General features: G+C 44.8%; 1 protein-coding gene across 1 annotated transcript; it reads left to right on the forward strand.

Moving 5' to 3' along the window:
- Nucleotides 1-21,556: 21,556 nt before the first annotated feature.
- LOC147703677 (serine protease 53-like) lies at nucleotides 21,557-208,907 on the forward strand. Its single transcript, XM_086932035.1, has 14 exons — nucleotides 21,557-21,668; nucleotides 64,924-64,950; nucleotides 82,366-82,528; nucleotides 95,661-95,944; nucleotides 107,296-107,462; nucleotides 108,643-108,898; nucleotides 124,182-124,335; nucleotides 131,649-131,905; nucleotides 162,533-162,690; nucleotides 172,731-172,962; nucleotides 173,494-173,656; nucleotides 184,049-184,323; nucleotides 202,512-202,672; nucleotides 205,245-208,907. Exons 1-14 carry the CDS (start codon nucleotides 21,629-21,631, stop codon nucleotides 205,851-205,853), a joined length of 2,946 nt encoding a protein of 981 aa, XP_086788161.1. The 5' UTR covers nucleotides 21,557-21,628; the 3' UTR covers nucleotides 205,854-208,907.
- The last annotated feature ends 66,133 nt before the right edge of the window (nucleotides 208,908-275,040 follow it).

Here is a 275,040-nt window from a genome sequence, read left to right on the forward strand (position 1 = left end):
ACACTGTAAAGAAGCGTTCAGAATTCTTAAGCATGATATGAGTATTCTGGTTGTCTTCTCAGTCGCAGGTTTTTTATTTTCTGTATGGTGCACTCGTAGGTTTTTCTTCAAATTCCCTAGGCAGGCGATAGAAGCTCCTACAATAGAAAATTGACTATTTCATGGTTATCCATGGCACTTCTAAATCTTTAGCTTCATTTCACTGCTTAGAGGGATCAAATCTAATGTGTGAACCATACTTACATTTTTAATATAACATTGTGGTAATCTTTTTATGTATTCTTTTAGCCTAAATCTATTTATTTATTTATTGCTTGCACTATGCACTTTCTATAGATTAACTTGTGTCACCAGTTTAGTACATCACCACCAGATATGATTAGTTCTCCTCCATTTCTACAGAACACTGAAACATTTGGGAATCTCTGTATTTTTATTGTACGATATCAATGTATATAGTGACGTTTTTTAACTCTTTTTTCTTTTAATAATATGTAAATGTATTATGAGGGTATTCTTTTTCTTTTTTATTCTATTGTATGTATTTTATTTGTACTTTTGAGGTCATATTGACCGAAATAAAGTTTATTAAATGGAATGTTTACTATTATCCCACTTATTTTTAGAAGTGGTGGGATTCTGTTTAATAGAGTCTTTTTCAGGACCTTCACACAGTTGTGGTTTTTAACTGTATAATTCTATTAACTTTTGTATGTTATTAAGTAATTCCTTGTCTGATATTGATTCAATGTCAGGGTCAGGTGTGCAGCGGGCTAAAATCGGCTATGTTGCTCCTCGTCTACCTAGTAGACTGAGCCTGGTAATATGATTTTAATGTTTTAGGGCGCCTTTAAACCAGAGATCATGCTCCTGGTATGTGAGTGGAATTTCAATATCCTCGAAAGGAATATATTCCTCAAGTGGATCATCTTCTTTGTAGAAGTGAAACAAATGTGTTACTGGATTTGATTCTGGGAATACTATCGATGAGTAGAATACCTCTGTCTGATAAGATGCATGTGCCTCTATTACAAAAACTGCTCTACCACCTCTTGGTGTTAGGCCATGTTTTATAAGTTTTAGAGTGATGGCTCTCCTTAAATTTGGAGGAATGATTATAGCATTCTCATTGGTTTAATTGAAACCTGTATAATTTAAAGCTGCTGCAACCTTGTCGATTACAGCTCCACCAGTTTCGGTGTTAGTCTCATTATTAGACTTTGTTTAATAAAAAATGCAGAGCAAGCCTCAAGGGAACAAAGATAAGGTGCACAATATTTTTGGAACACTGTATCCTTCAACGTTGAACAAACCAAACAGCTAATACAAAGGATTTTTGTCCTACTCCGCTATGGCGGATATTATCTCTACCCACTCCAGACGTCTTATGGAGTATTATGAGTAGAGGGTCTCTGAGAAGAGTACATTAAACTTAATACCTTGTGTGTGCCAGCTAGCTCAGAGGTCACTAGAAAGTTCTCGAATGAACAAGAAGGGATTAGTCTCTGACAACCGCGTAAACATGACAACGTTGCTTCCCTTGGAATCGGAACAGTTCTTTCTCAGAATCGTGGAAACAATAGATAAGTTTCACTCAGTCAATCGTGCATGCTTCATTTCTACAGAGTTACACAGAAATAGATAGACGGGCGTTTCAATAAAAAGGGTTTATTGAACAGTCTTATTTCTCGTGCAAGAGATATGAGCTGCTACAATAGTAAGACAGAATGCGAAGTTTAATACGTACAGCATTAGCAGTAAGATAAAATAATACTGCAATAGAATGGCTTGTAGCTATGCCATCTATTCCTAAAAATACATACTTAAATAACACAGGCTAACATGTAAATACTCATCTGGTGCTCCTAGCTAGTTCTACCCCAGTGTACATAACCGAAGTGCAGTACAAGGTAAGAAGTAGGTGCTGTTTTCTAAAGTATAGTTAGCTATAGTTTAGTTTTGCCAAGAGTTCCTGTAGGTTCTAGTCTGCTCCATACCTTAGAATGAAAGAGGTTGGAATCTCTTTCCGGGTCTCGATCTCTAACACCTCGCAAGGGCAGTCAGAAACACTGGAGCTGGATTCTCTGCAAGGAGGATGACAGCGTCTGGTCAGTGCGTCAGGCGGGGGCTCGAATTCCTTCCGAACTTGCCGTGGCGAGCCTCGTAGCCGAGCCGTGCAAGTATGCAGCCAAACCGTGGTTTGCCATGGCAGATAAAGGTAAATTTATACCTTGAAGGTGTTTAGGAATGCCAGTATTAACGTAAAAGTCGGGCAGAGGAACATCATGATAGGTAACTGTTGCGCTGTACAAATCTAATAATAAATAAATAACCCCCTAAGGAATAGATGTTCATGCATAATAAATGAGTTCTTAGAGAAATCAATAATCCAAGCAAGGGAAGTCCTAAAGGCTTAAGAGTCTTTCTTTCCAAGAACTCGTTGTGACGTGTATGGGCGGATGTAGGTGACCATGCCTGTATTTGGTTAGCATGGATAATGCCTAAATAAGGGTTGGATTACTATGCCTAAATAAGGGCAATGTGAATTGTGCCTATATAAGGGCTAAATCGGGAAACCTATATAGGGTATCTAAATCAACACCCAACAGAGGCGCATATTTCAAGATGGCTTCACCGTTCAGCTGTTTCCCACCCACATGGTATAAACTGAAAGTTCAATTTTCCTGAATGACTTCTCAGTGCAAGTAGCAGGAGGTAAGTAAGTAAATTCATTTATTGTGTAGTTAATAAAAACCATTACAAAGTTAAAATACGTCATTTAAAATTGATCAGTTTACGTGCTTGATTCAAAATTAAAATCAGTATCAAGTTCATGTATAGTTCGAGGTTATTTCTTGGCTCTGTACATTAAATGTTCTTTTATGCTCAAACTTCTTAATAAATTTGACTGTTCTACAGATCAATTGTGTGTCCGCTGTACACAGGACATATATTATAGCAGAGCGGCAAGTACGTATTCTGTGCTCATTAAACTTGGCCTTTAACCAGCTCCGACGTTCCTGATCCAAAGCCGGACAGATGCAAATCAAGTGCATAAAGTCTTGTTTTCTGGCACCTCATAGGTCACACTCCTTGGTGCCTGGGGTCCTCCAGTCCAGTCGTTCAGCGTTGGTTGGAAAGCTGCCCATCCTTATACTAAGATATTTTAATTTGATGTATAATGGAAAGGCAAGCCCTAGATAGGCCACTGGTTTCGGCTTGTTGTATGATTGAAGTATCATCCAGGCATGTGAGCAGTGGCTAAGGATTGACTTATCATTAATCATAGAGTGACTGTTTGCCGCCTTTTTAGCTACCAACTTGAAAGACGATACAGGTAGCTTGGTGTGCCACAGGGATGTTAGTTCGGTGGTTTCTAGGGAGATTTTTAAAAACTTAGTGTATAGAGAATCTGGGCTGTTTTGCATTGCTTCCCACATTGCAGAGTTAATTTCTTTTTCCCTGTGCATCCAGATGTCATACCAAAACTTGACAGTCTCATATTTTGTTGGCAGTTCTTGAGACTGCAGACCGAACTCGAGCCGAACCTGTGCCGGTGAAGCATTACAGGGTAAATTAAAGATTCACTTGTAAACACTCGTTTGAATTTTGTCTGGAAGATTGGCGCTTCTGCCGTGATGTAACACACTGCCATAAGATATTGTTGGAAGCAGCTTGGCCTTGATAACTGTCAATAGGGGACTGAGTAGCGGACCTTTTAATTGCTTCGATAAACTGTTTAAAGCATACAACAATGCTATTCCCTTCTTTTCGATGTCCTTAAAATGCGTAGAGAAATTGAGGCGCCTGTCCAGTTGTATTCCCAAATATTTATAGCTATCAACCTCTTCCAGTTTTTTATTATCTATTATAAAGATTGGCAATGCTTTACGGCGGCGAGTTATTACCATGATCTTTGTTTTCTTGATATTTATTTCAAGAAGGTTCTGTTTTGTGTATACCGCTAGTTCGTGCAGAAGGCGTTGCAGGCCTACTTTAGTCTGGCTGAGAAGGACAACATCATCGGTGTAGGAAAGATGTGTTAACCGTAAGATTCCTAACCGGCGTGGGTGGGCATTAATCCCATCCAGTCTTGTGGTCAGGTCAGCCATAAATAGATTGAAAAGATCCGCTGGGCCAAGACGCAGCCTTGCTTTAATCCGTCATAAGTGGGGATCTTCCTGGTTAACCGGCGCCCATTATCGATCTTGACCTGCATCCAAGTATCCGTATACAGGGCCATTATAGGATTCAGTATTGTGTCTGGCAGACCCTGCTGCTTTAGCTTTGACCAGAGTAGCTGTTTGCTAACACGGTCAAAGGCCGCCTTAAAGTCAACAAAGCAAGAATAGAGTGCTTGATGGCTTTGCATGCTTTTTTCGGCGATCATACTTATCGCCATTGCATTAGCCATGGTGCCTGTACCACGACGAAATCCTGTCTGATTGGCTGGAATTTTATTTTTGACTTCGGACCATTTTATGAGATCAATTAGCACCAATGACGCATAATATTTTGCTTCAGCGTCTATAAGTGCTATCAGGCGGTAGTTGGCTGGATTTTTACGGTCTCCCCCTTTATAGATCGGGTTTATTATTATTAGTAGCAGGAGGTGTGGCATGGCGAGGCAAGGCATTTAACAGTTGGAAGGGAGCGAAGCCACACGCCTCCGCAGTCTGTTGTTGAACAGAGAAGGTGTTCCCACAACAAAAACACCCAGCAAAGTCATCAGCCATTGCAAGGATCTAATCTGTCACCATGGTTTGGGTGAGGCAGCAGGCCTTCAAGACTGTTGCCATGCTTGGCAATGTAGGATCAGCTAGCTTGGGATAAGGGTAAGAGAAATTAGTTGAGGTTTGTAGCATTGCACGTTCCTGCTGGGGGGCTCAAGAGTGGTGTTCCAGGTTGTGCGGCAGAACAGGTTTAACATGTTTGTTGAGTCATAATTTGTAGGAGTACTTGCTGAGAATAGATTGAAAGTAGCAGTTATTGAGCAATGCCAGCGTTAATTCGAAGAGTATTGGAGTGACCGCGGAGAATGTGAAACCACTTTCTAGGATTTAGCATGCAGCTGTACCAACACTGTGCTTTACTATCCTTGCTCTTACCATTTGTCCCAAGTTGTGTAAAGGTTATAGAAGGGAGTGGAACAGGTATTGGAAGGACAACCCACTGTTTGCCTATGATCAACAAACTTCTTCTGTGCTGTCCTGCTGTTATTTGAGTAAGTACAGTGTTTCTGATTTGATCCATGTGGTTGCCCACTCCAGGATAGTGTATAAGATGGTGAAATCACTGACTGAGACGGAGGATCCATGCCCAATATTCTGAATCTGGGCTTGCGCACTCCATTCCAGCAGAGTGAGTTAGACACTCTGCACGCAAGCACCCAACATACATTTTAAAGCATGTTTTTACTTACCTCAGCCGCAAGGAAAGGTCCCATTCCAGATAACTGTGCTCCATTTCATTACACTAATAGCGAATAATACATTAGTATTCACTATTAATGTAATACAAAATTGGCAGAAGACAAAGACATTGGAGCAACCAACACCCATAAGGGTGATTTGGTCCTGTGTTTCCAGCACAAATTTTGCCTCCCCTGAGGCCAGGGGTCGCAAAGGTAGTGCCAGGGATGCAGGGGTCAGAGCTGCGACCCCTGGCAACCCCTAAACGAAGTCCAAGAGTACAGTTATCTATACTGAGGCAAACGCATAATATCAGTGCCCTTCACCTTCCACCAATCCCATTAAATTTGAAGGTTTATATAAACGATGTTTCTGCTGTAGCAAATATATATGTGAATTTATTTTGGAAAAACATCACCTCCAGCATATTTATTTGGCACTGAAATATATAAACACCGATAAGCACTGATGTACAGAATTTGCGAAAACACTGGCAATTGCTCCTATTCGTTTAAAGGAAAAAAATACAGTAGGGAAAGAGGAAACCCTACTTGAAATTAATGAATGTAGATAGATTACATGTCCAGTGGATCGTCTGCCATTGCTCCTCGCGGTGCTTGGAACGAAGTGGAAATGCTGACCATTTTTCATGTGCCCGGTTTATAAACTTATTGATCTGTTATGAAGTTGACACCCAGGGACAGCAGGGCCTCCTTGTAGTGTTTGTTACTGCATCCAATTTCCAGCACAGGATGACAGAATACATACAAGAAGACACATGCTCAACAAAGGAGCTCTTTTTCATCTGTTGGCCACTACTTAAGCATTGCAGTGTCAACCTGACATTGAGAGCAAGACCCATCCAGAATGACAGGAAACAAAGAAATTACAGTTACATAGGAGACCCCAAACCGATACAAAATATTGTTGCCAAGAAGGTACGGGAGAAACTATGGATTCGTAAGATCAGCCCCTAATGATGTGGTATACACGACAATATCGATTCCTCCTGATGTAGATGGTACCCCCTGGGCCGTGGGACTTGATTTGTGTCCTTATTTTTTTTTATAAAACCTAGTTGTCTAAGTCTTTCTGCAATCTGTATATTTAATACATTTTTAGCACCGGCTTTAGTATTTTTATCTATTTATATTTTATGTACCTACATATCAGGATATTCAAATCTATTATGTATGAAATGGATGTTATGTCTGGATTTTATTATAGTATGTATGTCTTTTATGATGAAAATTCGAAATAAAGACTTATTGACTTGAGAGAAACTATGGATCTGTATTTCAATATGTTATAAAGCGTGAACAAGAACTGGGGCACCAGAGCGCTGGACTGTACCAATTACCTAGAAGCAGAGGTTCAACAAGATAATAATAAACACAAAGCTGAAGGAGACGCCCGGCGGTGACCCATGGGATTAAGGAACGCACGAGGACACACAGGTCATTATAATGGGATTTCCATGGTACCTTCAGCAAGGACAGGGACACAGTGGGAATCCCCACTGAGGTGACACAGGAAATTTTACATAATACAAGGGAGGGGAATGCAAAGTCATATTCAGTCCTGAGGGGAGAGTGATAACAGGGGCGGCTCTAGGCTTATGGTGGCCCTGGGCAGGGAGCGTAGGTAGGGGGCCCCGGAAGAGGGGGTCTGGGTGGGGCGGAGCTCGGAGGCCAGTGAAGAGGGGGGTCAGGGTGTTTGGAAGTGGAACAGAGCCGGATGCCGCCAAATCCCTGCCACGGGCCGCCACGCAAATATGTACCCATCCTCAGAGGATTATTATATTAAGGATATTTATTGGAATGGCGGCCCCTGGGGTTTGGTGGCCCTGCGCAGGTGCACAGCTTGCACATGCCTAAGGCTGCCCTTGGTGATAAGCTTGTCAGGACGTTATCTGCACGTTTTTCGCAATTACTCATGTTTAATGGCTATAAGGCTATAAAACCATAACTTCCTGTCCCCAGGTACTACTTTGTTGTAGGCAGTGAGAAAATATTAGGACATGCAATCTGAGATGAAGACATTCTGGAGCAAAGCGGCAGAAATAATCCTCATTATTGTAGTTGCTACATGGTAATCACGAAAGGCCTGCAGGGTACTTCGACTCTCCAAAAGTTGACTGCATGCCAGCAACAGAAAGAAGCTGCTATCTTTAGCACGATTCAAGCATTATAATGAGCACCTCTAGGGAAATTGAGGGATTAAAGCTGAACATCATTCAAACATTGCTTGACCCTGGCATGGGGTTTATTCCTGTCTTGGGGGTGCAGGCAAAACAAAACGTAATCCAGTGACACTAATAAAAATATGAGGTATTACGTAAAAATTACACTTTTTTCCCGGAGTTTTATATAGTGCGAATTTAACCGAAGCGCTTTACATGAGCACCAGTTGCGTCACACAAGGACACATTCATTTTTGTTAGTTACTCAAAACAGAGCCAATTGCCTCTGAGGCAGACAACAAAAGGAATTTTAGGCCAGGAGCGCAACAAGACCTGAACTTCGGGGTGGGGCTAGAACTAAACAGTGTTGGTGGGGCTACCATTTCGCACACTGGGCACCGAAACCACATTAGAATACACCTTTGGAAGGCCAATAGGTTTTTGTTTAATGCGCGAATTCGTGTAAAAAACATATGCCTGTGCCTGTTCTTTCCTGCAGTAGCACATTAAAGCCAGATCTTTTTTTCTACCCGAGACACTGAGCACTACTGGAGCTCAGAGAGTGTCCACCAAACCTGCAGGCATCGCATGTCGGCAAGATGGTTGGTACCAAGCGAGCTCTGTGCGTGTTGGAAATAAAAGTACTGAAGGCTTACTGGAAAAGTGCATTTTCTGATTAAAAGTGCCATGAACTGCATGATCGTAATATGCTTCCAAGGAAAAAGAAGATTTGTGTGGGTGAATAGCTCAATATTTATTTATACAGTTTTATATAGCGCAAACTTGATTCCGGAGGATATCGGAGAGCTTCACAATTTGAAACTTGAAATTTTGAAAGACAAACCCAAACCTGCAATTCCATAGACTCGACTGACCGCCAGAATTTCGAAATCGCTATACACAAAGTGCCCCCACACACATTGAGAAGTAGACTTGAGGTGTGAAGAATAAACTGAGATAAAGAAAATTGTGGGAGCGTCTTTCTAGCTGTCACAAAATGAGCTGGGCTCACCAACAGCTCAAAAGGAAAGGGTATCCACAGGGAATAATAAGATGGGTAACTGTTCACAATGTAAAAGCATGCACATGTTTGTATTTCTGAGATGGCAATGACCAAGTGCAGCTAACAATGGATGGTCATTGACTGGAATTCAAATTGTTGAGGCTTTGTTTATTTATTTATTTAGTGTTTTATAGGTCGCAAATATGATCCGTTAGGGTATCAGAGCGCTTTACAGAGTTAAGTAAGATGTTTACAAGATAATTTAAGACAGACAAAATCATGAGAGCATTTTGCCATCAGAAGCAGGCTAATCCAAGAGGGAATAAGCAACATGGGTACAAACATTAGCGGGAGCAGAGACCGATTGTACAGCACTTGACTCTGCCCCATAAAGTGAACAGTGAGGTACGAATGAGATAGAAGGAAATAGCAACTGCCATGGTTCAAGATATTGCATAGGCTACATCAAGGAAGATCAGATTTGCATACATATGTAGAGTCCAAGAAGAGCTGCATGTCGCTAGGCAGCAAACAGTATAAGCTCTGAGAATGTTAAGGAAGGAATTTGCCCATTCGGAAGGTCTTTGCTTTCTTTTTTAATCTAGCCAAGCATAGTATTCTTCTGATGTGGGGCGGCAGCGAGTTCCAGATTCTGGGTGCAGTCCCAGAGAAGGTTCTGTTGTATGTTTTCTTCTTCCGGAAGAGGGGAGGTTTCAGAACAAAAGCCCTGGCGGACCGGGAGTGCCTGTTTCCTCCGAAGACCACGAGATGTGGTTGCATTTTTTTGATCCTGTTAGGTGTCTTGCAGCTGCTTTGAGACAGAATTTAGAGGAGCCGTTGAGATCTTGGTTAGTCCTGTGAGGGTAGAGCATCCGTACTCGATCCTAGAAATAACTAGTAGCTGAACTGCCATTTTAAGGTCAGATGTATCTAGGAATGGTTTTAATTTTCTCAGGTAGCTCAGGTGAAACCTTGCATTTTTGGCTAGAGTGTTGATCTGGGCTCTCAAATTTAAGTTCTTGTCCAGTGTGATTCCTAGTGATTTGGCTGAGTCCACTATGGTCAGGGTGCAGTTCAGCACGGTGATCAAGTTGGTCCATTCTCGAATGTCAGTTGAACTTTTAGGGGGGAGATTAGCAGGAATTCTGTTTTTTTTGCGCATTGATCTGGTTGCTAGCAAGCCATTGCACAGTTAGCTTTAGAGCCGCATTCATTGTTTTGATCTCTTCTAGAGATGAGATTTTGATGTAAATCTGTGTGTCATCGGCATACATGTGGAAAGAGAAGCTGGCGCTGCGCAGAATTTCTGCTAACGGTTCCAAATAGAGATTAAAAAGCGTAGGGGAGAGAGTTGGACCTTGGGGTACTCCGATTGTGATTGGATAGCTTTCGATTAACTAAGAATCTTTGGGTGCGGTTACAAAAGAAAGATTGAAACCATTCAAGGACGGTCCCCCTTAATCCCATCCTGTTTTCAAGACATTCTAGTAACTTCTCATGGTTGACTGTGTCGAACACCGATGATAGGTCCAGAAGAATTAAGAGACACATTTTGTGCTGGTCTAAGGCTAGGAGGGCGTCCTCTACTACGTGGAGAATAGTAGTTTCAGTGCTGTGATCTGGCCTGAAGCTTGATTGGCATACGTCTAGCAGGTTGAATTTGGCAATGTGTTGTCTAAGTTGCTGTTGCACGCATTTTTCGAGAACTTTAGCTAGAAGTGGAATATTGGATATAGGTCTGAAGTTGTCCGGTTCAGCAGAATTCTTTTTAGTTTAGGCGGAGCAAGAGAGTCAATTATATCCAACATTGTTGAGTTGTAGTGCTCTGTAAGATCGCAAAGGTCGGATAGCTTGGGAGGAGGGGGGAGATCTTTCTCGCATTGTTTTTTGTGTCCCTAAGCCACATTTTTGGTTTCACTGGTTGCACTGATCTTTCCTTAAGTAGACCCTGTATTATGGTATTGTTTACCTGTCACAAATAAATTCTTGATAACACAATAGGCAATGGTGAGCTCAGTGGATTCGTGTGATTCTGTAGCTGCTGAGTTTACAGCATAGTTATGGATTTATTGAATTTGCCACATAATTTCCAAAATAGGCAGATTTCACCAAAATTCTTATTTCTAACCCAAAAAGATTAAAATACCACCAGAGAAAAGTGCCACATATTTGCATTTTTTGTTGCATCATTTTAATAACCTAGGTCCTGCAAGCTGCATAATCCTAGTAGCCTGGACAATGTAAAACCTTTGCACAGTTGTAAAAAAATCTGTATTTCACATGTAACAGTGAAATATTTTCCATATTTCACTGTTGCTTTGAAATATGTGAGTTTACCACCACTGCGTTTTGTGCAATAAAAGCACTAAACACGGCAATACCTGCATTTTTACTTGATGATTTTTATCACTTCTCAATAATCTCCATTGTAACCATTAGTGTGGAGCAGAGATCTTGGTGGGGATGAGTATATTTTTTAATGTGGTATTTTCTGTCATCTAAGTTAGTGTTCAAATGGTTGATGATTTTTTTTCCAGTTTTTGGCTCTGTAATACTTTCTTAAAATGGCTAAACACTGCCATGAGAGTAATGAGGCTATATTGTAAATTTCAACTATGTAGCCAGTTCTCATTTTGTTAGCTCTAAAATAATTCAATAAAATACACACACCTAAGCCAAACTTTCACTCAGTCACTGTTTCTTTCTCTCCTACTGAAAGAAGGTTAGACAAATATGCACAGATTTAAATGTGTGCATGCTGCACCACTCTCAAAGGGTTCCTGTAGCTCCAGCCCGTGCACAACGACTGCCCCTTCAGACAGTGCGGAACTCATGTTCCTTCACCCGAACAGATGCCTTGTGCACTCTCGTAGGAAAATGGAAGTACAGTTAACAGTATAGCGGAGTATGCAGAGTTTTTGTCCACTGAGACCATGATTTGAGGGCACCATGATTAAAGTCCTTCCCTTTGTTAGTGGTGCCTCCAAGCCATACATTAAAGATTAGCGCACATGCACTTACAGAGGCTCTTGCAAGAAATCCCTCTTATTGTACCCTTGAAGCTGACGCCCCCACAAGCTTGATGCTTTCCTCCTCCATCCATTCACTTAGGGGTTTGCCAGCTTCCACCACACCAGGGAAGTGAATATATAAAACGCAAAGCTCCTTCAGTATGTGAAGGGTTTACGTTTGATGTTATATGTGAAGCACAATTTAAAAATTGACTAGACCTCCTTTTACATTTTTAAAACATAGCTACTAAGTGAATCTGTCACATGTGCAACACCTTCACTCCCACCCAGTGCTTGATTGGTTAAATACAAAATGTGTGATGGTGACCAAAATGTTTCTTTGGAGATTGATATCAGCACTATCCACAAACAGCACTGCCCAGTGACACAGTGAATGGCAGACTTCTTTTAAAGGGAGCAGAAGGAATGGCTGAAATATGCTGTAAAGTTTGTTTAAGTCAATGTAGTCACCGCCTCGTGCTTTCACACCCTCAAAATGCTCAATGTAATCTTCAAGTGACTCCCAGTCGAATATAGCACCTTACATCGCAGGCGTTTACAACGCATGCAATTCAACACGGTTGTTACAACGACCACGTTGTTATTTTGCCTTACATTACAACGCAAGTCGTTACATCGACATGCTTTAGGGAGCGTGCTGGACTTAGTAATAATATAATGTACTTTTCCAACTCCAGTCTGCGCAACAGTAAGGAAGGTATTGGAATAGTAAATTATACTATTCCTTAGGTTAGCGCGCCCCCTACAGCAAGTTGATGTAACGACTTGCGTTGTAATGTAGAGCAATGTAACAACCGCATTGTAATCGCATGCGTTGTAACACATGCAATGTAAAGGCTGTTTCCCCTCCCAGGCAGCACATGCAGGAGGGTCACCAAGACCCTCATCATTAGCAAGCTGGATCATGGCAATGCACTATGTCGAAATCACTGTCTAGCTCTCCCGAAGACTTCAGACCATAAAACCCCAACAGGCAGACTTACACTTAGGCTTTCCCCTGTGCTCACATCACCCCACACTGACAAAGACCTCCACTGTCTCCCCATTCACTAACCCACACGCAACACACTCACCAGATACTTATGTTCAGCCAGAATGCTGCTTGCATACATCCCCCAAACATAAATAACCAGCTTTCTCCTAACCCGTGGCCACAGCCTAGAATAACCTACCCGTACACATTTGGGCTGCCTTCTCAGTACTTGAGATCCACAAGAATCTGAAACATGGCTCTTTAACTAGACAAGTCGCAGTCACGGCCGACACAACCCCTGCTTTCTCAGCACCAAAATACTCTCCAGGGTGAGCTGTGCACTTCACAGATACTCTTAAGATAACATAAAGTTTGCCTCAGCATTATTGTTGTGGTGTTGTTCATGCATCTCTCACTCTGGTGTCTCCTGTATCACACTCCATCTCTGTTCTTTTCCATCTCAGTCACACTCTCCTCCTTTCTTTCTCTCCTTTCTGTCCATATTTGCATACATGCCACTTAATTAAATTGCCAAACCTCAAAACAGAAATACTAATCATCGCTGAATTACCGCCACCTAACATAAAACTGTAAACCTTCTTTTTGACTTTTTCCTTCTTTATACCCACTCCCTCCCCAGAGTGCCCTTCCCCCTCCCCTCAAAAACAACCTACCCATCCCCTCCCCGTTTCCTACCAAAGGAACCACCCTCCCCCAACAGCTGCCATTGGATATGGCAGCTTACGTCTGAACGCACCACAAAGCCAGGCCCCCAGCTGGCCCCTCACAACCAGAAAAGAAAGGGTTATGAGCAGACTTAGACCATTGCTGCCCCCAAAGCCACCCAGCCCCAGTCTCTTTATGATTCTGATCTGCACCTCCCCATCCCCTTTTGCCGAAACACAAGAAAAAGAAAATCAAAAATACGCCATGGGCAGCTTCATCATGTCTTATTGAAACAAGCAGACCTGCCGAGTGTGCATGCCTTTTACCATGTACTTAATGCCAGCATAGCCTCCAGGTCCGAGACAAAAAATAGTGGCTGCCCATCCTTAATAACCTGCAATCTGGCAGGTTCCTGCAGAAACACTTGAGCCCCTATCGCTTTAAGTGGGTCAATGAGTTGTCTCATTTTTAATCTTTTTTCCATAGTAGCTTTGCAAACCAATATTGTCTGGCCTCTGGAGTGAAGAGGAAAGGTCACTTTGCTTGCTCAGTGCTTCAAGATTTCCTGGTACAACTGACCATCACGCACCTCCTGCTGGCTGAATAACTAGAAATTTTATTCAAAAGCTGAGGAAACTGCAGGTAGAAGTATCCATCAGAAGGAAACATTACTTATCTTCTGTAATGCACTTTCTAGGGGATACTATATCTACCTAAAGATTCCTCACTGACTCACCTAATGTTTGAATGCCAGCAGCATTTCGGGTAAAAAAATTTCATGAGCAGACCTTTAAGCGTAAATTGATAAATTGATACTTGTATAGCGGACTACTCACCCGCAAGGGTCTCAAGGCGCTTGTACGAATACCGCTGTGGAACCCATCCTGGCTTTCCTTGTGAGGCGTCCACTCCTGGGCACCCCCAAGGTGGAGGCCAGGCATCCTTAGCGTTGTGGGGGCCGTTGTGGAGATTAAGCAAGCTATTGCCCAGAGTTGCAGAGTGGGACTCCATGATTGGAAAAGGCACTGAGGCGAGAGTTATCGGGTCCGTGGAATTTTGAGCCCAAGACCCGCCGAGGCGGGGAATTAAACCCTGGTTCCGGGCTAGACCTCTGCATCAGGGTCTGCCGCTCTAATCATTGAGCCACACTTCTCCTCTATTGAGCCAAACTTCTCCACAGCGTAAAACTACTAATTTGACAACAAGCAGCAGGCCGCAGTTCCTTTACCGCGTCGGAGGTCAACAAACATATCAGGTAGATTTTTTAACCCGAGTGGACCGTTCAGGTAATTTTGTAGCGCAAAAGTAGAAATCTGAATGCTTGCAACAGTGTCTTGAATGCGACCGACTGGAAATCTACACGAAATTACATTTTCGAGTTGAATTTTTAAACAAACATACTATTTGGGTATTATTTGAGTTTGAGATGCCTTCCTTGTAATTAAGATTAATTTTCATGAAATTACGCATCAAAAAATTCAGCAAGTTTTGCACATCTTTAGTCAAATATGGCGCCAAAGATTAGCTGGCACTCCCTACCTGTGTGGGAGAGATATAGATCACCTTCTGGATCCAGACTGGTATTCAAAATGTGCAGAATCTGCAAGTAGATATTCTATCTGACAGAAAGAGCGTTACTGAAGGTAAGTAATTTTTTCATTTATTATTATTTCTTTGATTGTTTATTACATTTTGCATTTATGTATGAAATGCTTAACTCAGGTTGTTTGATTTTTTTATTGGGTGAATGTTCTGTAAAGTAAAATATTTAATATTTGATATTAATTGGTTAATGTATTATTTATTTATGGCGCCCCCGCCACTCTACAGAGTCCGCACTGCTTACTGCAGTTGAGACCCTACGTCAGGGGGTGGATGAGGGACACACCATGGCCCTCATCCTATTGGACCTGAGTGCAGCGTTCGACACTGTGGCGCACAACAACCTGCTACAGTGTCTGAACAACGGAGGAATATCAGAAGCTGCACTCCAATGGTTACAATCCTTCCTGACAGAGAGAAGCTTCCAGGTTCGCCAGGGCGACCACTACTCGAGAGACATAGGTTTGGAACAGGGCGTTCCCCAGGGTTCGTCCCTGAGCCCAACCTTGTTTAATCTCTATGTCTCTCCAGTGGCTTCAATTGCCGTGAGTCACGGATTGAGCATCGTGTCATACGCCGATGACACGCAGCTGGCTATCTCCCTATCGCGTGCACCCGGTCTCGCGATGGACAGTTTCAGGGACTGCATGCAAGAACTTGCAACCTGGATGTCCACCAACTGCCTTAAATTAAACGGCAACAAGACCGAGGTGCTCGTTGTGGGGAAGAACCCATCTGCTTGGTCATCGGCGTGGTGGCCTCCTTGCCTGGGTGAAGCTCCCATACCTCGCCAGGGAGTAAAAAACCTTGGCGTATGGTTCGACGCTGACCTATCTTTTGGACCCCAAATAGACAGAGTTGCAGGTGTCTGTTTTGGCGTCCTAAAAACCATAAGGAAGGTCCTTGACCTCCTTCCTATGTCAGCACGGAAAACACTAGTACACGCCCTTGTGACATCACGCCTAGACTACGGCAACCTACTTTATCTAGGTACCACCTGTAAAGCGATGAATCGCCTTCAGGTAATACAGAACGCGGCAGCCCGTCTCATCCTAAAAATCCCTAAACGATCAGACACTAAAGCCGCTCTCAAAACCCTCCACTGGTTGCCAGTAAAAAGTAGAGTGGAATTCAAAGCCCTCTGTACATGCCACCGCATCCTGGCTAAGAAATCTCCTATCCCACTCCATAACTTAGTGACAAGGTATACACCTGCCAGAGATCTGCGCTCCTCATATGGGGGCCTACTCCAGGTTCCTAGGGCCAAAAGGGCCCGCATGGGCGGACGCTCTTTCCGTCATCTGGCAGCGCAAAGCTGGAACTCCCTCCCTCTCTATCTGCGACTGGATCCATCCGAATCCAGCTTCCGCAAGAATCTTAAAACACACCTGTTCTCCAGATAACTGATTCACTGGTCTCCCACCCCGCTCAGAGTTCCTCAGTGGTAGCGCGGGGACACGCCTCGGCGTAACCAAGCGCTCTATAAGCTACCCTTATTATTATAAGTTATAAGTACATTTTATTGTAATAGAGTTTAATTAATTAAAATGTTTAATCGTTATTATTTGTAATGTGTTGTGTGATATTTTGCAGGTTTATTTCTGTTTTTTAATGTCTTTTTTAATTTTGGTATTAATGTAATATTTATATTTGTTAAATTTCAATAGAAAAATTTATTTTATGAGATAGAGAATTTGTTTAATGCATGTGTTTTTGTTGGTGAGTTGTGAAATTTTATTTTTTTAAATTATAATTCTTATCATTTAATACTTTTTTATTAACTTACATTCTTTTTTAAGAAATTTACTTTTTTAACAGAAATGTAATGTGTTTATTGTTTCAAAATGTTTTTGAAGTAAGTTTTGTATGTTCATTAGAATGGAGTTTGAATAGTACATTTAAACCCTCCTACTTACCCACCTCCCACCAATATAAGCCCTTTCCCAATAAGAGAGGCCTGCACACAGTAGTACCTGGACAGTACAATGGCAGATGCAAAGTTAGTGGGGGTAGACCCTGGTTACCCTATCCTAAGATCAGTTTCAATATCTGTGTTTGGATAGACGGAGGGGGCCTACCAGGAACAAGGACAGGGAGGTCCATCTGAATTTTCTTAAGGACAAGATAGAGGAGCTATGTAGTAAGAAGGAAACTGTGATTGATTATGGGGAACATTCTGCGACTGCAACCTAGGGAAGGGATAATATGGTTTTACCATCTCTCAGACTCTTAGTAGATGTTTTACCAGCCAAACCCTCACTTTGTCCCTAAATTTTCTTTCCACTATTTCCCTAAGAATGTTCCTAAATTTAACGGTACAACTTATACCAACTCCAGGAGCTATTCCTATGGATGGGTTAGGTCTACCTGAGATCCTGGACTTGCAGTTGGACCTCCTGAAGGGTGAGGAAGAAGAAGAGACCAGGAGTTCAAGAGAGAAAAGTTGAGATTAGCTTGCCAGGAACAAGAGGAAAGGAGGCAAGATTAAAAGCAGGATTGAGCCCTCAAGGAAAGAAAAGAGTATGAAATGAAACTGTAGATACAGAGGGTAGCTTTAGAGAAAGAGAAACTAATAACGGCAGCAAGGACAGATACATCTGAAAAAGGGATTCCATGTCCAACTCTACTGGAGTACTTGCCAAGGTTTCCAAATAGATTGTGCATATGTCTGTAGAAGGACAATATATTTTGGAATGGGTCGTGAGGTTTAAGATCTCTTCTACGCAGCTACTCTAACGAGTCACTAGCCCATGGAAGGTACGTCAGTCAGTGGGAGAATGCCTGTGGCTGAGCAAATGTACAATGAGCAAATGAAGGAGTCTCTGGTCAGATGGTTTGGGCTGAAGTTAGCTCAGAATCGTGAGCAATGTAAATTAAAACACGATCCCTGGTGTGTTGATTGGAATGAGTGGGTGACGGAGCTGGAGTCCAAGGATTTTCAGACCATAACCATTGATGGTGACAGAGTGATGATTCAAAGACAAGTGAAGAATGCAGAGAAACGTGCAGTGTTGGCTGGTAAGTGATTAGCTAACACGGTTAAAAGGATCTTCAACACTGTGACTCTAAGCCAGTGGGAGAAAACCGGAGAAAATTATTCTCAACAGGCTGGTTCCAAACCGAAGGGTTTGGGTCAGAGCAATTGCCTAAGTTTCAAGCGAAGAGTTAAGTAGAAAGGAAATTTGGTTTCAAGTAAGGAACAATTCAAGGAGGAGGGAGAACAAGCCAAATGTGATTACGTGTTATAAGTTTCACAAGGAAGGGTTTTACAAGAGACACTGTGAAGGGATAGACCCTGTACTAGTTGCACCCATCATGACAAGTGTGTTGACTGTGAATGAGGTAACCAAAGAATGCCCTGCTACACTCAGCCTAGTGGTTAGGGACATCTGGGAGAGGGACCCAGATGCCTTTAAGCACTTAAACCCAAACATGTTGGGGTTTGTGTTAGAACCTAGTATCAATGGGAGAAGGGCTCCTGCCCCAAGATATACAGGAGCTCATAGGACTAGAGTTGAGAAGCTGTCTCCCAAGGTGAAAGAGGTTGGGTCTCATGCCAATGGCACAGGATATCCAGTGGAGAGGACATGGTGAATCTGATTCCAAGATTTGACGTAGGAATCAATGGCAAGTCAGACATGGTTGATGAAGGAGTAAAAGAGAAGCAAGCCACTGGATGTCTCTTGCGCAATTACTTCATTGCCCCTGGTTTAGCTCCAGGACTAGAAGTTTATAAGGATTGGACCACGTCCACTGTGTTGACCAAAGCATGGGGTGTTTATCAGTCTCAGGAGACTGGGGCCATTCTAGATTTGCCTAGATCATAGAAAGGTAGTAAGGGGATAAGGACAGGCTGTGGCAAAGCACAGGCAGTGGCAACCATCATCCGTGATCCAGTGGGAGAGGACAGTGCGATACCTGAAGAGGACCAGGTGTTGGAGCCTGGGTGACTGCAAGAGCTGCAAGGTTTGCTAGCTGTTGAAAGACGTGCCTTGGAGGAATTACACCAGACTCAAGTTGTATCAGGCCAGACTCAAGTTGTATCAGGCATACAACGTGAGTTTAGAAGGAAGCCCGGGAACAGATCCGCAAGTGATGAGTCAGAAGACGCTAAATTAGATGGGAGGATTGCCGGTTTTATATTTAGCCTGTAATTCTCGAGCCAGTAGCTAGCAAGATGCTAGTGGGTTCTTTGGTGCACAGAATTTCCTGTTGTGGCTGGGGCTCAAAGTGCCATTAGCAGGACACGTGGGCATTAGAAAGAGCTAAATAATGTTGGACCCTCTGTTTTACTGGCCAGTAATGTGCAGGGATACATAGAAGTTCTGTAGAACCTATACCACTTGCCAATTGGGTCGTTAGTCAAAATTAAGACCAAGGCACCATTTTGCTGTTGCAAGCTGTAGGCGCTCCATTTGAGCGAGTGAGGAATTGACATTGTAAGTCCATATGATTGCCTCCCCACCTCAAACTTGGCTCCAGCCAACAAGTATATTTTGGTCGTGGGTAAATCATGCCACTAGGCAGTGTTTCATTTGAGCTGATGGTAGCTGGTGGGACCCAGCATCTCTCATTTGTGGGCAAAGACATTTATTTTACATCAACAGACTTTTGCCCAGAACAAGAGAGGGAAAGGCAGGAAAACAGTAACGAAGGGAGAAAGCAGGATGAAAAAGATCCTGCAAGTGTGAGCTAAAGAGGCAGACAGTGTAGGGCCCTAGATGAAAGAGGCATGAGGTGCAATCAAGACTAAGCAGCCTTGGAATTCAGCACTGACGGCAACAGGATTCCAAGGAAAGCTTTGGAGCTGAGCACATCTTCTTTCTCAAATGTAACACTGCCACCAGGCATTCTGAGGTGGTGCCTCTGACAAGCACGACTGAAAAGGTGGCAGCTAGGATATCCCTAGGGATATTTCCTAAGGGTTGGATTTCCTAAGACAGTGATTTCCAACTGGAGAACCAACTTCATCTCTTCATCGCTGAGCGAGATGTGGGAGCCAGCTGGTATGACCACTACTTCTCATGGCATACCACCTACAAACCTATATTTTGTTAGAAAGATTCAGTAAGATTCTTAAAAACTTGATGAAACTCTCGCTTTGAATCTCATGAGGAAATTCTCCTGTCCTGTCACTAATTCATCTACCCAAAGGAAAACTACCCTTGTGTGGCCCACTCACCTTAGAGACTGATGGGAAGTAACTTTTCAGACACCTGAAAAATGATGCGGTGGACTCCGCAATCTGCCTTATGAAACTGATAGCACAATACATGAATCAGGTGACGAAAAACGTTCAGGCCAGCCAAAGCTGACGGAGGGGTGTGACCAGAAATTGGCGCTGACTGGATACCAGGGGGCTCAGGAGATGTTGGCCTTGAAGCTCATTTGACTCAGAGCATTAGAGGGTAAGCAGGGCTCGAGTCTGGGGACCACGCGGGTGGACGGCGTCCCCCCACTTATTTTACCAGGAGCTCGATAACTATAAACTGCAACTGAGTGCAAGCCACCTTTCGCGACATCACTTCCTGTCATGACGTCAGCGTCCCCCCACTTCTTTTTTTAGCACTTGTGCCCTGAGGGTAAGTGATATGGCATTGCAGTCAGTTTCTGAGGCCAACCACTTGGTTGCCGCAGGTGCCTGCCTGGAAGTTGCTGTAGCCTCCTGACTGTAAAGAAATGCTGTGAGACAGACACTCACAGTTGCAGGTATATTTCTTTCTGGATGTCGACTACTGCCAAGCTGCTGAGGGAAGTGTGCATTTTGGCACAGCGCACACTGCAACGTGACCTGCCTCTAGTGGCTTTTTGTGACTCGGTTTGCCTTACAAGATGTTGGGAAGACGGCACTGGTATCAGGACCCTCAGAAGTGGGACAGATGGGGTCATCTTCCCCATGGCCTCGAACTCGTGCTGCGACATGATTTATTTAAAGATTAAAAAAAACACAAAGCAATCTTATTAGTGACGAGGGTGCGTGAACGGCTAATTTCACTTGATGAAACTATATGTTGCTCTGTTGTGGTTCAATTTCCGAATCTTGTATATATATATATATATATGTATATATATAAACGTCCAAACGTCGACTCATACCCTTGCGAGCGACTGACAGAACCTAACAAGCTGAGCGTTCTCCCCAACACTGCCCACTTATCTGTAATATGAAGCCTCCTGCAAGAGGGTCAATGCTAAGGCTTTTGCGTGAATAATGTCACCTCTTTTACGTTTGGCTTGAGGACCGAAGAGTTATCTGGCCTACTGAGGAAGTGAAGAGGGCGCCCTCAACTAATTACTGCTTTGGAAGACCAGCTGTGTTTGGGAGTTGGTGTTCGGTCCAAAATGCGACCGACTCGTGCCCTAGTCAACCCACGTGGCGTCAATTTTACGAGGTCATCCTTTCGAACAGACATTGGGCAATCTTCCCGTCGTTTGATGTATCATCAGCCCAGTGCGCCTGCTCACTCCCCTTTCGCAACACATTTTGCCTTGGGGGGTACGACGATTCCAATTCAAAAGTGCACCCATGTTGCAACATTTCCGGTATCGCCAATAAAGGTTGGAAATGTTTATAGGGCAGTTGAGAGGGCGCGGAGAGCCCTCGCCCAGGGTTCGGGATGGGTGTGTGAATGCTAAGTGGCTCGTTTCAGACCGGTGTGCCTGCTCTGCCCGGGGCGGCGCTGGCATCGCCGTGGTTTGTATAAATGGTTTCTGCTCTAGATTTGGCGGTGGTAGTTAGTGCGTGCCGGTTCCAGGAAGATGCGGAGCCTCCTGCCACTTCTGGGCCTCTGTGTCATCGGTGAGTCGCGCATGCGCACTGCGGCAGCGTTAAACGACGTCGTTGCACATTTTATCGGCTGCTTGAGGGCTCGTCTGTGTAAGGCTGTAAGCTGTCCACCACGGGATGGCTGCATACTTGCTCTGTGTGTCTCTGCAGATATCGCTTCAATGGTAAATAGCTCTGGTTTTTATGAGCTCGAGCATGTGCGCGCAAGCTGTCCACAAGACTAGATGGCACAGGTGTGCATAGGCCATAGATGGCACAGGTGTGCATAGGCCATAGCTGGCAAGGTTTCAGATTGCCACACTTTCATAATTTCAGTGTAATTATGAATGACATTTCAATGACTATGAGTGACACTTTCTCGCGAGCAAAATCAAGCAATGAAGATGAGGGAAACACATAAATATCAGAAATGACAACCATTTGGGCAATGAGAAACTCTTAAGAAGATCTTAAAACCGCTTCAAAGCACCAGAAATGGAAGCACAAGAACCAGAGATAGACTGCGTGACTGCAGTTCTCAGTAAGGGGGGGGGGAGGGGGGTTGGGCGGCAGGCAGGCAGGCACTGTAGCTGCTCAGAAGAGGATCTTGTGGATCTGATCATTCATGACTGTGCAATAGCCTAAAAAGCAACGTTTATAGCATAGCATATTCCCAGTGCTTTCTGTAGCAGACTGGGACCCCATAGCACTATAACACAGTTGCCACTGTTTACCACTGCGCCAACCAGTACTGTATTATGTTTCTATCTGGTTAGGCATAAAACATTTGCAGCGATAGCATTAAAATTGAGCAGCGCCATATCATATTTCATTGTATATTGACAGCTTGGCTTTTAGACTCTGGTGCAGACAGAAATCACCACACATCATTCACACATATACATAATATTCATTCTAATTGTGAAACAAGTTAACCCGTGGCATTTTGGAAGAATAAAATGCCTCTTGTGTAAACTATCTGGAGTAATTGCACTGACCTAATACATAGCTGTCAAATTTTGAGACTGCATATGTGTGACATAGCCATATATTCAGTCTTCTGACGTGTAACATATACATGTCTTACGTGTAGCACTTTTAATGATGCAAGTTTGAGAACCAAAAACTGAATAGAGATCAACAGTTATGCCTATGCAATAAGATAGTTTTCACAAATTAGTCCATGTTGTGGTATGAAAACTGCCTCAAAACTGCCTAATGTTCCTAAAGTCCCTACACAAGATCACCGACCTGCTTTCTTTTGCCAAAAGGGTCATGTGGCAGATATATTTGGCATCATAATAACCAATAAAATACATGTTTGGGAGCATAACTATAGTTTAATAAAGTTGAATGTTATGTCTAGTATACATTTCAGTTAAAACAAATGGTTTGTTAAGCCATAACAGTTAATTAATGACAATGCGTGGTAATTTCAGAGAGCAGCCACCCAAAAAACTTGGAATCCCTGTGCCACTTTCATGAAAGCAAAATCTGGTCCATCACCACGGATAAACTGTACCAGGTTACAACATGCGTATTTTAAAATGGAAATGATTAACATGGAAAATGAAATCTGAAAGTTTCTTTTAAGAATACACGTGTTTGCCAGTTTCAAGAGAAAACTATCCAACGGTGACGCTGTGCAGAAGGTTAATGATAGATCATGTATAGTGGCATTAGTAAAACTGGGTCAAGTGAACGTTTAGCCAGCATAGCGAAATCATGTTACATCAGCCCACCGGTCTGAGAAAACTGTTGTGTCATAAATGTTGTGTGTGTCTGCGTGTCACTGACTGGCCACACTATGTGCAAGTAAGTCTGTGTGTGGCTGCAAGTGTAGGTGTGACTCTTGTGTGCGTGGAACTTGTAGGCGGTCGGAAGGGAAGCCGAGCGCAGATTTGCATGTTTATTACCACCTCGGACCCTATCAGCTCATCTTCACAGAAGTAAGACTGCAACTTCACCACACATGGCTACAACGTAGAGTGGCGGCTGCCTGGCAATTTATTACCTACTTGTTCTATCTCTCTGTCTCACAGTCACACTGCCGGTGGTGAGCCGTACAACTCGTGTCTCCAGACTCTCCCGCAATCATCAGGATACAATGCTTTATGCGCGGGCCCATTGCTGAGACTGTAGTGACAGTCAAAGTGAGTCACTGCAGGTGACTCGATGGATGATGTTCCCGTTAAGGTCTAGTCCCAGCCAACCACTTCGGCGGCCGGGCGGTAAATAATAATATTACATTTTATGCGCAGGCTGAGGCAGCAGGCACTCGACTCACTAACTGTCTTGTAGTGTTCCGGGGTGCAGGGGCAGCAGTCTAGCTGACCCGCGCCAACACAGCGTCCCTGCGCTGACGGGTGACGTCAGACGCGGGAGGATATAAAATAAAGAGGCGTGGCTACGGCGGGCAGTCGGAGCCACGTGTAGACAGCAAACCTGGCTCCTGTATTATTTAGCGTAACGCGGCTGCTCACATAGCGCTAGCCCAGCACAAACGCTACACTGGCGACGAGGGTCCCACAGAACCCACCGCATCATGATCACAATGCCCTCATCGCCTTGCCATTTCTCCGAGCGGCAAGCTCCGACTTCGAGCACCGAAGGGGGCATACAGCAGCTAGGCCCCAGCCACGTGCACAGTGGCCTCGCTTGCAACACGGCCGGCGATCGGAGAGAGGAGGCAAGAGCAAGGCCCATCGGGCAGACACTGCGCCTTCCAGTCGACAGAGTGGGTAAGGCCAGCACATCACGCCACCACCTCGAGCCAAGAGTCAACCCACAAACAGCAGATACACGCATCGCCACCGAGGACTCAGAGCCAGGTCAGGAGAGCGCGCCTAGTGCTGAGGGGACAGTACATTCTTCCAGCAGGAGGGACAACTAGTAATCCCTAGACCGCTGCCATCTCGCACAAGCGCAGGGAAACAGAGCGGCGTACTGCGCACGTGCCAAAATGGCTTCCATTCCCGCCCTGGAACCCTTCGTGGTTGACGGAGCTCCGTCCTCCCTCGCCCCATGCTGGAGGGATTGGACAGACCGCCTCCAAATATACTTTGAAGGAGCGGGCATTTCGAGAGAAAGGCGCAGAGCCCTACTACTACACCTCGGCGGCAAAGACATACATTGCATCTTCAAAACGTTGACGGAGGCCACACCGAAGACGTACCAAACACTCCTCGCAGCACTGACCGCCTACTTTGAACCTATGGCGAGCAAGGATTACGAGCGGTTCATCTTCCGCCAAGCGAAACAGGAGGCTGACGAGTTGCTGGACGCTTTCCACAGCAGATTAAAAGAACTGGCCAGCTCGTGCAGATTCCGGGATGAACAGGAGGAAATCAGAGGACAGATCATCCAAGGCTGTTTCTCGTCCAAACCCCTCGTCGACATTCTCAAACTTGGTCGGTCTAAAGAACTATCTCAAGCGAGGGCATCCCACATGGAGTCGGCCCTACACCGACCTATCAAACTTGAACAAGTCCACACGGCAGAAAAGGTGAACGTGGTAAGACCAAAGGGGAGACAGACAAGCGGAAGGAAGCAACCTGACAAAAAGAAGGAGTGTGGATATTGCGGGGGCCAGCCACACCGCATGCAAGACTGCCCAGCAAGAGGAAAGAAATGTAGCGCATGCGGGTGGGTGAACCACTTTGCAGCAGTATGCAGGTCCACGAGAGCCAAGAAGGAGGCCACACATGTGGTGAGAGAGGGAGGAGACAGCGAAGATAGCGAAGACATGGACGATGACGCAGAAGACTATCCAATCCACCACGTATATGCCATCGACCAACCTAAAAGGAAGAAACGCCGCCTTCCAAAATGCCGCATCAAGATTCACCAGCAAGAGGTGAGAGCCACCATTGACACGGGGGCGTCTATTGAATTGATGGCGGCGAACGTGTACAACCAACTGCAAGCAAAGCCCCCACTACGAGAGGCGAAGATCCGAGTGTTCGCTTATGGCCAGAAAACGCATATCCCTCTGATCGGGTGTTTCAAAACAGAACTACAACACCAAGAGGCAACAGTGCCCACAACGATCTACGTCACGAAGGAAGGCAGTGGCATGCTGCTAAGCGGACAGTCGGCAGAAGATCTAAAACTCATATCTTATGCTCTGGCAGTGCTAGAAGACGAACTAGACACCATCATGGAAGAGTTTGAGGAGGTGTTCAAAGGCATCGGATGCCTAAAAGGGAAGGAAGTGTCTCTCCACATCGACCCATCAGTCCAACCGGTCGCACTGAGGCATAGGCGCATTGCGTTCCAACTAAGGAAGAAAGTGGAAGAGGAACTCGAAATGCTAGAAAGACAAGGGATCATAGAAAAGGTCAGTGGACCCACCCCATGGATGTCCCCGATCGTAGTAGCCCGAAAACCCAAGCAACCTGGACAAGTCCGCATCTGCGTGGACATGCGTCTCCTGAACGCAGCGGTGAAGAGAGAACGGCACCTAACCCCCACGATAGACGATACCCTAGGGGAACTCAACGGCGCAAAGTGCTTCTCCAAAGTAGATCTTCGATCAGGCTATCACCAGCTACCGCTCCACCCGGATTCAAGGTGGTACATAACCACTTTTTCCACTAATGTAGGACTAAGGCGATATCGGCGCCTTAACTTCGGGATCTGGAGTGCAGCTGAAGTGTTCCAGAACACCATCCGTGAGGTCCTCAGTGGACTCCCAGGGGTCCTAAACGTAAGCGGTGACCTGCTCATCTATGCGACGTCTATTGAAGAACACCACCAAAGACTATGAGGGGTTCTACAAAGAATCAAAGAGTCAGGGTTAACCCTACACCGAGAAAAGTGCCAGTTCCTACAGCGAAAGATCAGTTTCTTTGGGTATACCTTTTCGGACAACGGAGTAGCGCCAGACCCGGACAAGGTAAAGGATGTCCAAGAAGCCCCGGCCCCAACGAACGTCTCAGAGGCAAGGAGCTTCCTGGGGATGGTGAACTTCTGTGGGCGCTTCATCCCTGACCTCTCCAACCTCACCAAGCCACTTCGAGAACTGACCAAATCAGCCACCACGTGGCAATGGGGCCAATAGCAAGAGAAAGCTTTCAGAGACTCAAAGGCCGCGCTATCGGCGGACACCACCCTCTCATACTTTGATCCCTCAAAGCCCACCAATGTGGCCGTAGACGCCAGCCCCTTCGGTCTAGGTGCAGTGCTAACGCAGCTTCAGAGCAACGGGGAGCGGGCACCCATCGCATACGCCAGCCGCTCATTGACGGACACAGAGCAGAGGTACTCGCAGATTGAGAGTTAGGCCATAGCCATCCATTGTGCCTGCCGACACTTTCACGTCTACGTGCACGGCCACTCCTTCACGATGACCACAGACCACAAGCCTCTCCTGCCCCTGTTTCAGGGCACAGTATCAAAACCACCTCCGAGAATCGAGAAGTGGATACTTCAGCTACAAGGGTACGACTACAGGGTGGAGTACAAGCCAGGGTCAACAAACCCCACGGATTACCTATCGAGACACCCCCAGGAAGCCACTCTGAAGGAGAGGGAAAAAGCGGAAGACACAGAGGAGTATGTCCGGTTGGTGACAGAAAGGTCCCGACCACTGCCCACGAGCCTGGAGTCCATCATTGAAGCCTCACAGGACGACGAATGCCACCAACTGGTCGCCGATGCAATCCAGTCAGGAAACTGGCACCCTATCCAGGACTCCCTGAGCAAGAGGACACCACAAGCGAAAGCAACCCTGGAATCCATCCTGAGAATCAAAGAAGAACTGTCCCTCGACAGCCAAGGATGCCTCCTAAGGGGCCCCCACCTTGTCCTGCCGGCTAGCCTAACCCATCAAGCGGTGGAACTAGCACATCGAGGACACCAAGGCATGGTGAAAAATTAAGAGCCGACTGAGAGACAAGGTGTGGTTCCCAGGCATGGACCCAATGGTGGAAGAAACTGTCAGAGCATGCAACTGGTGTCAGGCAGCGGGGCCGCCAGACCGCCCTCATCCAGTTGTGACTGAAGACAATCCTCATAGGCCGTGGGAGTGTGTAAGTGCAGATTTTGGACACCTCCCTGATGGGCGATACGCGCTCATGATAATTGATGACTTTACCAAATATCCTGAGATAGAGATAGTAGGGAGCCAAACGGCCACGGAAGTCATCGCCAAATTCGAGAAGACTATCGCCACTCTTGGCATCTTTGGAGTAGTCAAGACTGACAACGGGCCGCCCTTCCAAGGACAAGAGTTTGCCGAATACCTTAGGAGCTGGGGAATCCATCATCGCAAAATAACCCTGCGCTGGCCCCAAGCCAATGGGGAAGTCGAGAGGTTCATGCTCACGCTCAACAAGACCATCCGCATAGCCCTCGCAGATGGCTCCCCTCTAGAAAAAGCCATTTACAGCTTCCTGAGAGAATATCGCATGACCCCACACGTCACAACAGAGGCGGCACCTAGTGCGTCGACCATGGGCCGGATAGTGAAGGATACCATCCCGAACCACCCCACGTGGGTCCCCGAACGAGCCAGCAAAGAGAAGGCCTTGGCAAATAGAACTCACTCCAATAAACAAGCCAGCAAACGACGAGGAGCCCGAGAATCCATGATTCAATTGAGTGACCAGGTCTATGTCAAGGACCGTTATCCTGGAAGCAAATTCCGACTCCCGTTCGAACATCAACATTGGACAGTCACTCGCCGGAACGGTACCATGGTGACAGCTCAGAGAGGAGCCGAAACCGTTACCAGAGACATATCGTTCTTCAAGAAAGCCCACCAGAGCCATTCACCTGGAGCAACACCGTCCAGCCTGAGTCCACAGCAGGAAGAGGAGCCAGGGACTGATCCATACATCTCGGAGGAAGAAGGCCTGGGGAACCAAGGCACACCTTAGTTTCCAGCCACACCTGAAAGCAGGATGTCAAGCCCACTTCCTTCGGCTGGAGGAAGCAGCACCTCAATTCCGGGGACACCGAGGGCGATGGTACCCAAGGGGGGCCAGTATAGGTACGGACTGCGGCGGAATCCAGCCCCCTCCTCCCAGCTGGCTGACTACCTGGTGGACTGATTCCCTGAATGAACACTCACAGACTGGTAACAGATCCATCCTTTTATAATTTACTGTAATCTTAAAATTGTTCTATTTTGATAAAGGTTAGAGGGAATGTAGTGTTCCGGGGTGCAGGGGCAGCAGTCTAGCTGACCCGCGCCAACGGAGCGTCCCTGCGCTGACGCGTGACGTCAGACGCGGGAGGATATAAAATAAAGTAGCGTGGCTACGGCGGGCAGTCAGAGCCACGTCTAGACAGCAAACCTGGCTCCTGTATTATTTAGCGTAACGCGGCCGCTCACATAGCGCTAGCCCAGCACAAACGCTACATATCTCTCTCGTCCCCTGCCGCTTCTAACGACCAATGACCTCACTTCCTTTGCAGGCAGCGGGACGTGAAGGTCACATCCGATTAATAATCCTCCCACGGCGCCACAGCAGCCAGTAGCAACCTGACCTCTGCTGAGCTGAGTGAGGGCAGGCCCCGTCCGGTCGAGTCTTGGACAGTGAGGGAGTCGGTTCAGTGATTGACAGCCGCGTCGCGAGCGCGCGGGCTGCGCCGGGACTGGGAATTAAAGCCAGGGAAGTCTTAACATTGTAGCACCCCACTGACTCTCAGAGCCCGAGACACAGATTTTACTGTTTAACTATCTGAGACAGCTCTGCTGACAAGTGAGTCTGCAGTACAGCGCCGGGGAGCAGAGCCTGCACACAAGTCAGCACCAGTTTCTGAGTAGCATTAAAAATGTGTGTCATTGCATTTCAGTGCGGTGATGCGGAACACCGCACTGAAATGCGTGAGTGTCACACATGATGCATGATACTTGGCAGGACTGCATAGGCTCTGTGTGACTTGCAGCCCATGTCTCTGCAGATAGACCTTACTTATATACTGATAAAACAGCTCTGGTTTTCATGGGTTCGAGCATGTGCAAGTTGTCAACAAGAGTAAAGAACTCTGGTGTGCATAGCGATCTGTGTGACTTGCGGCCCGTGGCACCACAAACCTATTTACGCTCTTATAAACAGCCCTGGTTTTCTTAGATTCGAGCATGGGCAAGCTGTGAAAAAGGCTAGATTGTGCTGGCGAGCATAGGCTCCGTCTGACTCGCCTCTGGAATCCTGTCTACACCCCGATAAATACAGGGAACTCTAGGGGATGGGGGGTGGTGGTGAGCTTCAGATATTCCCCAACAATCCCTCTGGACTGGGACATCTTGTTAAAATAAATTATATGAGAAGCAGGACATGAGGGGGGCTTAAGTGGCATTGGAAAGAGAGGAGTGTGGACTGTTAGGGGTACTTAAAGCACAAAAATGTTCAAACTAATCAACATTGTTGAAGGTCTTCAAAGTATAGCTGAGAGAGAGTGTGTGTTTTAGCCAGTGTGGGCATGTCAAAAATCCCAGGTGGACTCTGACTAGCACTTTACATTATTCGACTGAAATCCCTTGTACCCAACTATTTACTACAGAATACATTTTTTGTTGGGATTTAACACCCATGCCCAGAGCCGGCACTGTTAGTGTAACCTGAATCTTTGCTGCTCAATTCCCAGTCTGTACAAACTCTGCACAGGGACTTATAGCTCTGATGTTCAAGGTTCTGTGTGAATTGAGGGGCAAGACTGTGCAACCCATCTACACTGACAGATGGCTCTAGTGTTCATGGGCTCAGGGCAGAGCCACTGGAATTATGTCATTCTGATTCTGCTTTGTTTTCTGCATATGCTTTGTTTTCTGCATAAATATGGATTTACCACGTAATTCATCATCAACTGCATCCTTTTCAGAGCTTACCCCCAAAAATGTCTAGCTCAAACGGATCAAAAGTTACTAAAAAACACTTAGCAGAAACCCGAGATGGAGTACAGATAATATGAAAACCAAGTTACTTTTTTGATTTGAGGTATGCTCCTTTCACTCTTGAGAGATGGGTTGCTATAAATTCGAAATCCTAGTCCGACTGATTGATGTATTCTCAATTAACATTTTGCACACTGAGACAAAGACACCCCTTAGGAAATATGTTTCATGCCAGAGGTAGAGTTTAGAGCTCTTTAAAGAAAATGGAAAAATCCCTTAGTACATGCCAAGCTGAAGCTTCCACCCTCTGTGGGTGAAAGTGGAGTAGGGAAGGAGTGAAAGGCTGATTCGAAGCCACATCTCGTGTAACTTGTAAGTCAACACACCTGTATACAAATGGATTACACCTTATGCCTCATTCTTGCACCATCCTACACTTTCTGTCTCTTATCTCACCATTGCACGTTCTTTTTCATCTCTCCTTCCTCTTTTTGTCACTATTTTCCCATTTTTCTCTTTTTCATCTTCCTCATTCTCGCTTTTCTTCCTTCCTCTCTCTGGGTCAATAGCTATTAATGACAAGCATTTACAATGCAATGACCTCGTCTTTGTTTAAGTTAGAGCTACTGGCATTGCTCATGGCATTTTTGTTTTTAAAACATATAAATAAATGGCATTGTCATTTACAATGCCAATAGCTTAATCTCTTGCAAACGCGAGACCTATTGCATTTGCACCCACACACACACACACAGAGCCACACACAGAGCCACACGCAACCACCCACACACACACACACAGAGCGACACACACACACACACACACACAGCCACACACACACACAGAGCCACACACACAGAGCCACACACACAGAGCCACACACACACACACCCTCACCCCGGGGAGTCTCCTTATTTACAAATGGGTTATTCGAGGCCCCCACCAACTCCAAGAGCTCACCCGTTGCTTCCCTCAGTCTAGGTGAGCCACACGCCCATCTCTGCCCAGTAACGCCCCAGGGAACAGAGGCAAGAAAAAACTATCACAAGCAGGGAACAGAGGCAAGAACAAACGATCACAAGCAGAGAACAGAGGCAAGAAATTACAATCACAAGCAGGGAACAGAGGCAAGAAAAAACAGCACAAGCAGGGAACAGAGGCAAGACAATCGAGCACAACCAGGGAACAGAGGCAAGAAAAGAGAGCACAACCAGGGAACAGAGGCAAGAAAACGATCACAACCAGGGAACAGAGGCAAGAAAAAACTAGCACAATCAGGGAACAGAGGCCAGAAAAGCGAGCACAAGCAGGGAACAGAGGCAAGAAAAAATGATCACCAGCAGGGAACAGAGGCAAGAAAAAGCGATCACAAGCAGGGAACAGAGGCAATAAAAAACTATCACAAGCAGGAAACGGAGGCAAGAAAATCGAGCAGAAGCAGGGAACAGAGGCAAGAAAAGCGAGCACAAGCAGGAAACAGAGGCAAGAAAATCGAGGACAAGCAGGGAACAGAGTCGAGCACAAGCAGGGAACAGAGGCAATAACATTGCGCACAAGCAGGGAACAGAGGCAAGAAAAGCGAAAAATACCAGCCGGCTTCCCGCTGCTGCTGCTCCTCCTCTGCTGGTGCCTGGGCCCACTGTGCGCCACGTTGGTGCTGGCAGTGCCCGCCCTGGCTTGGCTGGCACTGGGTGGTCCGCGCGGGATGGAGCACCCCATTGACCCCCGGGGCCGCGCGGTCTTCCTCACGGGCTGTGACTAAGGCTCCTCAGCACTCTCCCCTTGGGGGCATGAAGGGGGTCCCGAATCCTGGGGGCTTGGGGGAGACAACATGCTGCATGCTTTTCTGCAAATGGGGCACCTTCAAGGACCGATTTTCCCTCCCCCGCATGGACTTTTCTGGAGGGCTCTCCACTCGCCCGATCCGTCCTGCCTCCACAGCCTCCCAGAGAATGGGGGATCGCCGCAGTGCCTCACAGCTCGCCGATCATCCTGGCGGGCCGCTCACCCCTTACGCTGCGGTGGAACATCAGGTGGCAGGTCCCGTCAGGCGCTGGAAGCGGTGGTGTCTCCACGCCGAGGTCTCCTCTCCGCTAACGGACCGATGCAGCCGAGAGGGCAGCAGCCGCCATCTTAGCTCGTTCTAAAAGAGTGAGTCGAGTGAGATAACAGTGGGACAGAGAGCGCCAACAGCCTCTTGGGAAACTCACTTTTCACACAGGGGTGCCCTGAGCTAGAGGGAATTAGGAGAGAGGTGGGGGAATACTCACTCGTGGCTGGATCAGAACTGAGTTTTGGTGTACAGCAGCCTCAGTACGGGCTCGCTATGGTCCTGGCGATATTCCTTGGTTTTTGCTACGATTGCCTTCAGCGTTTCACACGTACTCGTACAACCACCTCTCCACACATGCAGGATTTGTAAACTGCCCCCCTGCTTATTTACCATTGGGATTTCCCATCCGTTTCCAAGATTCCTCCTGGCCTTTCTCGGAGCTGGCTTGCACCCTCACCTCTCCCGATAACTTGTGATTATGTTTATACCTTGATAGCTCATGCCACCCCCCAGCATTTGTTATGTCTGCCCCACCCCCATCGTTTTATGCAATCGTGTCCCGCAATATATCGCTTGTATTTTTCAGCTCCCCACGCCCGCCGTGATATTACCATGTTCCAATCTCCAGAGCTGGTTTCCCAGTGTATTTCCAATGCCTCCCACCCCTTCCGAATCCCCCAACATTTCTTCTATGAATTCAGCTTCCTTGCCCCCAAAGCCAGCAAAGCAAGCTCCGGCAGGAAATCGGACCACGCGGAGGCAAAAGGGCCATCACTAGAGGGCAGATACTTACCCTCGGTAGATGGCAGCAAAGCGAGCTCCGGCAGGAAAGCGAACCACGCCATGACACCACCAAGTTTCTCCGAGGTCCAGCAAAAATGGCTCGGAGAAACGCCCCGTCATTTTCCGACTGGGGGGCATGATTTTCTTTCTCTCCTCTTCCCATTGGCTGGAATGTAAAATTCCAGCCAATCGGAAGAGGAGAGAAAGAACCTAAAAAACACACCCCCGAATTCGAAAAAGACGGGGCTTAAATGGACAGACGCCCCTCTTCTCCAATGGCTGGCCTTCGTTTAGGAAGCCAGCCAATGGAGAAGAGGGGCGGGTTCAAGCCCCACTCTGGAAAACATAAAATCTCACCAGCGAGACTACGCAAGCGCAGCCTACGCAGGCCAAGACCTAAAAAGGAATCCCAGTCCCCTAAAGTGAGCACGCTTTCCACCACCTGTAACCACTGGTACAAACTAAGCCCTTTAACATACATCTTGTCCTCTGACAATCTGCCCGTTTTTTTCTTACTTTTCTTCCTTCAGGGTTATGGTTGTGCCCTCGCAACCAGTTTTGTGCAAGATATAGGATATTTTTTTTTAGATTATTCTAAAGTATTATTTTATTCTTCAGCGTTTTCCCTGAACGACCATATTCCTTAAGCCCCTTTTCCTTCCCCCTGGCACCTTTTTCTTTTCCGGCACATTTTACATCTAGCACTCTGTCTCTCTTCTCTGCACCCTTCTTTTTCTTTCAGTTACCTCTGTGTTCTGTCCCTGCACATATTAACTCTCATCTTTACCCCTTTGCTGTCTACAGCACCACCGGCATATGCCCTGCCACCTCCCAAACACCTCTCTCCTGACACAAGGAGGAGAAGCCTCAGTGCAAGGTATTTAGGCACCCCAGGCAAAGAAGGTATTTGAGATTGTTTGTTGCAGCCTGTCATCTTCTTGATGCCATTCTTAAGGCTTCTCACTACATTGGCCCCACTGCATTGTTTGCAGTGGCCCACTCTGCCACGGTGACCCAAAGCTGACATGTGGGCCCACAAAGTCACTGCACCCCAATCCTAACCTGCAGCACCATTGTCATACAAGACCTTGGACCCAGAATCCACGGTGATGGTATTACCCACACCCACTCCTCCTAACGGAACAATCTATCAATGTAGACGGGTCCGGCTTCAGTAGTAGGGGTTATATTAAAGGGCTGGAGGGTTTCGTCAAAGCACAGGATCTGTAGAGCCCTAGTGTTACTGACTGCTTGGAGACAGCCCCCTCACCACTAGGCTGAAAAGGGGTTCTTATACGTGAGGTCTCACTGCCGAATGACATGGTTTTACACAAGGTTCCAGGTATGATTGGATTCAAGAAATGGGATAAGAATTGAATCTCAAAACTGGGGAACCTAGGGTGGTCTGATGAGATGAAGACTGTTGAGAGCCTTGAGGATGATTATGGATTTGCCAATATACAACAGCTTTGATACCTGCGTCTCAGACTGCTCTGGCATATACTAAAGTACTAAGAGATGCACGTGAGCGCCTCCTTAGAAAATTGACGACACTCCACCCATTGTCGAGAGAGGTTGTGTCCCTAACCTACAAGCTGCTTATTAGTAACATAAATACATGGGAGAGGCTTAGTTGGGACGAATGACAATGTCAGGGATGAGGTGTGTGGATACTCTTGAATTGTGGCAATCCAAGCCAGGTTTATATTAGCTCCACTGAAGGTGTTGCACGGCTATAACACAATTACCGAGGTTCTAAAGAGCCCCTGGGGTCACCATGCCCGGAGGGTTCCTTTGTTCAGGTAATCTGGCGGGGCCCTCTAATAGGACCTTTCCAGAAGGTGGTTCTGCAACAATCGGCTGCAGTATGGGGTACTTCTATAGACTGTTACCCTAGCATCGCACTACAGGGCATATGGGGTGAAACCACAACCGTGAAGTATGAAAGAGTGTTCTATGGCATAGGAGGGAAGGTGGTGAGAAAGGATGTGGCGAGGAGGTGAGGTAGTCGATGAGTCCGTCTCCAGCCGGTTAATGCATAGCAGAGAAATGTAGATTGTAGTATAGACACTTCAAAGCTATATATTTGCCATTAAAGATTTAAACCGTTGTTTTTCTTCTGAACATAATACAAATGCAGAAAATAGGCCTCAGTCCTACAGGGCATAACTTGGTAATTTTTCAACATTTGGACCTCCATTTGGTGCAGCAATTAATAACACAGCGTAGGTCATACCCTAGGTGACAGTATATAGTTGTCCTTCCTATAAAGCTTTAATGCCTCTCTTGCCACCAATGCCATTCTTAGTATTTTCAAATCAAGTATTGTGATCCTGTTATTTTTCAGTAAACCTGTGCTTGATGCTTCTTCACCAGCCATCTATCATCTAGATACCCTTCTGCCAGGGGTTGCCAAAATCCTCAAAGAAGCTGTAGCTAAACAACTATGTTCATTTGTAGAAATCAATGAAGTGCTGGATAAATCTCAGGATGGTTTTGACACCATAGGGAAGTACTGACTAAGCTATGCTGGTGGTAGCAGACACCTTATGCTCGGTGATTGACAACAGAAATGCAAATGCCCTGATCTTATTCGATCTGTCAGCGGTGTTTGATACTGTTTATCATGCAACAGTTACCAGTCAACAGTGCTTTGTATAAAGAACATAGTCCTTGACTGATTCACTTCCTTCCTAGGTGGGAGAACCCAAAGGTCTACACGACAATATTATTCACCTCTCCTAGTTGCTCTTGTGGTGTCCATAGAGGTCCAAGCAGCATGTAGGATGGGACCCCCTCAGTGAAGTTAAGTTGTGGCCATGGAACAGAGGGGAAAACTAACAATTTGTTGTGAGAAGGTTGTTCCAACAATGGCCCTAATTATCCAGAAGTAATGTACATCTTTTTACTTTAAAAAAGGTGACAGAAATTTAAGCAACATGTTTTCAGTTTATTTCTTATTTTATTCACATTTCATATATTTTTTACTTTTTTTTGGTTGTTCAAATATAAAACATGTTATCACAACTGCATACTTTATATAAATATTTTTTTCTCAAAAGACATAATTTTTAACAAGTATATACAAATGTCACAAAGGAATTATAAATACACATGACCCCAAAAAGTTGAAAAAAACACACCACCTGATATCATATACAAAAAGCACATAATCCACACTCCCTCACATCCAAACTTCATTCACACCACACCCATAAAGGAAAAAGGAAGAACTGAGTCTGGATTGGCACGATCTCAATGCCAATATAAGGGTCTCAAAAAAGATTTGGAGACCCCTGCACCAGGTCGACGCGCGTTTCGGCGGCTCTAGGCCACCTTCCTCAGGACCTTCTTCTTACTAATTCCTTCAAGATATCAGGGGACGTACAAAAATAGGGTATACTTTGATTCCTGTTTCTTAAATCCTATTTTTAAAGTAAAAAGATGTACATTACTTCTAGATAATTAGGGCCATTGTTGGAACAACCTTCTCACAACAAAGTGTCCATAGAGTTCTGCCATGTCTCCCTATTTGTTAAATCTACATGAGACCACTGGCAGCGATTGTGTGTTCTATCAGTGTCAATATACATATTTATGCTACTCAATCAATCAATCAATCAATATAAACTTTATTCGGATAAAAATATCCATAAAAGTACAAAAACACAAAATCAATTATTTATGATACTAATAATCAACTTCTCGTTAGACTTAGGGTATTATTTAGATTTTAGCAGACAGTACTCTGTCAGGATGGTGGAAGACATTACCTCTTCCATCCTGACGGACTACCGTCCGCCAGATTTAGAGATGACTACCTGCCCAGCCGTTATCTCTATACATTGAAAGGAAGTGTCGTCGCAGTGGTTCCTTTCAGTGTATAAAATGTTTGGTGGACGTCTGCCGTCGGTTTGGATGCTTTTCACTAAACATTTTCAACATTTTTGTATTAAAGAAACCAACTACGAGAGGGGTAGTTTGTTTCTGAAAAACAAAGAGCTAATGACCCCCCCATACTTTGGGAGTTTTCTCCAAGGGTGTGGGAGTCATTATTGCTTTTTCTCTCCCTCACTGCCAGGTTTTTCCTGGTGGTAATAGATAAAAAAAAGACATACAAATCTTTGGTTGGTCAACTTTGGCCTCCGCCCCCTCCTGCTGCCAGTGTAAATAGTTTGGGATTCGAAATCAACTTTTCCCTTCAGAAACATAACCAAGTGTAATCCGTCATCTCCTACTGTATATTTCATTTGAAACGTTGTCCTTTGCTTCCCTTTCTTTTCTCTGAGCTAGATATTTCTTCTATCATAGGTTCCAGAATGCACTATTGCAATAGCTTTTACTTAAGCATAAAGACCACATCACTTACTCGACTACTGTCCAGTGCTTAATTTGTAAAAAAAGAAGTGCAGGTCCTGAAAATTTTGCCAAGGAGACCACCGCTTACGTCTTCCTCCGGGAGCCCCACTTTCAACACGCTCACTGCCTCAGTCTCTATCTTTTAACCTTGATCTGTTGTCAGTCCCATAGGTCTTTGCTCTAAGAGTCTATCCTCTCACCTCTCTAATTGTTTTCTATAATCTTTGTCACACCCTGCATTTCTGATTTGCCCTCTATTCATTTTAGCCCTGCCCTTTTTTCTCTTCACTTTTATCCATGCTCTGCTCTCTCTACCCTCGATCTTGGCTCTTTACTATCACTCTCTAGCAGGGATTAGCTGTGTCTCCATGTTATCATTTGTCTGTTTTTTCCCTCTGTCCTGTCCTCCACATCCTTTCATTCTATCTTCTCTCTTCTTAATGCTTTCTTCTTCACATCATGGCTGCTTTCTCTTTTTATCTGATTTGTTCTCCTCCTTTCCTTCTACTTTACTCCGTTATATCTCTCTCCTTTCTTGTTGTTTCTTCTCCTCTTTACTGCTGCTTGTGACCCTGTCATCAGCCTGTACATGTTCCTGCTATTTTGAACTCTGCGTTTTCCTGTTGTCATTCCTAAAGAAGCGGTAGATGACGTGTTTTACTTTTTTACCTACAAGGGTGCAAAAACAAAATGTACATCAAATGAAAATGCTTTTTCGCATATATTAATCAGTGTGGTATGACTGGGTTTATTGTGGAACAGGCGGCTGCTTGAACACAGCAGGTCATGTCACTGCTAGTGCTGCCTGTAATTATTACGTCCAGGGATGGCGATGACATCGACATCCACTGCTCAGCTTGTGGTGACCCTGCCTTCTACAGCACAGGCATTGTCCCCAGCAGTAATGCTGCCAATGCCGGTAAGTATGGCTGCGGTGCCTACTGGACTCACTCACGCTCAGCAATTACTATGCTGGGGTGCAGCACACAGATTCTATAGGTGACGCCATGGTGCACAAAATTTGTGTTGGGCCACAGCCGCATCAAGCACATTGACGATAGCAGCAATGCAGGGCTGCCGGATATGCTTCTCTGGCTACGCAACAAGTGGAAAGTCCACACTTACTTTCATTTATTCCTCCTCAAGAACCCTCACTCCCAAGTTCAAAATGCGCTCTTGAAGCTTGTTTGCCTCAACTCCGTCATGAGCCAGCCCCCAGCTACAATTATCCAATGGGAGGTTTAGGCTCAGGCAGTGTCAGGGTGCAGCAGACAGGGGAATAGAATGCAAGCCATAGTTTGTTGATGACTTCTTGGATTTGTGATCAGTGTGATGACATCATCACTAACGTGGTGATACACAATCATGCCTGCCTGGACAGTCGTATGCCAGCCTGCCTATGAACATTTACCATTAAGAAAATGAGGTATCACCCAGCAAAAGTCTGCCTATGAACATTTACCAGCCAGCCACCATGCAATGTATGTTATTATTTTTATTTTGAATTTGAACAATTAATATTGAGACCAACACCTGCAGGTTCAGAAATTGTAGCCTGTAAAAGAAGTGCAGGTGCTGAGCACCTGAAAGCACCTGCTCAAATCCATTCAAAATCAGGTAAATTAGGGGAGAGGATATAGCCTAAGGACGAGAGCTGTCCACCTCGAAGCTGGGGAACTGGGTTCGAGTCTCCGCAAGGGACGCTCAACAGCCTGTGATTCTGAGAAAAATCACTTAATCTCCCTGTGCCTAACAAAAAATGAATGCATCCGTCTGTAATGCAACTGGTGCTCTAATACCTTCGGGTCAAGTTCATGCTATATAAAATTCCGGAAAAAAAGGTTGCCTGCCTGACTATTGGCATATCTTGCGTTAGTGATGCCAAGACTATTCTCGAATAACTGTACTGGTTACCTATTTAGAAACATATCCTTTTTTATGTGTGTTGCATAGACCACCACTTCCTTTATGGACGTCCCCTAAATGTATTTCTAGGAGATGTATCGAGACAAGAAGACTTTGATCTGACTCTTCAGTCCTCCTTCTCATTCCCCAGTTTCAGAGAACATATCATGGGAATAGGGTGTTTTAGTTACAAGCGCCACAAATGTGGAACAATTTACCCCACAAACCTCAAAACATGCCAACTTACCTTCCCTTCTGAAAGTCTCTAAAAACCCTTTTATTCTCATAATCATTCTTTTTTCTGTTCTCTGCTACTCAAGTCATTATTAGCGGCTAAAAACTTTCAGGATGTTGTGAGCTTTATGAATCCCAATTCAAATGAACTGATATGCTGATAGAACCACAGGATACACTCTTGTGGACTGTGGACATATAGCCCTAAAAAAACCTTTTGTGTATTTTTCTGTGTGCGGGCTGTGTATTAAACACTGATCATCAAAAGTTATAAAATGGGGAAACAACACTGAAATCCACAAAAATATTAACACAGAGGCAGGAAGCCAACATATTACAATCTGGCATCAGTTTGGTTGTTTCTCCACCTTATCAACATGGGTATGGAGCTCTCTAGATACTTAATTTACGAAAATACTCAGCTGTCTACATAGTGTAAAATGTCTCCTCCTAAACATTTGGGATCTTAATTCCATTTCACAGATGTCATAAAAAGATGTCTTTGTCAGATCTGCATGACATCTGCATGTGGTCTCTTGGATCCACAAAAGAGTGAATCAAAAGCATAAATAGCAACCTCGTACTGAACGTCCGAGGTGCAAAGGAAAGAAAATGGATGTGGAAACACATACATAAGGGAGTGGGACACAACAAAGTGATTTTAAGAACCCTCACTGACCACCTGGTGGTGACATGCTTCATCACCGGGTTCCCACTGGAAAGACAGAGTGTCTTTCCAGTGTGCTTCAACGCCTGGTTACAGCGGAGCTGGATCTTGTGAGTGTTGAGGGTGTGATTGAGGCCAAATTCAGCTTGAGTGATTGCGAAAATACAGAAAAGACTCAAAAAGGTGCAGAATCGTGACTTTCAACTATTTTATTAATAGTCCGATGTGCACTGGTTAAAAACAAATTTAAATGGACACATAGGTGTGGTCTCGGTTATTAAAGACCCCTAGTCCATAGTGGAAAAATTGGTCGACATGTTTCTGCTTAGTAAGAGCCCGAGTCGCTCAGCTTTCGTCAGGACCATAAAGTGTGATCCTCCGGGCCGCGATTGTGCTGAAATAGGTATTTGGCGGTGAGTCGCCTGCAAATATAATTGCGGCGTGAAGAATTGCCCCACATCGCGTTTTGCCCACGAGGTCTCACATTGATGTACCTCTTGTATATGACCCCAGCAAAATTGCTGCGAGTGTCTTGAACGGCTTTTTTGCCGTAAGTATAATACTCACTGGAAAGGAAAAAACTTTTTCTTTTTTCACCCAAACTCCTCACGGCAGGGTGCACCTTAGGGTGTGTACACCACCGGAGGATCACACTTTATGGTCCTGACGAAAGCTGAGCGACTCAGGCTCTTACTAAGCAGAAACATGTCGACCAATTTTTCCACTATGGACTAGGGGTCTTTAATAACCAAGACCACACCTATGTGTCCATTTAAATTTGTTTTTAACCAGTGCACATCGGACTATCAATAAAATAGTTGAAAGTCACGATTCTGCACTTTTTAGGTCTTTTCTGTATTTTCGCACTCACTCAAGCTGAATTTGGCCTCAATCACACCCTCAACACTCACAAGATCCAGCTCCGCTGTGACCAGGCGTTGAAGCACACTGGGAAGACACTCTGTCTTTCCAGTGGGAACCCGGTGATGAAGCATGTCACCACCAGGTGGTGAGTGAGGGTTCTTCAAATCACTTTGTTGTGTCCCACTCCCTTATGTATATGTTTCCACATCCATTTTCTTTCCTTTGCACCTCGGACGTTCAGTACGAGGTTGCTATTTATGCTTTTGATTCACTCTTTTGTTGATCTGAGTTACTAGGACTAGGGGTATAAGAGTGAATATTCATACCCTTTCTCTCTTGTTGGTTTTGGTTGGTGTCTTGGATCCAACCATGATCCATCGGCCGGAGAGTCCTGCTCTTCCATGCATCCAAAGGCCATCGGGGGTGTTTAGCCAGGACAGGGACACGCGGAGGAATATTCCTGTTGTGCATTGTGCACCAGGCTCCTGTTGTTGCCCTACATTGCCGTGCAGAGACTGGCACCATGTAAACTCCTGTCAGATACTTGAAGCATTGAAGCTATAGACTCCAGTTCTTCAGTGCATCCAAAGGCCACCAAAGGGCGTATGGCCAATGAAACATACGGAGGGCCAGATTTATCAAGGTTTGGCATAGCCCTTGCACCATGCAAGTTGGTGCAAGGGCGATGCAAAACCTAAGTTAGATCACTCAAGCCACGCAAGGCCACCTTGTGTGGCCTTGCATGGCTTGAGACATTTAGAGTAATGTAACGCAGCAGAAATCGCTTTGTTGCATTACTCTGCCACAGGGAAGCATTCTACGTTTGAGCGTGGGTGTTGGCATGCATCTACCCCTGGATTTTGGTGCATTTCCAGATTTTCCATTACTGGCAGACCTGGGACTGCTACAAAATGCTACGTCTCCCTAGGTGAGGCGTAATGAGGAGAAATATCTTTATTTCTCCTTGTTTTTTTTCTCATTTTATGTGTGCTGTGTTTTGCAGCACACATAAAAAGAGGAACATGCCTCAGAGGATGGTTTTTGTGCTAGAAAGTGTCCCTTCCTACACGAAAAAGAATCCTGCTTAAAACGCTGGCACCTTTGCAGCATGGCGCCAGGGTGCGTGTGTCGGCGCTAGGCAGCACATTGTGTGCCAGCGCATGGAAAGGACAGGAATGCGCTGTGTAATGTTATATGCAACGCATTCCTGTCCTTTCCCTTTCACACAGCGCAGCAAGGTGGCTTGCTGCATTGTGCTGCGTGGACATTTGATAAATGTGCCCCAGAGTATCCCATATTGTGCAGGGATGAGGGGAGACATGGTTATAAAAGTTGTGATAGAAGACATTGGTTGCCCAGAATCTCAAAGTTGAGTGAGTTCAATTTTATAATCAGAGAAAGAGTTGATTGAGCAAAGCTCATATGGGAGAGGGTTTCATTGATGATTAATGAGGTCCAAGTAGATTAAAAGTGTAAACTCGTGACTCGGCACATGGAAATGCACCAAGAACAGTAAGATTTAGGGATGGAGACCTGAGGATGTATGGTGGCGAGTATCTAGTAATTATTTAGTATAAGTAGGTAATAGACCAGTAATGGATTGAAATGCAAAGGTGGGTATTATGTACAATGCTTTGTTTTTTTCTAGCAACCATCCAATTTGATGTGGATATTGAAAGGTCGGGCAGTGTCTGGGGAAGTTATGTAAGGTCCTTAAGTACTTTGCCTAAATGTATGAATGAGGGAAGGGTAATATCAACTAGTAGGCTGTTGCAGTAATCTAGTTTGGGCACGACAAATTCAGGGAGTAGGTTTTGGCAATGTGGAAGGACACGTAAGGATGGATTGTGCAGATGCTATATACTTGTTATCTGGCATATGTAGTTGTAATGGTTATAAATGATTCCATGTGCATAATGGTTTTGAAGAGAGATTTTTGGGAGATAGTGATGTGTTAAGAGTGCTGGGGCAAATACTATTCAATTTAGCAAATGTGTAGGTGGCAGGAAAGTAAAAAAATGAGAAAGTGCAAATAAGCCTCAACTTAGAAAAGAACATTGGTAGATATGACAACAATGAGATATAGTAGTTAATAATTTTTTTAGGTCTCGCCTGTCGATGCGCATGCGCATCGAGCAAGCGAGACTATGGGGGCTTATCCACTCTTTATCCACACTGCAAGGAATCGTGGCGATTCCTTGCAGTGCCCGTGACTTTTAAGCTCAATGCGCATGCGCATTGAGCTTAAAAGCGCGTGCACGTCCGTCTTGTTTTACCCGCTCCGCCCCCTCCCCTTCCCGCCGTGTCGCATTTCTCCTCCCCCCTCCCCTCTCTTCCCTCCGTCTTGCTTATTTTACCCGCTCCGCCCCCTCCCCTTCCCGCCGTGTCGCATTTCTCCTCCCCCCTCCCCTCTCTTCCCTCCGTCTTGTTTATTTTACCCGCTCCGCCCCCTCCCCTTCCCGCCGTGTCGCATTTCTCCTCCCCCCTCCCCTCTGGGCGCCATTTCGCAGATTAATAACGCAAATAACACTGCTGATGTTCACAGCATTGAGAGCCGTCAAAGAAAATAAATACCAACATAATAAGGAAACATCGTTACACTTTGCAGTAGACCTTTTTCTAAGTCACGACCTCTAAAATGAAAACAGACAGATGCACGCGCGAAACCAGTATAATTGATATGCACATACTTTGTACCAATTTGAGAACTTCTTCACCTTTTTTAAAGACGAGTAGACCTAGGCAAAAAACATCAACATATTCTAAAGGTTTCTACGGTGCCAACTAACTTAACAAGACACTATAGGTCTTGTAGGACACTGTTGCAAACTCCGAACTCCGCAACATAAACTCAGTACTACCAACCTGTGCAGTGAAAGCGCCTTCTGTACGAAAGTGGCGTGGGAGTCTTTTCTCTATGTCACTCACTTTGGAAACTTAACAACCAGCTACCCAGATGTAAATCCTAAAACACTAGACCAATCACAGTGAGGTATGGCAGCGGCCATCTTGGAATGTTAATAATTCTATCGATGATAAGCTTAAATGGTTTACATTCTCTTTGTATTTTCATTAAATTTATGTTTGCCAATGTATTGTAATTATTTAACACTATCTTTGTTGTGTGGTGTAGGGTTACAATGTTATTTATTTGCCAACGAATTTACGAATAATTCAATACCGCTTGCTTTTCCACACTAATTATTGTATTCTGTCCTTATTCCGATCTCACTAGTAATATGTCAGTTGAAGCGTTATGTAAGGTTTCACCCCCACCCTTCGCCGTAGGTAATAAGTAAAAGCCGAGCTCTTTGCGCGTGTTTGTACTGCAGCCGTGGGCTCAATATCGCAGTTTAACGAGATGATACATTTTACTCCAAAATGGCCGTCAAATGTACCCACTTTGATGCAGACTGTGGCGGTTTTAGCGCTGCGCAACGAGACTTCTCGGTTGCCTGGTGACTAGGGGACTCTCCTTTCGATGGCGCGTTAGCCTCTGCAAGGGTTTAGCCTGCTGTAGATCTCTCATTTTTGTTGGTGTCTTAAACACACATGAATGTTTATCTTTAACAATTGACAGCCGGATCAGACATGAGCAAAGTTGATGATTTCTGTCTGGCTTCCAATGGAGGGAAGGTTGTACTAGCCACGTCCAGCGACGAGAAACACCCTCCCGAGCACATCATTGATGGGTAAGAGCCGCATCTTTCCTATACTTTTTTAGGTCTCGCCTGTCGATGCGCATGAGCATCGAGCAAGCGAGACTATGGGGGCTTATCCACTCTTTATCCACACTGCAAGGAATCGTGGCGATTCCTTGCAGTGCCCGTGACTTTTAAGCTCAATGCGCATGCGCATTGAGCTTAAAAGCGCGTGCACGTCCGTCTTGTTTTACCCGCTCCGCCCCCTCCCCTTCCCGCCGTGTCGCATTTCTCCTCCCCCCTCCCCTCTCTTCCCTCCGTCTTGTTTATTTTACCCGCTCCGCCCTCTCCCCTTCCCGCCGTGTCGCATTTCTCCTCCCCCCTCCCCTCTCTTCCCTCCGTCTTGTTTATTTTACCCGCTCCGCCCCCTCCCCTTCCCGCCGTGTCGCATTTCTCCTCCCCCCTCCCCTCTGCGCGCCATTTCGCAGATTAATAACGCAAATAACACTGCTGATGTTCACAGCATTGAGAGCCGTCAAAGAAAATAAATACCAACATAATAAGGAAACATCGTTACACTTTGCAGTAGACCTTTTTCTAAGTCACGACCTCTAAAATGAAAACAGACAGATGCACGCGCGAAACCAGTATAATTGATATGCACATACTTTGTACCAATTTGAGAACTTCTTCACCTTTTTTAAAGACGAGTAGACCTAGGCAAAAAACATCAACATATTCTAAAGGTTTCTACGGTGCCAACTAACTTAACAAGACACTATAGGTCTTGTAGGACGCTGTTGCAAACTCCGAACTCCGCAACATAAACTCAGTACTACCAACCTGTGCAGTGAAAGCGCCTTCTGTACGAAAGTGGCGTGGGAGTCTTTTCTCTATGTCACTCACTTTGGAAACTTAACAACCAGCTACCCAGATGTAAATCCTAAAACACTAGACCAATCACAGTGAGGTATGGCAGCGGCCATCTTGGAATGTTAATAATTCTATCGATGATAAGCTTAAATGGTTTACATTCTCTTTGTATTTTCATTAAATTTATGTTTGCCAATGTATTGTAATTATTTAACACTGTCTTTGTTGTGTGGTGTAGGGTTACAATGTTATTTATTTACCAACGAATTTACGAATAATTCAATACCGCTTGCTTTTCCACACTAATTATTGTATTCTGTCCTTATTCCGATCTCACTAGTAATATGTCAGTTGAAGCGTTATGTAAGGTTTCACCCCCACCCTTCGCCGTAGGTAATAAGTAAAAGCAGAGCTCTTTGCGCGTGTTTGTACTGCAGCCGTGGGCTCAATATCGCAGTTTAACGAGATGATACATTTTACTCCAAAATGGCCGTCAAATGTACCCACTTTGATGCAGACTGTGGCGGTTTTAGCGCTGCGCAACGAGACTTCTCGGTTGGAGCTTACTTGACTAACTATTTACAGCTGTTGGCTGAAGACTGTCATGTCTGGGTTCATTATGATATTCCGAGCGTTAAAACATACACTGCCAAACGCGCCTTCACATCCTCACCCCCTCATCCTCACACACCCTCACTCACCCTCACCCTCACTCACCCTCAACCCCTCACCCTCACTCACCCTCACCCACACTCACCCTCACTCACCCTCAACCCCTCACCCTCACTCACCCTCACTCACCCTCAACCCCTCACCCTCACTCACCCTCACCCATACTCACCCTCACTCACCCTCAACGCCTCACCCTCACTCACCCTCAACCCCTCACCCTCACTCACCCTCAACCCCTCACCCTCACTCACCCTCACTTACCCTCAACCCTTCACCCTCAACCCCTCACTCACCCTCACCCTCACTCTCACTCACCCTCACTCACCCTCAACCTCACTCACCCTCAACCCCTCAGCATCACCCTCACTCACCCTCACCCTCACTCACCCTCAACCCCTCACCTACCCTCACCCTCAACCCCTCACCCTCACCCTCACTCACCCTCAACACCTCACTCGCCCTCACCCTCACTCACCCTCAACACCTCAACCTCAACCCCTCACCCACCCTCACCCACCCTCACTTACCCTCACTCTCACTCACCCTCAACCCCTCACCCTCACTCACCCTCACTCACCCTCAACCCCTCACCCTCACCCACCCTCAACCCCTCACCCTAACTCACCCTCACTCACCCTCACCCTCACTCACCCTCACTCACCCTCACTCTCACTCACCCTCACTCACCCTCACTCTCACTCACCCTCAACCCCTCACTCACCCTCACTCACTCACCCTCACTCACCCTCACCCACCCTCACCCTCACTCACCCTCACTCTCACTCACCCTCACTCACCCTCACCCTCACTCACCCTCAACCCCTCACCCTCACACAGTGCAATAGGTCTTGGAGCATTTGAGTTAGAGCTTTTAGATTTGTTTATGGCTTTTTTTATTTGTAATTCTTTAGCATTGGCTACAGGAAACAAAAATGCTAAAGATTTACAAAAAAAACCCATAAACAATTCTAAAAGCACTAACTCTAATGCTGCGAGACCTATTGCATTTCCAATGCTTGTTTTAACCCAACTGCCAACACTAGGATGCACATTTTTGACTTCATGTCTTCCATCAAAATATATTTTTTGTTTGAGTTGTTTGTCAGTCAGTCAAACATATTTATTTCGGCCCCTCACCCTCACTCACCCTCACCCACACTCACCCTCACTCACCCTCAACGCCTCACCCTCACTCACCCTCAACCCCTCACCCTCACTCACCCTCAACCCCTCACCCTCACTCACCCTCACTCACCCTCACTCACCCTCACCCTCACTTACCCTCAACCCTTCACCCTCAACCCCTCACTCACCCTCACCCTCACCCTCACTCTCACTCACCCTCAACCCCTCAGCATCACCCTCACTCACCCTCACCCTCACTCACCCTCAACCCCTCACCTACCCTCACCCTCAACCCCTCAGCCTCACCCTCACTCACCCTCAACACCTCACTCGCCCTCACCCTCACTCACCCTCAACACCTCAACCTCAACCCCTCACCCTCACTCACCCTCACCCACCCTCACTCACCCTCACTCTCACTCACCCTCAACCCCTCACCCTCACTCACCCTCACTCACCCTCAACCCCTCACCCACCCTCAACCCCTCACCCTAACTCACACTCACCCTCACTCACCCTCACCCTCACTCACCCTCACTCACCCTCACTCTCACTCACCCTCACTCACCCTCACTCTCACTCACCCTCAACCCCTCACTCACCCTCACTCACTCACCCTCACTCACCCTCACCCTCACTCACCCTCACTCTCACTCACCCTCACTCACCCTCACCCTCACTCACCCTCAACCCCTCACCCTCACACAGTGCAATAGGTCTCGGAGCATTTGAGTTAGAGCTTTTAGATTTGTTTATGGCTTTTTTTATTTGTAATTCTTTAGCATTGGCTACAGGAAACAAAAATGCTAAAGATTTACAAAAAAAACCCATAAACAATTCTAAAAGCACTAACTCTAATGCTGCGAGACCTATTGCATTTCCAATGCTTGTTTATATAAGAGGAGAAACAATCCAATTGGTGATCCAACTGGGCTAGGCGGATGGAAAGGGTTTCTTCCCAGATGGATGTTAACTAAATATTAGTGTAGGCACCCTGTATAAGATAAGAGTATTTGTTTAAGCTTAGAGTGAAAAAATGGTGTGGTTTTCAATAATATTATAGAAAGATATGTGAATAATATTATGATAATTGGTTATTTTTTGGGTTTAATGAAAGACAAGCTTCCTTTCCCTATTATCAAACATAGGTTAATGGAACATTTTTTTAATTTTTGGGGGGGGTGTAGTTACAGAAAATAAATTCAGCTTCTCAAAAAAGTGTTTAATTTTAGGCCGTAGAAGTACATTGTATTTCTAAACGAGACTTGTCAACATTAAAATATTTTATAAACAGTCCCTTCAATTTCAATATAACAAAATTAATTTGTAGTTTGTTTATGAATACAATTTTACCTTCAAAGGTCCTCAATGTCCTCTTACCAAAATCAAATTTACAGCTTCTATTTCTGCAGCTCTCTTCTTACATAAAACAATTTCAGTCTGCAATGAATTGAACATGAGAGATGGAAGAGATGTCTAATGACAAATAGTTTGAGCCGCTTGGAGAGTCTGGATTGAAGAGTGGGAGTGACGGAGTAACCCGTCTGCCGAGATCTAAATCAGCCCATAGTCTATTGTAGAACAGTCTTTGAATGCTGTTCAAGAAGGACAGGTGAAAGAAAGTAAGTTATTGTGTAGTTTATCAAATGATGAGGTTTGTTTGCAGGCAATGAAGAAGGGAGATTGTGGTTGAGATATGTAGAATGTCGTGTTCTGAGGGAAGTGGACTGATAGCGGGTGACAGATTAAGAAATGAATGACGTGTTTTCTGGTAAGTATGAGTGGATAGAGAATATGTGCTTTGTAATGGTGCTTGGAGTGAAATAAATGGATAAATAATTTTAAATGTGCATAATTCTCAAAGGACAGGTTAAATTCACCCAGAAAGATAAGAGGAATATTGGGATATGACGCTGTGTCTCTGAGAGTGTGTCAAGGTCGTCAGAGAGTGATCCAATAACTCTGGGCAGGTGAAGGAAGGCCACATCATGAGCCTTAAGGGGAGGACTGGCTGTAATGGAGTTGTGTTCCTACAAGTAAGATTTTGGGACTATCTTAATACTCCTTTGAATGGGTGGACTTTCCACTGCCATTCTTCTAGTCAGAGGTCATCTTTAATTGGCCTTTAAAATCTTTAGATTTGCTTCTCTATTGCTGATCTAAGTTATAGGACCAAGATGAAGTTAGCTACCTCCCTTTTTACCCACAGAGCAGCTTTTTACTCCTGCACCCTTAAGAAACTTTACACCCCTCGGAGTCTCAGTTCATTGGATTCCTTGGGTGCCAAAGAATGGGTTCAAAGTGGAACATTATTGTAGTGTTTAGGTGTCCTCATCCCATGATGCAGAGGAAGGGGAAATTATCTTTGTACCTTGTAAAGCCTTGGATCGTGCCCACAGCTGTGCCATGCAGAACTACTTTGCATTTCTGACTCACCCTATATGTTTTTCTCTTGTGGACTCGAAATTGGGACGCTTCACATTTTATATTTGCTCTCCATCAATTCACAAGGCTCTACTTGACGGGGGCCTGCTAAAGTGAACCTTACATATAGCGGTATGTGACTACTTTCCCAACACCCAGCCAATAGTGGACTGATGATTGTCAGCAGCTGACGTAAGCTCACACTCCTTTCTAACTGTAACTATGTGGCAGCATCTACTGCCCACTCCTTGAACATCATTCAGCACCCCATAACTGGGGTCTGTCATTTTCCCCCCAGAAAATGTGTGGTGTGGTTAAGATACTGTGTAAATGACTTGGAGTCCATGTACTGTGTAAATGGCGTCCTTTATGAGGTTGCAGTGACTGTGGGACAAGATGAGGTTCCTCTTTCATGTACCTTAATCCTGGTGTGTATGAAACTCAGAATGTAGCTGGCCCTTGAGTAGCCCTATAGGCTTGTCTTGGAGTATTGGGGCAATCTCCAGCCACATCCTGCCATGCCTGGAGAACTGACTGTGACTAAGAAAAAATAAATCACCAAAACACTTTGGCTGCCTTTGCAGCACCAGTCCCTGTTCTGCCAAGTATCAGCTTCACCATACTTGACATGGCTGGTCTATACCTGCCTTCTTCAGGCTGCTTTGACCCCGTATTACCTTCTCCTTTTTGTTTTTCTGGAATCGTTCCTATAACAGAAAGAGAACCTGTAACCGGATGCCTGGCCACATCAGTCAAATCCACAATCAGAGGAGGTGGCACCTGCACTCGGCCACTCCATTGCCAGAATGTCCAAGAAATTGTGTCCCACACTGGTTAGCAGTAGTATAGGAATTTCAAGGTAGAACACTTTTTCTTAGGAATTGGCTTTCCTCCCCAGAGATAGTTCATTGTGTTTATCTTCATTTCCCGAGAAGCTCTGTAGGTTCAGGTAAGAGGAGACAGCAGACCTGCATCAGAACTTTGTGCTGGTCTTCCCTTCAAGGCAATTTCTAAGCACTTGACAGTCTGTAGGTGGGACTGCTTCACTGTCCTATGATGAGTACAGCCACTATGATCTAGTGGATATGCACACCGGCATCTCCCTGAACGGTGATTGGAAAAACAGTGGCTGCGCATGGTCCTCGTAGGGTGGGCTGGGACCTGTCGAAAAGGTCAACATTTGTTTCTCTGGAGGGACGAGAACGTGTTAAAGCCATCAAAGCATTATTTCTCCTGGTGCATTTACACTGACCAATCATCCCTGAGTTCAAGAGGGCAACAATATGTTGTTTACCTTTGTTGCCATTAACCCCTAGGGTGTCCTATTGACTTAAACTGGTTAACTATGAGTGCCGCACAGACTGAAGCTTCACCCTTTGACGTATGGTTCCAGAGAAACCATCATTTCAAGGTGTCCTAATCCTGAAAGAGAATCTGCCCCTCCTTTAGGGCAGAGGAGCGCCACCCCCCTGCTGTCAACACAGCCAAGTGAAAAATAAAATGTTAATAAATTGAATTTATAACCATTTTATTTTTCCCTTTCCCCAGCCCGAGATGGCGTTTGGGGGGTGGGGCCACTGCTGCTGACTGGCAGCTGGTGAGTGATGCTCACTCCAGCTGTTTACATTGAGCATGACATTTGGCCGGCTGTCTTGCGACGGCCACCCTGACATGCGCAGTGTAAACCTCTCCATCCAGATGGCTCCGGCAGCAGGTACAGGCATACAGTGCCTGTGGGAGCATCGAGGCAGTCGGCTCCAGTCAATCCAGGCGCTACTCCCATGCTGCTGAACATTATCTGCAGCATGAGGGCAGCATCTGAAGTGGTGCGGAGAATCCAACTAGCTCAAGCTTCCAGCACCGAGGGACTGAAGCAGAGGACAGGAGGAGGCGAGCCTGTGGAGTGGGTAAGTACTCTCTATGCTCGTTCTACCGATTACCGTTATTTTGCCTCTTTCTGCTCGTTTTTTACCTCTATTTTACCTGTTTCTTCTCGTTTCTGACCTTTATTTTGTTGCTTTTTCTCATTTCTGACCTTTAAATATCTTCTTCTTTTTTATTTATTCATTTATTTATATTTTTATTAAATTTCCATCCATACAGTGTCTCAATACAGTAGTGACAGCAGTTACATTTTGCACATTCTCATTAGTTCTTGATACACAGACGGAGACAATAGTGTAATTCCCTCTGCTAAGAATCTGCTTACAACTGGTAACTGGTGCTAATCACCGCACTGCATTTAGATATAAGGATACATCTCCTAAAACATCTCACAGCTGTTCAGCTATAAAATGCCCCGCCCCCTCCCCTGGTCACGTTGGAAGCATCTCCCTGTCCGTTGTGTCCTCCAAATAGTCAATATCACCCTCTTAGGTACATTTCCTCTTCTTTCTACCGTTATCTTTTTCCGCTTTGTGACCTTCAATTTGCCTCTTTCTGCTCTTTTCTGCCCTTTATTTGTCCTCTTTCTGCTTATTTCTGACCTTTATTTTTTCTATTTCTGCTAACTTCTTACCTTCATTTTTCCTCTTATTGCTAGTTTCTGACCTGCATTTTTCCTCTTTCTATACAAATGCTCATTGATTAATTGAATGTGATTGCACGCACCCACCCTTTATTCTGCCCACCCCTCTTGGGGGTTACCAGCCGCCTCTGTCCTAACGAGCTGCTCTTCCATTCCAGTGGGTGCTCCCATCAGAAATGTATGGATAAGGCTTCATGTTTTCCGTTCTGACTGATTTTTACAGATAGATACAGACAGAAAACAATGTGTTTCCTGTCTATATTTATTTTTAAAAGTGGAAAAATACTGAAAATGGTGCTTCTTTTGAGAGTCTCTCTATGCTGTCTTTCATGAATTCCAGACACCAGCTAAGCAGATAGACAGCATGGAGAGCTGAAAAACAGGATGAGATTTCCTTAAATACAGACACATACTAACACATATTTGTAGTATAACGCTAAAACGTATCTGTGAGTGTAGCCTTTTGTTATTTGTGGCTGCTTCATTTACTAAACCATGACATGCATCCATGTATGAGTGCACGTCCAAGAGTTAAATAAAGGTGGACATATACCATTTTACAGCTACCTTTATTCTAAAACACAAAATAATATGGATAAATACCAATGAGTTGGCCAAAGAATTAATATGGATGAATACAGACGGAAATGTTAAAAAAATAAACACCATAAAACCTGGAGCCCTATGTATGAGCAGGGCCTGCCTATACCAAAATACCTGCACCTAAAGTTTGTGACTATTCAGTGTTCCACAATCCAAAAGCCTGAGACGGTGGTCACTAGACCGTACTTCAGGGAGGAGAGAGAGATGTTTTTAAGGATAGGGGATACACTCTCCCTATTTGATAGTATAATACTATAAGGTATCCCCCGACCAGGAGTATTGTCAAAAACTGGTGTTTTAAGGGTTACACCAACCTTTTTGGAAACCAAATAGTTTTCTTTATTAGACCCTCACCCACTCTATTAGTGGCATGCTTCATCATTGGGTGTCATCCTTTTCCCTAACAACTAGGATAGACTCAACCATATTCCAGGAAGTACTTTAGATATAGATACAGCCTGGCGTCTTGCAGAAGAATAAAAATACCTTAAACAACCAAGGTTTCCCTTTAATACTGGTTGTTCAGGTGTGACTAAAAGCCAATGTGCATCATCTCGTGTTTGCTTTGTTCGCCCTAAGTTGGCAGGGTATGCCCAGACGTGAGTCCTTCGCTCCCTTTGCCATTTGATTCAAGCTAGCCTGGCTGGAACCTCTCCCCTCGAAGGCCATCTCCTACACCTACCCTAAACTATGTAATAACCTCCCTGATACTTTTCAGTCTCTGCGAGAGAAATGGCAGGCAGACCTAGGTCCCCTGGACGAAGAAGACCGGCGGACGGCCCTAATGTCCCCTAGAGAGTCTGCGATCAATCATAGGTTTCGATTGATTTAATTGAAGATACTACATAGGACCTACATGTCTGCTACTCTATTGGCTAGAATCGGTAGGCATCCTGACGTCCTGTGTTTAAGAGGCTGCGGCCTGTCTGGCACCTTCTACCATGTTTTATGGGACTGTCCAGCAATACAACAATTCTGGAAGGGGATTGTCCGAAAGATGGGAGACTCCCTGGGAAGCGGATCCCGTTGTCTCCAAGGGAATGTGTCCTTAACATTTGGTGGGCCTCAGACTTGAACGAGCTTGAATTACAATGGGCGGCGCTTAGCTTCCTGCTTGCTAAACGCGCAATAGCTATGAAATGGGGCTCTGCTGATAGGCCACTGGTGGTGGGTTGGACGGCAAAGATGGACCGCTGTATACTCGCCGAAAAAACAGTATACAAACTTAGAGGTTGCCCCGCAAAGTGGGATAAGAAATGGGGTCACTGGAATAGATACCGTGGTGAATTATGTGACTCTCTGATGGTGGAACTAGCCATGAACCGAACTGGACCCCTATCTAGAAATTTGCACTGATGTACCAATGTATCCATTTTGTACCTTGATTTTATTGCTGCACACTATATGTGATTGTTTAATGACTCTGCTTTCTTCTCAATAAAATCTTATGTTAAAAATAAAAAATGGGTATATCCTTTTCTGTATGAATCAAACTAAACGTCCGGCAGATGTCGATAGAGTACTGCTGCAGAAAGAGGCGTACTTGATTCTAAAATTTAACAGTACCCAAACGGGCCTTAACAATTGATCAGAAATTTCTAGGTTATAAAATTCTGTGAGTTTTCTTGTTAACCACAAGCTCGTATTTTCTTAATAAAAAATGTTTTTGTTAGGCATGAGGAGTACAATAAAGAACTAACATGGACTGAATATGTTAATTAGGCATACACATAGAGGGCTAATATCGACTCATATGAGCCTTGAGAGATGGAGGGGAGTATCCAATGGGAACCAGGCTAGGCAAAGGAACCACAAGTACCAGGATTCCTTTGGCCACATTGAAATACATAATGGAAGAATCCAAGATGGCTGCTACTGCGGATACAATCGGGATAGTGACGGCTGGTGGCGGGAGAAAGAGGTAATGTTTCCCTTTCCCCGGCAATAATTTGAAAATCATGCTCGTAGAAATCTCTAATGCGAGTAAGTTTATACATCAGGAATCGGCTAAAAAAACGTGACCGGAGGACATAGTGGGTCCCGGAAGAGAAGAGGTCGAACAGCACGATCAGCAAGTTCGCAACGATCAATAGGTACTTGCCGCTTTCTCGGGGGGGCACTCAGTAGTCATGTCCTGCGATGTAGACTAAATTCTGTCCCTATCCTTTTACAGTCAGCCCGAGGCATGAGATGCTGAGATAAAGGAAAAGAAATTAAGATAGAGCACGTGAGGAATGATACAATCTGCCTTCAATCCATTGTGATACTCTCCGTAGAAATAAGGTGCGACCATCCCTGTCAGTCCGAGAGGACACCTTGACCAGTTTAACAACGTTAAAAATAATGTCCAGCCTGTTTAGAATGATAATCTTTTGTCTGTAGGAACAATTGATACAACCAAGCTGCCATTGGACGGATTTTATTGCAAAGATTACTCAGTTATCCCAAATCACGCAGGTAGATATGCGGAATCTCTCAGTGTGGGGAGTTTGTCTGGGGATAAGAGAGGGTGAAATCAATCAATAAACAAAACGTTATTGTTGTTTACACCTATTGCAGATAAATGACAGAGCCCTGATGAGAATCCAAGAACTTGTTTACTTGGATTCGAAACGCGTCAGCAAAACCTAAGGAGCGAAAACTCTTGTTGATTGAGTAAACCAGCGTTGACTGGGTACAAATTTGGTCACCCTTTGGTGAAATAGTCTACTTCTCTGATTTTGTCTGAAAGCTATTCTTTTGAATACTGATTGTTGTATATTAATTCATTTAAGTACAAACACATTAAGATGTATTGTTTGTTGTGTATGTAGGATGTTTATGTCGCATTTATTTTTCCATTAATAGTTATGTCATGTAATATGTATATGTGTTGTAAATAGTATTGAATATATATATGTGTCTTTTTCATTCACAAATTTGATAAAAAGAGTTCATAAAAAGAATTGAAAAATCGGAGGGGTATAAATAAAGGTACCCAGACAAACTAAAATTAACTCTTTTGGTTTTGTTCTGAATACAAGTATTGGAAAACGAGTGGGGTGTGGGCATTTTGTGTATTTTTTCTGTTCAAAAAGGATCCAGCCCACCCCCTGTAGGACCGAACTCCTTAGTCTCGTGCACTATACAAGGCAGCGCTCGCCACAATATAATAATTCTCTTAGGTAGATTTTTTATATGACATGCTACACCATACATGCCAACATTTTGAAAGAGGAAAGTTGGAAATTTAAATAAAATAATCAGAAGAATGTATTTCTCTGATTGACTTCTATTGCGGCCTGCATTGAGTCAATTGGCATGTGTGAGACCTGCAAGTGTGCTGCTGCAGAATCAGATATGCAAATATGTGTTTTCCATTCCTGTCGGGAGCACAGAGAAATCGCTAAGGCAGGCATAGAAAGCGAGCCAAAAATGTTGTGCACTGGCTTGCAGGACCAGGTTACTGGCAGTGCCTATTCCGAGTAACTCAAGACCACTCCCTGCCATTTGAAGTGTGACGAGGAATCGGGTTTCTGCCTACAGGAATCTGGAGACTGGAAACTAGCCTTGATATTGGTAGCCTCTCACCTGAATCTGGAGGGTTGGCATGTAACACTTTTTTCATAACTTATTTATTCTGCAACCCTCTTGCACAGAAGCAGTGTGCGAAAATTCTTACAAAGGCAATTTTCAAACATTTGTCCACAGAGTCAATTGGTCTATAAACATTTGCAAAGCGGAAGCAGTCCTTGAGCGTCTGCTCTCCGCTGTGCAAGTGGCAACTGTGAGGATCTGGTGCAGACCGCTGTACCACGGATAACTCCATGCTCGCCTCCTTTTGACCACGTATCAATTTTTTATGGTGGGAGGGGGTATTTCAGCCTCTGACTAGTCGACACATTGTTGCAAATTTGTTTGCAGCCATGGAGGTCTTCTGTGCCTTTCAGAATTCAACGTCTGCATTTGAAGAAATTTGAAAACATTCACAGAATGCATCTTGCCTGATTAATGTTTATAATCAATCAATTAATCAAAAATAGCTTTATTCGATTTAAAATGTAAATCATAAAAACACAGTTTATAACATACAATTACAAGCAAATAAACATAAGGGAATAAAAAGATTTTCGATTAAGTTTTAAAACCAGGACTCATATTCCACATTGTTTTCCTTGAGTTAATAACACATTTCAAGTATATAACCACGGAAGGGAAGTATTAAACCTTTCATTCTTTAAAAGTTGGGAAGCCAGAAATGCTAAGCGACATTATCTTAAACCCACATTTTTTTAAAATCTGCACTATCAATCTTTTTCTTGGGAGAGAATAAGATGTTCAAAATAAAAGGATGTGCATCGTAGATTGTTGTGATAAGTCATAGCATGGGCAAGCATCCAGGATTTTTGGACCAGTCATATATGATTGGGAAACTTGTACGTCTATGAAAAGACCCCAGGCGGAAACGAGTCTGCAACAACTTATACATACACAAGGTAGGGCTGAAGACAGTGACATGACATCAACAACTGATTTTCCAGGACCATATGTTTAACAATTTCTTGTGAAAGTCTAATTGACTGTAAATGAGCTAAACAGTCTAGTTTTATTGTTTTTAGCAAAATTGATACAAAACTATCCAGCCTAGAAAAATATTCAGGATGGCAAATATCACTCATGAATTTTCTGATGTAGTTTAGCCAGGGGGTAGAAGATGCCCTATGAAGCATTAAACAGTCGTTAATGATGTCCCGATTAAAACTGGTGTGTATTAAGGTTTATAACGTAGAGCTTGTATGCCTGCTTGACAATGATCCAAAGGTTTGTCAAAGTGATATACTCAGACTGTTCAACCACACCATGTGTGCATGACTACAATAATATCCATGGCTTTCCCGCCTTCTGTGATGAAGCAGCCACTCTAGACAATTTAGTGATTTTCAGTTACAAAGTCTATCTGGGATGAGAAGTCTCCTTTGAAAGGACCGAGTGAAATTTTATGTGCTTTACTGTTATTTTTTTTTTTTTTTATTTGAAAATTTTGATATAGCGCTGTCTAGACCTGGAGGTATCAGAGCACTTTACATGAGGATCAGTGAGTAATTACATAGACAAGTATAGACATAGGAGTAAAGATAAAACATGAGATTACACAATTAAGTGAGAGTATTAGCGCGTACACATGTCTTATGGAGAGTGAAGAGGTAGAGGGGGAATGGTAAACGGGGGTAGGGAATACAGGTAGGAAAACACAACGGGGAGGCGAGGAAAACGATATTCTCCCAGGGAACCTTTCTCTGGCTACAGGCCTCACCCTGAGGGAAGAGGGATCCTGGGAGAGGCAGCTGGGCAAAGGGAGCCGTGATTCAATTATAGTCATGAACAGGCATGTCACGTGGAAGCAAGATATTTCTGTCTTGCTCCTGCTGAGGGGTGTGGGAGCAGCAGCAGACAAGACTCCACGGGGAACACACACCCTAATAAATGAGTTTTCAGGCAAGTGTTGTAAGTCCTGTTTCAGTGTTAGTCACCTGGCACTGCATGTGTGCGTAAAGATTTGGGAGCCGGCTTTGCTCATCCTTCCTGTAACACGATGTGATCCAGACAGTTGTTTTGTGGATAAGACCATTAATGTGCGCAGGTTAGTTTGTGTGCCTTGCTTCTTTGCGGGTCTTAGAAACCCCAATCTGACCTGTATGACCAATCTGGCCTGTAGTAGCCAGGCTATAATTATTTGGCCTGCCTCAGGACAAGACCTACAGTTGGTATGAGGCGTGCTCATAAAAGGTTTTCCTTGCAACCAAAGTGTACCATTGTATTGCTTGACAGATGCAGGTTGTAGTAGCTGCCTTCTCTGATTGTTGTGGAGTCTGGTATTCTGAGGCTTCTGTCAGGGTAGGATTATTCCAAAGGGCAACACCTTGTGTTGCTCTATTATATACTGAGCAGCACAAATCACGCTACTTTTGCATTACCGTGCACCTCCTTTGTATTGGTGATTCTTCTTTTTATTCTTTATTACAACGTTTTCAAACAAGATGACAAGTATTTTCTCCAGCTTCGGAGTCTTACCTGCTGTTAAAGACATCCTTAAGGAGGAAGAAGAAAGGGGAAAGCTGTCCATTTCAAAGAGGCCAAACCAAAATATAAAACTTTGAAGAATCAGACACTAAATAACATTTTGTCTCTGGAAAAGGATTATAATTATAAGTAGGGGAGTTTGAGACTCCAAATGTTGTCATCTGCCAAGCAGCCAGATGGGCTGTGTGAGGAAGGAAGCTCTGCAAGACTTCTGCCTGTGACCAGGATTGGGGGCTCAGGCCTGCCCGTCTCCCTGCTGGATGAGGGGACATCACCCAGGGAAACCAAGGTCACCTGGCATGGAGTCTAGAGCACCAACTCCTGCCTGCTCACCAAGATCAGTGTGCCCTGGGTTGGAAGGAGCAAGGTCTGGGGGGAGCCTAACTTGAGAACTTCCTATGTGAGGTGTGAGAAATATGCTCTTGCCCCAATTGGGCCGTAGCCTGTGTGCTGGATTGTTTTGGTGACCCCCTGTGTGCCAGGAGAGGCCGCAGTGTGCACAGACGAGGAGCGAGTATTATGTGGAGAGTGCCAGGCCTGCACAACCTCATGGTAGGTGGCCCTGGGTGCCAGAGAGGGGGCCACCATGAACATCAACAGCAGGTCAGTGTGATAGGACTTGCGAGTGCTGTTGTGGTGACCCTGTATGCAATGAGGGGCTGCCAGAGACAATGAGGCAAAGGGTTCGGTCTTCGCCTGGGACCGTGAAACTGCTGCTGTGAACAAGGTGAGTCCGGAATCTGTACTCTGAACTGCACCAAAGGAGGCCTGAGATTCAAAGGACATAGCTGGAGTCCCGTCTGAGCACTGAGATCAACCCCTCCTCCCACAATGTCAAATATGACTTACCATGCGATCACCGGAGCATGAACAACCCCGATCGCTAGAACCAGCCAGTAGCGTGGCTCGGAGGAGCAAGCCTGCACCTGATGTGTGTCACCATACGCAGCCTGACTTTGCTGATCTCGAGCAGGAGTTTGCTGCTCCACAGAAGGGTTCTATACCACTAGAGCAGGTAAGCCATGAACTGGGCCTTTAGGTCCCTGTGGGAAATTTTTCCATCTGTAGTGCGACCCTCTAGACTCTTGTGACTGAACTTCCGAACAGGGAGAGCTCTTGAGTAAAGCTTATAGTTTACATTCACAGATGTGGTCACCACTGAATGGAGAATAACATTGAACCCATTGTACTAAAGTTAGGATGGGGAGTGGCCTGACAACTACCTCAAGAGGGATTGTGTAATTGCTTTTGAATGTTGTTTAACTCTGCATGTGTAGAATTAGAATTATAATACTTATTTTATATAAAAACAAGTATTAAACTGGACATTGATTTATTGTTTGCGCTAATTGCATGCTGAGTTATGAGTTGTGTTCACTGACCTGCATCTGAGCTCCTCCGAAGGAGCCCTGAGTGCTCGTCTCACTTCACCTAACTGAGATTCAGGTGCAGAAGGGGTGCTTGGCTCAGTTGAGCAGGATCCAAAGTAGGTCGGGCACTGGGACATCTCTAGTAAGGGCCTCAGCAACTACAGGTGGGACCAGTAATTCCTGCTTGCCCCGTGGCCCTCTGAAAGGGGTTCTGACAACACAAAATGTAAACTAAAAAAAAAAAGAAATAGTGTACTTTCAAGTATCTGTTTTGCTGGCACTGTAATGCCGGCACTAAGGTGAAATAGCTCAACATCCTCACACTGAAGAAAATATTATAATTAAAAATGACAGTACATGTAATTCTAGTTTCTGTCTTTACTGTTTGAAATGCCCATGTATCATAGGCTACATATGTAAACCAGAAAACAAAATAACACTGTTGACAGGACATATTAAAAATGAAAAATCTGGCATTACAATCATTTCTCTGAATCTGGGCATGATGTCAGTCCTCTGAGATTTCTGATACTACAACTCATATCAGTATAGCTGATGGGAGGAGATCCTCCTAACAACGATATGACAAAGAGATTTACCTGACAAATTGTGTACAAGGGCTTGAACAAGAAAGTGGAAATGACTTGTTTTGTAACCTTCTACATCAGCACAAACAACAATGTTTCCTATACCACCAAAGATCAAAGATGGCGTCTTTATAAACTTCGGTCATAAGCCAAATTACAATTTGAGAATTCATTCCTGGGGAAGCTGTCTCCCTGTATGCACCTGAGAGGAAACATATTGCCTGTAAACAGCAAATAAATGGTGAAGTTTTGATACGACAATAAAACAATTGGAAGCGTAAGGAAGCTTCAACTAATGGAAACAATTTGTTTCAAAATGGAAAATGGAGTAAAGTGGGCATACTGGTTCTATTAGGGGAATCTTGGATCTCTCCATTTATTGCATGCCCCAAAAAACAGCAGATAGAAAGTAATACTGTGAATGAGCCACATGTAAATAGAATGAGAAATGATAATACACAACAAACAATGAAGGCAGCTGAGATTTGCAACTACACAAAACTATTACTGCAAGGGAAGATCACACAGCTGAAGGAAGCTTCTATCAATATGATCAACATGCCCCAAAAACAGGATATACAAAAGGATAGCAGAACTGTTCAATTATCCCTATCCGTTGTTCCCCACCCACTACAGGGCCTCAAAGGCATCTGATAGGCAGCAAAGCTGCCTAGAAGCCGCTGATGAATAATTTTAGAAAAATGAAAGTGAATGCTAGATTGCTTCCTTGTGGACTGCCTGCAGATCCTCCATTGATATGAACGTGATGCACAAGGAAAATTGTAGACAACAACGTTGGTCACTAGCACTCAATGTCCCAGAATACATCTAGGCACAAGCGTCCTTGAGATTATGAAATAAAGGAAGGACACTTCAGTCTAGGGGAATATTTGCCTATACCTGGCTGCTGCAGTGAAACCGGTTCTGGGTTACTTGTTTTCGGGTTCAAGGAAGACCTAGCTTGGCAATTTGGGCTGGGCTGTTCTAATTGAAGCAGTGTCAAGTCTGATTTGCCTATAGATGGGTCCAAACTAAGGTGTCATGGTGTGCAAAACAACAGTGGATTGGGATGCGGCCCAAGTAATTATCAATAATTGAGATTAATTCAAACATTCCGTCCATCACTGTTTTGTATACTTTACTGTGAAAGGAACAGCACTGTATGCAGCACCTGATAAGAGTTAACTTGAGGATATAAATGTAACTGACCTGAGAAAATTATAAACTTACACTGTGAATTTCCAGCGCAGAAGAACATGGCAATACTCTGTTTGGACAAAGGCCACCTAAAGAGTGATGTTGAAATGCTTCTTGGTAATAATGTTTGTAAGCAAACTATGACTGTTTATTTTGAAACATGGAGATGAATTTAAAACTGGGACAGATATTTGCAAACAAATACATTTTTGGAATATATTTTCTTCATTGTGGTGAGCCGGGGAACATTTGCACAGAATTTCTCCACATGTTTTGAAAAGTATTTAATGCAATGCTCAGAGTAATATTGGTACAATGAACTTCTGGCCTCAAGGCATATGAAAATGATTCTTTGGGAGCACCCCGTATGTCCTCTTCGACTGCTCATATTTGGTGGATTGACATTACCTCTTGATTCACATGTTTAACAAGAGTTTGTATAGCTTGTGGTGTAGGACAAGTTCTTGAGAGAACCGGACAAGCTATTTACACATTGTAGTATTTGGGTTTAAATTATGAACACACAGATTGTAAATCTAAATTGCATTATGGTGATCTTTTTGTATTCTGTTCTCATAAGTGCTTTGATGTTTTTCTTAGTCACTTAGAACATCTCCTGATGAAGGGCTGCTAGTCCTGAAATGGATCGGTGACCGAATTAGTCATGCTAACGCGAAATGTTTGTGTGAAACAACTTTTTTTTACAGTGTTCCAATACTTTAATTGTGGTTAATCCACACATTTGATTACTCATAAAGAACTAAGGCTGAGAATACGCCTGAATAGATTGCAGGTGTGAAATATTTTTGCTATCAAAGAGATGGTGTCTTGTTGGACAGCTCAATACACTTAGATCACTGTTTGAAAGGTCACACGCTCTGCCATAGACTACAGTGAAGCCCTTATGACATAGAGGCCACAGTTTATGGGTGTCCAGATAAATGGGCTGGATTTTACAAACTCCTGAAGTTACCAATGCAGGGGGTACCAGTGACTCCAGGTTAAGGGAAATGTGGTCCATTAGAAGTTGAGCCCTGCCGACTGAGGAATGAGGGTTTTGTAATTCTGATTCACCAGGTGATTACTCATTTTCCTCTATAATTTCAAACAAAGATTTAATGTGTTTTCAGCAGCCGAAATCTCCGGGTGAAAGTAAGCGATCTGCAGTGCTATCACGGATCTCTGATTGAGCCGGAAACTGCTGCTACCCGCCCCATCAGAATTAAAATGCCGTTCCTAACGAGGGCTATTGAATGTGGTATAATTTCACATCATGGAGCAATGTCCCCCCCTGTGCAGTAATGTGTGTATTACATTCATTCGTTTAGAATGTAAGCTACACACATTGTATTCACAATTCACCTTTGATCCTCTTCACCCATCAGTTTCAATCTTGTGTGAACTTCCTCTTGCCCTATTTCGGCAGCATCCCAAACTCTCTTCTATCCAGCTGCAGTTGATGTTAACTTTCCTTTTGGATTAGTTTGGCATATGACACATGTTTTTGTGTTAAAGGAGTCCTCAGATTTTGTAGTTACCAACACTGTCAGGAGGTAAAGATCCTCTGCTACCACTTGCTGCGCTCAGTTTATCAATTTGAATCAATAGAAAACCTTAAACAAAAACAACAATAAAATAAATTACCAATATGATGGCTAAAACACATCATTATAGAGCTGCCATTTTGAAAAATGTCATTAGGGTTGCTCTGAGGAGTTATTTTGTTTCTCTATAAGACTACATGACACCCAAAACCTATGTTTTGATGCCAAAATGAAGTATATAGGTATCATGGTTCCTGAAATATCACATCATCTCTACAACACATCTGCCATTTTGCAGGGAGAACCACACAAATTACTTGAGCTGCAAAATTCACCAATTTCTCAGGTTGCTTTGTGGAGAAAATGTGGGTGTTTTTGTAGGCCAATTTTACCCCACAGGGGAATTTTAAAAAGTGGTCGGAATTCGTCTTCCAGCAAATAGTTTTGTTTGCCCAAAGACACCACAGAGATCAGTTGGTTGTAGGAATTCTACACACCCCCATGTCTGTTACTCAGATGCAGCAAAACCTTTACCACATCATTCAGAAGCGTTGTTTTTGGTGTGATAGCTTTACTCGCTGCCATAGATCAAATGCAATGCTTAATGTGAGTTACCCACACTGCCAGAAGCCTGCATGCTGTATAAGGGGCCTCAAGCATTTATGCATATATGTGTACTTATAAAGGATGATCCTAGTTGTAAAGTAATGGAGCGCTGTAGGAGCGCTATAGAAAACGTAATCGTTCACGGGGACATTTCCTGCTTTATTATGTCATTATTGTCCATGTTGATTTAGATTTAAAAGCCACTTGAAATGTAATGACGGAAATATTCAAGCATGACTGGCTTTTAACCATCCTGCCATCCTATCTTTTGAACCTAAATCCAACCTCCTTTATGAGAACAGCAGTGACGCAGAATATAGAATTAAAACATGTTTTTTTCTCTTTTTCACAGGTACAGGTCTCAGTGCAGCCACCACAGGTACAGTAACTTATTTGCTATTATCTTTGTGACGTATCCAGAAGGAGTAAGCAGGGTTGTAGCTTCGGGGAGGGGGGTATGTATGTATTTCGTGATAAATAGTTGGATGCAGGTGCTTTCAGTCGGGTATGGTGTGGAGTCTGTCGGATTTTATCAGGATTTTTACACACACTGACAAAAACTCACACACACACTGGCTGTCTGTTTGGAAAGACTTTAAATATGTCGGTTATTTCACAAAATAATGTGCTTTCTCTCACTTACTACTCCTATCTATCCGCATTTCTCTCCCTTTTGGCTGCCCCTTAAGTCCCTCTTGTGCACCCTGCTTGTCCTTTAATCTATTATAACATTATATGCCAGCGTGATTGTTGGGAAAATCTGAAGGCCCCCCCTGCCCCCAGTCTTACTGACCAAGTTATGCCCCTGGTAATAAGCACCGCATGAGTGACAACCGGAAGGGTTCTAGATCTCAGAGTCCTTGCATCGCCTAGGTTCCACTCCCCAGCAGTGATTGGAGGGAATTTCTAGTGTTGGTCTAGTTCCTGAGCCAAGTGGGTTCGAGATTCTCAACTGTCTGTCCAAGTTCTTGGACTCTGCTCTTTAGCACTGTGGGGAGCTGTGTGACATGAGGGGTGGGTAGGTTGTTTATTTGACCTGTTTTTTAGATCCTGAACTCTGTCCGTAAGCTCGGTCCACAGTCCTGATCCAGCGCGGCTTTCAAACGACCCTCCTAGTTCATCTCAATTTACTCAGGAGCCAACTTTCTTTACTCGTCGGTGGGGCCCATAGCACTGCAAGTTACTCATTCACACAATCACACTGCTCCCGAGATCAGTGAAACTAGAAGGCGAGCTGCTGGACAGCGGAGCACCCTATTTCATCTAAATTTAAACTCTATACATTATGTACATTTGCATATATGAACTAGTTCTCATTTTCTAGATTCATAGGAAATAACATCAAGGCACCCCACTGTTTAGGTCGATGGACCAGCTAGTAGAAGTTAGTTGAGGGAAATCAAGACCAGCTTAACTTCACTATTTCCCATTTATCTTTATTTCTCTTATTATTTAATTATTCTGTCATGACTTTATGTATTTAATTCTACCATTTGGCTCTTATTAAACATTTATATAATTTAAGTCAAATGAAAAATTATTTGAGTAAATCTGACATTTATTAGCAAAGACAAATATGAAATAAGAAAATTAGAAAAATCCTATTACCAAGTTCGTTGAAGTAAAAGAACAGGAATAAAATGACACAGGTTCCCAAATCTGACTCTCTATCTTCCTTGATGTCTACCTCCCATCAGGCCTCCGCATTCAATGTCAATACCCCATCAAAAGTTAAAGTCAGGAAAAATGTCAAAGTCTTTGCACCCAAAGTTCAGTTCGGCAGCCTGTCGTGCTGTGAAAATAAATTCAGGAACAGCTTTTTTTTCTCTCTTTCATACCAGCTCTTTCATACCCTTTTCCCTAACTATCTAAGTAAAATTTGAAACTTTAGGGTCCATACTCATTACTCAGTGGTCCATTAGAGGGGTGGTGAAGATCACCTCATCTCCTTATTGTCCAAATTTTGCACTGTCATTTCCACGTTTCTCATGCAGTCAAAATTGGCCATTCCGCAACTCATCATCCTGTCCTTGTAATGTTTATACATCATGTAGTTACTTCACTCAGTTTTCCCAGGCTCACAAACTCGAGCATCCCTTGGCATCAGTCCACTGTTCTAGGCCACGCTGACCTTGACATTAGTAGCCCGGTCACAGGCCGTTCAAACATCTCTTGATCACAGTCGCGCATGCGTGGAGACATATTTTCTAGGGAGCCTCACAAAGTAGCCATTTTCTGGCTAGGCAGCACGGGCCTCAATGGGAACTAATACGAAACAAACACAACAGACGTTAGATTTTAGAATTAAAGCCCTTCTGTTTACCTCCCACCATTCTAATTTCACCTTGTTAGAGGTTACCTAGCGGAAAGCAACACAAATGCATTGTTTATTTACCAAACTTGTTCGTTTTGCCACAAAAATACACACAATAAACATAAATGCATAGCTCTATTTAACTGAAAGCATTACTGCACTATATTAGTATGACATATTCACATGATTAATACATTAGTGTTTGCAAAAAAATCAGCATATTAGCTTCCCACATGTACTTTTTCTGTGTATGCTTTCTTTTGTTGGTTAGTTAATTCACTTCACACCATTAATACATGTTATAGTTATGAAAACCTGACTTCACAAGGGGTAAACACACATTTTTGTCACTCCCCTGCCCCATCAATTCCCCCCTTTGGTGATTTTAAAACATGTTTCAGGTTCTTTCATTGTTGTTTCATCTTAGACTCTTGTATCTTTTATTTCCATCTTTCTTGTATCATTGTACATCTTATCTTTGTGCTTCTCCAACTCTACTTCTCCTCTTTCACGTTCTCTCTCTTTACTTTCATAATTTTTTTTGTTGATTTTCTAGTGTTCCTCCTTTTTCTGCATTTACAAATTAGTCTAAGTATTAATATCATAAAAATTATTACAGTCAGTGGAATTAACATTTTCCCTATTATTGATCTACCTATTTCAAGAAACCATTTCTTTACACCTGAAAAACTCTTACCAAGTTTCTCAAGAACACCGTCAACCTCCAGTGGAATAATTTCTTTATGTAACTCAGTAATATTTGTAATATACTTTTGAATATTTTGACATTTGTCTGGGATATAAGTACAACAGTGCTGTACCTTTAAAATTCCACAGACTCCTCCTTCTTTTGCCAATAATATATCAAGGTTACACAAAGGGTAAACCCGGAATCACTGGGACCTGGGTACTTAAAAATATATAATGGGGTGGTCTCAGTATTTATAACATCACACGTGTTAAAGGTCAAGACAAACTGTAAAACAAAGATTCAAAATATACAAATCACATCAGACTTTGAGTTTCAGTGTTGTTTAATCACACAGAGACTGATCAGAATTTCTTCAGACGGAAAAATTAGTATATAACTAGCAACATTGCAGTGCCCAAGGGACGGGGTGGGGGTGGTTAAAGGCTGTGATTCTGGTGAGATGGAGAAAGTGCAAATCACAAATAATGCAATTACTGAGAAATTATATGTTACATGGCATATACGGACAGACATTGTGTACTTTAATTTTATGTTCGTCTGATTCATGATCTTTTCTGGCATATGAATATTATGTGCTTGCATTATTTGTGATTTGCACTTTCTCCATCCCACTACCTCTCCAGAATCACAGCCATTACCACCCCACCCCGTCCCTTGGGCACTGCAATGTTGCTAGTTATATAACTAATGTACAATGTGTTTTTTTCCGTCTGAAGAAATTCTGATCAGTCTCGGTGTGATTAAACAACACTGAATCTCAAAGTCTGATATGATTAATAAGAGGAAGTCGGTTTTGCATCACCATAGCTCTCGTAGCAACCATTTCAGTATTTATCATTTAAAAATCCTCCAGCCGTATTTGTTGATAGACAATCTACTATTGTTGACAATTTTCGAATTTTATTCGCATTAAACGATATACCCACTGCTGGTATCAATGCTCCAAAAACATCACCTATTATTTCTAAAACACTTTCCCTTCTCTTACATGTTAATGGTTTACCTATTTCATGAATTCCATTAGTTCCTCTATCTACATGAAATATTTTTGCAAAGACCAAACCTACTTAACAAGATCCATACCAGTGGTCCGGTAATCTATAATAAGATTTGTTTCTACACAAAAAATAAATCCCAGGAAAAACAGGATAATTTCCACCTTTAAATCCCCATCCCACTTTTATAATATATGTGTCTTTACATTCACTTGCTCCTACTAAATAATTGTCATACAGAGTGTTATCTCTTCGAATACATAATTTCCCTAACTGTGGTGTATCTATATTAATTGCCACATTTACATTATGTCCCTCAATGTTTTCATCTTCAAAGTTCCACATTGTTGATTTTGCCTTATTTGCAGTTGATTTTTTTTATATTGGGTTCTCCTTTCCTCTCCCATGTCCAAAAAGGCTTTTTCTTCACAACGCATTCTACATGTTAAATTGTTCTTAAAAGCATACTCAAAAGTTATTTCTTGTGTTTCAAGAAACTATTCACCAAAGACTTTACCCATCTTGATTTTGTTTAGTTCTTGTGAAACTTTAAACGTTGCAAAGGTGTTATCTGAATCTGAATAGTAATATTCCAATTTACCAGTTTTGTAAAATAAACTAGCCAAAACACTACGTTATTCCATAAATCAAAGGGAGATGATGGTAAGTCACACCCTCTGATACAGATGCAGATAACCGCATACAGACATTGGAGTCCCTTACATCCATAGTTTTCACATATTCATACAAAAGTTTAGAAAAAGCATTTTTCGAGAAGTCGCTAATAGAATTATCTCTATGCAAATCAGATTGATACACAGTTTTCACATCATTCATTAACTCATGAATCTTTTCTTTTGTACTATCATTAATCTTTACATTTTCCAATTCTGGTCTAAAAGGAATCACTATTGCTAACATAAGCCACACCAATATTATTAATCCTGTACATATTAACCACATTCTACACCATTTTCGAAAAATAGCACATTTTGATCTATCGACATTATTAGTAGGCCTTTTTTTTTCAAATACAATATTATCATTCACAGTCCTTTATTGTTATCACAGTTCTTTTAACTTTCAGCACTTTGAAAAGTGTATTTCTTTAATGTCAATCTTTCTTTAAGATTATTCTTTCCTTCTTTTGTTTTATTCTCTTTCAGTTCCCAGTTTTTACACAACTTTGTCTCTCATCAATCTTTTACTCACTTTCATAATTCAGATTTTCTTGACTACTGTCCACTTCTTTTATTGTGGGCAATGCAACATATGTCCATTCAGGTGATTTGTATTTTTGATTTTGCCTCCTTACTCTTGTTGGCCTTTGGACAGTTTCTTTATCTTCTCTTGTAAACTCCTTTAGACTTGTTATTTCATTTACTTGTTCCTCTTGGTCTTTACTTTTGTTTATCAGTTTGAACTTCAGTCCATCATTTCCTTTAGGCCAATTGTCTCCTTTACGTGACCTTTTGTTTTCAGGCTCTACTGTTCCACGCTCTAATTTCCAAGCTCTTTTTCAAGAACTTCTCCTCAGTTTAGTTTCATCATCACTGTCCTCAGACTCAGTTTCAGACTTTTCATTAATTCCTTTGATTCGGAATTTTATTTTTTCTGTCTCATTTACATGAATCTGTGTCTCCTTTTATCAGTTCAGTTACTCTGCTGGGAACTTTTCCATAGCTGGTACTTGGAAGCTCATCCTTATTGTGAGCTCTTTCCTTTTCACCAGTTTCAAGATTTATGTTCCTGCTTCCAGTGTTTTCAACTTGTTCTTTAGAATTGTTACCTCTACCAGTTTTTCTTTTATTTTTGTCAGTGTCCAAACTAGTACTTGACATTTCCAGATGCCGACTTTCAGGTTAAACTTCAAGATTTGGAACCTCAGTTATTTCCCTTTCACCTTCAGATGCTGAACTCGTATCTGAAATTTTCAGATCTCGACGTACAGGTCGAGCTTCAAGATCTTGATTTTGGTCTTGTTCACCTTCAGAATCAGAGTCTGTACTACTCTCTGTCTCTTCCAATTGTTGATTCATAGGTTCAGGGACTCGGATCGTGTGACTGACATGAACCCATCTCTTTACTCCAGCACACTTGACTGCAGTGGTGCTAACCAGAATGACCTGCCTTGGTTTGTTCCAGCGAGGAACTAGACAGTTTCTTCTCCTGTACACCTTTATTGGAACCCAATCTCCAGGATTTAGATCATGAGCTGGATGTTTCTCTTTTGTACTTGCATCAATCCCAACCTGGTGGAATACAGAAGTTACCACGTCAGACAGGTTCCTGCAGTAATCCAGTATGATATCATAATTTATAGCCAATAGTTTATCAACTGGTACAAAAGCTTGCCTCATTACTCTTTCCATCAATATTTCATGAGGACTCAATCCTGTCTTTCTATCTGGTGTGCTCCTTACGGTCATCAGAACAAGTGGTAAAGCATCAGTCCATTTCACTCCTGTGGCCAAACACATTTTTCCAAGTCTGTTTTTTATTGTTCCGTTTACTTGTTCAACTACCCCAGAAGCCTCTGGTCTGTAAGCACAATGCAATTTCTGACAAATGTCCAGTGCTTCACAGATTTGCTGTATTAGCTCATTTTGGAAATGTCTTCCTCTATCTGATTCAATCATTACTGGGAAACCAAATCTTGGGATAATTTCTCTTAGTAGGAGGTTTGCAACTGTTACTCCATCATTGCGCCTTGTAGGGAAAGCGTCAACCCATCGTGAAAACAAGCAAAAGATCACAAGAACATATCTGAGCCTATTACATGGTGGCATCTCTATAAAATCCAATTGCATCCTAGTAAAAGGACCTCCCTCCCGTCCTATGGTTCCCAGGCTTACAACAGTTTATCTTCCTGGATTCAATTGTTGACACACCAAACATCGCTGACACAAGCTTTCAGCGATCATCCTTAACTTGGGATTATACCAAGTTTGTCTAAAGAGATGTATCATAGCATCCCTCCCAATATGAGCTTGACCATGGTACATTCGGGCCATGTTAGAGATCATGCTATCAGGAATTAGTGGTCTTTCATCTTTGTACACCCAAATTTCATCTTCTTCCCTTTGTCTGATACCTGCTTTTAACCATATGTCTTTTTCCTCATCACTTGCCTCTTCTGGTAACTGTCTCACCTCTTGCCAGGTCTTAACTACATTAGTAAGCATTAAAGGACTTAAAACATGTTCTTTTTCCCTGTCCCGATTGATGGAAGCTACATTTTTAGCACAATACTCAGCAAGCCGATTTCCTTCAGTGACATAATCATCTCCATTCTTGTGGGCTACACACTTCACAACAGCAATTTTCTCTGGCAACTGAATCACATCAATTAACATTTTTACAAATTCAGCATTTCTAATGGGTGATCCTGCAGAGGTCAAATATCCTCTTTGAGACCATAGTTGTTTATAATCATGAACAACCTCCAAATCCATATTGACTGTCAGTCACTATAGTTATTCGAACCTCTTTTCCCAGTTCACATGCTCAAATCAAAGCAATCAATTCCGCTACTTGAGCAGATCGAATTCCTTTCAGACAAGATGCTTCCAACACATCTGCTACTGTACATACAGCATACGCAGCACTCAGAACACCTTTATCAGTTCTAAAGCATGAGCCATCCACAAACATCAAAAAATCAGGTTCTTCCAATGGCTCATCTTTAATGTCAGGTCTTGATTTGGTGCAATATTCAAGTACATCCAAACATTTGTGATCAATGTGTACCATTCATAGGTGTCTGATAGGAAAGGGCCCCAAATATTTGACTAAAGCTTTTTCACCCTATGTACCAGGCCGATCACTTCGATCGAGTAACCTTCACCTATTACAGGTCCCAAAAATAAAAAAAATCTCGCCAGGGAGGTCGTGCTTTGGCACACACAGGACCTGTCCTTTGGAACTCCCTTCCCATTCAACTGAAACTCATTACCAACCATCTATCCTTTCGAAAAAACCTTAAGACTCACCTTTTCTCTTCCAACTAATCAGTTTATGATTTACTATTTCTGTTTATGATCAGGCATGGGTCAAATGTACTTGTTCCACCATAAGCGCAGAGATATCCCTTCGGGGATCTAGTCAGGCGCTATAGAAGCACATAAAATAAATAAATAAAATAAATGTCATTTTTCACTTCAACATCCAGTGTATCAAGCAACAATGTAGAAGGATTCACATTTACACATCTTACTACTGTCACATTATCTGCACCCAGAATTACCTTCTCATATCTGGTCAATCTATTGTTGATCAAAACTGTGTTTTTGTTCTAGTGAGGAGAATTACAACCGAGTGTGGTACATATACCTTCAATGGGTTACCCATTACTATACCTTCACTCTGCTCCAAACTCACACTTGTAGCAGAAACTTCTTTCAGGCATCCAGGCAATGCTCTAGCAACTGGATCCAAAACTGCTGAGAAATATGCAATTGGTATTCTCATTCTACCATGTCTCTGAATTAGAACTGATAATGCACAACCCTCTCTTTCACTGCAATATAGTTCAAATTCTTTCTCACAATAAGGCATACCTGGTGCTGGTGCTTCACACAGACTGGTTTCAACTGTTCAAATGCTGTCATTTCTTTTTCATTCAACACTATAGGGTCCTTCACATCTCCTCTTGACAAGCGTTGCTGAGGTTTTGCAATCAATGAAAATCCACTTATCCATTGTCGACAGTAACCAACCATTTCTAGAAACATTTTCACTTGTTTCTGTGTCTTTGTTTGGGGGTCTCATTCCTTGATTAATTCTAATTCTCTCTATGGTAACTTGTCTTATTCCTTTTCCAATTTTGTGACCTAAATATTGTACTTATTGCTTGCAAAATTGTAGTTTCAATGAAGACACCTTATGTCCTCCTCCTGCCAAATGATTTAGCAATGCTATTGTGTCAGAAACACATGCATCTTTGGTTCTTGATGCGACTAAGCATGGGCGAATTTTGCGAATCTCGCGTTCGCGAATTTTGCGGATTTGCGAACTCGCAATCCGCAAAATCCGCGAATTCTCGCGAATTTGCGGATTTTTTTTTTTGTGTTCGCGCGGGTTTCTGCCAGTTCGCGAGGGTTTTGTACAATTTCGCAAACGCGAACTTACCTGTCGGGTCGCAAGTTTTGCGAACTTGTTGTTTCTACGTGTCCAGCCTGTTTGGGACACTCTTCATCACTGCCACTCTCTGTCACCACTGCCACTCTCTGACTACTCATGCCACCCTCTGGCCCACCCATGCCACCCTCTGTTTCATCACAGCACCCTCTGGTTGTCCAGTGTACATTATTTTCGGCAAAGCAAAGCACACCTTCCCTGCCTCAAGTGACCTGAATTAATTTGAGGCTGATTAATGTGTCACAGAATATTTTTTAGCTGGCACCTGCTTCCTTAGTGCTTCCTGATTAGTGATCTTTTGCACTTGCTAAGTGCTTTCATTGTTGCAAAATTAGTTACAACACCTGCCCTGCCCCAACTGACAATAATGAATTAGGGGCTGATTAATGTGTCACTGGATTTGAACTTCCAGCCTGGCTCCTGCTTGTCTGCCTTAGCTGTAATTCAGGACCTTTGTGTAACTATTCTGAGGGTCAGAGCAGGGTCACATAATAGTTGCAAGTAGGCAACTGAACTCTGGAGGGGCCCCTCAGGAAGCACTACAGGAAATGGCTACTAATGATGAGCTTGAACTTTTGAACCTGGTAAGTAGTTTCAGTTTTGCTAAGATCGTATTTCTGCAATTTAGCTCTTATTCGCGGGGCGCGAAGTTGAACTGGGAAGCCGCGAACTCACGCGAACAGTGCGAGCAAGCCATAAAATCCGCTGCTCGCGGATTTGCGGATTTTGCGGGAAATTCGCGAATCTCGCGGATTGCGAATTTACCGAAAATCCGCAAAATCCGCGAGCGTAACGGATTTTCCGCCCATGCTTAGATGCGACCAGTAGGTAATCAATGTATTGAACCAAAACAGATTTTCCTGGCATTTCTAGACTCCCTCGTGATTTCTTTAATAACTGATTAAAGATAGAGGGACTTACAGTATACCCTTAAGAAATTCAGCACCATGCTAAAATACGCTCTCCAAACCGGAATGCAAATATCGGTTGGCTGTCAGGGTCTAATGGAACTGTAAAGAACGTGTTACACAAATCAATAATTGTGTACCATTCTGCATCATATGGAATCTGATATAATATCGCAGCTGGATTTGGTACAATTGGACAACATGGGACGACATTTTTTTTTACCTTTCTCAAATCTTGCACTATAATAAATGTTCCATTGGGCTTTTTCAATCCCATTACCGGCGAATTACAGGGATTACTCATTATTTCTTTTAGGATTCCCTGCTCAATCATTTTGTCAATTACAGGGGTTATTCCTTCAATTATTTCTGGTGTCAATTTGTACTGCAGAATATTTGGATAAACAGCTCCTTCTTTCACAGAAATGTTTACAGGACTCACATCTTTCATTAGCCCTATTTCTTCTCCTGAAAAATCTCATACTTCCTCTCTGACTGTTTCTTTTAATTCACTAGGAATTTTCTCTCTGTCAAACACAGGAAACATCACACTTCGTTCTGAATCTATTATTGACATGGTCATTTTATACAACATGTCATCATCTGCAGTTTGAAACGCAATGCCATCTGGTGAACAATAAATGGCACAATTCATTTTACAAGGTATGTCTCTTCCAAGCAAATTAATAGGACTGCTGTCACATACCACAGATCGATGCATCTCCTTAAAATTACCAATTTCCACTTCAACTGATTCAGTAAGTGGTGTTTTAATCTGTCTATTTGTTACTCCTACAACTTGGATAGAGGAAGGTTTTGAATTTCTACTGATCTAACGGTAGAACGGGTAGCACCTGTATCCACAAGGAAGGTAATATTTACACCGTTCACCTTTCCATTCACAAAGGGACCAGATTGATCTACCTCCAGAGTAGCGCCAAGCACGCACTCCACTTCCTCTCCTAGGCACCGTTAACAACTCTCATCTGACTCATTTCCATCCGTCCTCAACTAATACTGCAGAATTGCAGTTACACGCAGTGATCTTGTTACCTGTTCTCCTCCGTAGAATCCTGTCTCTGCACTGTATTTCTGAAGATTTACACTGGGTGGGAATGGTGGTATTGGCACCTGACTCTGCTGGGTAACTACCTGTTGCTGTGGCGATGACTGTTGATTTACCTCATTCTGTACCTGTGGATTTAATGATTTATTTTCTAGATTAACCTTTTGCGGTAACTTACACTCGTTCTTCCAATGCCCTATCTTGCCGCAATTATGACATGGTCATTTCTTCTTTGCCTCGTCTAAATTCAATTGTCCCTTTCCTTTGCTTATATTACCTTTCGTTTTTGTTTGATTTCCACCATTATTCTGGTTGCCAAATTGATCTCCTTGTTGTAAGGCTACTTTCACTTGTGCCCACATAGCTTTCTCATTAAGCCTTCTCTGTTTGGCATCAAGTTCATCACTACAATATTTTGCGTATCTTAATACTTCATCCACTGAGCAGGATTGCCAGCACATCATGTGGTGTTTTATCATATCACTTATTTCCGGTCTTAAACCGAATACAAATCTGTATGCGAAATGACTCATATCCTTTTCGCTCAGTTCTTCATATCCACTGTGTTGTTTAAAAACTAAAAGTAATCTTTCATAATATGCATCTACAGATTCCTTAGGTTCTTGTAATGTTTTATCAATTTGAACCCAATCTGTTACCTTAGGAGGAATTTTATTTTTCAGAAAAGTTATTACTTGATCATACTTCCTCATCACTTCAGGACCTGGGTCACCTGTTTTAGTATCCTTGGATATTCTGCTTTTAGCTAGTCGATAGTAATTTTACATTCTGTCCATAAATCTGCAGGTACAACTATGTCGAATAATCCATCTAAATCTTCCCATAATACTTTTGAAACCTTTACAAATCTGTCTACTTGCCTATACCATTCTACAGGTTTTTCCCTCAATCTAGGAAAATCATTAGTGAATGACAATATATCTTGTCTAGTCCAAGGTACATGTACATATCCTCCTCCTGGTATTTCCCTCATTGGGAACTCATTCAACACGGGTTCCTTTTCTTTGACAGGGAACGCTAATGACGTTTTATCACTAAATTCTTCTCTTTTCTTTACCCACTTACTTCTCCATCGTTTCACATCTTCCCATTTCCTTAGTAACACAATTAACTCTTTTATTTGGGTCAATCTTCCTGAAGTATTTAGATTATCGATGTCCTTCTCAGTGAAATCTACTGTGTAGAGTTTTTGTAGCATGTTAATTTTTGCAAATTCTATTCCTAATTCGCTGTTTCTTCTAGTCTGTCATGTAGATTTTTAGCTCTCCATGTAATGCTTTTACACATAAACATGAGTTCATCATCCTGATATGCTTTTAATCTCTCAGTTCCGATTGTTCCATTAATCGATTCTTCCATATCTATTTTTAATCTAACTACGTCCAAAAGTTTAGGTACCTGATCCTTTAATTGTGAAGTTGTAACCCAATCACTCAATTTTTCTTCTGTTGCTCCTACCGGAGTCTTTGTCAAGTCAATTCTGTTTATGCTTCTTTCGGGTGTTTCAGATTCTGACTCTGCACCCAGGGGAGTTCTATATCCTGGACTTTGATTTATAGTTAATTCAGGTGGTGTCATGCAACTAGTGTTTCTACCTTCATTTAAATCTGGATAAACCTTTTCCCTTACTTTTTGTAAACTTGAGTTCAAAGGGATTGTTAACGATGGTTCTTTTCTTCTTTGGTTTTCGAAAACAGGAATTACAGGACCTATTGTTACTGGCACAGTCACAGCTTCTATGTTTTTAGTAAGTTATTGTATTTTCTCAGTTAATTCATCTGTAGATCGCATTAATTCAGAACTACTGGGGTTTTCATCATTTTTCTGTTCCCTCTTTTCTAGAGTACTTCAAATTTCGGAGTATGGTTTTGGGGTTCCGGTAAATCTAGTCTCCATTGGTGTAGCATTTGATGTCACCACTATAGTTCTTGGCTGATACGGAGGGGGTCTTCTATTTAAAATCTTCTCCATCACCTCGTCCTCTGTGTCGCCGATCCCACAACTCCTTGTCTCTGTTTCTACATTCTTTCTTTTTTCTGTACATTTCCATCCTACAACCTCATCAACTGTCCGCATGAGAAATATTCCACCCCACATGTCAGCATTTCACCATCTTCTCATTCTACTGTCATGAGTTATTCCCCATAAACCTCTTAAACGACACCTACGTTCCCTTAAACGTTCACATCTTTCTCACTCTAACTCATACATTTCATCTTCCCATTCTGTCAATGCTTTGAATTGAGTTGGTCTGGGTCTTCGTACAAGCTTTGACATTTTCTCTCTCAAATTTCTTTATACCGCTGTACTAAATGAACCTACTCTGGAAATGCCAATACTCTATCGTTTTTAGTATACTTTGCCAAATTCTCTAACCAAATACAAGTAGGATAGCCATATTTTGTCACCATATAAGATGCAGGCGTTTTTGGCGGAGCAAGCAATTTTCTCTCTCTAGCGATTATTTCCTTATCCTTTTTAAACAGATTCTTAAAATTCTTAAACCATGTAGGTTTCTCTCTTTCTTCTCCATAATAGTAATTCATTTTTCACTAACTTCTTGGTTCTAAACAACCGCACGCTCTATCTCAAACTGCTTTGTTACACCAACCTATCACAGCGCGATTTACACTAACGCACCAATCAGAATAGAGCACGTCACAGTTATTCCAACCTATGCTTGTGCAGTTCTGGCTAACGCACCAATCAACACTCAAAGCGTGTTAGTCACGTGGACCTACCCAGCAAAACACTTTTGACGTCAGCCCTGCTCAGGCTTCTGCTGACCCCTCTTTTACAAAATTTATCGGCAAAATATTTCTGTACTTTATACAACTCAAATCAGTTAGATACGACATAAAACATTTCCATTCGTCTGTTTTCAAACCAAAGTGATAGTTTATTCAAATTCGCAAGAATTCTGTATTTCCAGTAGACAGCGCTTACCTCTTCTCTACCACAGAATTTTAGTCTTGCCGATAAAGCAGCACTTCCCTCTACCTTACCCTTCTAACAAGCTTCGGTAACAACTCTGTTACTCTCTTAGGGCTAAGTTTTAATCAGAGTACATTTGACTCCTGTGCTTAGAGACAAGATTTTACAGATTGCCTTCGCTATACATTCACCAATTTCACACGGAAAATGTCCCTAACTGTAACACACGATGGTGTTACCACTTTGAAATCGGACTATGTTATGTTTGACTTCACTTGCCACACGTTCCCCTCTGCCTGACAGAGTAACCAGCTAACTACTTCCCAGAAGCTTCAAAATTCCGACTACACATAACATAATACAAACTCAACATGCAATGTTAGTCATAATTCTCTACATCAGAACTCTATATACCTTAACCTTGTCACTCTATACATTGCTTATCCAAACTAACCTATAGCAACCATCATCCTGCTCCCAAGAAAATTGATCCAGCGCTGCTCTTAAACAACCCTCCTAATTCATCTCAATTTACTCAGGAGCCAACTTTCTTTACTCGTCGGTTGGACCCATAGTACCGCGATTCACTCATTCACACAATCACACTGCTCCCGAGATCAGTGAAACTAGAAGACGAGCTGCTGGACCTCGAAGCACCCTATTTAATCTAAATTTAAACTTTATACATTATGTACATATGCATATATGAACTAGTTATCATTCTCTAGATTCATAGGAAATAACATCAAGGCACCCCACTGTTTCGGTTGATGGACCAGCTAGTAGAAGTTAGTTTATGGAAATCAAGATCAGCCTAACTTCACTATTTCCCATTTATCATTATTTCTCTTATTATTTAATTATTTTGTCATAACTTTATTTATTTAATTCTAACATTTGGTTCTTATTCAACATTTCTATAATTTCAGTCAAGGGAAAATGATTTCAGTAAATCTGACATTTATCAGCAAAGACAAATATGAAATAAGAAAATTAGAAAAATCATATTACCAAGTTTGTTGAAGTAAAAGAACAGGAATAAAACGACACAGGTTCCCAAATCTGACTCACTATCCCCCTCGATGTCTACCTCCCATCAGGACTCCACGTTCAATTTCAATACCCCATCAAAAGTTAAAGTCACGAAAAATGTCAAATTCTTTACACCCAAAGTTCAGTCCGGCAGCATGCCGTGGTGCGAAAATTCCGGAACAGCTTTTTTTCTCTCTTTCGTATCGGCTCTTTTATACCCTTTTCCCTAACTATCTAACTAAAATGTGAAACTTTAGGGTCCCTACTCATTGCTCAATGGCCCATTAGAGGGGTGGTGAAGATCACCTCATCTCCTTATTGTCCAAATTTTGCACTGCCACTTCCACGTTTCTCATGCGGTCAAAATTGTCCATTCCGCAAATCATCATCCTGTCCTTGTAATGTTTATACATCATGTAGTTACTTCACTCAATTTTCCCAGGCTAACAAACTTGAGCATCCCTTGGCATCAGTCCGCTGTTCTAGGCCACGCTGACCTTGACATCAGTAGCCCGGGCACAGGCCGTTCAAACATCTCTCGAGCAGTCGCGCATGCGTGGAGCCATACTTTCTCGGAGCTTCGCAAAGCAGCCATTTTCTGGCTAGGCAGCACTGGCCTCAATGGGAACTAATACGAAACAAACACAACAGATGTCAGATTTTAGAATTAAAGCCCTTCTGTTTACCTTCCACCATTCTAATTTCACAAATGCATTGTTTACTTACCACACTTGTTTGTTTAGCCACAAAAATACTCAGCCGCGGTCCGTGGAGGGAGTTACGGTGGGGCGGCGAGGGGGAGGGGCAGGGTGGGGGGTGCTGAAAACCGGCACATGGATAATTGCAGGTAAGTAAACAATTGAATTAATAAAACGAATTTCGTAGAGCGCCTTGCATCGCTAAATACGATGCAGTGCGCGCTACGAAATTCGTTTTATTAATTAAATTGTTTACTTACCTGCAATTATCCATGTGCCGGTTTTTAGCACCCCCCACCCTGCCCCTACCCCTACCCGCCTTACTGCCCCACCGTAACTCCCTCCACGGCCCGCGGCTGAAAATACTCACGATAAACATAAATGCATAGCTCTATTTAATTAAAATCATTACTGCACTATATTAGTATGACATATTCACATGATTAATACATTAGTGTTTTCCAAAAAATCAGCATATTAGCTTCCCACGTGTACTTTTTTTGTGTATGCTTTTCTTTCGTTGGTTAGTTAATTCACATCACACCATTAATACATGTCATAGTTATGAGAACCTGACTTCACAAGGGGTACATAAAACTTTTTGTCACTCCCCTGCTCTATCAGTCCGAAGGGGTCTACATTCCCGACTGTCCTAGCACATGAAATGTAAATGTATATAGATCATCATGTGCCATTTGGCTTCTGGGCATTGCTTGTCGATGTTAGTTAGGGCTTGGGTAGTTATAGCTTGTCAGTGCTCTGCATCCTCCTCAGTTCTGCTCTTGTGTGAAGCTGAAATGGTTGTAGATTTCCACTTGCTTTTTAGCTCTTGAAACCCACTTGGTTGGCGTCTTGATGGCATCTACTCAGTGGTGTGTCTTTTCCTAACCTCAGCCCCTAGATACTGTACAGGACGTCTAGATTGGGCTGTTAGGTACCAGTGCGCTCCCATTCCTGGTGACTCAGGGACCCAACATGTCATGACAATGGAAACCCCTTGAAGCTGGCCCCTCCCCTTCTCTCAGTAGCAATGGTGCCTTGGCCTATAATGCAAGAAAGAAAATAGACCCTCTAATTCCAAGTCGGGTAGTAGAAGACAGCAATAATTGGAATCCACTGGACGCTGGCATACCCCAGGCCCTTGGTGCCACTGCACCTTCTGCAACAATGATAGTCACCCCTCTACCTTGAGATGAAAAAGCAACATCTTTCAAGTGAAGTTTTTTGCTGGGCAATTGTGTCTCTGTATTTCCCATATTTCAATTTTTTATAATCTGTAAAGTGTGATGATGTTCCATTCGGTGTGAGGTTACTTTTTACTAAAACGTGTATTTTGTTATAGATTCCCAGTAATTCTTACCCTCACTGAGCTGTACTAGAAAGTGTGCTTGGCGCCTGGAGGGGGAGTAAGGCTCAGCCCCTGGCAGTGCATCCTGTGATGCTTTCCCAGAGTACCACTGCCAAAGATGGTGAATCTGCTGTCTTCAGCTGCTGGGAGCCTTGGGGCTCTTGGGGGCCTCTTCTAGGCTCGGGCTCTAGGGCTGTTGCATCAGTCTCTAGATAGGCAACAGCCCGGGCAGGGGCGGCTCTAGGCCCATGGCGGCCTTGGGCAGGGAGCGTAGGTAGGGGGCCCCGGAAGAGAGGGTCCGGGTAGGGTGGAGCGCGGAGGCCAATGTAGGGGGTGGGGGGGGGGGGAGGGGGGTCAGGGTGTTTGGAAGTGGAGCTGAGCCGGAGGCCACCAAATCCCTGCCAGGGGCCGCCACGCAAATATGTATCCATCCTCAGAGGATTATGTTAAGGCTATATATTGGTGTGGTGGCCCCTGGGGTTTGGTGGCCCTGTGCAGGTGCACAGCTTGCACATGCCTAAGGCCGCCCCTGGCCCGGGCACTGGGTGGAGTGAGATAAGGGATAAGAGGGTAAGGATCCAATCTTTCTTCTTGTGATTTTTAACACCTGTGTTTGTACCATTACAGAATGTGGCAAGCAGCAAGCAACAACGCGCATTTATGGAGGCTCTGATGTCATTCTGGGGGAGTGGCCCTGGCACGTCACCTTCAGTTTCCTGGGGGTGCCCTTCTGTGGGGGCTCCCTTATCTCGGAGGAGTGGGTGCTGACGGCGGCACATTGCTTCCATGGGTGAGAGCACTCACTGTGAAAATATTCTACAGTCTCTCTTTTTTCATTTTAATTTCAATGTTTGTCTTTTCTTCCTAACTTCCTTCCTTTCTTCTTCTCCTTCTCTCTTTCTCTCTTAATCTCTCCTTTGCCTCTACCATTCTTACTCTTTTTTCCTTTGCACTCGCTCTCTTGTTTCCTCTTCCTTTGTCTCTCTCTATTCTCATTCTTTTACCCTCTTATTGTTCCTCCCAGATCCAGTTTTGAAAGCCATAGACAAGTCAAACTTCAGTCCAAGCATTAAAAACCCATATCGATTATTTTGAAAACATAAAATACATACAGTTGCCCAGAATCTAACCGCATCCATGATTTTATATTTTATACCAGCACCAAACACAACACAAACTATTTCCTCGCAAATAATCCAGTTTGAAAAGTTCACCAGAGGTCAGTAAACATTTCCCATGCAAGAACTTCAACTGGATATATATTGGGAAAATGTCTCATCAGAAGGAAATAAGAACTCTTCCCATAAAACGTATTTATTGGTACTTGTTGCTGGGCACCCGCCCCCATCCGAGCATTTCCCAACTTTATTACCCTGCTGAAATATTCACATATCCTGTCAGCCAGTTTCAAATATTCACATATCCTTTTAACCAGCCGATCCAGCCTCGACATGCTGTGATTTTCACGTTTATTGTCAGTCGTCTAAACTCTTAGGTAGGCCGTCCTAATAAGCTATCTTCAGGGCCGAACTAAGAGGCAATCTCGCTACATGTTGCATAACTGACAAGGTTTCAGATAGCTTATGCGTGACATTCCAATGGTTTAAGCATGCTTATGTGTGACATTCTACCCCTTATGTGTGACAATGTGAGGGAAACCGAATTGTAATTATAACCGAGCAGAAAATGCTTGTAGTAAGGTGAATATCAGAACTAGTCCAATGTGACACAACATAAAGCTCTATAAGTAAGTACTACTTACTTTTTTTGTTCGAATGTAGTGACTTGCACTAAGGTAGTGCCAGGGCTTTAAGTGGCCCGGGTGCTGCCGGTGCTGTGCTGCATTTCTAAAAAGCAGGGCTGCGACGGATTCCTATCGGGCCTCAGGATGAAAACAACAATCTTACCTCTGCAGCAGTACCGCCCTTCACTGCCTTTTAATGTAACTTCAAAGAGACTGGTTATAGTTTTTTCACAGTCTCATCGTTTCAGCACTGAAGCATTTTCAATATTGTATACAATCAAGCCAAAATTATTGCTTATTTATCTAAGATGGTGGTCCTCATCCTCGGATCCACCCCCTCAGCCTGGGACGACTCCTGGTGGCCAACCACACTGGGAACAACACCAACACCCAACGACCATGCACGCAATCTAGGATTCATCCTCAACTCCTCCCTCTCCAAGTCTAAGCAGGTCAATGCCGTCTCCTCCTCCTGCTATAACACCCTCTGCATGCTCCGCAGGATCTATAAGTGGATCCCGACCGAAACAAGAAGAACGGTGACACAGGCCCCCGTCAGCAGCAGACTGGACTACGGCAGTGCACTCTACGCAGGAATCCCAGCCAAACACCTACGACGACTACAACGCATCCCAAACACCTCCGCCCGACTGATCGTCAACATCCCCCGCCGCAGCCACATCACCCCCCACCTGAGAAACCTACACTGGCTCCCCGTCGACAAGAGGATCACCTTCAAGCTCCTCACCCACGCACACAAAGCCCTTCACAACGCCGGACCAGCCTACCTGAACAGCAGACTCAGCTTCCACACCCCCACCCGCCAGCTGCGCTCCTCCAGCCTCGCCCTCGCCGCTGTCCCCCGCATCCAACGAACAACCTCAGGTGGCAGATCCTTCTCCTATCTCGCCGCCAAGACCTGGAACACCTTCCCTACCCACATACAGCAGACCCAAGACCTACTCGCCTTCAGAAGACTCCTCAAGAACTGTCTCTTCGAGCAGTAGCAGCACCACCCCTCCCCTCAGCGCCTTGGGACCCTCACGGGTAAGTAGCATGCTTTACAAGTACTCTGATTGATTGATTGATTTGCAACTAACAGCTATTGGAAAAGCCAATAGTCCTGGCTTGTTGTAGGTGTAATGTTACTTGTTGTATTATATATCTGGATGCAACGACAGAGGCAGCAAATTACCAGTGGGGTGGCAGATTATGCTAAGCACAGGTTTTTAGCTATTGTGTTTTAAGCCACGCCCTAATTTCATCAGCCACATCCCTTTGAGAGATCCCCCAGTTTTTTCATCCCACTTAAAGCCCTGGGTAGCACTGCTCACTTGCTGCATACTGCTATTGAATTTAGAGTTATCTGTTTGTGCATAGAGCAGGAACCACCCACCGGCAACCTCACAAACAGCACGAACCATGACAACGGTCAACCTTTCCTAGCCCCCTTATCTTCTAACAGGGATGTAAACATTGGTAGCAGCAACCTTGTGACTGTTGAAGTTTTTCTCATCATACTGACAAATAACCTTTACACGGCGTTAGTCATAAAGTTACTGTTTACGGCTGTACCACTACTGCCATTTTGGTTATTGAGCCTAGGGATCGCTCACAATTGTGTGAGGCAAAGTTGCAGTGTGGGAATGCTGGAAAGATTAGTCATTTGTGATAGTCTGACCCCTGATGCCTGGCACTTGGCAAGGCTGAGGTTGAAGCCACACTATGTGCTATGCATAGGCAGTGAGTAACAAAACCTGACCAAGCACTACAAGGATTTAAAGGGAAAGTCCCACCCATCAATTTTTCGGGCACTGAATGACCCAGAATACCAAATCCCAGCATCAGCCAATCATTTTTATTTTTTCCAATTAAACAACTTCTGTCACCTTTTTAGGAGTTTCTGCAGAAAAGCATATATTCATGTTTTGAATAGGTCTCTGGGATTCCACATGTGGTTGGGGAGCAATTCAGTGCATGATTTCAATGGAGATTCTCCTGAAGGAGTACTAGGATTACAGTGAATCAACTTTTAATTATTTACAAGCCATCCCTGATATAGTCACATGGATAAAGGCTAATAGCATAAAAATGCATATGCACTTAAAGAAATGTTTGTATTCATTAATTATTGTTTTACTCCATAGAAATTATGAATTAATGTTTCTAAATGCAAGCACTGGTTTTCTAAAGAGGCTCACATATTCCTAAACAAACATTCATTGCTTTGCAGGGGCAAACAAGTAAATGTAAATGTCTGTTTATTTATACATACACACTACATTTACATACATAAAATACACAGCAAAGTTTGTACTTTTATGACTTGGAAATGGAAACTTTTCTATTAAAATAAATGGTATAATAGGGTTATGACATCACTTCCCTTAACATCACTTCATGTGGTATGGTATTTGCACACTACCTATGCAAATTAAATTCCTAGATATTTTTACTGTCTTGTTCCCTTATTTACGGCTTCAGCGGTGGGCAGCTTGAATGTGATTAGGTGGTTCATGCACACATTTGGTGTTTGTGGATGTAAGGGTGATTTCCAATCCTTTTCCTGGGGGAATTCGGCACATGGGTCAGGACATCTTGTGGTGCCACATAATATTTAGTTTCAATGGGAGGGCTCATATGATATGCGTCAATCTAATAATCTGATGCTCCTGGCTCACATGCTAGTCCTTTGCACATTACAACACTTGGAATACTATCACAGTAAGACAAAGGGCCTCATTATGATGGTGGTCGGATGAGCATCCAACCACTATCGTTTCAGGCTCAAGACCGTCTGACAAGGAGTTGGTAGTTCCGACAGCCCAATTACGATACGACCATCATGCATGCATTTGTAAACATCCCTTTTTTCATTGCAGCCTCTACTGTGGCCAGTAAAAAGGATGCAGCACAAGCCACAATGCGAAAAGGAATGTTTTTGAACATCCATGCACTATGTGCCAGGCACCATATGGTGCTTGCTATACGGTATATGGATGTTTGGAGGTGCACCACATGTGCCCCCTGAGCCCTTCAGCTGAGCCCCATAGGGGAAGGGGACCTACTAGGGGACCCTAAAGTCCCTTTCTGCCTGCCTTTACATGACTGTTGGACCTCCACGTAAAGGCAGAGGGAAGTGGACATAGTAATCCCTATGGCGGGGCCCGTGCAGGCACTGCTCTCATTGTAGGGATTACAGTCCAACCGCTGCCCCAATGGGCTCCTTGAGCCTGTCAGTGATGCCAGTCTTTCCCCTCACCCAAATAGCTCCGACTTCCGGCATTGTAATCCGGCAGTCGGGCTGATGATACTCTGGATGTCGGACGGACCTCCTTGGCCTCTCGGTGGCAGTCTGCGCGACATCATAATCGGGTCAAAAGTCTTGAAATGTCAACAGACCAGGAGCTGCTCTCATCAGTACACTTCAGACTAACCTGAACCATTAATACTTTTTTTACAATCAGACCGTGATGATAAAAGATTTTCAGTGATAAATCACTCCAGCAAGATGCTTGAATTACCAATACCTTAAATTGCTGAGAGATGCCTCATCTGAGCAGTTGCTCCTAATGATGGTGCTTGCTAGTCAACCATGTGCAGAGAATCTCACATACAAGAAGTGAGATACAGCATGGAACAAGTGTTGGCAAAGCAATTAGATCTGGCTTTTTAGGTTTTGCCTGAGACAGGCCATGCGCTGTCTCTTCGAGACATTTAGTAAGTGGCTTTTAAAAGTGCCACCAGAGGCTTTTGCTGGCCTACAGCTTGCGTTCACGAGCTCGTGCACGTGCACAGCTACCATCTGTGTTTTTATTGCCGTAATCAGGCTCCTCTGCTTGCACTACCCCCTCCCTTTTCCCCCTCCCTCCTGGTCAGCTTTATTTGTGTCTTCTAGCTGTGAATCATGCTCCTCTGCTCGCACTCCCCCTTCCTTCTCCCCCTCCTCTTCGTCAGTTTCATTTGTGTCTTCTATCACTGTGAATGCTCCTGCTTTCACCAGGCACACACACCATTAGTCGTCAGTGCACGCTTTCACCAGGCACACACACCACCAGCCATCAGTGCACGCTTCCACCAGGCACACACACCACCAGCCGTCAGTGCACGCTTCCACCAGGCACACACATCACCAGCCGTCAGTGTACGCTTCCACCAGGCACATACACCACCAGCCTTCACACATTACCAGCCATCGGTGCACGCTTCCACCAGGCACACACCACCAGCCATCAGTGCATGCTTTTACCAGGCACACACACGCCACCAGCCGTCGGTGCACGCTTTCATTGGGAACGCACACCACCAGCCATCAGTGCACGCTTTCACCAGGCACACACACCAACAGCCGTCAGTGCATGCTTCCACCAGGCACACACACCACCAGCCATCAGTGCACGCTTTCACCGGGCACACGCACCACCAGCCATCAGTGCACGCTTTCAACGGGCACACACACCACCAGCCATCAGTGCTTGCTTCCACCAGGCGCACACACCACCAGCCGTCAGTGCACGCTTCCACCAGGCACACACACCACCAGTCGTCAGTATATGCTACCACCGGGCACACACACCACCAGCCGTCACACACTACCAGCGGTCGGTGCACGCTCCCAACAGGCACACACCACCAGCCGTCAGTGCACGCTTTCACCAGGCACACACACCAACAGCCGTCAGTGCACACTTCCACCAGGCACACACACCAACAGCCGTCAGTGCACACTTCCACCAGGCACACACACCACCAACCATCAGTGCACGCTTCCACAGGGAACAAGCACCACTAGCCATCAATGCACGCTTTCACCGAGCACACACACCACCAACCGTCAGTGCACGCTTCCACCAGGCACACACACCACCAGCCCTCAGTGTACGCTTCCACCAGGCACACACACCACCAGCCATCAGTGTACACTTTCACCAGGCACACACACTACCAGCCGTTAGGGCATGCTTCCACCAAGCACACACCACCAGCTGTCGGTGTACGCTTTCACCAGGCACACACACCACCAGCCGTCGGTGCATGCTTCCACCAGGCACACACACCACCAGCCGTCGGTGCATGCTTCCACCAGGCACACACACCACCAGCCGTCAGTGCACGCTTCCACCAGGCACACACTCCACCAGCCGTCAGGGCACGCACAGCACCAGCCGTCAGTGCACACTTTCACCAGGCACACAAACCCACAGCCGTCAGTGCACGCTTTCACCAGGCACACACACCACCAGCCGTCAGTGCAGCAGGCTGGCTCTTCTCAGAGTTTCTTGGTAAATATGTGTTCGATGCCTGGGAGGGAGTGGGTCCAGTTTCCTTAAACCATGCTGAGAATGCAGGTGCAGTGCATGAACTCCTGTGTGAGTGAGTCATGCTGCCTGGGGCTCACACTCCACATTTGTAAATTGCGCCTGCGCCATGCTTTTTCTCATTTGCAAAGTTTGGCGCATGCGCACAGCTAGGCAGCCCCCACACCCCGGCAATGACTGCTTCCTACAACCAGAATGGAAACAACATTCAGAGCAATGAAAACAAGTTCATTTGATGAAATGAACTGTTAACAAAATCCATGTCCAGCTATTGTAGATCTGGCAACTTAAACAGCAACAAAAAGAAACAAGCATTGGCATAGCCAATAGGTTTTGCTTTTTGGACCCTATAAGTATTTAGTTATGCAGCAGAATATCATTGTTTTACCACTGTATACGGCATCACTTTGCAATTCTGTTGTGTTTCTACTTTGTTTTATCGCAGTTTTTACTGCGTCATTTCCCGCCCTCTGCCCTCCCGCCCAGCCCCTCCAACCTCCCAAGGCTACTTATGGAGGCCGCTCCAGTGAGTTGCCCTCAACCTTTTCCAAGGTCTAGCACGTCGCTTCCCCACTGCTGCTCCTCATAGCACAGAGGCACGGGCACAGCTTCAAGCTCACCTCGAACCGCTGTTCGATTCCAGGTCTCCTCTGTAATTGTAGTTTGCCATTACTGAGCCCGCATTTGTAAGCAGACAGCTGTCTTGTGCATTTTGTTCTCTGCATGGCATTCAGAATAAGCTCTTCAATCCCTGATGGCAAAGCACCCTGGATAATGTGCTGCATGGCTAAACACTTATAAAGTCCCAAAGGCGAGACTTATTGGCTATGCCAATGCTTGTTGTTAGTAATATTAGGGTGACTGTGTGTGTTGCTCACAGCTGTCCTAGAAACAAAATGGAAGCTGGGAGAATGGACCTTTCCTGAAAAGAATGCATTGGCAGAGTTAAGCTGTACCCTCCAAAAGAAAAAGTGACAGAAGATGAGGTTTGTGGTGTACTTGGTGAAATTTAATGGCATACACAGCAAAATACCGTACACTACATAACTATGACAAAAGGCCAGTATTTTGTTGTGTCTTTAAGAAAGTCTATGTGCACTCACGTCTTTACTGTGAGAACAAACAAGCCATAAATCACACAACATTTTAGCATACCCAGAAAACAAAGAAAAGTGCGAGGGTAAGTAGAGACTAGAGCTATGCTTTATGACAAGCTAAATCATACAATTAGGAATCCCTTACTAAGTACAAAAAATCATAGACCAGCCAGTAAAATGTGTAATCAGCCCAAGTACATCAAAGAACCCATGGTGTCAATTACAGTCTACACGTCATGCCACATCTTCAGTCTAATACAAGGGCTACATGATACCCCATAGTGGTGTCTTGCCCTTGTAGCCCACCATCTTCGTGGCCTTCCCAGGACCTTATAATGTAGCTCTTAGAATGCGGTCATTTGTGGGTGCCACGATCCCCAGTAAGGCCATGTAAGTGTATTTTATTGCCCATGACCAATATATCTCCATGCACCAAAGGTTTCTCTATTGGGTCATAGTCACTGACCATCACCAACTGGGACAGCCAATAATAATCGCCAGGCTTGTCAGAAGCTTTTGTACGGCCTTAATCACAAAGGCCATGGCGGTCTTTGCCTGGTTTTTTTGGGAGCATTAGCACCTCGTTGAAAATAGAAACAATGTCTGGAGAAACATGGAGGTGGCTCCCACAAATGGCACCACCTGATGGCAGCTGTTGCTACCTCCCTCATTGTGAATATATATATAATACAAATCTAATTATGTTGTATATGAACACATTTTGCAGAGCGAGACCTTGAAAAGTGTGCATCTAGGGCAAACAGCATCAGCTGCCTCCCCCTTGTGATAGCCCTTGCAACCTCTCAAATAAGGCGGAAAGATGCCTTGTTCATAGATTCTATGTCTCAGAATGGATATCAAAAGGCATAGGGAAGCCCAACCCACGCGTTTCCTGAGCACTACCTGAGTTTCCACCTGCTGAAATAACTGCTCAGGCACCCAATTTGGGGTATTCTGAAGGGTATAAGTACATTGGTAAGAGATATCATATTAAGTGCCATTTTATTTCACATTTGTACATTTACATTAAACTTTTCAAACAGAGCGTTTAACTTGTAGTCTAAGAATTGCACCTAGTCCCTTTTTTTCTCAGCACCATTTCATTCACAGTGAGATTGTATCTTTTCAGGGGGCCAATGAAGCATCATCAAACTGGATACATGACAGACTGGAGTAGAACCCATACTCAGTAAAGATTTAAAGTGCAGAATAATAGAAGTTATCACTGCACTCTTTGCCAGGGGCCTGCCACAAGAGAAGAACATCGTCCCTCTGCAAGGAACCTGTTGTAACTTGCTTAGCACATGAACCTCGTGCTTGAAGTAGAATGCTCTACTCCTGAGGTTCTGACAAAGATTGCTGGGGCTAGAAATTGTACAACTGGTTTTAGGACACTGTGGGAGCTTAAAGTACATGCTTGTACTTTTGAGGCAGCTCAGTATTCCTCCTGAATTCATGATGTGTTGGAAAACTACTCACTGCATCTGTAGTTCGTTACTTCAGATATTTTGGTGACAGCGGAGTTTCCTTTCGAACCCCACCGGCCATTCCGATCGCAGCACTCCCCAGTCGAAAGGCTCTTGCTGTCCAAATCTACACTGATTTCAGCTATTGGTTGAATGACTCAATAGAGAAATGGAGGTTTCATCGAGGTTGTGGCATTCCAGGCAAGGTTGTGAGCACTTTGCATATAATGCACTCCCCAAGCCGAAAGTTCCTGCTGTGTGGCTCATGCTGAGCTGTTTTGCCCACTTATATCGTCTGTGGCACTCGCTGAGGCAGGATCTCGTCACCAGTTGCGTTTAGTCTCCACGCTCGCTAGTGGTCAGTTTTGAGTGCTTGCAGGGAAACAACAAAAACTGCTGCGCATAGGCAGTGTTTGATAGAATAGAGCGGCAACCACAAATTGCAACTGCCATCGTTAGTTCTCTAAAATTTGCTGCACTCACCGTGAGTTTTAATACTCAGTAATTGAGAAAGAGTTACATGAGTGTTGGTGTGAGGATATCATTCCAGTTATGAGGTTAACAACCACTGGAATTATATCAAAGACCCTGCTATTAACCTCCTCATGAATCTTCTGGAGATTAGGGACCTTAAACAAATTTGTCACTCTCCAACTCACACTAAAGGGGCTACTCTTGATGCCATCATAACAAATAACGATTTAGCCTCCCTCTCCAACATCGTCCCCATCGACTGGTCCAACCATCACCTCATCCTTTTCTCGATCACCACCATGCCCCCCCCCCCTCAACTCCAAAAGCATCAAACATAAGAAATTGACCAGAAATCTTCATCTTGTTCCCCCGGCGAACTTGAAATGAAACTTAAAGTCCAATTCCTGCTCGCACCCCTCTCCCAAAATGCGGACGCCCTCACCGAACATTACAATAAATCAGTTACCAAGGTCCTAGACCAAGTGGCCCCTCCCAAAATGAAAGCCCAAAGAAACATACCTTCCAAATCCTGGTTCAACTCTGATCTCAACAACGAAAGACGCTCTCTTAGACAGTCCGAAAGGACCTGGAGGCAATACCCATTCCCCTTCCACCTAGCCATCCTCCGATCTGCTAGGTCTAACTACAAAAAAACACATCCTCAATGAAAAGGCCTCCTTCTTCCGCACGCAGCTTGATAGGGCCAAAAATAGACCTAGATTCTAAAACCCTTCATACATCTGGACCGGAATGACCCTCTGTGTCAAGAAGAGTCCCTTAAATAGCTTTTTGATTCTATGCTTTGACATATCCTAACCACAGCCTATTCCCCTCAAGCTGTCACCGCGATTCCCAAAGGAGAGTACCATTAAATAGTAAATTGGATAACAGTTAACACTTGTTATTGATACCAATGAGAAATATCAACAGTTTGGTATGAAAGCAAGTTGTTAATATTAATATTAACCCCTTCCATGCGGCCGCGATTCCCCTGGTGTGCTGTAAACAGCACAAACAGGGGCGGGCCGTGACGAACCCCAGCCGTCATCAGCACACGAGCACCGTAGTGCATGACGGCTGGGGTTCGTCATCAGCATGGAAGGGGTTAATGGAGTGTAGAGAACACCAATGAAGACAATGGAGTGGCTCAGTGTCAATAATGGCTATTATTATTATTATTTATTATCACTACTACCACTACTATTACACAAAAATGTTGAGAGCTCCATTGAATCCAATGGAGAGGCTTAGGGTCAATAATGGCTGTTACTATTATTATTATTATTATTATTATTATTATTATTATTATTATTATTATTATTATTATTATTATTATTATTATTATTATCATTGCTACTGCTACTACCACTACTACTACACAGGAATGTTGAGAGCTCAGTTAAAGACAATGGAGTGTCTCAAGGCCAACAATGCCACTGCTACTGCTACTACCTCAACTACTACTACTACACAGGAATGTTGAGAGCTCCATTGAATACAATGGAGTGGCTTAGGGTCAATAATGGCTGTTACTATTATTATTATTAGTAGTAGTAGTAGTAGTAGTCGTAGTAGTATTAGTATTGCTACTACTCCTACTACTACACAGGAATGTTGAGAGCTCAGTTAAAGACAATGGAGTGTCTCAAGGCCAACAATGGCTCATACAGACCTACTGCTCCAACAGTTCAACGTTTGCTTTTCTGTTTCTCCTTTTTTTTTTTAGAAAATTTCGCAGTCAGTGGGTGAAATGTTATAATTATAGCCTTTTCCCTATGGCTGTACAAATTGTGAAAGCTCCTTGCTTTTGCTTCGCCTATAACTCAGGTTCAGGGCCTTTAACAACCGTTACAACCTGTGGCAGCATGGCTATAATATTATTCTTCCCATCATCATCTAAATATTTGTCTATTTAGTTTAAAATTTTGAAGAATCCTGCTAACATCAAAAGGGCACAGAATCACTTAAAAATGTTCAACAAATGTGCCGACTAAGATAAAACAAAACACCTTGGAAATGGACAACATTTCAAACAAAGAATGCCCGTTAGGCCAGGACAAAACATTTTAGGTTAATTTACAGGATATCCACATCATTATAACATTCTACTTAAACAAAACAAGTTATAACACCATATATTAGGCCAATTCAACATGGGCATACTTTGGTTTCACTGGGGCACTATTTTTTAGAAGTAGAACTTTTGTAAACTACTATATATAATAGTATGGTTGTTATAGAACAGTTGAAGTTGCATCCAAAGAAACCTCACCTTTCTTTGTTAAGAAACATGAATTGGAAGTCTTAAATGGAGTTGCAGATTCATGAAAATACAGTTGCCTGTTTGTAAAGAGCATGTTGTTCTTCGCAGATGAGCCTTCTCCTTTTCCCTATCCACAGATGGGTTTGCATGCAGTAGAAGGGGCAGGCTTGGCAGGTCTTCTTCAACCCTGCTCTAGATGAACACTAATAACACAGGTGGCACGTGTCTGCTGCTTTAGCATTCAACATTCCTTGGCTCCTATCAGCCTCTGGGAGGAATTCTCCTTGTCAGTAGGTCCCCAACTCCTTAGCCATGTGATCGACTGAGCTTTAAACATGCTGCCCATGGAAATGTAAAAGATTTAATTTACAACCCTAAATAAGAGAGAGAAATGAAATAATCCTGTACACCAGCACATTGGTCTAGTAGGCCCACAGGAGACTTATTTCGCTCTTTCGGGCTCTGAGCTCTTGGTCTCACTCTTTCTATAACCCACACTCTCTCCCTCTTGATTTTTCTTTCACTTTGGTTCTATTCACTCTTTATTCTTTATATATAGAGCCTGCTAGACACCGCATGTGCTGTCTATTGTGAGGACCAATGTCGTTTTCCAAGAAAATAGAAAGGCTTGGAACCTGCCCATTGCTTCCCATTGCTTGGCTTTTCTTGTCAGTCTTATTTGCCTGCTTCCTATTTGTGTGCCAGCTTGTCAATCTTGCGTTTGTCCCTCCCATGGAGCAATGCCTCTTTACAATCTTTGATTGGTTTGCATTACTGCTTCCGCTGCTTGCTTTTCAAGCATTACTTTTAGCACTCCATGAGAGTCCAGGTGCTTTTTTAGCTGTCTCCGGTATGTACGTCCTTGCCCAGACAGTCTATGTTGCTCCCTGTTACCCAACTGCTTCCCTGTGTCCTTATCTCTTCTCTGCATTTCTTACCCCACCTGCTCCCTCCATGTTGCTTTCCCCCAACCCACATATTGCATTTACTCCCGCCCTCCGTCCTTTGTTGCTTTTGCATCCCCTCCAGCCAACCGTTGCTTTTGCATCACCTTCCATATTGCTTCAGCGTCTTCTGCACCCTACCCCATGTGTCTTTGCTGTTGGCCCCCACCCTCCTCTGTGTCACTTCGCTGTTCCCCCCAAGCACTTAAAAAACTATTTTGTACGTTATTTTCTTTTTAGTTACTGACCCAAATCGGATCTTTAAATAAAAAGGGCAAAAAAATCTCCTGCGTCCATTACTTTATTTTTCTTTAGCCACTCTGTACAGCATTGCTGATTGTGTACACCGTGGCTAAAAACTATAGGTGATGCCGGTAGGTCACAAAGGCAAGACCTAGTTGCTTTGCCAAAGTGTGTTTATCTTTCCCATACTCTCTTTCTCCTCCTCTCTTCCTTCTTGGCCCTTATCTCTACCAACCTGTCCTCTTGCTTGGGCAGCTCCACTCTCTTCCCTTTATCCGCTTTATCTCTTCTGTCCTCCTGTTCATCAATCCTGTGTGCCCTTCGTAAAGGATGATGCATTGTAGTAGTAGTAATCGGTACTCTTGTCTCGCAGGAACCAGACTTTGAGTGACCCTGCTTCATGGAGGGCATACCTGGCCTTCACCTCTCTGGGAGGTACCTCTGAGGCACAGAGTGTGGAGAGAGGCCTGGCACAGATCATAGTGCATGAGAAGTACACCAATTTCATCAATGGCTATGATGCTGCCCTGGTGAAGCTGTCCCAGCCCGTAGCCTTTGACAAGTCCATCCACCCGGTGTGTCTGCCACTGACCGAGCATCACTTCCGACTCCGCAGCACCTGTTGGACGACTGGCCTTGAGGACCTGCAGCCAGGGGGTGAGTACCACGACTGATCTGTCCCATGTGGTGAGTACCATATAGCTTAGTAGTCAGTATGGTTGCTGAGCCATTCCAAGTGGTGAGCAACACTCCTCAGACATTCCACATTGTGAATATCACAGCTCAGAACCAAAGTATGTTCCCACACACCCAACATCAAATTGCACTGGGGAAAGGGTAAAAAATATTCAGACTTCATCTCATCGACCCTTTAATATGCAAAACCTGGCGCCCTGACCCCACCCTTTAAGAGCTGTGCCAGGCTTAGTTGACTCAGCCCACCCATCTCCAGCAGTGCCAGGTCTGGTGCTGCAGTCAGGCTTTAGTCTCTCAAGCCCTAGCTCTCGCAGACTTGGCATCTTCAGACGTCAATCTCCAGATCTGCCCTCTGAGCCCATCCAACCCTTTAGTAACTGTGCCATGGCTGGCATCTGAGAATTTCCACGTCTTACTGTGCCAGACATCAGAAATCATTTTTCAGAACATTAAGTAGTAGCACTTCACATACACTCAAATGCTTTTGACAGAACTACAGCCAGAGATCACCACTTACAACTGCATTGTCTGTTGTGTGTGACTTTCTACTTGAATGCGGAGAATTCTGCAAGCAGGGGTCTTCATTTTAGTAGTAAATGTGGGGGGGAAGTGGAAGGAAATGTGTAATATCTACTGCCAAATGGGTAGAGTTAAGGGAAACAAAGAGGGGTGTAGGGAGAGGCCAGTAACTGCTGAACCACATATACACAAGAATAAGACAAGTAATATTCACCACTGTTGCACCTAGATCTACTACAGTACCACTACTGACAAAACATGCTTACATTTACTCCAGCTCAGAACTACTGTTATTCAAGTCCCACACCTGGCCAAATCCATTCTTTTGACCCAGTGTAATCTTAAAATTTCTTGGGGGCCAGGCAGACATATTTCAGCTGTTTTTGTGTAAACCCAATTTCTGAAAGTTTGTTAGACCACAAGGCGAACTTCAGTTAGCAGATAATGGGTGATAAGATTCAAAGTTGTACTGAACAGAGGCCCCCAAAATATGTATTTCCTTGGGCCCCAAAAACCCTTACCACGAAACTGATGTAATGGGGTTCTATCCAGATAGGGTCACCTGGATGCAACAGACCACAGAAGAATCATGACCAGGGTCATGTCGTTGCATACTTCAACTGGATTGTGTTGTGTTAAGTATTGCTTTGTGATTTAAAGTACTTTCTTTCCAAAAGGCAAGTATTGGGCTGAGCACTGATTTATTGTGTCTGTGGTTAATGTTTAAGTTCTGGCCTTGTCTGTGACTGCTTGCCCCCAAGTAAACTCCAGACAGTAGTGTCCTTGCCTAGTTTGCAGAGCCATATTAGGGTGGACCGCAGGATATAGCGGCAAACGACCTGAACCACCCAAGTTGCCCAATAGCTAATGTCTGCTGTGTGGTCCCCAAACAGGATCTGACAGAGGTTAATTGTGGTGCTAGTTTTTACATTAATTTTCCCAATACTGTAAAGTATATTCAGTTTTCTATTAGGAGAGACATTGATCAGCAGACAGGTGACATGTGAAAGAAATTATAAAGCTTAAAAATAAGTTAGAAATGTATGGAGAAAGTAGTATTATAAACTTACCTGACTGACTCAGGGCAGAATTACTGGTTCCAGGTTGTCCCCTGATGTCTGATGGGCGGGACGTAGTAAGGACACGAGGGGACGTTGGAACATAGAAGCTCTGCAGATCATAATATGTAAAGAATGAATCTTAATGCACTTACATAGAATCTGTGTATGTCATACGTGACATAGAGATGAAGATGAAGCTCTCCTTTGCCAAAGCTAGTGTTATTTATAGGATGTATGGACATGATGTGAGGGACTGGATGGTGGTTTGGCTTAAAGAATATAACATATACCTAATGTATACAATGGGGCCATGGGTTGCTGGAGTGGTTAAAAGGGACACACATATTCTTACAAATCTAAACAGCAGAAGGATGTGATGTTTGTATTAACATAAGGAGACAAAGATTTGACACGCACGATCATATATTACATGTTTCACTTAACAAATGCATAACAAGGAGTTTATTTCAAATTTAGAAAAGATATATAACCTTCCTTGACACATACAACATAGCGAGCCACTTATGGAGAGAGAAATATGGATCCACATATTTAAAACAATATTACTGAAGACTCGCCTGTTCCTGCCATCTGTGGCCAGTCCACATGTTGGTGCACTGATCGGAGGAGGAAAGAATATGTTGGCAGTTGACTGATGAGCAGAACACACAGCACCTTGACACATTATTATGGCCTGATGTGAATTAGTACATTAGATGCCCATGGAATTACAATTTAAGTATTTGTTGAGCCATTTTTCTATGTTGAGTATATATGTTTATGTGTTGAGTAACTTTCTGTAAACATTTAAAATAAATATATATTTACATGACTTTTCATAAATGAAAAAGCAATACATAGAAAAAGAGTTTGGTTGTACCATAGATATCAGAGTGGCAAACCGTTGTGGGTCATAGAGATGTATGTGTCATCTTGTCCTCACCCTGCAACAGTATTTGTTGTTATCAAGTGCTTCAGGACAGCTCTAATCGAAATAAACTCTAAAGGCAGTTTAAAATGTGTGTGAAAGAAAAGTGTGAAGTATGTGGCTTCATGTGGGGGGAAGGGAGTGGACAGTGCTTAATTTGTAAAAGAAAATAGGTGTTGGTGGGCAGAATTGTTACGCCACTGACTTTCACCTCTGGAGCAGCCCCCTTCCACTGTAGTAGTGGGATCGGAGATCTCCACCCACGTGTGGACAGTTACTAGTGGGAGCGTAACAGTCATAAATGCTGTTGGAGTAGGTTCCAGGGGGTGCAAACATGTAAGTCTAGACTTCGGTGTAAAATTTACACTGCACTACATGAAATAGTCAGTTGAAAAAAGTGTAGACTTACATCTAGGTGCACAAGTACATTTACAAGTGTGTACATATGCATGTTTAAATGTACTTTGGAGACTGGGCCGCTTAGTGTGCATGCTTTAATATTACATCGTAGGTTCCGAATTAGTGTATTGACAGCACCACACCACATAACAGCATGCCTTATGAGCAGTGGCATAGGCAGTGTTGCCGTGGGTGCTTCTGCTTATGTTTGAGCCACCTTGTTACTTCCGAGTCCCTTTTCTCTGTGGCGGATACTGTAGTTTTCCATTTCTTACCATTTATCTCAGTCTCAAAGTCCTGGCACTCTATTGAACGCTGGATAATAATGTAATCCTCTTGAATCTTGTTTAAAACAAACTCATAGATATCCTACATTTATCAACCCACGCCATATATACTTTCTTTACTAAGCAGCCCCAGTCAGACGTCCCCACATTCCACCGAACCCTTCATAAGTATGTATGTTATCACCTTCCGCTGGCTCTTCTACACATGTCTCACCACTCAGTTTTTTCACCCATCCTTGGTTTGACTAATATACCCCTACTCCCTCACAAATATAACCCAGTTAGCTGATTGGCTGTGCGACGGACAAAGGGGAAGGTGACCAGCAGATGAAGATAATGTTGAAGGTGCTGATGGGGTTCACATCCAAAGTATCAGTGGTAGAGCCAACTCCAGTACTCCCACTTCCATCATTAGCAGTTTTCGTCTCACACACCTCTGTCTTCCCTGCCTCACACCTCTTTTGTTTTGTGTTAATACTCCCACCCTTTCCCAATTAGGTCAAATTATGTGCTCCTTAGCTCCTTGTTTACCCCAGTTATCTCATATGGCAACATATATTGGGGACATCTAAAAGTACATTCAGTGTGTGCCTACAAATATGTGTCCCACCTCTAACCCTCCTACATGATCACTTCCGGTAAATCTCCCGCTTTTAAATCGAACCCTCTTTTCTTCACTTCTTCGTGTTACATTCGCCTCTTATTTTCTCCAATTCCTTCTTTTTGCAGCCTTTTGCCTCTTTCACCCCACCCCACCCTCCTCTCGTTCTCTTTTACTTCTGTATCTTCCAGTTTCCTGCTCTCCGCTTTCAGTTTTCTGTTTCTACTACACTTGATTCTCTCCTGCAGCTACTGTCCTCCTCTTTCTGCTTTCCTTTATCTTCCCGTTTTCCCTTTTACATCATCCTTTTACTCACAGCAACTCCCTCTCCCTCATTTTTCACTGTTTCAACGAGCAAGTCAGGGAGGGACTTTTCAATTAACACTCTGGCTAGTAGTAGCCAGGCTATAGCTAAATAAGTATTGGGGGGATTGGGAAATCTCATTTGGAACTCTGTTAGGGCGAGAAATAAGAGATGTCCTGAATAGTTGAATGGAATGGAATGTGATATCACTCAACCATATTTCACTGGGCCATGTGCCTGATAGGCAGCGTATTAATATGCTATGCCTGTTTAAAACTGTCAGACATCAGAATCGAAGTCTTGCTTGGACCACTCAGGTTCCCTGCTGGTGTGCTCAATTCCAAACTCCTGTGCCATGTCTCTTTTTACCCCTAATGTCCACTCCACCAATAATGTATCATTTCACCTTTTCACCTTGTGTCTGCTAAGGTATGAGAATGTTTACCCATTGTCTCTCTCAGTTTTGCACTGTTTTTATTTGGTTAATGCCCCCTTTCTTTTTCTAATCCCCTTTCTTTCCGTCTTCCTTTCACTTTAACATGTTTTCTCTTTTTGTTATATCTTTTTGCTCCCCTGTTTCTTTTTACGCCACCCAATCTTGTTCTCTCTCCATTTGTCACTCTCTCCATGTTTCTTACTTTTGTTCTATTTACTTTTTTGTTTTTCTTCCTTTCCTTCACTCTTCCTTGTCTATTTTATGTCTTTTTACCAGTCTTTTTTCTCACTCAGGTCCTATATTGCTTTATCATCCTTTCCCTCATTTTCTTATGTTTTACCTACCTTATTTGAAAGTTAATGAATGTAACATACTTGCTCTGTTCACTTGTGATCTGGGAGAAGCTGGCAATGCGAGTGGAAACAGAATATGAGGGAGCCGAGATGAAAATTAGGCTAGAGACACGCGGTCTTCCCATGACAGGCTGGAGCAAAGTGACTGAAAACATAGGCCTGAAAATTGGCCAATCAGCAAGCAGCTTACTAGAAGCCACGTGGTGATTTGTCAAAGAGTTTGTAGGCCAGTGAAGATGACGTAAATGTCCTGACACCAAGCATCATGAGAATCAGCCAGGCAGCAACGTTCTAAACTGTTTGAAGACGCCGAGTCAGAAAGTCCTTGAATCACAACTACAATTTGTTGGAGCAGTCCATCCTAGAGGTTATCAAGGCATGGATGATCATCTTGCGATGCTCTACAGGAATGAGGTGCCGCATCCTTATAAAAGACCTTAGGGTGAAGATACAGGTAGAGGATAATGCCTTAATATGGGGCTTGAAGGTAAGGTTTGAGTCAAATTTCACCCAAGGTTTCTTACCTCAGCTTGAGTTGAGAGAAAGTCCCAATGGGTGAGCAGGTGTTTGTGGATGTGAGCAGGCTGATGCTGTCAGTGGCGGGGGTTGGGGTTTGAATTTTTCGTAGATGACTGAGAACTTGACATAGAAGAAGTCCACCAAGGTGCAACACAGTTCTTGGGACAGAGTGATGTTGTTCTCGCTGGCTGGGGGGTTGGAGAACTCCTTCATGATGGCGAAGAGCTCCTTGCTGCTGTCTGTGCTGGATTCTATGCCGTCTGCTCAGGCATTCTTCTTTGTTTCTTTCAGGAGGCGGTGGTATTGGTTGAGTGCTGTCTTGAAAGTGGTATTGTCTCTTCTCTTTGCTGATGCGCCACTCCCTTTCTAGTTGCCAGCAGTTACATTTGGTGGCTTTCAGCTCTGCGGTGAACCAGCTGGCTATTCTGGCAGGTCCTTTAGATGTGACTGGCTTGGCGGGGGCGATTGTGTTGGCACATTCTGTGATCCACTAGGAGAGGTTCTTCGCATCCTGTTCTGGGTTGGAAGTTGTGTCTGGGAGGACGGAGTTGAGAGCTTTGCTCCACTGATCATCTGATATCTTTTTTCAGTTTCTGCCCGTGGAGCTGGGGGACATGGTGCTAGTGCTGGTAGGTCCTGAGAGTGGTAAAGTGGGTGATGTAGTGGCCGGTCCAGGTGAACTGCGAGACATGGTTGTACTTGACTGTCGCTGGACGTGAAAATGGATATGTCCTGTGATGTAGGTAGGGTCAGTGACAAGTTATTTGAGGTTGATGCTGCTCATGCTTTCCAGGAGTTTGATTGTGTTAATGTCACTGGGGTCTTCGAGGTGAAAGTTAAGATCCCCTAGGAAGATGTAGTGCTTGGAGTCGATGGCGACGGGGCAATAAAGTTAGGGATGGTGTTGCAGAAGCTTGGGCGTGGTCCTGGTGGTCTGTGGGCAAGAGTGCCTCTGATGGTGCTTTTCCCGTCAGTGTGAACTTGACGAATAGCATTAATGCATTTGTAAATGTATAGGCGTAGGGTTAGAATTGATGAACTCATGAAAGCACTGCACCTTCACGGTGATGGCTTTAATTGTGGCTCAGAAGCTGTGAAACTAGCCTCCAAAGCCCCAAACCATCCAAGAGCTCTCCAGGTAGGTTTGTAGATTGCCTAAAAGTCAAAGTGGCCAGAAATAAGTGCGGGTGAGGCCCATCAACCAGAACAAGTTAACCACTGGTATGACGTACCACAACATGAGTGTGGAGAAGAAGGGAGTGGTAAAATAGAGGGGTTTTGTTTCTCAGTGGTCTTGACATTAGGATTACCCGGAAAAGGCAGGCCATACGGTGCATGATGGGAAAGATATGTTCATTGAGAGGAACAAGAGGAAGACAAGATCTGGGTCTGTTGCCAAACGTATCCTGGAAAACATCTTAGTCGCCCACCTCCTCCTGTACCCTTTTTGTTGAGGTCCCCTTCGTTGTGTACCTCCACCTTGAGTGCATTGACTGAGTCATCACCTCCTACCACATGGCCATCTTCTCCAACCCACTGATGGTTTATGGAGGCAGACCATGTAGGTGCTGTAATGATAAAAAACAAAAGGAAACTACAATGTCTGTCTCCCCCTCAGACACTTTCTTCCTCTAATTGGGGCTGGCTGCAACTTGCAAGCCGTGCAGTCCTGGGGTAACAGGGCAGATCCTAGGGTGTAGGTTGCATTTATGTGCTTGTTGGATTAATATGTCAGGTCGTTGTCTCTGAAGTCAAGTGAACGCTATTTCCCTATACCTTTCCATTTTGAGATTTCCATAGCAGAGATGTCTTTCTATATGTGTAGATATAAAGTTACTAGTAGTAGCTCTACGGTGGTTAGTTCAGTTGTGAAAATCTCCATCCCTTTGTGTAACGGAGGGGAGACCTACAACTCCTACAACTGGGAGGAGATTTCCACCTGGAATTTGTGAATACCTTGCAGGCAGAGACCTTTGTCCAGTTGTACGTGGAAATCTATGTGTGTAGAATAAGCATGGACGGAAAATCCGTTCCACTCGCGGATTTTGCAGATTTTCGGTAAATTCGCAATCCGCGAGATTCGCAAATTTCCCACAAAATCCGCGAGCGGAACGGATTGGGTCAAAAGTTCAAGCTGACTTTTTGTAACTATTTTAGAATGGCGCCGGCAAGCTGCCAGAGCCTCTAAAATAGTTACAAAAGTCAGCTTCAACAGGAAGCACTAATAGATAAAGTAAAGCAGGTGCTAGAGTTCAATCTCAAATTCAGTTACACAATCATTAATCACCCCAAACTTGGGGTGATTAATGACTGTGTAACTTAATTTGACCTTCAACTCAAGCACCTGCTTTACTTTATCTATTAGTGCTTCCTGTTGAAGCTGACTTATGGCTGAGGGCAGAAGGGCACAAAGTGGGACAGAGGGCATGAGTTAGGCAGAGGGCAGAAGGGCACAGAAACCAGTGGGGCAGAGGGCAAAAGGGCACAAACAAAAGTGGGGCAGAGGGCAGAAAGGCACAAAAACAAGTGGTACAGAGGGCAGAAGGGCATAAAAAACGAGAGGGTGGCAGGGATGAACCAGGCAAAAAAAACCCGCGAGCACGCAAAGCGCCCCGCGAATAAGCAAAGTTCCCCGCGAACACCCGCGAACATGGAAAAATAAAAAATCCACAAATTCGCGTGAATTCGCGAATTTTGCGGATTGCAAATTCGCAAATCCGCAAATTCGCAGATTGCAAATTCACAAAATTCGCCCATGCTTAGTGTAGAATTGTCCATATGTAGATTTTCCTTTGTGAGGTGGATCCACCGTGTTTGCACTCAGAAAGTGAAAGAAGTCCACACAGGCGGCATCTCTACCCATACCTTTACCAAACTTGGCATCCTGAGGGTATCCACCCATAGCTAGCTGGCTTTGGTGCCTTTTGCGCATCCTCCCATCGCTATGCCAGAGTTACTATATGAACTTAAACATGTGCCGGTGATGCCTCCATCCAGTCATAGTTGAGCCACTCTTGTTATCTGAGCCCCTGCAGCCCAAGCTGCTTAAGACATGTTGTGCTGAATAATGTGGCAAATGCTGTGCCAGGCTTTATGGTGGTGCTGAGGATATGTAGCACTAGGTATGCTATTCTAGGCTACCTGTGCCTATTCAGCTCTACCTATATCAACCTTTGTGTATACCCTGAGCTCCTCAGTCATTCTCCCATAGCTCACCCAGTCAAGTCAAGTCAAGTCATGAAATTTGTATAGCGCACTACATACCCAGAGGGTTTCAAGGCGCTTAGGAAGGGGAGGAGGATTATTTGTCAAATATCCATGTTTTAAGCTGCTTTCTGAATGCTAGGTGGTTTTGGGTGAGGCGAAGGTAGGCGGGGAGTGAGTTCCATGTTTTAGCAGCCAGGTATGAAAAGGATCTGCCTCCCATGGTGGTCTTGTTGATGCGAGGTACAGTGGCGAAGGCTTGGCTGGAAGAGCGTAGTTGGCGGGAGGGAGTGTAGAAGGACAGTCGAGAGTTGAGGCAATCTGGTCCGATGTTGTAGAGTGATTTGTGTGCGTGGGTAAGCAGTCGGAAAGTGATCCTTTTATTGACGGGTAGCCAGTGGAGGTCTTTAAGGTGACCAGAGATGTGTTCGTTGCGTGGGATGTCTAATATGAGCCTGACTGAGGCGTTTTGGATTCGTTGGAGTTTCTTCTGGAGTTTAGCGGTGGTACCTGCGTAGAGGGTGTTTCCGTAGTCCAGTCGGCTCGTGACCAGAGCGTGGGTGACTGTTTTCCTTGTTTCGGAGGGGAGTGAAGAATCCAGGATGACGCCAAGGTTCCGTGCGTGGTCTGTCGGGATGGGTGCTTTTCCGAGGGCTTCCGGCCACCAGGAGTCGTCCCAAGCAGAGGGGGATGTACCTAAGATGAGGACTTCTGTTTTGTCTGAGTTCAGTTTCAAACGGCTTTGTTTCATCCATTCGGCAACTTCTTTCATTCCTTCGTGTAGGTTAGATTTGGCGGTGCTGGGGTCATTGGTGAGAGAAAGGATCAGTTGAGTGTCGTCCGCGTAAGAGATGATGTTGAGGTTGTGTTGGCGTGCGATGGCCGCGAGGGGGCTCATGTATACGTTGAAAAGGGTGGGGCTGAGTGAGGATCCTTGAGGTACGCCGCAGATGACTTCAGAGGCCTCGGACTTGAATGGAGGAAGGCGGACTTTCTGGGTTCTTCCGGTGAGGAACGAGGTGATCCATTCAAGTGCCTTTCCTTGGATTCCGATGTTATTGAGGCGTTGTAGAAGGGTGCTGTGGCAGACTGTATCGAATGCTGCAGAGAGGTCGAGGAGGATGAGGGCGACTGTGTCTCCATTGTCCAGTAGAGTTCGAATGTCGTCTGTTGCTGCGATGAGGGCGGTCTCAGTGCTGTGTTTTGCTCGGAAGCCAGATTGTGAGGGGTCGAGGGATTTATTGGCTTCGAGGAAGGCGGCGAGCTGGTTGTTGACGGCTTTCTCGATGACTTTGGCCGGGAATGGAAGAAGCGAGATGGGGCGGTAATTTTTGAGTTCGGTGGGGTCGGCTGTTGGTTTTTTCAGAAGGGCGGTGAGTTCAGCGTGTTTCCAGTCTTCTGGGAAGGTAGCGGAGTTGAAGGAGCAGTTGATGACGTCTCGGAGGTGCGGTGCTATGACGGAGTCTGCTTTGTTGAAGATGTGGTGAGGGAATGGGTCTGTGGGGGATCCTGAGTGGATGTAGTTCATCAGGTGAATGGTGTCCTCAGTGGAGATTGGGTTCCAGGCGTTAAGGGTGTTCACGGGGGGACGATGGTCAGCGGATGGTAGGGTGGGTTGGTTTCCGGGTTGGTTGTCGAAGCTGTTGTGGATGTCTGCAATCTTGTTGTGGAAAAAAGAGGCTAGGGAGTCGCAGAGGGCTTGAGAGGGGGTGATGTCGTTGGAGTTGGCCGAGGGATTGGAAAATTCCTTGACGATGTTGAAAAGTTCCTTGCTGTTGTGGGCGTTGTTGTCAAGTCGATCCTTGAATGCTGTTTTCTTGGCTTTTCGGATCAGTTGGTGGTGAGTGCGGGTGGCGCTTTTGAAGGCGTCCTTGGTGCTGGTGGTTGGGTCTTTTTTCCAGGCCTTTTCAAGGGAGCGGCAGAGTTTCTTGGACTTCTTGAGATCATCGTTGAACCATGAGGCTTTCTTGCTGCCAGGTTTGCTTTGACGTTTTTTCAGTGGGGCTAAGGTGCCACGCTAGGCATCATAAGCCCTTTACCCTTCGCTATACCTGGATTGTGTTACCATTGCTGTGCATATTATTTGAAGACAAGGGAACCTAATAGGATAGGTCAGGGACCTTGTGTATCTGTATGCTGTGAACACAGTAGTCCCTCACAAGGATAATGAGAGAGGGAATAAATATAGAAATACAATTAGATCTATATTATGCTGTCCAACCGTACATGGATCTCTTTAATGTGACAAAATTTAGGAAAAACAATGAAGTGGGAACGAAGAATTGCTTCAAGCAAGAAACAAACCGTAAAGGCTCAGGCAAAACTTAGTGCTTGAAATTTCAACAATTCAAAAAGTACAAATGTACGAAGACATCATTGCACATTTTAAATAATAATCATAATTGTGTTAGGGTGTTGAAGAGACGACGACGTTTCGATCCATACATGAATTGAGGATCATCATCAGGACATTAGATTACATGACTGAGTGATTGCCAACTGCAAGAAAAGAATGGCCTGCAGTGTTGTGTTTGAATCGTGTTTCCAAATGGGCTAGGGAGCGCGTTAGCTGATAATACGGAAGGATTCACAGAATTGGGTGCAATCACTCGCACCAGCAGTTGTAAGATCTTGCGGGCGTGAGTGCTCAGAATAGGTGCATAGCCCAACAATATAACCCTCCTATGGGTCTCTTTTCCAGATAATGTCACCACAGTACGATACCTTCAGAAGGTCAGCATCATACTGATTGGGCAGAAGACCTGCAATTGCATCTACAACACATTGGACAGCTTTGAGCATTCTGACCCAGTCCTGCCCGGCATGGTCTGCGGCACTGACAAGGATGGCAACAGAGGACCCTGCGCAGTAAGCACTTCTCTTATCTCACTCTTTCTTGCTGCTTAGCCTACCCACTTCTTTCTCTCTAATTCTGTGCTTGTTTCTTTCTCCTCACTTCTCCTTCTGTTCTTCTGCCTAACTCTCTGTGTAATTCCTTTGACTTTTCCATGTGCATGCTTTCTTTACCCACTTGCTTCTTGGCCTTTGCACTTCTTATTTCTCTCGCTGTGGTTTCACTGCCTTTTTCTATTTCTGCTTCCTTGAAAACCTCCAGTTTTTATATTTCATTCTGTAAACTTGTACTCCATACTTGAACACAGCTCTCAACCTTTCAGGTTGCGGTGAGGGTCCTATGACATTGAAATGCTGGTCAAATCTGGATGATGCACTGGAATGCACTGCACTCGTTTTTGTTTTGTGGGTCACAGCAAGAATAGACAATTACAAAAAAGCAATAGTCGAAAAACAAAGGTTTATATCTTCAAAAAGCAAAGGCTTCTGCCCATCTTCCCCTCCCTGTGCAAATTCTTATGTGTGCATCAGTGAGATGCCAAGAAAGTAATACACTTTATTAGGGTTTTACTAAACACGCACTTATATTGTCATATCCCATAAAACCATAAACATTATTGTTTGCCAGGTATTCAGTGGTAGAACTTCCCATCCACATCTCACTGAGAGGTGATCGCTTATGGATGGTAAAAAAAACAATTTCAAATAGTGTGGTACAAAAGTGTCACAGCCATAATTCAATTGCATAAATATGGTGAAGGTAAATATCAATAGGCATGTATCGGTTCACGATATTTAAGACCACATACATGTATCTCGGCGATGTATATATCTTCAAGGTATGTAGGGGTGGAGTTAGGATTTGTAGATATATACCTGCCTGTATATACTCAGCTTCACAATATTTTGGCGGTTGATGTTCTGGGTATCATATTTATGTTCTCAAATATTCCAATATAAATCCATTATGGGCGGGGGTTTAGTAAAGGAAGGCGCCAGTAGCCTTCCCCCACTCTGCCTCATGGTCATCGTAAGCTTTAAGAATCTTGAACTTGCCGTCTACTACAAAAGCCCCCAAAAAAATGAACAAGCTGTTCTTTCAAGCGACACCGTTCCTTCGAAGCACTCATGGTCTGTGCTATTAGAGTGTTCCTGTGTGTTGTATGCTTCTTGACTTGTGCTTTTCCGATCTTAGGGGGACTCTGGAGGTCCAGTCGTCTGCAATGAAGATGGTACATGGTTTTTAGCTGGCATCATCAGCTTTTCCCTAGCCTGCCATCTTCCTAACAGTCCCACCATCTTCAGTGCAGTGTCAACCTTCAGCAACTGGATCAAGACCAACACTGCGGGGCAAGGATCTCCAGTCTTCTTCAACAACCAAACGAGTGCAGTCGCAGGGTTTCGGGAAGATGATGGCAACTGCACAGACCTTATCAGCACCAAGAATCCAGGTAGAGCTCTGATCCTGCAGGAAGCAATGCCAGTAGGTGCCTGAGAGATGTGTACATGTGAGATCCACATCTGCCAGAACATGTATCTACTAAGGAAGATAACGCATGCATGCACTAGGATAGTTGCCACATGTATGCGCTACAAACTGTGCCCATGTACACATAGGAAATGTGGACATATATACGCACTTCAGATGTCTGCACATTTTACTAGAGTCCAGTGGCACAATGAAGCCTTTGCCCCCCCCCCATTCCCAGTGTTCTGCAAGAGAGCCCTGTTTTCAAACACTCTACCACCTGCTGTTTTAAAGCACCTCGACCCTGCAAAATTCTCCAAGCTATCAGCAGGCTTCAGTGATACAATCAGCTTCAAGGAGGTCAACAAGTTTAGCAGTCAGGAAAACAACAGGACATACCAAACATGTTTTTTATCTTATTGATTTTCAAAATTTGGCTATTGGGGATCCAAAAGAGAAACACTGTGTGATATGAAGGGATCTCAGGGCGCCGTCATAGACCCACAAGCAAACATATTAGTGAACAAAAGTGGTGCCTTTGTGCTATTGAAAATTTAATTAGCGAAGCACAAATGGATCTAGTTACAGGTCATTTACGTTTCTCACATTTCTTGACTAGATCTTTCAGAGTTTGCTTTTCATATTTAGCTCTCATTCTTTCATCACCTTTTCTGCTTTGGCCATATAACCCAATCCCTCCTTCTTTCAGCACTGCAACCCCTCACCAACATATTTAAGCCCCTGCTCACTACCGTACTTCACGTCTGTCATTCTTATTTTTATCTTTCTTTGCACCCAGTGTGCTTAATTTGAGGCGGTGAGGCCCACTGGCACTCATTTTTGGGGATTGCCACTTATTTTTCCTCAAAAGACTTTTCCTGAGATAAGGAGAGGGAAAACACACAAAGGGAAAGAAAGAGAAAGATGAAAAACCATCACAAAAGGAGAAAGCAGGAACCTGCAAGAGTTAGACTAAGGGGCAGGGAGTGTCTGGTAGCCGATTAAAGAGACATGAGGTGATTCAAGACTATGCAGCCTTCGTATTCGATACGTCAACATTTAATAACGTAGGCCACGTGGTTCTGGGAAGAACTTCGGACACAGGCACTGATTCCGTTACAAAGTAAGCACTACTTGCTCCCCATCATGTCCTTTGGTTTCATCCATTTATTTGAATTTCATCTTCACACTCAAAGTTGTCTCTCATTCTCATGCCCCTGACATGTTCCCTTACACCTCCTTGTCTTGTTCTGAAATGTTGTCCTCTTCTCTATTTCTCCTGGGCTTCTTCCCACCTCAGTCTCTCATTTGGTCACTCTAGCTCTTCCAATTTTCTTCTTACTTCCAGCTCTCAAACTCACATTCTTTACACTATTTATCTAACCACCATGAGCTTAGGTCTTCTCCAGTTTCCCTGCCACACCACCACTAATTGTACCCTACCTCCTCATTTACCTTAAACCTGCACACCTCACATTATTTAACATCTATACCATCCACTCTTCTTTTCACATTCAACATTACCTTTGATCACTAAATGTCTCTCTCTCCAGTTCATCTCTTGCTTCCACTTTTATTCCTCACTTTCGGTCACTATCATCATTCAATGATACATTCACTGCCAACTCTGTCTCTGTAAAATTCTTGCTTCTGTTTCCCTATTTCCCCCACCTTAACCCCTTTCTCTCATTTTCAAACTTCGATCACACTCATTTCCTTCACTGCTACCTCAATCCCAAGTATCTTCCGATATTTTGTTTCCCTCTTATTGTTATCATCTCCAATTTTCCTTTCAGCTCACTCAACTTTCAGCAGCTTCCATTACTCCTCTCCATTTTTAATGTGATGTTTCATACTTGTGTCATCTCTATTTCCTATTGCCTAACTGTACACATCTTCAAATGGCTCCCCACTAACACTCGCATAACCGTGACCCCAGACTACATCACCAGCAAGCTGGACTATGGCAACACAGTCTATGCTGGAATCAACGCTTAACTCACCAGGCGACTCCAGGTCTTACAAAACTAGGCGTCCAGGCTCATCCTCAACCTTCCACTCCACTCCGCACTCACATCACCCTGCGCCTCATAGAGCTACACTGGCTCCCAGTCCACAAATGAGCACACTTCATACTTCTCACAAGCACAAAGCCTCCACAAAACTGACCCTACATACACCAACAAGCACATTAGGGGCCAGCCCTAGTAGGCACTGCAGGAGTTGCTGCTGCCAAACTCTTCATTTTCCCACTCCATCAGTGCTGTACAGATGCCTCATCATGTCTGGTGCATCAGTACTGGTGATGGTTCATAATTGGTCTATGGCTGTCAAATCAACAAAGCGACCGTGCTAGTGGTTACATGAGTTTGTATTTATTCTTTCCCAGAACTGGAGGATGATGCTATGGTGGAATTGAGTGTAGGGAAGAAAGTCCTTGCTCTGTGTGGATAGCTGTTCCATCCTGTCCCTGTTTGACCATGTCTGCCCTACCACATGTTTGTTTTCCTCCCAATGGACTCACAAAAAATCTATATCATCCCAAAAAACTTGGGCCCATCTCCTGCTCATCAGTTCATGGTGTCTGGTTGCGATTACATGTTAAGCTTGGAGATCATGTGACTGAAGGATGATCTCAGTGCGTAGACACTGCACGGGGAAAGCAATAGTGGTTTGTTGCATTAGGGTTATTGGCAGGCCAGCCTATTTCTATCCTTTGAGTAGCCCTGGTCATGTGCCTGGGAGACTCAAGGGAGTTTCATCATTGCCTGGTTTCTGGACTGCTACCTCCCCCCCCTCCCTTCAGCCAGAAAAACCTGCCCAGTAACAATGCAATAACTTGAAACTGAGTTACATGTAAGGACAACCGAGTTCCCTGTGCTTGCCAAGCAACCGCTCAATATCACTTGAGATGCCTGGCCTGTGACTTCCCAATCCACATCTATGAGCATTGCTGCTTCTCACTTTCAGTCCTCGAAGGTAAAATGATGGTAATATTTCTGTCGGCTGTGGTTTACAGAGATTGTGAGATTTGAAGGTAGCACACCTTTTGATCAGTTCTTGACTTCCTACCACTGCCCTGATTCACCAAAAGATGAAAACCAAATAAATATCAACTCAGGTCACAGTTGTTGAGCTATTTAAGTCTGCAATCCAGGGTCTGCATTTGCTTCACAACTACTTTCCATCCTACATGTTTAATATCTCAAAACTATTAGTTTATTTTCTTTTGCATTTTAGGATTCCTCACACTCTGAACCCTGTAGCACATGACTTCAGTGACCAAAGACATGGCGAACCCACCTGAATTTTCACATTTCCCAGCTTGAAAAGTATATGTTCCTTTTATTTAATGCTTCTGTTTAGGGTTATTCTTTGCCGGTATCGGTGAATAGTCAACTCAATTGTTCAGTACAGTAGCAGTGATATGTGGTGCCCAATTAGAGAGTGATTTTTTTGTTTTGTATGGCTGACTGGAAGGGTTACAGCCATACAGCATTTGTATTAATTGAAGTATTTCTAGAGTACAGACCTCACCACATGGTCTGTTGAACCGTTAATAACAAACACCTTAGAGATTACCAAAGTAGTTACATTTAACAGAGTGTGATTGACCTAGTTACCATTCCTTTCATTCGGAATCTATAATAATCTCCACTACTTTGAGCCACACCTTTTGTTTTTAGCATTCCTTGTTGTGTTGCCGTTCCTTGGCTTGAGTGTTTCTGTCACTTTCCTCTTCTGGTGACCTTTGGGTGGAAGGTTACACTGTCACGCTGCCACCTACGTCTTTCTTAAAGGACCGTGGAGCCCTCTCTTTGCTTACGTTCTCTGTAACTTGTGTTGTTGCCCAGGATCTGCCTGAATGTATTGTGGAAGTACCTGCTGTCCTTCAGCTGTAGCAACTTCATGGGGTGTGTAGATGGGAGCTGTAGGATTGTTTGTTCGCTCCAGAGAACCCTAAGTAGGATCCGTTGCAAAGTCAAGACAGCAAAAACAGCCATGCTGCAGGAGTATCAGGTCATCCCTGTTCCAAATTTCAAGATGTCTACTCCTTCTGTTGGGGGATTTGTTATTGCTTCAGTTGTCCCATTGCAAGATGGCAACTGCCTCATTTTTGGTTTAGCACTGGAAAGAGCAACCATTCTCTTCTGAATCCAGGAGAGGCGAAAGAGCAACAAACACCACTCTTCGCTGAGCCAGCTTTGCGTTTTCTTGGCACAGTGAGTTCACCCATGCGAGGTGTTATTTGATTCTTTTGTTTCTTTGATTTTCCCTTTGTATCTTCTTTTTACTTGCAAAGCTTTTATTTGAGTCCATTTCTACCTGCACCATTACTCTAATGTTGAGAGATTTCCTCCTGGTTGTCTCTTCCTTTTTTCTATTGTTAATTCCTCCATCATGTTGTCCCTTCATGCCACTGGTATCTTGATGCATTTCCCTCTAGTTTCCGTATAAAACCATTTTTTAGGTCTGCTTTTCGCCAAAGCCTCTTGATATTACACAATATAATAAGTATAATATACTTACTTAAAGGGGCTTTCAGCCACCTCTCTTCATCCATTGGTCTGTTGTGTCATTCACATGTTGCATCCACCCTGTACAGCATACAGCATGGGGCAATGGGTCAGCCTACTAACGTCATTGGTTAACTTCACTTTGACTGCATTTTGCTCTTTCACAAGGAGCACATCGCTCACGATATAGTGCCTTTCAGTGCCAGTGTTTTTGCGTTGTTATTTCTTTATTGTTTCCTGATGTAATAGCCATTGAAATGAGCACATTGCATATTCTAGCTTTATCAGTTCTTGTCTCCTGCCAATGCTGTTGTAAATTCCTTTTGGAATGACCTCTGTTCCTCTGGTTAATGCTATTTCACAGCGTACCTTATTGTGTTCCTGGACTCAGTATTATCAATGGTGCTTTAATAACATTTGCCCAAGAAGAAAATCAAACTTCAGCCCAGATTTACAAAAGTGTCTCTGAATGCAGCGCAGGACCCAAAGTTGCTGTGCGGCTTTTAGTGATGGGGAAAGAAAAGGAAAGCGCCATATCTACAGAGATATGGCACTCTCCTCCACTTCTCCCTAGCGCCACTGCACAAACAGGTAGCCGAGCACCAAACACCTTTGCGTCATAGTGCAAAGGTGTCTGTGTGAGTCTAGCAAATGTTTTGTACTGGAAAGCTAGCCTATGAGGGCAAAATGCTTTGCTTAGACTAACTTAAAAATGTTTCCTACTTTGTATATATTATGTACAGTGCAGAATCCATGCAAAGTGGGGAAAGTTAGGAGAAATAAATGTGTTTCTCCTTTTTAGGTCTCGCGCCTGCGTTGCAGTGCGCAGCACTGCTTCCGTAGCGAGAGACCTTGTTATATCCTGATCATCTCTTTCCCTGCTGCTCAGCCTGTGTGTGTGATGTCATTAGAATGTTCCTGTGTGCATGGTTTGAATGTGTGGTCAGTTTGAATGAGTGGGGCTGAGCAGCTGGATGCTGCTCCCGGTGGGGCCTTCCTATTTACCTATTTACCAGCTTTTAATTAATAAACACCCTTTCAAGAATACCTACGACTACTGGATCTTCTTACCTTACAAAGTACATTTATACATTGCAACAATGGCGACGATGAAGAAAGAACTACGCGTGCAGGAACTATTTCTGAAACATGGAACTACAAGATATGAAGAAAAGTTTTTAAATGAAGACAAGCAACGCTTTTTGATGCCCCACCGGTGTCATGTCACATCTGACAGCCTACTGAAAACATCCATAAAGGTATGTTTCAAGCGTTGGACTTTGTGTGGCTTATTGAATTTTAAAATAGCAGATTTATTAACAAGAGCGTCAAAATTTCAAAGTTATGACTGAGCGTCAGAGTGAAACAGTGGAAAACTTTAATACCTTTTGTGCTACTATCAAGGGCAAAGATCAAAAACCAATATTAAATTAAAAGATATGAACCTTTCAGCAATTTATGTGAGGCGGCAAAGATTGCATATGTTAATTGCTGTTATCGGGGGTTAACATCGAGCCCCGGAGTACTGATTACTGGCTTAGTGAAAATTTTGACCCTGCACTCTGTTGCCATATTTAAAATACTGTATTTTACTCACCGTATTTCCAACGGTCGTTCTCATCAGCTGAAGATCTGTTTCTTGGCCGGCTGGATACTGAATGATGACGCAACAGAATACTACCACAGTATTGGTGATTCTGTAGAACGCGCCGTCATCTATGAACGTGCATCTGCGTCATGAAGGGTCAAGTTCACGCAGTGTTTATGCGCACGTATGTGCATCTTTGGCAACAACTGTCATGGCAAGGTCAAAGAGCGTCGAGATTACGAATGACTGACTGCCTAAGTTCTTTTATTGTGCTCCTGTCTCCTCAATAACTTCGAGCGCATTTTCAAATTATTCTTCAAGAGAAAGGTACTGTTAATAAACAATTTGACTGAAATTGATTTTGAAACTGCCACAGATTGCTCACCGGAGCTGTTTTCTTCGAAAAATTCCTACATTACGTACTGCATACATTAATTCTGTTCCATCTGCGCCAGACACTTTGGATTCAAGTCTGTGAATGTCATTTACCTGCCTTACTGAAGAAGTGGAGCTGTTTAACATGACAACGGTGACTACTTTTATTGTTTTAGTTTCTTGTTTTGAATTATTTGCTAATCACATGTGTACTTGTGATGATATGTTTACGCTTGTTTACATATTATGTTCAAAGAATATGATTTGATTTACTGTTACTACATGAAATATTTATATACTGAGATTTTTGTTAATGTGCTCCTTTACTGTCATTTTAATTGGCTAATTTACGCTTACTGAATTTAGCCACTTATGTATTGAATTTTCAGTGGTCATGTTTTACTATGCAAAGTCGTGGAAGTGCTAGATTTTTATTTTATGGAAATGAACCACATTTGTGCTCAATTTATTTGAGGTGTTCATTCTTTGTAGAATTGGCTTTAATTAGTTGAGCCATAGGAGTGCGTTAATTGAGTTGGGATGCAAAAATTTTAATTAATTCTAGTGATTCTTAGTAGGAGCGTTTGGAACTACTATAGGTAGGTCTTGTGATTTAATTTTGTGTATATTTTTGATGAACCACTTGTTCTTAGTGCTCTATTCTAATAGAGGAGTTCACAAAACTTTTTACTGTGAGGAGTTATGTAGGTGCTACATTTTCTTCTATTGCATTGAACCACTTTTAGTGCTCAAAATGTTTTGAGGTGTTCAATCCTAGTGTGTATTTTTCTGAAGATTTGTTCTCCAGTTTGGATTTTTAGTATGAATATTTTGCGGAGCCACATAGGTGCTCATTGTTTGAGGCGCTCCATCTGTTTAAGTGTATTTTCTGAAGATTTGTTCTCCAGTTTGGATTTTTAGTATGCATATTTTGCGGAGCCACATAGGTGCTCATTGTTTGAGGCGCTCCATCTGTTTAAGTGTATTTTCTGAAGATTGGTTCTCCAGTTTGGATTTTTAGGATGCATATTTTGCGGAGCCACATACGTGCTCATGGTTTGAGGTGCTCCATCAGTTTCAGATTGAATTATATGAGGTTGCAGAGTCCTCATTTCTGTTAATGCTCAGTTGTATACATTATTTTTTTTTTTTGAACCACGAAAGTGCTCTATTCATTTAGAGGTGTTCATTTATAAAGTGTGCCATTGGGAAGTTATATACTCCGTGCATTTTATTTAGTTGGGTTCCCTTTTTATTGCTTTTCGTGACAGTCTGGCCAACTGGCATGATTGGTGATATTTTGGGTTTGGTTTGTGATGGGGGATGGTGGTTATGTGATTCCACATTGGTTTTGTGCGAGAGGATATTATTCCTCTTTTCATCTTTTATGCAACAATTTTTATGTTATGATATATTGCTATTTCATAATATTATTTACAGTCATTCATTTTCTTATGTTGACTGCTTATTTGAAATCCTGACCTTGTCATCATCAGGGCATACTGTATTTAGTTTTTCTTCCTTTCTTTTGTGTTCGTTGTTTTAAAAGAGGGAGATGTGTTATATCCTGATCATCTCTTTCCCTGCTGCTCAGCCTGTGTGTGTGATGTCATTAGAATGTTCCTGTGTGCATGGTTTGAATGTGTGGTCAGTTTGAATGAGTGGGGCTGAGCAGCTGGATGCTGCTCCCGGTGGGGCCTTCCTATTTACCTATTTACCAGCTTTTAATTAATAAACACCCTTTCAAGAATACCTACGACTACTGGATCTTCTTACCTTACAAATTACTTTTATACATTGCAACAGACCTCTTGCACGGGGTTTGAAAATGGACCTAGGAATCGCACACGCTCGTGCGTGTGCTTTTTCTTTTGATCCACGCTATTGGCATGTGCGTGCGTCTTTTTTATGAAAGACAGCATGCAATTGGCCAAAGGCGGGAGCATTGCTCTGCCCATGGCCTATTGGTGTCTATTACGAGCACCAGCCGGCATGTGGTTTCAGTTATCGTGCCAAGACACGGGCGTGATAATTGAAACCACATGTCTCGCTGTGGCACGCACACGCCCACCACCCGCGGGCTTCGTCTTTTTTGGATACATTTCCTGTTCCAAAGTCGGCAGCACGAGACGGTGGAGCGCATCTTCTCTTTGTAGTTTATTTTTTAACCCATTCAGTTTTGCCACCCTTACCTTAGCACGCTTTGAACGTACTTCCACAAGAGAAGTTCTGTCATTAAAAGCCTCCTCCTCAGCTGTGTGTATACTGTAAAGGTTTATGTATATATATATATATGTATAAATACATATCTATACAGCTTCCCTGCTTTCACTGGGAAGAAACTAAATGATTTTTGCTTTAGAGCATTACTCGTTATTAGATTGCTTTCTGCTTTTTGTGTGCCCGTTCTTGGCTCCTCCTTTCAACCATGGGCAACAAGGCGGCTTTTGTGACAGTACTGTTGCACTTTATCTTCTCGGGCGCCTTGCAAGTGGCACTGGCACGCGCTATCACCACCCGTGGAAGAACTGCTTTTACCCATGTTATGTGTGTCACACGGGATTCAGCTTTTTTGTAGAAGCCTCTTAGACCTTCTTGCCGCTTTCACTTCCGTGCAGCAGCCAGCAAGTGAGGGGTCAGACACAGGATGCCCATGTTAAAACTTTTAGATGCTTCTCACGGGGGCCGTCTAAGGCTTTGTAACTTTTGTATTCATGTTTGTATCCCGTTCAGCCCGAAACGGTGGTGGGAGAGGGCAAGTGCCGGGCGAGCGCACTCACGTCAGAGCTGGTCCTGGCCCTGAGCTGGACAGGGCAGCGCCTCTCTGTGGCAGCAGTGACCGCATGCAACCGCCCAACGCCGGTCCTGCCACTGTATGCTAAGTCACTATTTCCAGTCCTCAGAGGGAAGATGAGTCATGCTGCCATGTTTACGCGATCTCTCTGCGGAGCTGTATAGATATGTATTTATACATATATACATACATATACCTTTACAATATACACACCGCTGAGGAGGAGGCTTTTAATAACAGAACTTCTTTTGTGGAAGTACGTTCAAAGCATGCTAAGGTAAGGGTGGCAATACTGAATGGGTTAAAAAATAAACTACAAAGAGACAATGCGCTCCGCCGTCTTGTGCTGCCGACTTTGGAAAAAGCGTGAGTCTCAGCCCAACATCCTGCGATGCTGGGCAGATCACTCACACTTTTGTTCTCCAGTAACGTAATCTAGTTCTGTTGTAAAGTGCTCTAACTCTCAGGGTCAGGTTCACGCTATATAAAAATACAAATTCATATTGGGATGTTTCGTAGAAGCCCACCCATGGGGTTATCGGATATCACACTGGCTATTGATCCCAAATTGTACGTCTTTCTTTTACCACCTTCGTTTCCTTTCCTATCTAAATCGTGCTGGTTCTTTTCTCTTAGTCGCAATTTACTATTATTTATCTTCTGCTACAATTCCAGCTTTCTCTTGTTCTGGGGTCTATGTATGAATTGAGCTATTGTCTCCCAAAAATGGGTACCGGTGTCCACCACCTGTTACCACCGCCACAAATTAGGCACTGGTCTGTTTTCGACTCAGTCACACCTGGAGTTTTTTGGTAGGAATATGTTTCACCATATTGTGTACTTTTCTCCTGTGCATGTGTACCTTGTTGGAACGGGTAATAGTAACACCTTCTCTGAAAAATACAATGGGGAAAGGTGTGCAGTTTACAATGCCCTGCTTGCAAAGCCACACTCCCTTGCGAAACACTGTACGGATTCACGGATCGGGCATATGAGGACTTGGAGCAACCTCGCCCCAATAATATCAGTGGCTTTCACCCTCAGTCCCACGCACATTGCACCTGCTCCAAGCTACGCTCGCACAGAAGGTAGAAGTGCGCTGAAAGCAGGAGACAAAAGACAATAGATCCGCTGCTGTAAATGGCATTCTGTATTATTTTTTACGAGTGGTGCTTTTTCATACCGCACCACTTATGTCCTTTCGGGTACTTCAGGGAGCTAGATGAAATACAAATACGAAAGATGGCACCTCGAAAGTGGTCAACTCCTTTTTTTCACCAAATAAACATTAGTAAACGTGAAAACTTCAGGCCTCTATAGTCAGTGTTTTGCCTTGAGTGCACCTGCCGACATCTACCCAGTCGTTACCGGTCACTGCAATGTTTTAGAGGCAGCAATGTACAAAGGGTTGTACTTGTGTGCACGTGAAGTGCTATGCCACATGTCTGCATGCGCCCCATATCAACCACGGGGAAACAGCCAGAGGCCACATCTGCCCGTTAGTTCCTGGTCGCTTTTACGTTTCCTGTCTGGTATGTGACTTCTTGGATCTCCATGCACATTCAGTTTACCAACCAAAGGCACTTTATTCTTCCAGATCTAACTTCTTAGACTTTCAAGTCGCTTTCGCTTTAACAGCCCGTGGCCCTTTATTCTCCGGTATGTGACTTCTTACATTTTTATTGCGCTTCCGTTTTAGCACATCACAGCACTTTACACTACTGTACTCCATAAATATTTCTACATCTTACACCTCAACACAGTACTACAGCTGCTTCTCTGGTCATACTGTAATTCCACATTATTGCTACTCTAGGTATTGCTCCAGCTGCTTCTCTCAAAAGTTAACTATTCATTCCAAATCCTCTAGACAGTGCACCCTACTGCTACCTACTCCTCTCGCTACCACCAGTAATTCTTACATACCAGTTGTAAATCCACGTACTTAGTCGACTACAAAGGGCTGCAGCTATGTCTCTTTACATAAATTCACTACAGTACAAACAAAAACATATGAAGAAGATATTGTAATTACAATGCCAATAGCTGTAACTCTAAAAAATTGGAGACCTGTTGCATTGCAAATGCTTGTTAATGCCTGCTTTCAAGTAGTGTTAATTTTTGGTGCTAAACCATGTTTACTGTTGTTTGTAGATAGGGTTTTGAGTCAAAAACATGGGTGATTACACACAAATGCCCATGCACCACGCATTGAACGCTTCCTTAACACAGAGTAATGGAAAGCAGTGCTTTGCGCTGGTTTGCGTTACTTTTCCTTACAAACCAATGCAAATACCAATTAGCATTGGTTTGTAACTCCTGAAAAGGATTTTGCATTGAGTCTGCATTATTAAATTAACAAACCTGATGCGAATCCTTTTGTAAATCTGGCCCCAAAATGTTTATAATTTGCAGCACACGAACTTAGATGGGGTGTGTTTTGGATTTTAGTATCCAATATTTTATGCTGCAAACCCTCTTTCTTTCCTTCTTTCCATGTTTTGTCTTTCTTTGTTTCTTAGTTTTTCCATCTTCTTTCTGCCGGTCTTTCCGTCTTTCTTTCTTTCATGTTTCTTTCCTTGTTCCTGTTCACTTTTTCTTTCCTTATTTTTCTTTATTGCCTTTTTCCCTTCTTTCTTTTCTTCTTTCCTTCCTCCATTTTTTTTGCCCTGCTTTTTCTTCTGGTTATTGACTTCTTTCCTTTTTTCTTTACTTCTTTCTTTCCGCTTTCTTTCCTTCTTTCTTTTTTGCGGTTTTTCTTTCCTTGTTGCTTTCTTTTTCTTCAGTGCTTTCCTTCCTTCTTGTGTTCGTTCTTTCGTTCTTTTGCATTCTTTCTTTCCTTCTTTCTTTTTGCTGCTTTCCTTTTTCCTCTTTCCTTACTTCCTACCTTCTTGTTTCCGTCTTCCATTCTTTCTTTCCTTCTTTCTTTTTGCCTTCTTTCATTTTTTATTTCCGTCTCTGCTTTTTTCTTTCTTTTCTTTTTGCATTCTTTCCTTTTTTATTTCATTCTTTCTTTCTTTTCTTCTTTCCATGTTTCTTTCCTTATTTCTTGTTTGCCTTCTTTCCATTTTCATTTCCTTTTTACCTTTTTATTTGTTGCCTTCTGTTCTTCTTTCTTTATGCTTTCATTCCTTCTTGTTTTCCTTCCATCTTTGCTTCTTCTTTTTATTCTTCTTTTACCTTTTCTTAATTTTATTCTGTTCTTTTTTCATACCCTTTTTACCTTCTCGCCTTTTTCTTTCATTCTTTTATTTTTGCCTTTTTCATTTCATTCTTTCATTTCTTTCTTTTTTGCCTTCTTTTCTTTTTTGTTTTCCTTCTTTCCTTTTCTCCCCTCCTTCTCATCTTTCTTTCTTTCCTTCCTTCTTTTTTCTTTTTTGCTGTCCCTCCCTTTATTGCTTTCCTTCCCTTTATTGCTTTCCTACCTGTTTCATTGTTTTTGTCTCGCTCTCTTTCTTTCTTCCTTCTTCCCTTTCTTCCTTCCTCAGTTCTTTCTTTCTTGTTTTCTTTCCTTTTTTACTTTTCTTCTTTCCTGTTCTTTTTTTCTGGTAGCTTTTTCTTTCTTTCTTTCTTTTCTTATTTGCCTTCTTCCTTCTTGCCATACTTTCTTTTTTTGCATTTTTTCCTTTCTTTTTTTGCCTTCTATGCTTCCTTTTTGCCTGCTTTCTTTTCTTTTTTTTCTTTCCTTCCGTTTTTTCTTGCCTTCTTTACCAGAGGCAAGAGGCTGCCAGTCCAATTGGCTTTTAATTCTGACTTATCCAATACCTTTTGATTATACTAAAAGTATGTATAACATAGTAATCCATTAGTCCTGTGGTTCCCAAACTGCACCGCGGCACCCCGGTGCGCTGTGATGAGAAGCCAGGAGTGCTGCACGGCTGTGCACGATGTGGGAAATTGGAGCCGCAACAACATGCGGGGGGGGGGGGTCGAAATGCCACCTTCAAAGTGGTTTGGCCCAAGAGCGCACTGCCATTCGGGCATACGTACGCGTCGTACGTGCTTTTAGATGCATAGTCTTTGCATTACTCTGGCTACGCAGCTCGGAGTGTTTAAGTCACGTTTTTGCAACCCGCAGTGCTGTGCCGTGCCTCCCTCGTTGGATCCTCTTCCCTCTTCACAAGGAAATCGGTAAGTAAGGGCTTGTAGTGCCGCGCCCACAATGCGCACTTTCATGTAAATGTGGCCTTGTATGTTTCTGGGATTTTTGATCATGGGCATTCAGTGCCCAACACGAATTCCTGGGTGGAATCTCCCTGAGAACTGTTCCATCCCTTCCCCTGTGAAGTGGGGGGTACAGTGCACACCGAGTGTCTTTGGGTGACCGGCCGCATTTCCAGCATGCGTTTTCCAGATAAGTGGAGGTAGCAATGGGTCACTGAATGGATATTGAATAGTCATTTTAACGTGTGTGTGAGCAGGTAGAGGAGCATGTGTTTGTGAGTCCATTTGCTTTTTTTTATGGTAACAACCTTTATTGAAAGATATAGTAAAAATATTTAATTTACACCTATTATTTCTCAAATATTCTTATGAGGGGAGAACCCCCTGCATTCCCCACCTTTGTCTGAATGAAGCTCGCTCACACTTTATATTCAACGTACAACTTTCTGCCTCACAACTTTTAAAATGCACCAGCCACCACTGGTTAGAACTGGCTCTAGTTCTAATTCAGACTCCATGCACTGAAACAGAGCTGGTTATGATGCAAGGACCACACACCTTTAAAAAAATATATATATATTTAGCGTTTTCATCAATACAAAAACATACATTAATGTGCGTGCTGCAGTCCACAGTCACATGCTGCTTTTTCTCTTTTTCCAAAAATCCATAACTTTGCTTAAATTTAAAAGTTTGGCGAGGCTGCTTAACGCCTTATCCAGAGCTAGTTCTGAATTTGGCCACATTGGCCTTCGCAGCCTGTCCGCTTTAGCCTGCCAGCGAACGTAGCTGGTCTCCACATGTAAGGGTTCTCCTGTGCACTTGGCAATATGAAGAAGCCTGATGAAAGACAAGCGATAGATTATCATTACACAATCCCTGCTGTATTTTTACTCCACAAGTCCTTCCTAATGTCCATCTCCCATCTTTAATAGATTGTCTATAGGTGTAAATCTCCTATGTAACCAGTCTGCTTACATCCCGCCCACCGGTAAAGAAATGGTGGGGAGCCACGGCCAAATGCCAATTAGGTCAAGGGAGCCACGGGTCAAAAAAGTTTGGGAACCACTGCATTAGTCAGTTATTGTGTCATTAACATTTATCTTCCACCCACTCCAGCATGCATCAAAGGACAATGTGTTCAGCCCATTTCAGCCATTGACTGACTTCACCATGAGTTATGACATGCTGTACTTTCACAAGGAGCATATCCACACACAAAGTATTTTCATTCAGTGCCAGGGAATACTTACAGTTTTTGTCTTTAGCCAATGCCTTTTTTTCTGATTTGATGAGGGCCTGGCAGCTTCCCGAACAATTGTGTTTTGTCAAATGTAAAAACCACAACAAAACAAAACAAGAATTGGCAAAATGCTGGTGGCCAACGCCAAACCTATTGGCTTTGCCAATGTTTGTTTTCTGCTGACTTAATTGGGTAACTCTTGGAAGGGAACACCTTTATCTCCTTTTTGGCTAGAAGAAGAAAGGGGTCAATACCCTGTTAAAACCTTCCCTGAGACAGAGTTTAGGAGAGGAGTGGCTGCTTTCACAGATTGAGTTAGAACTTGGTGTGGTCGCTGATATTTAATGTGGCTTCTGTGCCACTGGCAATCTCCTGGGTTACACCTGGGAGGATTAATGAGAAGAGATGCCCTTTGTAACTGGCACACTTTATTTTGATCCCTGAAGGTCAGTGAGATATTTTTCTATTTATGCTTATGGTTAGAATGCTGATCACTAAATGAGGCTATGGTTACCTTCTGTAATTTATTCTGTCTGACCAATTAACACATCTCCCCTATTCACTCAGTCCGCTCCTCCTTTTCAGGTTGTGGCATCCCCAAAATTAACACAACAGAGCCTGGATCCCAGCCGGGGGAGTGGCCCTGGAGTGTGGGCCTTCTGTTTCAAGGCATTTACACCTGTGAAGGCACTTTAATCTCAGAGAGTTGGGTCCTGGCTGCCGGACACTGCTTCAGTGGGTAAGTGAAGCAATCAATCTGTGAGGACATCTTACTTCGAAGACAGCATCTCCCTCAACTACTTATCGTTGCATCACAGAGTACGTAGTGATGCTCATGCCTTTCTCCCTGTTGCATCACCAAGGAGGATGAAGGCAGAAGTTTTGAATAGTGAAACCATTGAGGTTAATAAAGATAAAATACTGTTTGTACTGAGATGAAGGATTGATACAATGGTGATCCAACAGAAGCAAACAGGACTCATTTCTCTAGTTGAGAGGTTAAGAATGAGGGCATGAAAACACAACATAATGGTTAGTTGAGCAGTATGGCTGTACCACTGGGTGAGTATCATTTAGCTCTTGAGAGAGTACCCTGAGTGTTCTAGTATGTCAACATAAAGCCTTCCAGGGATATACATCAGGAAGTGATCTTTGAGACTGCTACAGGATTCATACCATGACCCCTCTGACCTGTGATCCTAGAGCAGGACACAAGAGCAGTCCAACAGGATGAGGCATAATCAGAGGAAATTAAAGCATGGGCAAAGTGGGCAATTGCCAATGGACAGCACCTGCCAAGGAGTCCCGTAGTAAACTCTCTCTGTCCTTAGTCTCATCTCTAACTCATCCTCTCTCCCTCTGTCTTCATCTATGGCTGACTTTCTCTCTCTCCCTCCATCTACCACTGACTCTCTCTCTCTATTCCTAACTCACTGCTCTTGACTCATGTATATACCTCTCTTTACCTCATCTATCGCTTATTCTAACATATCCTTCCATATCCAGTTCACCCCTTTTTAACACTCTGTATACTTATCAGTCTACCACACTCTAGCATACTCTTAGCTCCCTCTGTCTACTTTGCCTCTCTGTATCTCTTTTTTTCTGTATCACCTTTCTTATCTTCATCTGCTCTATCTTTGTCTTTTATGGTATCTCATCTTTCTCTACCTAAATCACTAAATCCCTCCCATGGTTTCCACAACACTTATCTGTCTCTATCTACCCATGTTTCTGACTAGCTCAGTAAGTCACCTCTTTACACTACTCTTTACCTATTTTTGTCTGCCTCACATACCTTTCTCTCACCTTTTCTACCTCCTTTATGTCTTTCCCTGACAACCTATCTCTGTGTTTCAACCCATACCCTACCTTTTTGGACTTCCTCTACCTCACCTTTGTCTACATCCATCTGTCTCACTATACCTCTCCCCACCATGCATCTGATAGCCTCACCTCTCTCTTTGCCATTCTCTGTGCTCACCTCTACATTTCTACCACTTTATCCCCCTCTCTCTACCTCAACCCTCTTGACCAGACCCTTTTCTGAGCACCTCACTGATTGTAAATGTAAATGTAAATGTGTGTATACTTGTAAAGCGCACTATCACCTGAAAGGTATCTTGGCGCTGTATACCGCTGTGGAACCCTTCCTGGCATTCCCTGTGAGATGCCCCCTTACTGGGCACCTCCAAGGTGAGGCCAGGCATCCTAGCGCTTTCAGGGCCGTTGTGGAGATTAAGCAAGCTATTGCCCAGAGTTGCAGAGTGAGACCCATGATTAGAGTAGGCACCTAGTCGAGAATTACCGAGTCCGTGGACATTGAGCCCAAGACCCTGCCAGGTTGGGAATTGAACCCTGGTCCCGGGCCAGACCTCTGCCTCAGGGTCTGCCGCTCTAATCGGTGAGCCACACTTCTCTGATTGTGACACCTTTCTCAGCCTTACCTCTCTTTATCTGACCTCTCCAACTCTCTACATCTCACTATACCTCAGCTCTCTCTCCTTCTTCCTCACCACTCACCACACTCTACCTCACCTCTCTATCTCATGTATCTTTCACTAATTCATGCCTTGCTATCAAGCTGTTTCTATTTCTTAGACCCAATCTCTCAGTCTACCTCACCATTCATTCACTACTTCACCTCTCCACCTACCTCCTTTCTTTCTTGCCTCTACATAGGCTAACAAGCTTGCTCCTTTCCCGCTACCTCTCTTCCCCTGCCTCTACCTCTTTTTCTTTCATTACCTCCTATATCTCTCTATTTTTTCTCTGTATCTGAGTCTCCATTTCAACTCATTTTCTGTACCTCGCTTCTCTCTCTCTCTTTTCTCTTGAAGTTTACTCTACTTCACCTCTGTCTGTCTGTGTCCTTCTGCCTCACTCTTTCTCTATCACTGTACCAACCGTGCTTCATTTTCTCTACCTTAAATGTCTCTCTCTACTTCACCTTTTCCTCTCTACAACTCATCTTTTTCTACTCTTCCCCTCTCTAGACCTTTCTCCCTGCCTCGCACCTATTTTTCTCTGATCTGTCTCAATACCTCACTTTTTATTTTGCTTCTCTATTTACCTCCACATTTGCTCTCTGCCTACCTTACCTCTCCATATACTGCTCTCGCAACCTGTTGGAAATGTGCTCTTTCTGCAGGATCACCCCTGATCTTTGCCTTCTTTGATTGAACCCATTTTTGTTAGCCATAGGACTCTGCTCATTTTACTCCTGCTTAAGTGTTGTGCTCTCTTTTTTTTAAATCGCAAAATTGGCAGACAACAAACTGGCTCATTTCATTTACTTTAACATTTCTACCGGCCTGCCCCAGCAGCCTGCTTTGGCAGCTTTAAGCTGCAATTTCGACCTGGCAAAATAAAGCTTTTGCCAGTCCTAAACTTTCCTTTTTAGAACTTGTATGTCACCCCTAAGGTAGGCCTAATATGCCCATAGAGCAGGGTTCATGTTATTTTAAAAAATAGGACATATGTTCTTAAGTTTTATATGTCTTGTAAGTGAAAAACCTCCAAAGTCGTTTTGCACTACGGCAAGGCTGGCTCTCCCACAGAAAAACACTGGGCTGCAGTACAGCTTCTTAGAAAGCATAACTTCAGTTTGGGACTAGCTAGAACTTTTTCCAAGACTCTGTGTAATTGAAATTTAAAATCCAACCTAATGGCACGGTTGGATTTTAAATTGCTATTATGAAAACGACAATTTTCAAAAATTAGTATTTTCCTGCCGAAAGTGCCTTTTTGCCAGTTGCCAGGGTCACCTGGCTGTTAATGGTTCTCCTGTGGTGTAATGTGTATTGCTCCCAGATGGTGGACAAAGGGCTTGGGTGTGGGGGGTGTAGGTCTTCCTGACAGGATTGCTTGAGATTATCTGTTCCCCTGCCCTGATTACACCTCACAGGGGCTCGGCGTGGCCCACACAGAACCTGGCACCATGCCCACCCCTGTCATTGTTATACTAGCCAGGCTGGAGCCAAATCCAGAGGAAAGGGCATGGCAGCTGGCAAATAGAAAGAGTAGGGTTATGGGTGGTGGGTGGGTGCATGCATTCAAGTTGAGCGACAAGTGTAAATAAAAAGAAATAGCCACTTACCTCGCTTACTACATGACATCCTTGCTCCGTGTTCTGTTCTGTCTCCTTTAGGCTCCGTAGGCTCCAGAAAATTCCATTAACCAATCCTGGTGCTGCTCTCATGCTGGTAACCACCATGAGAGAAGCACCAGGATTCGATTGGTCCCAGTCCAATGCGACCAGATACCCGCTGGTTGCTTTTCACCTCTTGGCACTATTCTTTACCTAAACATTTTAAAAAGTCTTATATCCTGTTCTACTAATTATATTTGTGTCATTTTGGTGTCATTTTATTTATTAAAATGTACCTTATTTTGATAAATTGGTTTGGAATTCATCTCGTGTTTTTACTTTATTACTGTTTGAGTGCTGCATAAATACTTTACTCATTGCCTCTAAAGTAAACTTCACTGCTTTATGCCAAGCTACCAGAGGGTTTATTTAGTGACTTTTGTGGTTCACCTTGAAAAGGATTGTAATTATTATTATTTAAGGATGGTTCTCACTCCCCTCAACTAATACCCCAATATCTTACACTACCCCATGTCTCGTTCTACCTTTTCTTGCCTCCATGTCTCTCTACCTAAACATTCTTTCTACTGTACCTCACCTCTCAGTGTATCCCACTCTCTCCATCTTTTTATATATTTTACCCTACCTATATCTCTTTCTACTTCACTCTAAACCCTTACCTACCACTGTACCTCTTCCTCTTTCTACCCGACTGTGTCTTTCTGACTAACTCAGCTTTCTCTCTTTACCTTTGGTATCTCCTAACTCACCTATCTCTCTGCCGTTTCTTTGTCTCTACCAGTCTTTTCCCTCTACGTCATCTCTTTCTATACTCTTCTCTAAATCTCTCTGTCAATTTCATGCCTTCTACCCTTCTCCCATTTTCACATTCAACTGAGCTGGAGGCCAATGACTAACCAAAGAAATGTACATATAGAAAGAGGAGAGGAGGAAGAAGGCTGGGGAAATGAATCAAGGAGACAATGTTCAGATGTCTTGCAACGGAGTGGTGAAAATACTTCGTACAGTGCTTTTATTTTCCCAGTTGTAGTCAGAATGCCAGTTGTGAGGGTGTTTTTGTGATAATTGGCATCGGACAATTAATGCTACAATTGCACATACTTGGTATCTTATTTAGATGCAAAAAAAGAAATGGCATTAGCGTTGCTTGTTCAATCTTTTTTGATACCATTTGGTTGGCGGATACTGGACAGTTTGAGCTTTGGCTTTTTTTGCGCCCCGGTTTCTCAATTTCTAATATAACTTTCAGTAGTGTTTGGCGTGATGAGGGCTTGAAGGAGCTGAAAATAGATAATAAACTTAAAGGTGATCCAAAAAGGGGATACGAAGATATACCTTGTGTGAGGCCAAAAATCCTTAACGTGGCAATGTTCCTAGTACCCTCATTATGCTGGGACCACAGAGCTTTTGGCATTCCTCCTTTGTATGAAACATCTCTGAAGGTATTCTTCTATTTCTTATATTATCTTCCACAATATCTTTCCTGAATACCTATCTGGACCTGTCTAAAATAGTTAAGGAAACAACCTCTCCAATATAATCCCGACTGACTGCTCAATTTTAATCTCACAAATCTCTTTCTCGCCAGGAGGTATTACTCTCCTATATTCCCTCTCTTGTTTCAGGTGCTTTACTACTCCACTTTATCCCTCAGTCTTCCCCGCAACCACCTGTTCAGTTTACTTTGTCTCCTATTCCTCATTACTTCCTGTTCTCCATATTTTTACCTCTGTCCTCTATTGTCCTATCTTCTCTACTCTGACAATTCAAGCAGATTCAACGCATCTTCTGTGTTTAAAAACTGGTCTGTTTGTCATGGAGGAAGTAGATTTGTTCATAGAAATCTGAGGTTTTTATGAAGGCTGCTTTGTCACTGAGGTTCCCTAGTAAAGGTCCATTGCTATTTGCCTTTAGTTTGCCAGATCAGATTCATCACGTGCTCGCTTCAAGTAGACGTTTAATGTAAGTAGTTCATCATTTGTTGGGGAGCTCTTCAGTTGACCACTGGAAAGGGATGGGTTAATTATTTTTCTGGGAGTATGGCGGCTAGTGAGGCAAGAAGATTATTTTGTGTAAGTTTGTGGCCATCAGTCAGTTGGTGATCAGGCGATGAGTGGAGACTTGATTAGCTATGTAGTTTCTTGTATGGAAAGTTTATTGACTTTATAAAGTTTTAGTTGAATAAAACTAGAAATATGCATGAAAGTGGTGTCAGCAATTTTCTCCATTGCTAGTGAGACTTCAGACTATCCGTTTTTTCAATTAAATCATCAGTTAAGAAGTTGCATTGTTCCTGAGAATTGCTCTAATATTTTGTTCTTGTCCTGATTATAACATTTAGAGATAATTTTGAAGAGCTCCTTAATTTGGGCTGAGGTATCTGAAAACGTGCTGTGAGTAGAAGGATGTCTTGAGGGTTCCTTTATATTATTCTGTACTGTCTCTATAGTTGATTTTTTATGTTAGTGTCATGACTTTATCCACTGTCTTTAAAGTGTTGTGGTTATGACATTTTGTGATTGTATACCAGGGTTCAGCCTGTTGTTCTTGAGCTTTCAAGGGGAAGCACATAGTCAAAAATCTCTAGGACCAACTGGTGGAATTGACTAACAGCCATCAGAAGTCCCAGAATCTGTTTAGCTGGCAGGCCTTTCGGAAATGTGACCGGGTTAAAATTTTCCTGAGACTTGTCCGTTAACTGATTGGAACTTTGAGATTGAATATGATCTATGATGATCACTCGAAATAGTGTGCCTGTTTTCTATCAATGAGATCAATAGTTTTGGGACAAAAACTGCAAACTTTGAGTAAGGCAGGCAGAGAGCCAGTGTTGGCCAAATTAAATCTTGAGAGACCATCCCTATACCAGGCCCTGAGACTGAAGGTTGCCTTTAATCTGCCAAAAATCCATTGCTACTTCAGAAGTGTGGGGGGCTGTGACTTAACTATCCAAAATTATCCCAGAAGGTAATAAGCCCCAATTGCTTCCCACCAAAACCATAGGTAAATGGAATGAGCAGGGTCTGGGGAGGGAGCAACTATAACCGCGGAATCAGGCCTTCTCTACTAAGATTGCGCACAGAAATCATAGAACTCCAATGCTGGCTGAAGTACGGTAACTGGAATCTTCAGCGAATAGGAAACAAAAACAAATACGACCACTAGAGAATAATAATTGCACAATACTATAAAATATCTTGGAATGTACCTGAAGCTTTGGGTAGGCTTCTGAAGAGACATGAAAAAAACAAGAGGTCTTTGGAGTTTGTCCCTCTTTTAGGCATTAGTAGAAGGAGAGGTGCCTAGGCAAGGGACTTAGCAAGTATAAAGAGCTCTTACAACCTGTTAAGATGGGGATGAGTAAGTGATGTTAAGGGTTTAATGTGTGTGTCCTGGCAGCCAACACGTTGTGTTTCTTTAGATCATTACTCTACTGTACTTTAGATTTTGAGTGCTCTCTCCTGAATGAAAAAGTAATCACAGCCATTCTCGGGGCCTTATTATGAGTACCCTGGTATCTGCATATCATCCCCCCTTCACCCCCCTGGTGTTACAGAGACTGGGGACATAATTAGCACTAGAGGTCGTGGTGGGAGTGTTGGAATTACCAGATATTTTTAGGTGTACCCTGAAAAAACTCCCAGAAATGCAGAATTACCAGCGAATCAAGACTAACACACATGATCATTATCCAAGTAACCAACATTCCCTTAAAGCTTCATCAGGTATTTCAACAGCTGAAATGGCCGGGTGATATGCACTGGAATAGTGGCGTTCCAGTAGAACTCGTAATTCCAATGGGGCCTGTAAACTATTACCGGCCCTATCAGTATTGTAAGGATACTTGAAACAAGGCACTCAGTATCCTTCCTTCTTTGATGTTGTTGCTGCTGCTGCTGTGGATGAAAGGAATATTTCTTCTTTCTCTCGTCTTCCTACAGGTCAGAAGTCTCCGAAAGCCCTGATGATTGGACGGTGCTTCTAGGACACCCCCCACAGGTGGTGAAGGTGAAGAAGATCAGCATTAATGGTGCATTTGTCACAGCAGTAGAGGGAGGTGACATTGCAATGTTACAGCTTTCACAGCCTGTGGTGTTTGGGGAATACCTGCAGCCCGCCTGCGTGCCGATGGCTGAACATCGCTTCCGCTTTGGGTCCACGTGCTGGATCACTGGTCGCCGCCAAGCAGCAGGAAATGGTACGTAAAGTCACCAATCACAGTCCTTCACCATCAGGGGGAGGGCCTGGGCTAAAAGCACAAATTGTGGAACCACCAGTGACACCTTCCACAGAGATCGCAGTACAGCTGGCACGTGTCATCTTTGTCGTGCACTTCAGAGAAGAATGTTTCCCCCAAGTTCGGTATTTCTGTTTTTTTGTCGGCACTTGTCTTGTTGTATATATTACACTATATCTTCTAGTGATAGGGCATTTGAGCATGATGTTTGTGCTATTTGATTGGCATCTACATCAGACTGGAGTCCGTATTTATCCCTAGATTCCTCACTTGGACTCAGCTGTTTGGGGGCCGGCCTACTTGCTGAGGGCATATTGTTGATGGGCAGTCTTGGATCCATTTACTACACATGGATATTTCGATTTGTCATGTTTTTATTTTGCAATGGTTAGAAATCATCCATTATTCGACTTTGCGATATTGTCAGATTGAGTATGAGTCAAAGTCAGACTAGTTTTCTTATTTAAGTATTTTTTTTTATTATCTGCTTACCAGTAACACTTGAAATTGAAGGAGCAGATTGGGTGCAATATGGAGCTAAGGTAAATGTTAAAGAGGGGGCAAAGATATTTGCTACATTAGTTGTGAGTTAAGAGAGCTGAACTGAAGGGAGCCGCGAGATGATGATCTGTCTGATAGCAAAGATGCAATCTGCTTCGGTTAAGCGCCCTGCACTTGCATGTTGTCAAGTCTCTGCAGAACCGTGGGATGGTGAACAGTATCAAAGGCAAGGGAGAGTTCAAGTAATAGGTGTGGCAGTACTCCAGTTTTAATCCACTCTTGTTTTAAAATCATCCCATGTGGTCCTACTGCTGCTTCTGAGCCTCAGCCATACTAGAATCTGTTATGGAAATCTTAAAGCAGGTAATTTTGTTTGAATGCAGGTAAATGTTTTGAGGTACATCTTTCAGTCGTTCTATCTTTTTGACTAAAAACAGTCTGTTATTGGCCAGTGGTTAGAAGGATGTCTTGGTTCAAAGACTGTTTGGTTTATGGAGGATTTTATGTAAGGTATTTAGAGTTCCTTTGGGGAAATACCTATATTCAATGAGTTGTTGACTGTTCTGACTGGATTGGCTGCAGAGCTAGTCATTGACATGGGTCCGTAGGCAGTTCTGCTGGCCAACAGGCATTTGCAACATTGATGAAAGATTGATGCAGCCTTGATGAGATTAAAGGTGAATGACTGTAGATGTTTTCATGTTTTGTTATCTGGTATACTGTATTAAGCTTTTGGAACTGCGGTTGAGCAAGGGGAATGAATACAAGAAGAGTAACATTGGTGGGTGGGTGAGACGTAATGCAGATCTTCCCTCCAAACAGCAAGGGCCAGTGGTGATGTGGACTTCAGCTGTACTGCTAAGGAGTCAGGATGTTCTAAAGTCTACCACTTCAGGTATTATGGCTGGTGTACCCTTTTCCCTCTGAAATCTTATTGCAGTGTTGTTTGTGACCTTGAGGCCCCTCAACAGCTCCCACTATTCAAATCTTCGACCCCATGTTACGGGCTCATGGCGACTCAGCTTTGCAGGCTATAGGTAAGCTCTCTAGGACAAAGGGCACATCTCCCTTCAGCAAGGCAACTACCATGTCACAAGGAATGTTAACTTTACTGGCTTCAGTAAGCTTTCTTTGCTACTAACTCATTGTTCTTTAAAAGAATAGAAAACAAAATATTCAAGCTACTGACTATTTAGAGGGTGAGGAGCAGCTATTTCTGAATATGTGCACTGTGTAGAGATGGACAATGATCGCAAATAATGTATATTTACATCAATGGTTATACACTGAGACACAAATATTCACTTGTTTAGTTTCCACAAAATAGTATATTTACAGGAGTCAAGTAAATATATATGTAATGAAAAGACCATTAAAGAAGCTGTATCTGAAAGAAACATGTTAGTGATAGATTCCTTACCTTAGAATTACCCCAGGTGTCAGACTTGATCCGCAAAGTTTTCATCAGCAGTACCACTGCGCGTCGGTAGGTGTCGTGGTGTGGTTCCGCGTACGTCGCAGGCGTCCTAGTCACCGAGATGACATCGCTGGAGCTACTTAGACGCGCCCATGCGTGCTTATGTCAGTTTTTTCTTTTTCCACGCCAACAAGCGCAGATCCGGAGAGTGGGACCCCCAGTCACTTTTTGACTGAGTTATTTTTGGGCCTTTTGTCTGTTCTTTGAGTCTTTGACTCCTGGTGTACAGGGATGCCCGCTTTTAAGTCTTGCGCGGCATGTCACCGCACGATGTCGGTGACGGACCCGCACTGTGAGTGGCTCTCCTGCCTGGGGCATGACCTCTGCTCCAAGTCGTGCCCCGACTGCCAGGGCATGGCTCCAAAAACTTGGCAGGAGCGGTCACGAAAGTTGCTGGAGGCCCGGGTGTTCGCTCTGCTCCGTTACAGGTCCCGTGGGAGGTCGGGAAACCGGTTGCGGAGCCGCCACCACCACCATTGTTCGTCGAAGTCTTCGCACTCGGAGTCAGGTAAGGCGAAGCACAAGAAGTCGAAGAAGCGTCATCGCTCTTCACCTTTCCCTAGCCTGTCATGTGACATGGCTGAGGGTGCGGGTGGAGCCACCCCGCGGCTCTAGCGGAGCCTGCGCAGTTGCCGATGGCCTACCCGCCCTTCCCGGGTCTGTCAGCGACTCCGGCCCAGCTACAGAACTTCCTGTCAGGCATGGCTTGCCTTTTTGGCCCATTGGGCCCCCGAATGAATGCCTTCGGGACCAGCGGGCCCGACAGGGGTCCAAGCTCTTCTTTGTTGCCGACTCCGATCCATGCATGGATCCCAGTCGATGTGGGGTGGCCTCGTATGATCTCCACAGACATCGACGTCTATGGCACAGCCGTGGGCGTCAACCGGCTCCATGGCCGACGCTGTCCCCAGCTTCCACCCCAACGTGGAGACGGCGCCGGACTGGTGTCGATCGACACCGATACTGACGCCAATGGGGATTTTCTATCCCTTTCTCCATCGGCCTCCCTCTTTTCCACCTGCCCGGCAGGTTTGGGAGGAACGGGAGGACTGGGAGGGGTCTGAGGACCCTCTCGTAGCCCAGTGCGAGTTAGACCCGGACTGGGAGAGGATTTGGAGGATGCAGGTGACATGGATTTTACTCCAGAACCTGGCTCACTGTCTCCTTCTACCGTGGGTACGGAGGAGGGTGGCACATATTCTGTGGTGTTGCTTTAAGCAGCTGAGGCATTCCACCTCGAGCTTCCTAGGGTGGCCGTCAGGACTAACCTCCTGACAGAAGCGCTCCGGCCAGCATCTTCCTCTACGGAGCCGCTGCTGCCCTTTAATGACACACTTTCAGATGTTCTTTTGGGCCCCTAGTCCAGGCCCAACACAGGGGCTCCTGTGGATAAGAACGTGGCCTGACGCCATCGCGGCCCCATTTTCCACTCCCATTACCCGACCCCTGAGAGCTTGGTTGTCCAAGCCTTTGCGTCTCCAAGCGCATTCCCTTCCGCACCTCCAGATAGGGAAGCCTAGAAACTGGAACAGTTTGGAAAGAAACTGTTTACTTCAGCCATTTAAGGGCTGCGGTCTGTGAATACCGCATGCCTCTTGGACCGTTATTCTAATTTTGTGTGGGACATGGTTGCGCAGGTGCTGCCTCAGTGTCCGGAGGAGGCTCGGACGGTGGTCTCCCAAGCTATTGCTGAGGGGAGAGACGCAGCCAAGTTAACAATTCGTTGTGGCCTTGACACCACCGACTCGCTGGGAAGGATGATTTCCACAACAGTGGTGCTACGCCGCCACACCTGGCTGAGGACAACTGGATTTTCCGGGGATGTCAAGAACACTCTGATGGACATGCCCTTTGATGGCGACAAGGCAGACAGTGAGTTGGAGCGTTTTAAGGATTCGCGGGCTAAAGGCAAGTCCTTAGGCCTTTCGTCCAGGCGCACTCCTCCCGAATCTGCTTTTCCCTCCTTTCGTGGCCAAGGAATGGGCACCCAAACACGTTCATTTCAGAGCCACAGGCCTGCGCAGCAACCACCTCAGTAGAGCCATGGATGTGGGACCACATCCCCTACCGCCACTGCCTCCAAACCTTCCTAGTCCAGTGTTTCGGGCACACCAAACGCCAGTCGGTGGCAGGATTCGGCATCACCTCCCCCACTGGTGCACCATCACTTCAGACAGGTGGGTTCTGCAGATAGTCCGACGGGGCTACACCCTCCCCTTCAAGACTACCTCTCCAGACATGCCACCTCAGTCCCACCGCATGTCGGGGAATCACTTGGCACTTCTTTAGCAGGATGTTACAGCCCTCTTGGGCAAGGGGGCCATCGAGCGCGTTCCGACGCAAGAAGTAGGCTGTGGTTGTTACTCCCACTATTTCCTGGTTCCAAAGAAGGACAAGGGCCTGCGTCCTATCTTAGACCTGCGGAACGTCAATAGCTTCCTCCGGAAGGAGAAGTTCAAGATGCTCATACTTGCTTAGGTCTTGTCTGCCCTAGACCCGCAAGACTGGTTGGTAGCGTTGGACTTGCAGGACACTTATTTTCATATCCCTGTCCTGCCGGCCCACCGGCGTTACCTGCAGTTCACGGTAGGCCACAAGCATTTTCTGTTCACCGTGCTCCCTTTTAGCCTTACCAGCGCCCCTCGGGTGCTCACAAAGGTGATGGCGTTGGTCGCAGCTCATCTGCACAGATCAGGGTTTTCAGTCTTCCCCTATCTCGACGGCTGTTGAAGCGGGCTCGCCCCAGGTAGTTGTCTCCCACCTCCAGACTACGGCCGACCTCCTGCATTTGCTGGGGTTCTCTATCAACGTACCGAAGTCACACCTAATTCCCTCTCAAAAGCTCCTTTTCATCTGAGCATTTCTGGACACGGTGCTGTTTTGGGTTTATCCTCCCGAACAGCGAGTCCAGGACATTTGGGCAATGATTCCGATCTTTCGGCTTTGTCCTGGGTTTCAGTCAGGATGACCTTGAAGCTGCTGGGCCTCATGGCCTCCTGTATCCTGCTGACCAATCATGCCAGATGGTATATGTGGGCTCTGCAGTGGGACCTGAAGTTCCAGTGGGCGCAGCATCAGGGGAACCTGTCCGAATACGTCCAGATCTCGGAGTGCACTGCACAACAGTTGCAGTGGTGGCTCACGAACCGAAGTTGGGTCAGCGGCAGATCCCTCTCCCTTCCCCAACCGGAGCACACAGTAGTTACAGATGCATCCCACCTAGGATGGGGTGGCCACATGGGAGAGGCGGAGATCAGAGGACTCAGTAGTCCAGGCTCCATATAAACCTTCTGGAGCTCCAGGTGATCCTACTTACACTGAAAGCATTCCTTCCCTCTGTCAAAGGGAGAGTAGTGCTGGTGTTCACAGACAACACCACCGCCATGTGGTATTGCAACAAGCAAGTGGGGTGGAGTTGTGGACCCTATGTCAGGCAGCTCTGTGTCTCTGGACATGGCTGGAACATCAAGGCATTTCCTTGACGGTTTAACACTTGGCAGGGTCTGTGAACGCCAGGGTGGACGAACTCAGCTGCAGGTGCATGATGGATCACAAATGGTGTCTTCACTCAGAGGTTGCGCCAAGTCTCTTTCAACAGTGGGGAGAGCCTTGGTTAGATCTATTCGCCACCGAAGAGAATGCACAATGTCATCACTTCTGCGTGTTGGAATTTTCAAGGCAGCACTCGCTCAGCTACCCTTTTCGTAACTAGTGGCGCTGCGGTCTATTGTACGCCTTTCCGCCTATACAAGTTCTACCCAGAGTGCTGAAGAAGATCACGCATGACCGGGCCGAAGTCATTCTTGTGGCCCCGGACTGGGCTAGAAGAGTTTGGAATCCCGAGCTACTCAGTATGAGCATGGATCCCCTGATACGACTGCATCTTTGGTAGGATCTACTGTCAAAGCAGCAGGGGACGGTCCTCCACCCGAACCTGTCCAGCCTCCACCTACATGCATGGAGATTGAGCGGCGACAGTTGATTCCTTTTGACTTGCCTCCTGAAGTCTGTGATATCATTCTGGCAGCCAGGCGTCCCTTCACTAAATCGGTATTCGCCTGCAGGTGGAACAAATTTGTGGCATGGTGCACAGCAAAGGCTGTGGATCCCCTTTATGCCCCTCTTTCAGAAGCCCTTTTGTTCCTTCTTTCTCTGGCCCAGCAGGACTCTGCTCTGGGCACTGTTAAGGGCTATCTTTCTGCAATTTTGGCCTTTCTCAGGCTCCCAGATCAGCCCTCTCTTTTCATGTCCCCTGTTGTGAATAGATTTCTTAAAGGCATTACTCACCTTTTCCCTCCCATTCCGTTTGTGATGCCGCAGTGGGACTTGAATCTAGTTCATACCTATTTGATGTGTGCTCCCTTTGAGCTGCTTCACAACTGTCCTCTTCATTTATTTACTTTGAAGACTGCTTTCCTGGTTCCCATCACCTCCGCTAGGCATGTGAATGAGCTCCAGGCTCTTTCCTGTAAGCCTTCTTTTCTGTCTGTCCATCCGGACAAGGTTGTGCTTCGCACTCGTCCTTCCTTCTTGCCAAAGGTTGTCACTGCCTTCCACATCGGGCAAACTATCACCTTGCCCACTTTCTTTCTGCCTCCGCACCCTTCCAGAGAGGAAGAGAGGCTCCACTATCTGGACCCAAAACGTGCGCTCTCATTTTACCTGAATCGCACACAACAGTTCTGGGTGGATGGCCAGCTCTTTGTTGGCTACGTGGGTGCCAAGAAAGGCCTGGCTGTACACAAGAGGACTATCTCCCAATCTGTCATCTTGTGTATCAAGGCCTGTTATTCTCTAAAAAGGAACCTCCAACGGGGTTGCACACCCATTCTACCAGGGCTACAGCAGCTACTACTGCATTGGGACGTGATGTCCCCCTGCAAAACATCTGTCCGGCAGCCACATGGGTGCACACTTTCACTAAGCATTATTGCCTTGACAGTCAAGTCCGGAGAGACAGCTTTTTTGGCTGCTCTGTTCTCCATGACTTTCTGGTGTGATCTTTGTTTGCAGACCCACCACCGGGGTTGGTATTGCTGGGGTATCTATTCTAAAGTAAGGAATCTATCACTAACGTGTTTCTTTCAGATGAACAAGTTACTTACATTCGGTAAGGATATATCTGTAAGAAACATTAGTTAATGATAGATTCCTTACAGCCCCTTCCATCCTCCCCGTTCTGCGAATTGATTTCTAGGGTTAAGGTTATCCCTTTCAGGGCCCTAGTTTCTATGCACCAGTGGTCAGTATCTTGATTGGCTCTGCGTTCCTGGCGCGGAAAGTCGTGTACAGAACTGATGTCAGCGCGAGTGGGCGTGTCTAAGTAGCTCCAACAACTTCCTCTCGCCGACTACAACCTGCAACGTACGCGGAGCTGCACGACGACGCCTACTGCACAGGGGCACTGCTGACGAAAACTTTCCAGATCCAGTCTGACTCCTGGGGGTAGTTCTAAGGTAAGGAATCTATCACTAACTACTGTTTCTTACAGATATATTGTTACCGAAGGTAAGTAACTAGTTCATTATTTAGGAAAAATATAATATTGCCTAAACATGCTGTTGGACTAAGAATGTTCCCTTCAGGGTGTGCAGTCATGTTGCCGTGTTCTGAGTGCTTGACTGTGACCCACTTATATGACAGTTTTTGATTTAGGCTCTAGGCTCATACTAATATAACATGTGTAGAGACCTATCACTGTCCCTGACACAAAGGACGCCCAGCAACTGTCCTGTTGCATGGAGGGGTGCACCAACTATGCTTTCATTTTGCTGACAGTGGACCACCAACCCTGTCATGGGTTTAGCATGTACAGAGGTGGTGGTAGCCTACCGTATTTTGAATCAACAGTCGTGATCAGACTTCCTATCTGTGTAGCCAGCCCCACGTGCGTTAAGTTCTGCATCAATGTATAACCTAGATCCTAGTACCAACACCCAAGTGGATTGTGTGTGTATGTGGCTTGTGTAGTACATACAGTATTTGCATGCGCCTCATTAATGGAGGCCCTGGGTCCCATTTTGGAAGCCCCTAGCATGCTCCTGTGCACAAGATGTAGTTGAAACTTTCTTCACAGACAGTGGAAGAGCATTGCTGTCATTCCTGAAAATGGAGAGAGGCAACAAGGCTCCTTAAAAATTCACTCAGGCAGCTCCTGCTTGCGGATTAGTTTTCCTGTGGTACAGTCATTTGGTAGGTGGTCAGCGTGGAACTCTCTTCTTTGTTGTTCAGGGGGAGAGTGATGTTTTAGGTGAAGCTAGCCTTTTGTGTTCATCCTGGTCACTGTTCAGTGCGGCTGGTGAAAAGCCAGTTACAGAAACGTCCTCTTTGGTCCTCTGTTGTGAGTACTCCAGGTTGGGAGCATCACTTTACACAAAGGCTCTGTCTGGAGAATAGCCTAGAGGGGACACTTGACAGAAGACCTGCTACAAACCTGTTTTGAGATTGCAGACAGAGAATCCACATTCCTTATCTGCCTTGAATGTATAAAAGTGGGAGCTACTTGCATCTTTGTTTTTACAATTCCAATACCTTTCACCAAGGAAGGGAGTATTCCACAGCATACTTTGAGGATTGCTGTACAACAAGCAGCTCAGGTGTCTGTGTGACATCAAGCTTCCCAGAGGAGAGTGTACATCAACTGGAGTCTTCATATGCTGGAAGATCTGTACCCCTGACCTGAAGTGCCTGGAAGCCAGCCTGCCTGCTGAGAGAGTGAAAAAGCCTGTCAAGCTGCCGAAGGTGTGACTGTCCAGGTAGTGCCAGAAACTCCAGTACTCTAGTATGGAGGGTCTACCAGGAGAAAGAAGAATTCATAAAGCGATATACGAGTCCAAAGAGGGTCAGTGCAGTCTCTCCAAAAGTTTGGTTCCAAGAGGGGATTACAAACAGGCAGCCAACCTTGCAATAGAAACAATCATGGTTGACCTTGCTGCTTAAACCCAGAGCTGTTCCGGTGGCTGACATCATCACAGAAGTAAAAAACTATGTCCATGGTGGGCATCACTGTTGTAGCCAAGACATTTGCAACTTACAGTCAACACTGCATTATTTACAAAGTGCATCCAAAGCTTGCTAGCGTGCTGATGTGACACCCATGCAAGTGGTGGCCTATCTGCTTGCCAGTGACCCAGAAGCAGGTCTGTTACCTGCCATGAGCCCTCACTGACTTCCATTACCTGCATTAATCAAAGGACTCACGGCTGTAGCTCTGACCACCCAGACTGAGGGCCATTCCTGCAACCATGCTGTCTCATCCTAGAAGGGGGCGAGATCAGAGACACGTGATGCTGAAATGCATAGAGACCTGCATTGTGGTGAGGCTGTATCTAGGAAACTGTACTGAACTGAGCACAGCTATAATTGACCTGGGATACATGCACCTGAGCCTTGATTAATGTCTCACAAAACTAACCTAACAGGGATCTACTTAGACTCGCAAGAGTAGGGACTCATGTGAAAGAGAGAAGAGGAAGACAGTAAAGACAATATCTTAATAAAGGATTTATCCCATCCAACTATGTCCAGCGTGATGTCTCAGTGACATCTGAGCCTGTTTGCTTTTTCTTTCCCATTTGCATTAGTGACATTCAAAACAAAAACGTTTGTTTTGCCCGACCTTCCTTGCACTCCAGAAGTGCTGCTCACTGCAGCCTTAGCCTGCAGCCCTGTATCGCAATAGTCTCATTACAGTCCCTCCTACACCAACCTACAACCTCACTTCCTTCTCGTCAAGTTCACTGGCTCCTTCATGGACTGCTTCCTTCTCACACACCAGCTGCAGCCTCAGCATGCTCTCCCCTCAGATACCAGCCCCTGCAGAGAGCTCTATTGGTAAGCAGGTCAACTGGGCCTACAAGTTGGTCTACATCATGGCTTCAGAAGCAGCAAAAACAGCATGTCTGGCCACAGGTGATTGCCCCTCCTTTCTTTGCAGTGGCTGTTATGAAGGCCAATGAGGCTCAATGCAGGGTCAACAAGTACCTCTTGAGCTGTAAATTATTCCCCCACCTGTACCACGCCCTTAGTCTTCAGTCCCAGTCAACTCCTACCCCTACACCAGATCATAGCCACAGTTGCAGCGCTTCATCCTTAGCCTGTTGTGCTGGTCCCCACCCTGTTGCTTTTGCCAGCTTTCACCACTCCCTCTTGGCTAATACCCACAGCCTAAGACTGATCCCGGCTCCCACACCTGCCCGCACAGCCCCAGCTTAATCTCCCTATACCACACTGCAGTCTAAGTTCACTCTCCCTTCTTGCATTGCACCTGTAGTTACGAACGGAACTGAATAAGCATCTAGTACTGCAGGAAGGACAGATATTCTGTGACTGCAATTATAGACATGTGTGCAGGTTCACAAGTTTTCGGTAGTTTGATGTGTGCTGTGTTAGAGGTATGGTCTGGAAGTTCTAAGTGACTGTTAGTGGTGCTAGTGCAGGGTGAGCATTGGGAGTGCAGGGTGAGTGGTGTGCCTGTGCGAGAACTCTGTGACCAAAATGCTCTTGAGAGTAAAAAGTGAGCCCCTGTGAGCTACGGATGACTCGTGAACCTGTGTGAGTGTAGTGTGAGCTGTGTGAATGCAGGATGATATATCCCTAGACACTCTAAGTAATTTACCTTTTCCTTGGAAGTTGGCAATTGAGAATTTAGGTGTAATCTGAACCATGATTATTGAAGCTGATCCTGCTAGAAAATGTCAGCCTTTCGGACATGCCCAATCCGGTTCTCACTATGTTTTGACACGACAAGGGAAACCCAAAAGGAATCACACTAGGGTCCTTGGGCAATAGGCTATTTTACAGAACAGGGGACCCTAGACATTGAGGATCAAAGTAAATAATAGACATATACTAAATAGTATATATGACCTCTGCCCAGCCGGGCAGGTTTTTTAATTATCCAATTTTTTATGTTACTCAGTATAAATGACAGTTGTACAAAAGTGGGCACAGCCTGTGACCCACAAGAAACAAGGACAAAACAAGTGACACAAACAATTATGTAGAAACGCTCAAAAGCGGTCTGTACTCATTCCATGGTAATACAGACTAGTTTACAATCACAGCAACCCATTGTTGTTCAGAAATTATGAAGTCAAATCAACATATGGTGCATTTAGGTCGACGACGTTTCGATGCAATTACACAATACTTGCATCATCATCAGGACAGAAAAATATATATGTCATGTTTGTCTTGGAAATTGATTACAATCACAAAGCGATAGTTTCGTTTCCGTGAGAGATCACCGCCAGAACCCCCTCGTCCAGCCATCATGCTGCAACTGACTATCCCTCAGAAGTACTAACCAGGACCAATCGCATTGAACGGCCGGAATAACCTCCCATTATCTCTCACGGAAACGAAACTATCGCTTTGTGATTGTAATCAATTTCCAAGACAAACATGACATATATATTTTTCTGTCCTGATGATGATGCAAGTATTGTGTAATTGCATCGAAACGTCGTCGACCTAAATGCACCATATGTTGATTTGACTTCATAATTTCTGAACAACAATGGGTTGCTGTGATTGTAAACTAGTCTGTATTACCATGGAATGAGTACTGACCGCTTTTGAGCGTTTCTACATAATTGTTTGTGTCACTTGTTTTGTCCTTGTTTCTTGTGGGTCACAGGCTGTGCCCACTTTTGTACAACTGTCATTTATACTGAGTAACATAAAAAATTGGATAATTAAAAAACCTGCCCGGCTGGGCAGAGGTCATATATACTATTTAGTATATGTCTATTATTTACTTTGATCCTCAATGTCTAGGGTCCCCTGTTCTGTAAAACAATCCGGTTCTCACAGCACTCACGTCACTGAGACAACCCTGATCGCAGCCAAAGACCACATCTGAACATTCCTCGACTGAGGAGAAACAGTAGCCCTGATTCTGCTCGACCTCTCAGCAACCTTCAATACGGTATCCTACGACACTCTGATTATAAAAATCAACCAAATCGGCATCCATCGGGATGCGCTCAGATGGATCACCTCCTTCCTCACCGAAAGAACACAGGGGGTTTGCCTACCACCTTTCACTGCTGAACCCAGGAATATCATCTGCGGTGTCCCTCGGGGCTCATCCCTCAGCCTTACTCTCTTCAATGTATACATGACCTCATTGGTCAACACCGTCAGATCTCACGGTCTCAACATAATAACCTACTTATATAACATTCAACTCATCATCTCCCTCATCAATGGCCATACCACCACCAGGACCAACTTACACAGATGCATAACAAGTGTCTCCGACCCGGATTAAGACCAACTGACTGAAGCTGAATACAAACAAGATGGAATTATTGATTTTCAGTAACAACAGCAACCCCCGGAATAACTACTGGTGGCCCCCAGACCTGGGATCTGCACTCATACCCACTGACTTCCCCTGAAACATCTGAATCATCATTGATAACAAGCTCACCAAGAAGTCACAGATCAAGGCTGTTGCCTCTGCCTGCTTCCTTACTCTGCAAATGCTATGAAAGATCTTCTAGAGGCTACACCTGCACATGAGACGCACTGTGCCACTGGCCCCCATCACCAGCCGACTGGACAATGGTAACTGTCTCTACTTAGAAATCTCTGCACACCTCCTACAGAGACTTCAAACCATAAAGAACGCTGCAGCCAGACTCGTACTCAACCTCCTCCGATGAGCCCACATCACACCCCACCTCAGGCAACTCCATTGGCTCCCCTTCCAAAAGAGATGCAAATTCAAGCTGCTGATCCATGCAAGCAAGGCCCTACACATCCAAGGACCCACCTTTCTTAACCGCCACCAGAACTTCTACCTACCGTTGAGAAGAACACGCTCCACTTCCCTATCACTTGCCCACACGCCCTGTATCCACCGAAGCAGAAATGGTGGATGCTCCTTTTCCCACATTGTAGTAAAGACCTGGAAAAGCTTCTACATGCAGCTCCGGGCCATCACCTCTGTTCAGGAAATCCATTGGGCCCTCAAGACCAGGCTGTTCGAATGAGCCTCGGGAACCTGCAAGCCCCTAGATACCATATAGAGTGATTAGCAATGCTATATGAATACTGATTGATTGATTAAAATTGTGACCATAAAAGCAGGAAACCTGGTTTAAACACAGTTTACCTGCTAGACAAAATCTGTTTACCTTATTTCCCTGTGCCTAGATGTCTTCTATCGTCCCTTTTGAGAGTACCTTAAATAAAAACTCAATTGAGGATGTGCCTTCTAAGAAAACGTCAATTTTATATGTTTTAATAGACTTTAATGCTGTTCCATATGTTATAAAAATCTAAGCAGGTTCACATGGCAACTGACTTACCTCTTGGTTCAGTACTAGCCAGGGTCACTGGAATTATGTGGCAGAGGAGGACCAAATTATGTGGCGTAATGAAGCACATTTTGTGATAGTATTACCTCATTATTTTGTCATTTTTATACAAGGTTACACTGTCTCTGAAAGATTTTGCCTTATTAATACTAACGTAACATCTAAATACAGCAACAGACAACTAAAATATAACCATTAAACCTTTGTGAAAGTCCGTCCAGAGGTCAGGAACAGATATCCCTATGTTTTTAGTAAATTGTGATCTGAAACGTTTAGAAACTGTAAATTCTGATAAATGTCAGTCATTGCAGAAACTCCTTTATTGTAGTCAAGTGAAACACTTCCAAGTTAAATAAATATACATTTTGAAATATGAGTCTTTGACAGATTTTTAATTGATGAATTATATACCACGTAGTGGGCTCAGTACCTGTTTTTGAGCTTAGAGGCAAACCAGGCCATCGGCTGGGCACTTTATATTAATGTGCTGCATGCCACGTTGGTTTTGTAAATGAAGTCCTTTCATCGTTTCTCAATTTGGCAGCAACAGTCCATAACAAGAGTGGGAACAGCAAGGGGAGCCGGTAGCAATTAAAATACACAAAGACCCTTGAGCTAAGAAATGGTATTTTGAAGATCTGTGAAGTACTTTGGATGAGGCCGAGTCTGAGACTTCAGCCCCTGCCCAACTTCTGCCCGCGACAGCTGATGTACTGCCTGTGCACTCCACAGCCCAGACTTCTAGAGACCATGGGGGTAAGGGGCGAAAGCCCTTTCAGCCTAATGGTGGTTGCTTGCCTGGTTGGAAGTGAATGAATGAATGAATGAATGAATGAATATGCAACTTTTAGAGCGCAAACTTAGCCCAAGGGCATCAAGGCGCCTGTTGACAGGAGTGAGAAGATAAGTAGTCTGCCTGATTATTACACCCTGACTGAGATGACTGCGTTACTGATACTTTTGTAATTGGAGCATCCATTTTTAGGTCTCGCGCCTGCGATGCATATGGCGAAGCCATATGCCATCGCGCAGGCGCGATACTAATGTTGCTGGGTCTGCTTCCCAGGAGACAGGAGATGTCACGAGCACGGTCTGGAAAGCGATCGGCGCCGGCCGCGCGCATTTCCCAATCTCCTGTCTCTCTGGGAAGCACACAAGCAAGCCCAGCAAGCCCCGCCAAGGTAACTTTGATATAATCTTTATTTCTTAATAAGGTGAGGTGGACAGAAACGAAGGTTTACTCGGAAAACACTCGATGTGAAGTTCCTCAGTCATATGAGGGCCGGCCATTTTAACCTCACTTAATCTAGTGACTAGTGGGTGTAGATTAATCTATTGACTGCTGGGCAAATCGCATCGGAGCTACGGCTTGTGGCTTCGCTGTTGCTCTGATGAAGCCCCCCTCAGATGCTGCGGCAGCCTCGAGTCGCTGCAGTGTTGTCCCTGGACACCTGCGAGAGGAAACTCCAGACGCTATAATGCAATGCTGGCGAACTAAAAGTTTTCACTGCGACGCGCACTATATAAAGGTCTCATGTCGAAATATTTTACACCAAGGGTGACTTTGCAGAGGAAGGCCCACTGTTCATGGACTCTGTGCTTTCCATCCCCAACTTACAAACATATCACTGCACGAGCAGGAGCACAATTAAACAGAATAACCCAGCCCAAAGTACCAGTTGCACACTATGGCATTATGGGTATGCAAATGAGCCCAGGAACGGCTTCTTTCTCCACATTGCAGTATGCGACCTGTAAAAATTGAAGGCAACATTTCAAGTCTAGTGGGAAAAAAATGACAATTTTGCAGTGAATCTCGCGTTTATTCAAAGACAGTTAAATAAGTCGTGCACACTTTCTTTGAGATATTCAGGACCGGTGCAAAATATAATTCAGTATCAAAATTCTGTTCGGTTTTCATAAGTAGATGTGCTCCGTTGGAATTCATTCACCTTGACCCATCCCCGAGATGAAAGTTAACATTGAAATGCTTAAAAGTAGTTTGTCAAAGGCCAGTGCTGCTGTACGGGACGCACTTTAAAGCCAGCCAGCCAGCAGACACCACTGAAGTTTATTGTGGCCACAATCTGTATATTTCACAAAGTTTCCAGCAAGCAGAGCCTGTGACTCTGTACAGGGTCATGAGAGTGCTTGCACCCCACCTGCTAGGGCTTTAATCACAGAAATGTAGGGCCTCAGTCGCGGCAAGAAGGTGGGTGTGATCTGTTCTGTGTTGCCACCAGCAGACCCCTCTGAAGCTCATTGCTGCCCCCATCTGTACATTTCAAAGAGATGCCTGCCAACAGAGCACACAGTCTGCAGGGCTAGCGCCACATCTCTTACGACTGTGGTTCCCAAACTGTGCGCCGTTATCAGTAGCCAGGGGCGCCGCGCACGATGTGGGAAAGATAGCATCTGGTGCGTTAGGCACCCTGTGCATCGATGTAAGAAGTGCAGAGCGCTAGAACATTAGAGTAATGGTGCGCTATAAAAACATCAAATACATGATCACATGCACACTTATGCATGAAGAAACACACAAACGCCACGCACAGGCTTCATTTCTAACAAGCCAAGCCCCATTTTCTTTCTTTTCCTACATGGGGAGACCGGAATCAATCAGATGTAAAAAGAAAATAGCCCATCGCTGCTTGTTTATTTTGGATCCCCTCCTCCCGTTCTGCACAAACATAGCATTTCCCTTCCCTCATTGGCAGGCCACAGTGGTGCAGGACGAATGCTGGGGCGGCGTCCCCATTTCTATGATTCTGTCAGGTTCCCCCTGTGCACTCAATATCCATTCTGCCTCGTCCTTGCTCATTATTATTACTGCATTTTCGCTTTTTCTTTCTCGGAATCTTCCTCCTGCTTGGTCATACATATTGGCTAGCCTATGCTAGGCATCCGCTCGCTGCTGAAAGACCCTGGATGTAGCTCCTGCTTTGTAGGTCGGCACACAGCATGTAGGCCTTTGTGTGCATAACACGGTCCTTTCCTGTGCATTTACCCAGCCTTTCTCTTTCTTTGCCTAAAATCTTGGGTGAAACAATCATTCGACTGATGAATACCCAGGGGGGGCACATGTGGGGTGTGCATGTTATAAGTACAGTAGGCAAAGGGTCACCGCAGCCAGGTGTGCGAGAGACCCACTGATTTCCCAACTACGCCGTTATCAAGCGCTTGGGTTGAGCACATTTTAAAAGGGAGCGAGCTAAAATACCACGAGTTTGAGAAGATCCTTCCTAAATCTGGTGTTTTTGTATGCATTTTGCTTTTCATTTGAGTTTTGCGGCAATCCATTCCAAGTGGAGCTGGGGACACCGTGGTGACGGAACTTGACTCTGAGGTCAGTGAGTGAGACAATTATACATTGAATACTGCAGATCAAACTGCTTCTTGGCCAGTCTGCCAGGACAGCTTGTTCCCTCCCTTCTTTTACCCCCACACTCCATTTAAGGCTCGACTGACGTGAATCCTAAGTTACCATAAATGAGTAGGCATATCGGATATTGGTGAAACGCTCAATAGCTTGTCTGTTCTGTATACCCTGAAATTACAGGTCTTTTTTGCCAATATAGTTGGCCTCATTTCAAGGACTGCAGAAAAGCTGAAAAAGTTATTTGGGTGGTCCCTCTCGTGTTTTAAGCCTGTCTTCTGCAGGTCTTTGGCATGAAATCCTAGCATTATTACTCCAGTTATTTACAGTTCTTCAAAGCTGCACCACTTTGGCACTGAGGCATATTTTAAGTATATCATTATTATTATCACTAGTGTTAGTAGCAGTTGCAATGGTGTTGTAGATCGGTTTCCATTCGGTGCAACCTGTCATTGTCCGCAATTCTAGACTCGTGTTTTTAGGTCAGAACCAGTGACAGCTTTAAGTGTTGGAAAGGCCGTATGGTATAAAAAAATTCATATATAAAAAAATACATACTTATACACAGATTCAGGGACGTTGGGTTAGTCATTTTTATCCAGTGCTCTGGTAAAGTGTCATCCACATTTTGTATCTGCCCATCATAGCATCCAGGGTTGAGCATGGTGTAAAGTCCATGTCAGTCAATGTCTCGCTTGTACTGTGTGTGTTTTGGAACTTTGTCTGATCTAAAAAAGAAGTGCACTTCAGTACCAGAACTGGTGGGCCAATATTTTTACTTTGCCAATGCCTTTTTCCCCATTTGTTATCATAATTTCTTTTGTTATACGTGCGTGTTTAAACTGTGTCTTTGGGTTTTAGTACTTTAAAAGCATATAACTTTTCTTAGTAAGATCATGTTTTGCTGTGATGTGCATTGAAACTATAAACTGTTTCTATGCCTTTTCTGTGTCTTGCTGCTAAGAAGAACCCGCACTGTTCTGTTAAAAGTATATGCTATGTTATTTTTTTTGAATAAAATATTTATTTGCAAACTTACAGCCCTCACCTTTAGGCAATATGCCTTTTTCTTTTTAATTTGAGTCATATGCTTGCAATGAGAAATAAAAATATATAAGCAATGTACAAGCTTGCCAAAGCCAGACCTGTTGAATTTGCGAATGTTTGTTCCTTTTTTTGTGCCCTTTTAAAAACCGTGCAATTGTTGAACCAGCCACGGCGCAGAAAATTTTCTATTCCTGTAGCTAGGCTGGCCAAAAGCTTTGCAAAACAAGCATTTGCAATGCAACAGGTCTCGCATTACTAAAAGTTTGAGTTTTTGGCGTATCAAATATTAATACAACATTACTAGCTCGAATTTTGTTAATGTAGACCTAGAGAGTGTAGTGTGGTACAGTGAAGTGGTGTAGTATAGAGTAGAGGACATTATTATAGAGTGTAGTGGTGTTGAGTTGAGTAAAGTGGAGGAACGTTTATAGAGTGGGATTGTGTGTGCTTGTATTATGATAAAATATAGTAATATTATGTAGGAATGAACGCATGAGAAATATAGGTTGGTGGTACTACATTTGCTGTACCTATTTATGTATAATGTGTTTTGTTGTGCAAGGTGACTTTACTTGTGACTGCTTGTTAGTTGCCTGTTTAGACTTTAAGCAGTGCATCTAAAACAAGTTTGAGCTATTGCTATTATAAACAACAATGTTTTTGTTATTGCTTTTTTTAAAAAAGCATTGTCATTTACAATGTAAAACTTTAAGCTATTGGCATTATAAATGACAATGCCATTTATTTATCTGTTTTCATAACCAATACATAGATAAAAGGTTTGTCATTTACAATACCAATAGCTCAAACTTTTGCAAATGCGAGACCTATTGCATTGCAAATGCTCGTTATCCCTAATACCTTCATTGCATCCCAATTAATTTAAGGAAGCCAACAGGTAGTATTCCCGAGGTCTTGCTTACAGCCCCCCCCCCCCGACCCGCCCACCGGTAAAAAAATGGTGGGGAGCCACGGCCAACTGCCAATTAGGTCAAGGGAGCCACGGGTTAAAAAAGTTTGGGAACCACTGTCTTACGACTTTAATCACAGAATTCCACATCTCCAGTTCCCGCAAGATGGTCTCAAGGGCACCCTGGGGGGCGCTGGGCATAATTTGGGTGTGGGGGTGATTGTCCCTCCTCTGTCTCCTGAAGGGGCAAGGCTCTCTTTGAGGGCAGCTGCGCGCCCTCCTCCCCTGTCTCTTCCCCATGTTTGGAAGGCTAGCTCCTTACAGATGACACTGCGCAGCGCAGCTCTAGGCGCTGCTTGGGTGAGGGCAGTTCTCTGCAGACTGCTGTTCCGATGACAGTTTGAGGCCAGTGATTGACTCGGAGGCAGTTCTCGGTATTTTCCACAGGTACAACAGTAGTTGTGTGATTGTGTTAATAGATTTGCTTTCCCTTCAGGAGGTCGAAGTGAAGTTCTCGGGACTCACTGCTACAACAGTAGTTGTGTGATTGTGTTAATAGATTTTCTTTTTTTTCAGCAGGTCGAAGTGAAGTTCTCTGGACTCAGTGCTACAAAAGTAGTTGTGTGATTGTGTTAATAGATCTTCTTTTCCTTCAGCAGGTCGAAGTGAAGTTCTCGGGACTCACTACGCACCTTCCTCAGTCATATGAGAGCCGGCCATTTTAACCTCACTTATGGTGAGATGAATCTAGTGACTGGTGGGTTTAGATGAATCTATTGACTGCTGGGCTAATCGCATCGGAGCTCCCTCTGGCGGCTTGTGATTGTAGTCAGGAAAAGAAAATAGCCAGAGAACTGCCCTCACCCAAGCAGCGCCTAGAGCAGTGCTGCGCAGTGTCATCTGAGGAGGGACAATCACCCCCACACCCAAATTATGCCCAGCGCCCCCCCGGGTGCTCTTGAGACCATCTTGCGGGAATGAAGGCCTGGACTCGACAAACTTAATGTGGAGAAAATGGAGGGGCATGATTGAAATAGAGAAGCCCGGGAAACGAGGCAGATTGATTGGAATGAGAGGATTCAAAGCGCAGTAAACTCCAAACCATTATGGATGTCCTGTAGCGCTTGAAACGGTGTAATCTTCAAAGAAGCCACCAGTGAGCTTTGTGCAAGTTCAAATGAAGAACAGGGGGCAGAAAAACAGAAATCTAGGACAAAAGTTTGGGAAAGGATATTAAGAATGAGCAGAGTGGGAGGAAAGTGAAGGCAGGTTGGGGTGCTTGCTAGAATTTGAGGAAGAAGTAGACGTGTGGGTTGTAAAGAATAAAGGAAGGCAGGTATGTTGTACAGAAAAAAATACTTGGTATTGGCACTTCACAGCTCGCGTAATTATTAATGGCATTTGTGTTATTGCTCATGCTGAGTTCCTGGAGTAGCAGATGTAGATGTTTGATCACTGCCTGCATAGTTATGATATGCAGACTCAGGACTCGAATCCAAGCCCAGATCACCAGGATCCAACCTTCTCCGGAGTTGAAAACTCATGTATACAAGCAACTTCCATAACTGTGTAGCCTCTTCAGTGCTATCTGCTCCTAAAAGGAGGAGGAGGTAGGGTAGACATGGTCCTTTCCAAGGGCAGTGGTGTTATGGGTTAGTCCACCGCTGTGCTCAAAGGCAGTGAGGTACATTTATTTTCCCCCACATTTTCAGTGGGTACTTGCTGTCCTGCAGCAACGTTTGCAATTGTGAACTGGGCACCGGGGCAGTTGTCCTCTATACCACATTGAAAACAAAATGAGGTGAAGGGTCCTTGTGATAGCTGCAGTAGCACCCTCTCTGCTTCTGAATAGGGTGCTGGAGCATGTTTAGCTGTCCTGGTCCTTCTTGGCCTACAATGCTTTGAGGTACTGTCACCGTCTTCGAAATGTAGGGGCAATGGATTTCAGGACACTTGATAGTTATCAAACCAGTACCATAAGATCCAACATACATCCTTAGAAATCAATGACATTTCCTGAAAAAAACTAAAGTTTAATACAAGACAAGGTTGAGCATGGTTTTAATAGTGGCTACAGTGCAAAACCAAATTGTCTGCCAGGGTTTCTGTTGCTTTGTCAAGCCTCGCCAAAGTTACCAGCAAATTAAACAAGCATTTGCAATGCTACAGGTGTCGCATTTACTAGAGTTTGAGTTATTGGCATTGTAGATTACAATGCCTTTTATTAATGTGTTGGTTTTTTAAACAAATAAATAAAAGGCATTGCCATTTACAATGCCAATAGCATAAACTCTCGCAAATGCGAGACCTATTGCATTGTAAATGCAGAGCGTGCGCGTGACATCTCCTATCTCCTGGGAAGCAGACCCAGCAACAATAGTGCTGTGGTGTGTATCTACTTTTTAGCCATATTGCAAGGCAGCAACCACAACCCGCCGATCTTGGAACTGGCGAACCGGTTGGTGTCTTGAGGTGGATCAACATCGTGTGATTCTGGGGAAATCACTTGCTCTCCACACGCCTAAAAACAAAAAATGAACGTACCTGTGTGTAATCCCCGTGGTGAGGTGCATCATTACAGCTACGTGAATAATAACAGCTGTGAGCCCGTGCATGAGGTGCATCATCAGAGCGTCAGAGCTTTGTGAATAATAACTGCGTCAGCCCCGTGCGTGAGGTGCATCATTAGAGCTGCGTGAATAATAACAGCTGTGAGCAACAGCACTCTTGCACACACTCAAAGTGCTCACCAATTCAAAGTATGCTAAAAAATTTATGCAACGCATTGTCATACACAATGCCAATAACTCAAACTTTAATGCTGCGAGACCTATTGCATTGCAAATGCTTGTTCTATCTATGGGGGTGAGTGTGGTGCAGTAATCTCAACCTTGGAAGATGGGCTAATGGTCTTTGTTGGCCCTAAAATGACGTACATATGAATACAAGTGAAAATGGGTCTAGTGCTACTATCTCAATTTGCGAATATTATTGCTCCATGCTGTATAGAGCCCGGTTGGCAAATGCTATGGGCTTCTATTCACCCACACACTGGTCTTGCATCAGGATGGCACCCAGTCCTGCTGAGCTGGCGTCAACGATAAATTCTGTCTCTAACACATTGTCAAAATAGCCCATGGTTGTGTTGTGAAGAATCGAGTCCTTGATATGTTGAAATGCTTGTTGTTTCTTGTTTGTTGAGTTCTATTGCACTTTAACTGCATATACTGCCTGAGGCAATCATGTGTAAAGAATGTAGTGATGTACCTGCAGCTGTTGTTGAGTTTCTGCTGAAGATACCTGACGTTGAGCTCTATTTTGGAAATCTAGCGTGCCCCCTTCAGGTCACTCATCAGGTCATAAATGGTGAGTGCGAGGTGTATTTCACACTTTATTACTTTGTTTGGGAGTCTCATGTCAATGCAGCCAAATGATGCCTGTTTGTTTCAGCTTGCTGATGTCAAGCATCAGTGATACCCATGGAAAAGGGTCAGATACTTTCTTGATGACTCCCAGTTCTTCCAGTTTCATGAGTTTGGCATCAACTGCAGTTCTTAAATGGAATAGTACTGTTCTATGGCAATGTGCAGTTGACTTTACTGTTGTAGTTTCACAGACAGGGCTTTCAGTCAAAAAAAGTTGCTAAAGTCTTTTACTAGCTTGTGATCCTCTTGTGAGTTAATGGTCTTTGTGAAGCATATTAAGTCTAGGTCGTCTGTGGTTGAGTTGCTCAGTAGCATGACTTCTCCAGAGATGGTCAAGAAGCACTCGGTCTGACATGTGTTTTTCCCCTGGCTGATGTTTGTACAGAATGTGCCTGCCTGGACAGGGATAGGCAAACATGCGTGCGATGGGGATGTCAGCTTCGGGCATGGTTGCAGTTGATCTTTGCTCATTTCAGTTACAGACTCCCTGGTGTCAATGAGTGCCCCAATGGCCAGCCCTTTATTTTATTTTTTTAATTACCAACTTTATTGGGTTTATACAGCAAGTACATCCATCATCACAATCAACGAAAGCTGCACATTTGGAATCATACCCATTAATATTGTGGTTTTGGCAACAATCAAACTTTTACATCGACAGTCCCCGAAAGGAACACCACTTCCCCCATCCCCTATCATGTTTGTGAGGACACCGTCGTGCAAAATACAGCCCTTTCATTTTTACTTGCAAGTTGGTTGGCTTTTCTTTCAGTTTGCTTTTTAGCTGGCAAAGGAGATCAGGAAGATGCCTACATCATCTTCCTCCTGGACCGTCGTCGTTGGGCATTGCCGGCTTTGGTGAGTTTGTTCATCATCATTTTTGTCCTTGACCAGGTGCAAGTTGCAGCCAGGGTGGGCTGGGGTCTTGTGGAAACATGACACCCCCATCTCTGCAAACTCTGGTGGAGTGGTTTAGTCAACAACCACTTGAGAAGGCCTTTCTGCACAAGGGGGCACTCACTTGCTGATTGTGGATTCATCCTGCAATATACACACTGATTCTTGACTCCTGTCTCTCTGGGGCTTGTCTGTGCCTTGTGAAGGACACTCTTTTCTTACTGCCTCACTTTGTCAATCGTTATTGGTCAGGGTTCATCTGGTTGTTCTTTAATTGGTATCTTCTCTAGGGCAAATTCTGTCTGTTTGCCATAGTGTTTGATAGCTTGAGGGTCCTTCCTAGGGTGACTATTTCAATGCCCCGTTTTGTTTTTTAACTGAGTCATCATATCACTATTGTACTGCATCTCTGTATGATCTGTGCAAGCATGTCCATGTTCTGATCGTCTTATACTTTAAACAGTGGGATCTCTCTGGTTCAATATCCTCTCTGTTGTTATTCAACCTTTATGTGGCCTTGCTGGCAGGACTGATTCAATCCCAGTGTTCAATTGTTTCCTGTACACTGATGACATTCAATCCATTTTAAAGATCTCTAATTCCCCACCTGATACTGCCATTAAACATATTTCTTGTATATCCAAAGTGGAGCAATGGATGTTTCACAGTCACCTCAAGTTAAATGGGGGCATAAAGAAGATCATGAGATTCTTGAAAGCCACCACATTTTGGACTCTCCATGTTTGGTCTGTATCTATGGGACTGAAACCCAAACCGCTTCTGTGTGTGAAAAATCTAGGGGTTAGCATTGTTTCTACTCTCAACTGGCCAGGTCAATGATGTGCAGAATTTGTGCTTCTTCTAACTGTGCGCCGTAAAGAAAATCTGTTCTCTTTTCTGCACAATGTGACAATTCTGTTATTTCAGCTAGGATTGACTAGTGCAATGCAGCCTACATACTGCTATTGAACTACTTGATTCAAAAACTTCAGGCAGACCAACATTATGCAGTGTTGGCCTGTATTGTGCGAGTTAAGTTAGCATTTGCTGCACCATTTTGTCTTTAACCGCCATTTTGTACTGTGATCGAAAGTAAGCGTCTGCCTCATTAGCTGTCTGGCTCATCGAAGAGCTACTTCGAGTTACTTCTGTGTTATTTTATTCAAGGTTGAATCCTAATGTACTAATGAATAGCTTATTCTGCCTTCACATGCCTTTCCCCCTTCGTAGCCCTGCTCCCACACTTGAGAGCGCTGAGCTCGAACAAGGCGACCTTGAAAGTGTGATGATGAGTACCTGTCCTGCAGGTGGTAGCTCATCCTTCTGTACCTCCATTGTTCATCAGTGCCCAAGCTGGAAAAATCCAGCCTGGGCGGGACATTAGGGTGTTGCAAAATGCATATTATGTTTTACCAAGTGTTCTAAGTCAGTCCCTTGGTATCATCTAAGGAGGCTAGTCAGACTGGACTCCGCTGCAGCGCAATTACTAATAAAAACTTGGCTTGCATTCTCTACTGTATCACCAACTTTACATATCTTTGAAGGCTGAGAGGTGGTCGTGAGTGACCCAGGTGGCCCGATTCGGGACACTTCCTTCAGTAGCGAGGTTGGTGTTTGGCCTCACTGCCAAAGACCACATCTTATACTTGTTCACAACCATTTTGCTGAAAGCTTTAGTTGAAGTTTCTGGTATTTGGGTTCAGTGCACCCTAGTAGGGTTGATTACTCATGCTCTATAAATACTTTCAAATGAAATAAATAATATAAAAATCTTAGACCATTCAAATTCTGGGCTCGTCTGGAGGTCAAAATGTGCGTTCAGAGCTGCAATAGCTTTTTTATACTCATGTTTGCCCCTCAGTGTTTGAAAGATTGTGAGACAATTTGAAAATATCCTCTCTGCTGTAAGAAGAAGGAGGGTTAATTTGACTTCTCCATCTGTTTCCTTGGTGACTTTGAAATATGTGTTCAGCTGTGCAACCCATAGTTGCCACCTGAGCCTGGCTGTAGTTAGATCACTCTGCTTCCTGAAAGGCTTGAGGGCGTTGGGGGCACCACCCACTTGATGTACTAGGTGAAAAGTTGTCATTGCTCCTACCTCAGTTGGTGGGCAGAGGAAGTAAGATCTCCCACTTGGGGCGCGTGTATGGTGTTTTAGTTGTCATCATTCATTGCTCTAGGGTAGCTGGTTTTAGGTGTCAGGGTTTTCTCTCTTATTTTCTCTGTGCTATTTCGGGCCTTGCCAGAGCATAGGTGTGGTAGTGTGGTCTCCCTTGGGGTATGGGTACTAGCATAGGTACTGCTTATTGTCCACTTCTTTTTTTTCTCCATTATAGCTGGGTATCTTAGTCAGACCAGATCCCAAATGTGCAAATTATTTGTGCACACTTTTTGGCTGCATGTACGTTGGGCGTTGCTCCCCCTATGTTGGTGCTTTTGTTTCTTGGAGAGTAGCAGTAATCATGATTACCTGTCATTGGTTGCTGGTGGTGTTGATGGACTACTTGCTATTGTACTTGTCCTCCACTAGGTGGTACTTATGCCCTGCCTCAGGGGATGAGCTGGGCCATGTCTGCGCAGACATTCGCGAGAGAGATGCTCACCATGCAGGCTGCAACAGTTCCTGGCTTTGGAGGTGGTGTGTGCTGTGGGTGGTTTCTCTGTACAAGGTGTCAGGGTATGGGTGGAAGGCGGCCCACTCCTCATTACCAGTGTCTGATACATGCCCTAGCTGTCGAAGAACGACACAGACACCAACATACCGGTAACTTGTCATGTAAGCTTGTGTGCTTAGGTGACCTTTTATTCATAATTTTCAAAAACAGGAGTCATGATGGATGATAACTGATTGGGGGACCCTTCACCCACACTGATTCCAGCAGGATAAAAGCCCCTTCAGGAAGCTGCTGTCTGGTTAGAACGAGTAAACTCCGAGAAAGGGAATGATCTTCTGCAAAAGGGCTACCACTGATAATGTTAGATTCCGAGGAATGCAGCTTAATTTAGATTAACCATCACCAACAGCATCGGAAGGAAGACGTTGGTAGAGTTGGACACACTGTATGGAGGAGACACCTCATGGGAACTACAAAAATGGAGCATAGATGCAAAGTCTCCAGTGTCCCTGGGCTTATCATCATCATTGTCTGCTTCACATTGATAAAAGGCCTAAAGGATAGAGGGTCCTGAGCTATTTTGGAGCACCATTTACACATCATCCACTTTGGGGAAAATAGTACTGCCGCTTGCTGATAACTGACCCTGAAATGATATCTGATTAGGGACACAAGGGGTTATCTATTGGCTCGACTCATGCTTGTCCTTACATTTATGACTATAACCCTTACATAGTTAGTCTAAAAATGCATCAAGAGAATGGGAGATGTACATTTTTCCTTCTCTGGTCATAGACAAAAACATTAGGGCACGTTGAAATACTTTTTTTCTTTTTTTTTTAAGCCAACATGCTTCATTGCAATTGGCATTTATTGCAACTTCTTCAGGACAGGAGGAAAGGAAATTGAGACTATCCCCAAAATGCATTGCACCTGGACCCATTGCGTCGGTTTCATACCATGTCTGCCAATGTGTTTTAGGAGGTGCACTGTGTGGATGTGATGGCAGGGGCTCTGAAGACCAGAATGTTGGGCTCCGAAGCATTGAACTGTCCCAGAAATTGTGTGGTGTTGCCCGCAAGCAGCGGCTAAAGCCTCACTAAAAATGAACCTTATGGAGCGTCCAAGACAATGCACGAGTAGTTAGTAAGTTTACTTAAAATGACACACTCAAGACCTGGTTGTTCGAGCAGTAGCAGATCCCCCCCCAGCGCCTTGAGACCCTCTGAGTAAGTAGTGCGCTATATAAATACGATAATTGATTGATTGATTGACACACATTTCAGCGAAGCTCTTCATTCAACCCCCTTGAACCTCTTTTTTAAATAAAAAAAATGGTTTTAATTTCAGGTACATGCATGAACATTAACTGAGCTAAGAATGTGGTGATTCATTGGGTGACTCGCTAATAACCTAAAACTGTTAAAAAGTTGCCTCAGCCACAAATACGCCAGTGACTTTTGTTCCTGTGTTATAAAATATGGAGTTATGGACCCGAAACCTGCTATCAGTGCAGCACAGGAACCCTTTTCTAATCTTCCATTCTATTAAATATGCTTTTATCATATGTAGCTGGAATCGTACATTGTTCTCCCACACAACCTTTTGTACTAATGGTTTCTTTATTGCAGCCTCTTCACAAGCTACCATCATGCAACCCTTCAGTCAGCATCTCTCCTCGCTCAAATTCCCATCACATTTCCCTCCCCTCGTTCACCTGTACCTAACTCCCTTTATTCATAGGCGCTGCAAGTATGGGTGCAGGAGGTCCTTAACACACCCAAAAAACATGCTGAAGTTCTGAAGGTGAACGAGCAATAAAGATGCATTAAAATTGTGTTTTTTATCTTGTCACATATAATGTGTTTTCAACACCGTTCACATATTAGGCTACGTCTTCTGATAAATTACTGCTTATTCTTTTAACATCGAAATCGGTATTTACATTTCTTCCTTTGATTGCAATGTGCATGGACAGTAAATTATGTGACAATATTGCTGGGGTACAGGGAGTGTGAAAGGAAAGGCTGTAGGATGTAATTTTTTGCTAACACACAACAAAATTTAAATACCTGTACAAATATTTCAGAATATATCAGCAGTTAGGAAAACCCAAATAAAGCACATGTTATTGTTTGAATGCTTTATAGTTTTATCAGTAAATAAGTATGCCTGTGTGAACTTAGTGCCGATTTAAATGGAAGGTGTGCTGTCTGTAAATGGCAGTGCGCTACCACAACATACATTAGTAATATATTTAGGACAGTGTGCTCCAAAATACACCTCCAGCTACATATTACACCCGTACCACACCACTCTCTGCCGAATACATTTGCTAAGCTTGTTCTTAGTGTGACAGTGGGATTTTTCACAATCCCTATGACTTCAGGAATGTAACCTTGGTGGCAGCGCCCCCGCTCTGAAAATTGCTCCAGCACCACTGCATTCATCTCTCCCAGAGTCCTGCTTGCTGTCTGTCATCTCTGTTTCCAACTTTATGTTTCCTTTTTGAATCAGTGCATTAAATGGTCAGGCACTGAGTGCCAGCACTTTTTAGGTCTCGTGGCGTTGAACCGCGCGAAGAGCGGTCTCGCCAGAGACCTATTGTTAGGGATTGTTCTTTCCAGGAGAGGGGACAGGAGCTGGCCGCGCGCTTGGAATTGAGCGGGCCACGCGCACGCGAAGGCGCACGCTGTGGCCAGCTCCTGTCTCCTCTCTGGAAAGCTCCAACACGACACACGCATGCGCATACACAGAGACACACACACACAAGGGCCCATGCACGCACGCACACACACATACAGAGAACCCCTCCCACCCCCGCCACCGCACACACAGAGACACATACACACCAGCGCACCTACACACACGCACGAACACACATACAGAGACCCCCGCCCCCCCGCACCCCGCCGCAAACATACACACACACAAGCGCACCCCCCTCCCCCCTACAACTATGGCTCATGTGTGCGAGCCGAGGTGGTCTGCAGCAGACCTGCCCCTGCGCCGAGACGCTATTTTACATGTCTGCTTCCCGCCGTGGCTTGCCTCACGTTTCTTCCCGTATCTCCTCAGTTGAACGAGCTATGGTGACTTTAAACCCCTCTTCCCATTTCAGCGACCCACTTCCTATATATTTCCAGCAGCCAGTGGCAGGCTAGGGCGGCCGACGTCCGTGACGTCCCCCTGTCTCTGCCAGAGAGCTGCGTGGATTTGTGTACAGACGCGATGACCCTGGCTTTGCTGAAGGGGAGGAGCTTATTGCTTCAGAGACGTGGAGAGCATGGTGGGACATCCAATAGGCGAGGCACGAGGAAAGAGGACCAGCATCTTGTTACGGGTGGGAGGAGCAGTGCAGCAAACATGTGACTGCCTGACTCATGGATGAGGAAGCGTGACCAGAAAGGCAGTTTAGTGTGTGTAAAGGTGTTCCATCATACTGTGCTGAATAATGTACGCAATTGAACATATCTGGTGTTCGTTAAATTGTGAACAGGTGCTTTATGTAGTCTTCTATATCAAATTATGATTTCAGAACTAGTATCGGAATGCAAAGATAAAACCCTAACTTTGGCACCTCGAGTAATGGACTTGTAAACCACATCTTTTCGTGTCAGAGCACTGTGACGCATTGCCTATTATGCTATATGGCGGTTTTGTTTTTTTGTTTATAAGAAATTGGACACTAGAGGTCGTCCACGTAGTCCTTCTTTCGTTTTGACGCCTGAAACGGTCATTGGAAAGGGCGGGAGGTTAGGCGGGGTTTATGTGACGTCACATGCTAGGCCTCCTGCCGGAAGCGGCAGACAGCACACTTTGGTCTGCAGTGATGGCAGAAACGTACCTGGTGTGGAGTTTCTAGGAGCTAACCCAGACAACCTGTCTGCCCCGCGCAGCACATTGAGGAGTGGAGGCTGTAGCAATGGAGGGAGTGTGGGCTGCCTGCTGATCCTGTTGTGGGTGAGTGCTGCTAATGATCCAGAGAGAGTGTCTTGGGTGTGTGGGGCAGTGATAGCTTGGTTCCCTGGGCTCAAGTGACTGTCCGGTAAAGTAGCTACTATGGACGCAATATGACTGGGAATTTTACTACTGTCTTCCTCTTTCCAAATATTGCTTTTTGTGTCCTGATGTATTAAGGCAGTCTTTTGTATTGACCATTGACTGATACATTTTCTGCACAAGCACTGACGACGACATCTACTACACGAATGTCAGATTGTAAAATATTAATACATGCTTTCGTGATGATTGCTATTCAAATTTTAATTTTTACAATGCAGGCTATACAAACAAACCAAGATCTTAAATGACCGTATGTTCGTACTAGAGGCACTATTTGCCTGAGGTGCATCATCAGAGCTGTGTGAATAATAACTGCCCAGCAGCCCCGTGCTGAGGTGCATCATCAGAGCTGTGTGAATAATAACTGCATCAGCCCCGTGCTGATGTGCATCATTAGAGCTGTGTGAATAATAACTGCGTCAGCCCCGTGCTGAGGTGCATCATCAGAGCTGTGTGAATAATAACAGCTGTGAGGCCGTGCCTGAGGTGCATCATCAGAGCTGTGTGAATAATAACTGCGTCAGCCCCGTGCGTGAGGTGCATCATCAGAGCTATGTGAATAATAACAGCTGTGAGCAACAGCATACTCTTGCACACACTCTCACTGCTCACCAATTCAAAGTTTGCTAAAAAATTTATGCAACGCATTGTCATACACAATGCCAATAACTCAAACTTTAATGCTGCGAGACCTATTGCATTGTAAATGCTTGTTTTTATTTTGATAGAGAGGAACAGTACTTCTCAGCACAGGGGCAATACTACTAAATGGAGAGGACAGGGACATCTCTGTAGTCAAGGTTCGTTTAGATCATGATTACCTGCACTTCTCTGACTCCATTTAGAGCACTCATTTGAACATGGGTTCCCTATGCCTATACTATCATTCATGTTAAGCATGGTTATATTGAACAGAACAGAACCCTATACATTCTCCTCCTACAGAGCCCTCCCCAGAGCTCCAGGAAGCAGAGCTTACCCTGATTGGAACGAACAAATGTAACTGCATCTATAGCCGGCCTGGTTCCACCAACGAGAGTGTCTCTCTACAGCCTGGGATGATCTGTGCAGCACCAAAGCAAGGCCAGGCGGGCACCTGCCAGGTGAGTGCGAGCTTCTTTGATAGATATTTCCATCTCATAGAACCACACACATTGTACGCACTCCTTTACTCATATGATGTTTGGTTCTAGAGGCTATACTAGTATATCAATGTTTTTGTGGTTAATATACAAACTCACAAGTAAGGGCAGAGAACAAGATTCCTTTAAATTTGGGGTATTAGCATTAAAGTTAGGAAACGAGCATTGGTAAAGCCTACAACTCTGGCTTGCACTGTGTGATGAGCTCTGTGGAGAGTTACTTGGTGAGAAGAGCCTACATCAGGAGATGGCTTGGCCAGTGCAGTTAGTGGGGCTGCGAGCCACCAGCCATGATTAGAGAACCTACTTCTGCTACTGACTGACTTGCGCTGGCCAAAGCCATAACGTAAAGTCAACAGCAGACTCTAACCTTCCGCAAAATCTTTGGCCCTGTTTTGACCACAGGAACAGAGCCTTTTAACAGTCTGCTAAGGTTCTCTTTAAAAGGACAGGTTTGGAATTGTATTGCCATTCTGTACGGTTCAGAGACTTTGTGCTGTTTGGTGGCAAACAGTTTCATCGTTCTTGTAGATATTACAAATGGAGTGGCAGAGTCAGAAAAGGCAACAGGGAGTTCTAATGTAAGTAGATGGTGGTGTAGAAAAAGCATGCCACAAGAAGAAAGTAGCAGTCTTGAAGGGGTAGAGATTCCTGACAAGCTATAGAGTGAAGGCTGGTTGGTGACACATGGCTTATGATACCCGTGAATTTTACAAATGGAAGGCAACGAACTCTCCAATCAAATTGTGAAAAGGAAGTATCCATATTTCAGTTTAAAAAATTGAGTAAATGTTTAAGTAGGTTAAATGTAACTGAGGTTTAGCTGCGCCTTAGAGAGCAATAATAGACATACTTAGGGAATCACTTTTAATTATCAGCACATGATAAAATACAATATTCAAATAAACTGCCCAATAAATCAAGCCAGGTAAGGTAAACCTATTTGCATATTCAATAATAACAAGAAAGAAAAGTATGAATTATAATTACTTATCAATGAATCATTTTGTGGGTACCTCAGACTAGAAATCATAAGTCTGGACAGAGTTTCATCTTTAAAATGTGTGGTGTAGATACACACCAGGGACCAAGATGTAGACTATGCGGGTACCATACGGAAACATTGTGTCACCTACTGTGGACGTGCGAGTCAATAAAAGACGAGAGAAGAACTTTGTTGAAACCAGCCCTAAATATGAATCAGATCCGCACCTGCAGGCAGGCTGTTATCAGCTGGATGGGAGCTGGTTCGAACATTTTAATATGTCGCTGGGTAAAATTTATGAAAATAGTAGAGACTTTGTTTTTAAAAACTGAAACAACAATGGGGACTGGAAAATAATGTTTTACTTTTTAAAGAATCAGAAAATATATCTTAAGATAATTAATTTTATCCTTTTTCTATTAAATTGTAATTTATATATGTATACTTTATGGTTGTGATAAACCAAATAAAGTTAATTTTTGACTGACTGACTGTGTGGGGTAGTTGGTTTCAAGGTTAGCGAAGGGAGAACTGCAAGGAACTGCATGGTAGATATTTATCAGAACCAATATGGCTGCCATGTAGGGAGGAGAGTACCATGCATGCCTCATGGAGAGTTTGATGGAGGATCATGTCTTGCTATTCAAAGCAATTGCAGACTGGATAGCAACAGCTGCTTGCAAGAAAATGACAAACACCTAAGTAAATTGAGGCAACCCAGCCTTTAAACTCCATGTGGCGTCGGCGTCATCAGCATCGTCCATGCCGAAAGTGACGTGTGTGGTATCTATATAGGTTCTACCCTAGCTTGCTGACATCAGTTATTTTATTTCTGTACCATTCAGTGCAGATCCGGAGTAGAGCTACCCCAAATCACTATTTGACTGACCTTCTTTCAACCCTTTTAACAAAGATTTTCTAGACTTTCTCTCCTGGTGTGGCCGAGATGTCCACAAGGAAGGCTGATTTCAAGCCCAGTGTTGCGCCTGTCATTGGCAGATGTAGGTGACAGACCCACACCACTGTCTTTGGTGCCTCGAGCTCAACCATGATGCTAAGACCTGCGTAGATTGTTGGGCCATGCACCCCAAGGTCTGGAGGTAGTGGTCATTCAATTACTTGCTGATTGATGTGTAACGCTGCAAGGGTCTTAAAACCCTGTTCAAGGAGAATGTCCATACAGAGGGTGCCAGCATCAGAAGTAGGTCATGGTTGTTATTCCCGCTACTTTCTGGTTCCAATGAAGGACCATGGCCATCGTCCTATCCTAGATCGCGCTCTCTCAATGTTTTCCTGGGAAAGAAGAAATTCAAAATGCTCACCTTAGCTCAAGTCGTTTCTGCCCTGGATCCGGGAGACTGGATGGTAGCATTAGATTGGATAGAGACTACTAGCCGCAGATTCCTTCACGTAGAATTATCCCCAGGCGTGAGAATGGATCCGGAAATCTTTTTGCCACAGCATCCCTGCGAGCCGGGGGGGACGGCACCACGAGACTCCGCCCTAACGTCCTCCACGTCCGTGACATCAGCGAGGATACATAAGTCCCCCCCGGCGCACCTACGTCAGTTTTTTCTCTTTCTGCGTTCAACGCGGATCCGGTTGCGCTCTCGCCTGTTTCTCAGGCATTCTATCCCTTTCTTCACGTTTGGAACAGTGTGCGAATGCCTTCTGGCTTCTAGACGTGTCCCTCTTGTGCACATCCCAAGTCGGCGACGGACCCTCACCCAATTTGCGTGTGGTGCCTGGATGGGCACCACGACTCGGAGAGCTGCGAGGCCTGCCAGCACCTTAAGCCTACGTCACGGCGGGAGCACCGGATGAATTTGCTGTCAGCGCGCTCATCCAGGTCGGTGTCCTCCTAGCGTCCGTCTCCCGCCTCTGAAGCAAGGAACCGCCGGTTTCATCTGCAACATCGTCTTTTGATGCGGCCCCTTGGGTGCAGCCCACCGGCTGGTAGGTCCTTCAGTTTGTTTCTGATGCCTTGTCCTCCTTCCGCAGCAGGTGCTGTCTCCCTCGGGATGTGTGGCCCGCCTGTCACCTCCCTACCGCTGTTGCCAGGAGCGGAGGCGACTAGGGCCCAAATGACAGCCTAAGCTGTAGCTCTGCAGGCTTCTTTGGCCCTTCCTCCCCCTCCTGAGACATCCGTGGATCCCTTGGCTCACGCGGGGACTTCCGGGGAATCGCCGGCGCTGAAGGTTTCGGCTCCAGGTCGTAGGAGAGTGGCACAGTCGGGGTGTGGAACTTCGGGGCTCCCCTCTTCAGCACCTAGCGTCCCTGTCTCACCGCAAATCCCTACGGGGCTCCCTGTGGCATCGCAGGGGATTGCTGGGACTCCAGGCTTGACCCTAGGTCCCCCTAGGCCCTCTGAGCAGGCAGCTGCCTCACCAGAGGCTGAGCTGGCGCTGCTTCGGCACCAGGGGCCTTCCGCTCTGGCTCCAGTGGAGCCACGGGTAGAGGCGGGGTCTTGGGGTGCTTTCCTGTGTCCCCCTTGATCCTCAGCATGGGTGGCTGCCCTGTCTGAGGCCGAGCTGGCGTCACAAGTGGCCACTCCCAGGCGCCGATGGTGGCCTCCTTGGAACCGCGCCAGCGCCGGATTCTGGATTCGTCTCCTGAAGTCCCTTCGTCTCCTGAGGTCTGTCATCTGTCGATGTGTTCCTCCCCGGAGGCAGGGCGCTGTGTAGTTGCTCTTTGCCGTCCCAGCGGCCACAATCCTTGAACCCTTCTTTCCCTGGCTAGTGGCTGGCTTCTCCACCAGCATTTTCTCCTTCCCCTGAGACCCCTCTGATCCCTCATTACTCTGTGGATCCTCCTCTATGTCGGGTCTGGCCGCTTCCCCCTGGAATTGGGGTAGGGCGGCTGAGTCTGCAACCGTCACCCATGGTGGAGAAAATTGAAAAATTTCCTGAGCACAACTCCACATGTAACACAAAGAAGTCCAGTCAATCTTCTTTATCCACGGCGATTTTTTTCTTGTTGTTCGATAAAATCTTCTGTTAATCACAAATAACCTTCTCCAGATCACATATAGCCAATACGTGTTTCTTCAGTTCTGATGCCTCCGCATCTCGGACTTCATCATGGCTATAAATAAATTAACAAACATATTTCTGAGTCATACCAAGAAAATTCACACAGGATCACCTTCACCACAACGCCCAAGTGCTCAAAGGTGATCACAAAGTGGATCTCAAGTGCCCAAATCACTTATTAATCAACATCTTGGTGCGTTTTCTCATCCAAAGTTAATCTTTTTCAAAGAGAGGCAAAAGCATGAACACATATCAAAATACATATACAATAACATATACAATAACATTCAATAAATGCTGTGTGTACACCTCACTTCTATTTAAAATGTGTGAGACATAAGCCTCGGAACCAATACAAAAACCTCATGCTGATGTTCCTAAACAGACAAGCTCACCTATTCGAATATCCATCCACAGTCTAATTACAAGGGTCACTGTAGTTCGAAGTCAAAATTCTCAACTCAGCAAAAGTGTTCCACTGGAGCAAAAATAAAGGGTAAAATATATCTAACTATACTGTTCCACAAGTGATATATACGACACACCATTTCTTAAATAGTAAAAATATATTGCACACTCTTACCGTCAGTTTCATGCAGTCCCCATCCTAGCCATACCCCTTGGGTATGGCTAGGGTATCTATTCTACGTGAAGGAATCTGCGGCTAGTAGTCTCTATCAGATGTACAAGTTACTTACCTTCGGTAACAATGTATCTGGTAGAGACGGTTCTAGCCGCAGATTCCTTCATGGCCCGCCCTTCCTCCCCGTTCTGCGAGGGACCTCTGGGTCTTCAGCACTCGCCTGCCTCCAGGTGGTTGGCTTTTGCGGGTGTCTTTCTTACCCCCTCCTTCGGGAGATCCTCGCCTTGTTGTTGTTCCATTTTGGACTTTGTAGACACTTCTGCGACTATGCACTCTGGTCTTCAGTGTGGGGTTCGCTCGTGCTTCTTCTTCTTCTTCTTTTGTTGATGGCAATTCTGCCTTTGGCAGTCTTTAGGGTCAAGGTGCCTTGGTCGGTCTCGACTTAGGTGTTTGGGAGCCTTTCTCCCTACTGGTGTTGTCCGAGGTTGACTGGTCATTGCTCTACGTTCTGACCTTGGTGTCCCTTTATGCTCCGGGCAATGGCTGCAGCCTTCTTGGCCTGATGTGTATTTTCGCATGTTTCTGCCCCCGGAAGGTCGTTGTATTTGTTTGCAGGATTGCTTTCCAGTTGTGGTGCCCTGTTCTTTCATTCTAGATCTTGGTGCCTTAGTACCTGGCTCTAGTCTGGATCGTTCTGTTCCTCACCATTGTTCTTTCCCTTCTGTTTAGTGGGGCTTTTTCGCACACTGTTCCAGTATTTTCACAGTTTTCGTTAGTGATGGCTCTGCGTTGTGGCGCGGAAAAGTTCTCAGAAGAAAATTGACGTAGGCGCGCCGGGTATGACTTATGTATCCTCGCTGACGTCACGGACACAGAGGACGTCAGGGCGGAGTCAAGTGGTCCTCTCCCCCCGGCGCGCAGGGATGCTGTTGCAAAATGTTTTCCCGATCCAGTCTCACGCCTGGGGATATAATTCTACGTGAAGGAATCTGCGGTTAGAATCGTCTCTACCAGAGAAATTGTTACCGAAGGTAAGTAACTCGTACATTTGAAGGGTTCAATCGCTCGCTAAGCACTGTATGGGGTCTGGTTTGACAAATATTGTCAGGGTTGCTCTGGGTTCCTAGTCGGCCCTGCCCCTCCACTATCTTCTAAGGTGTCAGTGCAATGGGAAGAAGGATTAGTAAACCCTCTCAACAAAAGGATCTAATGGACTTTCTATAGGAGCCATGTCTCTTTTGGCCCCACATAGGACTTGATTATGGTGGGCGAACTACTACTGACAGGCCGTAGGTAATGGTCAGCCTGCCGACAGCCCCTCGGTCTGACCGCTGGATTACAACGCTGGTGGTCAGACCCACAGCAGTTGGGCAAAGACCTCCACCACTGCCAGGATTAGTGATCCTGATGTATCGGATTTTTAGTTCAAAATGGCGGCAGTGCCAAGGCAGTCACTGCCATCAGGATTACAATATCCCTTCCAGAAAGCCTTTTCATGACAGGAAGACCGCCATAAAAAGGATGTCAGAAACGGAATGTGGGGGCTGCAAACAATCCCTCATCCGTTGTGGGCTGTTGTAAGTGGCCCTGGGGGCACATGAAGCGCCCCCTCGCACCTCCATGCATCGTGTGCCATGCACCACATGGAGCATGGCACACGGTCCATGGGCATGAAGGAAGTGCTCCTTTTCAAGGCAGCTAGTGCTGTGGCCCTTTTCCTAGGCTGCAGCTCAAGCCGCTGTGAAAAAGAACACTTTGCGACCATCATCTTGGTGATCGCATCGTAATGTAGCAGTCAGACCGCTGCCTCCATATTGGCCGGTTTCATGACCATCCCGAAAGCGGGCGGCAGTCTGACCGCTCGGTATTGTAATCACCCTTTAGTTAATGTCTAGGTCTCCTCCATTCTGCTTCAGGAATGTCAGCAATACACTCCCAGTGTCTGGGAAAATCACCTCACCCCCATCTTGTACACAGGAACAAGCCACGAGTGTGAGTGCTTACAGCTTGTGGAGAAGTGTGGCTCAATGGTTAGAGCGGCAGACCATGATGCAGAGGTCTGGCCCGGGACCAGGGTTCAATTCCCGCCTCGGCGGGTCTTGGGCTCAATTTCCTCGGACCTGTTAATTCTCGCCTCTGTGCCTAATTTAATCATGGGTCCCACGCTGCAACTCTGGGCAATAGCTTGCTTAATCTCCACAACGGCCCCAACAGTGCTGCCTGGCTTTCACCCTGGGGGTGCCCAGGAGTGGTCAATTCACAGGGAGAGGCCAGGAAGGGTTCCTCAGCGGTATGCTTACAGTGCCTTGATGCCACGTCTGGGGTGATACGTGCGCTATACAAGCAACACTACATTTCCAAAATCAAACCGATAAGCCTTCATTACTGTGCTTCACTTATACATGCAATGCATATATCCCACTGGCCACAGAGACAAACACACACAACATACATGGGATGTCAGTGCTAGGAATCTTTTGTCCTTTGCCACAGAATCAACAATAGAAAGGGATTAGGTAACAAACATAGTATTAATCTGACTGCGCATTGGCAAGATGCTCTTAGCCAGTGTCAAATAACTCATTTTTTAGTGAAATAAACCTTCTTTAATGCAGAATAGTTTGGAAAGATAATTAAATGAGACTTTCTAAAGAAGGCATCTGTACCACCTCCCCTTGTGCTGTGTACAGACCCTGCACCAAGTTTGGGATAATCCTGACTATGTTTTAAAGGAATACTCAATGCTGGGCACACAGCTGGCTCTGGTTCCTAATTTTTCTAAATTATGTGTACACTTGGACTCGCAAATTTCCACTGCCTGCCCCCAGACACGGTGCACTGCATGTAATGTGTTTACTTGCAATAACTTACATCCTCAGATTGCTGACTATCTCAGAAAACCTCCCACAATACTCATAACATCATGCATGAAAAATCGATCTTGACTTCCTTCCGCTTGATTCCTCTCCTTTCTTTTTTCAGAGTCACCCTCTTCTTACCTTCCTCTTCTTGCCTTCTATTTCTGAGTATAGACTCCTCTCAGTCTCATGCCTGTCTGCCTTAATATAGCCTTATAGCCCGCCGTAGCGGGCTATACCAGCTATTAAAGGCCCGCTGAATCGTTAAAGACCCGAGCCGAAGGCGAGGGACTTTACCACGACAGCGGGACTTTAATTGCCGGTATAGCCCTGCTACGAAGGGCTAAAAGGCTATTAGAACATTCTGCCACTAGAGGGCAGAATGTTCTAACAAATTAAACAAAGGGTTCTCGAAGCTCGAGGGGATATAAATCCCCTCGAGCTTCGAGAAGCCTTTGTAGAACATTGGAATGTTGCTCTGCGGGCCTTTACGGGCCCGTAGAAGCAGAGAGCACTCCATTGTCTGCAATGGAGCTCCCAACATTCAAATGTTCTAATCCCTCTTATTGTAATTCTGCAGTTGGCTGATACTCCATCTCATAGATCACAACCTCTCCTTCTTTAAAATCCTATCCCTGCAACCTAACACTATCTAATCTCCGCCAGCCGATCTATCTCACGAACTGAACCGTTCACCTGAAACCTCCTAGCCCTCTGTAATAATCACACCCAAGAGGTATTACTATAATCTATCACAAAGTAACTGGAGTAAATGCATGTCATTTTTGTTGAGTAGACATGACTAATCACAATAATTAACAATAACCACTGGATTAACCACTAACTTTGGGTTCCAGAGTAGCGTGCTACTCACTGCACAGCAATTCAATGCCTCGTCAGGGGTAGTAAGCTCTATATAAATACAATTACAATATATTAATTGAAAAGGGGTTCCTGCACTATCAACATACATTGGTTTCCTTGGAAAGAATACTATATACAGCAGATCATATTCAAAATATTTTTACCAGCAATAAATAATTTATCTTGCGTGGGAGTAATGGAATAACTTTTTATTAAAGTTAGCCTTTTTTCTTCCCAAATTATAAATCATTGTGCAAATATTTACGAAGCTGCATTAAATAGAAAATAGACCTACAAGTACATACATCTTATTATAAAAGGTGTGCTTCTTGTATTCACCATATTTCGTGTATGTTCTAAATCTTGTCTTCGGTTTTGGCATCAGCTAGTATTCGCATAAAGCCATAGAAAGCATTATAAATATTTCATATTCATAATGAAGGTATTTAACAAAGATACTCTTTAATATTAAAGACATTGAGCTTAAAAACAAGGGCATCATGTTGGCATTCTTATAATTCGTAGGGCCCTCTTCACATAACTGCTTTTTTGGGAGCTGTCTCTGTCAAGTGAACATAAATGTGCATGCACAATTAATCAAGTCATTTTCATGGCAAAAAAGGAATTATTCTTTCCGCCCTGTTTGAATTATATGCAGGGCCACTGGAATGATGCGATTGTGAGTGTGTGGCTTTTTTTCACATGAATGTGGATTTGCCGCATCTACCAAATAATTCCCCATCCGCTGCAAAAAGAATTGTTTCTGTCTCACACAGTACAAAAGTTGCAAAATAACGCAGCAACAGGTGGTGCCGCGCAGTGCAGTGGAAGGATCTTTGCAGAGGTTGACTGTTCGCCTTTCTGTTGTTTATTACTATATTTAGGTATTAAACTGATAATAACGAGGTGGAACCTATGCCCAGACACTGTTAAGTGTAAAAAAAAAAGAGAAAGTAATTAAGTAAATATTATCACAAAATGAGCTGCATTGTGTCGCACAATTTGTTTTTTCTTGCAATATAATTTAGTCAACCCTGCTGCATAATTTAGCCCATCCCTGCCGCATATTTCCAGTGGCCTGTATTATATTTAAATATTAAAGATGTTGTTTCCTGCTGTGAACAAATGCCCTTCCCCTGTCCATCAAATGGGATTCTTTACACTACCTGTGCAGACGCCGCGTCCCTTAAAATGCCCAACTACAGCAATCAGCAACTGAAAGTTGACCAGTTCACATTTGAAAACGGTCAGGCACCTTTTTGTTCCCTGTGTGCAGCGAATTGCATAATTTTTGATCCACTTGATTCTAAAACTAATTTTTTCCTAAAGCCTTAAAGTGACAGCAGACAGGATTATGGGCAATGTAATATTTACCTCAAGTGCCAGGGCTGCACTAAATAGATGTTTCAAATCTCCTTTTTAAACAAATTACTTTTTGAAGGAATTGCCTTATGACGCGTCACATGACTCGCATTCAGTAAGATTGAAATATCTGAAATAAAGGTAAGAGGTGGGAGCTTGGATACAGTCCAAGCCCTGGTCCAGCACTCATCCTGCCTCCATGGTCCTATTGACATATCAGGGTGCTGGTTAGTCCAGTAATTGATGCCAAGATTGAGATACATCTGAAAACGCGTTTGGGTGCAAATAATGACCGTGCATTTCCTCTTTCTCGATAGGTTGACACTGGTGGGCCATTGGTCTGCAATGAAAATGGAGCTTGGTTCCTGGCTGGCATTGCCAGCTTTGGTGGCACCTGTGGTCAGCCGGACCATCCTGCTGTCTACACAGAAATCACTGCTTTTGAGGAGTGGATCAGCGATTTGACCCGTGAGGCCTACTTTGCCCCTCAGCCCATCTCTGTTCCACCTGATCTCGACAGCGCAAATTGTTCTGACAACAGCGATTCAGGTGAGGGCCGACCCTGTGAGATCTGCTATTAGAAGCAGAAAAGCAAGCTCTGCAGAAGGCTGAGTGAGAAGATCTGCCTCCTTTTAATCGTAAATAATTTGGCTAGTGCATGATTTAACTGTTATCAATTTGGTAATCAATAGGGATGTTGCCTTCCGCTGGGAGGATCTAAACTTACACATGGATTCAGACTCCTCAGAACTGAAGTTTCTGATCAGCATTCACTTCCGAGCTGTTCAGGCCAAGTTTCATATGTCCTTTCACTGCAGATAGGGCATGTCAGGCTTTGCTTCCTGTTCTTAAGTTAGGCACTCTCCCAGGCTACTCTTGCAGATACCAAAATGGATGCCTACTCGCATAGAACTCTGTCTACCGCTCCAGACTCCATAGGTGCCAGTTACACCGTAGTGGCTTTAGATATTGTTTTTGAATTCCTTTCTTCGTACTCTCCCTCCAGCCAGAACATATTTTTCTCTTCAGAAGTTCTGTGAAGTGAGCTTTGTGTGATGTCTCTGCCTTCTCTCTTTTCAGTTTGCGGGCGGCCAGTGGACACTGCTAGGAAGGCAGGTGGCGGGGATGCAACAGTTGGGGCATGGCCATGGATGGCTAGCATCGTCCAGTATGGGGACCATCTCTGCAGCGGGGTGCTCATTGGCAAACATTGGGTTCTCTGCGAAGCAAGTTGCTTCTCGAGGTAAGCAGGCATATAGACATGCATGGTGGAGCAAAGAGCATAAACCACAGCAGCGAACAAGGACAAACACAAATGATTTACCTGGTGTTCAGAAAACATTTCTCAAATGTAAGGCGCCAGGAGGTTTTCAGCATTCTCTCCTGTTAGCAAGAGCTGAAGTAGATTGTTCTTGTGAAGAGCCCTGATGCCATCCTACTGGCGAAGGATGGAGTGGTTGCTTCCTTTGTACATTTGATAGTACCCAACACAAGTGGTGCAAATGGGTTTGCTCCCCTTTTATTTGCTGTTATTTCCTGAAATGACGGTTGAAGGATAACTTTTCTCTGCTCATAAAAGTACTCCTGTGGGGTAGTAGGTGCAATTGTTTTATCCTCCAAGCAGTGGACTCATGTATAAAAAGTGCTTTTCACAAGACTCACATGAGAGAAGAGCAGGGCTAAGATTGATCAAATTGAGACCTATCACATTGGTGCCATGATGCTGTCTTGGTCAAAAATTGACAGCAGAATAAGTCTCCTTTCACTACAATGTGTCTTTTTACCCTATAAGTCATTCGCTGCTATTAATGGAAGTGGAAGTTGTTCTGGAAGAAAATTCTACAACAACAGGCGAATGCCTCATTAGGTGAATAAAAAAAATCAGTGGTCTCTGGGATCCACAAAAAAGTATTTTGAAATCACAGAGGAGTGAGGGCAGCAGGGTAACACATGGAAAGTCAATTTGGTTTAGCGCTCTGTAGGCAGCAACCAACAAGCTCTTTATCTATTACTCTCACATGTGAGGGTGCCCTTTTAATCTGAGGAATGTTCAACAATTTGCCTCGGTTGCTCTTCTGCCTTTGAGAAACTTTGTGAACCTGAAAATAACTTGGGTCATGAATCTCTGCTCAAATTTGGGCTTCTTTCGGGCTAGGTGGAATCCTGGCCTTTTAAAGTATGGGTAATTTTTGATCAGGTTGCCAGCCTTGATTACTCTGCCACATCCTTTCTCTTTCATGGGGTGCATTTGTTCAGCAGTGGACAATACTAAATCAATAAAATAAAATGGTGCACAGCTAATACTGTTGCCACTATTTCCCATTCTCGCTCTTTTTGCTTCCTTTTACTAATTCAACAGCATCTCTGCCTGGTTCATGTTGCTGTATGGAAATATTGGGTGCCTCCGGTTACACCTTTTTTTAGTGTATGGGCACATTGCACCCTTTGCCCCTGTGACTAAGCTGGTTAGTCCTTATGATAGTTATAATTCGAGTGTCTATCTCTCACATACCCTCACCCATCACCCCACCAGGTGCTGTATCTCATAACACGATATGGAGGTGATTATACACAACATGACAACACTTCTCACATAGGCTCGAAACAAAAACAACACCCTCTCAACGACGCACCCTACATGGTATAGCTTTCTATCCATTTAGTTAAGTGCGTCAGCACCCCACATAGGGGTTGTAAATACTATACAAAGGTTACAATCCAATACAGTACGGTATCACGCAACGGGCAGCTAGGGTTGTCTTTACTACCAAGCCAAGCGATGTCTCTCAACAAGCAGCAATTGTCATGCCTGCAAAGGATGGACTATAGTGATATTGCAATCTTCCACAGCTATTTGAGAACGAGTTGTGCCCTCCGAGCTGGGTGGTTTTCTTATATGTTAGGGCCAAAGTGGTTGTCTTCAAAAGTTGAGGTGCCTTGCCAACAAATCTAGTCCATATTGAATAACACCATCACGTGTAAAGGATGTATCCTCGAAGAATAAAGAGTGGAGTCGGTACTTGTGTCCTCCAAGTGATGTGTTATTTGTGTCTGTCTTTCTATGACCGGTGTACTCATATGAGTGCAGGAGGCATCAATTAAACTTCGTCATCGTCATCAGGAGCCAGTCAGAGTGAAGGAGTTGACATTGCCAGAAGTTGTACGTTGGGTGTACAACAGCTATGCTTCTTGCCGTCTCCATGGCTTGTTGGATTCTGAGCTAGGTCTATCAAGGCTTCAGCATAGTCACAAGTGTGGGCACCGAGCTGGAAAGCATTAGGATTAACCTATGACCAATTGTGGTCTTGTTAGGAGGAGAGGTCAGCCAGTGACTTTGGAAGTGGTGAAATGGGCGACTCAGAGGAGAAGAGTTCATAGCGGTGGAATAATTACCAACAGATGGACCGCATAGTTTATTGACCATCTACGTAGCTCACTGTACCAACCGACCATCCCTTTGTGCAATTACATTTGTTTGATCACACATAATAATGACCTTATTTTGATTACAGAAAGATTGTAGGCTTAATTGTTCATCTGAGATCACAGCTTTTCACCCGCAGATTTCATGCTGGAAGCGTGTTATTCCACTCCTTTTTCTTAGTTAATGGAAGTGAATTTTATATTCATTCTCTAAAAGGTTCTGTAAAGACATGCACAGACTAGGGTGTGATCAGGTGAAGGTTTTTGCGGATGGTGTCAGCAGTGAGATTTTGAGTAACAACTTTGTGCAGTCAAACACGATTGAATCGTCCAGGATAATTCTTGGCATGTAGGATTGGTACGTGGTGGCCAGGATTGCTACACGAGCGGTGTCGCTGAACATCTGTCTTTCAGCATTTAAAGGCAAATATATGAGCACCAAGAGGGTAGTAATGATACGTATTCATCATCATCATCATAGTAACTTTATTTCAGCCGATACGGCCATTAAAGTGCATTAAAAAGAGTACAATTTTTACAATCAAAATCAACTAAAACGATGAAGAGTCCAATTCACAAGTGCAGAGATATAAACACTATAAAGATACAATATTTCCAATTAGGGAGTAAGGCCATTAATAGCAGCAGTCTGGGAAAAACATAAAAAAATATATTTTAAGAATATAAATTAATACGTGGGTATTAAAATTCAGTTAAAACAATGTTTGTAAAAACATTGCAAGCATAAAAGACCCAACCAGTGAATAATGTACGGCTATACATGTAATGCTGATAGAGCCCTCTTTGTTAGCACATTGCCATAGATAAAGGTCTACATGCTATAAAAATTACAGTTCTGCAGAACCTGCAGCTAGCAGATACCTTCTCTTGGTCCACATTGCAAATAGAAATTTCGATATTACAGCAACAGTAACTGGGTCAGTGTCTCTTTTTAAAATTCTAAAGTTTTCTCTATAGTTACTGATACCCCTGTTTTTACAAAATCGGATCACCCATCTTATTCTGGGACTCTTATATGCTGGACAGAAGAATACCACATGTATAGCGGTTTCTTCCTCCACTGAGCACCCGGGGCAAAGGCGGCCTGCCCCGCCTACCCACTTGTTTGTGCGTGCGTGCGTTGAGTGGGAGGGTCCCGTACCTAAATTGTAGATACAGATTTTTAAGTAGTACTGGTTGCATAATGTCGATCACTTGTTCGAATTTGTATTGGCACGTGTAGTCCAAGAATTCATAGGTTAAACAAGAGGCATCAACTCTCTGCACAATACGTGCCAATCTGTATTCCTTCAAGGCAGATGCTAACGTTTTTTGTGAGATTTCAGGACATGCAATTTCAGGTTTAGACCATAGGTCTCCCATCCCCAATGCTCTTGCCAAGTCCCTTACAAAAGCCAACCAAGGGATTTTAACTGCCCCCATGATAGACAACACAGCTTTTAAGTCGTCCCTATAGTGGGCCAGTTCTGGAGTGCTCCAGAGGCGTCGCCAGTAAAACAGTGGACGCGACGAAATCAAATCTGTTATTGGACTAATACCCAATTCCATTCTAAGCGGGGTAGTAGTTGTATTCTTAGGTAAACCTAAGATCTGCCTCATAAAATTAGTTTTAGTGACTGTGAGTGCTTTCACCGGGCAATGCCCCCACAATTCTGCCCCATATATAGCTGATCCCCTGGCTTGCATTTTATAAATTTCTACTGGGGGGCTTATAACCTTTGAAGTCAAGGTTTTATAGAGTTTTAGAATTCCTCCGGTGGCCTGGGTCAATTTTAAGTTAGCCTTAGTGATTTGAGAAGACCACCCCATTTTATCATTTAGAGAGAGTCCCAAATAGTCGAAGACTGAGACTCTCTCTAGTGGTCTTCCTTCCAGAGTGGGGTGGGGACATTTGGTAGAGTTTACATTAAAGACCATATATTTGGTCTTAGTAATATTAACCACCAGATTCCTCCTTTTGCAGAACTGACCGAATTCCTCTAAGACACGCTGCATCCCCATAGATGATTTCGAAAGGAGCTGGGTATAATCCTCAAACATTAATGCAGGGATTTTGCGGTCTGCCAGTTTAGGGGGATCTATATCTTTAACAGCAAGAAGATCTTCTATTTGCCCATTGAGAAAGAGGGAAAAAAGGGTTGGCGCAAGCACACACCGCTGTCTCACCCCCTTCTCAACGGGGAAAGGAGAGGTCAAATTGCCATTCTTGCCGAACCTCACTCTAGCGAAGGTCCCTACATGGAGACACCTAAACTGGTGGCATAAGTATGGAGGAGCTCCCATGTCCAACACTATACCCCACAGTTGTTCGCAATCAACCATATCGAAGGCTGATTTTAAATCAACGAATGTGAGGTACATGCTTCCACCGTCCAAGACTATATGTTTCCAGTGGATCAGTTGTAACCTAAACAACTGATCAATAGTCGAGGTTTTGCTTCTAAAGCCCGCTTGAAGGGGGGTCAAAATGTCGTGGTCCTCCATCCACTCATTTAGCCTAGCTCATAGCACTCTGGCATAGATTTTTTGGGACACGTCTATCAGACTTATTGGTCTGAGGGTTTACAGGGTCAATTGGGGACCGCTTTTTATATATCGAGATAATTTCGACCCAGCCCATGTGGCTGGGTGTGACATCCCATTTAAGATTGCATTGAAAAGGATTTGAAAATATGGGGCCCACACTGCCTGTTCACTTCTATAGAGGTCCCCGGGGATTCTATCTAACCCAGGGGCCTTATTTGGTAAAATCTTTGCAATTGCAATGGACACCTTAGCCAAAGTACAAACAGGTTGGTCGATAGGAACAGTTGGGAATATAGTGTCGGTTGTGTTATCATTCGTTGAGCGATTTCCTGTTGTACTTGAATATAAATGGTTAAAATGAAGACGCCAAGTGTCCTCAGAAATATTAGGCTCTATGGCAGACTTACTCTTGGCACATCCCAAGTGGATCAAGTTCCAGAAGCCTCTCAAGTCTTTTTGGTTTAAGGCCCTTTTTATTGCCTGCCATTTTCCAATTCCCATTCTGCCTTTGCACATAAAATATTTTTTTTTTTAAAAGACCTACTTTCCCTAATAATGGCGCCATCGCCCTTTTTAAGGGATATCAAGAGCACCTTTTTAGCATCTCTACACTTCATATTAAACCAGGGACTTTTACCCCTTGGTCGATTACTCTTCATTAATTTATTAGTGTAAAAGAATGGTGCCAATGATGTAACAAGTTCCTGATGGAGGGTTGCTAACTCTGTGTTAAACATCTCACAAATTCCAAAGCTGGTAATAAGGTTTACATTTTCCAGTGTGGAATTAACACATTGATAGATTTTACTTATTGTTTCTTGGGACTGGAGTACAGCACCCCAACGGATGCGTCTGCCTCCACCGACCACTATTAAATTGTCTGGGTCCACAGCTTGCCCCAATTCTGGGACTAGTATGTCCAAACACAGAACCAAAGGGTTGTGATCACTTTCTGGCCGGGGAGGACGCAAAACCTTATAGCTTTATGCCAAATTTCAGTATGTATAAAGATAAAAACTATAATGGATTAATGGCTTAGTTTGTTATAAGTAAAATGGCCCGGATTGTCATCAGCGAACCTGCCATTGCAGGCCCTCAGTGAATGTGTGAGAGTTAGGGAGGTCAATTGGAGGACCAAGGTGGTCCATCCCCTTATTGGATAAGCATTTGCTGCAGTGATCAATAGGGTTCCATCTTCCTCAGACAAGATTGATAAAGGAAGCCCATTTAAGGGCTCAAAGTGGCAGTTGAAATCGCCACCTATGATGTAAGGTGCTTCCCCTGAGAGTGTTTCCAACAGGGCTGCCAAATGGTCCAATGTCGGGGATGTATACCCATGCTTTACTGGTCTAGAGTATACATTGATAATAGCCAAGTTGGATATATCGGCCTTGGAGATAAGAATGCATTGAATATCCTGCGTATGAGTATCAAGGCACTTTACTGTAAACCCAAAATGAGAGCCCACCCAAATACATAGACCCCCAGATGGTCTACCTCTTGGCCCCTTCACTGCTGACACACTGTATGTTGCAAATCCTACTTTATGCGGAGATTTTAAGGCCCAAGTTTCCTGGAAAAGGCATATTTCATGTTCATCTATAAAATTGCCCCAATCAGGCTGCTCTAATTTGCCCCAAAGTCCTGCTATATTCCAAGACATAACCCTGGTGCCTTTAGTGGTTCTTTCCATTCCACCCTCTGGTTTAGGTGCTGTTTCTTGCCCAGGGGGGATTGTTACAATCCCCATGTGGTCACATGGGGAGTCGGTTAGCCGGTGGCATGTACCCTCCTCCACAGCTAATAGACTATTAAAGTTGGATCCATACACCAAATGACCAGCATCCTCAGGTACACTGGAATAGCTTGTGGGAGAAGCCCCTTTACGCACATTAGCGTTCCCATCCCGGGGTAGGTGACCCGAGGACTCATCCTCAATACCCAGGATAGATCCAACAGGGTGGTTATGGACAGTGGGCGGAGATACCTGATACAGTCAGTCAACCATATCCAAGATGCTATATCTATTTCTTAAGGGAATTTTGAATACAGGATTAAAGCCGTTCAGCCCCAAAATGTTGGTCCTAGTTCCACTATCGTGTCGCCCTTCTGCGATCCAGTCCTGATGCCCCGATCGCTGTCCTCGTGCAGGGGTGGCATAAAAGTAATTGAGATCCAGGGCCTGTAAGGAGGAGTTGGGGCTGCAATGTAAACCCTTACAAATATGGGGGGCCGCCCACCTATCTCCAAAATTGACTATTATACAGTCCCCTTGTATGTCCTTCTTCCTCCAACGAACCCAGTTTACTCTACGTGCAGAATTTTACTCCGTATATTTGGAGGAAGTGGGCTATGGATATTTAGCCAGTGGGTGGTTTAATTTTTCAATTCAGTGTAAGATTCTAGCCTATCCTCGGCTAACTCAGGGACCCCGACCAATACAACCACATACTGACTCTAGAGGCAAGTCAATAAGAGGTAAGGTATTCATATGGTTATCAGAACCGTTCAACCTCCCCTGTGTCCTTGTTCCAGAGTCCATTTCCTTGGTTTGAGGTAGTTCAATTCCCCCCCTCAAGGGGGCACTATCTCCCATAGGCAATCTTCCATTGCCAGTCATTCCATTTACTGCGGTATTCCCACGCGCTTGGGCCCCCGTTAGTTCTACAACATGGGGGTCTGGATTCATGTTGGTGGCGATCTCATCCCTACAGCCCTCAGTAGATACTTTTGCAGCCAAGTTATTCCCCAATAGATTACTCTGTATCCCATCAAAATGTGCCTTTGCCAGAGATTCAAATTTCACCAACCTCTCCTCTATTGCTAGGAGTCTATCAAGCAGAGGTTGCATTGTCGAGGTAATAAGGCCACCAATCTTTAACAAGAGTCCATCATCTACTAACAACGATGACCAGGGAGGGGGGCAACAGATGCTATGTTCTCCTCAGGCAGGACTGGAATTGGATAGTTGACGTCGAGCGATCCACCATCCTCATTCAACTTCGGAATTTTGGGATTTTTGCCCCTCTGTGTGCCTTTTCCTCGCTCCCTTTTTGGGATTGCCCCCATCTTCTTTGCAGACTTATCCCGTGGGGCTTCAGGGATTTCCCTCAATGCTAGGCTAGCAGGGGCGTAGACATTAATGGTAGCAGCTTGAATGTTCTTACACATAGTACTACGTGGCTGTTCATGCCCCCCCCCCCGTGGAATGGCGCACCACCTCCCTCAAGGTAGGAGGATTACCACCCAATTGAGGGGCTTGATGGGCCATAATCCCACCATTAGCTCTTACTGGTGTTCGTGCCATAATCAGTTCTCCCATTGATGGCAAATTCTAGCTCTTGGGACACTCTGCGCTCGATCAGGGCAATTTCATGTTCCAAAACCGAAGTAGCCCTTATAATGAATTGATCCAAGGTTCCAGCTACATGGCCCCCTGTCCCCGCTTTCCCGCTTTTTCCTTTGCTACAGGACATTAGGTCAAACCAGTATGAGCACTTAAAATGAAATGCAAATATTTTTTACATCTGCAACAAGAATGTAGATACTAATTGCTGACCTTATCATCCAGACGTTAGAGGGGTGGCCCAGCCTGGCCTCCACCGGGCACAAACGGGCCCGCCCTTGGCACATGCTTCGCCCAGCCCGCGTCCCGCGATGCGGGAGCCGCAAGGAGTTTAGTAGCGCTGTGGGCGGGGGGCATGGTGGCGCAGATGTGCTCCTATCCGCTGCTCCTGGTCCTTGCAGTCCAAAACAACACTAGTCACTCCTACGAGCGCCTCCCGCGAAGCGGGGTCTGCGAGGAGTTTAGTAGCGCTGTGGGCAGGGGGGGGGGGTGGATTCACAGGTGTGCTCCTATCCGCTGCTCCTTGTCCTTGCAGTCCAAAACAACACTAGTCACTCCTACGAGTGGCACCATTCTTTAAGAGGCATTAATAATAATAATTAATATATTGTTATCATCTTCATCAATATATAGCCCCACATATTTAAAAAGTCACCCTCTACGAAGCACGTTTTAAAGTAATCAGCCGCATATTTATATGGCGCAGCAGTAGCATACAAGCTTTTAAAATGTGCATTATCTGTGGAATGGGACTAAGACATAAATCCCAAAAAAATCTAAGTTATCCGACACCTAAGTAGTCCCCTCAAATTCCTAATGTTCTCAATTCCATGAAAATAGTTGAATGTGAAAGGATTTTAGAAGAAGCAATAAAGCAGGCTTTCATACAAGTAATATATAAACAAAGAGATTCTATCAATGTGTGATGGTGATATTTTTATTTGGATTTTGATATGTTCAGTGAAAAAACTAAACTCTCTCTTATATAGTGGAAAGATGAGAGCATTTGTGTGCTTTTTAAAATACCCCTCACACACTAAAAAAATCCAATAGTGTCATGCTTCATCATAGGGGTCTTCCCGTCCCTCTACGGGGCGGGGCGTGCTACGACCTACGGACTACGCGGGAGCACTAGGTATTAGTGACAAAGGCTATGTGATGGTGCAGTGTGTCAGTGAAGTGTAGAGACCTAACTAGTGAGTGTGATAAAAATGGAAAAAATTAAAAGTTCCCTGGCTAGTAGAAAAAATTCTTTATTCACTTCTCTGGCTGGGAATATTAAGAAGGGGGTTTTGTGGTAGAGCAGTTAGCTTACAAGTAACACTTTTTTCTAGAAAAACCTCTGATATTTTTTAAACTAATTTTTGTGATGTTTAATAACTAGTTACGAATGGCACTTGCAGGTGCCAATCTGAATGTAGGGTGTTACTCTCCGTTAGGAGCTTTCTGCTGTTTATCACTAACACCAGGGGCCATTGTACAGAAGTTCCCTAGGAGCGCAGGGGTGTTTGCGTCCGCTTTGCATGCCCGGGGGTTCTCTGGTAATACAGAAGGGGGCGCAGATGCTTGTGCATCACGTTCTGTATTACCAGAGGGCCCCTGGGGCATGCAAAGCGACGCAAACACCCCTGCACGCATACAGCACCAGTGCTTCCTCAAGACAGTGTTCCATAATTTGCATGGGGGCGTGGTCCCTTGCAAACAAGGGAATCCCATTGCCTCTGTGCCGTATTACAGACGTGGGCGCAGAGGCTAAGAAGCTCTCAGGAGGCGCAATGACAGTGTGCCATGTCAGTGCGCCTCCTGACAGCAACCCTCTGGCACCACCAAACTCATAAGAAGGCCCATAGCTTAATACAATAACTGAATGGCACATTTCATGCAGATTCCTAAAATATAAACAAAGACGATGGCAAGGCAAAAAAATTGCCTTTCCAATGGTGAGTAAAACCTAATCATAATTACAGAGTTGGTGATATATCTCAGTGGCATATAGTGATATCCTCCAATTATTTGTTCTAATCAATTGTGCTACACTCTCTCCCGCCCCACTGCTCTGTAACTGTAGGTCACATTCCTATCTCATGGGCTTTTTTTCTCCCCTTTTTATATACTCTTAATTCATATCAACTGTGCTATCTTTTTCAACCAATGTGTTCTCTGCAGCACTCTCACCTTTTGTTACCTCTTTCAACGTCTAAAATGTCTTTCTTTGCCAACTATGGCGTTTTCCCTCCATTGTGCTTTCTCTTTAATGTGTTTAGGAGTGTTGAGTCACCATTGTGTGAAAACACTTTTTTTGGTTTTTATGTCTTCTAGCTTCCCACTGTTTGAAGACGACTACATCATTTACCTGGGTCGGTCAGACGAGACAGGCTCAAGGCAGCACGAAATATCCCGGAGATTAAAGAGGGTGGTGCACCACCCACAAAACAAGTGGCAGACCAGCAAGTATTACCTGGCTTTAGCCGAGCTGGCCCCAGATGTAATATACAGCGATCATGTCCGGCCCATCTGTCTGCCCACGGGCCGAGTCCAGGTCCCAGTGGGCAGTAAATGCTGGGTTACAGGCTGGGGCGAGGTGAAACCTTCAGGTAAGGCACTGTCAGAATATCTGCTTTGTGACCACACTAAAGTGTAAGTCTTCAGTAGCCAATCAGTACTCGCACACTAGCTTGGAGGTTATTGAGATGTGATAATTTTGCAATTCTTTGTTAAAAGTGTTATCTTAAATCTGAATCTGGAAAAAATGTACGTTGCCTAAATGCCAGGGGCCTCATTTATGAGGCTGTGCGTCACTATTACGCCGCCGGTGCGTCACTTTTTGTGACGCACCAGTGACGTAAAAAATGTGCCTTGTTGCGCCATATTTACAAAATGACGCATCTAGGTAGATGCGTCACTTAGTAAACCCCTGCGCCACATTATACCTGCGCCAGGTATATATGCAAGGGGGGTGTTTTGATGCAAGAAAGGGGCATGGAAATGACACAGTGAAATCTTTAAGATTTCACTGCGCCATTTCTTGGCCGCTAATGCGTCAAAATCTTACGCCTGCCATGACGCAGGCACTAGCAACATGGGACTTGCCCATGTGAAAGTACACATTGCTGGAGTTGCGTCACTTTTGTGACACACTCCAGAAATGCGTAATTTTTGCGCCTACAGATACGTCAGACATACTGACGTATAGGTAACTCCTTGCGCCATGATGCATCATATTATAAATATGACGCATCGATCATGACACAAGGAGTGCGCACTGAGAAGTGACGCATCGCTGCTTTCACGCACGGATGCGTCATTTCTCATAAATGAGGCCCCTTGCATTTCTTTTATCACAAATGAAATAGCTGGATTCTAGGGGGTACTGTTGATCTACATGATATTGTCAAAGCTCAAAAAACGGATTTTACGAAAAAAACGTGCATTAATATCAAATCACTAGTAATGCGCTTCTTAAACGTATTTCTGTGGTGACAAAATAATTGAAAATTAGCCTACAATGAGGGTATGCGCAGTTTCGACGGACTGAAGACTGCCCAATCGTCCATACTTGAACGGATATGCAGAAAGCCTGCCTAGTGTCCAGGCCTGGGGCGATTCTTGGCATTTCTGCCCTCTAAGAAAAGCTTTTGTCAATATATCCTAAAACAGAAGTATGCAAAACTGCTGCCTCGCTGTATTTATCGATAGGAATTCATGTTTCTGCCTAAATTACCTACAGCACATATCTTGAACTTCAGTACATAAAATAGTATGGTCCCATAGGAAACAATGAACCTGAAGTGAATTCATTTTTGAGGGTGCACCTATAAAGAACATTTCAGACATCCAGGTATAGAGTTTTTTTGTTAACCAAGTGTAGACTATAAGTATGTCTTGATGGATGATTATTTTGGATAGATGGGTGTGTCTTCTTCATGTTAGTGTATGGATTCACCTGTGTCTTCGAATATCAAACTGAGTGGCTCAATGTTTAGTTATAGGAAAGTGGGGTCTAGACTACATGCATAGGGACCACTACAAAGCATTACAGTTTTTACTGGGATGTTTCCCCATCTTCACCACTTGATGTTTGGTGGTGAGAAAGTAAGAGATCTGACTCATTACCCGACCATGTAAGCTCTTTCCGAGCTCCAGAGCCTGAAACAGCCTGCGTTGGCCAAATGTCAAAAATGTATCTGCTGTTGAAGCAGGAAATATTTTCACAGCAAGCTTGTTACTACAAGCCACCTGTGAAGTAGCCCTACTTTTGTGGGCGTTCCTTTATTCCCCTAAGTTTGGAGATGGACTGCTTTGTTGGCAACGGGTGCTTGGATGTGGGATGCTGGGTTGACGTGGGCTGGTGAGAAAACCTCTTCCTCAAGACAGCAGCTGCCTGCTTCCATGGTGAAAAAGAGTACACATTTTAGTCCAGCCTAATAGGGCAGCCACAGGTTAACTGTTCAGATAGTCTGTGTGTAACGCGATGGGCTCATCAAATTCACCTAGATTTTTCATTTTTTGATTACCTGATTTTTGACCTTTTTACTGTGGGTGAACCTCACAACTGGTGACCGCCTTTTAAGACAAGGCTGCTGCAAAGCAGCAAGGGTTAGGGACATTTGCCTGGTTACACATGAACGTGTGATTCTGCGCATGTGAGTCTCCTGCTGTGTGCAGCCCGGTAACTGTGCACAGGTAGCCTGGTGCAGAGGGGACGCAGCAGGATTGGATATTGACCTCATGATCTTAGTGTACACTCATAGGGAAAGTCAGTGTGGTTTACTGTTCTATCTGCAGTCACACTCCAATATACACCTATGGGGAAGACTGCTTTAGCGTGCAGTTTTGCTTCTGTTTGGCCTACAGAGACCAGTGACATATCGAAATGCTTTCTAATCTGTATATCAGACCCAAATCTGAGAGTTCCTGGTCAATATCTTACAAACTTTGGGTACGTCTTGGAACGTCATATTTATCTGTCTCTATTCAGACCGTTTATCACCCTGTTGAGCCAAGCTAATTACATTTCTCTCCAGCAGCAGGAACAAAGCCCCCACCACACACACAAAGGGAGCAATTAAAAGTGCACCACTCATCCTGAGGAGGAAAGGGCTGGGGGATGAAGCAGCTTCATCAATCAATTAGCTGTCACACTGTACCAAGGATGGGCCAGCTCAAGCCCACTGAATAAAGGAGAGAATTCAGACCTCTGGAGCCAACACAGAATGGGCACCTCTTTGAAGATTTGGTGGAAAAGGCCTTGGCAGTGATGTCAGCAAGGGACGGAGCTGAGGCCCCCAGAGGTGATGTGACCAGTGACTCCTTGTTGATGCCACTGTGAATGGTTTCAGCATGCTGTGCAGCAGAGTTGAGATAGGGGCGGAGAGGTGATGTGATCAGAGGTGCCTCGCATTTAGAGACTTCCGCCCACACTTAAAAGATCTGGCACTAGAGGGACAGATATCTTTTGGTTGTGTTTTGCTGCTGGGCACTGGGAATGGAGGTGGCAGCCATTGATACCTGGGAGGAGGAACCCCTTTATATCCATCTAGACTAAGGACTCTGACTACATTTGTCCCCAGGAACAATGAGGCTGTACCCGGGTAGAGGAAAGCTGGTCCCCATACACCCACTAAGGACTAGTTGGGGGAAGAACTGGACTTCTGTGCCAAGGGGGAGAGAAGCACCAGTGGAGAACATGAAGAAAGGCTGGCGCAGGAAGACAATGGAACCAACTCCCTGCAAAGTTCACCAACTTAGATGCCAGGACACCTAAGAAACGTGCTCCTGGTGGCAAGGGTGTGCCATCAGCAACAAAATGAACCCAAGATGGAGCAAAATACCCAACAGGACCTGAGATACAATGAAACACAGGATTTGACATTTGACCCTAGGATTTGCTTCAATTTTATAAGCACTCCCCTGCCTGGAGCATGTGCTCTATAGCTGGAAGTGCAACACCCACTAAGAACTGAGTTTATGGCTACAGTGTCTATGACCTAAAGATAGTTAAAAACGACATAGACACATGTTGACAAATGTTTATTAAAAAAATCCATAATGATTAGAAATGCTTTATTGAAATTGTTATTCATGACAGTTTGGCACTTCTTTCATTCAAAGTATCATGCACCAGGAGTCTAAGCAATGCTTAATTCAAAGATGTAAACAATGCTTTACTTAAAGGGTTGTTAATGCTGACAGTAATTCATATTCTTAAGAGGCTGCAATATTTTATTAAGGAGATGTGAGCACCTTCTTGCAGCGCCTCATTACTCATAAGCACAGAACAGGATGGCATGTTCCTTACTACTGATAATGCAGGAGTATTAGGCGTTATTAGTGATAAAGTGGGCACACGATTGCAATGCTTGACTAGTTATAATAAATGCGGAGGGATTACAGGCAGAGTTCCCTCTAAACTGCACGTTCGAGCGGGCGCGCACTGTGTGTTTCACCTCCGTGCATTGAGTGTGATGCAACGCGCATCTCCTTGAACACTGGCTATAATAAAGTGTTTTGGTAAAGCCTTTGAAGTGACTCCTCCTTCTCTCTGTTGAGAAGTGAGGAAGGCATGCAGAGACAATTTCAATATGAAGTTTCCTACGGATATGCTCGGTTTTAGGGCCAGGGGACAGAGATGGCCAGCAGTTTTTCTATGCATGGAAACTTGGCCTGGAGCGGTCTGCTTCCCAGTCATTGTGCTTAAAAGAAGTGTCTCAGAGCAGCATGCGTTTGTAAGGAGGTATCAGTGATGATGTGGTAGCACAGATAATGTGCTTTTAAATGCTGCTTTCGGGACAGTTTTTTTATTTTTTATTGTGAGAGACCATTGAGAGGAATGTGAACACCTGCATTGGAGCTTTGCCCTAAATCAGCAGGGGAAGGGAGTGGTCCAATGCCATGATGGGAGAGGGGCAAATAAAGTATTAATTCCTTGATGAGTCTGTCTCCTTTTTTGCAGTTTTACATAAAGCGAATCCGACCAACGGTATTGGAGTGCTTTACACGAGGAGCAGTTACAATACACAAGGTCACATTCATTTTTCTAGGCACAGGACAATTACATTTTCTGCCCAGAATCAGAAGATGTTAAACCAATGCTGAGACTCAAGCCTGGTTTCCCAGTTCCAAAGTCTGCAGCTTTGGCCAAAGCACAACACCCCCTTCAATCTTCCTCTCTCCACACTTCCCATAACAAAGCAAAATAGGTGAGTTGAGAGCACTGCCGGGATGGGATTTTTGTAGCACACAGAAAAAAAACAGAGCAGCTGTTCATCATCTAAATAGACAAACCAATGGTCCTCAAACCAATCCTTGATTAATGTAAATTAAATTAGGTAAGTTTCTATTTTAGAGCGAAATATTCATTACGCTCCTTTAGTGGACAACAAATCCTACAGGTAGCAATAAGTAAAGAAGATGTGCGACAGCCAAAATATACACGGAAAATACTTGGTTTATTCCGTTAAATAGCAAAATTATTCTCCTTACTTTCAAAAAACACACAATAATAATACATTTGTAAAAGGTTGCTCCAAGGGGGACGTGAAGAGGAGAGAGTGCTCGAAAGATAGTGGGTGGAAAAAATTCCAAGGTATAGTGATAAGGAATCAGATGTGTTAAAGGTAGGATTGATTCAGCATATCAATCTTAGTGTCCTGGCCCAAAATGTTTTACATGGTCTATTTACATCATTTATACAATCACTGATTGTTATCATGTGAAGCACATCAAGGATGAATGTTGGTAGGGTCCAGGTGAAGGGTATAAGTTCGTCGACGGTTCGACTCGACTTGTGGCACGTAGGACAGTTGTACCTTGGCCTGCGAGTCTTCCTCAGGACGGGGGGGGGGGGTGTCAACCAACTCGTGGTGTGCGATTGTTCATCTAATGGAGGAAGAAGGGCTGTCAGTGCTGGCTCATTAACTAAACTCAAGCACAGTGATTGCAGTTAGGGAGCTTACCCGCATTTCATAGTGGCGGGGAGTAAGGGAGTTTCACTGGGCAGGAACAGCCGTTTCACTGGCATGGATTCCTGATTCTACGTCTGCCGCTCAAGGGGTCAGTCAGTATTGCATCAATTTCTCGGGGTCTGTAAAATATGGCTAGTTACTCATTATCGGCCCCTTTGGTGATTAGCAGAGTTGTGGTGGCGTATATCTAAGTTAACCCATATGCTAGTACTTCCATGGTTCCTGCTGCTGAACAAAGAATGCGTCCAGTACACTTGGATAATTCCCATTGTGCTCTGTTAAAAGGCAGTCTAGTAGGTTCGAGGCGTGGAGCGGTATTGATCTCTATTCGCCTGTGCCGGCTAGGGAGAGCCTCCTCTGGCGTGTGGAAAAAAAGGGGAACCGTTTAGCTCTGTGCCCCGTGTAATTAAATGAACTTGGGTGTACTCTAAAAGGAGGCACGGTTCTACCGGGTGCTCAAGGGAATTAATTCCAGGGCGAAACTTGCTTGGACCCGCCTTCGGGGATTGTTTATGGATGCTGGCAGTGGAATGTATGTATGTATGTATGTATGTATGTATAGGCATTTATATAGCGCACTACTTACCCGGAGGGTCCCAAGGCGCTTCGACCGCTGCGAAACCCTTCCTGGCTTCCCTGAGAGATGGTCCCTTAATGGGTATCTCCAGGGTGAGACCAGGCATCCCCGGCGGTCTGGTGGGGCCGTTAGTGAGGATGAGGCAAGCTAATGCCCAGAGTTGCCGAGTGTGATCGCTGATCAGAGTGGGCACTGAGGCGAGAGAATTATCGAGTCCGCTGACCCTGGTCCAGAAACCTGCCGCGCCGGGAATCGAACCCTGGTCCCGGGCCGTCCTCTGCTCTCGGGTCTGCCGCCTCTAACCAGTGAGTCACACTACACTACACTATAACTAAGAGACATCGGTTCCCTCTGTTTTATGGTAGAGCGCTAACTACAGGGACAGGTGCGCTTGTGACCTGCCTACACGGATTGGTAAGGTGGCGGGCAGAGTAGCATTACCTGTATCCCGCGAGCTCGTCCTCCAAAAAGTGAGACGGCGGCTACAGTACACGGGGAGTGTTTTAAGCGTGTCATGCGCAAAAGCATGAACCTCATGGTGACCGCGTCACCGCGACAAGATGGAAAGTGAAGGGAGACTACCCTCAGTTTCCCATTGTCGGCCTTACTTGACGATAATTATCAATACAATTGCAACATGTAAACAAATAAATATGTGACATAAATTTACAGTGCATACATGTAAAATACTTATTACAAATCAATTTCCACGTGACATATACAATACAACCACAAACAATGAACATGTGAATGTACAAGGGGCCCTCTCATTCTCACCTGGTGACCTGTGACCTGTGATTCCTTTCTGTGGACCTGTTGTTGTGCTGCGGGGGGAGAACTCACCTGCCTTCACTCACCTGATGCCCTGGTGGGACTCGTGGTCCCAGGGTGCACCGTATTGCCTTTGACGCTGTTTGAGTGCACAATTGTTCACAGCTGCTGCTGCTGGGGGAGGCGATGTCATCACGCTTAAAGCACCGCCTTCCCCCACGCAGCGCGGGGCCCTCTCATTCTCACCTGGTGACCTGTGACCTATGATTCCTTTCTGTGAGCCTGCTGTCGTGCTGCGGGGGGAGAACTCGCCTGCCTTCACTCGCCTGACGCCCTGGTGGGACTCGTGGTCCCAGGGTGCACCGTATTGCCTCTGACGCTGTTTGATTGCCCAATTGTTCACAGCTGCTGCTGCTGGGGGAGGCGCTGTCATCGCGCTTAAAGTGCCGCCTTCCCCCACGCAGCGTGGGCCCTCTCATTCTCACCTGGTGACCTGTGATTCCTTTCTATGGACCTGCTGTCGTGCTGCGGGGGGAGAACTCGCCTGCCTTCAGTCGCCTTCACTCGCCTGACGCCCTAATGGGACTCGTGGTCCCAGGGTGCACCGTATTGCCTTTGACGCGGTTTGAGTGTCCAATTGTTCACAGCTGCTGCTGCTGGGGGAGGCGCTGTTATCGCGCTTAAAGCGCCGCCTTCCCCCACGCAGCGCGGGGCCCTCTCATTCTCACCTGGTGACCTGTGACTCCTTTCTGTGGACCTGCTGTCATGCTGCGGGGAGAGAACTCGCCTTCACTCGCCTGACGCCCTGGTGGGACTCGTGGTCCCAGGGTGCACCTTATTGCCTTTGACACTGTTTGAGTGCCCAATTGTTCACAGCTGCTGCTGCTGAGAGAGGCTCTGTCATCGTGCTTAAAGCGCGGCCTTCCCCCACGCAACGCGGGACACACGCAGGCGGCGCTGGGAGAAGCCCGGGACAAGGGCGGGGCTGTCTAAGGCCGTCGTAGGCTGGCGGAGGCTGGGCTGGGCCACCCCCCTAACGAGTTATTGACAAAGTGAGACTTTTATTCATCGCTTCTTGTTAGCTATATGTATTTCTATTTGGTTATAGGTAACTAGCAGTCAATATTACCCCCTAGATATTCTGATAAGATAAAGCCTTTAAACGCTCAGGGAAATGGCGCTACGATCAGGGAAGGGGAGGAAGGCAGCGGTAGGTCCTATTGGGAGGACCATCACGGGGACCCTGGAACAATTTATAACTAGAGCTGCAGTAGTCTTAGAGCACGAAATAGCCCTTACTGAAAGGCGATTGTCACTAGAACCTTTGTATTCTAAGCGGTCCTCGTTGGGCACTATCATATTAGCAAAAACACCAGAACCGCTAAGTACCCAGATATCTACAGGTGATAGCCTGCTGGAAGTGAGTGTTGGGTCTGCTGGGCCCATTGCTTGTGCCTGGTTAATACCACAAAGGAAAGCACCTTATCAGGAGAAAATGGCCCGCTGAATGGAATTTTTCTAATGTTCCAACTGACTTGCAACCAAAAAACAAGCATTTACAATGCAATGGTCTCGGCATTATTAAAGGTAGAGCTATTGGCATTGCTCATGACATTTTTTTTCATTTTTTTTTTAAAAACATAAATAAATGGTATTGTCATTTACAATGGCAATAGGTGAGCATTAAAGAGTAGTAGAGAGTATTCGCGGACACAGAGCCACACACACACACACACACACACACACACACACACAGACAGAGCCACGCACACACACCCACACACAGACAGAGCCACGGACACACACACACACACACTGACAGAGCCACGTACGCACACACACAGCACACACAGAGCCACGCACACACACTAAAGTTGAGGTGGTGCTTAGTGATGTTGAAGTGGTGTTGAGTGATGCTATTGTAGTGCATAGTGAGGCTATGGTGGTAGTGAGGCATGGTGAGGTGGTGGTGTTGTGGTTGGCGCTGAGTTCTGTTTAACTGGTGTTTTGAGGAGATGCTTGCTTGATTCTGGAGGTGATGTTGCGCTGAGCTTCACTGTTTTTCAGACAGGGGATGACATCCGTCATAATTCAGATGACTTGAGTTTATGATTCATTTGTACTTATAATTATATGCTAAACCATATGTACTCCAACAACTAGCATGACCTATTGGGGCCTACCCTTTGCCTAATACAGTCTATTTGATTTTCCCTCTTACAAGATAATTACCTATATAAATGTCATGAGCCACGAGTACATGACACGGATTGCTTTCAGTGACTTGTACCTCTCAACTCACTGGAGGGTGCTACATGGGCAGAAATATATTAATTTACACGTATCATACAGGCCAGTGCTGGGAGGGGCCCCGTGATGAAGCATGCCACCTGACAAATGGGTGAGGGACTTCCATCCACAGTATAGGAGTACCTATGGCTCCTAACTCATACAAAATATTACTCTTGACAAACAGCAATTTTCAGTGCATATTATATGCGTTGGGAGGACGTATACCCATTGCCTTTCCCTCCCCACTCTTTTGTGATCATACTGTCAATATTACCATCAACTACTTTTTAGGTTTGACTTGTAATGGTGCTAACGCCATTTATGGCAAAACTACTGAGATATATATATACACTCACACATCTAAACATAATGGGAGAAAAAGGTGAACCCCCTTTCTGTCAGTGGTTACTCATTCTATAATATCGAACAGCATATAAAAGAGCAGACAGATGGATCAGCTCCCTCGTCCGTCACGGTCTATTGCAAAACGTTCAGGGCCAGCCAGCAGGATTTGATATCTGACTTGTGAACCACAATCAGTGACTCCATTGTGCCTGTTAACTTGGGACTCCAAGAGACACAGCAACACTGTACACGTTTCTCTGCTGCTCGCACTTTGTTTTAAATACCTAAGTTTGCTGCAGTTGAAATCCAGTCAAGTAAGCAGGAGCACTAGAAGGATCACTAGATATTTTATTATTTCTCCCATTGGAGCTCTCCAGTCATCATTATACTATCTGTGCATACTCTATTGCGCGGTGTTTCCTGGTGCAGGCTCCTTCAACTATCTCCTAAAGCATACTCTATCGAGCAACCATTCCTATCCATAGAACCTCTTGGGCTGGAACAAGCGAGTAGTTATTAGGCCAGAAGGTGTCGCACAAGCACAAAAAGCTTCAAAATGTTAGAGAATTTTAGCAGGGTGTAATGCTTACGGAGGCATTACTAGTTGTTCAAATCATCAAACAAGAACCCAAAGCGTGATTTAATAGACGTATTTAGCTCTGGTTGACAGTGCAGGTCTATTTGGTCTAAAGAATATGATCACAACACTTGTACAATCACAACGGCACTAACCACCATACAAACATCGCATTGCTTTCCCAAAAATCTTACTATGATACATTTCTTAATACCTACAAACAGCAACCTATGCTTCAACATCCAAATCTGTAAATGGCTGCAAAACACGCCCTCACAAGGAAGTGCCAAGTAAACCACGCCCTCGTTTCCCAAAACACACTGTACAATGAACTACACAGCCGCTCAACTAAGGGAGTTAAAATCATGCCGACGTGATGCTCACCAATAGCAACATCGACAAAGAAAACACCTCTTCGACAAAATGTACATAATCCGAGGGCGTTATCCCACTGAGCTATTCAGATAGCTGTTCTTTCTGCCTACGAGTGACAGGGTGGGCCACCAACAGAGCCCGCGCCCCCGTCTGACCCCGATCACTGCATGTGCGAACCCGCCACATCTCTGCCTACTGATAACACACGACCAGATGAGCCGGGGTCCTGCGCGCGCCACAGCCTCGGATTTACCTCCGGGGACAATATTACCTCGACCTAAAAAGGGGGAAAAAGGCTTTGCATGGGGAGGGAAGCCTAGCAGGGAAGCGATTAAGAGGCTCGGGTGTTTGTCCCCAGCATTTACAGACAGGCACTACAGTGCTCAAGCGCTATAAAAGAAATAGAAGAAAAGAGAGGGGCTTACATTTTTGGAGTATGTGCGAGGTAAAGCGCTCCGACACCCTGCCTTGGGGTGACTCGTGGCACTACTCAGCCCAATGCAGGGCATCAGCGCTTTACATCGCACCTACACATTCAACATTGGCGATAAATCCTGTGTGTACATCAAAATAAAAGAGGTGTTCGATAAGACCCTGGGGGTTAGAAGGTGTAGGAGCGCCTTCTGGGGATGTCACGCGCCTGCTGCCCCCTTGGGGAGACCCCACCTTTATTAGGACGTGTGCTCTGGGGTTAAGAGGACAAGTTGCACCTTTCCTTCCCCACCCCCACTCCTAGTTCAGTTAAACCAGTGCGTTCTGGAACTTTTAGTCTTCTCACTGTTCCGGACACGTTAAAGCCAGGGTTGTAAGCGGAAGGCTCCCTCTGGCAGGGACTATGGAGGGCGGGAATCCTGTCGAGCGGACCGACTCACCTGTGATCCTGGCCAAGCCCGAGGACCTGTGCGGTTCAGAGTCTGCAGCCTCCCGGGTCGGTCTCATCTGAGACGGCTGCAGTCAGACCGGAGCGTGAGCACCCCAGCCCCCCCTTCCCCCCCATATCACTGCTGTTGCCGCTCCTGGCTTATGAGCGCGAAGGATGCTGGAAACTGTAGTTCTAAACCTCCACCCCCTTTAAAGTACGTGTTGGCGGGGCCCAGACAGCAAGGGTCTCATGCGTGTCGGGGGCTCAAAAGAAAGAGGCGCCTCGAAGGGGGCCGGCATGAATGAAGTGCACTTGTGCCGTACGCTGGTGTGAGGGGGGGGGGCAGGGAGGGCGCTGTTCCCGTGTTTACAGATTGTAGCGCCTGGGGATGGTAGTGCTGGGAATACCCCTCGAGGAGCTATGCAGGGAAGGATGGCGCTGACGCACGAGGCTTCAGTGCGGGGGAGGGCTTCAGTGCGGGGGGGGAGGGTTCGGTCGGGGTGAGGGCTGGGCTTCAGACCAGCACCCAGAGCACGCTGAGAGGCCTCAAGGAGCTGGAGTTTTGAATAAAACTGCAAAAACAAAACGGCGGTGCAACGATTTTCGGATTCGGGGCGGGAGCAGCGAACAGCGGGAGGGGGCGGGAACGAGGACAGCGGGAGCATGCAACCTACCTCATCTTCAATACACAGCAAAATGGCGGCCGGCGCTTCTGAAAATTTTCGGATTCGGGGCGTGGTTTTGCGCCCTGAGTGACGGACGACGTCACAGGGCTAAAGAATGCAAAAAATCACGCCCCCGAATCCGAAAAAGACGGAGCTTCTTTCGAGGGACGGCTCTCTCCTCCAATGGCTGGCCTCCGTTTAGGAAGCCAGCCAATGGAGGGAGAGCCAAAAAGAGGGAGGGACTAATAGTCCCACTAAGTAACATTAATTCTCGGACTTCCGATCTGCCTTCGGCAGACCGGATATTACCTCGACCTAATCAGACAACAGGACCGGCACTGACTGGAAAAAGGAAGAGAGGTGGAGGAATGCAAAAGGGCAGATGCACGAAAGTAATTAAAACAGCTAATAAAGGGGGGAACACAACTACATCTACTCAATCATCATTAAATAGTGCCCCTCAACGAGTGCCCACTAAGGCCCCAAACATCTCTACGCCACAGCCACCAAAGCGACTCTCTTTAACATCACAAATACCAGAAGGCTTCATGGAACAAGTTGAGCAGTTAATGAAGTCACTAATGCTACCTTTATTAGAAAGATTAAAAATAATAAATGAGAACCTGGGGAAGCTAGAACGGGTTGCCACAAGTAACTCGCATACATTGGAAAATCTTGTCTCCAGCATGCAGAATTCCGGCGATGCATCACAAATTAGTACAGCTAGCGAGACTAACATTACTTCCTCAAATATAGCCCCTTTAGCACCAAACATAGAGGATGGGCTACAAAAAGCAAATTGCAACGAGACTAGGAAAGAGGTAGAAAGGGCAAAGATAACCAGTCGGGAAGGAGCATAAAAAACTAGGGGGGTAGTTGGAAAGGATTTCGTAGCACCTGAACGGGTTGGGGAATTAACAAATTCAGACAAGGGAACTAGATGTGCTGATAACATATCAGTTATTGACCTACCCCCACAATCAACCCGGCTGGTGCTAATTTTGGGTAATGTGCCATCTCTCCCAGACGGTACAAAGGAGGACTATGGTCAACTCAAAATTAAGGTAACCCATTGGTTGTCCCGCAATACTGCTGAAGGCCCAACCGCTATGCATAATGTTATTATGGTTCGTCGTGTTTCCTGGGTGGGAAGCTCCATGAAATCAAGAAAGGGGGATTGTATTGTGGTAAACTTTAATAACCCACTGCCCGTAGAGAGAATATTTAAGGAGGTCAGCTCTGGCCCAGCTTACAGGGGTCAAGGTATTGAGATACTGCCTTTGGGTTTCTTCTATGGGGGGAGAACCATAGGCAGAATAATTTAAATTTCGAGCAATACACCTGGCTGCATAAGCCTATTGAAAAATGTAGGACTGGTATCTTTAACCCATGGGCAGAAAAAGCTACTACATGGGATGATTACCATCACTCTCCATTTCCCCAGGGGCAAAATAGATTTGCAGTTCTTTCAGGACTGAATGACTGTGATTGACTAAATGAAAATACAGTCTGTTCAGATTATTTAGCCTATAGGCCTGTACCCACTGATACTGTCTCTAAGGACGTAGGGATCCCTAAAGAAACACTGACAGTAATGCCAACCATGGAAGTACTAGCACATGGGTTAACTTTTATATACGCCACCACAACTCTGCTAATCACCAAAGGGGCCGATAATGAGTAACTCTCCATATTTTACAGACCCCGAGCAATTGATGCAATACTGACTGACCCCTTGAGCGTCAGATGTAGAATCAGGAATCCGTGGCAGTGAAACGGCTGTTGCTGCCTAGTAAAACTCCCTTACTCCCCGCAACTATGAAATGCGGGTAAGCTCCCTAACTGCAATCACTGTGCTTGAGTTTAGTTGATGAGCCAGCACTGACAGCCCTTCTTTCTACATTGATGAACAATCGCACACCACAAGTTGGTTGCCCCCCCCACACATCCCTGTCCTGAGGAAGACTCGCAGGCCAAGGACACAACTGTCGTACATGCCACAAGTCGAGTCGAAATTTCGACAGACATATACCCTTCACTTGGACCCTACCAACATTTATCCTTGACGTGCTTCACATGATAACAATCTGTGATTGTAAAAATGATGTAAATAGACCATGTAAAATATTTTGGGCCAGGATACTAAGGTTGATATGCTGAATCAATCCTACCTTCAACACATCTAATTCCTTTTCACTATACCTTGGAATTTTTTCCACCCACTATCTTTCGAGCACTCTCTCCTCTTCACATTCCCCTTGGAGCAACCTTTTACAAATTTATTATTATTGTGTGTTTTTTGAAAGTAAGGTGAATAATTTTGCTATTTAACGGAATAAACAAAGAATTGTCCGTGCATATTTTGGCTGTCGCACATCTTCTTTACTTATTGTTACCTGTAGGATTTGTTGTCCACTAAAGGAGCGTAATGAATAATTTGCTCTAAAATAGAAAGTTATGTCATTTAATTTACTTTAATCAAGGATTGGTTTGAGGACCATTGTTTTGACTATATCGAACTGCACCCAGGTAAACAAACTAGATTGGGTTACTCCCTTACTTGTAATGGTTCATCATCTAAAGGCTGTTGTATGTGCAGGGCTGGCACTGCTGTGCCTGGCCTGGGTCAGTCTTTCTGTGTAGATTGTATCTTGATTATTTTATTTTGCTCTGTTTGAACATGAGAAGAGGGAGACATCAGACACCTGATTTACCCCACTTCTGAAATCTAAATGCGGCCTGGATCTCTGAATTTTGTCATACCTTCTGGACAATTATAATTAGGGCTCCCAGTTTTATGGTATTTATTTTTGGGACATTTCCGTCTGCATTTATCCATATTTATTTTTTGACAACTTTATCTGTATTTATCCATATTTATTATGGAGTTTGTGAAAAAAATAAAGCTGAAACAGGTATATTTCCACATGTATTTAACCAATAAATATGCAGTCATGCTTGAATGCCTGCCAGGTTTAAGTGATATGAACACCCGCAGAAGATAAATCAATGCACTTTCATGAAAATATGCATATTTCATTATCTGACTTGTGCACATCTACTGCTGTTTAAGCCTCTTTCCTACAATTCCTTTCTTTTTTAACCCTGTTACCTTTTGAACCACATAGTTTCCGTTGTTATCCACATTTAAAAATAAATTCAGACAGGAAAATAAATGTTTTTCTGTCTGTATTTATCCGTAAAAATCAGTAAAAACTGCAAACAGGGAGCCTTAACCCCTTCCGTGCTTCTGTCGGCCAACGGCCGTCACTCACACTACCTTCGTAGTGCTGTGCACATCCGTTGGCAGACGCGGCCCCGCCCACTCCGCTAAACCGCCACACCGCGGCAGAATTCCCGCTGCGGTTAAGCGGTTAATTATAATTCATCCACAATCCTGGGCATGTTTCTCTTTCTCTGATTTGAATTGCTCGTTCAAAGCTACGAAAATGAAGCCCACGCAGGAATAGTGTCTGTGTTCCAGTCAACAAGAGGGAGGAAAAGATGGAACTGAAAGAAACAAACTATGGAGTGTGATAGACATAGAAATAGATAGTGAACATATGAGAAAACAAGCAAATATGAATGTAAGACAAGGGAAAGTGTATTAGAAGAGTGAGAACTAAGGAGAGCAACGAAGAGAAATACAGTGAGAGAGAGTGACCATGGATGTGTTCCTGTGGCCTAGTATCTCATATTTAGGGATTATACAGCCCAGTAAATTGCAGGCCTTTCGTGGCACTTTTTTATGTGACCCAATAACAGGTGAACAGAGTGTTATGTTCAGAGTGATCTACGGTCAGGGGTTCTGTGACATGTTGACTAATAGACAAGCAGAGGCACTATAGTGCTTGCGGTCCTTGTAAAGTGCAACCACAGAACATCTTTACATATTCTCACATACATTTTGCCATAATCCTAACACCAAGAAATGGTATGACTACACCGTTCTTTCTTGTACAGTTGATTGCCTTATTTTGTGTCACAAGTACCTGAGATACATATTTTGATAATAAGTGTAGACCCTGTCCCTGGTTCCAAGATGCTTAAGTTTTTGGCTGGCATGTAAAGTCGGATGGTCGATATTTTTGCTGAGGCACTATTTCAAATGGGCATAATTCCTCTTGTTGCACTTTTGTTGTGTCTAGAAGTGATGTGTAGTTGATTTACATATGAAAAACAAAGAATACTCCAGACTTTCATATGATTGTTTTTGTTCCAGAAGAGTGATATGTGCAGTGTCTATGATTGAAGTATGGGTCACTTTTCTGAACTGTCAGTCTAAACAGTATCTAAATCTAACACGTTTTAAGTCCATATTATTGGGAAAATGTGCTATAAAATGCACACTTTAGACAAGTGAAAACTATGGTGGATGGGAAAAGGAGGTTTCCAAAAGTGGGTTTCCCTTCCTCTAGACTTACTTTGAAGCAATACCTGGTTCACTAGCATAGTTGCACATCATATCACTCAGTTGTGCTCACGGCCAAGAAAACTGTGCATGCAAACATTTCGCTGCTGCACAAGAGAAAGAATAATTAGAGGGATCATTGATTATTGGTACTAAATTCCGTGATGGAATGAAGCATTACCATAACATGTGATTCCAATCTTGAAATGAGACAACATTGATCTGATATAAACTGACACCCCCATATTTGGTTATGTGCCATATTGTACATCAAGGGGGTGTACTGTGAATTTTAGGGTCATGACCCTTCTGGATCAAATGTAATGTAACCAAAGATATTTCCACCAGCCTTATGTATATTTGTGAATTATTGCGTACTATTAAGTAGAGTGTGTGAGTAATAAATGTGCTTTTACCTATCTAAAGGAAAACAAAGACTGGACAATTATTTATTGAGAGTTATTATTACGTACCGCCGTTTACTAGCCCACATGACCGCCCTTAAGTAGGCATTGGCCTGCTCTGCTTCGCTACCCTGGGAGAGTCAAGTGCTGCGATGGGGTGTTTGATTCCCAGTGGAGAATACATGTGGCCACACACCTAATGGCCCGTTTCCTCACAGTCCGGAATTACCCACTTGTATTTCAATGCATTCCAAGTGGAACTACTACTACTACTTTTCTTGAATAACCCAGATTGCCAGCCCCTGCAGCACTTCTTAAACAGTTTGATTTCCTTATTGTCTTTGCATCAGGTTTAGAGAGCCTCCAGGGCTGTCCATGTTTCTCGCTACCCTTGTGTCCATGACTTACCACAACAGAGACTTCTTGGAAAACTGGTGAATACCGTGGGACTTTGGAAAAAGTTTCTGCAGTGGTTCTTTTGATTCCTCACTCCTGATTCCCATTGGATATTGAAACTGAATGCAGTTGGGAACATTCCAATGTTTCCATACAACATGATGCACTGCCCTCATTGATCAGTTTCATTTTATGTTCTTACTGTTGGTGTGACATTTCCTTTAGCAGTATTTACCAAGAAACCAGGTCTGTGACTGAATGTTAATCAAAAACATGAAAACCTGATTCTAGTGGATGTACAGCCATTTTTCACAAAAGGCACTTTTTTTACAAAATTGGAAATCTGCTGATAGGGTGCTGTGAAAGGCTGGTGTGTCTGAGTCAGATACCCAGCCCCTAACGCCACTGGAGTATCACTTTTTCTGATGCTCTGGTGGCATTACATCATTTCCAATAGTTACAAGGTGGCAGTAAGCCACTTAACGTAGCTAAATGCCACCTTGTAAATATGCCCCTTTCCGCCGCAGTCTGCTGTGGCAAAGGGCAGACAATGGGTGTTGTTGTGGGTGTTCTACCAAAACACCCATTGCTTTTTGACGCGGCCCCCGATTTGCAAGGCTGGGGAGCGCTAAAAACGAAGGCTATGTAATACCTGATCTTAGGATGGCAATGCGAGGAAACATTATTAATTTCTCCACATTTTTTGCTCTTTCTATGTGTACTGCATTTTGCAGCACACATAGAAATAGCAAAATCCCCATGAATTATTGATTATGCACGGGAAGGTGTCCTTTCTCAACAATAATCCCTGCAGAGCAGGCACCCTTGCAACACGGCGGCAGGGTACCTGTGCTAAGCAGCTTTTTTAGCACCAGCGCTAGGGGAAACGCAGGGGTGTGCCATATTTGTGTAAATACGGCGCATCCCTGAGTTTTGAAAATATAGGCACATGGCATTGCCAAATTCGGCCTAACACCGCTCTCTGGCATTTTCTTGTAAATAAACCCCCAAGTTACAAACCAGCCTACCACTCGCTCCAGCAGTCTTTCAGAAGCTGGCTGATGTCTAGATGTTCTAATAGCCAATTTCCCTATTTGTCATGTCTGGAAATCAACTCTGCTGACCTTGGCTCACTTGTTTCAGGACTTTTCCCGGCCTCGAGTTCCCTGAAGGAGCTGGAAGTGACAGTCCTTGATGCCAACCAATGCAGTTGCCAATTTGAGGAGGGTGATAGACCAAACAATGAGACGGCAAAGAGAATGATTTGCGCCGGCAACCACCCAGGAGGAGACTCTGCTTGTCTTGTAAGTATTTTTGAAAGATGAAGGGCTATCAAAGAGGGAGGCTAGTGATAGAGACAGATAGCAGGTAATAGAGTGCCCTTGGGTGGCCAGTGGCTAGAGCGTGGCACAGACTGCAAGACAAAACAACGAGAACCACACGTTATGTAAGACTCAGACCGCATTGAGGAGGGATGATTGGGAAGAAGACATGTATAGAAAAAGAGCAGCGAACAATAAGGCAGACAGAGGGAGCCAACAGGACCAGGTAAAGAAAGCATTGGAGAAGGAAGCTGCAATTTAGGATGAATTTCCTAGTCTTACTATTTTCCTACCTCTTCCATATACACTTTCCCAACTCTTCCTGTTCATGCCAACTGTATTCTTCTACCTCAGTATCTTTTACAGATTCTTCTCATTCAGATTCTTCCCCAGTTCCCATCATTCTTTGCCTATTCCCTATTTTCCTTTTCTGTACCTTTTACACATTCTCCTCTTGCAAATCTTTCCTGATTTCCATTAATCTTTATATACTCCCTGTTCTGTTCACTATGCATTCCTCATTCTTTGTATAATCCTTTACATTCCTATTCTATACTGTTTTCATTTTTCTCTGTATCATTTTATTCTCTTTTGCCATTTCCCTGCATTCGTTAATAGACACTGTTCCCCATTTGATGTGTAATCCTTTTTATTGAAATGATGTCTAGTCCTCATTTTCCTATTTAATATTTATTACCATTTTGTGTTTATTTTCCCATTATTCACTTCCAAGCCTATTTCATAATCCTGCCATTCATGCCATTTCATTCCTCACGCTTCCTATACCATTCTATATTTCATTTTACCCTTCAAGTCTATTTCCAGTACCATTCATTTGTTGTACATATCTAGGGGCATATTACCAAGCAAAAGCGATAATTATCGCTATTGCTTGGTTAGCGTGAAAAATTTACCGCTGAGCTGCGGCGATTTGTACCGCAAATAAACCTTGGTATTATTAAGGTTTATCGCAAATGCGATAAAAATCACCGCAATGCATGAATATCGCTGAAAAGTCATCGATATTCATGCATTACCGAGCTAATGCTCTTAGCCATGTTATCCACCTCCCATTGGATAACATGGCTAAGAACTGCTCAGGGCAGGTGTTAGCTTTTGGAGATATTCGCGCTTAGCGCAAATATCTCCAAAAGTTGGTAATAGGAGATAGCGATGTTAGCGACTGTTTTCAGTCGCTAACATCTTGGCACGCCCACTTTGCATGTCATTAGTGATAAATATCACTGACATGCTAAGTGGGGCCCAAGATGATCGCTATCTCCTACTAGCTGTCGCTAACTGGTGTTAGCGGCAGCTAGGTAATTGGGAGATAATTTTATCTCCGCTTTCTTGGCTTTTAAAGCCAAAAAAGCGGAGATAAACCCCCTTGATAATATGCCCCCTAGTTCCTATATGACCCATTCGGGTCTATTTCCCTTTCAGCAAATTCCTTCTTTTTTTATGATTCCAATATTGTCATTAATTGCTCTCAATAAGCGTTAAATATTCCATCAAGTACCCCATTTCATGACATCCTTTGTTGTTCTGCTTACAAAGGACCAGATTTATCAAGGTGTTGGTCGCCCTTGCAGCACGCAAGAGGGCGCAAGGGCTGCGCAAAACCTAAGGGAGATTTATCTAGACATACCAGGTCACCTTGCGTGTTCCTTCAGGACTTGATAAATCTAGAGTAGCACAATGCAGCTCAAATCACTGCCTGGCATTACTCTACCCAAGGAGGTGTTCCATGGGTGTTCCCATGCATCCAACCATGGATTTCTGCGCATTCCCAATTTACCATTACTTGTAGACCTGGGAATGCGTCAAAATGCTGCGCCTCCCCATGTGAGGCGTAACAAGGAGAAATATGTTTATTTCTCCTCATTGTTTCCTCTTTGTATGTGTGCTGCATTGTCTTTGCCCTAAAACAATCCTGCCTACAATGCAGGCACACTTGCACCATGGGGCAAGGTTTCCTGTGTTGGAGCTGGGCAGTAGATTGTGCGCCAGAGAAAAGGAAGGCACCGTATATAATGGTAAATACAGCATATTCCTGCCCTCTTCTTTTCATGCAGAGCAGCACAGCAAGGTGGCTTGCTGTGTTGCGTGAATTGTTGATAAATTTGGCCCTTGGTGTCTATTCTCTGTTCTTTTCACTCTGTGTTTAACCCCATCAGTACCACCAGGTCTGCAGTGCCACATCTTATGGCTGACCTTCTGTCACTGATTATTTCCCCCCAAATGGATTGAACCATTAAGACAGGAGCTACTTCAGGGCAGAAATCATCACAAAGGGTGGATGACTGCTGATGTGGCAGGTAGACCATGTTTGTGGCGGGAGAGGTGGCCTCCCAGTTGCCCAGCCTTAAGACCGACCAAATGTCCCCATTTCTTTAATTCAGTGCCTTGTTCCCAAATTCCCCATTCCTCCCATGACATGTCAGACATGTCTGTTCAACATTATTTGCATGACATTTAGGTTTGCAGTTCTTTGTTGTTTCCCTATTGTCTCCATGTGATACTGAATGTAACTTCCACTGTCTCCTGCCCTTAGGAGGATCCAAGTATGCCGTTGGTTTGCCAAGAAAAATCTGGGTCCTGGCTCCTTGCTGGATTTGCCAGCTCTGATGCACGCTGCACAGAACCATCCTGTCCTGGAATTTTCACTGGAGTGGCACCTTTTGAATCCTGGATCCGAAAAACGGTGGCTCCAGAAGCCCAGTTTGTTAACATCACAGATGGTTTTCTAAGTGTGAGCACGACTGGGGGAACACTAGCTCCCAGCAAACCTGTCCAGGAAGACAGCACTACAACGACTACAGGCACTGAGAGCACCGCAGCTCGTGAGTCATCCCAGACCAACAGCACAACTGTGCGGTCCCAAAGCATCAACACAACTGAAGGACTGCAAACCATCAACACCAGCACAAAGGAAGGGTCACTAAATGACAAGATAACTTATCCCACATGGGATCCTGTCAAGAGTACTGTAACTTTGAGAAGTGACTTAATGAGCAGAACAACAGCTGAAAAGATCTATAGTATGAACCTAGTGAATGCACAACCCAACCCAACCTCCCCTTCTGCAGCCCCTCAGGGAGTGCAGTCCATCTCCTTGTGCTGGATTTTAGGGATGTTGTATCTGATCACTATTACATGTTGAGGGAGGTTGACACAGCAACCAATGTTACATACCCCTTTTCTCCTCTGCTCTTGGTGAAGGTTCATAAATCTGAGGTATTTTTAAAACATTGACTCTGACATCATCTATTGATCTGCACAGTGTCTTTCAATGGAACTTACAGGTAAATTATGGAGTCCAATATCCTCTTTATGCTCAGAAATGGCTGTGAAAGGAGACATACTGTTCAATAAAAGAGCGTGCCATTATCTACATTCATCTAGATATCTACAGAGGATGATGAAATGAGATTATTGATGGATAAGGGAGTTGTCTGTTTATTCCCAAAAGCTCATGAAATTAGTTGCTTTAATTGAACTTGGAGTATCACCTTAGATAGGAATCTTCGGAGAGTCATGAAATGAAGCATATTAAATTCCTTTATGTATGAGTAGCTGCTCTTATATGTATTGATTAGGATCTGAAGTGTAAGTAGCTCCTCATTGTCATGAAACAAAACATGTTGGCAAAGCACCAAGTCTGTCAACAAAGGTTTATACAAAGAGGGTCACAAAATCAAATACATTGATGGAATATATATTTTGATGTTTTTTTTAGAGAATCAATACATTAAATGCACCATTTGAGGGTGGAGTAAACTCCCTTTATGCACCTTCAGAATGTCATGAGATGGAACTTTTACTGACAATAGAAATAGATGCTATCACAGAGGATTATGAAATAAGGCACATAGAGAGCATGGAGTCTGATGTCCTGTGGCTGTCAGTGTATCAGGAAGGCAATACATTTATGGAGTTTGTTGTCTCTTTGGGTATGTGTGTTTCCAACAGTTTGTATATGATGCACAATGGCACACTGAACAATAGCTGCTTACAGGAAGCAGTTAACAAGCAGACTGTTTACAAGGAAAGTGCTCCTTTAAGAGATGATTTCTCCAGTTTTTTTCAGGATTGTAGGTGGGTCTCAGCATTTCTGGTGCTAGTGGGGATGTTGTTTACGATTAATCCTGGGCAAAGCACTATGCTACGCTCGCGAAGTTGCGCTGCTTTGCGGTCATTTTTTGCTTGCTCGCGGTCCTCAACGTCAAGTTGGCGACCACAAGCAAGCAAAATTACATCCTGGCGAGACTTTTTCCTCGTTCGCGATCAACAACATCAAGTTGCCGTTGTGAGCATAGAAAATAAACCTCCTGGCGAGATTCTCAACACGGGGAGGGCAGGTTTCTCATTGCGAGTGGTCGAGTATGCTCGCGACCGCTCGCGATGAGAAACTACCAGTCCACGTTGAGGAAGCTGCCGCTCAAGTAGAAATCTACTTGGACAGCAGAAAACGACTGCTTGCACTGTGCAAGATGCAGTTTGCAATGATTGCACAGTGTGGACAAGCATCCGGCACTGTGCAATCAGTGCGAACAGCATTTTGCACAGTGCACTACTACACAGTTTGCGTAGTGCGAAGTGCACTTCGCTTAGCGCTACTTAGCCCACCCTTATTTATGATCCTGGGATCATGGTTGAAGAAGACCAGCTTTCTGGCTAGCGGTGTGGCATTGTCCACCTAATATGGTTTGTGTTCGGCCAGGTAAGTCACGGTGTCCTTTCTGATGGCCTTGTAAATGATAATAATGCAGCTTGGTTTCAAGAGGAGACAGACCTGGCAGAGAAGAAAGTGAATATATATTACTGGCGGTTGCCAGTAGGTAGTTATAGTTAGGACCTAGTTCCCATAGGAAAAGTGCTTTCTGTTTCGCTAATCACTTTGGCACCATTTGATGAATATCCACCAAATTTTCAAAACTAGTTTGCCACTCAATTCAGATGCTGTCCGGAAAGTTTTGGGGTGTTCCATCATGCTAGGGCAGAGAAAAAGTGGGGTGGGGGGTGTCCCAAAACATATTTTCCCCATGCAATTTCCCGTAGGGATTTTAGACATGGCTACAGCTCGAACTGCCTGAATGGAATTGTGCCAGATTTGGCAGAAAACTAGATCTTAGTCCAGAAAGAGTGATTTTTTTGTAATTCTGTTCAGTAATTTTGGAGTTATTAAAGAAAAAAAAGGTTTATGTTTGTACATCAAGAGATGTGGATCCACTGGGGAGCCATGCGTTGACAGCAATGCCGTGAGTGGCTGACCATAATCTGAGAGAGGAGTTGTGGTCGCTTTTTTGTCAATCATGACACAGTTCCCTGGGGTGGTGGGGGGAGGGAGAAGTAAAGTTTTCCAAACATTTATTTTTATTAAGTACCTAATATCCTCACACTAAACACAGGCCCAGCTAATGCATTTCATCCCTTATAGTGACTTCATCAGGGCAATTTGATTTATCCTCCTTCTCAAAATTCTTCTTTTCCATTCAATTCTTTGGCGTGTGGGTCCTAGTCCTATGTGATCAATCGAGAACTAGGATGCACACGCTGAAAGGCTGCTCAGAAGGAGCCCAGACATTTAAACGTGCAATGAATGGTAAAGAAGAATTTGGAAATTGCCCTGATAAAGTCCCTATAAGGGATGAAACACGTCCGGAAATTAATTGAAAAACGAAATATGGAACGTAATTGAAAACAAAAGAGTGATTACAGATACATGCAATTCGAATTTGAAAGTTCAATGTGAACAAGGAGATAGGTTGCCTTCCTAATATTTTGAAAACATCATTGATAATACCATTGCAACAATTGTAGTGAAATTATTGGTGAGAGAACTGTGCATGGCGGGGGTGTGAGTTATAGTTACTTTAGGGCACCAGTTATAGTTACTTGGGTAACTATACATTCCACATTTCTATGGTTTTGTGTGTGTGTAAATTCTGAAGCTATCTATAACGTTTATGTAACCTTTCCTTTTCTTAGTGGATTTCTAAATTGTTTTAATGCTATATCCTAACTATAATGTCCCTGTAACCTTTGTTTATTTCAGTGAATATGTATATATATATATATATATATATATATGTGTTTTTTTCACCAAAAAAAACAAAAGTTATAGTGATATGTTAGGTCCGGTAAAAATATCTTCTGTTGCATTTAAAAAAAAAAGAATCTGAAATTCAATAAAAAAACAAAATGTACTCCCTTGCCATGGACACTGTTGTTGTCAATTATGTCAGTTCACTTATTATCCGTAATGTTATCAGTGATGCCATGAGTGCTGTAACATGTGAGGTCACAAGAAGGGCATGGCGAGGGGGCGAGTGGTACTTACTTGAAATAACTATAATGAATTTCAGTAGTTTTTTTGTCTAAAATGTTAAATGTAAGCTGACATTTCACTTAACTAGAACGTCACTTTAACCTTTTTTTTCCAGTGAATTTCTAGGCGTTTCTTTTTCAAAGTAATATTTTATCACTGTACGTAAGTCCACCCTCTTGGCGCACAAGGCCAGGCCCTGCAACCAACCCCCAGTGGGCAGCCAACCTCCCACCACGCCTATTCGTAGCAACCTACTGCAGACACTTATGCCCACCCCCTGTTTAAAGATTGAGGGGGGAGATTGACCAAATCTCCACGCAACTCAGTGCAGCCTCCTGCAAGACTGAGCTGCGTTGCGCAACAGGGAAGGAGCAGGAGAGTGCCATATTTTTAAAGATATGGCTCTCTCCTCGCCTTTACCTTGCGCCGGTGCTGATTACAGCTGCTGTGCACCACAAACTCCCTGAGCGCCGTAGTGCTAGGGTGTGTGTGAGTCTAGCATAGGCTTTGAACAGGAAGGATACACTGCCTGTACAAAATACTATGCCTAGACACGAGGTAAAGCTTTTCACACTTTGTATGCATGCTGCACACATGTAAAGTTGGAAAAGGAAGGAGAAATTAAATAGTTTCTCCTTCCTTGCGCCTAGTTTAAAAGGGCCCAGTTTTCTAACGCTAAACCCAATCTACTGTATTTAGTAAATTGGGTTTAGCATGCGAAACCTTGGGTGGTTGCATGGGAACGCCATGCACCACTGTTGGCACGCCCCCATGGCGCAAAGTAATGCGAAGCAACGGTATGTTACGTTATTTCCAGCGCTAAACAAGTTTAGCGCTATAGCGCTGGAAAGTAAATTAGGAAAAAATATGTTGTGCTATTTTTTGTCACTTTTGTGATGCAAAAATGGCGCAAAATCTTAGTAAATCCTCCACAAAATTCCAATTCCAGCACATGGGAGTCCAAGTGATTGCGCTGGCTCTTGCTGGATCATGGAAATGTAGCCCCATGGGGTCCCACTGAGACCCCACAAAAGGTCTATGGGGTTCAGGATGCCTGAAGGAGTGTGGCTCAATGGTTAGAGCGGCAGACCCTGATGCAGAGTTCTGGCCCGGGACCAGGGTTCAATTCCCGCCTCGGCGGGTCTTGGGCTCAATTTCCTCGGACCTGATAATTCTCGCCTCGGTGCCTATTCTAATCATGGGTCCCACGCTGCAACTCTGGGCAATAGCTTGCTTAACCTCCACACCGGCCCCAACAGCGCTAGGATGCCTGGCTTCACCCTGGGGGTGCCCAGGAGTGGACACTTCACAGGGAAAGCCAGGAGGGGTTCCACAGCGGTATGAGTAATAGCACCAGGAAACCGCTTGGTGACAGTGCTCTCTACAAATACATTTACATTTACATTTACATTTACCCTACCCCCATACACCGTATTTTTTCTAAATTTAAGAACACAGTGATCGAGTCCTGAAATGGGCTGCAACATTTCTCTTCACGTTTCAGGCAGCCAATCAGAGCGCAGGCTCCCAAGGGACTCGCAAGAGCATTTTTCACCTTTGAGAGCAAGATGGCCGTCAGAGAAAAAAGGCCTCTCGACCATTTGGATCACTCTACTTTTTAATTTGTCACAACTTAAAAGACTCTCACAAACCAACTGCCCAGGTATACAAATATTTTGAACCTTAATTTCTGAAAAACAGCGGAACGGATTTATACTAAATCACAAAAAGCACAATTTCTGGGTAATTATCTAGGTTTCTGCCAAATTTTGGGTAATTCCATTCAGTCATTTTGGCCCTGTTCAAACATCCCTATGAAAATTGCATGGTGAAATTTAGTTTTGGAACCCCTCTTTTTTCTTGGACCCCACTTGACAGATCATTCCAAAACTTTAAAGGAAGGAGCTGAGGTGGATGAATTTTTCTTTTGAAAAGGTTCATTAAGATTTGTCAAACGGTGCCAGTTATTAGCAAACAAATCTTTTATTCCATATGGTAACTAGGTCCTAACTATAACTGCCACGGTCTAGTATATATATGCCCTAACCCTGCCCTGCAGAAATGATAATCACACACATTTATAGAGTGCACTACTTACCCACTAGGGTCTCAAGGCGCTGGGGGGAAGGGGGGGGGGGGGGGTGCTGCTACTGCTCGAAGAGCCAGGTCTTGAGTTGCTTCCTGAAGGAGAGATGGTCCTGGGTCAGCCGTAGGTGGTAGGGAGGGAGTTCCATGTCTTGGCCGCCAGGTAGGAGAAAGATCTTCCTCCGGTGGTGGTTCTGCGAATCCCTGGGACGGTGGTGAGGGCAAAGCTGGCGGATCGGAGTTGCCGGGTGGGTGTGTAGAACGTGAGGCGGTTGTTGAGGTATTTGGGGCCCATGTCGTGGAGAGCCTTGTGTGCATGGGTGAGGAGCCTGAACGTGATCCTCTTGCTGATGGGGAGCCAGTGCAGGTCTCTTAGGTGGGCAGAGATGTGGCTGTGACGGGGGATGTCGAGGATGAGTCGTGCAGAAGCGTTCTGTATGCGTTGGAGTCGTTTCTGTAGTTTGGCTGTGGTTCCAGCGTAGAGGACGTTCCCATAGTCCAGTAGGCTGGTGACGAGGGCCTGGGTGACCGTCTTTCTGGTTTCGGTGGGGATCCACCGGAAGATATTTCGGAGCATGCGCAGGGTGTTGAAACATGATGACGAGACGGCGTTGACTTGCTTGGTCATTGTGAGGGAGGAGTCCAGGATGAACCCCAGGTTGCGTGCGTGGTCCGTGGGAATGGGGGCGGTGCCCAGTGCAGGGGGCCACCAGGAGTCATCCCAGGCGGAGGGGGATGGTCCGAGGATGAGGACTTCCGTCTTGTCCGAGTTCACCTTCAGACGGCTGAGCTTCATCCATTCCGCAACATCTCTCATTCCTTCCTAGAGGCTGGCTCTGGCGGTGGCGGGGTCGTTGGTGAGGGAGAGGATCAGCTGGGTGTAGTCAGCGTAGATGATGTTTAGGTTGTGTTGGCATGCGATGGCTGCGAGGGGGCTCATGTAGAGGTTGAAGAGGGTGGGGCTGAGCGAGGAGCCTTGAGGAACGCCGCAGATGATCTTGGTGGCCGCTGAGCGGAAGGGAGGGAGGCGAACTCTCTGAGTTCTGCCGGAGAGGAAGGAGGTGATCCATTCCAGAGCTTTTCCGTAGATCCCGGCGTGGTGGAGGCAGGTTGTTAGGGTGCGGAGGCAGACTGTGTCGAATAACCTTGCTATTATCATTTTATGTTTGCCTTTACCACTGTGGGGCGACTCTCCTCCGCCTTAGCAGAGAAATCTCCCCTGCATGCCCTCCACAAATCTCCGCTCCCCATCTAACCTTGCAGGACCCACATCCCGCTTTGACATTGTACCCGACTCTGTGCCTATAAAGGGGAATTTTAGACTTCCCAATAGAGTGACGGGTTATTGCAACTCCTACCAGATTGTAGCTTCAAGAGGTTTTTGGGTTCTCACACCCCACTAAGAACTGTGTTACTTACCTGTAACAGCAGTTATCCAGTATTGGTGTCTTTCATAGATTCACATGCCTGAATCATTCCCCGTCGTCGAGACGGGAGCCTCCGGTACATAAAAAAGTAATGTCCTATAGACATACATAGAGAAAATAGGCCTAAGGGCCTCCCCTTAGTAGCCTATCCTTGTCCTTATGCAAAAAGGACCAAATTCTCACAGTCAGCCAATCAGCTCCGACCTCCCTCTAGAACCTTCCTGGGAGGAGCCTCAGTCCCTCAGATTTTCGTACGCACCCAGCTAGGTTGGCGTAATATCGTCAGAGAGGGATGTGAGTCCTTCCAGGGGAGGCGGGAGGGTTGCATGTGAATCTATGAAAGACACCAATACTGGATAACTGCTGTTACAGGTAAGTAACACAGTTCTTATCCAGTATTTGGGGTGTCTTTCATAGATTCACATGCCTGAATCAGAGTAGCTAGCAATCAGATATGCACATGTGTGATGTAAAGTCGCTCTGCAGACATGTTAGACAATGCATATATTATCATATAACATGGGGACAGCAGAATTGGAACATCACAAGAGCAAAGAATGTGCATACCTGGATGGCGGGATGTAGGAAGGCTCACCTCACTGAAAGAGATGGCGAAGCACCGCCTGGCCCACTGCCGCATCCTTCTGAAGTTCGATATCCAGGCAGTAGTGTCTGGAGAAAGTGTGCGGTGACTTCCAGGTCGCCGCTCTGCATATATCCAAGATTGGCACCCCAGCAAACAGCGCTGCTGACGTGGACATCGCCCTGGTGGAAGGAGCAGTAACATGATCAGTCAAAGGCCGTCCGGCCTTGTCGTGGCAGAATGCGATCGCCGAGGAGATCCATCTCGAGATGCCTTGTTTTGTAAGAGGCAGGCCCAATCTTGGTCTGCTATATGCCACGAACAGTTGTGAAGACTTCCTGAGAGCCTCAGTTTTATCCAGGTGGAACTTTAGGCATCTCTTGAGATCCAAAGAATGCAGTGCTCTTTCTGCTGCTGTGGAAGCGTTCGCAAAGAAGGACCTAAGGACAATTGGTTCATTGAGATGAAAGTCCGAAGGCACCTTTGGTATGAATTTAGGGTTCGGTCTCAGCACCACCCTGTCCTGTCTGAACTGCATATATGGTTCTTGAATGGACAAAGCTTTTAGCTCGCTAATTCTCCTGGCCGATGTTAAAGCGAGCAAGAGCGCCGTTTTCCAGGAGATGTATTTGATAGATGCTCGATGAATGGGTTCAAACGGATGTCTCATGAGTTGGTTGAGTACCAGATTCAGTTGCCATGTCGGAGGGACTTTCCGAGGCCTCGGAAAGGATCTGTAGAGCCCCTTCAGGAATTGCTTGACCAGCCTACTTGACCACAGAGAAGGTCCTGTGAAAGTTCTGGTGAACCTAGAGATAGCTGCCAGGTGAACCTTAATGGATGCATGTGCCAGTCCTGACTGTGCCAAAGGTAGGAGGTATGGTAATATCTGTTCAGGGGTGACAGCGAGTGGTCGCAGGCCCTGGTCTGAACACCAAATGCAGAACCTTTTCCACTTGAGAGAGTAGGTTTTGTTTGTACTGTCCGCTCTCGCTTTTGCCAGGACCTCCCTGCAGTCCTGTGGGATATTTAGGTCACAGAACTTTCTGTGCTCAGGAGCCAGGCCGATAACTTGAGCGATTGGAGGTTCGGGTGCTGTACCTGTCCGTTGGACATCGTTATGAGGTTCGGGTGCTGCTTCAGACGAATCGGTGACCTGATGGAGAGCCGAAGCAGATCCGAGAACCAGTGTCGCCTCGGCCAGAACGGGGCAATCAGGATCAGGGTACAGGGCTCCGCCTTCATCTTCCTGAGGAGCCTCGGGATCATCGGAAACGGAGGAAAAGCGTACGCAAACACGCTGAACCAACCGATGGAAAAAGCATTTCCCAGTGACCCTTGTTGGGGATGCCAGCTTGCGTAGTTTGGGCATTTGGCGTTCTGCTTGGTGGCAAACAGGTCGATTCTTGGGACTCCCCATTGAGAGAAGAAGTGAGCCAGAGCGTTGTCGCTCAGTTCCCACTCGTGGGAGAGGGATCTTTGTCTGCTCAGGGCGTCCGCGATGGTATTGTCTTTTCCGGGTACATAGTCCGCTTTGAGCGGGATTCCGTGTAGCACCAGCCAGTTCCAGATCTTTTGCGACTCGCGTGATAGAGTGAGCGAACGCGTTCCTCCCTGTTTGTTGAGATAGTGCATCGTCGTGGCGTTGTCCGTTGTGACGAGCACCTGGGAGTTCTGGATGCGTGGTAAAAAGGCATGTAGTGCTAGATACACAGCCCTTAGTTCCCGAAAACTGATATGGAGTTGCTTCTCCTGAATTGTCCATTTGCCGCTTATTTGGAGATCCTGGAGGACAGCTCCCCAGCCTTCCAGGGATGCATCCGTGGTGATCACCAGAGGTGCTGCTGGAAGTAGGAATGGCAGTCCTATAGACAAATTCCTGTGATTTCTCCACCATTCCAGGCTCTTGGATATTTGCGGTGTTATTTTCACAATGTCCTCAAAAGAACCTGTATTCTGTGTCCATTGGTTCGTGAGGGCTTATTGCAATGGGCGCATCCTGAGTCTGCAGAGAGGGATGAGGAGTATACAAGAAGACAGCATTCCTAGGAGTGATTTGTAGGATTGAACTCTTAGGGACTTCCTTGATGCCACAGCCGTGGCCAGAGATATTATCCTGTTTTTCCTGTCCTTTGAAGGAATTGCTCTTGCGCATTCCGTGTTCAAGGTCGCCCCGAGGAAGGTGATGTTTCTTGTTGGGGTCATGCAGGATTTCTCGTGATTGAGAGTCAATCCTAGCTGCTGAAAGAGATTGGTGCAGGCGGTGGAGGGTTTGGTCGCGTCTGCAGCTGAAGGTGCCTTTACCAGCCAGTCGTCGAGGTAGGGGAAGACTTGGTGACCCCTTTGATGCAGAAAAGCCGCCACAGGTGAAAGACACTTGGTGAAAATCCGCGGTGCGGATTTGAGGCCAAACGGTAGGACTTTGAATTGGTAGTGCTGCCCTGCCACCTCGAATCTCAGGAATTTTCTGTGCCCCTTGAGTATCGGGATGTGGTAGTAAGCATCCTGGAGATCCAAAGATGTCATAAAATCTCCTTTTTCCAGTATGCCTAGTATTTCTTGGATCGTCACCATCCTGAACGACTGACTCTTCAGGAAAGAGTTTAGTGCCCTGAGGTCTAGTATGGGCCTCCACTTTTTCTCCTTCTTGCGTATAAGAAAGAAGCGGGAATAGAATCCTTTCCCACTTTGAGACGAATGGACTCGCTCGATCGCTCCTTTCTTCAACATCGCAGATATTTCCTGGAGCAGCAGGCGTAGAGGTTTGCGCGGAAGCCTGTGGGGAGGGGGTGCTCCAGCCAACTGGCGGAACCTCGTCATCGCGATATCCATCGCGCAGTCTATAGTTTCTGACGCCGATTCTGTACCATCTAGCAGAATCCTCTTTGGATGAATCTGGCAATTCCGACAGGTATGGGGCTATGTGTGCCCACAATTGTCGATGATGGCGTCCCAAGAGCGTTTGTGGCCTTTACCATCTTTGTTCCAGAATTGTCGGAATTTCCCTCGTCGACGAGCCAGTCGACGAGATCGCAGCCAGACTATGCCGTTGTAGACGAGCAGTCATAGAGGAGGCCGTCGTAGACGACGCCATAGACGATCCATCGTAGACGAGCCATCTTAGATGAGGCCGTCATAGACAAGGCCGTCATAGACGAGGCCGTCATAGACGAGGCCGTCATAGACGAGGCCGTCATAGACGAGCCATCTTAGATGAGGCCGTCATAGACGAGGCCGTCATAGACGAGGCCGTCATAGACGAGGCCGTCATAGACCAGGCCGTCATAGACCAGGCCGTCATAGACCAGGCCGTCATAGACCAGGCCGTCATAGACCAGGCCGTCATAGACCAGGCCGTCATAGACCAGGCCATCATAGTCCAGGCCCTCATAGACGAGGCCCTCATAGACGAGGCCACCCTAGACTAGGCCACCATAGACTAGGCCATCATAGACGAGGCTACCATAGACAAGGCTACCATAGACGAGGCCACCATAGACGAGGCCACCATAGACGAGGCCATCATAGACGAGGTCATCATAGACGAGGCCATCATAGACGAGGCCATCATAGACGAGGCCATCATAGACGAGGCCATCATAGACGAGGCCATCATAGACGAGGCCATTCTAGACTAGGGCCTCGTCGACGCCGTAGACAGGCCGTCGTAGCTGAGCAGGTATAGGTGAGGTCGTCGATGGCGATGCCGTCGTAGACGAGCCATCGAAGATGAGCCCTCGTAGATGAAGCCATCATAGACGAGGCCATCGTAGACAAGCCATCGTAGATGAGGCCATAGTAGACAGGCCATCATAGATGAGGCCATCATAGATGAGGCCCTCATAGACGAGCCGTCGTAGACGAGCCGTCGTAGACGAGCCATCGTAGACGAGCAGTCGTAGATGAGCAGTCGTAGACGAGCAGTCGTAGACGAGCCATCGTAGACGAGCCGTCGTAGACGAGCCATCGTAGATGAGGCCATCGTAGATGAGGCCATCGTAGATGAGGCCTTCGTAGATGAGGCCTTCGTAGATGAGGCCTTCGTAGATGAGGCCTTCATAGATGAGGCCATCGTAGATGAGGCCATCATAGATGAGGCCATCATAGATGAGGCCATCATAGATGAGGCCATCGTAGATGAGGCTGTCATAGACGAGGCCGTCGTAGACGAGCCGTCGTAGACGAGCTATCGTAGATGAGGCCATCGTAGATGAGGCCATCGTAGATGAGGCCATCGTAGATGAGGCCATCATAGCTGAGGCCATCATAGATGAGGCCATGAGGCCATCATAGATGAGGCCATGAGGCCATCATAGATGAGGCCATCGTAGATGAGGCCGTCATAGACAAGCCATCGTAGATGAGGCCATAGTAGACAGGCCATCATAGATGAGGCCATCATAGATGAGGCCATCATAGATGAGGCCATCATAGATGAGGCCATCATAGATGAGGCCCTCATAGATGAGGCCCTCGTAGACGAGCCGTCGTAGACGAGCCATCGTAGACGAGCCGTCGTAGACGAGCCATCGTAGACGAGCCGTCGTAGACGAGCCGTCGTAGACGAGCCTTCGTAGATGAGGCCATCGTAGATGAGGCCATCGTAGATGAGGCCATCATAGATGAGGCCATCATAGATGAGGCCATCATAGATGAGGCCATCATAGATGAGGCCAGCGTAGATGAGGCCGTCGTAGATGAGGCCGTCGTAGACGAGCCATCGTAGATGAGGCCATCGTAGATGAGGCCATCGTAGATGAGGCCGTCATAGACGAGGCCGTCGTAGACGAGCCGTCGTAGACGAGCCGTCGTAGACGAGCCATCGTAGACGAGCCATCGTAGATGAGCCATCGTAGATGAGCCATCGTAGATGAGCCATCGTAGACGAGCCATTGTAGATGAGCCATCGTAGACAAGACCATCGTAGACGAGGCCATCGTAGATGAGGTTGGCTACTTAGTCTTTACCTCAGACGGTATAGAAGACGCCCTTCTGAAGGGTCCCATGACCAGAGGAGGTGAGTTTGACGGCTCAGAAGTCGTCTTTTTTTACATGATTTTTCTCCAAAAGCCAGGCCTTTACTCTCCTTTTCCACAGAGTGAGGAGATTTTGAAGGACTGTGCCCAGAAGACCCATGAGTGGTCTTTTTGAGGGCCTTCTCAGGACGTTCCCCTGAGGAATGAGTCTGAGGAGATTCTCTTCTGAGGTCTCCTAGACGTTGAGGACAACGCCTCATCTCGGTCACTGGAGAAAAATAAAAAACCTCCTTTCTGGTCTTAGTGTCTCAAAAACTTACTTGAGAAAGTGCGACAGACTTTCAGTCTTTGGCCTGCGGTATAGACAGTAACTGCAGTCGGTGAGAGGATCAGAGCAGAGCAACCTCTTCCTTACCAGACCTTCTTTAAAGAATATATTTGAAGATAATCCATAGTAGAAAAGAATCCTGGACAACAAAGTCATTTACTGAAGTGAAAAAACACAGAATCTGAGCAGAGCTCAGAGGAGACTCCCTTAACACAACGTGCGGTAGAAAATCTGAGGGACTGAGGCTCCTCCCAGGAAGGTTCTAGAGGGAGGTCGGAGCTGATTGGCTGACTGTGAGAATTTGGTCCTTTTTGCATAAGGACAAGGATAGGCTACTAAGGGGAGGCCCTTAGGCCTATTTTCTCTATGTATGTCTATAGGACATTACTTTTTTATGTACCGGAGGCTCCCGTCTCGACGACGGGGAATGATTCAGGCATGTGAATCTATGAAAGACACCCCAAATACTGGATAATAAATGTTGTTTCTGATAAATCATTAGGTGCAGGTATTTTGAGTCAGGTATGGAGAGGTGTCTTTCGGATTTCACCATGACCTTTTACATACACACAGACAAAAACACTCACAGTGTCTCACTATCTGTTTTGAAAGTCTTTAAAATGTTGGTTATTTTACTAAATATTGTGATTTCTTTCACTTCATAACCCTACCCCGCATTCCCCTCCCTTCTCACATCCCCTTAAGCCCCTCTCATTCGCCCTGTCTGTAGTATAATGTATTGAAACCTTTTATTGCCATATTTAATCAGTGGCACATATAATATCTAGAATAAGAAAGAATCAGTGTGCCAACTGTCTGTACGTGTTTCATGCTCACCATGACCACTTTTGTACGAGTCTGGCTACTCGAAAATCCTGACTTTCCAACAAGATGGTTTTTCTAAAAGGCTTGTAGAGGTGAGAAAAAGTTAATTATATATCGTGTATTGCTGTTGACTTCTTGGATACGGGGTGTGGGGGGGGGGGGGGGGGGACGAAAGACCACTGTAATGTTTATATTTTAAACGGAAGGGTTCACATAAAACCCTCATTAAGGGTTCAATATAAATACTGGGTACATGCCAGTGCAGCAGTGACATCTAGTGGCTAGACACTATATGTATTTAATTCGATCTTGAAGAAAACAGACACCAGTGTATACCAACCGATAGGTCATTTAGTGTATAGCTTTGGCCTAAATTAACTTTTAGGCCTCACTTACTAGTCAGTGTATGCGCTGGCTATTGCAAGACGTATTGTTAGCTTGCAGTGGGCCTAGTGTCTGCCTATTGCTTAACATTGGTTGGCTTTATTGCCACTCTCATGCATCTGCTTCTTATTCATTAGCTTGCTTGTGTGGGCTTTCCTTCCTCGTCTTGTAACTGTCCCTCCGGTGGAGCATGGACGCATTACTTGTGTTCTGCCACTTCTCATTTTTCATGCACTACTTTTTTTTCTAAGCACTTCGCAACAGTGCAAGTGTTTTCCAGCTGTCTACCTAGTGTGCTCTTGATCCATTTTGCACTCTTTCTTGTCTATGTACCTCACCCCGCTCGCTCCCATTGTTCTCTCACCCATCTACTTTTACTACACCTACCGTTCCATGTTATCTCTCTACCCCGTTAGTTCGCGGTCGTTCTGTCCTCAGTGACTTTGCCTTACCGCACTTCGTATTGCTTTTTGACGTTGGTGTTTCTCCCCATGTATCTTTCGTTGCGCTTGACTCCCAGAGATGCTGAGGATATCTGGATATGGTTGGTCATGGAGCACATGACCTGCACAATGTTTGGATCAAGTTCGCCAGGGAAGAGATACTAACACTTCTAAAGGGGCGTGGTGGCACCAAAAGCTCTCAGAACTAGAATCACGCCCAGGGGTGTCACAATAAAGGCGGTCAGGGGCTCTGCTTTCTTTTACTGAAGTGCATGACCCCTCCCTCTGACGCCTAACACTACTTGTGCTCCTGCTCTCCGAAATGCCGCAGAGTGGGCAGTGGGGGAGCTAGAGCTTCTGGCGCCCGAGGCTATCCCTCAGATTACCGCCCATGGTAGGTAGCAGCAGGAGGGAGCGGAGGGAGGGTCTGGGGAAAAATTATGGCGAGCAGCAGGGGTGGATTGGCAGGGTTTGAGTTACAACGCCACTCTCTACTCCACTGCATAAGAAAGGGCGTGAAACTGCGGCGTAAGCATAGAGCAATCCTCGAAGGTCAAGTCTCAGTTGACGAAGGCCCACCAGCACTAAAAAACTGCAGCACTACAATGCACAAAGGACAGAAAATACCACTGTGGTAGATTTAGTGAGAGACTCTGCCAGTACAGACTATAATAATGGTAGTGGGGTAAAGACTTACACATACAAAGAGTACAGGTTCTGTAAGAAAAAAGTAAGGTTGATAGAAGGGATTGTCTGTATAATGTTGTGGTGCTCACCATTCAAACACCCTTCTACCCACAGGTGTGACACAAATGACCAAAAAGGAACAGTCATTCAGAAACAAACATTAGAAGATGGAGGCACACCAATGTGGCAACATAGGACTACGATTCCTTAATAAATATACATGAGCACTCAAATGTGGAGTAGGGAATGTATCTGAAGCTGTTCGCAGTAGACTAGAGTTGGGATACCATATTAGTTACATCGTATACATCTAACAAGAATTTCATCTTTAACACTTTCTCGAGACCCTGGGGCAGTTTTTTATGCAGCACTCGTTTCATGATGTACAGTAAATCTGGGCCTTGGTTTTCTAAGGGTTGCTTTGTTTTAAGACTAAGTATGATCTTGTTTTGGTATTCCATGTAAAGACTGGGATGAGGACAAAGGGCGTAGAAAAAATGGCCAAATTACTTAACAGTAACCTTCATTAGACCTAGTCTTCTTCGTCCCAGCCATCACACCCTATCATACTACCTTGAATGTATGGCCTTCAGGTAGGCTCAGGATGATGCAGTGAATGTCATCCTCCTAATGGCACCAGTGAGGGTATATGGGCTGACCCAAAATGTTTCCCAGGGCCTTCAATGGTAGCGCTTTCACGTGCTCCCCCTACGAGGGGAGCTCACAAATACAGCTATAACTCTACTAGATGTGCTCCCCCTACGTCAGAGGGGAGATACAAATACAGCTATAACTTGCATGTTGGTGCCTGGCCGTATGCCTATGCCTCCCCTAAAGTGCTGCAGCTGTTTGTGCGTGCGCCTGACAGAAAACTGGTATTGTATGCGTAAAGTTGGCAAACAATTACTGTTTTAAGCAATAATTTTGAATATAATTTCGTATGTGTCTTCACAGGCTGGTTACCTCATGAAAGTCCGGGCCTGGTTTATGCGGCACAATCACTGGTGGTGGTGGTAACGCTGCCACAGGACAGAGCTTCAAATTGAATGACAAATGACTTAGTGCGCAAGCGTGAAATGACACGCATGTGCACTAAAACGGCAGAACACTGGGGGAGCGCTAAAACACCTGTATGTAGGAAAAGTGCATTTTCAGATAGCATGCGCACAAACGAGGGGGAGCACAGCCAGGTGGGGAGATGGAAACAACAGAACACCGGCCGCCCCCAAAATAGTGCAGCCTGGAGCGGACCGCCCCCCACCGCCCCTCTCTAGCTACGCCCCTGAGAGTGAGTGTCACAGAGTAGTAAAGCGGTCACTCTTTTTTTCCGCTTCACAAGATTTACATCTTACTTGAGGGACTCCGCAGTTTTAGAACATTACAGTTTTCCTTTTTTGTCCGCAAGACAACTTTTAGCTTTCAACAGGCAAAAGTCTATTGGGGACAACAATGCTTTAAGTTGGATGAAAAAGGTGTGTGTTGGGGGGTGGGGTCTTTGAAGGGGTGTGACTCATGTAATTAAGGGTGTGGTTTAAAACATTTTGAACAACAATCCTATATTTTACATAGCATGCTCTTGGAGCAGCATTCAGATTCCCTTGTGTTTTCTGCTACAGCATTCAAGCACATCACACATCAACAAACATATCCCTAAAACAAGCCAGATCAATTGGCTTTTTGAATGTTTATTAGCAGCTTCATGCCCATGTGTAAACACAATGATTTTGCTGTAAATATTTAGAAAAGATACTTAAAAAATGAATATATGGGACCATCACTTTGTGTACACTGGACAGAGGCCAAGGATTGGCTGAGCTTGTAATCTCAACATTGTTCTGGGCCACCGACTCACATTTACTTAGGCCTTTGCTCCAGAGCTTGAAATTGTGCCCCATTACGAACACCCAGCACCTAAACGGGACTCAGCTCACACTTACCATACAAACATTGGAAACCCCAATAGAGCAGCCATTTAGAGTCAAGACCTATTGGTTTCGCTAAGCCAGTTCCAATACAAAATTGAACTAAAGCAGATACTTTAAATGTTAATAAATTCAAAGTCTTTACTTACATAACATATACAATGTATATACAGTAATATATTGCTAAGACTATTGGTAAAGCTAATACTTTACAAAGTTGCAACCTGTTGGCTTTGTAAATGTTTGTTTCTGCTTGTAGTCACTGTCACAGCAGCTGCATATAAGAGCCTAAATAGGATGGGTCTTCCTACACTGCATAGTCAGCAGCCCTATGGCAGATGAGCAGTCAACAGGAGTTCCCCGTGGCTTCTTGAAACTCAGCAGTTCCTCAATCGCTACATGAGGCAGGTGAATCGAGACTATGGAGGAACAGGGCATCCACTGATAAGGTGCATGTCTCATTCTTCCACACTCTCAAACTCCAAAACAAGAATACAGGTCTTCTCAAAACAGACATCATTTTACCCCTGAAAAAGACGTTTGGGAATCCCCACATTAATCATCAAACCACCCCGTATCTAGCTTAGGATTTATTGCCAAAATATGCTGCATTTTTCCACCAATATATAAACCAAACAACTGCAATAAAGTACCTGGTTTCCCCTGAAACGGTCAGAGAATTTTCCACAAATGAGGACTCGTGAGAGCCTCAAAATAAGCATTAAATGACCCCAAAATGAGATTCAGTTGGATCAGATTTTCCCCGAATAAGTCTCAGACGTCATCTAAAATAGAAAGCAGATGTTCACAAAACAAGATTTACTTGGGAAGATGGTTTATTAGTAGGTGCAGGTAGGTACCCACAACTCGTGATAACACCACAATCACAAGTAAGGTCCAGTCAAGTTGTCAATAAATTAATCCTTTATCAACCCTTGGTAACTTGGCAACAAACAGACAGGCTTAACTTAAGAGTCAGGTGTGTAAAGCATTGTAAAACACTAATAAATCAACTAAGTAAGACACAAAACAACAATAAATATCCAAAACCAATTTAAAAAATAAGAAATATCTTCATGATTAAAATGACACCAAAATGACAAAAATCCAATGTAAGGGTCCGCAGATATGAATTTTTAAAGAATAAATGCTTTCCACTACCTAAAAGCCAAACGCTCCAACTTGGGACATCTGGTCATGCTTGACTGGGACAAAGTCAAAGTCTCATGCCGACCGCTATGGAGGACGGGTCAGATACAGTAAGCGGAGAGCCCAGTCAATTCTTGCCCTTATGACTTAGTCAATGAATGGATCTTTTTCTCTCAACTTCAAGTGAGGCTCCCCGTTAGGCCAGCTTGCTTCAGTGCAAAGCCCCGGTGAAATCCTGGAGGTCTTAGAGCTCCAAAGCTTTCAGCAGGATGAACTGAATTTCAGACCAGGTCGGGGTTCGACGACAGCGGCTTGACGCTCGACAATTAGTCGGTCAACGCGTTTTCACAAAAATTCTCAGAAGGATTCCAAACTTCTGGATCTTCTTCCAGTAGGTCTTTTTCTTGCTCTTGAAGGGTCCACAACATGAATCCAAGGTTCCAGAATTTCTGAGTTGCTCTTTGGAAAGTTGGAACTACAAGACCCACAATTCACCTGGCTAAATCCTTAAAATTCCACTGAACGCTGTCCAGCTGGTTTCTACTTGGTGGAGATAATGCAGGTGGAACTCTTTCAACCTGTTGCTTTCAGGGCGTTCGCTCCTCCAACTTTCAGAGTCAGGCAAAGTCCTTCTTATGCTGAAGCCCAAAGTGTGCAGCAAGTGCAGTCCTTTAGAGTGCAATCCTTCAGAGTACAGGATAGGGGGTCAGCAGGCACTACGCCTTCTTCTGGTTTCTTCCAGGCAGGGATCAGAGTTGCTCGGCAGCTCTCTCATGTTTATCCGGGCTTCTGAGCTGGCAAACAGTGGGGCACCTTGAGCAATAGGGTGCAGGGTGCCACCATCAATGATGACCACTCCCTGTGAAGTGAAAATTCTTGTCCCAGAAAGCACTGCTCCATGTTGACCAAAATGGAGAAAATCTCTCCTGGAGCTTCAGGTCTGGCTAACCCAAGCTACTGGTGCAGCTAACTTTCTTCAACACTCCCCTTCCAGCCCCTCTGCTAATTTGATTATAGGGGCTCCCATATGGCTGGGGGTGCAGGAAGTGGGGGTGGGCCTGGTTCCTGCCCTCACTGTCTTTCTCACTTTGAAGACCAGTTTGGTTGCCCAGCCCCCTTTCTGCCTCCTGCATAGTACTGAACACCCGCTCTGCACGCAAACACCCCATCGAGCTCTGGGACCTGCTCAACACAACCTCCCTGGACGTCATCTTCCTGACAGAGACCTGGTTGAACAACTCCTCCACATCCGACATCGCCATAGCCATCCCAGACGGCTACAAGATCACCTGCAGAGAACGCACCAACAGAGGAGGAATCGCCATCGTCCACAAGAACAGCATCAGGGTCTCAACTAGCACCGATGGCGCGCTCAGCACCACCGTACACATGCATTTCCAGATCCACAGAGACCCCAACTCCACCCTCAGAGGCACCCTCGTCTACCGAGCCCCCGGACCCCACCCCCAGTTCAGCAACTCCCTCGCCGACTTCATCAGCACGCACGCCCTGACCTCCACCGACTACATCCTCCTCGGAGACCTGAACTTTCACCTTGAGAACAACAACAACTCCACAACCCTGATTGATAACCTCACCCACCTCGGACTGAGACAACTCATCACAACGCCCACCCACTCCGCCGGCCACACGCTCGACCCCGTCTTCTCCTCAAGCCCGCACGTCTCCATCAGCCACACCACCGAACTCCTCTGGACTGACCACCACTGCATCCACTTCACCTTCCATAACCCCACCACACACCACCGCCCCCAACAGATCCCCACTGCTGCTGGAGCAAAATCACTGAAAACCAACTACATGCAAACCCCGCTCTCAGCCCACCCACCGAAACCTCCAACACCGTCGACGCTGCCCACAACCTCAGACGCTAGATCGAGGACTGCACCAACACCGTCGCTGAAGAAAACCCCCCACAGAGACATCAGCAAGAGGGCCAGCCGGTCCACCCCAGAACTCCTAGCCTCCAAGCAAGCCTGCCGGAAACTAGAGAATAAATGGCACAGTGAACAAACTCCGGACAGCCACGTAGCACACAAGGACGCCGTCCGTAACCACCACCACCTCATCAGGGCCGCCAAGAAGACCTCCTTCAACGACCGCTTCGACAACAATGCACACAACAGCAAGGTGCTCTTCAACATCGTGAAGGAACTCTCCAACCCCAGCTCCAACACCAACGACATCCCACCGTCGCAAGCCCTGTGCGACTCCCTCACCACCTTCTTCCACCGCAAGATAGCTGACATCCACGACAGCTTCAACACCCAGACAGCCCCAACAGACAGCACACAACAGACCCTCCGCACACCATAGACCATGTCCCCTTGCTAGCCTGGACCAGCGTGAGCATCGATGACACCATCAAGACCATGAGCACAATCCACTCCAGCTCTCCGTCAGACCCATTCCCGCACCATGTCTTCAACAGAGCAAGCAGCTCCATCTCACCCCACCTGCGCAACATCATCAATCTCTCCCTCGAGACCGCAACCTTCCCAGAGAGCTGGAAACACGCCGATATCAACGCCCTACTCAAAAAATCCGAGGCAGACCCAAGAGACCTCAAGAACTTCCAGCCCATATCTCGGCTCCCCTTCCCCTTTCCCAAAGTCATCGAGAAAATCATCAACAGACAGCTAACTAGATACCTCAAAGAGAACAGAAACAGAACAGAATCCTGGCCCCTTCCAGTCAGGATCCCGCAGCAACCACAGCATCGAGATAGCCCTCATCGCCACCACCAAAGACATCAGGACCCTGTTAGACAACAGGGAGACCGCAGCACTCATCCTCCTAGACCTCTCCACCGCCTTCGACACTGTCTACCACCGCACACTACGCACACGCCTCCATGCCGCAGGGGTCCGAGACAAGGCTCTGGAATGGACCACCTCCTTCCTCTCCGGCAGAACCTAGAGTGTCCGACCACCCCCATTCTGGTCCGAAGCCTCCGAGATCATCTGCGGCGTACCAGAGGGATCCTCCCTCAGCCCGACACAGATCAATATTTACATGGCCCCCTTGCACACGTCGCCCGACAGCACGACCTCAACATAATCTCCTACGCCGACGACACTCTGACCCTTTCCCTCACCAAGGACCCCATCACCGCCAAAGCAAACCTCCACGAAGGAATGAAGGCTGTCGCCGACTGGATGAAGATCAGCAGTCTGAAGCTGAACTCGGATAAGAAGGAGATCCTCATCCTCGGTTCCAACCCGTCAGCCTGGGACGACTCCTGGTGGCCAATGGCACTGGGGGCATCCCCGACCACCATCGTCCACGCACGCAACCTGGGAATCATCCTCGACTCAACGCTCTCAATGACCATGCAAGTCAATGCCGTCTCCTCCTCCTCCTGCTTCAACACCCTCTGCATGCTCCGCAAGATCTACAGATGCATCCCGACAGTCACCCAGGCCCTTGTCAGCAGTAGATTCTACTAAGGAAACGCCCTCTACGCGGGAGCCCCAACCAAAGCTCATCAATCGACTACAACGCATCTAAAACGCCTCGGCACGACTGATCCTCGATGTACCACGACACGGCCACATCACCCCCCACCTGAGAAACCTGCACTGGCTCCCCGTCAACAAGAGGATATCCTTCAAGCTCCTTATCCACGCACACAAGGCACTCCACAAGACCGGCCCAGCCTACCTCAACAGACGGCCCTCCTTTTACGCCCCCAACCTCCAGCTACACTCCACCGACCTCTCACTCGCCACCGTTCCGTGCATCCAAAGAACAACCACCGGTGGGAGATCCTTCTCCCACCTCTCCGCTAAGACATGGAACACCCTCCCACTGAGCCTACGACAGACCCAAGACCTGCTGACCTTCAGGATGATACTGAACACCTGGCGGTTCGATCAGTAGCGGCCCCTCCTCCCCCCTAGCACCTTGAGACCCTCGCGGGTATGTAGTGCGCTTAACAAATGACTGATTGATTGATTGATCTCCTCCCACCAAATGTCTCCTCTGTCTCAGCCCAGGCCACTTCACACCTAATTATGGGTGCTTGGCTCAGCATGTCAAATTCTGGCCAATCAGAAGAGACTACTACAGGGTTGAATTCAGACAAATCAGAGAAGCAAGTTCTTTAACTTCTTTTGTGTAATAGTTATAATAAATCCAACCTTGGCAAGTTGCTGGATTTAATGCAACTATCATTTTCATACTTTGAAATATTATTTTAGCTCACTCCTGTTAATAGGTAAACTTTATTAATGATACATAAAACCTTGTCATGTTAGCATATGGAGTGGATGCACTACAATGAGAAAAAAACGAAATTGGTAGTTTTTTCCTCACCAGGGCTTATAAAACATATTTTATAATGTCCCTGCTTATTTTAACATGGCGCCCTACCATTGGGGCCCCTATGATAGACTTTAGGGGTGACTTTTATGTAAGCCTGTGCGGAGTTTGTGGAGTTCTGTAAAAAGAACTCTACTGTGCTAGGTGGAGCCACGTAAGCGTGGAGTGCTTTGGATAAATGCTGTTCGCAATGTTTTGCAGTGCCTGGTGCTTGTCTGCACTGTGCCATCACTGTGAACGGCGCCCTGCTCAGCGCAGGTAGGCGCTGCTTCCTTTCTGCCGCTAAAGTAACTTTTTACTAGAGCAGTAGCTTTCTCAGCGCAAACAGACAGTTTCTCAACATGTGCGGTCGCTAGCATACGTGACCACTTGCAATTAGAAATCCGACTGCCTGCATTGAGAAATCTCGCGGGAAGGTTGATTTTCCACGCTCACCAACTTGATGTTGACGATTGAGAACATGGAAAAATCCCGTAGAGAGGTGGATTTTCCTCGGTCGCCAACTTGACGTTGATGAGCGCGAGTGAGGAAAAAAACTCTGCTCCACAGGGCAGAGATTTTAAGAACTCTGCAAGCTCTGCGTAACGCGGAGTGTGGAAATCTCCACAAGCTTCGCTAGCAGAGCCGAGTTCACGTCCCAGAATTGGAAGAACCTTTCATTCTAAAGTTGAATTTAAACATAAAAGCAGAGTGCAAGGCAGGGCTGACTTTTAAAATGACAGCAGGCACCGCAGCCACGCATACTTAAGTGAATTAAATCTTCTGGGCCTCTTAATCTACATACCCTACAATATACTAGGGACTTAGAGGTACGGTGTCAGTACCAATTGTAATGTTACCTAATTACCATGTACCTTTTACACATAGCACAGGGTCTGGTTAGCAGAGCCCATGACGCAATCAGAGTCACAACACAAGCATCTATTAGTCATAATAGGGGCAAAAGTTGGGGCGACACTGCAAAAAGTCCTGCATCCTTACAATTAAGTATGCTTCCCAACAAAGCATGAAGCTGACCACCAGATACATATTCATTGACTTTATATTACCTATTGGAGAATTGCAAAAATAGCATTGGATTGACCCTAAATGAACCTCAATTGTTGTATTTATTTATTCGGGTTTTTATAGGGCAATATACACCAAGGTTTGTGTCACTCCTCTATATAGGAATAGAAAATTGAATATGTCAGCTCAAAAAGAGCAAGATAAGTGCTATGACAGGAGACAGTACACAATGGAGAGGAGCTAGCCAGGTTCAAGCTGAACTAAGCCAGCTGGCTCATTGTGAAAGGAGGTGGTCCAATGGGAGAGCAGTTATTAGATAATATTCTGAAATATGCAAAAGATTGGAGGAAAATATATTTCATTGTTCACTAAAGTAGAAATCATGCGGTTGTATGTGTAAATCCTGGTTAAATTCATTTCTATTAAAAGTGTAAGACGCAAGAATATTGATTTTCAAAAAAATACATATTCCAGTTGCTTCAACAATGTTGGGCACAACAACTTTCATTTCATACTTTTGTTTTTTGTAAGCTTACCTTTTTAAATGTTTGAGAGAATGGGATTACACACCCTGTAAACCGCCTTCTGCTCTTGCTGTATTTTTGAATTTCCTCCGGCTGAAACCCAGTCATCTGATTTTCAGGAAAAAACTGAAAACTCTGCTATTCCCAAAATAAAGTCCCCCTTTTTTCCTCTGGTCTCCACAAATATTATAGCGCGGGGATGCCTCCGGGTCACCAGGCGCTCTACAAATCGCTAAATAATAATAATAATAACACTGATCAAGGACAATCCTATATGCCCACAGTGACCTGGGTCAATATCTCATACGTGCACAACGTACCGTGGGACTCATTCAGAGTGTGGGAAATCTTTATAACATTCGAGGAATCTACCATCCAATGCAATAATATTTCATCAAACCAGTATCAGGAACAAGCTTGGGACTGGTGGAGGTTACACTCCTCTGGTTCTGTACGTAATTTACAAGTGTACATATTAGGACGCTGTAGGACAATCCGCAGTTCCTGGTAATATCATTTTATCTGGGAACTGGGGTGGGGGTGGGGGGTGGGGGGGTCTTTGACGTTTCGACCACGTGTTAATGAAGGAGTTTCCTCAGGACCAAGTCATGTGACTGTACACCTTGCATGAGAGTACCGATCAGTGCTTTGTTTAGTACACGTCACATCCTAAGTTTTGAATACTTGGCTTAGCAAAACCCACCATTATGGAGTGATCAGTGTTTCAGAGTGAGACTTCAGAGAACAGTGACAACATCCGCCACCACTAAGACTGCCATGAAAAGTCAGCATTTGGAGGGAGCAATTTTCGAGCTAGCGGTGTTCAATAAATTCAAAGAATACGCAAGATTTATTTCTAAACACCCCCCTAATTTAGATCAAACAGAGCATTCAGCTTTAACCACCCTCTCTAATAACACTCCGATCACTATTGAAAATAGAGACAGGAGGGGGCATAGTTTTAATGGATACAGAACATTACACCAAAAAGATGAAAGCGATGCTTAACAATACGGAACACAACAGCAGTATTAAAATGTACCCCACAAACAGGATAACCAAGAAAATTCAGCGGTTAACCACTCAGGGTCTCATTGAGGGAGAGGGGAACAGCCTTTACAACGTGGTATTACCACGTGCTACCATTATAACGCTGCTATTACAACGCAAGTCGTAACAACGACTTGCGCTGGAGGGCGCTGTTGGATAGGGAATAGTTTAATTTTCTATTCCAACACCTTCCCTACTGTAACGTGGGCTGGAGTTGGAATAGAAAATAAAACTATTCCACTATCCAGCGCAAATGCCATACAACCGAAGGAGATGTATGTACCAAAGAATTAGACTTTCTCAGTGTTAAAAACCACAGATTGGCAAGTGTCTATGGAGTACCTAAGATCCACAAAACTCAGAAGGACCCTCTTCTACGTCCGATTGTTACCACCATAGGATCTATCACGAAATCCCTCTCTAAATATATGGATTATTTTCTACATCTAGTCGTGCCTAGGATTAAATCATACATTAAGGACACCACACATATGATCATGGTGGTTGAAGGAATGAGGTATAATGAACACACTCAAATCCTAGTGACCTTAGACATAGAGGCACTGCATGGCAATATACCACAGGAAAAGGCTATAATGACAGCGGATGCTTATATACAGAAACATCTCAGGGAAGCTCCCAGGAAATTAATTCTTGAATGCTCGAAGATCAACTTTTGAACACTTTAGAATTTTTTTTGGGGGGGGGAGGGAACTATTCCTCCAGAAGTAAGGAAGGAGCCTGGGAGCACCATGTGCTCCAAGCATAGCTAATATATACACGAGCCACTTCGAGGACCAATTTATCCACAATGAACTTGCCCCTTTTTTCAGATTTTATGATAGAGATCAGACCCTCAGGTAGGAAAAATGGCAATAAGATCCTCAATTAGTATGCATCACAAAACACTCAGGAACGAAAAGGTGCGCCAAGTGATTAATTCGAAATGGCATATCTAGAATACCAATTTGGATAATTACCAGAATGCGCAAACCAATGTTTGCCCACAGTAGGGATAAGTATCTGAACGACAGGCTTATCAGAAGGCGCCAGAAAAAAAGTGCCACTAACATCCAGATGATGATTGGTGGCAATCCAGTCAGGGGGAATTGGCAGCACCCACTATTTAAACATTGTGTGGAAAATAGACCCCAGCCCGAGAGCCTTACATGGCTTATCAGAAGGAAAATCATCACCACAGAAAATAAGGACATCTCCGACGTTAGGAAAAGGAGAGAGGCGATTTGGATTTTTACCCTCCAAACTCACTGGAAGGAACTCAACATCGAGATCCTGTTGGAAAACGCTATCCGATACACTGAGACTAGTTGAGGCATCTTGGGGAATCAGTACCTATTTTCCACGTAGCTCCATCCTAACGATTCATGCCCTTTGTTAGACCGAGTATAAAAATAGCGAGGTAATTCATAGGCACCTATACCTAATAATAGTCCCAGCTGAGTGGCTGTTCTCTACAGCACATCTCCCTAATGAGAGCACACCCCACATTTAACCTTCTATGCATATTAACTGCTAGTAGAGATTCTGAAGAGGTGATATGTACTTTTTCTTGATAGCATTCCTTCCATAAATGAAGGAATCCAACATGTAGTCCCCTATCGTTGACCTCTATATAGTGGTTTGATATACATGTTTCCGCTTTTCAGGTGGCCCCCGAAATAGGAACATGTTTGTCTGCGAATAGGAGTGTGTGGCCCTTGGGCCCTGACTGGGCAATTGTAGTTGAAATTTAAGAAACTGGACACAGAGTGCATTCAACCTCTATTCTGAGCAAGTAGCAATGATCAAAATATTCTTCCATATTTGACTCATTTAGGTCTTAGAAAAGTTTACGGATTAATGTGAATCACAAGACTTTATCTCATTACGATATATGTTACAGTTTTCAGTATAGAACGGGCTCAGGGGAATAAGAAGGACAAGATTTAGGATTCCCATTCTCAGAGCTTTAAGTAGGAGGAAAACACTAGGGGGTCTCTCAAAGGGACGTGGCCAAAGTAATTAAGGGTGTGGATTAAAAACATCCAAGCTAAAAATCTGTGTTTAGCAGAGTGTGCTACCAGACTGGTATTTTGCTGCTTCTGTCAATGCATCCAGATATAATATAACAAGTAATATTACACCTACAACAAGCCAGGACTATTGGCGTTGTCAATGGTTGTTGGTTGCATAAGATAAATAAGCAACAACTATGGCTTTGTTGTATATAATATTGAAATTGCTTCAATTCTCAAATGATGAGACTATGAAAGAACTATAACGAGTCTCATTGAAGTTACCTCAAAGGCAGTGAAGGGTGGGGGAGAACATGGCGGCCGCAAGCTGAGCAGTCGCATGCCAGCGGTAAGCTCTTCCACTCCGCGCCTGCAGTAATCTCAAGATATGGCCGAGACATGTCACCAACTACAAAATAAGTAAAGTTTCTTTTACTGGAGATGTGTTTTTGTTTCCCCTTGAATTTTCCGCGCTGTTTTGGGGCCGCTCTGGAGATGAGGCGGGGCCGAGCTTCACAACACGCTGTCTCTTCCGCGGAAGCTTGGCCCAGAGTGTTTCCGGGAAGGAGCGAGGCAGAGACAGCACGGGCGGTACGGCAGTGGGAGCCAGTGTGCCTGAAGCATTTGCGCTGGAGGGGACACCGGTGGCGGTGACGGGGGAGAGATTGTGGAGTCTGGAGACGCTGGAGCAGAGAGGCGGGGTCCATTTCCGAATACAGCTACAACAGTACAGGAAAAAGAATTGGGTCTCGAGGTAACAGGGCTCCGGGGGGGGGGGTCCGTAAGTACGGTAAGTCCTCTCCCTCTTACTCTTTGCGAAATTCCAGTAGGAGAGGAGACTTAGGGGCGGCTAATCCTTTATTGACAACGCTGTCTTCTGTGTCCCCTCTGCCCACCCAGCTTACTCCAACTTCACAGGGGGTTAAAAGTAGAGAAGCTGGGAGAGTCTGCGGGGCCTCTAAAGCATTGAGAGGTAAAGCGTCAAAAAATGGTAGGAAGAGAGGTGCAGGGAAAGACTCTGGTGGGAAGGAGCCCAAGACTCAGGAGAGCAGTAAGATTATTGGTGGTCCCAATAAAGTATATACAGACTCAGCTCATCCAGCTTTAAGTGCTGAGGGTAATAAGGGCGACATGGGCGTGAGTTCCTCAAACCGGGAGTACAAAGGGAAGGGAATCAAAAAAATTGAAAAGAAAGGCTTTCTAACAGACGGCAAAATTAAGATAACCCCCTCGTTGAGATCCCATTTCAAAGTGCTTCCGAAAGTGCTGGAGTTAGGGAAACAGAGAGAGCCATTGAAAGAGGTATCTGAGTCGTTGATATCAACGAAAATGTCGGTGCCTTCGGATAAGGAATTAAGTCTCTCCCTGCCTTTGTTACCATCCCCTTCTTCAGCCCCCCCCTTCTCCAGTCTCTAAGTCGGCTCTTGTGATAGGCCCTTTGTCTACTCCAGACTTGTCTTTGGAGCCTTCTTTAGGTCCCTCTGAACCAGATACGCAATTAATTGACCCATAGGCCGCCCTAGTAAAAGATGCCGTAATTCTGGTCAATACTGGGGAGAATGGACTATTAGCTGGGATCATGGAGGAGCCAGCAAAGATCAATGTAGAGCCCAACACAGGGACAGATGGAACATCAGAGGGCCCCTTGGTAGCCTTAGGAATCTCAGGTTCCTTGGGGGGGATCGCTGGAATCTCTTTTCTTCACCATGACATTAAAAAGGGGTTCGCAGTTTCAGAATCAAACGAGGGGGAAATTCGACTATTCGGCGAATCACTTGAGAAAAAACTGGATAGCTTAAGTTCAAGAACGGTTGCCTTGGAAAATGAGGTGAAGTCCTTAAAGATGGTTTGGGAGAGGTTAGAACAGATATCTCTGTGCTTAAAAAGGAGGAAGCTGTGCTTCGAGAAAGAGTAGAACAATTGGAAAAAAATTCCAGGCGCAAAAACTTGCGGCTCTTAAATATACTCAAAGGGAAGGAGGGTGAGGACCTTAAATCATTTATTGTATTTCTCATTAAGGACACAATACAGATTAAAGCCTTGGAGGAGGAGTTAAGGAGAGATATTCAAAGAATTCATCGGGACCCGTTCAGAAAACATCCAAATCGGACAAAACCCAGGAAGATCCTGATCAACTTTCTAACTTTTTCCCTCACGGAAGAGATTCTAACAGCAGCCCTTACATTGAAATCTTTAAAACCGAGAGACTCTTCTTTCTCCTTTGAAATCAGATCGGACCTCTCTCGCACCACTCTGGATAGACAGTGGGAGCTGGGGAAAAGAATGGATGATTTGAGGAAGCTAGGAGCAACAGTCCAATTAAAATTTCCCACGCAATTAAAAATCATGTTTAATAATAAAATGTATTTTGCTAAAACAGTGCAGGAAGTGGATGAGCTCCTGGAGAACCTAAAGATCTAATCAACTATCCCAGTCTTCGGTATACATATCTCTGGTGATAGATTGCCCTTTCTTGGCATATAATTGGGCATGTAGTTGGTGGTAGAATCATATAATGACAGCCTTAAAATAGGGAGAGTAATTTTGGGAGTAGGTAGGACTTGCTAGCGGGCAGAAGCTGGACGTGTCCAGGTAAATGGGGGTAGGGTTCTCCAGGGAGGGGTGGGAGGGAGTTCTGATAGGGGGGGAGAGGGCACGGGTGTGGGAGCAGTGGGGGAAAAAAACACATTTGCCTCTTTCTTTAGCTGTAGTTCAAGATTCAATGTTTTTGGTTTGGTGCCGGTGTACTGTAGGCTGGGATAAATTCCAAGGTTTCTATCCGCCATCAAAACATTGCACTATCTGTCCTGGAATGTGAATGGCCTACGAGTTAAAAACAGGGGAGAAAATCCTTAAGTATTTAAGAGACTCACCCGCTCAGGTAATTATTCTACAAAAAACCCACCTATTGAGAGAAGAAATTAACGAATTAACGATATCTGTAGGAAGCTCAGGTGGGTGGAACATTGTGCCTTTTCATGCCAGACTGCAAATGTAAGGGGTGTAGTTATTATAGAAAAAAAACAAGAAGTAAGAACAGACTCAAGTGGTAGATGGGTGATAACTAAGATCTCTGTAGAGAATATCCCTATTACAATTGTGGGTTATTATGGTCCTAATCAGGACGATCCTTCTATCTTAAAGACCATCTTTTTGAATCTTTTAGAATTCCCGGATTCAACGATTTTGGCAGGGGATTTTAATATAGTTTTGAGTCCAAAACTGGATAAATCATCAAAAAGTAGAGCTATAGTTTCTTCTAAATCCAGGTGTTTTTAAAAAGCAATGATGAAACAACATGCTATTTGTGATATATGGAGGGAGCGATCTGGTACACAATTGGGTGTATCTTTTTACAATAAAAAATATAGACATAAATCACGAATAGACTACATACTGATAAGTAATGATCTGAGGGGTAATACAAAGAACATCGGATATTTGACCCCCCATTCGTCGGACCATGCAGCGGTATGGATTGACCTGGATTTAGTAGGCTATGAAACAACGGAGAGTGTGGACTTTCGACCGTTCACTCCTCTTAGATGAAATTGTAACTGGTCTTTTGATCCAGGAGGTTAAAACCTTTTTAGAAATTAATATAGGATCGGCAGACATTATGATCGTATGGGACGCCCTGAAATCTTTTTTAAGGGGGCTGATCACGAATAAAACTGTTTACAAGAACAGACAGTACAGACAAGAAATTGCATCTGTAGAGCACCAAATGAAGGTGTTGGAGAATAGGATTAATGTCTCAACCGATGAGGAGCAAGAATTAAGAGAAACATTAGGGGTAGAATTAGATCTATTAAAGGCCTCTTTGGAGAATATAATTCAAACAAGAATCTCCAGTAGGTGGAAATCGAGCAAGCTAGCCCACTTTGAATACGGGGAGGGGGCCAGTAGCCTACTTGCCCGGAAGGCCAAATCAGATAGAGTCAGGAATCACATCAAAGAAATAGAGGATGCACACACTAACTCATTATTAAGCAGGGAGGAGGAGATGGGAGAAATCTTCCATGCTTACTTTGAGGAATTATATAAGGATGATAGTGATACTGACAGTCTATCCAAACAAGACTGGCTGCTTCCAATCCAGCTACCTTCCCTTTCTACAACTCATCAGGAAAGCTTGGAGGCAGAAATAACGCATCAAGAAGTCAGGAAGGCTCTTTTAGATTGTAAAAAGGATAAAGCTGCAGGGCCGGATGGCCTCCCTGCATACGTTTACAAGAAGTTGGGCGAAATAATTATTCCCTTCATGGTTGAGATGTTTAATAAAATCTTGATAGAGGGAGCCCAACCACCTATCACATGGGGGGGGGGAAGCAAATATCACCCTAATCTTAAAACCAGGTAAACCTCCCACAAAATGCGGGTCATATAGGCCTATTTCATTATTGATCTCAGACTACAAGGTGTTCTCTTAGATATTGGCGGACATACTAGGGGGTATGGCTGGTGAGCTTTTACATACGGATCAAAAGGGCTTTGTAAAAGGTAGGAATCTGTCTGATTTGACTCATGATTTTATTGGTGCGATAGATTTTGTGTTCACTTTTTCCCTTCCCCTGGCGGCTATGACATTGGCTGCAACTAAAGCATTTGACAGGGTGGATTGGAAATACCTTATAGCTGTTTTGGAGAAGTTCAACTTAGGGCCAAAATTCTGTCGGACCATCTGCCGTATTTATAGTGAGCCCTCAGCTAGGTTGGTGGTAAATGGCAGAACGACTAGACCATTTAAAATTAAAAGGGGAACCAGACAGGGCTGCCCCCTCTCCCCTCTGACTTATATATAGAGCTGTTTGCCCAACGTCTTAGGGAAGAGCCGGCTATTACACCTTTTAAGAGTGGCTCATGGGAGAGGAAGGTGGCCCTGTATGCCAACGATATTCTCATTCTTTCGTCGGACCTGGAATCCTCTTTCCCTCGGGTGATTGAACTAGCAAGAGATTTTGGCCGTGTCTCCGGTTATGACGTTAATGCCGATAAAACCGAGCTTATGTCATGGAACCTGCCCGGATGACAATACCAAACCAAAAAAGAACTGTGTTACCTGGGGATCAAAATTGTTCCAGAAATAGATAAAATTGCAAAAGTCAATCTTGTTAATATCATGAAAGAGTGCCAAGAACTCATGAAATCTTGGGTTCACCTCCCATTATCTATCTTGGGTAGAGTAAATCTAATAAAAAATGACAATTTTGCCAAAGGTAACGTTCCTATTCAAAACCATCCCGTTGAATTTTGAGAAATCATTATTGGATAAATTCCAGCAATCCATTAACTCTTTTGTGTGGGCCTCCAAAGCAGTTAGAATATCATGGAGGAAGCTTAGACGTAGAAGGGAGAAAGGTGGGGCTTTTCAGCTAACGCACTCCAGATTGTTGTTAAAATCTCGACACTTCAGGGAAAGGTAAAATGTTTTTAGTTATGTTGGAACAACTGGGGTTTACACCTGAAGGCTTTCTGTTTAAGTATGGGGACAAAAAGTTTTTTTAAAAAGTCAGACTAAAAGTCCTAAGTGGCGCAGCTCAAATATGGTCTAGGATTAGGAAACTAACAGGTCTTGAGTACTATTCAAGGCTGGCTCCCATGTGGGATAGTCCAGGAACTCCCAGTTGTCTAAAAGATCAGCTGGCAGTTCCATTGAAAACTGCGGGCTTATTAGTATGAGGTGACCTTGCGGTTGATGGATCTCTCTTACCGTGGGCCATGTTGAGTGATAAATTGGAGGAATGAATTTCAAAGTTCAAATATTTATGGTTATTAAGTTGGTCCCAGAGTTTGAGGAGTTCGTTAGGCCGGGGGAACCCCCTGGAAGAACATCTGGCTAATAAGCCTGTAGGCAAGAAGGAGATCTCTTTGTTTTATTGGGCTATTGAAGAGGCTATTGACGGCAAGTTCAAGCTAGCCGAGGAGTTATGGTGGTAAGTCATACCGGAGACTGATTTGGAGGACTTGTGGAAGACTTCTTATAACACTCTCTTCTCAGTAGTGAAACCAGCCTGGCTGGGGAGGAATCACTACTTCACGACACATAGAGCTAACTTTTCCCCGGCCAGGCTCTCTAAAATCTCTAAGGGTCCACCTGCAAGGTGTAAAAAATGCAACTAGGAAAGTGTCCCAGGCATGCATACGTTTTGGGCTTGACCGTCTCTCTCGGAATTCTGGAGGGAAGTTGGAGACTGCTTAACTTCTATTTTGGGACGTCCAATACAAATTTCCCTGAAACATATCATCTGTGGTGTATTTAGTGACATCACGGCCCTGATAGAGAATTTCTGTTTTTTGCTATCTTGTTGGCCAGGCGGGAAATATGTAGGAGATGGGTTGAGTCAACACCCCCAACACAAGCAGAGGTAAGATCATTTTTTTCATCATGAGGGTGAGGGCAAAAACTGATAACCCGATAGGGACCGGTCTCAGCACCTGCTTTTAAGAACTGCTGGTGCCGAGCACAGGCAGGACCTGGTCCACTTAAAACCCTGACCACACTCCTGACTGTGGTGACTGCTATTCCACCCAGGAAATGGACGCAAGACAATACACACCTTATTTGCTGTAACAAAGATAGTGTGTGTTTTTGAAGTATCCTACATTCTATGTATAGGTGATATGAAGGCATGTGATTGAATTACATCTTTCCATTCTTTTTGCGCATCTTGCTGATGCATGCGCCTAAACAAGTTTATGATTGAAAGCTCTTAGCTATAATTTCATGTTCGAGAGTCTGCCATCGAGGCAGGTGACAAACCATTACCCCGGTGGGAGGGACAATTACCTATTTGCAGATTCACAACTATAGGAGCTTGGGTGAAACATGGTTATGGAAATATTATCTTGCATGTCTTTCTTGGGAGCACATTTCATTTCTTGAAGTTTTTCTTCACTGTACCCAAAGCGGGTTGAAGTAGGTAAGGTTCGTTTAGACAACACTTTAGATCATCTTTCTTTACCTGGTGGTTGGGTAACATGCTCAGACAACATTTCACACTATTTTACTTTCGGGGATGAACTCACTCTTTTTTGTGGACGTGGTGACTAAATTAATGTTTTTTTAATCAAGTCGCACTCAATTGGTAGTGAATTTTTTGCAATTTGTGGCTCAGTAATTTCATATTATGTGTTTACAGGCTTAGCTTTGCATGTTATATGGGGGGGTCATTGAATGTTACACTCCTGAGGAAGGCATTCTGCAGAAACGAGCGTTGAGGATCATTGGTCAAGTCACATCAGAAAATAAACAATGAAGAACAGAAAATGTGAAACTATACCAATTGAAATGATATACAGTGTTGCTGATATACTGTTTAACTGATCGTATATAAATTGAGGAAAAGTTTGAACACAGAATATTTGTAAGGGTACTATCTAGTAGTGAGACCTAAACTAAGCCTGAGCTGCATGAATTCAACAGCAATTTTTGGTTCTCTATATGTCGAATTAGTGAGTGATGAATGAGAGAGCAAGATGAATGCGTGGGTGTGAGAGTAATGGTTTGAACGAGTCTTAATGTTTTTAATGACTTTTGACATTTCTTAGAGACATATGTCCAGTTATGCACATGAGGGAAAAGATAAGATGATCAGACTTCAAACAATAAATGGATGTAATACTAGAAAAGATTAGGTCAGATGGGGGACCTCCCTTTTATAATTTACACAACGTTGAGTAACAGCACATGAGCATATGACTCCCTGAAGGAAATGCTTAGGGTGTTATTAAACTTCTTGTCACCATCTGAAATGATGAGAGGGCATGTGCCAGGGTCAACGTTGTTGTGTCCTGGGTTTTTAGGAACAGAGGACCCATTAATATAAATTGTAAATGTGTTTATATAGTGCTTATGACTCCTGATGAGGGATTAAAGCTTTTTTGGGTGAGTAGCACACTACTCTGGAACCCAAGATTAGTAGTTAGCACAATTTTGTTTCCTTGTGCATGCATTATGTTAGGTGTGTGCTCTTGATTTCATGTGTGTTTAGTGGAGTTTGAAGCAGGGATAGAATGATAGAAATGGATTTGAAAAAGGGATGTTTGGAGTAAGGACTGAATGATGGGAATGGAATTGAAAAGGGGAAATAGTAAGTTTCTTGTAAGTAGTGGTTGAGTGGCTTGGCTAAAAAGGAGTGGTGAAAGCTTGAGGATGTTTAGGAGTTCATAGTAGTCAGAAAGGTTTGGGATAAAACAGATGGAAGAGGGATGGGAAGGATGGAAGGGATTTGTTTTTATAGCAAAATGTAAATATTTTATATACACACACACACAACACTTGGTAACGTTATGTTTGTTTGATTAAAACAATCTATATATCTATGTACATAATGTATCATATTTTATACTTTATTTTACATTGTGCTTTTATGGTTTTATCATATGAAACCAAATAAAGATATTTTGATATCTATATAAATACATATATGGTCTGTTATACATGTGAGAAGTTGGCCTGGCATATGCTTTCCACTAGTTACAGTGGTCACCTTGCACCAGTCCAAACAACCCTTATTGATGATAGGTTAAGACAACCTTCATTAAGAGCTATCCTAGTGGTAGTTATGGAGAGCAGCCTTCAGGCTAAGTCTTGAAGGAGTGTACAGCAGCTTGGTTTATCAGATCATAACCTCTTGAATGTCTAAATGAAAGGAGAACCACACACATTTTATATATAAAATATATGTATTTATTACTAAACACTATCTAGTAATCTCTGTATGAGATCACAGAGCCAGGTACACAATATAAACACGATAGAACTTAAGTAAATAGCACAATATACAATGGGCCCCACGGGAGACCAAACCACATATTAAGAAAGTGGTATAAGAACCACAACTTCACTAGACACAAGGCCTAGAACCTGCAGAATCGGGGAAAGTCGCTGTTGGAATTTTAAAGTTTAATGACACTTAGGAGAGGACTTTGAGCAAGCCCCTTTAAACACCCACGGGGGCACCGAGGTACTAGAGTTACCTCACCCAGGGAAGCCGGATTCATAGGTGTCAAATGGTGTTGGTAATCGTCATTGTTTTCAATGGCGACCTGCTGCAAAGAGCCGCTGCCGTGAAGAAGGAAAGTGTCCTGTGTGATACAAGCCTGGATCGAGGATGTGAAGAACCTGAAAGCAGAGAGGACAGAGTCTGGGTCACCTGCCAGTGACCAGGGACACCATAAACGAATGCCCAGCGATGTCGGGTGATTCAGGTGCGAAAAGGTGAAGCTTGACTCTTCAGCAACGAGCACCAGGAGGCGTCGACAACGACCAGGAGCTGGATTTGAGCTGTCTCGCAAAGGATGTCTAGTGCTGCGGTGTCAGTGCTTAGATTGAACACAACAAGCCTTGGCAATAGCAACCCATGCAGAAGGAGAAAAGAGGCTTTGGAGAGGACCAGCAAGGTCCAGGGGACTCACCAGGCAATGGAGAGTCAGGGCACGTCTGGAGCAATCAGGAAAGCCCAAGGAAAGTTAAAGTTGCCTTCTCAAGGACCCACAGGTCGACGGACCAGGGATCACGAAGGTACCACGGGAGAAAACGCAAAGGGCCAGCTCACGGAACACTCGTGGAGGGTAGGCCAGCAATCTTCGGTGGAATTGCTGCTCGGGGTCTGGGCTACAAGTAACCCAAAGCACAGCCTCAAGGATTGCCAAAAAGCATATGTACTTACAAATGTGCACGTGTCAAGGGGTTCCAGGGTCCCCACAAAGGCTACGTGTGTCAGCTTTGCTGGGAGCTCGGGTTAGCCTCTGGGAACCCACCTCATGTGTTGCAAATTCTTTGGAGTCCGGTGGGAGCTTCGAAGATGCAAACCGGTCCGATGCAACTTTGGTGCTTGCTATGCAGGGGAGTAACTCCTTTACTCCAAGGGAGATTCTTCAGTCATCTAGCGTTGTGCAGATCGTCGAAATTCCAGGATTCAGTATCAGAGTTTCATCCAGGTAAATCTAAAGTCCTGTAGTCAGGGGTTACTACTTTATACACAAGGAAGGGGTCGGACAAACTCTGGGGACCCACCTATGGGAGGGTGTGGAAAGAGGGGTGGCTACACCCATTTCCTTTGTCCAGTTTTGTGCCACAGCAGGGGCTGGTAGCCCCTGCAACCGGTCTGAACTGGGCTATGCACAGGGACACCAAATGTGCCCCAGTGCAGACTTCAAAGCACTCTTGGAGTGCACCCATCCAGCCCCAATATACTAAAGCCTGGTACCGGGTAGCCCAGTGCCCCACACTAGTGGTTCTACCATGGAGGACTCATACCTCCATTACACCAAAAAGTACCCAGGAGTCAAAGACATATTCTACTCATAGACAACCAGCTGCATGACAAAAGAAAAGATTGTGGAACAAATGTGATTAAACATGTAAAGTTATTTAAACCAAAATACGTGCAACACACAGCCAAGGTGAGAATTTTCCCATCAGTTGTCTCTCTGTACCACCACTATTTCATCATTTGGGTTCTCCTTACCCAGGAGTTTGTGTGCACACAGTCTCACAAGTTGTAAAGGAAAGATTGTGCGAGTAAGAAGACTCCACAGTAATTATTATACAAAGTGGTGTCAGTATGGTGTTACAACTGAAAAAGCAGTGCAAGTGAAGATAGTGAAGTGGATAAAATTAGGTGAGACTGAGTAGAGTAATTAATTTTAATGTTTTCTCTCAGCTCCCTAAGCTTAAAAAACAATAGTGTAAAGTGAAAGAAAGAAAACAGATTTAACATAATATCTGCTCAGCGAGTGGTCGACATGTTTCTGCATGTGAGGAAAAGATCCTCTGCATTCATCAGGACCTAGATGTTGCTACTGCTGTAAAGTTGTGTGAAAAATAATAAAAAGAAATTATATCACCTGTTTGTCAGGTGCAGATTCTCCTCCACAATCTAGAGTAGTCATGCAAACAAGGAAAGAAAATGAGAAGAAACACACATTTTTGTCAGAGAATACACTCTATAGTAGTGATATTCTAGTGTGCATGTCATTACGAATCAATTAGCATGATATCACTCACCCAATTTCTGTGGGGATAGCGCCTCACCTCACCTGGCTGCAGCTCAGGTAAATAAGGAGCACCGCTCTGTTTTACAAAAACACATAATTGAGAAAACACTCCTCTGACTGTACCATATCAAGATTAAACATTAACAGATGTAATGTCAAAGTATACATCTGTCTAACCATGTTCGTTGTTGCCCCAATGATGCTCATTGTAGTATAGAAAATGATACTGATTTTATAAAATTACCAACTGTCTATGTGCTTCAATGCCCGTTACCAAAACATTTTGTGTGTGCCCTGAGACCAGGTGAGGATAGCGTGTACACGGTTTCCTCATTGTTAACACACCCAGACTAAAGGCATAGGCACTTTAAGAAATGACTGCCCGATCGTTGTCAACATAGGTAACACGTAAAATGACCCATGACGTTTTTTTGGTAGGCTCGAAGTAAGCCCGAAAGCCATTTCTGCAAAACACGAAGGTGAAAAGAGTTCTGTTTATGTCACTCGTACATCGTACATTTTACCCCCAAGACGTATTTTAAATGCGAGGCAAAAGTATGATAACGACATATCCCAGACTCTAAACAAAGGAAAAAAGGAAAAAAAAGCCGCCCGTGCGTTACATGGCTCATATGCAGCAGCGATAGTAAGCAGCGGTTCGTTGACCCAGCTCACCTTTCCGTCGGTGTCTCCAGGCGTTCCTCTGTGCTATACTGGGGAGGCACCGACCGGAAAGGGAGCAGTCTATTTCTTTGTTTGTTGTTTCTTCCCGCAAAACGGAAGTGCGCAATGGCAGCTGGGATTTGTGGTCTATTAGTTGTTTACTTAATATTTCGTAATTGCGTGGCCTCGCAAGCTGTAAAGGGCACAAAGTGTTTGTTTATATTTCACAATGGCATACCCTGGCAATAAAAAACGGCTGTTAGGATTATTTATGTTGCTCTGAGTTTCGATTCTAGTGTATCCACATTACCATACACCGAATACTGCAAATCAAAGTTTTAGGAACATTTTTAATGTTATATGTTGATGAGCAAAAGGTTTTCAAATATATTGTCATAATCATAATGACAAAGAAGACACCGAAAATACAGAAACATTCTGAATCAAATTGTTATATATTGGAAACGTTTTACAGTCCAAGTGTGCTGTTATATCGGGACAGAATTTTAAGTAACCCCAAAACATGGTGGCCCATCGTAACATCTCATACTATTCACTCTCATCGCGGATGGACATAACCAGGCTGGTCGGAGTGTGTAATTGTGTGTAATTAGATTACAAGACCATATCCATCACTAGTTGTAGACAACCCCAGTTATTGGCGATGAAAAAAGAAGAATGAGTGATACCGGCACTAATGGCAAAAGTCATGTAACCATCAAAGGACCGGCAATGATGTTAATGTATACGGGATTAAGACTTGTGGTACAATCGACGTTGTTACGTATATACAAAAAATTATTATACGACTGTATCACAATAACATTCAGCCTCACCGTAATGACATCATAGCGACATCCAAGGGATAGGCTCATTTAGGCCATCTTTGTCACTATTCAGCTTGTAGACCCATTTCTGCTCAATTTTGAACAGAAATTTGCCTACATCTGGACAGTGATCTGGTATGTTAGGCTGTTCCAATATCGTCCATGTAAAATCATTTGGACCATGTCCGACTTCCAGGAAATGGGCTGTTAAACGTGTCGCCTGTTTGCGACAGCGAACTGTGCTTTTATGTTCACCAATGCGAATTCTTATTTTTCTTGTCGTCATGCCCACATATCTTTTTGGGCATGGACAAGTAATGAGATAGATGGTATTCTCACTATTGCAATTGGTGAATTTTCGCTGCTGCCATGGTCGCGTTGTTCCTATGTCTACTGTGGTGGACTTGGATGTTTGGGGACATACGGAACAATTTCCACAAGGATGATGTCCTTGTACAGGAGGAAGGTCCCATAAGGTACCAACTTGTCTGGCTGGTCTGTTTCTAGGTCTGGTATGAACCAGATGATCTTTTAAGTTCTGCCCTCTCTTGAAGGCAAAAAGCGGAACAGGTAGAGTGTCCCCACTCGTGTTTAAGATGGACCAGTGTTTTGTTATAATTTTCCGTACTTGGTTAGATTTCGTATGGAAGGTATTCACGAATGTCATTCTGTCTGTTTTCTCTTTGGGGACAGCAATATCTAAAAGGGCATCCCTGTTGTTGTTGGACGCCCTTTTCTTTGATTGGCGTATGATTTTATTGGGATAATTCTTTTCCCGTAGATTTTCTGACAGGTTCTCCGCATGTTTCTCAAAGGCCTCCTTTGTAGAGCAATTCCTCTTCAGCCTAAGAAATTGCCCAAAGGGCAAATTGTCCCTAAGGGCTCTAGGGTGACAACTCTCATAGTTGAGGAACGCATTCTGTGCCATCGGCTTTTTATATAGCTCTGTTGTTAGACCTTCAGTTGTTACCAATATCAACAGATCCAGAAATGGTAGCTGGGTTTTGCTGAATTCCACCGTGAATCTTAAGTAATCATTACAAGAATTCAACCATTTGTGGAATTCCATAACATCCGCTTCGGAGCCTCTCCACACAACAAAGATGTCATCTATGTATCGCTTCCAGACTCGAAGCGATACATAGTAGGGGTTGTCTTGGTTGAGCACGAACGAAGGTGCTCAACCAAGACAACCCCTACTATGTATCGCTTCGAGTATGGAAGCGATACATAGATGACATCTTTGTTGTGTGGAGAGGCTCCGAAGCGGATCTTCTGGAATTCCACCAATGGTTGAATTCTTGTAATGATTACTTAAGATTCACGGTGGAATTCAGCAAAACCCAGCTACCATTTCGGGATCTGTTGATATTGGTAACAACTGAAGGTCTAACAACAGAGCTATATAAAAAGCCAATGGCACGGAATGCGCTCCTCAACTATGAGAGTTGTCACCCTAGAGCCCTTAGGGACAATTTGCCCTTTGGGCAATTTCTTAGGCTGAAGAGGAATTGCTCTACAAAGGAGGCCTTTGAGAAACATGCGGAGAAACTGTCAGAAAATCTACGGGAAAAGAATTATCCCAATAAAATCATACGCTAATCAAAGAAAAGGGCGTCCAACAACAACAGGGATGCCCTTTTAGATATTGCTGTCCCCAAAGAGAAAACAGACAGAATGACATTCGTGAATACCTTCCATACGAAATCTAACCAAGTACGGAAAATTATAACAAAACACTGGTCCATCTTAAACACGAGTGGGGACACTCTACCTGTTCCGCTTTTTGCCTTCAAGAGAGGGCAGAACTTAAAAGATCATCTGGTTCATACCAGACCTAGAAACAGACCAGCCAGACAAGTTGGTACCTTATGGGACCTTCCTCCCGTACAAGGACATCATCCTTGTGGAAATTGTTCCGTATGTCCCCAAACATCCAAGTCCACCACAGTAGACATAGGAACAACGCGACCATGGCAGCAGCGAAAATTCACCAATTGCAATAGTGAGAATACCATCCATCTCATTACTTGTCCATGCCCAAAAAGATATGTGGGCATGACGACAAGGAAAATAAGAACTCGCATTGGTGAACATAAAAGCACAGTTCGCTGTCGCAAACAGGCGACACGTTTAACAGCCCATTTCCTGGAAGTCGGACATGGTCCAAATGATTTTACATGGACGATATTGGAACAGCCTAACATACCAGATCACTGTCCGGATGTAGGCACATTTCTGTTCAAAATTGAGCAGAAATGGGTCTACAAGCTGAATAGTGACAAAGATGGCCTAAATGAGCCTATCCCTTGGATGTCGCTATGATGTCATTACGGTGAGGCTGAATGTTATTGTGATACAGTCGTATAATAATTTTGTGTATATACGTAACCACGTCGATTGTACCACAAGTCTTAATCCCGAATACATTAACATCATTGCCGGTCCTTTGATGGTTACATGACTTTTGCCATTAGTGCCGGTATCACTCATTCTTCTTTTTTCATCGCCAATAACTGGGGTTGTCTACAACTAGCGATGGATATGGTCTTGTAATTTAATTACACACAATTACACACTCCGACCAGCCTGGTTATGTCCATCCGCGATAAGAGTGAATAGTATGAGATGTTACGATGGGCCACCATGTTTTGGGGTTACTTAAAATTCTGTCCCGATATAACAGCACACTTGGACTGTAAAACATTTCCAATATATAACAATTTGATTCAGAATGTTTTTGTATTTTCGGTGTCTTCTTTGTCATTATGATTATGACAATATATTTGAAAACCTTTTGCTCATCAACATATAACATTAAAAATGTTCCTAAAACTTTAATTTGCAGTATTCGGTGTATGGTAATGTGGATACACTAGAATCGAAACTCAGAGCAACATAAATAATCTTAACAGCAGTTTTTTATTGCCAGGTTATGCCATTTGTGCCCTTTACAGCTTGCGAGGCCACACAATTACGAAATATTAAGTAAACAACTAATAGACCACAAATCCCAGCTGCCATTGCGCACTTCCGTTTTGCGGGAAGAAACAACAAACAAAGAAATAGACTGCTCCCTTTCCGGTCGGTGCCTCCCCAGTATAGCACAGAGGAACGGCTGGAGACACCGACGGAAAGGTGAGCTGGGTCAACGAACCGCTGCTTACTATCGCTGCTGCATATGAGCCATGTAACGCACGGGCAGCGTTTTTTAGGTTTTGACTAGCCAATGCGTACGAAGTACGCATGGCTAGAAAAAACTTAATGATGTGTGTGTGTGAGGACTGGACCGTCCCCACTCTCTCATAGGCTAGCTCCATAAATGGAGGCTAGCCATTGGGAGAAGGCTGTGTCCGTCAATCTCGGACCAGATTCGGGGGCGTTCCCGAGAATTTTTGGCTTTTGGCTACGTCAGCCGAAAGCCTGTTCTCGGGAACGCCCCCGAATCTGGGCCAGCATTGACGGCACCCGTGGTCTCCTCTTCGCCTCTCCTAAGTTGCATCATCGGTGCTGCTGGAAAGGTGATATAATGAGAGCGGCCTGGAATGCACCAAAATTCCAAATGAAAACCGCTCTGTACCAAAATCGTACTTTGATTCCTTAAAATAAACACCGCGGTTTTGGCATGGCTGTCATTTTCATTGAGCCTGCATCGCGTACGTGGCCAAGTTGCATCATCGGTGCTGCTGACCTCATGTAAACTTTGTACTTGAACCGCGCCGGGCAGACAATGAGTCACACCACACGCGTATCGGAGAGGAACTGTCTGGGGCAATCTGTGCTGCGCCACAAAACTGGCAATTAATTGGCTGAATCAGCCGTAGCGGGACAGTACCACTTTCCTAAACATTTCATGACAACGCGTGATTTAGAACCAGGTTGGCGAGATGGCCTACCCTCAAGTCACGTGCTTTTTACGTACAGCAATTGGTATGTGGTATAAATAAATCAGTTCTACTCACAGCGTAATGGCGCGTGGTTTGGTTAAGATGGTGCGTTTATTCACGCTGCACGTGTCTGCCTGCATTGTCTTCCCTCTCCGTCAGACTCTTGTCACCATCAGGTCAACAGGATCGGGTTATATTAGTGCTACAATGAAAGTTGTACCTGGTATTTATTACATACTTAAGGCCCTGCTCTTCTACCTGTTGACAGTCGGAGTCCTCCTGACTATAGCGTCGTCAATGATGACGCTATCACTTGAAAGCAAGCTCGCTCTGGATCCGAAGGTCATAGGCAGGGCCCAGCCAGACTTATCGGAGCTGCCGGGCTCCTGCTCCTCTCTAATGTGAAGATTATACCGTGCTTACTTTGAGCAGCTGAGCTGGTTGCAGGGGTCCACCAGCGCTCGTATTTGAAAACCCGCACTTATTATTGTTTTAACACCAGCCTTCCACCCAAAATAAGAGAGAGAAACGGGGTAAAGACTGATGAAGAAAATGACGGTAAAACGCTGACAAAGGGAGAAAGCAGGGATTAAAAAAACCCATGCATGAGTGAAATAAATGGGCAGGCCATGTATGGTGGTTCATAAAAGAGATATGAGGTGGAATCAAGGTTAGACAGCCTTGGTATTAGCATACATACCATACATACCACCATACCCGATTTGGGTTGGAGACTCCCATTTGTTAAGCCAAAATGCCTTTGTTTTACCTGTCTCCCACCAAAAATTGCGTGTGCAGAGTGCAGAGTGCAGATTCAGAGTGCAGATTCAGAGTGGAGATTCAGAGTGCAGAGTGGAGATTCAGAGTGCAGAGTGGAGATTCAGAGTGCAGAGTGGAGATTCAGAGTGGAGAGTGGAGATTCAGAGTGCAGAGTGCAGATTCAGAGTGCAGATTCAGAGTGCAGATTCAGAGTGCAGATTCAGAGTGCAGAGTGCAGATTCAGAGTGCAGATTCAGAGTGCAGAGTGCAGATTCAGAGTGCAGAGTGCAGAGTGCAGAGTGCAGAGGGCAGATTCAGAGTGCAGAGTGCAGATTCAGAGTGCAGAGTGCAGAGTCAGAGTGGAGGTTCAGAGTGCAGAGTGGAGATGCAGAGTGCAGATTCAGAGTGCAGATTCAGAGTGCAGATTCAGAGTGCAGATTCAGAGTGCAGAGTGCAGATTCAGAGTGCAGAGTGGAGATTCAGAGTGCAGATTCAGAGTGGAGATTCAGAGTGCAGAGTGGAGATTCAGAGTGCAGAGTGGAGATTCAGAGTGCAGATTCAGAGTGCAGAGTGGAGATTCAGAGTGCAGAGTGGAGATTCAGAGTGCAGATTCAGAGTGCAGAGTGCGGATTCAGAGTGCAGATTCAGAGTGCAGATTCAGAGTGCAGAGTGCAGATTCAGAGTGCAGATTCAGAGTGCAGGTGCAGAGTGCAGATTCAAAGTGCAGATTCAGAGTGCAGAGTGCAGATTCAGAGTGCAGAGTGCAGATTGTGTGGGTGACTATGTGTGTGTGGGTGGCTTTGCGTGTGTGGCTCTGTGTGGGTGTAAAATGCAATAGGTCATGCATTTGCGAGCGATTAAGCTATTGGCATTGTAAATGACAAGGCCATTTATTTAACGATTACGCTATTGGCAATGTAAATGACAATGCCATTTATTTATGATTTTTTTCAAAAAAACACCCCCAAAAAAATGTCATGACCAATGCCAATAGCTCTACCTTTAATATTGCTGAGACCATTGCATTGTAAATGCTTGTTTACACTGTCACCCTGCCTCGGAGACACACATTTCTCAGTCAGTCCCTTCAACGCTCAGTTGGAAGTTGCCAAAACCCATTTTTGAACTTTAGACACGCAAATATCCGGTTGTATATTATTAGATATGTTGAGTAGCCCATCAAGTCTGTTTGTGTTTTTCCTTTTGCTTTTCATGTTAAAAATGCGAACTCGAGCAGCGGAAAACCCAGAAAAAACGTGAGCAGGCGGACTACTCGCTTGTAAAAAGCTTTCTGAACTTCCTAGTCAACTGCTATTAAACGCGTATAGTGTATACATGTTGTATGTGGTCGTTTTTAGGGTGTGCATGCAAAAATGGGGGTAAAATTGGGGTCTGCAGTGCTACACGGTGAGCTCTCCTAGATATCAAGTGTGTATGTTACTGTTTTAAACACATTTTTGGTCTGGCAATAATTGTCAGTATGGAACTAATTAAGTTCTATCAAGCCCTGTGTGTGGTGAGGAGGGCCCCTCAGTGTTACACATGCTTTTACGGAGGTTTAGGGACCTTGTTGCTTCACTGCTGATTGGGCTCTGAGACGACCATCCTGCCTAGTTGCCTGTTGTGAATGGGTATAAACAATAAACGTCCGATTAGGGTGCCGGTTGGACCTATCCCCCCTCAAGAACACAAAGAACCTACTGACATTTTCTACCTGAAATAGACCATCTAATTTGGAAAGACCACCCTGTGTCCTTCCTGATTTTATTTTCACCCAGTCACTAATCTCAAACTTATACTCCTTTCTCTCCATGCTCACATTTGTTCCCTTGCCTCCTACACCATTTCAACCTTTCAGCCATGCAGGGACCAATTTAGTAACAGGTAAGCATCACACATCTATTGAAATGGGGGTCGCAGTGTGTAGGGCTTGCAGTGTGTGGGGGGGGGGTCGCAGTGTGTGGGGGGGCTCTGTGTGGGTGTGTGTGGAGGGCTCTGTGTGGGTGTGTGCGGGGGGGTCGCAGTGTGTGGGGGGCTCTGTGTGTGTGTGTGTGTGGGGGGCTCTGTGTGTGTGTGTGTGGGGGGGGGCTCTCTGTGGGTGTGGGGGGCTCTCTGTGGGTGTTTGTGTGTGTCATTTTCGAGAGATAAAGCTAGTTGCATTGTAAATGACAATGCCATTTATTTATGTTTTAAAAAAAACACATAAATAAAAATAATGTCAAGAGCAATGCCAATAGCTCTAACTTTAACAAAGGCAAAACCATTGCATTGTAAATGCTTGTTTCCTTTTTTCCTTTGTTTAGAGTCTGGGATATGCCGTTATCGTACTTTTGCCTCACATTTAAAATACGTCTTGGGGGTAAAATGTACGCTGTACGAGTGACATAAACAGAACTCTTTTCACCTTCGTGTTTTGCAGAAACGGCATTCGGGCTTACTTCGAGCCTACCAAAAAAACGGCATGGGTCATTTTACGTGTCACCTATGTTGAAAACGATCGGGCAGTCATTTCTTAAAGTGCCTATGCCTTTAGTCTGGGTGTGTTAGCAATGAGGAAACCGTGTACACGGTATCCTTATCTGGTCTCAGGGCACACATAAAATGTTTTGGTAACGAGCATTTAAGCACATAGACAGTTGGTAATTTTATAAAATCAGTATCATTTTCTATACTACAATGAGCATCATTGGGGCAACAACGAACATGGTTAGACAGATGTATACTTTGACATTACATCTGTTAATGTTTAATCTTGATATGGTACAGTCAGAGGAGTGTTTTCTCAATTATGTGTTTTTGTAAAACAGAGCGGTGCTCCTTACTTACCTGAGCTGCAGCAAGGTGAGGTGAGGCGCTATCCCCACAGAAATAGGGCGAGTGATATCATGCTAATTGATTCGTAATGACATGAACACTAGAATATCACTACTATAGAGTGTATTCTCTGACAAAAATGTGTGTTTCTTCTCATTTTCTTTCCTTGTTTGCATGACTACTCTAGATTGTGGAGGAGAATCTGCACCTGACAAACAGGTGATATAATTTCTTTTTATTATTTTTCACACAACTTTACAGCAGTAGCAACATCTAGGTCCTGATGAATGCAGAGGATCTTTTCCTCACATGCAGAAACATGTCGACCACTCGCTGAGCAGATATTATGTTAAATCTGTTTTCTTTCTTTCACTTTACACTATTGTTTTTTAAGCTTAGGGAGCTGAGAGAAAACATTAAAATTAATTACTCTACTCAGTCTCACCTAATTTTATTCACTTCACTATCTTCACTTGCACTGCTTTTTTAGTTGTAAGACCATACTGACACCACTTTCTATAATAATTACCGTGGAGTCTTCTTACTAGCACAATCTTTCCTTTACAACTTGTGAGACTGTGTGCACACAAACTCCTGGGTAAGGAGAACCCAAATGATGAAATAGGGGTGGTACAGAGAGACAACTGATGGGAAAAATTCTCACCTTGGCTGTGTGTTGCACGTATTTTGGTTCAAATAACTTTACATGTTTAATCACATTTGTTCCACAATCTTTTCTTTTGTCATGCAGCTGGTTGTCTATGAGTAGAATATGTCTTTGACTCCTGGGTACTTTTTGGTGTAATGGATTTTCTGTGAGGGGCATGTATCCAGTACAGAGTCATTAAAATAGCCCTTGGACCCCCTTCTAAGTAGTGTGTGTTCCGGAATCATACCTCCCCCACCAGTTACTGGTGTGGAGTTATGATTCCAAGGTGTTTGACACCAAACACAACATGGTTCTGTGCAGCTGTTTTAAAGTTAGCATTTACAGCGAGGTTATAATGCACTTAAGAGTATATGGTCTAGGCTGCATCACTAACAACTCCGGAGAGGTTCCGAAGGCTGCAGAGGGTCCCTGCTCATGTTTGGGCACCCTCTCACATAAAACCCAGCACCCTGCCTTCAGGATTGATAAGGCCTGCTATAGGGGTGACTGATAGGTTCATATGTGCAGTGATAAGGTAGATATAGGAAACCTGTATCTGAGTGAGGGGTGCATACACCACCTTACACAGGCTCCTGTAGCTAACCAGTTGTGTCATTTTGCATGGTCTCCCAGGGGTGGCATAATACATGCTGCAGCCCCTGAGAGGCTTCTGGGGTACCTATGCCCTGTGTATATAGGATACCATATACTAGGGACTTATAAAGGTACCCCAGAATCCAATCTGTGGTGTACCTAAAGTACATGCAATCATTTTAAAAGAGAAAGCAGATAGGCTGGGGACCTGTATAGCAGGTTCCCAGCCAAACTAAGTCAAAAACCATCAAAACACCATGTAGTCAGATTCCACCTTCCTACAACACAGACTTATATAGCACATGTATTGTATTGTAATTGCATTTATGTAGCGCTTACTACCCCTGAAGAGGCGTCAAAGCGCTTTTTTGGCGAGTAGCACGCTACTCCGGGACCCTTATGGGATTAGTGTTGAATTAGTATAGTGAAACATGCAAGTACAATTTTAAGTGGAGGATAGGTTAGTCAGTTATTTGGATTTGGAATGATAGCAGAAGGATAGAGGAGGAAAAAAGGTTTGCATTCATAAAGCGCTTGTTACCCCTGATGGGGTGTTGAAGCACGCTACTCCGGAAGCCCGTAAAGGATTAGTGGTGAATTAGTATGGTGAAATATGAAAGTAATCTCCGTGGTGGATATTAGTCAGTTATTTGGAGTGAAAAGGATAGCAGAGGGATAAAAGGGGAAGGAAGGTTTGCATTCATATAGCACTTGTTACCCCTGATGGGGTGTTGAAGCATGCCACTCCGGAACCCATTAAGGATTAGTGGTAAATTAGTATAGTTGAATATGGAATTTGAGAAGTGAACATGTTAGTCTGTTAATTTTGATTCAAAGGGATAGTGGAGGGATAAAAGAGCGAAGGATTTCTTTTTGTTTTGGTTTTAGGTCTTAGCAGTAGGAGGAGGCTTTTGAATGAGTAAAAGGGAGTTTTGGAAGGGAGGAGTCAAAGGGAAGAGTTTAAAAAGGTTTGTTTTGAGGGGATACTGGATAGGTATAGTAGAAAGAGGTGTCAGATGATACAAGGAGGGATAGAGTGGGAGAGAGTAAAGAGAGGGTTATTTTAGGGATCATAGTAGTGGTATGGGGTTTGGGATAAATGAGAGTGGATGTAGAGGATATATTGATAGACGTATAGGCTGAGAAATAAGGTAGTGCATGGGAAATGCTAAATTAGAAGAAAGTGATAAATGTATAGATCCATAAGAACCTTAAGTTTGTGGATGTGGATGATGTGGGCTGGGTATTGCGAAATAGGATAATGGGCAGCATTTCTGGCCCTGGCCAATCTCGAACAGGACTCCTGATGCAACTCCTGTTAGGAGTTGTCCCCCTGCGCACAGCGTAAAGGTACCAAAAGACGTTGGTATAATAAAGTTTTAAACCAAAAAAGTGTTTGAACATAAAGTTCAATTTCGTGGATCCTTTTAATGACTTGTCATCTTCAAGATGCTTTTATATTTCAAAACATCATGTTGGTAATGATCCAAAGATCTCAAATAATATGTACATCAATCTTAATCAGTCCCAATGCATTTCGGGCATGACTTCTGCCCTTCGTCAGGGGAACATACTGTAACAGAAAAATGTAAGGTCAGAGTAAGGGAAGTATCCCTGTAAGTCTTATAGTAACAATGAAAAACAGTTATTTTGCAATGTTCAGGATTTACATGCAGATGAGCTTGCATTGAATGTGTGAGGAAAGGTAGTCATGGAAGCTATATGATACACGTTAATATGATTAACACCCTTTTGAGCGTGAACAGTGGTTGAGAGATCAGGTATATTTAAAAGCGGGTGAGGTGGTGTGACTGTGAAGGGTTTGAGCAGGGTGTAAATTTGAATACGCAGAGTGACTCGCATGAATTTAGAGTGCATGAAGTCCATGCAATAAGTAAAAAAGGTGATAGCGGCGGTGTATAAAAAGCAAGCGTGACTGGCAAAGTGATTGAAGCAAAGGGTGACTTGTTAATTCAAACTACATACGGAAGTTGTCAAGATAGAGTAACTCGATCGCCGATGATCGCAGGATCTACAAAAAGGTGAGTGAAACGGAAGTTAAAAAGTTCCACAAGCTACGTGCCTGATAGTACACAAGTCCCCATGGTGTAGGTACTTAAGAGTGAGACGAGCGATGAATAGTCCCGAAGGGGTGAAGATATATTCCGTACGGGTGCGCGAGAAAGCATGAATGCTCGGTTGATAAAGGTGGACGATGCTGTGCAACTCAAGCGTCATAAAGATAGAAAGAAGACTAGATCCGTGAAAGTTAACCGCCATGTTAGAGTGGTATAGAAACGAAAGACAGCCGAAAAGGTAAAAATGGGTGTAGAAATTTCAGAACAATAATAAAAACAACAAAACAATTGAGAACATAGTGAAACTCAACCAGTGATCGGACATGATAATCAATGTGTAACATATGCAATCAGAGATAAGGGAGAAATTCCGTTCTGTCATTAAGTCCTGTCGGTTGCATCGTGCACAGGTATCGTATCCAAAAATTCTCTCTTTGGAGCAGTCTATTCTTGTTGTTGGTACCTTCAACCAATGACACATTTTCAAGAACAGTAAATTGTAACTGAGATACGTTATGTCTTTTCTCCAAGTAATGGGCGGCTACAGTGGAGCGCTGCCCAGCCCTCCCTCATCACCTACGATGCCGCCACCCTCCTAGCCTTCAACCCCGGTCGCGCCCCCAACTGCGTCCAAGCCGCTCTTGGACACACTCATGGACTTTTCTCCTGCTACTCCTGCAAATTCAGCGGCACCAACTGCATCTCCGCTACGACCACACCACAGATTCCCGACCCCAACCACCTACAATGCATCCTTCTCAACACCCGCTCGGTCCACAGACACGCCATTGACCTATGGAACCTACTAGACACCATCTCTCCAGACGTCGCCTTCCTAACGGAAACATGGATGAACGCTTCCTCCGCCCCAGACATCACCATTGCCATCCCCGAAGATTATAAGATCACACACAAGGACCGTACCGGCCACACAGGAGGAGGAATCGCTATCGTCCATAAGAAATCTATCCGCATCTCAACCAGCTCTGACGCCAACCTCGCCAACTCCGAACACCTTCACTTCCAGATCCACATCAACCCCAAGACCACACTCAGAGGCACCCTCCTCTACAGACCACCAGGACCCCGCGCAAAATTCAGTGAAGACATCACGGACTTCATCACCCCACACGCGCTCCCCTCCAAAGATTACATCCTACTGGGAGACCTCAACTTTCACCTTGAAAAGAACAACGACCGCAACTCCACCACCCTGCTGGACAACCTCGCCAACCTCGGACTTAAACAACTGGTCACTTCCCCCACCCACATCGCAGGTCACACACTCGACCCCATCTTCACCTCCAGCAACCATGTCTCCTTCAGCCACACTACAGATCTCCTCTGGACTGACCACAGCTGCGTTCACTTCACCTACAACAAGCCAAAACCCACCAACCACCTCCAACCAACTCTGCAAAGAAACTGGAACAAGATCACCACCGACCAGATCTCCGCATCGCTCCTTCTAAACACACCAGCCCACTCTTCTAACCCAAACCAAGCCGCCGCCAACCTCACCCTATGGCTATCCAACACCGCCGACACCCTAGCACCACTGAAAAAACGACAAAGCAAACCTGGCAGCAAGAAGGCCTCATGGTTCAACGATGATCTTAAGTCCAACAAACTCTGCCGCTCCCTTGAAAAGGCCTGGAAAATAAAACCATCCACCAGCACCAAGGACGCCTTCAAGAACGCCACCCGCACTCACCACCAACTAATCCGAAAGGCCAAGAAAACAGCATTCAAGGATCGACTTGACAACAACGCCCACAACAGCAAGGAACTTTTCAACATCGTCAAAGAATTTTCCAACCCCTCGGCCAACTCCAACGACATCACCCCCTCTCAAGCCCTCTGCGACTCCCTAGCCTCATTCTTCCACAACAAGATTGCAGACATCCACAACAGCTTCGACAACCAACCCGGAGACCAACCCACCCAACCATTTGCTGAACATTCCCCCCCCATGAACACCCTCAACGACTGGAACCCAATCTCCACTGAGGACACAATCCGCCTGATGAACTCGATCCACTCAGGATCCCCCACAGACCCCTGTCCTCATCACATCTTCAACAAAGCAGACTCCGTCATAGCACCGCACCTCCGAGACGTCATCAACTGCTCCTTCAACTCCGCCACCTTCCCGGAAAGCTGGAAACACGCTGAACTCACCGCCCTTCTGAAAAAACCCACAGCGGACCCCACCGAACTCAAAAATTACCGCCCCATTTCGCTCCTTCCATTCCCGGCCAAAGTCATCGAGAAAGCCGTCAACAACCAGCTCGCCGCTTTCCTCGAAGCCAACAAATCCCTCGACTCCTCACAATCTGGCTTCCGAGCAAAACACAGCACTGAGACCGCCCTCATCGCAGCAACAGACGACATTCAAACTCTATTGGACAATGGAGACACAGTCGCCCTCATCCTCCTCGACCTCTCTGCAGCATTCGACACAGTCTGCCACAGCACCCTGTTACAACGCCTCAATAACATCGGAATACAAGGAAAAGCACTGGAATGGATCACCTCATTCCTCTCCGGAAGAACCCAGAGAGTCCGCCTCCCACCATTCAAGTCCGGAGCCACTGAAGTCATCTGTGGCGTACCTCAAGGATCCTCACTCAGCCCCACCCTCTTCAACGTCTACATGAGCCCCCTCGCGGCCATCGCCCGCCAACACAACCTCAACATCATCTCTTACGCGGATGACACTCAACTTATCCTTTCTCTCACCAATTACCCCAGCACCGCCAAAACTAACCTACACGAAGGAATGAAAGAAGTTGCCGAATGGATGAAACAAAGCCGTCTGAAACTGAACTCAGACAAAACAGAAGTCCTCATCTTAGGGACATCCCCCTCTGCTTGGGACGACTCCTGGTGGCCGGAAGCCCTTGGAAAAGCACCCACCCCGACAGACCACGCACGGAACCTAGGCGTCATCCTGGATTCTTCACTCTCAATGAACAGACAAGTCAGCGCCATATCCTCTTCCTGCTTCAACATCCTTCGCATGCTCAGAAAAACATTTCGCTGGATCCCCACCGAAACAAGGAAAACAGTCACCCATGCTCTAGTCACGAGCCGACTGGACTACGGAAACACCCTCTACGCAGGTACCACCGCTAAACTCCAGAAGAAACTCCAACGAATCCAAAACGCCTCAGCCAGAATCATATTAGACATCCCGCGCAACGAACACATCTCCGGTCACCTGAAAGACCTCCACTGGCTGCCCGTCAATAAGAGAATCACCTTCCGACTGCTAACTCACACACACAAATCACTCTACGACATCGGACCAGAATGCCTCAACTCACGACTGTCCTTCTACACCCCCTCACGCCAACTACGTTCTTCCAACCAAGCCCTCGCCACTGTACCTCGCATCAACAGGACCACCATGGGAGGCAGATCCTTCTCATACCTGGCTGCTAAAACTTGGAACTCTCTCCCCGCTCACCTTCGCCTCACCCAGAACCACCTAGCATTCAGAAAACAACTTAAAACGTGGATATTTGACAAGTAATGCTCCTCACCTTTCTAAGCGCCTTGAGACCCTCTGGGTAGGTAGTGCGCTATACAAATTCTCTGACTTGACTTGACTATATTGTGAGTTCTGATGTTGCTCTTGTGTTCAAGAATCCAGGTTCTGATTTTCCGTTCTGTGTGGCCGACGTAACAAAGGCCACAGGGACATTTGAGAAGGTAAATCACATTAGGTGTATTGCACGTGGCATTGACTTTCAGGTTGATGGTTCCTTTCATGGGATGATGAATGATGTTGCCTTTTATTGCTTTATTACAGTTGCTACAATTGTAGCATGGTATCAGGCCTTTATATCGGGTAGTTTTAGTATCTGTGGTTGACCGAGTAATCAAATCTTCGAGGTTAGGTCCTCTAGTATATGAAAAGATGGGAGTTTGTTCAAAAATTCTTCTGAAATCTGGTTCTCTGCCGAGAAGTGGCCAATGTTTCAAAATGATATTTCGATATTTGTTACTCATGATGGAGTGTTTGGAAACTATTGCCATGCGTTTCGTGTCCTGTTTCGGTTTGATTGACAACAGGTCTTTTCTGTTGATTGAATCACATCTGTTTTTGGCAGTTTCTAGAATTTTCAGAGGATATCCACGAGTAGTAAATCTCTTGCACATGTCATCAATTTGCTTCTTACAGTCTGAAGACTCTGAAACGATCCGTTTGACTCTCAATAGTTGGGAGAGCGGTAGGTTATTCTTGAGATTGGATCTGTGAAAACTCGAGTAGTGTAAAATACTGTTTCGATCAGTTTCTTTTCGGTAAAGGGTTGTGATAAATTTACCATGTTCCAATCGAACTTGTACATCAAGAAAGTTGATAGACTGTTGATCATATGTTCACGTGAATTGTATACGGTCATTTATTGCGTTGAGTTGTTGAAGGAATTGAAGAAGATTGTCCACTGATGATGTCGTCTATATACCGAAGAAAGATTATGCCATGTTGTAGCCATAGTTGTTGGTTCAGAATGTACTGTTGTTCAAAATGGTGCATGAAAAGGTTGGCATATACAGGAGCTGAACAATTGCCCATAGAGGTCCCGTTGAGCTGTATGCACCATGTGTCTTTCCATGTGAAGTAACTCTGATAGAGTGTAAAAATGAGTAGTTCCATTAAAAATACCTGTAAGTTGGGTTCGATGTCAGAATTCAATAACGAATGTTCAATTGCTTCTATGCCAAGGTTATGAGGGATTGAGGTGTACAGAAATTTGACGTCTACTGTACAAAGCCACAGTTCTTCAACTGAAGTGAGTTGAATGTTGTCAATTTTGGTCAGGAAATCGATGTAAGCATCGTCAACGACTTTTGGGAAATGAATTCCAACTGCGCTTTTAGCATCAACTAAGTCTTTTTCGACAATGGCAATGGCTTTGCGGCCTCTTCTCACTGAATTTGTATATGTTAAGAAGCTGTTTTTGAGGCAGATTTTTCCTCAGGGGGGAATGGTTGCTTCCCTTTTTTTAGTGGGTATGAGCAGACTCATGATGGGTCTTTTTTATGCTTTTTTATGGCCACAGGGGATTCTAAAGATCTATCCTCTTCTTAAAAAGTTCAAAGGATGCCTGGGAACCTAAACTGCCTTCTTCATCAGAGAGCACAGAAGATTTAGATTTGAGTCTTTCCAACCAAATAAGCAGCCTGCATTCTCTATCTTTTAAAGTCTTAGTAGAGAAAGTTCTGCAAATTCTACAGCCTTTGACCTTATGAAGAGGGTATAAGCAGTAAATACAATCCTTGTGGGGATACTCAGCATGCAGCCTTTTCTTACCACATGACCCACAAGGTCTGAAAAGTATTTTCTTTGAAGAATCGGACATTTTGAAATCCAAAAATCCAAAATGAGGAGAAAAACTGAGCAGAGCTATGGGAGACTCCCGGTCACAACAACGTGCAGTAGAAAATCTGAGGGACTTGCCTCTCTGGAGTGTTCAAGAGTGTGCTGATGTCAAATTGGTTGTTTTAACTTTGGTTCTTTTTACAAAAGGATATGGATGGGCTAATGCAGTGACTGGTCTATGCATTATTTCCTATGATAAAATGAATTACTGCGGTTATAAAATTTACGATGAGACTCCCACCTTGACGGCAGGGATGATTCAAGTATGTGAATCTATGAAAGATACAATACTGGATAATATTCCTAACCCTCCCCTTCTAATCTCCACCTCATTGTTCATTTCTTCTATCAGTTGTGTGAGAAGAGTGGTGGGAAGATGGAAGAAAAGAGCCGGGCTGCTTCTCCCACTTTGCCCCTGCTTCACCACTTGAAAAAGTGCATCAGGCTGGTGAGCATGGCCTGGATGGAACAGTTAGCTGTGAAGACTAGACCTTAGCCTCTCCCATAGCCCCACCCAGCAGCTCAATCCCCGGAGAACCTGGTAGGGGTTAGGGATGTGTTATGACTCTTGAATAGAAAGTGAGCACTGGGCAACCACATTTGGGAGTCTGCTTGTGCACAGAAAGGATTGGGTGTCAGCAAACTTGAATGGCCCCCCCCACCCCTCCCATGGAGTCCCTTGCTTTCGCCGTCAATAACAAGTGTATGACAGGATCTATCAATATTTACTATCAAATGTACCTTGATAAAATTGGATAGCCTAATCTCTTTTTAAGTGGAAGTTTCCCATCTCCGTAATGTTGATACAAAGGAAAAAAATATGAATGCCCCAAGTGCACTCTTCTTTTGAGAGAGGCTATTTTATTTATTTAGGAGTTTTTTGTGCTTCTACAAGGGTCCTGGGCCGCTTAAGACCACTGGGACAGAAATAGAAAACCACACCAACGAGAAGTACAAACTATATCAGAAATAGAATCCAATCAGCAGCACTGGATGAATTCTGATTTGGCATATTTTGGGTGCACCCACATAGATGATAGGCTTAGCTAAAAACCTGTTTGGAAGGTTTGATTTTCAGGAGTTTTCTGAATCGAAGGCAACCAGCTTCTAATCGGTGATAGGGAATAAGGTTCTTTCATAATTTTGCCATACCTAAAGGGACGTTGTTCGATCACATTGGCTAATAAGGAACACAAGTTGGAATGTAGGGGCAAGCCAGTTTCTCAAAGTGGCCGGGACCTTTATCACAAAATACTTTCGGGATAGTGGGGAAAGTTTTGTAATTAGTCATGAATTGTGGGGGGAGCAAACGGTTAGATTTCAAGGGGAAACAACCTTTACAACGCAACTTTTACAACGCACTACCATTACAACAAAACTTTTACTTTGACCTGCAGTGGCTGCTTCCGTCTTTGGCAGTGATAGGCCTGGACTGAACTTTCTGCCACCTAATTTGTGAGTCTCTCCAAGGGCTTGAGGTAGAGCTTGCCCCCTGTTCACGAAGTCTCAGGAGCCGCAAAGACTTCAAGCTCTTCTGCTCGCAACACTGGGGTCTATGTGTTTTGTGCTGCAACAGAGGAAAAGTAACACGACGATGTCTACGACACCGCTGCTGACTCCGTGACCTGATGGCACCGCAGAGGGCACTGCCGCACCGCGACCCTGGTCTCACCGACAATGCCTGCTGACGCCGCCACCAAGCCGCTGCTCGCACCACGACCTGTGGGCACCGTACTGCGCACCGCCTCGCTTCACGCCGAAGCCTGGGCACGCAGAGAGCACCGCTGCAATGCCGCACCGTGACCCAGGTCTCACAGACTACGCCTGCTGATGCCGCCACCGAGCCGCTGCCCACCTGTGGGCACTGCACTCCGCACCGCCTTGCTTCACAACAACACCTTGGCCTCCCTGATGCTCCTCCACGCCAAAATCAACGCCCCTGCTTGCACCGTGGTTCGAGGGCACCGCTCGTAAAGTTACACGACACACCGCCCTCATCCCGCACCGCAGCCATGGCCTACTGATGCCGGCACCATCAATTCCCGTTCGTCAGCCGACGACAGCGCTTCAGCAACGATGATGCTTGCACCGTGACGAGCACCGCCTTCATCTTGCACCATGACCCTGGCCTCACCGACGATGCCATTGGACGCCGCCACCGAGGCACTGCTTGCACCGCGACATGAGGGCACCGCACGCCGCATCACTGCACCCAACGCCTGCCAACGCCAGCGCTCCCAATAGAGAGGAGCTCGACCTGCAACGCTAGTGACTTCAAGGGCCTCGGTGCCCTACATCTCTAACAGATACTGTTTGCGGGTCCTCACGACACCGTAGCTGGTCCGCAACCAGCCTGAACTGTTTGGATTGGTTGGGGGAGGCGCTAGGGGGCGCACAGCGGAATGGCTGCCTGAACTGCAGCTCCGCCGGGCGATATCACACGATGTGATCCATTGCCATTAAAACCCCACCAATCCACCCTGCAAGACCACGTACTAGTGTGGGATAATGTGGAGCACAGCTGGATGTGTGCGGAGGCGGCCGCTTCCCCTTCATCGCGGAGAAACACCGAGATCGCGGTGACCTGCATCGGACTGCCTGACAACATGGCCGGCGGCCGCCTGGAGGTACGTTGCGAGCAAGACGCGAGCGGGAGCGAGAGAGCCGCCTAACCCCAGCATCAGCGCCCATCCTCTCACACGGACCACCAGGGCCGGAGAGCACGAGCAACTCGCTGCCAAACTGAGCGATAGCGGCGAAGTCCGCCACCACTCCGCATGTTTTGCCTGACAAGATGGCGGCACCCCTTCCAGCAATAGCGATGTCGGCGGCCTAACGCCAACGGGCCCCTGCTCTTATAACGAGGCGCCCCAACGGAGGTCCGGCTCATAGCGGTTCTGGGCACACTGCAGCGAGCATAGCATCACATTGGGGGCCTGCTGGCGTCCGCCGACTCGTGGATCAAGGAGCAGGTGTCTGGAGGAAGGTCAGACATTGGGGGCAGCGAACCACACGCACAGGGGGCGGTGGCCCCGGTGGGGTTCACAACAGGGCGCCCTGTCTACAAAAGCACGTGCGCGCCCCTCACTCTTGACCCTCGACGTTGCAGTACTGGCAGGTATACCTCGCTTTCCTAACGCTGCAGGGCTGCTACAACAGGAGGAGGCCACCTTGGGAACGACCTAGCCATTGAATACGTCTACTGCCTGCCAACAAGACGGAAACACGGCGACGTCGACCAGAGTGACGAGGGCGGCTAGACCCCAGCTGAATAAGGCGCCATCACCACCCGCCGCCATGGGCAAGCCAGACAAACAGCAACCAAAACTGTCCTTTGAAAATAGGAAGGGGTCTAAGCCAGTGGATGACGCAGCGGAGGCCGGCGGGTCTTCGGCCTCGCCACTGTCTACCAACATGGAGAAGATACTACTAGCGATCCAAACGAATCTTCAGGACATCAACGGAAAGTTGGACAATCTAACGTGCAGGATGGATGGCATGGCTGCCCGACAAGAACAGCACGGAGAACGACTGGATGAGGCCGAAACTAGGATATCTGCGGTCGAGGATGAGGCGCGCACATCCACCACAAAATGCGCGGGAATGGAGCGTATCCTGGAGGTAATAAAAGCAAAGGAGGAGGATTTGGAAGCGCGCTCGAGGCGCAATAACGTGCGAATAGCGGGCCTGCCAGAATCCACCAACACGGGCCGCATGGAACAGTATGTAGAAGGGCTCTGCAGGGATATCTTTGGACCGGAAGCCTTATCGCAGATCTTCATTGTGGAACGGGCCCATAGATCGCTAGGCCCCAAACCGCCACCAGGTGCCACGCCCCGGCCGATAGTTGCGAGGATCCTGAATTACAGAGACAGAGACGTGATCCTAAGGCTTGCAAGGGAGAAAGGCAAAATCGTTCACCAGGGCAACACTCTGGAATTTTACCCCGATCATACGGTCGCTGTGCAGCAAGCACGCAGGGAATACACAGCGGTCAAGGCCAAATTGCGAGAATTAAACGTTGGATATTCCATGTTGTATCCTGCCCGGCTGCGAGTGGTGTGGAAGGAACAGACGTTAGTGCTACCGACACCTAAGGCGGCCCTCGAACTTGTCAAGAAAATACAACAAGAGGCGAGAGCGGAAGCCCGACGAGACCAGAACAGAGAATCGGACTGAGGCGCCTAGACCACTCGAACTTTGCAGAGCGGTGGAGAATGCTGCACTGACTGCCACGAGGTTCTGCCAAACTGTTATTTTAGGCTGTCTATGTAAGGTTCGTTGGTGTACGTCTGATTGAGGTGAGCTGCAGGCGCTTTATTATTGGTTTGTGCATTGGGCGGTGAAGAGGTGGGAGGCGGCTGAACTAACTGTGGCTATAGCCCTAGCCTGCCCTGATCTGTCGCAGACACTCATGTTCGGACTGAACTAACAGGCCTCCCTTTTGGGAGCTCAGAGCCAACAGCCGTGAAGCGCCTGCGCCTGGGACACGTTGGGGCACTGGATCAGGTCCTTATGTGCACTCTGTGCTCACGAGCCCTCAGAACTGGAAGGGGGACAGCCTATAACGTAGCTAACTAATGGACTTTATGCTTCATCCAACGTCGAGAGATGTGCATCCTCTAGGGCGGCATCATTGCCTACATCAGACGCAGGGGTGGTACTGGGAATGTGGGCATGTGGATTAATGGACACATACTTCGCGTTTCAATTAGTTTCATGTTAATGTCGCCCGCACCTGTCTGTCGGGTGACGTGCTGCGCCACTAGCGGTCCTCCATGAGGGTACAACCCTACTCGAGTTTTACTATGAGCACCAAGTTACTAGTTACACTGTTGAGGGAGTTGTGCTCTGAAAGGGTGAGGCTTCGGCAGGTTGGGGTTGCTGGAGTGGGAGGGATCTGGGGAGGAAGGATGTTTAACTGTTTAATAAGACCGAAGGTATTGCAAACCAGTGCATGTTACGGGTTAGCCCTGCTGGGGCTTGTGTCTGCAGGTGGTGTTCGGAGAGCTGGATGGGGTTGGGATGGGGGCGGGCTGCTTGCATGCTTAGGATTGAATGGTACTGTGTTAAATGGGTACGCCAGGTTCCAATACTGGTAGCAGGCACGAACTGAACGTCCTTACGTGGAATATACGAGGGTTCTCACGCCCACAGAAAATTAGACAAGTGTTTGCCAGTCTCACCAGGTGGAATATTGACATTGCATTCCTGCAGGAAACACATTTGGCTCCGCATACACACGCTACATTGGGGTCGAGATGGGCGGGATCGTCCTACAGAGCCTCATATTCCTCCTATTCCCGGGGGGTGATCATCTTGGTCAAGAAAGGGGTACACTTCGAAGAGAGACATGTGACTCACGACCCAGCTGGTAGATACGTGCTGGTGTCCGGCAAGCTCAGGGGGCAACACATTACACTCCTCAACATATATGGCCCGAACATCGACGCACCCGACTTTTATCGGGAAATCTGGGGACACTTACAAGACCACACTGGCACACACATTTTATGTGGGGGGGACTGGAACGTAACACTACGGGACGGGCTAGATCGATCTTCCCAATCAGTGGAACAACACAAGCAGGCGAGGCTTATGATAGACCACATGATGAGCGATTTAGCATTAGCGGATAACTGGAGACTACAACATACCGACGATCCAGGCGCTACTCACATTACAGCATCACACAATAGTTGGTCCAGACTAGACTATTGGTTAGGATCCAGGGATATTGCACTATGGGCTCGTACGGTAAAGGTGCTTCCACGCACTTTATCGGACCACAATCCGGTAGTACTGCAACTAGACATTCCGCACTACACACCTCCCCCCTTTCACTGGCGTTTTAACTCCCAGGCCCTCACAGACCCCGTATATGTTGACACCCTGACTAAGGCGATCAAGGACTACTTCGCTAACAACTCTCACACTACGGACGACCCATGTCTACTCTGGGAAGCCTTTAAGCCCACGATAAGGGGCGTCTGCATTAGCACCACTATAGGTGTACTCAAAGACATTAGGAGCCAGATCCGCCGCTGCGAAAATCAGATGAGGGATTTGGAACTGCAATATGAAAATACACGTGACATACAGCTATTGTCCCAACTGCGAGACTTACACACAGAACATGCCGACTTCCTAGCGTCAGAAATCAAATATCTAGATCGCAAACACTCCGCCAGGGCTTTTGGTGAAGGGGGCAGGCCAGGGAGAGTACTGGCGCGGAAAATTTGTGAAGGGAGGGGGCCTTCGGCGATCCTTCGGGTCAAATCTGAGGCGGGTGTAGTTCACACACATTCGGAGGACATAGTCAAATGTTTCGCGGACTCCTACTGCACATTATACCAATCTCAACCAACGGCTACAGCGGAAGAAACTTACGAATACCTCCATGATGTGGCGATTGGCTGGTTGTCAGATGCCCATAGAGAATATCTGGCTCGGCCGATCACGGTAGAGGAGGTCACTGAAGTGATTGCATCGCTCCCAAACGGTAAAGCGCCGGGCCCGGATGGATACACGTCCGAATTTTACAAGAAATTTGTCGATATCATAGCCCCATATTTGGTGGACATGTACGGCACCTCCTTTGAAGGTTCACTGCTCCCCCCCACTCTGCGTGAAGCTATGATTATTGCGCTCCTCAAACCGGCTAAAGACCCGGACTACTGTGACTCCTACAGGCCCCTATCCCTAATAAATGTGGACTCAAAAATACTTGCAAAGTTGCTAGCTGCCAGATTGTCCCCCCTGATGACTCGCCTAGTGCTCCCGGACCAGGCAGGGTTTGTCCCCACGAGATCCACCTCACATAACACGAGGTCCCTGTTTGCCCTGGCGCACTATCTAAAACCCTCGGTTAAAGCAGTGGCTGTACTACTCGACGCCGCCAAAGCGTTTGATTCAATCGAATGGAGATACATGTTGACTGTCCTCAATAGGATGGGTTTTCCTAAAAGATTTGTTCAGTGGATCTCCTTGTTGTATACCAAACCGTGTGCGAGGGTCCGGATAAATGGGTACGTTTCGGCGCCATTCGACATTGGTCGGGGTACGAGACAAGGCTGCCCCCTGTCACCCCTGCTCTTCGCGCTAGCGTTGGAACCACTGGCGTGCATCGTGCGTCAAAATTACAGGGAATCGGCGTTGCAATTTGTGTCCAGACCACTGCACATATCGCTCTATGCGGACGACATGTTGCTTTATGTTCGCGATCCAGAAACGCATTTGAACCCGCTCCTTAGGGAGTACATCCGCTTTGGGGGTCATTCTGGGTTGGCGATAAACTGGTCCAAATCCTCGCTAATACCCCTCACCGACTCCACTGATTCCTTTGCAATAGATTATCCACTAGAGTGGCAGCGCGACCCGATACGCTATCTAGGTGTCATGTTTCACAGGGACCCCGACGAAGTCCTACGTGCGAATTACGGAGTGGTCATAGCCAAACTGGAAGAGAAGGTCAATCGCTGGATACACTTGCCATTGTCCATAGCTGATCGAATAGCGATCGTCAAAATGAACATCCTGCCTAAGTTGTTGTATCTCTTCAACAACATCCCTATCACACCTACACGGGAGGTCTTTCGGCGCATCAAATCACTAGTCCTAACCTTGATCTGGGCGGGTAAGCAGGCTCGCATTGAACTACAGACCCTGACGCTCCCGGTGGCAAAGGGTGGGTTCGGGGTTCCCGATTTTCTCCTATATTATCTCTGTGCCCAGGCTCAGTACGCCGCATACTGGTATCACGAAGTCCCCTACGTTACACACGTGGCCATTGAAGAAGGGGATGCCCATCCGGTCCCACTATCGGCGATATTGTCACACACTAGGCCCCCGCTTCATTCAAAAGACATCAACACGGTAGACACCACGATCAAGGCATGGAATAAACTAGGACAATTGGCCCACAAGACCCCATTGTATGCACCGAACGTGCCATTACAGCACCATCAGGCCTTAACAGTCACTAGCGAGAAAGTGGGGATGTCACTACTGTCCAGAGCAGGGATCGACAAAATGTGCGACGTATTTCAGGGGGGCACATTCATAGAACTTGATAAACTAGATTACATACAAAATCAGACTCTTATGTTCCGCTTCTCGTACTACAGATTGACTAGGGCATTGAAGGGACATTACCCTACATTCCCAGAGGAGCCGGAAACACTAGCGCCATTACAGATGCTGATCACCACGAGCGATCTGTCTCATTTGGTATCCAGACTTTACGCTGCTGCACAGTCGGACATAGCAGGTCACACACTTAAAGCCAAGGGAAGGTGGGATACGCTACTGGAGGCTCCACTGACAGAGGTGGAATGGTATAGTTCATGCGCACTGACTCAGATACTTACACCAAACGGGAATCTGAGGATTATTCATTTCAAGTTCATACACCAAAGCTATTACACACCGGTGAAAATGCGCAGATACGGGCTTCAAGAGGAAGACAAATGTAAGCGCTGCAACAGAGATGGGGCAGACTTTGTACATTTGGCATGGAAGTGCGAGCGTGTGGCGACCTACTGGGAGGAGGTCACAACCGCGTTGTCGAGCATGTTGGATGACGAGGTGCACTGCACACCACAGGTCTGTCTGCTCGGTATTATACCCCAATTCAGAGCGCTGAAGCGCAAGTTCTGTGCTATCGCACTGCTGTTAGCCAAAAGACAGGTGGCACAATGTTGGCACAGCCGTAAGGTACCGACTGTGAAGATGTGGATGCATAGCATGTCTACTTGTAGGGATAAACTACAAACGTATGAAGAGGACTTGCCTGCTAAATCTAGGCCCAAGGATGTGTGGTGCTTTTTGACGGACTATTTGAACTCCTTGCAGGAGACTGGGGAGGATTAGTTGATGTACGGGTGACGCCGTGAGATGAGTGAATGTCGTGTGGATATGGCCCCTGAAGACTACTTAAAGAGAATTATGTAACACTGCTTAGCTCACTGTATAGGATGTAACTGGAGGCGATGGCAGGTCTTAAGTTGGGGAAGTTAGAGTTTGGTTGACAAAATCACAAAATGTAAGACTCATGTCGATTGTACAATGCGTGCCCTGACTGGAAAATACCGGTTGGTTCTATTTACCGTTAACAGATTACTCTGCATATTCATTTTTTGATTGTACTGATCTAACATGATGCAATAGCGAGCCGGCCTCAGGGTTGTGGGCTCATGCGGTGTACTCTACTTTATGTTAATAAAGGTCTTACGCAAAAAAAAAAAAAAAGAACTGTTTGGATTGGTTTGCTCACAACGCCGTGATAGCCCCGGACGGAGCTATCGACATCAAGGAACTGCTTTTTTAAAGAGTACTTTGATAATTGTAGATTTTTAAGTACTGTATTGTGGACTCATTTTTGGTCTTGTATATAACAATATTGGCTATTTTTTCAAAACTGGTGTGGTGTCCTTTTGTAGTGCTTACACTGTATTACTGTCGGTTATGTGCAAATACTTTACACACTGCCTCTAAGATAAGCCTGACTGCTCCTGCCAAGCTATCAAGGGGGTGAGCAGGGGTTATTTTAGGAGTGTAACTCCCTTATCCTGACTAGGAAAAAGGGTCCCTATTTGGACAAAGGTGCAAGCCCTTGCCAACTAGAGACCCCCATTTCTAACAATGTCCCTATTCCACTCAGTTTCCTTTTTAGCACTCTCAGGGGGATGCTGACGTGACTGATTTGGGCGGGGGACAGGCACGGGTGGGTTGGCAGACAGTAATTCAACCCTTTGAAAGAGGAGGGTTTGGAGTACCCGACTTTTACTTGTACTATATGGTGGCACAGGCGCATTATGATTATTTTCGGTACCACCCGGACGTGCGCCTATAATTCAAAAAGCCAGAGCACACACAGGCCTGTCCCTATCTTCTCTCTACTATTCTCCCTCTCAGCTTAGGAGAACACTGGATGAGATCCATGCACTACAAACCACAGGTTGGGCTTGGGGGCATTTGCGCAGATACCTGTGGGCTGACGGCCTGTACTCCCCGCATTTTCCGGTTCTGAATAATCCCTGGATACCTCCCACGACTGAAACACTGACGTAACATGCACTCACCCGCTGTCAGATACAAAATATGGGGGTATGTTCAGAGACGGTCACTTGCGCACACTGGCGGACTTGACAGGTGATCAGGATGTAACCACACTAGAAGGTTTTCTCGAGCACAGAACATGAACGGCACTGGTAACTGCACTGAGCCCTGAGACAGAGGAACCACAATTGCATTGTTGCTAGCTAAGCGACAGGTTTCCCTAAATTAGGGTGGAGCCGCACCTCCGCTGGTGGGACCCTGGCTGAGGGATTTGATGTATTGCGACACTACTAGTGATGTCTATGCGTCTTTGCTGCTTCTCGCTACCCGCCCCAAAACCATCTGGCAACCACTCCGTTCTTTTTTATTACTCCACCCTAAACTCACTGACTAAAATGTATTTCGTGATGACATGATTGTTGGGTCAGCCGACTAGTCCTGTGGATCAGGATTGCCAAAATATCTTTGCTACATGAGCCTATGTTGTTGTTTTATTGCTGATGATTATGGAGCTATTGCTGCTATGCCGAACTTTTCTTTCTATCCTTCATCAATTGGTTCATATGCTCCGCATTGTATGTGCAATGACTTTTTTGTATGATCGCTTGAAAAATTGCAATAAAAAAAATTTAAAAAATTAATTATACTTTACCACAGGGAGGCTCCCGAGTTAGGCAGAGATCTCTGTATGGTAAAGTATAGGGAAAAGTAAATCGGTTTATTAGATTTCGAAAATAATTGGGAAAATATGTTTATGTTAAATAATATTGCACAATATTTATATATATTTATTTCAGATGCAGAACTAAATAAAACAAGGAAACTGCAAAAAAAACTGAGGCCTCTTGGTGGTGATATGGTCTTACCTTCCAAAAGAATGAAAGCCGAGAACCCATCTGAAACTCTGAAGGAATCATAAAGGGAAGTGAGAGTTCAGATAATCGAAAACAAATGACATGGGTCCAAGAACACAAGTAATACTTACATTTCCAAATTTCTGGCAAATGGTGACATGTTAATATTATAACTGGTATTTACATCACACGTGGAAGAGAATGTTTTGCGTAATGACTACCAAGAGGTGCCACGCAAGTACATTGGTCTAGTCTTTTTCAGTCAATTAAGAAACGAAAATCTTCTGTAATTGAACTAACCTTATTTTTTCAAAGCCTCAACTCCCCAAAAAAAGAGAAATGTACATCACAGAAGCTACTAAAGGAGCACCATGTTTATATGTGTGTTCCTTAGAGTTCCAATGTTACAGTTTTTAAATATTTATCTCCTCACTTACTTACCCGGACTAGTTTCTCTTTGTCATCAATACAGTACCACATCTGAGTACAATCTGATGACCGCCAGTTACATCATTATGTTGGCCAGGGAACCAATGTTTATTCCACCTTTAAAAAATGACATTCCTGGATTGACTTTATCCCAACTATCTCACGCCAAATGGCTCCGGACTTTACTTTAAATTTGTACTTGGCAACTCTTTGGGAGGGCGTGTGGGGGAATGCATCTATTTCCATTTGGTATCTGGGCTAAATGAGCAATCACCCCATGCCTCTTTTGAATGCAACTTCTCTGAAGTGCCCTCATCGTCTTTTTGCAGGGTCCCCCGTTTTCTCATCAGCCTAGGGTCCACCGAGAACCCGTTTTGGGCATGCTATACTAAATCATTTACATTTGTTGACCTTTGCTACATTTGCCTTTGGTCAGTTAAGTCACATTAACATGTGAATTTCAGGAATGGATAACCATTGCTTCAACATATAAATGATCAACACATGCACACATGCTTATGTCTGGCGTTTGATGCACTGTCTTGTGATTCAGGGCCCTTCTAATGATTTGTTGCCATGAGCATGGCCAAACGTGAAATGCAGTAACACTGATGTTCATGTGATTCCAAATGCAAAACAAACGTACTTTCAGAGTAGAAGTGCCACTAGTTTATGACAGCGTTGATTCAGATATAAACACAGAATAGACCTGGGTGTAAAAGTGTTGGTACGACTATAAGAAATTAGCTGATAGACAGTGTTTCTGACAAATCCACAAGGAAAAGGTTTTCCTTTTTTAAGGATGAGAACCCTCACCCACCATGAGGTGGTATGCTCCATCTCAGGGTTCCTCCTCCCACCCCAACAAAAGTTGGGGTGTGGGCTACAACTCCCAAAATAGGAGGAGCTCTTTGATGTTTTGCGTCCTACGAAATGTGAACAAAATGTGTGGTTGAGAACGCCTAATCAGACCTTTATTCTGGTCTGTTAGGGGCAGGGTTAAAAACAAGTAGAGTGAGGCATGGATATATATATATATATATATATATATATATATATATATATATATATATATATATATATATATATATATATATATATATATATATATATATATATTCAACATGTTTCTGCCCTAAAGAAACCCTTCAACAAGGAGTAGGGAGCATTCACCAGGACCTCTATAAATCACTCCGCTAAAAAGTGCAACTGTAAAGGAAAGAAAATATAATGGTACAAACACTTGTCAGAAAAGGATAAAGGAAATCCACCTCTCTGGTACCCGCAGAAGTCAGGCTTTATAGCTTCCTCTCGAGGCTAACCCTTGGAAAGAAATACAGGGCTCAAGCCATATTCATTGTCAACAAAGCCGGGTTATATTAAGTCTATTTTATATTTTACATTGAAGGTATACTTAAAACAATTCCAGCCAACCCAGACAACTATGTGCAATGATTAGTGCGTCTCAATAACCATTGGGTTCCTACTATCACCTACTCTTTGTGTAAGCAAACCCACAAAAACTGCTTGTGTGCCGTCTTATTTCTTAAGTACAGCATTTCTTCCAAAATCAAAAAAGAAATTTGTGAAGCACAGCAATTTTCTAAGATAGGAACTATTATGTCTCAACTTCTATTGTTTTATTTTCTAACAGATCTTTAGAGTTTTACTAATATAGTAATCTGCATCACACTAACTTGGCATTATATTTCAAGCAGACAAAATATTCCCTTTGTAAGTACTATTTATAGATGGATGAATTAAATCTCCTCCCCATGGTACAACCCGGAGCTAATAGAGTGAAGATGTCTCAGTGCAGTGGCGAGAAAAATTGAGTCAAAAATCCTCAACTTTGCATCTGAATCAGATGCGGAGTTAAAGGAGAAGATAAAAGTTTACCATCTTTGAGGTGAAAGCCTCATTCTTTAGGTTTCAATTATATGATGCGAGAAACCACCCTAGAAAACTCTGACATCATCAAGCAGCAATCATACCCAACCACCAAAATTGTTGGCAACACTCCAAAGGATAGATGCGAGGCAACTTCTTTGCTGAAGAGATAAGATCAAATTCACGCTACCAAGTACTTCAGCAGACAGCCTTTTCCTTCCTCCTTACCCAAAGAACAACGCGTCCTGGTGTGAATTCAGAGAAAGTGAGTGAAACCAAATTCAACAGGGCAATGGCTAGCACTAGACTCGTAGCACACTACACCTTACTCAAGGAGATCAGTCCTCACATCTCCCCTTAATGGGCGTAA

The sequence above is a fragment of the Lissotriton vulgaris genome, chromosome 7 (genome assembly GCF_964263255.1).
Source record: "Lissotriton vulgaris chromosome 7, aLisVul1.2, whole genome shotgun sequence".
NCBI lineage: Eukaryota > Metazoa > Chordata > Amphibia > Caudata > Salamandridae > Lissotriton > Lissotriton vulgaris.

Coding starts and splice junctions, on each gene's coding strand:
- LOC147703677 (XM_086932035.1), top strand. CDS start 21,629: ATGCGGAGCCTCCTGCCACTTCTGGGCCTCTGTGTCATCG. Junction 172,963..173,493: donor TTCTGACAACAGCGATTCAG/GTGAGGGCCGAC, acceptor CTCTCTTTTCAG/TTTGCGGGCGGCCAGTGGAC. Junction 184,324..202,511: donor GGGCGAGGTGAAACCTTCAG/GTAAGGCACTGT, acceptor CACTTGTTTCAG/GACTTTTCCCGGCCTCGAGT.